Source organism: Halichoerus grypus, chromosome 1, assembly GCF_964656455.1.
Source record: "Halichoerus grypus chromosome 1, mHalGry1.hap1.1, whole genome shotgun sequence".
Lineage (NCBI taxonomy): Eukaryota > Metazoa > Chordata > Mammalia > Carnivora > Phocidae > Halichoerus > Halichoerus grypus.
The window spans coordinates 45,841,565-46,129,922 of record NC_135712.1 but is presented as its reverse complement, the minus strand read 5'-3'; the positions used below and the strand labels follow the sequence as shown (position 1 = coordinate 46,129,922).

The window sequence follows — 288,358 nt, the reverse complement described above, 5'->3', positions numbered from 1 at the left end:
CTACAAACAGTAAGGCAAAAACTTTAAAAAGTCCCCTAGACCTGGGAAAACCAGAGAAATATTTTGCCTTTACAGAAGAATTGACAATATTATCATCAGTTTTTCAAAATTCTTTCTGAATCATTGAATAATGAGCTGTTTTAAGAGCATTTTTACTTGCTAAGAAGATGAGTCATGGTTTCAAAGACAAGTTAGTGCCAAGATGAAGCAGGGCAATGCTTCTATTTTATCTACCTCAGTGCTTTAAACCTTAAACCACTTGTTTGGAAAAACTGCTTAATCTTCCTCAAAGGTCCACATTAGCACAGGAAGCATGAGCTCATGTTTGTCCATTTAATGCCACAACATGACACCCGCAGTGGCCAAATAGAGAATTCCTCAGAGGAAAGGGTGATGTTTGTTTCATAACATGTCTTGTTATAAAGATGAAACAGACAAGTGAAAATATTTTCTTTTAACATTTCTTTATTACATAAGAAAATGTAAGAGGTTAAATTTGATTTTTAAGAATAAAAGACTATTAGATCAATTTTCTCCTTTAACTTCAAAATCTAACTGGTTAACAAAGTGTTAGACTGCAAAATTTTAGTTAGGTCAGCCTTTGCTATTACCTTGATTTAAATAAAGTCCAGGGGAACTAAACTATTGAGTTCATATGCAATTACGGTAAAATATGATGATTAGATTTATCTTCATGGCTGATTAATATAGGAAGTCATAAGAGTAGAAAGATGGATGGAGAGAGAGAGAGAAAGAAAGAAGAGAAAGAAAGAAAGAAAGAAAGAAAAAGAAAGAAAGAAAGAAAGAAAGAAAGAAGAAAGAAAGAAAGAAAGAAAGAAAGAAAGGAAGGAAGAAAGAAAAAAGAAAGAAAGAAAGAAGAAGAAAGAAAGAAAAGGGAAGGGAAGAAAAAAGATGGATGTAGTACAATAGTAATTTGATTGCTTCTAATTGCCATAATGCTTCCTCCTGGGGTAGATCATGCCTTTTTCTCAGGTGTAGAGGAGAGAAACACTCTTTTGCCCTTTTCCTGTGAGTGCAAAGCATCTGTCACTGGGCCTGGTTGAGGGAATATTCTGAAGCACTTAGTTATGGCTGCCCATGACCCACCTAGCTTAGGAACTGAATAAGCACAATCAATAATGCTTAGTACAGTTTTTCTAGGAGTATCATATCACTATATATTTTTAAATACCTTCATACTAGTCATTCAGACAGAGTAGCAAAGTTTTAAAATTCACCTACTAATTGGTTCTTGACCTTTACCCTTGAAAATCAAGTTAATGTGTGCACTGGCTTCCTGTATGGAATCATAGGGACCAGGGGCAACTCTAACAAATACCTGATAATCCCCCTCCAAAGAAAACTCTTTGAAGGACTGAAAAAGTGACACCATTATCTCTCAACTTTTACAGGAATAGGAAATAACCTAGTACCTTGTTTGTTCTCTCAAGACAAAGGCCAAAGGTAAGGTCAGGGACTTGACTTTTTTGGTATCTCACCCTTTTCCTCATTGTACCAAAAGAAAAACCTGTTAGAACTGGAAGAAATAATTAAAACAAGATCAGAGATGATTAAAAGACTGGACTTAATTAAAAGAATGGACTTGAAAGAAAATAATTAAAGCACTAGTTTAAATGAGAACAGAATAATATGTATTGAGAGGCAGAATACAAATAAGAAAGAGAGAAAACGACATCATGCATAGAGAAGTATAACAAAAAAGATGAGATTTATTAATAATTATAGTTCAATTAGTATACTCTGTCAAGTGCTATACATGCACTGTAGCTTTTAATCCTCACAACAACCTGGAAAGGTATTACTATTGGCTCCTTTTTATAAATGGGAAAACAAAGACATGCAGAGGTAAAGTAATTTACCCACACAGCTGGAGTTAGTGTAGCTGGAATTCAAATCCAGGCGTCTGAATGCAGAGTCCACACTTTTAATCACAACACCATATTGCCTCTCAGACTCTCACTTTTTTTTTTCTTTTACTTACAAGCTGTGTGACACTATCCATCTGTGTCAGTTTTCTTCATAAAATGCACAGCAATACATTCTTTGTGTTTGTTTATGAGCTTGGGCAGAGTAGGGCACTATTCTGAAAAGGCAGTATGAGTAACCGTTAGAATAGAAGTCAGACTGACAGGGTCCAATTCCCAGGTCTGGTCTGCTCCTTGCTCTCTGTGTGACCTTGGACAAGTTATATAGCCTCTCTGTGCCCCATTTTCCTCCATGGTAAAATAAGGATGCTAATAATTCCTACACTGTGGGTTTGTTAGGAGGATTAAGTGAGTTGTTATTGGTAAAGTGGTTTAAATAGTGACTGGCACAAGATAAGTACAAAATGTTTTGGTTAAATAATTTTTAAAATATGGGTAAGTTAAGACAAATAAGTGTTTAAACTTCAGGATTAATTGGCTACTTAAATTGCTTGACAATCAATATAGACTCTCTGTATAGCCTGCATTTGCCCTCTGTTTAATTTTTTTTTTACCAGAAATTTGATCTAAAAAACTAACTTCATTTTTAAACTTCTATAAAGGTGTGAAATATGTCCTTTTCCTCCCCTGAATACTTTCTGTTGTATTACCTCTCTTCTCTGGCTGGTTCTGCGTGGTAGTTCCCAGCACCTGCAGGCCTCCCTCACGAACCTACAGCTAAAAATCCCAGAAAAAAAGTTTCTTACTACTGATATGTACACCTAAGTCCCAGAATTGGCTTTCATTGACCTGAATTGGATCACATGATGATCCTGGAACCAACCACTGGCACCAAGGGATACAATGTCCTGATTGGTCAAGCCTAAGTCACTCAGCCAAGGAGAGGTAGAGTCAGCCTCACCCACAGCACATAAACTACAAATGGGAAAGGATTAAATCTTAAAGAAAAGGAAGGTGATGTTATAAGAAGAAGGAGTAACCAATGCTAGAGGGAAAAGACAATAAATTTCTACAATTACAACCAATAATATTTTGTGCTACAAAAAAAATTGCAATGGGAAATAGAAAACTTTGCATATTTTGAAAAATAATGATAGACTCTATGTCAAGGTTAAGAAATTCTAATGATTTTGTTCATATGGAATTCTCCCCCACTGAGAGGAAAAATGCCTTTCATAAACAGAAAATTGTTTTTATATATTTTTAATTTTTGTTAATCATTTGCAAATCTTATTTGGAAATTCCGTGAACCTTGTTCCTTTTAGTTATCATATAAAGACAAATGAAAGACAAACTCAAGGATAAAAAGAAAGACTGACTGAACTATTGAGAGCTCAGTAAAACCACGGTTTTGGTTTTTGTTTTTTAATTTTTCCATGATGACTCCTGAAAAAGAACCACTGAGATTTTATTCCTTTCCAATCCTTCTTCCTTCCCCAGAGTGAGATCATACCTCATTCTGTCCTCATGCATTTTCCTTACATTAATGCCCCTTTTTTTCCACTTAAAAGAAAACATTAAATGCATCCAGAAAAACTAGAGTTAGAATGTAGACAAAGAAATTTTATTGTCAACATTCACATAGGAGAAATGTTGCTATTTTGTTATCTTTTTAAAATCGAAAGGAACAGTGATAAAAAGCCAGTTTTAGTTTCATTTCAGGAAATCTTAGCATACTTAAACAGAAGCACAAGATAAAAGTGGTATTTGGAAACTCTCTCTATTCTATAATGTGGCTAATGTTGTCATACTATCTTATCTAGGAATTTTCTGTATTCCTCTAAAGTGTCAACCATCACATTTAAAAATTTTTTATCTTCTACAGTTGTTTACTTCTTCCTTTTCCTAAGTTGCTGGAATGATATTTCTAGAGAGTTACTTTAGATAAAATTTGGCATTAACCTTATTTCAAAAAACGTAGGCCATTTTACAAGCTGTGGTAAATTCGTCACAGCACAAAACTGACATGACAGATTAGCTTTGTGCAATGATAACCTTGGAGCCCATGAAGTGTACTAAATACTAATCTGCTCACATTTCCCTGGCACCCTACTGAGCCTCCCTAAGGAGCATGCATTCCCATGTGCACACTCAGTAGGTAGTCCTTCCTCTGACCTTCTCCACACCTTATTCTCAAGTGAGGTGTAAGAATTGTTGAGCTCAGAGGTATCAGCCCCCTGGCTCTGACATGTCATGTGTGCTATCTTCCCTACCATGTATCTCTCCACAGGCAGGGCATAACAAATATGCTGGTGTGTTTCTATGAGTAGAGAAAGAAACTCCTATTGAAATCCCCCAGTTTTCATGTAATTCTCTGGGTGATTTAACCAAATCCAATCTCCAATTCCAGATCTAAAAAAAAAAAAAAATCCATTGTCCCTCTTTTTGCTAAAGGGCGTAATGGTTTAGCAGCTTGCTCAGTCATAATTTCGTCCCTCTGATGTGTCTGGAACCTCTGTCTCATAACTTTCAGGAAATGTCTCATCTAGTTAATCACCCTGACTTTCTGGGGAAATGAAAGAATCGGAGTAGGAAAGATGTTTTCTGTGATTCATCAGCACGTAATTTAGAGAAGATAAATTGTTAGACTAATTGTTAATGGTGGGTAAGAAGTCCTGCCTTGCCTCTACCTATTTCTTATGCAGAAACTGAAGTCCTTAGGTCAGTAAGAAGCTCTTCAGAAGAAATATGGGAATAATGGTGACTTTTTGAAAATTCTGTTGCCATGATTTCATAGTGAGCATTCTTACTTGAGACAGAGGGCTAGAGTGTGAACAGTCATTCTAATATACTCGTTTTTTTAAAAGATTTTATTTATTTGAGAGAGAGTGCACATGAGAGAGAGCAAGTGGGAGTGAGGGACAGGAGAAGTAGAAGCAGAATCCCTGCTGAGCAGGGAACCTGATGGGGGGGCTTGATCCCAGGACTCTGGGGTCATGACCTGAATCTAAGCAGACAGCTTCAGCAACTGAGCCACCCAGGTTCCCCAAATATACTCATTTTTTTAAAATGAAGAATGAATGGAGGTTTGCTTGTTTAGCACCAGCCAATCAATAACCTTCGGGCTGCTCTGACAAAAACAATGTCTTGAGTGTGCCAATAGATATTGTGACAAGCTTGAAGCAAACACAACTTTAAAAAAATGGGAGAGGATGAAGGCTGTGGGGAGTGGAGGGAAATGAGAAGGGAAGGGAAACAGAAGAGAAAGAAAAAAAGGAAAAGGGGAAGCAAGAAAAGGGAGAGCATAAAAGAATATGTATGTGGCCTGCATAACAGTATCCTTGACAGTTTAAACAAGCATCGGTTCACGGAGGGAGGGAGTGCCAGACCCAGATACACAGGAAATGTGGCAGTACTCGGACCTCGTTAGCCATGTGGGGAGACTTTTTCAGTTTAGACTAAGTCTAGAGGTTTGTTTCTATAGCCCGAATCTATTATAAATTCTTTCCACTGTCAATACAATTCACACCAACAACAAAAACACAGTCATATCTACTTAGCTTCCTTCCTGAATAGTATGGAATAACTTCCTGAATGACTCAGTTCAAACACCATTAGGTGGGGTCTTAGGGAGCAAGTAGTTCATGTGGGGTGGGTAGGAGGAGGGGCTGCGGTGGTCTGCCTGGCACGGGCTAAGGGCCTAGATGCTTGGTGAGGGGGGCATTTGCACAGGGGGTAGAAGTAGCTGGGCATGGGTCCAAGAGATGGATTACATACGGGAGGATTGATCAAATAAGTAAATATATTGGGAATATATGAGAATAATGGGAGTCAGCGTTCACCCTGTCACAGAAAGGGCAAAAACTAGAATGAATCCTGTGGTGTTGGATTGAATTTGAAGTTTTTGGTATAAACATATAGTTTCTGATAGACAGATGATAGATGGATAGATAGGTAGACAAGATGGGTAGATAGATGTAGAAATAGAGATACAGAATAATAAGTATAGATACTGCAGTAGCCAGTCTCTAAAGTGGCCCCTAATTTTCTTGCCTCCTGGTATTCATTCCTTTGTGTAGTCGTTTCCATACTCAATAGGCTTGACCTGTATAAGCAATAGGATACTGTGGAAATGACAGAATGAGGCTTTTGTGGCTAGGGCATAAAAGACATTCTGGCTTCCTTGCTCTGGGAAAGGCCAGCTACCATGTTATGATGACACTCAGCAGCCCTGTGGAGAAAGCAGTGACCTGAGAAAATGAGGCCTTCTGCCAACAACCAGTCCTGGCTTGCCAGAACTGTGAGTGAGCCACCTTGAAAGTGGATCCTCTAGTTCCAGTTGTGCCTTAAGAAAACTGTAGTCCTGGCCAGTGTCTTGATAATAACCTCATGAGAGGCATTAGCCAGAACACCCCAGCTAATCTGCTTCTGAATTCTGGACTAAACTGTGAAGTACTAAATGTCCAACTTTTTACTACTAAGTTTGTTATAGCAATAGATAACTAATACACTTGTGAATATATGTATGTATAGAGCTTACATACTTAAATATATTCTTTCCATTGACCCGGTCTGGGTACAATGATACTTCAAAACCAAAGAGCATTCCAAGTGCCTAGATTTTAGTTCCTCAATACAATTCTCTGCTAAAAGGAACCAGGGTTCCTTGGAGAAATAGATGACTTCAGGGCTAGAGCAGGGAAAATCAAAGATGAGCCTAAATATTTTATTCAATATAGCAAGGAAATGGTTAAACAGTTATGGAAGCCATCTTGAAAAGGCTCCCACTGCCAAATCTGGGACAATCTGAGCATCAGAATGAATAATGTTAGTAAACTATTACAACCCATTGAATAGAACAGGAATGCATAAATTCATATGATATAAATAAATAAGCAGAAAAAATGAATTGAGAGGAATAAACTCTTTACAGTAGAATGCCAACTAGTAAACACAGGAGGAAGGGTAAAATTAGAAAATAAGCATTTGACAAATATCATTGTAATAATTCAGCCAAGAAACATCAATAGATGCTAAAATTAATGAGTGAAAGTTTGACACGAAATGGAATATTTACACAGTCTCAACTAAAAAATGCTTATTAATTGCAAAGAAGAAAAGAATGACTTTTCAGTGGAGAAATCTGGCAGACACCACTGTTAAAATTAACATCACCAGAAAAGTGACAAATTGAAAATATGTACCACCTAATTGGATGCAATAAGAACACAAAATCATTACCATGGTATTCCAGCACTAGAAGAAGCAAAACTTGAATCAAATCATAAGAAAATACTAGATAGGGGCACCTGGGTGGCTCAGTCGGTTGAGGGTCTGCCTTTGGCTCAGGTCATGATCCCAGAGTCCTGGGATCAAGCCCTACATCAGGCTCCCTGCTCAGTGGGGAGCCTGCTTCTCCCTCTCCCTCTGGCCCCCACTCATGCTCGCTTGCTTTCTCTCTCTGTGTGTCAAATGAATAAATAAAATCTTAAAAAAAATACTAGATAAACCCAAATTTGGAGACATTTTATAAACTAGATGAAATTGTCAAAGTCATAAAAGTAAAAAGAGACCAAGGAAAAGTTCCTGATTAAAGGATAACAGAGATATGATAGCTAAGTGCAACATGTGATCTTGTATTTTTTTAAGATTTTATTTATTTATTTGCCCCCATGTGATCTTGTATTAAATTATTTTAATTATAAGGAACATAATTGGGACAATTGGCAAGACTTGAATGGCATCTGTGATTTAGATGGTAGCATGTATAAATATTAATTTCCTGACTTCAGTGGTATTACTATGGTTATATAGAAAATTGAACTGAAGGGCGCCTGGGTGGCTCAGTCGTTGAGTGTCTGCCTTCAGCTCGGGCCATGATCCCAGGGTCCTGGGATCGAGCCCCACATAGGGCTCCCTGCTCAGCGGGAAGCCTGCTTCTCCGTCTCCCACTCCCCCTTCTTGTGTTTCCTTTCTCGCCGTCTCTCTCTCTGTCAAATAAATAAAATCTTCAAAAAAAAAAAAAAAAAGAAAATTTAACTTATTTGTAGAAAATACACACTGAAGTATTTGGAGTTTATACTAAAGTGTTTGGAGGTTATAGGGCATCTTATCAACCACTTACTCAAATAGTTCAAAATGAAAAAGCTCTCCAAACTATTCTTCTCACTTCTTTGCAGGATTTTAATTATTTCAAAATAAAAGAATAAAAAAGAAACACACTTCAGATCTGAGAATCAAAGCCCTTATTCGGCAGAGAATATAAAGGCAGTTCAGAGACACACAATACTAAATAGAAATCCACAGAAATGGCATGAAAAGCAGACATCATACACAAAGTGCCAACAACAACAGCAACAATAAAGAAGAAAGTAGTATCATGGAGCATAGATTCAAACAGAGACATCCACTGAATTACTTAGTGTCCCAAGAGGAAACAGATGATGTAGTCAAAATAGAATAATTTCATGAGAGTTTATTTACAAAGAGATATTTGCAGAGATGTGGATTATTGTAATCGTACATTCAAGAGTTAGTAATAGCCTGATACCCAGGCTATTAAGAGGGGAGGGAACAGTACAAGAACCCAGAGAAAGAGGGAGGCATGCCTGCTGCCTTGAGAAAATCAATGACTCTGTTGGAGAGACACGGCCAGCTGGAGAGACCTTGCAGGAAGAGTAGCAGAGCCTCACTCCCTTTCCTCCATCTCAAGATTAACCCTTGGGTATATAAGCACGGAGATTTCGGAAGGTCTGTGGTAGCAGCTAGCACGAAGTATCCCAATAAAGAAAGCCCACTTTCAAGAGAAGGAATTGCCAAAGAAACAAGAATTTTGACCAATAAGCATTTGAATTAAAACAGGTCTTGAAGCTCTAAGGAGGTTCCTTGAGCCCTCAGGAGGAAATATGCCCCCAATACCTACTTCATATCCACTGAAGAATAAAGGGAAATGGACACATCCTGTGAAGTCCTAGAGACAAAAAGTTTCCTCCAGAGAACAGAGTCACAACGCCATGAATTAAGGAAGGCTTCTGCTACTCACATGTGTTCACTCAGTGGGATTTCAGAACTTCCACACGTCAGGGACTGCTGGCTAACTGCATTCTTTGCTCTCCAAATCAGTGTGTCTGCTGTTGCTATCCTGTCCTTTTTTCCCATTGTCATCTATTGGCGAGCAGGGAGAGATGGAGAAAACCCATCTTTGTGGTTCCTAAGTCTCTGCACAAGAGGAACCACATGTGGACCTGACAGGCAGACTTTGCTAGGATGGAACACACTCTGAATCACTGCTGAGGTGATATGGATGAAGAGCAGAATTCTTTATATTTTAAATGCTTTAAGTTCTTTTGCTATTAGAATGAAAACATTTGTGTTTTTATTTTTAATAATTTTGTTGGATTTTGAGAAGAATTTCGTAGAGAATCAAGGTGGAATATCCCTATTTTGGGTCCCTGATCAAGAATGTGGAAAATTTTGTGTAACAATAAGAGCCGGTATTTCAGCTCCCAGCCTGCTACTGACCCATGTTCCCTGTATCACTACACCCTTAGGTTAAGGGATAGTTATTAGTTACATTTTCTTTGGCTACCACACCCCAACAAAAATTAACTTAAGCAAAAAGGGAAGTGAGTGGACTCCTTTAGTTAGGAAGCATACTGAGACAGGTCATGAACTTGGAAGAGAAGCCACAGAGACCAGTCACTCAGAGACCAGACCAGGGACCTCCGTGCCACAACAATATTTGTCTCCATCCCGTTCTTATTTCTCTTGGTCCCTGCTTCTCTTTACATGTTGGTTCCTTTATTTTCAACTCCATGAAGGGTGTCTCCATGCATCAGAGAGGATGGCCACTGACAGTCCAGATCCATATCCCTATAGTTTGCTGAGTGGAAGAAAGCATTTCCTCTCTGACTCCAACTATAAAGTTCTGGGGAAGGATTCTGACTGGCCTGGTTTGGTTGGTTATGCACAACCCTGTGAAAAACTGTCCAGATGGATGTGGCATTATGATTGGCTCAGCCTGAGCCATGTGTTCGGTTGTGCCTGGAAAGGTAGAGGTTAGGTGTGCAGTAATGGATACATGTACTAGAACCAGGTAAACAGGACCAGAATTCTGCCAAGGAAAGGAAACGCTGTGGCTATAAAAAGAAAGTTGGGAAAGATGAGTCGACAGAAAAAGAGCTACCAGATTCCTCTATGATGACCTAGATACCAAAAGCAATGCCCACCAAGAACTATACCAAGAAAGCAGATCTACCAGGAGGGGCACAGGCACTTGCAGCCAGGGCATCTCTGACTTTGGGCAGTTTCTAATGGTTATCCAGACTCCCTGTCATGGTTTCCCCAATTTGATCCACTCCCATTCTTCAGTGGAATACACAGATCCCCTGAGACGGGTAGTGCGATTACAGTGATATTTTGACTCCTTCTCTTATTCTTCTAGGCTTGGGAGTGACCCCAGATTAAGTTCACAGGCTCTCTTCAGAGACACTAAAACCACAATATTTACATAAGCCTGGTATATATTATGATCCAATGATTAAGTGCTTCGTAATTACCAAATACTTTCGAATAGCTCCACCAGATTAATGTTTCGACAGTGCCACTTTGTGTCATCCCTTGATGAAAACCACATTCTAGTTTCTCCAAATCCTCCCAAATAAACCACTAACTCCAGGCCTTTAAAGCACACTGCAATCTAAACCCCAGATATCTCTGCAGCCTGAGCTTTCACGACTCTTTCATTCATGCCTGCTTTTCCATCCAAAGTAGGTTATTCCCTGTTTCTAGCATACATATAATTTTTTCATCCCTCCTCATTCATTTACTAAATCAACATATATTGCTTTCTTTTTTATGTGCCAGCTACTGTGATAAGTACCAGGAATGAGAAGGTGAATGAAACATGAACTCTATCTTCAAAGCTCACTCTAATGAAGAAGAAACATACACTGTAAATAATTATAATTCTCTGTGAAGCATGTTATAAGTGAGGTATGAGGAAATTGCTAGACCAACTGACTATATGGAAAATTAGGGAAAGTTTTCCCTTGAATATGATATTTTTGTGGGACTTGAAAGATAAGTGTGTTTGCCAGGCAGAGTAAGAAAGGGAATTCCAGGCATAAGGAAGAATGCATGCAAGAGTCCAGCAATGCAAAGGTATATAGCCTGTTCAGGAAAATACAAGTTCAGTAAAGCTTCCTTCCTTCCTGTCTACTAAAACAACACTGGGGATTAAACAGTGCATTGCATTGCCTGTGAACATACTGGCTGATGGACATGCTAAGTGCTCATAGCTAATAAGTTACTCTCCTATTCACCCACAGAATCCTGTAGCCTCTGGCTGAGTGCTTCATTTATTGAGTCAGTGGTCTCTTTTCTCAAATCTGTTGTAGTCATTATAATTACACAATCGAATTAAGTTGTGTAAACCAGGTTTTTTCAGTCTCAGCATAATTGATGGTTTGGGTCAGATAATTCTTTGTTGTGGAGGGCTATCCTCTGCTTTATAGGATATTTAGTGGCATCCTTGACCTCTCCCACCAGAGGCTTGAAACACTCTCCCCTGAATTGTGACAACCAAAAATGTCTCCTGAAGTGTACAAAAATCACCGCTGATAGAATTGGGCCATATATGAAGGGCCTTGTATACGGACTTTATTTTTTAGGTATGCAATTAGAAACATTTAATGTTTTTTAGTAGTAGAGTAACATATATGGCAATGCTTTTCAGAGGATAAATTAGAAGAGAAGGAAGACCTATTAAGGAGGCAGTTGCCATAGGGCAAGCAAGAAGAAATAAGAGTAATTGTTAAGTACAATTACTAAGTACAATTATTAAGTACAATTTTTAAGTACAATTAACAATTGGTAAGTACAAAGGTGGTAATGCTAAGAGGTAAATTGAAGAGAAATTTTTGGAGGCAGATGGATGTCATTCATTCCACCTAGGATTCCTCTCCACTTTCTCTTCTTCCCTGTGTTCACCTGTTAAATCCAACCCAACCCAACCCAACCCCAGAGTTCAGCTCAAATTTTATGTCCCCAGATCAAGCCACAGAAAATGACATGTCCTCCTCTGAACCCTATAATTCATTATTGTAGTTTAGGGAGCTCTCTGATATTGTTAATTTAATGCCCAGAAAAAACAGATTTTGACCCTAGATTATACAATCTCTAAATATAAGACCATATTTTCTTTATATTTGCTTTCCACTCAGTGCCTAATTCCATGCTTTCCAAATAGCAGATGATGAATATTATTTATTGAGTAATTATGGAACGTTAGCCTAAATTGCTCCAACAGATTTAATAAGTATCCCTTGAATTCTCCCGGCTATAAGCGTTGGGGAGTCAGCCTAAATTAACCAGTACTGCATTCTTTACAGATCTGTTTCCCACAGTTTCTATCTACTCATATCACTGGAGGAAGTTCATATTCATTAATCTTATAGCTTTTCTTATAAACTGCTCTGTGGAGAAACTCAGTAAAAAAAACACCCACATGCTCCTTTCAAAAGAAAAAATAGTAACTAGAGGCTAGATGGTATCAAACTAGTGACAAACGATATTGAACTATGTTAAATGACATATGAATAAGTGTTAAGCAAAAATGCCCATCTGGATTTTTCTCAAGGTAAATGTTTTTTTTCCTGCCTCTATAAATCACCAAGACCATTACTCACTGTATTCTCTCAACTGTATTCTTATTCTGTCTCTTATAGCTAGCCTATCAGTTTCCACCGACAAGTGATGAGAAATAATTGTAAGCAAGGCTTTAATTATCTATTAGGAAATAAGGTAGCTGAGAGATATATCTCTAGGGATTAAGGGCAGATACATAAAATCAAACTGAACCTCAGCCACTCTGTGCATCTGAATTTTCTTTCCGCATCAATGAAAATGGCCCAATTGTTCAAATCGAGTTTTTTTGAATCTGTACTATGAGCTTCACACTCTGTTGGCAAAGCAGGAAGAAAAGGAGAAACAAGCTAAGGTTTCTGCTAATAATGATCCTACAGGAGGGACAAAGGAAAAAGGTTTAACTCATATCAATGGCACCATGAGGAATAGGAGTGGGATGGCTTTCCTGGTTACATCTGCCTCAAGCTTTCTTTTGTACTATGTCAACTTACGGACCATCTTGGGGTTTCACATATGTTGTCTGTCCCACACCAGATAACCCAGACATTGCACCTCTGTGATTGTTACAAAATTACCCCTCGCCCACAGTGCTTTTGTGCATGCTGCAGAGTATGCCAGTGGGTTAAAATGATGATGATGCCAGAAAAAATGAGCGAATACTAGAGTCATCACTGCTTAAAAGTCCCTTGGCCATTTCTGTCAACTTTGCTTCAGTCTTGACTTCTAGCCTTTCCTTCAGCCTCTTGCTGAAGTTGCTCTACCTGTACTTTCTCAAAGCAAAAAAAAAAAACACCAAGTTCTTACTACTACTGTTTTCTTAGGCAGGGCATTTCCACATTTTTTTTTTTTAATTCTGCCTTTTTTTTTTTTTTTTTTTAGATTTTTTATTTATTTATTTGACAGAGAGAGACAGTGAGAGAGGGAACACAAGCAGGGGGAGTGGGAGAGGGAGAAGCAGGCTTCCTGCGGACCAGGGAGCCTAATGCGGGGCTCGATCCCAGGACCCCGGGATCATGACCTGAGCCGAAGGCAGACACTCAACGACTGAGCCACCCAGGCGCCCCTAATTCTGCCTTTCTTTCAGACTCTGCTCAGAAGCCTCACTTTTCACATTCATGAGGATATTTTCTTAAACATATGCAGCACCTGCAGTTACTTTCAATAAGTGAAGTTCTAGTACCAGCTGTTAAGATAATTGTTGGTGTTTATCTGGTTCCATCTTAATGAGCAATACCAAGTGCCAAACTACTGATAATCAAATGTAAGATTTCGGAACTGAGAAGACAGAAGGATAGGCAGGACATTATTCCAGTCTGGAAGATAAAGATAACCTAAAACAAAAGGAAAGAAAAAAAAAGGCTTGGAGGAAGGAATTTACATGATCAGGAAAGTAAAGAAACTAAAGACACTAAACTAAAAACCATATGGTTTGAAAGATGGGGCAGGATAAACTGAGAACCAAAGACTTTGTATATCAATTTAAAATAATAGTTTTTATTTGCCATCAATTAATAATTAATATCAATAATATTAATGATAAAAAAGTAATAATGAAACAATTAGCAATATGTACTATGTAATAGGCACCAGGCTAAGTCTAGAGTTACAGAGATGAAGTACCATATTTCCTTTGTCTTTCCCCAAAATATTAATATATCTGAAATGAGAGTCTGTCTTAACTTTTCAGCTCTCTTTTTTTTTTTCTGAGCAAATGTTAAGTAATGAGTCTTTAGATTTATGGAAATATGGTAATTCCTCAGTTCAAGATCCTTGCTTGCAGTGTAAAGGCAATTGAGGGAGAAATAATAAAAGAGTTATTCTAGTTAAATGTATCTGAAAATGGCAGCTTAAGGCAACTGGGGGTTACTGGTAGTGAGAGGCAGAGTGAGACACAATGTGAAATAGTGGAAGCCTTGGCCCGGGGTTGATAGAGCAAAGGAATGGACATACTGGGAAAATGTGTTTTATTTCAAGGAATAAATAAGTAGATATCACTGTAATTTTGGATAATTTGAATAAAAATTGAGAAATCAGTCAAAGATATTGCTAATTCTTCAAATAGGCCTGACCCCAGGAAGATAATTCATTGAAAATTGCAGACAGATTCAGCATGTGAGGCATTGTGTTTTGCTCAGACACTGAATAACCAGATGGAACAACCCAATAAGTAGTCAAAAATATAGTAGAGAACAAGATTTAGAAATAAAAAATGTTATGGTCATAATTGTCAAAATTCCTTTTCACTTTGCATTATATTAATATGTAAATGAATTTCTAGAATATCATTGTCATCTTCCTTTCCTAATATTCAAAATGATGGTGTTTCTGGGATACTGCCCAGTTGGAGAAAATGTCTTTTTCCTAAAGTAAAGAAAAAAAATAACACTTTCCCATAGTAAGACTGCATTACAAACAACGTCATGATAATAATAAAATAATTAAATTTCAAAAAATTTTTACATTAGAATAAAATTGTTTTTATTATTGTTCACTGAACATCTCCAAGTGCCAGGGACAGAATGGATGTTTTAGGTTAGAATCATGAACCAAGTCTTTGCCAAAACTACTGATGGAGACTTAGGAAAAAAATAAGAGGTTTTTAATAGGAGGATTTACTTGCCAAAACCAGTAGGGCTAACCGCAGGCCATTTATAATCATAAACTCAGGCAGTTCCATTAGCCTAGCAATAGAAAGCTGTCAGAGAGGGGTTTCTTTACAAGTGTGTTAGGATGAGATAAAAACCATCTTCAGTCTGTAATGACCAACATGAACAGTTTTACAAGGAAATTCATCTCAAAGGAGAACACAGATTAGCAGATGAGCTAACCAAGCTAACTAAGGTTAATAACTCAAGTCCTAAGATGAAGAAAAGCAAACTTATTCTTCCATCATTTGGCTCTGCTTTCCTAATCTAATTATAACACTTCGGCTGTGAATTTTTCTGGAAACCTACAATGTAGGTTGTACAAATGCCACTACTTCCTAGTACATACACCCATTAGATTAATCTTTTCAGTAATTATAAGCACCAAGTATTCTAGTGAGACTGAATTGAGTGAGTCCCAGAGAGAAGGCATGAATCACCCCTTTGGCATGAACTCCATGGCAACTGGCCATTACCTTTCTAGGTCCACCCCAGTTTGGGAAAATCAGAGCATGTTCTTTTCCTTGATATTGATTTATCCAAATTACTATTTAGTTTGTCACTGAGACACAGGTTTTATGTCACTGAGACAAAAGGAATTACAATACTGGGGATGAGGCATCCTCCAGGATTTAAGCCCTAAGATGATATCAATTCACAGAGAATATAAAAATCATTATATCCTTCTTCAGTAGAGTTTTTTTTGTTGGTCACCTAGGGATCGAACCTGCTATTTCGTGTCCTTAGGAAAACAGATAATGGGTTTATATGTATTTTAATGATTTTCATTTGAAAACAAAAGTGAATATTTTTATGGTATGTGAAAGTGAGAATTATATGATTTAGGGCTAAGTGCTTTCTAGGGTAGTTAGTGAGTATTACCCTAATGATCAGGCTCTGAAAGTGAAAAGGAAAATTCTTATAAGTGCATTCCATTGTAATATTTTTCTTATTAATAATAATTCATGCTGATAGTGCTCAGGCATTAATTTAAGCACTTTAATATTAATATATATTAATATATTAATACAGTTAATCCTCATAATGAACTTTCATAGTAGGTATATTACAGGTATATTATATAGAAGGTGTATTGTAGTTATACCATCTTACACTTTAAGTAACTTGCCCAAGGTCATACAAACTAGCAGGTGTTGGAGGTGGGCTTTGAACCCAGACAGTCTGGCACCAGACACCATACACTCCCCTACTATGCTGGACAGCCTCTCTACTCAAATGATACTTTTTGCTGCTGTTATTATTACTTTCATAATTTATCATATCCATGAATTACCACGCTCTTTTTCTACAACTCAATCCATCACTCCAATGATATTTAATCAAGAACTGTCAGGTGTGCTGCTTCCCATTTGGCCACAATTGTCACAAATCGGTCTTGGTGCCATCAAAACAGTAAGGCCTCTGCTTTAGTCTGCTTGGGCAGTCATAACAAAATACCACGACTGAGTGGCTTAAACAACAGAAATTTATTTCTCACAGTTCTAACACGATCACGGTGCCAATTAGGGTTGGTTTCTGAGGAAGGCTCTCTTTCTGGCTTGTAGATGGTTGCCTTTTTACTGTATCCTCTCTGGCCTTTATTCTGCATGCACAGGGAGAAAGAAACTGCTTTCTTTCTTTCTTAACACTGCTGTCTCTTCCTCTTCTTATAAAGACACCAGTGTTATCTGAATAGAGGCCCACTGTTATGATCTCATGTAACCCAAGTTACCTCCTTGAGGTCCCGATCTTCAAATATAGTCACATTAGGAGTTAAGGCTTCAATATATGAATTTGGGGAGAGTTGTAAGGAGTCACGGTTCAGTCCACAACAACTTCCTTCTACCAAATGTTCTTTTTTGAAATAAATGAAATCCCTCTATTTCAGGTGTTCTTCATGGCCTACCCTCCAATGTTATTTTCATCATTTAAATCATTTATATCCTCCAAATATTATTCCCAACTTCCAAGTTGTTTACATGTTTGAGTAATATAGCCAAATGACTGTGCAAAGAGTTTTCATAATACTTCAGAGTTTCCAAAGGACAATTGTACGTGCACACACACACACACACACAACATACACACATGCATACACAAATACATTTATAACTACATTAGAATACAAAATGGAGACCACACATTTTAATATTTAATCACTTAATAAAATGATTCTGATCTCCCATCCCACTTGTTGCAAGAATATCCCTTTTCTCTTCTCAGGGTCTCCCTTCCTGTTTTAACTCCAAGAGATGGATTATTCTGCACCTTAGGAAGTCAAGCAACTTGGTTACTATCACCTAAAGGAGAGAAACCAGAAAAAAATTATCAAATAACTGAGGAGTTTAAGTGTTTTTGACTATTGCTATTGGAGTACGGGTGATTTAGAAGCAGATTCTCCAGGTTTGGAGTGGAAGAAATCTGTTGAGTTTTATCAGGTTAGTGCTACTCTGGGTTGAGATTCTCAATGTTTTAGCAAGTTAGTTCCTAAAGCTCTTTAAGTAACACCCTCAGGTGTGTCCCTTACTGCTTATCAGTAGTGCCACAGAGTGTCTAGCTCCAGAGGGGTCTCTAGTACAGACGCCCAACATCACCTACTCCCTCTCCAGCTCCATCACCTAACTCTGAAAGTGAAGAAATTCCCTCTCTCTTTTGCATTCCAATACCTATCCCCCTTTTCTGTCTCAGGATGAGTGACATTTATTTCCTGGGAGAACCCTGTCTTAATAGATTTATATCTAGCATGGGTAGGGAAAGCACCAGTTATTATTATTCATACTTAAGAAATAAGAAAACTTGGGATCAAGGAAGTTAAATGACTTGTCCAATGACACAACATTAGTAAGAGACAACCTAGCCTCGAACTCAGGACTTCTGACACCCTATATACTACTCTCTTTACTACAACTTCATGTTCTCTATTTTCATTGTGGGGTCCTGATATCAGTTGATCTAATAAGTCCTGCCTTTTCTCAACAAAACCTTTTTTCCCCTTGATATTATCTGACTACTCCCAGTAACACCTTATCAAATGCCTCTTTGTTACATCTACTGCATTAACAAACAAGCTCTCTGTGCCTGTCACTGTTACTACTACTACTATTGCTACACAGTCACTATTAATCTTGTCAATGTAAATGGTCAAATTGGAAATTTCAATAAAAATAAATTTCTAACAAAATAAATTAACTGGCAAGCTAATATGACTGTTCGTGAAACACCCAAATTTGATGTCATTGGGTATGTGAGGTCTTCTGGTAAAACAGCCCTCAAGCCAAAGATTCTCTGAGGACTAGATTTATTTAGCACCATATATATGAATTACAGAAGCACCATTCTTTTTACCTGTGGAGAGAGAAGATTCTGCATGCTACGGTTTTTATCAGGGAAAGAGCCCTCCCAACATTTCATGTGGACAATATGAAACACTTCTGCAATATACTGCCTCTGACATGAAGGGTCTGCTACTCAACCCTAAGGAGACTCTTACACTCCCTGAAATTACAATGACCATCTTTTCTAGAGTCTAACCAAGAGCTTTTATGATTTTTAAACTTTTATTTTATTTATTTATTTATTTATTATTAACATATAATATATTATTTGTTTCAGGGGTACAGGTCTGTGATTCATCAGTCTTACACAATTCACAGTGCTCACCACAGCATACCCTCCCCAGTGTCCATCACCCAGCCACCCCATCCCTCTTACCCCTTCTCCTCCAGCAACCCTCAGTTTGTTTCCTGAGATAAAGAGTCTCTTATGGTTTGTCTCCCTTTCTGGTTTCGTCGTTTCATTTTTCCCTCCCTTCCCCTATGATCTTCTGTCTTGTTTCTCAAATTCCTCATATCAGTGAGATCGCATGATAATTGTATTTCTCTAATTTACTTATTTCGCTTAGCATAATACCCTCTAGTTCCATCCACGTCGTTGCAAATGGAAAGATTTCATTTTTTTGGTGGCTGTATAATATTCCATTGTGTGGAATACACACACACACACACACACACACACACACACACACACACACACACCACATTTTCTTTACTCATTCATCTGTTATGGACATCTAGGATCTTTCCATATTTTGGCTATTGTGGACATTGCTGCTATAAACATTGGGGTGCACGTGCCCCTTTGGATCACTACATTTGTATCTTTGTTGTTTTTTTTTAAGATTTTATTTATTTATTCATTTGACAGAGAGAGAGAGAGAGCACAAGCAGGGGGAGCAGTGGAGGGAGAGGGAGAACCATACTCCCTGCTAAGCAGGGAGCCCGATCTGGGACTTAATCCCAGGACCCTGAGATCAGGACCCGAGCTGAAGGCAGTTGCTTAACCAACTGAGTCACCCAGGCATCCCTACATTTATATCTTTGGGGTAAATACCCAGGAGTACAATTGCTGGGTCATAGGGTAGCTTTGTTTTCAACTTTTTGAGGAACCTCCATACTGTTTCCAGAGTGGCTGCACCAACTTGCATTCCCATCAACAGTGGAGGAGGGTTCCCCTTTCTCCACATCCTCACCAACATCTGTCATTTCCTCACTTGTTAATTTTAGCCATTCTAACTGGTGGAAGGTGGTATCTCATGGAGGTTTTGATTTGTATTTCCCTGCTGCTGAGGGAGATTGAGCACTTTTTCATGTGTCTGCCATTTGTACGTCTTCTTTGGAGAAATTTGATAAATTCTTTATAGATTTTGGATACTAGCCCTTTATCTGATATGTCATTTGCAAATATCTTCTCCCATTCTGTCGGTTTTGTTGACTGTTTCCTTTGCTGTGCAAAAGATTTTTATCCTGATCAAGTCCCAATAGTTCAATTTTGCCCTTGCTTCCATTGTCTTTGGCGATGTTTCTAGGAAGAAGTTGCTGCGGCTGAGGTCGAAGAGGTTGCTGCCTGTGTTCTCCTTTAGGATTTTGATGGACTCCCGTCTCACATTTAGGTCTTCCAGCCATTTTGAGTCTATTTTTGTGTGTGGTGTAAGGAAATGGTCCAGTTTCATTCTTCTGCATGTGGCTGTCCAAGTTTCCCAACACCCGTTGTTGAAGAGACTGTCTTTTTTCCATTGGACATTCTTTCCTGCTTTGTCAAAGATTAGTTGACCATAGAGTTGAGGGTCCATTTCTGGGCTCTCTATTCTGTTCCATTGATCTATGTGTCTGTTTTTGTGCCAGTACCATACTGTCTTGATGATGACAGCTTTATAATAGAGCTTGAAGTCTGGAAATGTAGTGCCACCAGCTTTGGTCTTCTTTTTCAACATTCCTCTGGCTATTCGGGGTCTTTTCTGGTTCCATACAAATTTTAGGATTTTTTGTTCCATTTTTGAAAAAAGTGGATGGTATTTTGATAGGGATTGCATTAAATGTGTAGATTGCTCTAGGTAGCATAGACATTTTCACAATATTTGTTCTTCCAATCCATGAGCATGGAACGTTTTTCCATTTCTTTGTGTCTTCCTCAATGTTATTTCATGAATGTTCTATAGTTTTCTGAGTACAGATTCTTTGCCTCTTTGGTTAGAGTTATTCCTAGGTATCTTATGGTTTTTGGTGCAATTGTACATGGGATAGACTCCTTAATTTCTCTTTCTTCTGTCTTGTTGTTGGTGTATAGAAATGCGACTGATTTCTGTGCATTGATTTTCTATCCTGCCACTTTACTGAATTCCTGTATGAGTTCTAGCAGTATTGGGGAGGAGTCTTTGGGTTTTCCACATAGAGTATCACATCATCTGCAAAGAGTGAGAGTTTGACTTCTTCTTTGCCAATTTGGATGCCTTTTATTTCTTTTTGTTGTCTGATTGCTGTGACTAGGACTTCTACGACTATGTTGAATAGCAGTGGTGATAGTGGACATCCCTGCCATGTCCCTGACCTTACAGGAAAAGCTCTTAGTTTTTCCCCATTGAGAATGGTTTTGGCTGTGTGTTTTTCATAGATGGCTTTTATGATATTGAGATATGTACTCTCTATCCCTACCCTGTGAAGAGTTTTAATCAAGAAAGGATGCTATACTTTGTCAAATGCTTTTTCTGCATCTGTTGAGAGGATCATATGGTTCTTGTTCTTTCTTTTATTAATGTATTGTATCACATTGATTGATTTGCAGATGTTGAACCAACCTTGCAGCCCAGGAATAAATCCCACTTGGTTGTGGTGAATAATCCTTTTAATGTACTGTTGGATCCTATTGGCTAGTATTTTGGTGAGAATTTTTGCATCCGTGTTCATCAGGGATATTGGTCAGTAATTCCCCTTTTTGATGGGGTCTTTTTCTGGTTTTGGGATCAAGGTAATGTTGGCCTCATAAAATGAGTTTGGAAGTTTTCCTTCCATTTCTATTTTTTGGAACAGTTTCAGAAGAATAGGTATTAATTCTTCTTTAAATGTTTGGTAGAATTCCCCTGGGAAGACATCTGGCCCTGGGCTCTTGTTTGTCAGGAGAGTGTTGATTACTGCTTCAATTTCCTTAGTGGTTATGGGTCTGTTCAGGTTTTCTATTTCTTCCTGGTTCAGTTTTGGTAGTTTATACGTCTCTAGGAATACATCCATTTCTTCCAGATTGTCTAATTTGCTGGCATATAGTTGATCATAATATGTTCTTATACTTGTTTTTATTTCTCTGGCATTGGTTGTGATCTCTCCTCTTTCATTCATGATTTTATTTATTTGGGTCGTTTTTCTTTTCTTTTTGATAAGTCTGGCCAGGGGATTATTAATATTATTAATTTTCTCAAAAAAATCAGCTCCTAGTTTCATTGATCTGTTCTGCTGTTCTTTTGGTTTCTATTTCATTTATTTCTGCTCTGATCTTTATTATTTCTCTTCCCCTGCTGGGTTTAGGCTTTATTTGCTGTTCTTTCTCCAGTTCCTGTAGGTGTAAGGTTAGGTTGTGTATTTGAGACCTTTCTTGAGAAAGACTTGTATTGCTATATACTTTCTTCTTAGTACAGCCTTTGCTGCATCCCAAAGATTTTGAACAGTTGTGTTTTCATTTTGATTTGTTTCCATGAATTTTTTAAATTCTTCTTTAATTTCCTGGTTGACCCATTCATTCTTTAGTAGGATGCTCTTTAGCCTCCATGTATTTGAGTTCTTTCCAACTTTCCTCTTGTGATTGAGTTCTAGTTTCAAAGCATTGTGGTCCAAAAATATGAGGGAATGATCCCAATCTTTTGGTACCAGTTGAGACCTGGTTTGTGACCCAGGATGTGATCTATTCTGGAGAATGCTCCATGTGCACTAGAGAAGAATGTGTATTCTGTTGCTTTGGGATGGAATGTTCTGAATATATCTGTGAAGTCCATTTGGTCCAGTCTGTCATCTAAAGCCTTTATTTCCTTGTTGATCTTTCGCTTAGATGATCTGTCCATTTCAGTGAGGGGGGTTGTTAAAGTCCCCTGCTATTATTGTATTGTTGTTGATGTGTTTCTTTGCTTTTGTTATTAATTGGCTTATATAATTAGCTGCTCCCATGTTAAGGGCATAGATATTTACAATTGTTAGATCTTCTTGTTGGATAGACCCTTTAAGTAGGATATAGTGTCCTTCCTCATCTCTTATTATAGTCTTTGGTTTAAAGTCTAATTTGTCTGATATAAGGATTGCCACCTCAGCTTTCTTTTGACGTCCATTAGCATGGTAAATGGTTTTCCATCCCTTCACTTTCAATCTGGAGGTGTCTTTGGGTCTAAAATGAATCTCTTGCAGACAGCTTCTCGACGGGTCTTGTTTTTTTTAACCAATCTGATACCCTGTGTCTTTTGATTGGGGCATTTAGCTCATTTACATTCATGGTAACTACTGAAAGATATGAATTTAGTGCCATTGTATTGCCTGTAAGGTGACAGTTACTGTATATTGTCTGTGTTCCTTCCTGGTCTATGTTACTTTTAGGCTCTCCCTTTGCTTAGAGGACCCTTTCAATATTTCTTGCAGGGCTGGTTTCATGTTTGCAAATTCTTTTAGTTTTGTTTTTTGGTTTTTTGTTTTTTTTCCTGGAAGATTTTATCTCTCCTATTTTCAATGACAGCCTAGCTGGATATAGTGTTCTTGGCTGCATATTTTTCTCGTTTAGTACTCTGAATATATCATGCCAGTCCTTTCTGGCCTGCCAGGTCTCTGTGGATAGGTCTGCTGCCAATCTAATGTTTCTACTGTTGTAGGTTACAGAGCTCTTGTCCTGAGCTGCTTTCAGGAGTTTCTCTTTGTCTCTGAGATGTGTGAGTTTTACTATTAGATGTCGAGGTGTTGACCTATTTTTATTGATTTGGGGGGGTGGGTTCTCTGTGCCTCCTGGATTTTGATGCCTGTTTCCTTCCCCACATTAGGGAAGTTCTCCACTATAATTTGCTGCAATATACCTTCTGCCCCTCTCTCTCTTTCTTCTTCTGGGATCCCAATTATTCTAATGTTTTTTTGTCTTATAGTATAACCTAGCTCTCAAAATCTCCCCTAGTGATCCAGTAGTTGTTTATCTCTCTTTTTCTCAGCTTCTTTATTCTCCATCATTTGGTCTTCTATATCACTGATTCTCTCTTCTGCCTCATTTATCTTAGCAATTAGAGCCTCCATTTTTTATTGTACCTCATTAATAGCCTTTTTGATTTCAACTTTTATTTTATTTCTCCAGAAAGGGATTCTCTAGTATCTTCTATGCTTTTTTCAAGCCCAGCTAGTATCTTTATAATCGTCATTCTGAAATCTGGTTCCAACATCTTATTAATGTCCCTGGCAGTCAGTACTGCCTCTTGTTTTTTCTGTTTTTTTTTTTTTTTTTTTGAGGTGAGTTTTTCCCGTCTTGTCATTTTGTCCAGAGAAGAATAGATGAATGAGAGAACAAAATGCTAAAAGGTTAACAATGACCCCAGAAAAATATACACTAAACAAATCAGGAGAGACCCAAAATCAGGGGTGGCGGGGGGAAGAATATGATCAGGCCGGTGAATAGAACAGAGCTACACACTCAGTTTTCAGTGTATTTTGGTCTGTTAGAAGAAACTGGCTTCCAAAATTTTAAAGAAAGAAAAAAATTTTAAAAAAAAAAGGAGAGAATGTGATCAGGCAGGAGACTAGAACAAAGCCATCCACTAGAATTAGGGTATATTTTGGTCTGTTAGAAGAAACTGTATCCCAAAACTTTAAAGAAAGAAAAACATATATATATACAAAGAATAAGGTTAAATACAATGAAGGGATAGAATATGTAAAATATGTAAAAATGAAAATTAAAAAAGATTTTAGAAAAGGAATTGATAGTATAAGATGTTGGTTGAAAAAGGAAAGAAGAAAAAATTTTAAAAAAGAAATAGAGAAAGAAAAAATAAAGAAAATTTAAAAATTAACTTTGAAAGACTAAAGAATCATGGGGGAAAAGGCACGAATTCTATGTGCTGTATTCCCTTCATGCTGGAGTCTTGCAGTTCTCATTGATCAGTAAACATGGTCTGGCTGAATGTTTTTGCTGATCTTCTGCGGGAGGGGCCTGTTGCAGTGATTCTCAAGTGTCTGTGCCCGAGGCAGAACTGCATCGCCCTTGCCAGGGGCTGGGCTACGTCATCTGTCATCTGCTCGGCTTTGCTCTCGGTAGCTTTTGTTCCCTGAAAGCTTTCCGTACAGCTTTGGAGGATAAGAAAGAAAATGGTGGTCTCCCAATCTCCACCCTGGAGGAGCTGAGAACTCAGGGACCCACTCCTCAGTGAACCCCCAGAGAAAAGCAGTCAATCATTCCTGTCTCCCTGGTCTCCGGCCACACTCCATGCTCACCCGGCCTGTGATTGAGCATTTCTATCTCTGGTGCACGACCCCGTTTAGAGTCTCCAAACCCAGAAGATTACTTCAGTGAGCTCCCGTGCTGCTCCTCCCAAGGGGAGGAAGGGGAGTCTGCCCAGATCTGCTGCTTGTTGGGTCCCTGTTCAAAGAATAGGGAGCAGGGACTGTCACGACTGTGACACTGTGCCTGGGATCACGGTTTATGGCAACCCTGAGCTGAAAGCCCACTCCTCGGCTCTGTCTTTGCAGTTGGCTTCCCCACTCCAATACCTGGGAGCTCTGCTGCACGCAGACACCCCCAGTCTTTCTGTGACCCCAAGGGTCCTGAGGCCACACTGTCCCAGTGAGAGTTCCACCCCCCACTTAGCCACTGGAGCAATGTCCCTCAGCGGAGCAGACTTCTAAAAGTTCGATTTTGTGCTCCACTGCTCTATCACTTGCTGGTATCCGTCTGAGGAGGTTCCCTCCCCCCGCAGTCTATCTTCCTGAATATCACCTCAGATTCACTTCCCTGCACATCCTACCTTCCAGAAAGTGGTTGCTTTTCTGTTCAGAGAGTTGCTGCTATTCTTTTCTTTGATCTCCTCTTGAGTTTGTAGGTGTTCCGAATGGTTTGATAACTATCTAGATGAATTCCTGTGACCAGATGAGATTTAGGTCTCCTACTCCTCCGCCATCTTGCTCCTCCCTTGATTAAAAAAATCTTACAAAGATATAAACACTAGGCAACTTGGACAAGGACCCTAGATAATTTGGCTACAAATAGTTTTTGCCCAATTTAAGTAAAAGCAAGTTCGTCAACATTATATTTTAGTCTTGGACTTATTATTTTTAAACATGGACATCAATGTTTGGCATCTTGTTCACTGTATATTCAGGTTAATTTGCCCTTCTTTACTCATTTTGTTCTGCTTTGCAGAATTTGGCAGGAGTGGAGGGTTGATGAAGTTCTCACTGTTTTCCTTTTTCATTTCTAACTGACTTTCAGAAAATTATTCCTGCTTTGAACTGTTTTTAATAATGGAGGGCTGATGTCAACTACACTTCAACTAAAATTTCTTTATTTTTTAAAAATAAAATAGAATGGACTAGCTTTATACTAAAAATAAAAGTGAACATACTTAATGTCATAAAACTGTGTACTTAAAAATGGTTAAAATGATTAATTTTGTGTTATGTATATTTGACCACAATTTAAAAATTATACATCAAAAGAAAAAAAATAGGGAGTTAAAACATTAATGTCCAAAGAGCTGCACTATATAAATGCAATAAATATTTGTTTAATGTAGGGATAATCCAAGCACCCATCTGACCAAAGGCATCCACTCTGGGTCTTTCCAGAACTTTTTCTACTCGATTTAATTCTACAAAATAATACAGTGGTACATGTACTGTTTGGTAACTTTGATAACTAAATTAGCCCATTTTGTTGGATTAAACTATTGTCATGATTTTATAGATAAAGAAATTGGAGGTTCAGAGAAGTTAAGCTATTTACTACTGGTTTGATTTTTAATAGCTTAACTCCTATCATTTGTTTCTAAGTTTCAAAAGTTAGTGCTATTTCCATACTACATTTTTATATGATTCCTTCTTATTGAAGTGGTGGTATTCACTGAAATATTCCAATTTTTTGAAATATACTTGATATATACCACTGTATAAAATAAGATACACAACATGTTTATTTGATACATTTATATATTGAAATATGTCATTATAACAATAATTATCACCTCTATCATATCACATAATTATAATTTCTTTTTAGTGGTTAGGATGATTAATATCTAGTCTCTTAGCAAATTTGATGGTTATAGTAGAATATTGTTGTTTATATTCACTATATTGTACATTAGATCTCTAGGACTTGTTTACTACTCATTGCAAATTTTTACCTTTAAACCACATCTCGCCTATCACACCAATCCCCAGCCCCTGGTAACCACCATTTTATGGTTTTTACCTATTTGGCTTTTTTAGCTTCCTCATATAAGTGATATTATCTATATTTGTTTTTCTTTATCCAGCTTACCTCACTTAGCATTATGCTCTCAAGGTCCAACCATGTCACAAATGACAAGATGTCCTTCTTTCTCATGGCTGAATAATATTCCACTCTGTGTGTACATATGTGTATCCACACATCTTCTTTATCCATTCATCTAGTGTCAGGCATTTAGGTTTTTTCCATTTGTTGGCTATTGTGAATAACGCTACAATAAACATAGGAGTAGATATATCTCTTTGAAATCCCTTTTTCATTCCCTTTGGGTCTGCTTTTCAGAAATAGAATTTCTGGATTATATGGTAAGCTCTATTTTTAATTTTTTGAGAAATCACCATATTGTTTTCCATAATGGCTGAAGCAATTTACATTCATACCAACAGTGGGAGTGTAGAGGGGTTCTCATTTCTCCATATTCTTTCCAACACTTGTTATCTCTTCTTGATGATAGCCATTCTAACTGGCCTCAGGTGATATTTCATTATGGTTTTGGTTTTCATTTCCTTAAATATTAGTGATGTTTAGTGTCTTTTCATATACTCGTTGGCCATCTATATGTCCTCGGGAAAAATGTCTCTTCGGATCCTCTGCCCATTTTTTAGATCAGTTGGTTTTTTTGTTATTGAGTTATTTTGTTCATTATTTCTTTTGTAGTGCAGAAGCTTTTAAGTTTGATATACTCCCACTTGTTGATTTTTGCTTTTGTTGTTTGTGCTTTTGGTGTCACATCCAAAAAGTCATTGCCAAGTCCAACGTTGAAGAGATTTTTTCCTATGTATTCTTCTAGGAGTCTTATAGTATCAGGTCTAAACTATTCCAATCTTATATCTGTGTTCCCTTCAGGTCCTTGTGTGGTGTCCAGCTAAAATTAAGACATAATTCAGAATTTAAGAAACAAAACAAATGAACATAGGGGAAAAAAAAAAGAGAGTGAAAGGAAACCATAAGAGACTTAACTACAGGGAACAAACTGAAGGTTGATGGAAGGAGGTGGGCTGAGGATGGGCTAAATGAGGGATGGTTGTTAAGGTCACTTGTTATGATCAGCACTGGGTATTATATGTAAGTGATGAATCACTACATTCCACACCTGAAATCAATTTTACCATATATGTTAACTACTAGAATTTAAATAAAAACTTGAAATAGAGAAAACAAAATAAGTACTCTCACCTTTATTATTGATTAATTGGCGTAATGAATAAATTATTTTGATAAATTGCAAGAGGAAACAATGTAGACTTTGAAACATTTTTCATCTGTAAGGTCAACTAGTCCACATAAAAATTAATCTATTACCTGATTTAATTCAACTTAATTACATTCAACAAGTATTTATTGAATATTTAATATATACTTAACTCTGTGTTAGGTACATTACTATAATATGAGCATCATTAGTACCACATTTTGAAAACTGAAACAATATAACTGAAATTGGATTGTGTGGACAATTACTATATCTCAGAAAGAATAATAACAACATGAAAATATTTTTAAACTTTTCTGTAAATCATCAGATCCCATTAACTCAAACTTTGGTAGTATTCAATCCTGAAATTGCCCAGTGTTCTATGTGTAATATGTATGAAAAAAGGTGTGCTAAGTAAACTAACAATAACAAGAATCCAATATAGAAATGCAGCCACTTCTCTCTCTTTCTCTTTCTCTCTCTCAAATAAATAAATAAAATCTTAAAAAAAAATGAAAAAGAAAAACAGCTGCCTCTTGAATCTTGAGATAGTTGTCTTTAAGCAAGCATGTGGTGGTATCATTTGCAAAACAAACAAACAAAAAAAACCCACACAACAACAACAACAACAAAAACAACCTAGTTGAAGATTTTATTTATTTTTAAAGATTTTATTTATTTATTTGGCAGAGAGAGAGATAGTGAGAGCAGGACCATAAGCAGGGGGAGTAGGAGAGGGAAAAGCAGACTTCCCGCCGAGCAGGGAGCCTGATGTGGGACTCGATCCCAGGACTCTGGGATCATGACCTGAGTCGAAGGCAGACGCTTAATGACTGAGCCACCCAGGTGCCTAGTTGAAGATTTTAGACTTTTTGATGTATCTGAGAAATTTTGTGGCCTTCTATTTTTAACCACTTGCTTTCTGGGTCTTCATAGAAGAATAGCATTGCATTCATTTCAAAATAGTCTCTATCAAAGATTTTAGAATTCTTTCTCCTTTGCTCTTCTCTCCTTTGCCCCCCTTCCTCTCCTCCTCACCTGTCTTCTTCCCATTTACTAATAGTACAAATTCATGAAATTTTTACCATATTTACTTAACAAATACCTTATTCTATAGGAAATATACTTGGTCTACTCAGCAAATGCATTTCGAGAATGCCTTATTCTGTGAGGCCATGCAGTTATTCTAGGAATAGCAGGTGAAACTCAGTCACAGGAAGAAATTCTTAGCTCTAATATAAGATAAACTCCTCATTGTCAGAGCAGTCCAAAAATGTAATCGGCAGCACCAGTAGGGAGAAATTTTCCCTGAAGTTATTCAAGCACTGGGTGGGAATGTTAAAAGGAGAATTGAAACTTCAGAAGAGTATTGAACTAAATAATTCTTAAAGCCAAGAATGTATAATGTTGATGAGGATGATGACATGAGTGTGAGGAGGAGAAAAGAGAGGAGGGAGTAGGAGAACAAGAAATAACTTCGTAATACTTCTTATTAAGTAACCATACTCTGTGCTGGATGTGATTCCCAAGAATAGTGATGAACAGTGATGCATCAGCATTGAACTGGAATCAAACTTTGCTCAGTTTAAATAATTGTACTTAAAAGATTTGTTTTCTTTTAATAAATAAGGGCATTTATTGTTACAATTTCTACAATGTTGCATGTTGAACATATGCTCTGAAGCTAGGCAAATATAGACACAAATCATTGCTGCGAGACCTTAGGCAAACCACGTAAATTTGCCACTTAAACAAGCCACTTAGTCTTCATTTCTTCACCTGCAAAATGGACATAGTAATAACTGTACCTACCTCATAGCATCACTGTGATTACTTAATGAGAAGCGTTTAGCACGAAGCCTGGTATAGAACATGTGAAATACTTAGCACAGTATCTGGCACATAGAAAATACTCCATAAATGATGTGTATTATTAATTTTTTTTAAATTTTAAGTTAATAAAAGACTATCTGGCACACCTGGATTTCTCCCAGGAGGCCATTCCTTTCTAGTCTTCATCTTCTCTCATTTGGGAATTCTAATAGTAAAACCATGGCTTCATATGGGACTATTCTACTTAACCATTTCCACTGCACAATAAATTACTTATATAATGCTCATAGATTCACTAAGGGATGCCTCACTCTTCTCTTTTAGATGTAGCTGCTCATCACTGATTGGTTTCCAAAGAATCTATGAACTTTTTTATTTTTAAAAAACAGAATCATATTTTCTTCTCAGCAATCTCCATATGGCACTAAATCAAAAAAGGAATTTCCATAAACTCCAAACTTTTGCATTCCTAGACAGTTAGTAAAGAAAGATGGTCAATGCAGTGTGGGATTTCCAGAACATTTATATCTATAATCAAAAAAATTTTAGGGATGCCTGGGTGGCTCAGTCGGTTAAGTGTCTGCCTTCAGCTCAGGTCATGATCCCAGGCTCCTGGGATTGAGTCCCGCATCGGGCTCCTTGCTCAGCGGGGAGCCTGCTTCTCCCTCTCCCACTCCCCCTGCTTGTGCTCTCTCTCTCTCTCTGACAAATAAATAAAATCTTTAAAAAAAATTTTTTAGAAAAAAATAATCATTGGACGAAGTGCCATTAAGTCTGACTATACAAAAATGTTTCAAATTTCCCTTTGCTCTTTTTTATGCATTTAAGTTGGTGATGTTTGTATTTCAGGCACCACTTTTTTCTCATTTCAGTCATTATAAGATAGGTATGCACAAGTTCAAGGATTAGCTACTAGACAAGTATAAGCACTTATTGGCAGTGGGGAATAATTTACTTTCAGGTTTAATATATCTTTCTCATAGAGGTTTGACTTATATTGGAGATAACTAGTAACTTCCCTTTATCAATTTTAATAAATTGCAGAGACAAGAAGACCAAATACCCCTGGTGTGCCTCTCACTCACCAGAAGACACCCTCTTTTGCATATCTCATATTCACCACTAGTTTTTAGCCTGGGTCATTTTTTTTCTCATTCCTACAAATCCAAATGATCCATGGACATTTCCTATTAGAGTTTATCTTGACTAATCATTGCATGTGACTCAGACCCCAGGAGTCCAACACAAGCCCGAGTGTATAGCTAAATTGTTAAATAAATGAGGATTTCTAATGAGAAAACCTTGTAGTGGCAAACCCTTCATTGTAATCTGCAGCTCTCTCTCTGAACCAGCAAGGCACAAATGTTTTCATTCATCCCATGTAAAATCAGCCTTGAATGTTTGTAAGACTGGAGGGACGAGCTTCACTTTTATAGAAATGATTCACATACTTCTGTCATCTTGGGCATGCATATTACTCATCTGTCTTTCTTGGAGCCATTTCCCTAAATTAGCTAATTCAGCAAGACAGACATCCAGATCAGGATTTTTTTTTTATTTTTTTATTTTAGAAAATTTCTTACATTACTAACTAGTTGGTCAGTGATGTCAAGACAATTTAAATGTGTCATTCTGTTTTGCACACTGAGCAGATGACTCATAAATTTTCTTCCACAGTTTTACTGCAAAAAAACAAAGAATGCTACTATAAATCTACAATATATGAGGGCTTATGTTGGAAAGTGATGCACATTTAAAGTTACCCAACAGTATCTAAAAGAAGAAACAAAGAATGACTTAATAGCATTGAAGTTGTAATTGGCTACCTCCAAAGGAACCACAAGAATCGTATTTTAAACAAGGAATGACAATCAGACATTTACTGCAGTATGCTCCAAAGCTGTTTAGTATGAGGACAAGGTACACTGGCATGTAACATTCTTTTCACAGTTCATTATGACTTAAACTATAATTAGAACAAGATGGGATGTACAGCTATTTTGTGAGCAGAAAATTTATTCTCCAGGGAAAACAGGTTGGTTAGGATGTGTTGATACTGTTTTAGTCTTTTTTTATGTGGAGAAAAAAAATATGATTTTATTTCAGATTATGTCTCTGTGATTGATTCTGTACTATGGTTTTAAGAATATTCCTCATGCTCAAATTAATGAGAAAAAACAGTGAAGCAAATGAGCCAGGAGTTACTCAGCTTGCTGAAGAAAAATCTGTTACAAATTAATCCAGTGTCTTCAGCTCATAATCCTACCTCTCTCAATTAAAGTGATAATAGAATAATGAGATTATAATTCTATTTATAAACACACATATATAAAAACTAAAAATAATATTGAATAGGTTTCTTTGGTCCTGGTGTTAGTGTCACTTCTTCTCTAAATAGAGAGTTGATGAAAAACTTAGCCAGGTGTAGCTAATGAAAATCCTGATCCCTCATGGATCTCTCTCTTTTATTACCTTAATGTTTATGGTTGCTCATTTGCTCATGCTAGACTGAAAATTTAATAGGTGAATATCCCTGGTCCTTCTCTGGGCACGGTCAATGTTCAGATTTAAAGTAAAAATTTTCTTTTTCTATGCTTCCTAAAAATGTCTCCCACTGGTATGTTCATCACTGGTTCTATATGACTTCCAGTAACCCTGTCAGCTCTTCTCCCTGGCAGCAACAGATGAGATGTTACTGTTTAAGTATCTCACGTGTACTTACATACATACGGGGCACAACAGAATAGTAGTATTAACAAGGCTATAAGTTTCCCATTGGAATTCTCAAATACATCATTTAAAATAACTTTTTTTATTTTTTGGCAGTAGATCTTGATTATTTTTTATACTGTCATCTATATCTAAGTATCTCAATTTATTTTGTTCCTTACTGAATATTATCATGGCAGTAGGGTTTATAATAAGAGTCATAGTAGTTGATTACTATAAACTTTAACATTTCTCTATGAGGGGTACCTGGTGGCACAGTCAGTTGACCGCCCGATTCTTGGTTTTGGCTTAGGTCGTGATCTCAGGGTCATGAGATCCAGCCCTGCATTGGTTTGGAGTCTGCTTGAGTTTCTCCCTACATCTCCCTCTGCCTCTCCCCCACCCCACCCCCCACCATGCTCTCTCTCTCTCTCACTCTCTCTAAAATAAATAAATCTTAAGAAAAAAAAAGGCATTTCTCTATGGTTTCAATCTATTACAAAAAGGAAGATTTAAATGCTATAAAATATATAGAAATATTCTTGATATAAAAACACTTTTAAGACAATAGTGAATGTTATTTTTGAGAATCTAGCTTAGACTGTAGGTGGGGGACTATAAATAATTTCTAAGGTCCCTTTCTGCTCTAAAATAATGATTTTAAGTTTTGTCTATTTTTAAACATCTTGATACAGCTTTGCAATTTTCTTGAATTCATTTCCATCTTGCAATCTCTCTGAGGTTCAAAAATCAGATCATGCAAAACTTGTGGTTATCCAAAATATTCTGTCATTTCAGAGAAAAGCAAAGTCCTGAGAAAGCCCCTAGAACCAATCTAGGCTTTCCAAGGTCCTCAAAACTATGGTAAAATGCCCGACAAGACTGCTGGCAACTACAGTAAGCTTCCTAATGTTTCATAAGTCAGAGTGATGATTGTCTGTCCATCCTCTGCTCAGAATGAATAATTGGTAGGCTATGGGAGAGAAGACTTTAGCCAATCTAGTCATTTCTACAGGGAAATTCTAGCCCTTCTCCCAGCATTCTCACTGTGCCCCCATCCCATCTCCTCACCCCCTGGCAGGTCTTGCCTTCACCCAGCTCCTTTTGGCTTCATCTCTAGTTCTCAGCCCCATGTTGGACCTTGTAACTGAAAATAGATTTGGCTTCTTGGATTTTGAGCTCTGGAAATCTTATCTCTTCTGATATAGTTTGTTTCAGATCTATCTAAACTTATCACCCCAGGGAATAGCCCTGATATCAGTTAACTTGACTGACATCTTTGCAGGAGGTACACACAAGCCATCTTATTTCATATCTTCTGTTCCATATCAGGATTTGTGCTCCAGTCTCTTAACTATTCTCCTAAACTAGATTGTCCTAAATAAACTATTCTCCTAAAAAGAGACTATCCCTTTCCAATGGTGAACCATATCTTTGTTATTATCATCCTAAAACACTTTAACATCCCCTTACAGCCTCTCATAATCCTATGCTGCTTTAAGATCTAAACTCCTAAACCTAAGAGTACACCCAACCCTACCCACCTAACTGTTCTCAACACTACCTTATTTCAGCCACAGCTCTCTCCTCACTATCTCCTAAACATACCAAGCTGATCCTATTTCACATTTAGTAAGCCCACCTCATCACTCTCTTCATCTTACCCAGCATTCAGCTTCTAACTCAAGCTCACCTCCTTCATGAAACTTCTCATAAATGATCCACATAGTTCTACCCCTATTTGAATACATCTAGCAAAGGGATTACAAGGGTGGTATTCATTGTGATACTTAACTAAATCTAATTACCCTATGTTGATATATATGGTTATCTAATGTTCCATGTGAATGACCAGTTTTCCTAATAGTAAGTTCCATGAAGACAAGAGCTATATCTCAAAATTCTTTAAACTGTTCATAATACTAACAAGTAAATACTTGTTGAAAAAAGAACCCAGAAGTTTGAATGACTTTCAAGATTGTTACTCTAGTCATCATGAGTTTAAGACAAAGAATGGGCTATATCATCTCATAAAATGTTTTATATCCCTGCATTTTTCAGATACTAAAATCTCCGGGTTTTGTTTACAGAAGCTATAATAACAGTAATTGTTACCCAAAAAACCAGATGGACTAATATCTCAGTGCATCTACTAAATTTCTCAGTTTGCATGTGTTTTTATTTCCATGAGTAATTTGTTTTGATTCACATAAATTATCTTCTTTTTAAATATTTCTAACCTGAGCTTTGATTAAGAGGAAGAAAAGTGGAATGATTAAGAATTTGGTTTTAAATCCCTGGGATTAAATTCCAGCTCTACCAATGAAGAGCTGAATATCTTAAACAAGTAGCTTAACCTTGCTCTGCCTTTATTTTTTCATCTGGAAAATGGCAATATTGGTAATAAGTGGAACTACCTTACTAGGTGGTGTTAAGGATTAAATAACTTATATACATTAAGCAGTAATTATAAATAGTAAGCACAAGATACATGTTAGATCTAGGAGCACCTGGGTGGTTCAGCCGGTTAAGAGTCTGATTTCAGCTCAGGTCATGATCTCAGGGTCCTGGGATAGAGCCCTACATTGGCTCCGCACTCCACAGGGAGTCTGCTTCTCGCCCTCTCCCTCTGCCCCTCCCTCCTGCTCATGCCTTCTTTCTCTCTCTCTCAAATAAATAAAATCTTTTTAAAAAATACATGTTAGATATTACTGTTATCAGTAATTTCTCTATATGCTAAGAATCAAACATGAAGGCAACACACAGACTTTGATGTAATTTTCTTTCTGGAACAGACAACTACTGTCAATATTTTTCATAGTCTGATCTCATTCACAATTTTGGAACTAGCTAAGGATAATGAGCCTGATTCTCCCCTTAGTCCCAGAAAAGGAAGGAAGTCAATTCCTTTCATCCACATGGTTCCAAAGCACAGAGACAAGAGAACAAAGCCAAAAGACAAGGTGAGAGCAGAGGAGAAGTTTTCTGGCATTCTTTTGGATGTCCCCCTCTCAGTGATATGTTCAAGCCTACACATAGTTGTTGTTTCAGATCTATCTACTGCTGCTTTAAGATCTAAACTCCTAAACCTAAGCGTACACCCAACCCTACCCACCTAACTATTCTCAACACTACCTTATTTCAGCCACAGCTCTCTTTATTTACATTGAGTAAATAAAACACCCATATTTGGTACTCCAGCCATTTGATTTGACTGTGCTTTATCTAACTAAACTGGCATATTGGTGAGTTGAACTTAATGAATTTGGCACAACTGATTGGTTGCTTTTGCCCTGAGTTCTTTCAGCCATATATTAGCATGGCCACAGAACTTATTAAGATGAAAACTGGTCATTCAAAGCCAAATTTCATCCAAAATCTTTCTTGTTTTAGCAACCAGTTATTCTTTAAAATTCAGCTCAAAAAATAAGAATCAATATTTTTAAATGATTCTGAAATCACATTCATTATTATTAATTATATTTAATTAGAATATTAATTTGCCATAAAAAAGGTATTGTTGCCACCAGTGCTAACATTTATCCACTTGTATCTTAAGCTACAAGAAAACATATAAAGTGAAGGAAAATACGTCTGAAAAATAAATGTAGATGTTGAGAAATTAAAGTTAAATGTTGAGAAAGTTATTATAGAAAAAGTTTATTCCAAATACATTCCCATTGGGCCATTTATTTCTCCTGTGGGCTTCACTTTAGCTCTTTTTCCTTATGCAAGGTTCTCCCTGTGCCACTTATTTATAGTCCCTCAGAAGTCAGCAGGAATACATCATTAATGATCACTTTTATTTGGTTTAAATCAAATATTTTAATGAACTGTTTGGAAGGAAATCAGTATCTAAATCCTGCAGTACATTATTTTTTGATCAGAATATATCTGAATTATGAGATTTTTTAAAGCCTCGTCAAATAGACCTAAATGAATTTAATAATTTATACATCCTTTGGAATGCTAGAATTCAGTTCATTTCTTTTAATATTGACTTTCCCAACCACTAGGAGGCCCATTTCTAGTACTGGCTCAGTCAGTAGCTTAGTGGTGTGACCCTAAGCAAGTTACCTAAACTTTGTGAATCTCAGACATTTTTTCTTTTTGTTTCCTTTTTTTAAAAGATTTTATTTATATTTATTTAATTTAATTTAATTTATTTATTTATTTATTTATTTATTTATTTGAGAGAGGAGCATGCCTGTGCTGAGGGGCAGAGAGAGAAGGAGAGGGAAAGAATCCCTAGCAGACTCCACACCAAGCATGGAGCCCAATGTGGGGCTTTACCCCACAACTCTAAGATCATGACCTGAGCCAAAACCAAGAGTCGAACACTCAACTGACTGAGCCACCCAGGTGCCCCAAACATTTTTTAAAACTGTAAAACAAAATAGCTAAATCAAATAATTTTTAAATTCCCTTTTATTTCCATATCTTTTTCATAGGACATTTAAAATTTCCAACTCATAAAATACATGATATCTCTAAATTGTGATAATGTTTCATTGGTCCTTTTGCTGTTGTCCTGACTGCAGGGAGAATGAAGTTTGAGGTGGGAGAAGGAAACTTCCCATTCAGATGTGTTTTATCTGAGGAAAAAATGTGTTTAATAGAAATGACAACCAGTATAGCAACTTGATAATTGCATGTAAAATACTCAGAATGAATAAGCACAGAGTTAAATATTGATAATATGCCCATGCCTTCTTTAAAGAAAATTGAACTGCTATGAAACCTCATCTATAAATTTATACTGTGGCTGAAAATCTATTTTCAACCACATACATTCTAATTCGAAGTTAATGCTAAATACATAAAGGGGAAGAGATTGGTAGAGTCAGGAAGAGTAGTTTAAGCAATTCTCACGTAGCTGAAATGTAGCCAAGAAAAATACCTATAATAGTGGTTGCGTGTTTTCCAGAAACATTGACTTAAATTCAGTTGCACCACTGAATCTATAATAAGATTAAAGGAGAGCACGTGGCTCCACTTGCTAATGCCAAAAAGAGAGAATTCTCTGGACAGCAACATAGAGACTGGGTCATTTATGATTCTTCTACTATGAGAATAAGCAAAAGTTTAAATTTGACAGAAATCCATTTGTTTATTCCAAGGGTCTGAAGAAAAACTAAGCAATGACCTTGAAGAAGTGCAATGCACCCTGCTTCTTGCCATTCCTGGTCCCTTCTAAATCCCTTGGCTGGTCCCTTGAGTTGATAGAATTACCCCAAAATAGTGGTGCAGTGCCTGAAATAGCAAAGCAATTGTATACTAGAATTGTTCATTTTGCTGTTCTGTTTATCCAAAGAGAATGTGCTGGAGGTGTGGGGCCCAGCAATCTGTCATAAGAAAGCTCTCACGTAATTGTGATGCACAGTCAAGTTTAAGAACCACAACAGAAGATTTCACAGTTTCTCCATGCTTCCTCCCCACACCCTCCCCACTAGAGTAACAAGGCTTAAATTGACAAAAGTTTTACACTCAGTTTCTAATTTTCATTAGTTCTATTTTATTTTAAAAAATCAGAAAGATCTGACACCTTCATTTTTTATCATTATTAAAATCCTTGAAAGCATCACTATTAAAATCTAAGCTTTCTCTCCAAGTATCAAATGAATAGAACATTTCAATAAGTATCTTTGATTTCAGAAACCTTATCTTCCAGACAATTTCTGAATTAAAGAGAAAGGTGATGACAATGAATTTATTCTTTCATATTGAGAACACTAGCAAACATGCCATCTTAGATATGAAAGGAAGAAAAATCTTTCTCCATGTTCTCTTTTGCTTAACTAAAAGTAGCAATAACTCTCCAGAAATTTTAACTTCTAGACAGTGGACAAAGAGCTATATATAACAAAATTCACGGATCTGTTTCATATCCCTATCATTTTGCCTTTTCCAGAATGTCATATAAATGAAATTATACAGTATGTAATATTTTGAGACTGGCTTTTTTCACACATCATAGCTTTGAGATTCATCATGTTGATATAGCAATAGTTAATTCCTTTTTATTATTGAGCAGTATTCCATTCAATGGATGTACCATAGTTTATTCACCCATTAAGAGACATCTGGGTTGTCTCCAACTGGAGGCTATTATGAATAAAACTGCTATAAACATTGATGTACAGGATTTTTAGTGTGAATATAAGCTTTCATTTCACTATGTTTTTGTGTGAATATGAGTTTTAATCTTACATACCCCTAGGAGTAAGATTCCTAAATCATATGGTAAACATATATTTAACTTCATAAGAAACTCCAAAACTCTCTTCCATAGTGGCTATACCATTTTGCATTCCCACCAACATCTGTGAAAGTTCTAGTTGTGCATTTTTGACAGTGCTTGATATTGTCAGTGGTTTTGGTGGTTTTCTTTTTTTTTTTAATTTTGGTCTTTCTAATAGGTGTGTAGTAGTACTTTACTGTGGATTTAATTTGGATTGCCCTAATGGCTAATCATGTTAAGCATTTTTCATGTGCTTGGTTTGCCACCCATATGTCTTTTTTGTTGATATGTCTGTTCAAATCTTTTACCCATTTTTAAATTGGGTTATTTGTTTTTTTATTATTGGGTTTTGAGAATTCTTTTTATATTCTAGATGTTGGATATATGATTTGCAATTATTTTCTCCCAGATTGTAATTTGTCTTTTTCATTCTCTTAACAGTGTGTTTCACAGAGCAAAAGTTTTAATTTTGTGAAGTTCAATTTATCAATATTTTCTTTCTTATCTAAGAATTATTGGCTTAACACAATGTCATAAAGAGTTTCTGTTTTCTTCTGAAATTTGTAGGGGTTTTTGTTTTGTTTTGTTTTGTTTTATGTTTAGATATATGATCCCTTTGGAGTTAATTTTTGTACAAGATATGAGTTAGGCCAAGTTCAATTCTTTGTCCATGGCTATCCAATTTTTGCAATGCCAGTTGTTGAAAAGGTCATGCTTATCCCATTGAGTTACCTTTGGACCTTTATTAAGAATCAATCACCCATATTTGTGTGGGTCAATTTCTGGATTCTCTGTTCTGTTCTGTTAATCCATATGTCTACCCCTTTGCTAATATTACACTAACTTCATTACCATACTTTATAGTAAGTCTTAAAATTAAGGAGTGTGATCTTTCCACTTTATCTTTTTGAAATTGTTTGATATATTCTAGTTACTTGCCTTTCCACATAAATTTTAAAATCAACTTTTTGAGCTCTACAAAAATCCTGCTAGAAGTTTCATTGGAATTGTGCTAAATTTATAGGTCAATTTAAGGAGAATAAATATCTTAACCATATTAAGTTTTCCAAATACAAACACAGTATGTCTCTTCATTTTTTTAGGTTTCTTTTTTTTTTTAAGATTTTATTTATTTGTTAGAGAGGGAGAGAGCAAGAGAGCACAAGCAGGGGGAGGGGCAGAGGGAGAGAGAGAAGCAGGCTCCCCACTGAGCAGGGAGCCAGATGCGGGACTAGATCCCAGGACTCTGGGATCATGACCCAAGCCGAAGGCAGACGCTTAATCAACTGAGCAACCCAGGCATCCCAATTTATTTAGGTTTCTTTAAGAATTTTCTTTCATCATCATTTTGTTTTTTGGGGGGTTTTTTCTCCAAGTTTTTATTTAAATTCTAGTTAGTTAACATATATGGCAAAATTGGTTTCAGGTGTAAAGTTTACTGATTCATCACTTACATACAACACCTAGTGCTTGTCACAAGTGCCCTCCTTAATACTCATCACCCATTTAGTCCCTCCCCACCCACCTCCCTCCATCAACCCTCAGTTCATTCTCTATAGTTGAGAGTCTCTTATGGTTTGCTTCCCTCTCTCTTTTTTTCCTTCCCATATGTTCATCTGTTTTGTTTCTTAAATTCCACATACAGGTGAAATCATATGATATGTGTCTTTCTCTAACTTCTTTCACTTAGCATAATACTCTCTAGCTCCATCCACGTCATTGCAAATGGCAGAATTTCATTCTCTTTGATGGCTGAGTAATATCCCCTTGTATATATATTTATACCACTCATCAGTTGAGGGGCTCTTTCCATAGTTTGTTGTTGATAATGCTACTATAAAAATTGGGGTGCATGTGCCCCTTTTAATCTGTATTTTTGTATCCTTTGGGTAAATATCTAGTATTGCATTTACTGGGTCATAGGTAGTCCCATTTTGAACTTTTTGAGCAACCTCCATACTGCTTTCCAGAGTGGCTGCATAAGCTTGCATTCCCACCAACATTGTAAGAGGATTCCCTTTTCTCTCCATTCTCGACAACATCTGTCATTTCCTGACTTGTTAATCTTAGTCATTCTGACTGGTGTGAGGTGGTATCTCATTGTGGTTTTGATTTGTATTTCCCTGATGCCAAGTGATGTGGAGCATTTTTTCATGTGTCTGTTGGCCATCTGTATGTCTTCTTTGGAGAAATGCCTGTTCATGTCTTCTGCCCATTTCTTGATTGAAATTGTTTGATATATTCTAGTTCCTTGCCTTATTTACTTGTTCTTTGGGTGTTGATTTGATAAGTTCTTTATAGGTTTTGGATACCAGCCCTTTATCTGATAATGTCTTGATGACTACAGCTTTGTAGTATAGCTTGAAGTCCAGAATTGTGTGATTCCTCCAGCTTTTCTTTTCTTTTTCAGGATTGCTTTGGCTATTTGGGTCTTTCGGGGTTCCATACAAATTTTCACACTGCTTGTTCTAGCTCTGTGAAAAATGCTGTTCGTATTTTGATAGGGATTGCATTAAATGTGTAGATTGCTTTGGGTAGCATAGACTTTTTTTTAAGATTTTATTTATTTATTTGAGAGAGAGTGAGAGAGAAAGAGCATGAGTAGGGGGAGGGGCAGAGAGAGAAGCAGACTCCCCTGATGAGCAGGAAGCCCAGTGCTGGGCTAGATCCCAGGATCATGACCTGAGCCAAAGGCAGATGCTTAACCAATTGAGCCACCCAGACACCCCTAGGCAGTAGAGACTTTAACAATATTTGTTCTTCCAATCCATGAGTGTGGAATATTTTTCCACTTCTCTATGTCCTCTTCAATTTCTTTCATAAGTGTTCTATAAAAGACTCCACCAAAAAATTACTAGAATTGATACACAAATTCAGCAAAGTTGTAGGATAGAAAATTAACGTACAGAACTCTGTTGCATTTCTATACACCTAATGAAGCAGCAGAAAGAGAAATCAAGGAATCGATCCCACTTACAATCGCACTAAAAACCATAAGATACCTAGGAATAAACCTAACCAAAGAGGTAAAAGATTTGTATTTTCATCATCATTTTGTAGTTATCAGTATATAGATTTTGCACATCTTGTTAGATTTATACCTAAGTAGTTCTTTTTTTATATAGCTATCATATGTATTGTTGCTTTTTAATGTTACTTCCAATGGCTCATTGCTTGTAAATAGTAATATGATTGATGGGGCCCCTGCATGGCTCAATCAGTTAAGCATCTGCCTTCAGCTCAGGTCATGGTTCCAGGGTCCTGGGATCCAGTCCTGCATCTGGCTCCTTGCTCAGTGGAGAGTCTGCTTCTCCCTCTGCCTACTGCTCCCCCTACTTGTGCTCTCTCTCTCTCTCTGTCAAATAAATAAATAAAATCTTTTAAAAAAAAGAAATATGACTAAGCCAACTGTTAACCAAAATAAAGAGTCATATTGATAACAATACGTTAATTGAAGGGGACCTCAATACTCCAATATCAGCAATAGACAGATCATCTAAGCAGAAAATCAACAAAGAAACAAGAGCTTTGAATGACACACTGGACCAGATGGACCTCATAGATATATACAGAACATTCCACCCTAAAAAACAGAATACTCATTCTTCTCGAGCGCACATGGAACTTTCTCCAGAATAGACCACATATTGGGTCACAAATCAGGTCTCAGCCAATACCAAAAGACTGAGATTATTCCCTGCATTTTCTCAGACCATAATGCTTTAAAACTGGAATTCAATCACAAGAAAAAATTTGGAAGAAATTCAAACACTTGGGAAGCTAAAGACCACACTGCTCAAGAATGTTTGGGTCAACCAGGAAATCAAAGAAGAACTTAAACAATTCATGGAAACCAATGAGAACAAAAACACATCGGTCCAGAACCTATGGGATACAGCAAAGGCGGTCCTAAGGGGGAAATACATAGCCATCCAAGCCTCACTCAAAAAAAGGGAAAAATTCCAAATTCACCAACTAACTCTACACCTTAAAGAACTAGAGAAAAAGCAACAAACGATGCCTAAGCCACACATTAGAAGAGAAATAATTAGGATTAAAGCAGAGATCAATGAATTAGAAACCAGAAACACAGTAGATCAGATCAACGAAACTAGAAGCTGGTTCTTTGAAAGAATTAATAAGATCAATAAACCACTGGCCAGACTTATCCAAAAGAAAAGAGAAAGGACCCAAATTAATAAAATTATGAATGAAAGAGAGATCATGACTGACACCAAGGAAATAGAAACAATTATTAGAAATTATTATCAACAACTATATGCCAATAAATTATGCAACCTGGAAGAAATGGATGCCTTCCTGGAAACCTATAAACTGCCAAGATGGCAACAGGAAGAAATTGACAAGCTGAATAGGCCAATAACCAGTAACGAGATTGAAGCAGTGATAAAAAACCTCCCAAAAAACAAGAGTTCAGGGCCTGATGGATTCCCTGGGGAATTCTACCAAACATTCAAAGAAGAAATAATACCTATTCTACTGAAGATGTTTCAAAAAATAGAAACAGAAGGAAAACTTCCAAACTCATTCTATGAGGCCAGCATTACCTTAATCCCCAAACCAAGCAAAGACCCCATCAAAAAGGAGATTTTCAGACCGATATCCCTGATGAATATGGATTCCAAAATCCTCAACAAATTCCTAGCTAATAGGATCCAACAGTGCATTAAAAGGATCATCCACCACGACCAAGTGGGATGTATCCCTGGGATGCAAGGGTGGTTCAACATTCGCAAATCAATCAATGTGATAAAACACATTAGTAAGAGGAGAGAGAACCATATGGTCCTCTCAATTGATGCAGAAAAAGCATTTGACAAAATACAGCATCCTTTCCTGATTAAAACTCTTCAGAGTATAGGGATAGAGGGAACATTCCTCAAGTTCATAAAATCCATCTATGAAAAACCCACAGCAAATATCATCCTCAATGAGGAAAAGCTGAGAGCCTTTCCTTTAAGATCAGGGACACGTCAAGGATGCCCACTCTCACCACTATTATTCAACATATTACTAGAAGTCCTAGTAACAGCAATCAGACAACAAAAAGAAATAAAAGGTATTCAAATTGGCAAAGAAGAAGTCAAACTCTCTCTTTTCGCAGATGACGTGATACTTTATGGGGAAAACCCAAAAGACTCCACCCCCAAATTATTAGAACTCATATAGCAATCCAGTAATGTGGCAGGATACAAAATCAATGCACAGAAATCAGTTGCTTTCTTATACACTAACAATGCAACTGTAGAAAGAGAAATTAGAGAAACGATTCCATTTACAATAGCACCCAAAACCATAAGAAAGCTCGGAATAAACCTAACCAAAGAGGTAAAGGATCTATACTCTAGGAACTACAGAACACTCATGAGAGAAATTGAAGAAGACACAAAAAGATGGAAAAACATTCCATGCTCGTGGATCAGAAGAATAAACATTGTTAAAATGTCTATGCTACCCAGAGCAATCTATACCTTCAATGCCATCCCGATCAAAATTCCAATGACATTTTTCAAAGTGCTAGAACAAACAATCCTAAAATTTGTATGGAATCAGAAAAGACCCCGAATTGCCAAGGAAATGTTGAAAAAGAAAAACAAAGCTGGGGGCATCACGTTGCCTGATTTCAAGGTATATTACAAAGCAGTGATCACCAAGACAGCATGGTACTGGCACAAAAACAGACATATAGACCAATGGAACAGAATAGAGAGCCCAGATATGGACCCTCAACTCTATGGTCAAATAATCTTTGACAAAGCAGGAAAAAATATGCAATGGAAAAAAGACAGTCTCTTCAATAAATGGTGTTGAGAAAATTGGATAGCCACATGCAGAAGAATGAAACTCGACCATTCTCTAACACCATTCACAAAGATAAACTCAAAATGGATGAAAGACCTCAATATGAGACAGGAATCCATCAAAATCCTAGAGGAGAACATAGGCAGTAACCTCTTTGACATCGGCCACAGCAACGTCTTTCAATACACATCTCCAAAGGCTAGTGAAATAAAAGCAAAAATGAACTTTGGGGACTTCATCAAGATAAAAAGCTTCTGCAGAGCAAAGGAAACAGTCAACAAAACAAAGAGGCAACCCACAGAATGGGAGAAGATATTTGCAAATGACTACAGACAAAGGGCTGTTATCCAAGATCTATAAAGAACTTCTCAAACTCAACACCCAAAAAACAAATAATCAAGTCAAAAAATGGGCAGAAGATATGAACAGACACTTCTCTGAAGAAAACATACAAATGGCTAACAGACACATGAAAAAATGTTCATCATCATTAGCCATCAGGGAAATTCAAATCAAAACCACATTGAGATACTACCTTACATAAGTTAGAATGGCAAAAATTGACAAGGCAAGAAACAACAAATGTTGGAGAGGTTGTGGAGAAAGGGGAACCCTCTTACACTGTTGGTGGGAATGCAAGTTGGTACAGCCACTTTGGAAAACAATGTGGAGGTGCTCCAAAAAATTAAAAATAGAGCTACCCTATGACCCAGCAATTGCACTACTGGGTATTTACCCCAAAGACAAAGATGTAGTGAAAAGAAGGGCCATATGCACCCCAATGTTCATAGCAGCAATGTCCACAATAGCCAAACTGTGGAAAGAGCCGAGATGCCCTTCAACGGATGAATGGATAAAGAAGATGTGGTCCATATATACAATGGAATATTACTCAGCCATCAGAAAGGATGAACACCCAAATTTTACATCAACATGGATGGAACTGGAGGAGATTATGCTAAGTGAAATAAGTCAAGCAGAGAAAGTCAATTATCATATGGTTTCACTTATTTGTGGCACATAAGGAATAGCATGGAGGACATTAGGAGAAGGAAGGGAAAAAGGAAGGGGGGAAATCAGAGGGAGAGATGAACCATGAGAGACTATGGACTCTGAGAAACAAACTGAGGGTTTTAGAGGGGAGGGGGGATTGGTTAGCCCAGTGATGGGTATTAAGGAGGGCATGTACTGCATAGAGCACTGGGTGTTATACAAAAACAATGAATCGTGGATCACCACATCAAAAACTAATGATGTATTGTATGGTAACTAACATAACATAATAAAATAAAATTTAAAAAAAGAAATATGATTGATATTTATATGTTGTCTTTGTAACATGTAACCTTGCTATACTCATTTATCCTTGAGCTTTTGTTGCAATTTCCCTGGGATTTTCTACATAGATAATCATATCATCTAGAAGTTGGGTGATTTTTACTTCTTAATTTCCAATCTGTATGCTTTTTATTTCTTTTGCTTGTCTTAATGCACTGGCTAGAACTTTCAGTACAATGGCGATAAGAAGATTTGATAGTAAACAATCTTATCTTGTCTTTGAAAGCATTTAGCCTTTCACCATTAAGTATTAAGTTAGCTGTAGCATGTTTATAGATACCTTATATCAGGTTAAGGAAGTTCCCTTTTATTCTGTTTGATGAGTTTTTATAATAAAAAAATTGTGTTTATCAAATGATTTTTTAAAAAGATTTATTTATTTATTTGACAGAGAGAGAGAGATAGCGAGAGCAGGAACAAAAGCAGGGGGAGTGGGAGAGGGAGAAGCAGGTTTCCCGCCAAGCAGGAAGCCTGATGTGGGGCTCGATCCCAGGACCCTGGGATCATGACCTGAGCCGAAGTCAGATGCTAATGACTGAGCCACCCAGGCACCCTATCAAATGATTTTTTTGTGTTAGTTGATATGATCATGTGATTTTTAGTCTGTTAATAATGGAATGTATTGATTTTTAACAATTGAATCACCAATGTATTCTATAATTAATCCCACTTGTTTGTTGTATAATTAATCCCACTTGTTTGTTGTGTAATTAATCCCACTTGGTTGTTGTATATTACCCTTTTTTGCATGTTACAGGATTCGATTTGCTAATATTTTATTGAGTATTTTTGTGTATATGTTCATGAAGGATATTGGTCAGTAGTTTTTGTTGTTGTTATTGTTTAAACCTTGTAACATCTTTGCTGAGTTTTAGTATCAGTTAGTACTAACCACATAAAATGAATTGGAAAGTGTCAGGGGCAGTTTAAATTATGAATGCAATTTATTTATTAGTTATAGGAGTATTCAAAATATTTCATACTGAATGAGTTGTGTTAGTTTGTACTTTTTGATGAATTGGTCCATTTCAACTAAACTGTCAAATTTATGTGTAGAGAGTTGTTTGTAGTATTCCCCATTATCCTTTTGGCGTCTGCAGGGTCTGTAGAGTATCTCCTGACATGCAATTTGTCTTCTCTTTCCTCTGCCGCCCCCCACTTTTCTTTATGTTGTTAGCCTTATTAGAGGTTTATTGATCTTTTCAAAGAACTAGGTCTTTGTTTCACTATTGTTTTTTCTATTTTCAAGTTCACTGATTTCTGTTCTCACCTTTATTATTTCCTTTTTCTGCTTGTTTTGGAGTTACTTTGCTGTTCTTGTTCCAGTTTCTTAAGATGGGAGTTTAGGGCGCCTGGGTGGCTCAGTTGTTAAGCGTCTGCCTTCAGCTCAGGTCATGATCCCAGGGTCCTGGGATCGAGTTCCGCATCGGGCTCCCTGCTCGGCGGGAAGCCTGCTTCTCCCTCTCACTTCCCCTGCTTGTGTTCCCTCTCTTGCTGTGTCTCTGTCAAAAAAATAAATAAAGTCTTAAAAAAAAAAAAAGATGGGAGTTTAATAATTTGAGAGTTTTCTTCTTTTAGAAGTATTTAGTGCTATAACTTTACTCTCAGCACTGTTTTACCTGCATCCCACAAATTTTCGTATGTTGTATTTTTATTCTCATGGAGCACAATGTATTTTTTATTTTCCTTTAAGATTTGGCATCATGGCAAATGCTAGCTGCCAGGACTGCTTAGTCTACACTTATAATGATTTTATACAAGAAATAAAATTATATAAAATATACTGACAATTTTTCTTGGTAATAGGATAATGTTTTCCTTTAAAATTAGCTTTTTCCTTAATTTATATTTTCCAAATTATGGAAATAAAAATGGGGATTGTAAAACTTATATGATGTTGATCCATATTAAGTTGCACTATTTGACTTACAAAAAGATTAGTTTCATATGGGTCAACCTAATAATTTTTATAATGTGATGCATATAGTTTTTTCTTTAATCATCTCCTCTTAATATCCCATTTCAGGGTTTGGGATAACAAAGAAAGGGGAAAAAATGTGTGATGCAGATCAGAGTCAGCAATATGACTCATGACCATAGGATGTTGTAGGTCCCCTAGGTCTCCCAGATAAGAGAATAAATTCTTTAGAGTAGATTAAAATAGAAAGATGGAAAAAGAAGAAGGAGGAGAAGAAGAAGAAGAGGAGAGGAGAAGGAGAAGAAAAAGAAGGAGACAGAAGGGAGGAGGAGGAGGACAAAGAGGAGGAAGGGGGAGAGGGAGAGGGAAGAAGAGGAGGAGGGGGCAGGGAAGGAGGGAAGAAGGGATGGTTGGAAGGAAGGGAGGGAGGGAGGAAGGAATGAAGGAAGAAGGAAGGAAGGAAGGAAGGAAGGAAGGAAGGAAGGAAGGAAGGAAGGAAGGAAGGAAGGAAGGTGAAGCTTTGACTAATTCAAATTTTCTAGAGTGTCCAGGAGGTCAGGATATCAGAATGAGCAAGAAGACCATGCCAAAGATGAGGCCTTATGTAAAGGCTAGTTAAGTTGGTTTTTTGTTTTGTTTTAACTTTGTCTGGAAAGCAGGAATAATAATGCCTAACTTGTTAGAGATCTAACTAGATAACATATGTTGAAAGCCTGGCATAAATTAGAAGCCCAGGATATTAGTTCCCTTCTTCCTCAGTCTCTAAGGAATTCACAGCTCTGAAAAACCCTAGTGTTAAATGAGTGGTATATGTCACTGGTTCAAGGATGGACTTTGGAACCACAAAACCTGTATTCAGATATCATTAGCTACATGACCATTGGCAAGTTACATAACCTCTCCATGCTTCATTTTTCTTTCTACAAAAGGGTATAACAATACTGCATACCTCCTAGAATTGTTGAAAGGATTAAATGAGCCAATAAGTGTAATGTGCTTAGAACACTTCCCGGTACATGGCAGGCACTATAGAACTGCTATTTTATTAGTAGTGTGAGAAGACTGATTGGGATTGATGAAAATTTAATTTTTTTAGGGAAACATGAGTTCCAGAGGTAGGGGAGAAGGAAGAGGAGGAGATAGGAGAAAGAAAGGATGGGAAAGGGAGGGAAAAGGGAGAGAGACAGGAAGAGGAGAAGATAAAAATATATTTAGAACATTCTCTTTCTTTTTCTAAGAAGTTGGGAGAGAGAGGAGCAATACTGTATCAGACAGGATGCTTGAAACATGAAATGTCTCTGGTAATAAAATCTTAGAGTATTTTTGTTATTGTTGTTGTTTGGAAGGAAAAAAGCAGGTAATGAGGAAGATCCAGAGAAAAAGGTTTTCACAAGGAGTGAGAATATAGGTAAAATGGACAGCAAATGGAGAGGGATAAGCTGTTATACAGCTGTCATAGGCGTTGTGGATTCTGTTTCAGAGAAGAGAAATCATGAATGATAGATAAACACTTCATTTACTTCTTAGTTCTCTGGAGATAGCCCTTGCTGCAAGAGTATCTTTCAGGGGCTCCTTAGTGACTTTTCCCCTGAATGGATTGATGTCTTTACAGTACAGATTATGAAAATTGGTCTTGCTTGGTCTCCTTAATGCATAACCTTTTGGTTTCTTTTTTAATAATTGTTGGCAACTAACTCTGCATGACAGCACTGAACACAAATACCACTGATGATGATAAATGGATGGAGGAATGTGGGATGCACTGTACTGAAAGAGTAAGACATTATGTCTATGTAATTGCTTCATCTCCCTTAGGATAGACAAAGTTCAGAGAAATGTGAACATGGATGACTCACAAGACATGTTCTTTGGGGTTACCCAGAATTCATTTCTCTAATTACATGAACCTTTTCTGCCTTCCTCACTCATCACCTGTGCAGTTGGGGGGTACAGGGCATCTTGGCAGGGCAATCAACCACTTCACGTGCATACTTCTATTTATTGCAGCATCTTCCCAAAGCCAGAGCACTTAAAAACATTAAAGTTGCAGGAAAATATCCATTTGAAATTGGGCTTTCAACATTTTTTGCAAAACATACGTAAGTAAATAGTTTAGAAATTTCATCTTAAGTTTCATTCTTTCAAGTTTAATGGCAGTGTTGCCCATTATGATGTGCTAATATGAGTTTAGGGAAGCCTATACTAATTTTATGTCTTTAAATTCACAATTGTTTGAGAAATTTTTTTTTTTTTTTGGATAAAAACTACCTTTGAAAAGCCAAATTCCTAAAACAACTTTGTTGGAATGGCATTTCAATTAATATCATTTCCCATCAGATGAGATGTTCAACAAAGAGTCATCCAGACACTTCCTCAAACTTCTGTTGCCTGGGAGCTCATTGCATAATAAGGCAGCTCTGACCACTGTGGAAGACTTTGAATATTTCGCTGGTTTCTTCTCAGTCTTAAGCTGAAATATTAACTTCATGACCTCACAGACCATACCTCTTCCTTCTGATGATTCTTGGAATATCTGAAAACTGTTATTACCTGGGCTCTTTGACAAGTTTCTGTCCCATTTCATATGAAGTGGTCACTGGACTGAACATCATTTGACTTATATACTAGACATCTTGAGTCTGATAGTTTATTTGTAAACTCTGGCACTAGACTTAGATGAAAAATTCCAGTGTAATCTATTGGTTAGAGTAATCAGAATACAGTGGAACATTTACCTCCTTTTTGTTCCTCACCTATGAAATAAGAATTAAATGAGCTAATACACATAGAAGAATGGATATAGTAACTACTAGACAAGTATTTGCAGCTATGATTTTATGTTCATCTATTTTTCCCAGCATTGTGTCATCTGTGGACTGATTTCTATTCATTAACCCAAGTGATTGATAAAAATGGAAAGAGGATAGCAGCAAGGACACACCTATAGAATTCCCTCTCAGAATTCATTTTAAGTTTGAGTTCCAAGAGTAAAGTGGACATTTGCCTAGCTTTCTGCCTGGAATATTGGAAAAAACAGCCTCACACAATCATGGGAAGGGCTATAGAGAGAGAGCAGCATGGCGGATCTAGGCAATAGAGGGCCATAAGTTTCCATCTTCATCCTCCCAAGTTGTCCAAGACCTAAAGTGATATAGAGAGCATTTGAAAGTTAATGTGGGCTCTGAGTAGAATGTAGGTTTAGATGAGAGTGCTCTAGAAAGAAAGAAAGATAATGTGCCTAACCAAGGTTCTGCAGTCTAGAGAAGGGGGTGCATATCAGAAAGATGCAGGGTGACTAGTCTACCACTAAAGTTTGGATTAGGACTTAGCTGTGTCTGCAGATTGCAAAGGCAGGGGCAGAGCACAAGCTGGGTTGGTGCCTACAGATCATTCATTTACCAATGAAGTAAGAGTACTTAATCACTCCTGCCAAGTACCAAACCGAAAGAGTTACCTCTGGAGCAAAAGACTAGCAAGAGGTTGATCAAGATCTAAAAGCAGACACCTCCCTCCCCAGTGATGCCTTGAGGCAGTTGTATTATATACCATCCCAATTGCACTTCTTGTGTACCTGAGTTTTTCTGAACTACTGTGATTACATAAAATGTATATACACTATGCAATTAAAGACCTCCCTACACACACTCCCTAAGTTTCCCACCGCCACCTCTTTTTGTATGATAGTGCTCTTTCATCCTTTTACCACTTTAAAGGGTTCAAGGGCACTCCAACAATTGTATTGGAGTGAAAAGCATCTATTGTTTAAGCACTGTGGATGAGGTAGAACACACAAATACATCATGTTGTCCAGTTATACTGAAATGGCTTTACACATTAAACAATTCACTTAAGCATTCCCTATGATTGTTCTCCATTTAATGTAGTATAAACTACTGGCTCTCACACTTTGAGGGTCACTACAGATACAATTGGTTGAAGGTAAGAGAAAACCTCATTTAAGCTCATTTAGATAATAACATTTATTAGTTACAGGAGAGGAAGTTCAGATGTAGGTCAGGCTTCAGGACATTGTTGAACCATTGGCTCAAGAATGTCTTGAGGATTCCAGTTTTCTTCATCTCTCTATTCCTCTACACACAGTGTCAGATTCATCCTGTCATGGCTGTAGGCTGGTTTCCAGGCTGGGCCATGTGCTTCTTCAGACATGTGCATTTAGAGGAAGAGCCGCTTTTCTCTCTCAAGAGTCAGAGAAAAAGCTGAGTGATGGCCATATCAGGTTTGTTTCTCAATTCTTTCTAGTATCAAACCAGTTATTGCAAAGGGGCATGGGATTATTCTCAGATCCAGCACACCTCCCTAGAGGAGATATTAATTCCCCAAATTACACCGTTGCTACACAATGAGGGAGCCACAGACTGAATGTTGGGGACTTAACATCCACCACCATTCTTGTTCAATCTGAAGAGAGGAATGGAGTCTGTTCCCAGAAAACACAGATATACACCAAGCTGTTCACACAATTTCAGGGGCCTCACAGGGCCTCCCGAAGCACACTGATAGCTCCTCTAGGAGTCCATGGACATCGGAGCTATGAACTTCTCATCTAAACACTGATATATGGAGTGCAGTCATTGTAACAGTATGCCTTCTTTTTTTATTCTGGGGCCGGAAATTACCACTCTTCTCCCTTTGATCTCCAGAGAAGCAAGGGAATTGTGTATATGCCAGGATTGCCTTTGGTCTCAACCTGACATGGAGTCAATTCCTCCAGGAGTGCCAGCTTCATTCTTTCTCCTTCCTTCATTTTATACTCTTCTTCCAACTCTCCACACACTCCGCAGACCCCCATCTAGTATTCAGGTCACACTGATCCTTCCTTTCTCTTTGCCTTAGGCTCTTCCTTAAAAAATTATCTCCTTGGTTCCTACACTCTGCATCTAACTACCCCAGTGTTTAATATACAAATCTATCAAGCTCTTACTGTGGAGTAGGCATGCTAATCTTTTTATCTACATTAAATTGTAAAATCTTCACAATAACCTCATAGGGAAAGTAATATTTGCCTTGCTCTAAGATGAGGAAGTTGCTGCACAGAGAGATTGGTTAGGAAGGGACAGAGTTGGATTTGAACCCAGATTTTCATTTCATTATAGGTCATATGCTCTTTCTGCAGCCCCATCACATCCCTAGACCTTTTATGTTCCCCTTATGCCTTTCTCAATCTCAGTTCTGGGCATGACAAAAAAGACACTAAATCCCCAAAGAAGTTCTTATTAAAGACCTCTTAGCATTTTAAATATTTCAGATCTCACATTTATATGAAGTCATGAAAATACTGGCTCTTAATCCAGAGCTCACCCTTCAATTCACAGTTGCTATATGGGAGGGGAAACTTCATCCTGGTTTTTTATTTGGTGCTCTCAAAAAAGGGAGAATTTGTTTCACCAATCACAAAATTAAAATTTTTTTTCTACTGCTTCTTGAAATGTCTTTTTTTAAATTTTTTATTGTTATGTTAATCACCATACATTACATCATTAGTTTTTGATGTAGTGTTCCATGATTCATTGTTTGTGCATAATACCCAGTGCTCCATGCAGAACGTGCCCTCTTTAATACCCATCACCAGGCTAACCCATCCTCCCACCCCCCTCCCCTCTAGAACCCTCAGTTTGTTTTTCAGAGTCCATCGTCTCTCATGGTTTGTCTCCGCTTCTTGAAATGTCTTAATTTGACCCAGTAATCTGAAATACTTGGCTTGTGATTTTTAAGCAAAAGACACAACTATTTTCTACCCCCTTTTTAAGTCATAATGCTCTTTGACACTCTTCTTTAGTTTTTCTAATCTTACTCATGGAGACCAGTCATCTTCTGCACATTCCAGTCAGAGGAGGCAGTTCACAGAGAGAAGCAATCTTTCTATAATGCTGTTATTATGATGAGAGACAGAGCTCTTCTTTCAAAGCCGTTTGCTTAAAGTAACCATAATCACAATGCGGTTCTATGAAGCTGATAACAAAATCAAATATCTTTCTCTCCTTGAGTAGGAAAAAATATCTTGCTATTTTTGACATGTATATAACTAACGTCCGCAAAACTGAATGTAACACACCTCTATGTAGGGATGAAACGGAAAACTGAAGCTTGGGTATCTTCACAGTATTGGGACTGCACTCTGATGGAATGACAGAGTAAGTAAAAGAAAGAGGGACTTTGTAGATGGATAGGGGAAAGGCTGGGGTAATATTAAGAAGCATTGAGCAAGTGATATGGCACAGCTCCTATTACAGCAGATGCCAACCTTAGGCCTGGGAGAGGGTAGAGGCCTCCAGCCACACCGAGGGTTAGCAGTTTAGATGCTAGAGGGTAGGCAGGTCTGGAGAGTCTTGAGAGAAGTGCCATGAAGTGAGGTGCATTCAGGGACATTAGGACAATGGCTACTTATTTACTGATGTAAATATTCCAAACATATCTTCTCCCTTAAAGGTGTGAGCCTATTGCATATCAACTTAGAGAAAGAGAAGGATAGGTGATCTGACACCCCAGGGTGCCCAGCACAGTCCCAGTTTATACATGTTATTCCAGTTTCATTATCAATATCATCCTTGTATTAGGATGACCATATAATATATCTTAAAGTATCCCTGATTGGACAATATGTGATATAGCCACTCTAATAAGGACACAAAGACAAAATGTGATTCTCTTTAAAGCAAAAAGTCATAAGCAGGGAAAAACTTTGGGATCTGGAAGAAGCAAACAAACAAAAGGTAACAAAGGAAAAAACATCCCCACTAATCATCCGACAAAGACTGTGGATACATGAATGTTAGTTTTTGGGGTAATATAGTGAGTCAAGGACACAGCCAAAGACAGCGCAGGATAACACAGCTGCCAATCAATCCCATTGCCAACGTTCCAGGAAAAGTAAGAGCTGGAGGAAAGGCCAAAAACACGGGCAAACTTGGCAAAGAAACCTCTGCAGTCAGAATAAGCAAAACAAAAAACAACTCAAAGAATGGCCTGGGCTGCCTTGTATGGCCATGGAAGTTGTGCACCACTCAGCAACAAGAGTGCCATCCCGCAGACTGTGATGTGAATGCCACTTTCTAGAATTGACCAGCTCACAGTCTCCATGTGGCCCTCTCAAAGGTAGCATTATTCTGGTTCTTGGTGTCCACACGTTGACCTCATTGACCTAATTTTTTATATATACACTTTTTATTATTTAGATTTCTTTTTTGAAACCCTCACAATCTCTTTAACCATTTGGATGATTTGTTCAGGTTATATGCAAACAATTCCATGGTATTAATTATTTGGGAGCCTTGAAGAAGGGTAATCTCTCCATCCTACCATCAAGAAAGAATGTCATAGACTGCATTTTAAAAATAAGGGAGAGATGGGCTCCTGGGTGGCTCAGATTTTTAAGCGTCTGCCTTCGGCTCAGGTCATGATCCCAGGATCCTGGGATCGAGTCCCGCATTGGGCTCCCTGCTCAGCGGGGAGCCTGCTTCTCCCTCTGCCTCTCTCTCTCTCTCTCTCTGTCTCTTATGAATAAATAAATAAAATCTTTAAAAAATAAAAATAAAAATAAAGGAGAGAAAGTGATGATCAAAGATGCATTAGGGATTCTCCCACACTCCAGAACAATTTACAGAGTGCATAGTCTTATCTGTTCACAGGCTGTATCACTTCCTTTGTATAATTTCCTTTTGCTTGACAAGGAGTGCAATTAAAGAGCATCACACATTATACAGTGGGCAAGGATAGTCAAGGAGATTGCATTTATTATAATCCTGATATCATTAAAATAGGCATCTTTCAAATCATCATGGAAAATAAAGATGTATTAGTATATTCCAAGCTCTCTCACAGACAGTGGGTACAAATAAGGGATTCATTTACATTAATACCCTCAAATTGTAATATCTTCAAGTCCCTACTTTCATTGCTAGAACCAAATGGAGAAATAAATTATCAAAGGTGGCTAAATTAAAATGTAAGTGGGGGATCTCAATGATCTAAAATGATATTTTGACAGTTGTCAGGAGCTGAAAAAAATAGCATAGTTTATATGGGGGCTAATAGCTCTTTAGATCACAGCCAACTTCATGCATTTGTACCATTTTATTCTTGATAGTGTCCTAACCTTTCAACCTGATGAGATCCTGTCCATTCTCAAAGGCCTTCGATATGAAGTTTTCCAAATCCCTTCAACAAAATGCAATGTCTCTCTCCATTACATCTACATCTGTTTCATGGTATGCACTGGACTGCACTTTGTATCATATGTATTTGTGCTTATCCAGTCATCTCTAATAAGCTCTAATAGAAGCTTATTAGAGAGCCATTCCTCACTCATATTTATATCTTGCTATAGTATTATGGACAATATCTTAGACATGTTAGAAATGACTTAATATTTATTTAATCAGATTAGGGACTAGGGAATAGCAGGCTCATATAACTCTATACTCAGCATTTATGAAACGACTGTTATATCAATTTAAAACAAAGTCTTTTTCAGTACAAATTCCTCTTAGAAAATGTCCAGTGTGGACCTGCTTTATTTTTGTTTCAGCAGGACAACTTCCCTCCTCCCATACACATGTATCAGTTAGAATCACATTTTGTTGTAAATAACAGAAACCTGAACACATAGACTTAAGTAAATAGAGATTTATTTTTTATTTTTGTCCTATAACATGGGCCTTAGGACAGAAGCTAGTGGTAAATCCTGGAAAGAAGGGTGATACCTGGCATCTAAACAATAAGAGAATTTTTGAGTCCAAAAGAGTCACAGTCCTTTCATCTATATGTTATTCATTCATCGAACCTTTATCACAAAACTACTGTGGTGCTATCTATTGTCAAGAGACACTAAAATTATGTAAAATCATCCATGCTCTCTAGCAGCAAATAATTCAGTATAAGCATGTATGTAGGATGATTCACAGTTAAGGTAAGCTTGGATTTTAAGAACCCCATGATCTTAAAGGAATGGTCTATGGATTCCTTCACAACAAGATTTACAAAAACAAAAATCCAGCTCCTGGAAGGGATTCTCTAAAACCTTAAGCATATGCTAAGAGAATCCGAAAGTGTAAAGAGAGATTTGTGATTTCCAGCTAACTCTTGGTAGTTTATAGCATGCCATTTGCTCACACTATGGAGAAGTGTGGGTGGACTTCATGCAGTTGTCATAGCAAACAGTGCATAAAGCATGGAGGAGGAAGGGTGGGGGGCAAAGTAGAGATACAAGCATGATTTTTGACACAGGAATTGTCTCTTTTGGAGTTATGGTGTTAAAGGGTTATTCTAAGGTCTGCTGGTGGTTGAAAAGAAATACTATCAGGACTCAGTTAATTTTGTCACAAAATTCCTGTATGTTTCATTAGAAAATTTCATGTTTTCATCTTGCCAAACTGGCTCAGTAGAAATTAGCTTGCCACTTCTCAGGTCAGCTTGGCACCAAGTCAATACATGCTCTTGCCCACTTAGTAAGTAGATGTTAAAATGCAAATAGGGCCCTGAGACACCAGGAATATGGGATGAAAATAACCACTGACCAAGCCTACCATACTGCAACCCCATAGCAGGCCTAAGACAAAATTTAAGCAGCATAGACAGTAATGGTATGGAAGAATGTTCCAGAACCTCCATGAAGTTTCAGTACATTCCATTTAATGTTTAGATAACATTGTGGCCTGGTCTTTTGAACTGTGAAAGCCAGATGGTGAAAGAACACTACAGCCCTTTAGTTCAGTATGAAGACATGTATGTATGTGCTCCCCCAACTCCATTTTCGGCTCTGGTTCTTAAATTCCAGTCCTCTGCCTGATGTTCCCTTGATCTATAAAACTCTAGACTTTGTCCTTATTGATATACCTTCTTAATTCTCCTAATGTCATTTTAACGTCATTTTCAGAGTGGGAGGAAAGAATAAATGTTTGTGGTCAATCCATAATTTTTAACTTGAAATTAATCTCCCAGATTCTCCAAGCCTTTGTGGGACTACACTATGCAAAGACGAGGCATGCCAGTATATTCTCTGAACACTGAATTCAACCAAACAACTCCAGAATCTAAGCTTGCGCACCTCCCAAAATATTCAAGGTTTGAATTTTTTGACAAAATTTCAGAAAACTCAAGAGATAAAATGGACATTTACTAACAGTTTCCACAATAGGCATTTGTATCAGATAACCATTTTGTGACCCAAAAAATAGTGTGCTTTTATTAGGTGTTTTGTTGCCTGCTGGTAGAAGGCTTTGGAAAGAATTTAGGTCACTGAGTGATATAAGCAAAATTCCCAGAATAACTATGGAGGCCGTGTGGTCAAGTGGAAAAAACACGAGCACTCACATTAGACAGGCCTGGAGTCTCAACCCAGCTGAGTCCCAGGCTAATCACTGAATCAGTGTTCCCATGTGTTATACTTACTTCACTGAAATGCCACAAGACATCAATAATATCACATGGGTAAAATGCCAAGCAGAGGTAGAGGCTCACTAAACATGAATCCCCTCCCCTTCCTCTTCTGGCCACAGTCCCTGAGCATGGGAGGTGGCCAGCATTAGCGCACATGATTCTTCAGTTGCTACAGCAGAGTACCTCATTCTGGTCACAAACAGCCTTCTGAGGAATCCTGGTGACAGGAAACTGTGTACAACTAATTCCCACCATGAGAAATTACAACCACTGTGACAGGCGACCTGCTTACTCAAGACAGAGGGGCCCATTAAGCAAGCACCACATTTGACCTGTTGCTGAGATTTAGACACTGTCTGCATCTGGGCTTGCTGCCCATTGCTCCTTGTGGCTGTGAATCAACATTGTGACAGAGAGGGCACTGGGTCAACTACATTCCATTAATGGTTCAAAGTGTTTCATTTAGACTCTTACAGCAAAGGAGAAGGAATATGGAAGATATACAGCTTAGGATGGACACAAGCTTGGCGGAAATAGACACATAGGATTTTTAAATGTAAAACTGAAAAAGCCAAAAACCCTAATGAACTCACACAGCCTCGTTGTCAGAATTAAATCTTCTAACCCAGTGGTTCTCATGTTTTCCTACCATTATTGAAAGGAGGCCATAAGTTTCCAAAAGGGGCTCTCAGAACTTGGAAAGCCCCATCAGGTGATTCTGTTGGTGCTCATCTCAGCAGAGTAGCTCATTTTATTCCATAGTGCATAAAATTATATCATAATTTTTATGCAGCTTGTTTTTAAATCAATTTGGAAACCTGATGGGGAAAAATTAACATTCTTTGGGTAGGGTGTAGAATTCTGAGCTTTGAATTTTTTGAAAGGACATTTTACATTCTCAAAATATCTTCAGATTCTCTTCGAAATATAGTTTTTGTATTGTCTTCCCTGACACACAGTTTTCTTATTGTTTATTAGCTCTATTAAGTCCATAGGAGCAACTTTTTTTTAAAGACTTTATTTACTTATTTGAGAGAGAGAGACAGTGAGAGAACACCAGCAGGCGGGGAAGGGCAGAGGGAGAGGGAGAAGCAAACTCCCCACTGAGCAGGGAGCCCAATGTATTTATTTGTTAGAGGGAGAGAGAGCACAAGCAGGGCGAGTGGCAGGCAGAGGGAGAAGCAGGCTCTCCCTGCTGAGCAAGAAGCCCGATGCGGGACTCTATCCCAGAATCCTGGGATCATGACCTGAGCCAAAGGCAGATGCTTAACTGACTGAGCCACCCAGGTACCCTCATAGGAGCAACTTTTAAAGAAAAATATTTAGAGGCTACTCACTCTACTTTTCATGAATGTTGACTACCTCTTGTATTCATTTAGTTTGGGAAAATTAAAGTGAGGGTTATTTCATATGATAGAATGGAATAAGACATACACTTATGAAAATGATTCTAGGACCAGGAAAACTTGGGTAAAGAAAACAAATTCTCTACATGCCAAATATATAGACATAAATGTTGGGAAGTACCTTTCAGGAGAGAATATATGATTACAGATGGGATTTGAGTATAATATTTTAACCTATCTTCAAACATGGCCCATTTGTTTCATTTTGTTTTCCATTAGGGCACAGATGGTGTTTAAAAATTCATTCTGGGCCATGTCTAACTATAATTTCTTTAAATGGATGGCTGCCATAAGTATGCATGAATGACTGAGTTTGGAGAGAATTTCAATTTAATTATACACACTGTTGTAGTTATTATTAAAACAAAATCTGGGTGCTGATTCAGCATGGCTTTCTGGTGGGGACATTATTTTGTAGGTGATTTGATTAATTCCATACATATGTGGCTGTCTAATGGCATCTAGAGTGGATATATTTCAGTTGTGATAATGAAATACTTTCTCAATATTAGTTATTTATCAATATGAGAATAATAGCAAATGACAAAAATGCTAAAGTGAATCCTGAGTTACCACTTTTACAGTTTCAAATCAAACAGCTAAACAAATAGTTAAATTGTGTCATGAGATGGAGCTGTTACTATCTGAGGGTCTTCCAAATGAGTGCTAAGTAAATAGGAAATCCATGAATTTTTGTTACTACATGACTACTTGTGACTCAGTAATATATGTCTCTTACCAAGGCCTGCCCTCACCCTCCATCAAGTCAGTAATATCAAATACACTGATTACATGCACCAAAAATGAATGCACATTCTTCAGATCTACAAATGAGAACCAAGCATTGATTTAAAGGGATAACCAGTGCTAGATATGTGGTGAGAAAAGTCTTATTCAAAATTCTATGAGCACTAGGCATATACAGTCCTTCAAGGTTTGTTTTGTTTTTAATTAGCTAGGTCAGGGAAATTATATTCTCCTTCATTTCCCTCCAAGGAGTTATCTTGGTCTGCAATGAATCCTTTAGTAAAATCTCTGACATTTTTACTCTCGTGCAATATGTTAACTATGAAGAAATGATCTTATAGATCAGTCAAATGTAAAGTATTGCTTATATTGGCATTAAAGCCTGATTTATTAGAAAATAAAAAGTAGAATTATTGTACTATGATTTGCTTATCCTAGTGTAATAAATGTCCGCTGTCTGGATGATTTCAAATCCTCTAGCTTGCTATGGTCACTGTATCCTTTTATATTTAAACAAAATTGTTCAAGGGATATGGGTGGGGGGATGGGTGAAATAGGTGATAGGGATTAAGGAGAGCACTGTGATGAGCACCAGGTGATGTATGGAAGCGTTGAATCACTATATTGTGCACCTGAAACTAATATTACACTGTATTACACTGATTGGAAATAAAAAAACCAACAAACAGGAAAACCACAAAATTGTTCAAATATCCCTACTTACCTAGGGATGAAAGCCTCTTGTTAAGAGGATGGTGAGCAGCACGAAGGTTTAAGCGTCTCAGAACCTCTGGTTCTAGGAATCTCCTGCTATTTCTGATCTTTTTATCTCTGCTTTCATTTCACCTCCTGAGGACACTGCCCTCTTCCATGAAGAATCAATAAGTTGGACACCAACCTGATTGTCCCCCCTTCACTTGTAAGACCTCCTTCCCCAGAGTTTCATCCAATCAAGCCTTTTAAAAAAATTAAATTAGCCAACATATATAGTACATCATTAGTTTCAGATGTAGTGTTCAATAATTCATCAGTTGCGTATAACACCCAGTGCTCATCACCTCACGTGTTCTCCTTAATGACAATCAAGGCTTAAACTGTAGTAACTTTAAGGGAGAGTTTGGGAGAAAGGCTGGGGGGGATGTTACAATATAGCACATATAGCAAACAACTAACAATTTTTTATTGGATATCTCTATCTTTCAAACCATCTTTGCATTCTAACCACTGGGGAATTTTTACTGTTTTTCACTTCCCTTGAGCTCCAGCTTCCGGCCACATCATGACCAGCGTTATGTCCTCTGACCTCGCTCATCTCCTTCCTGATAAGGTTACCTTCCCCACTCCAAGGTCCTGTTTGCTTCTTTCACTGAACAGAACTGGGGCTCTTTATCCAGCCCCAGTTCATAAAGGCATCACTGGGCCAGGGCTAGGGGGCATGAGGGTTATTTTCCAAACTAAGCTCGCCCTTGCCCTCCTGGTCAGCACAGACAACACTCTCCTAGGAATGAATTCTCCAGTCATTAGCTGGCGTTTCCTATCCCTCCTACATTAGGTAGCTATTTCAGCATTGAGGACTTAGAATTTGGCTGCAAGATGAAAGCAAGCAGGGGGGTGCCTGGGTGGCTCAGTCGTTAAGCGTCTGCCTTCGGCTCAGGTCATGATCCCAGGGTCCTGGGATCGAGCCCCGCATCGGGCTCCCTGCTCAGCGGGAAGCCTGCTTCTCCCTCTCCCACTCCCCCTGCTTGTGTTCCCTCTCTCACTGTGTCTCTCTCTGTCAAATAAATAAATAAAATCTTTTAAAAAAAAGAAAGCAAGCAGGGAGCCTGGGTGGCTCAGTCAGTTAAGCATCTGCCTTCTGCTCAAGTCATGATCCCAGGGTCCTGGGATTAAGTCCCACATCCGGCTCCCTGCTCAGCAGGGAGTCTGCTTCTCCCTTTCCCTCTGCCCCTCCCCCTTGCTCGTACTCTCTCTCTCAAATAAATAAATAAAATCTTTATTAAAAAAAAGATGAAAGCAAGCAGTGGATAATGAGAATGTGGAAGAATTGTCAAACTTTGAACCTATCATAAGGTCCATAAATAAGGCAATTGAGGCCTGGAGAGGTTAGGAGCCTTGCTGGAGGTCATAGAGCACTTTCAAATGGAAGGTGGATACAAGGGTCTGGTCCAGAGCTGTTTCCATGATCTCATGAAACAACTCAATTTTTCAGAAGCCAAATAGCATTTCAGCTCTGTGTATTTAATTTTCGACTGTGTTGCCAGCAAAGAGCCCGCAGGAAAGAATCCAGGCATATACCAGGGGAGGCAGGCAGCTACTGCACACCTAAATCATATTATCTCAGATACTCTGGTATGTTCCCTATTCATTTTTTAGTTTTCTGTTGCCATTTACGAATATTCTTTCATTTCTAGGCATGATGTTGATGTTATGGAGGGCAGTTTTCACATGATTTTACTAAAATCTTTGGCTGCCTCCATTAGAGATAAAATACCAAGCTGAAGCCTTCTTGATCTGATCCACAAGAGAGGATCAGAGTTGGTTAAATTTTTATGTTACTGGTAAACCAAGGGGGTGTTGGTGGGGGTAGAAAGAGAAAGAGAGGGATGGTTGTAGTGGAGAAAAAGGGAAAGGGCAAATTATCAAAGTCAGTCATGTTGCTGAAATATGCCAAGAAAAAATATTTAACCATTATCTACTAGCAGAAATTAAATATCTTCTATAATAAATTAGGTTCCTAACAATTCTGTCTTAAATTTGCTGTACTACCTAAATAGTTTACAAATGTTAAGAAAACATGAATAATAAACCTGAGAGTTAGATTTGAATGAAATGATTAACTGAAAGAAGCTACAAGATAAAGAAAAAAAATGTATCCAAACCACTTCTGTTGAGGAAAAGGAAGAATGTCTCCTCAGCAGAATTCAAACATTTAGCAACAACCTTGGTTGCAAACATTTGTCCAAACAGTCAACAGGACAAAGAAAATGCTCCTGTGAGAACAGTAACCAGATCTGAGGGCTCTCGTCTTTGAAGTTTAAAATATTTCCCCAGAACTGCCACATTCTTCTCTCTCTCCTATCCCACTGGAAGATCACAAAAGTAAATTCTCATTTGTTCCCTCTTTCTGTTATCCTGCCAAAAATACACACTCACTGATAAAGCCCACCAGTGATTCATTTCATACCATCATCCCAAGGTTTCCAGTATAAATGTCATATTAAATGAGTCTCTTCTGTTTTATTAATGCCTAACAGACATTTAATAGCAATGATGGTGCCAATGATTCTTACTGGATCATACCATTAAAACCCAGATGTTTCTGTATGAACAGAAGCAAAGGCACCAGCCCCTGGGTTCTTTCTTTCCATTCTCATTTCCTTAGCAGTGGCTGAGCTGGGATTCATTTGGAAGCAGAAATAGCAGGCTGTAAACATTCTTTCCATATTTTCATTTACTCTATAGGTCAATTCATTTTCTGTATTCCTCCACTCATTATTGATTAAGAGAAGAAAAAGAAAGAAAGAAAGAAAAAGAAAAGAACAAGAAAGAGAAGACAAAAAGGGGGGGAAAGTCTGGTTAATTAAAATTTAGGTTAAGACTATCTATATTTAGGGACACCTGGGTGGCTCAGTTTGCTAGGCGTCTGCCTTTAGCTCAGGTCATGATCCCAGGGTCCTGGGGTCCAGTCCCGTGGGCTCCTTGCTCAGCAGGAAGCCTGCTTCTCTCTCTGCTGCTTCCCCTGCTTGTGCGCTCTCTCTCTGACAAATAAATAAATAAGAATGTTTAAAAAAAAAAGACTATATTTATTTTTAAATTTCTTAACATGGAGTAAACAAACGTAAATACATCCAAACAATACACATTTTAATTTCCTGGTATTTCATATATAACTGTCCCATGTGTTCCTTTCCTGAAGCCCTAGTCTTCCCCAGAGACTTCATCCAAAGCATTAATTTATTTACCAATGAGTGCAGATGACCATGGCTGCTACTAGTCCTAGCATATGTCAGTAAACTGTTGTGCAATGAAGACACTGCTCAATTTGTGTTTTCTCTGTTGGGCTTGTCCCCAAGGGAAGCTCTAAAACCCATATCTGTTTGAAACTCTAGGAAGGAGCTGGGACCTGGGCTTGCCTTGTGGAAGCACTTGAGCTTCTGGGAGCCTCTAACTGTTATGATGATGGCCTCCTCCAGACCTAACCATTTTGGGTCCTGATTAGAATTCCCAGTTCCTACCTAGCCCAGCCATCTGAGCCATGTGGGTAAAATGATTCTGGATAAGTATTGCTCCTGTTGCCTCTGCAGATGTTAACCCCCAAACACACCCAAGTCCCAGAGGTAAGGAAGATGACTAAATTGGCTAAAGCAACATGCAGGGAGTGAGTAAGGTAAACCATAATTCTGCGTGATCCAGGCATTGTCCTAGAAATGAATGCCTGTGGTCCCACAAGGAGATTTTCATCATCACAGAGCAATCTTGTCATTGTTTTTGCAACTCAGTAAAGTGACAATGCTCAGGAGTGGGGAGGGAATAGGGACAGAAATAGCATCAACCACCTCCCACATCTGTGTTATACCTATAATTCCCCTAGACATATAGCACTAGGATCTCCAGAGATGTTCTCTAGCCAGACTTCCATACTCTATAGCACCAAAGCAAAACCCAGGAAGCTGAAGCATAGAAATATGGCAATTGTCATAGAGTATCAGTCACCAAGAACTTTTGATTTCACCTCTTTAAATATAACTCCAATTTGCCCCTTCCTCCTTCATCCCTTTCCTGCCACTGACCTCATTCAGGAGCTCTTCACTACTCTATATCCACTTTTAATCACCCTTTAAAATACCAGACAGTCAGTAAAACAGGGATGAAAAAATGTGAGTACTCCTACCTCTTACTTTAGGTATTTATAGTTGGCATCTTTTCATCCTGTGTTATCAAGGAGTAGAGGGGAGTATAGGCCAGGTTTTGCCTGTTCCAACAAGGCTTCTATCGCGCTGAGAGTTCACAGGTGAATCCTCTGGTCTGATGCAGTTCCATGTAGTCAGCAGAATGCCAGCCTGAGATTCACAAGACCTGGCTCTGTCTCCATTTCTGTGGCCTTAAAGTCATCATTCAGTGCCCTACGAAAGGAGTTGTCCAAAAAACAAGATGGGTTGTCTCAGAGAGACTATTACTACAAGTCTTAGTATGTGACTGACCGCTTGCCATGTTAGCACCTCATGTTTGACATGTCCAATACTGAGCTCATGAACTTATCTTCTACTTCCATATCCAACCAGACCAGTTCCCCTTATCATGTTCCCTTGCTGTGTGAAAGGCAATGCTTCTGCCTAGAAACCTGAGCATCTTCCTTGACTCTTCCTTATTCCCCACATCTAATCAGTCACTACATTCATAAATATCCTTCATGTCAGTTTCCCCTGTCTAAGCCCACTGCCCCTGCAGTTCAGGTTCACTGTCACTGCCTTTACAAGTCACTGAACCAGTCTCCAGATGAGCTCTTCCTGGCTTCCAGTTTTGCTCTCTCTCCAATCTATTCCCCACCCTCCTGCCTGGTTATAAAATTTGCCTGAAATAAAAATTTGATAATGTCACTCTTTCTTAGAACCCTTTAGCTGTTTCTCAGTGTTATAAAAATAAAATCCTGACTCCTTAGCCTGTCTTAGATCTTGCCCCTATCAACTTTTCCAGACTAGTTTTCAGCTCCTCCTATCAAACCAGCAGTAGTTAACCCCATCGAGTTCCCTCAACAGGACTGACCCTGGTGCCTGTGAGCTAGCCTACTTTGCCTGTAGCTTCAGACCACTTTGTCTTTTTATTCGAGAGGAAGATCACTTTCCTCACTTTGTCTTTTTATTCAAGACTCAGCTGGAGTTTCATACTCACCATAAAGGGTTCCTTGAACTCCTTCCACTGTGGTACTAGTCTATACCTCCAAAATGGCACTGACAGCAATGATCTTGTTCACCTCCCCCACAGAATGTAGGCTCCTCCTGTTGAACTTCTTATGTCCATTGCCTACATTAGTCCTATAGCACAGTAGGGTCTAACAGACATCCAATAAATGCTTATTGAATAAATTTGTTAGAAGAGTTTAATGCATGAGGGGTTTATAGTGGAGTTGAACAAGATGACCTTCAGAGTCCTTTCCAACTCTTAGCTTTTCATTTGAAGATACCAGTCCCTTCCATGGTTTTGAATAGCACATCCATTTATTACTCTTACCCATAACTTCAAGGCACTCCTCAACCTGAGCTTTAGACCAAAATGTCCACCTGCCTATTATAGAACTTCGAATTCTGGCTGCTGAGTGAGCATCTCAAATTCACTATGTCCAAAATTAATTCACTTGCCTATACAACCTGATTCACCTTTCCAGTTTTCTGTATTTGTTAACGACACCATCCTCTTCTTGGGGGCCCATATGAAAAACATCCAGGATGGCACCTTTTTCCTAAACCAGTCACTGCCTACTCCTGTGGATTCCCCTTTCCCAAATACCAGTTGTTTTTGTCACTGCATTTACTTACAGTCTCCATCGAATTGCTCGTGACTCTAATTAGCATTTGTTGCACTCTTTCATGATGTATTTCCATCTCTGTACCAACACTAGATCCTGGAAAGATTTCTGTATTATGACTGTAAATCCCCCAAGTCTCAGCATAACGTTTGCAAACAGATAGCAGGTGGTCAACAAATCGTGGTAGAATGGCTGAATGAACGTTAGGATGTTAGGTTTAAACTGCTTTGGGGCATGGATCTTGTTACATGCTTTTTTTTTTTTTTTGGTCCCGCCCCCAATATAGTAGATATAGTAAAAGGCATAGGAAACAAGAAATACGTATTTTTATTTTTAAAAATTGAACACTGTATTTTTTTATTTTAACTCGGAGTTGCTGCAACAACTGGCTGTAGTTTTAATAAAAAAAAAAAATACGCTCTATTTTTTTGTAAAAGGTTTCTTAGCCTCAGCTCCCAGCTAAAACCATCCAGGATCCTGGCTTCCCACCCTTTCCAGTGGCCTGATGTGAGGCAGGGGAGGAGTAATGAACAAGCTGGGCCTGAGGAGCAAGGAGAGCGGGATGGGGGAAGTCCCGGAAGTCACTGACCAGAGCAAGCGGCTGCCGAAGCGACATCAGCTTCGGCTGCGGTCCCAACAATAACAGGCGCGCGGGCGGGGCGGGGCTGCCGGGGGCCCGAGCTTGGGGGCGGAACCCGGATTGGGGGAGGCGGGTGGGACGCTTTGCTAAGGCTGCAGGGGATTGGAGGAGAGAGATGAGGGGCGGTTGAGCTCAAGGAGTGGGCAGGGGAGCTAACGGGCCGACCGAGGAGAGAGCGTGTTGATTGGGAGGCGCGGAGGGAGAAGGACCGGAGCCAACTGGGGATTGGCCGTGGCGGGCCGAAGAGGCGTGGTCAATGCGCGCCAGAGGGAGCGCGAGGGAGCGGGCGGCTGGTCTGCCTGCCAGCTAGCCGGAGTCCCGGGCGTGTGCTGCGAGCCGGGGTCGGGTTGAGGAACGCGGTGCGGGAGGCGCGTCCCCCTAGCTCCTCCGCAGCCGCCCTTCGCGGCTCGAGTACCCCACTTCCTTCCCTCTCTTCTCCTGCGTTCTGGTCTGGGGGTCTCGGGGCAGGGAGCTGAGGGAAGGAACTAAAGAGGAGGAGGCGAAAGCGGAGCGAGGGGCAGAGAGGGTCCCGGCGCGGGGCATAGCGCGCGCTGCCTCTCGCTCTCCCGCCGGAACCGCCACCTCCTCGCCCGGGGCGCCCGCACTATGCAGGCGGACTGCCGGCCACCGCGATGGGGAGCCGGGCGGTGGTGAGAGCCGGGCGCAGCCCTCACCGTCTCCGAGTCCGGGCCGCGGCCGCCGCCCCCGCCCGGGCCGCGCTACCCCTCTCCCGCCCTCTCCCTCCCCGCTCCAACTCCTCCTCCTTCCCCATGCCTCTGTTCCTCCTGCTCCTACTTATCCTGGTCCTGCTGCTCGAGGACGCCGGAGCCCAGCAAGGTGAGTGGTCCCCGGGGAATGCGCGGCGCGCGGAGCCCCAGGGACGGTGGGGGCGCAGGGGGAACCTCTGGGATGTCGGGTCTCCGGGACGTGAGCCGAATCTGCAGATGCGCGGGGGAGGTGCGGTGCGCTTCGGTGCCTGGCCAGACCTGGCCCAGCACTCGCTCGCTGGGTTGAGTTGCAAAGGTGGGCTCCGCCTGTTGTCCCCCGAGTTGGCGCGGCTTTACTTTTTGACAAGGCCTTTGGTTTTTCTGAAAAGAGAGAAGCGAGACCCTGCTATGAAGGCCTCCGTTTTGGTATTGGATTCTTCTGGGGAAAATCTTTGGGAGGAAAAAGAGAAGTTTTGGAGGTGCGACCCCTAAAGTTAGGCTACACTGATGGACAGAGTAGAGAGGCAAGATAATTACATAGCATCTTAAACCAATTAAAGGCAAGTGGCGATAATTGCCTTTTGTGAAAAGTGCTCAAGTTCAAAAACGAATGACATTGATTCTGGTTAGCTTTGAGTCTTGGATTCTGGACATGCCCTTTATGATACCTTACTGTTATTCCTGTTGGTGGTCTGGATTGCCTGGGTCAGACAGTCTGACCTAAGGCAGCGTGCTGTGTTCCCAGATGGAGCATTCCGAGTTGAAAGGGTAAGCCCTTCCAGAAAGTGACAAAACTTTTTTCCATCCACAGCCCTTGAAATACCTATTTCAGAATTGAGCAAAACTGTTTATTGAATAATCATCATAATGGAAAGAGAATGCAAGGCTGATTCCTCCTCCGCCCTTTAGTACTATTTTCAGGCAGCGAACCGCAATTTTTGAATCAGTTTGGCATCAGTTATTGAACACATTTTTCCATTGCATTTCCTTCTTTATTGCAGTGAGAAGGATATGGGTTGGATTGTTTCTTATTGCTGGGAAGATTTTTATTTTAAGTTGATCTCCATGTTTAAGTCCAGCTGAAATGTTGCTCTCATATGGTTTTCAGTAAAGTGTGGAATCATGGCCATAAGCCTGTCATTATGAAGACGCTGAAACTTTGACAGGCATGTGGAAGTACAATCTAACAATAAAAAATATATATATTTGGCAGACTAATCTCTTTTAGCTCTAGGCACATTTCTACATAGTGTAACTTAAAATTTAGATGCTTGGCATTCAGGTTTTTAGTTAGATCATCATCTTAAATAAATTCTTAAATTTATTTTTAAAGTGTGAAATCCTTCCCCCCATTGAAGTTTTAGACTGTATGCTTGTATTTTCCTTCTAGTAGAGAAACAAAAAATAACAAGAAGGCTTACATACGGCCAGCACTAATTGGGACTGACTTTGTGGCAGGCACATTTCTAAGTGATGTATGTGTATTAAGTCAGTTAATCCTCACCACACCCATCTGAGATAGTGTTATTCCATTTCAAACATAGAGAACTGAGACACAAAACATATAAGGTATCTTGATATGAAAGGAATGTAACTTCATAAGCAGAATACTGTTTTGCTTATTTCTAGACTGAGAGTTTTTGTATCATGTTTTTAAAAAAATCTTTGAACAGTATGGAATCAGTTATATGTCTCCCCACATGAGGCAGTTGCCTTAATTTTCAGAATTTCTCGAACCTGGCCTAATTAACATGCAATATTATCTGATTTTCTTTCAAGGTGTAATTTCAGTTTTTAGCACAGCATTAACAAATATATGGTCTCTTTCACAGTTACATCTTATATAAACAGTGTAGATTAAAACAAATAGAAATGATGGTAATTTAAAAGACCTCTGATTTCTCGTTCATTTAAGTTGATTGGGTAAGTTTTGTTAAGTCATTTAATTTCTTTGTACCTCAGTTTTCTACATCAGTGATATGAGAATACATACCTATTTCGTAGCCTAACAAAAATGAAATGATAGTACATAGGAGTTTTGTAAATGGAAAAGCGTAATATAGCTATAAGTGATTATCATTATTAATTTTTAGTTTATGAGGTTGATAAATAAGAACCAGTTAGGTATATATCACTGGAAACTCAGGAATTGTGTGCGATTTCAATTCTCTAATTTTTAAAAATTACATTTTTTACCCAAAGGACCTTGATGCAGTCTGTAGTGGAATTGCTTTTCAACCAGTCTTAACTGATCTAACAGACATATGCTTCGGGTTCCATTGGTATTCCCTCACCTAAGCTGGAAAGAAGTCTCATTTCAAAATGAGAACCAGTGTTTTAAAACACCTGTAGAATTTTTAATAATGGGAGTGTCTACATATTGTAGTGTTAAGTGACAAACTGGAGTTTTTACTTTATAAGAAATCTTAGGAAGAAGACTGAAAAGAAATAATAAAATAGTCGTTGTCTTTTGGTGGTAGAGTTATGGGTAATTTCTGTATGCTCTTCCAAATTTTCTGCAGTTAACATATAGTCAAAATATAAGCTGTGAAAAAATTTTTTGTGATATTTAGGTTTTTCTTTCTTTAGCCAGTCTAGGTAGAAATGCATTTAATGTATATGCTAAAGGAGAACTGTGCTTCAGGCATTTTAAAAAATCTTTCAGACATCATTGTGAAGTAGCAGAAGATGTTACTCTCATTCCAGTTACAGTTGACCCTTGAACAACACAGATTTGAACTGTGCTGATCCAGTTGTATGTGGCGATTTTTTTTTCCAATAGATAGAAAATTTTTCGGAGATTTACAACAATTTGAAAAAACTCGCAGAAGAACTGCATAGCCTAGAAATACTTTTATGATATTGAAAAAGTTAGGTATTATTATAAGAATATAGTATATAATACCAGTAACATACAGAATACGTGTTAACTGACTGTTACCTGTAAAGCTGGTCAGTTTTCTGGTCAGCAGTAAGCTACCAGGAAAGTTTTGGGAGAGTCAAATGTTATAGATGGATTATTGACTATGCACGCGGAGTCAGCTCCCTTAACCCATGCATTGTTCAAGGGTCAGCTATAATGCTATATACATAGCTATTCCTGAGCAGATTTTCTGCTGACAGAGTGATTTTTCTTTTCATTTGGCTCAGAATAAAATTTATCATTGGTCTGAAAATTTGTCAGCCTTTCATAACAGAGATGTATTTTAACCAATATTGTTTCATTTACTTATAAATAGATTGTATTTCCTCACATTTAATTGTACTATGATGGTGTTTTAGATACAGCTTACATTTTTATATTTTTAAGTTCTAAGTTTGATGTTGAGTTCATCTTCAAAATCTTTTTATTGTTGAAAGCATTTTTTTTTCTGTAACACGTCTGAAAAACTTAAGTTGGTCAAATTTATCATGCTGATTGCATGTTTGCTACTGTAATAAATGTATTTAATAGGAAGTTGAGAGTCTACTACGAACGATTCTGTGTCCCCGATTTACATGTTGACTAGAAATTTGTGTCCCTTCATCTCAGGAGCTCAGCTTCCTAGTTCATGTCCTGGAGGGCTTGGCTGCCTTCTGGGTTACATTATTATGTGAATGTGGTAAAATATCAGGGAATTAATTTTTACAATTTATTTTTTAAGATTTTATTTATTTGTTTGACAGAGTGAGAGAGAGAGCACAAGCAGGGGGAGTGGAAGAGGGAGAAACAAGCTCCCTGCTGAGCAGGGAGTCTGATGTGGGGTTCAATCCCAGGACGCTGGGATCATGACCTGAGCCAAAGGCAGTCACTTAACCAACTGAGCCACCCAGGCACCCCAATTTTTACAGTTTATTAAGACTGACTTGTTTATGCCTATTAATATGAAATACTTGTGAAGGTATTGATTTTTATTTGCTAATAAATCTATGAAACCAGTCAAGTTCATTCTTAATCATTCAATTTCACAATGGTGTCAGAACTGATGTGTGGGGAAAACTTGTTTTCTGTCAAATAATGCCTTTATTTGGTTGTGATGCAGGTAAATAGTTTTTCAATAATATTTGTGAATTGTCAGAAATGAACACATCTCCCTTATGAACATTTGTAATTATTTTTAATATCAACATTAGGTTAATTTAGAATTTTCAGTTGTTTTTTCTTGGTCCGATAAAACATTAGGCCTCTTACATGTAGTTTTGTTCAGAGGCAAAAATCAAAGCATCCTTTTTCTGCTATATTTCTGATTAATTTTTCCCAGTGAAAATTAGAAATACAACATAAATTCCACATGTGCTAATGATTAGGTTTAAAATCCACATTTTTAAAACTTGTAAATGAAAAGTTAATTATAAAATTATAGGTCATTGATTTTAGGTATATTTCCGCGAAGCGAAGAGGAAATATTATTTCCCACTGGAGATGGTTAATAATTCTGTCTGAACATCTCAGCTTCATTCTAGAAGACCAACATAAAAACAAAACAAAACAAAAAAAACCTTAAGATCGTGAAATTGGTATAAGTGAAAGTACCAGTGCTGCCATGAAAATGACAAATGAATTAATTTCCAAAAAGAAATTACGAGATTATAGTATGATGAGGAAAGGCTACATGTATATAGAGACGGTTTTAAGTTTAGGATTATACTTTACAAAATGAACCTAGGATGTGAAAGCTCAGATGGTAATATTGCACGTTAATTGAATGCATGCAGATAGTTTCCATTTGAAGTTCTTGATTAGTTGGAAGGATGTAGAATGATGACATAAAATTATTGGGATTAGGAAAAGCTTCATAGAGATAGTGAAATGTGATTGTTGAAATAAGAAGTGAGACAACTTGGCAGTTTTTCTTGTGTGGCTCATGGATTCAGTTTACAACCTTACCACGGCCTTGCCACTTTATTTTTTAAATATTGTACAGATAATTATAGTTGTTCAAAACCAAAAACTTAATTGATAATTACCCACAGTTCTACCCCCTAGTCTATCAACTTACGATTTTTATGTTTCTTCCTATTCCATATTCACACACCTACATAAAAATCTTAACATGGTTATAATTTTAGTCGTTTGTGTTTCTGTAGACATACTGTGTTGAAATTAATTGTGTAGGCTAATTTAAGACACACAGCATACTTAAAAATACAGCAAAAAAATTCAAAATGTAAAAATTCATCATAAGACATTATTTATGAAGTAATTATTGTTTGGAATTGCTATTACAGTATTTTCTTTAGTCCATTTGATTAAATTCTTCATTTAGGGTGGGATCTTTAAGAAGGTATTTCAGTTCAAAATAATAGCTTAGGAACCTACATAATGTTAATTTCCCAGATCATTATGTGGATTAAATCAATATAATCCACGAGGACAGAAAATACAGATATCAAATAAACTAGTATTTAATGGATGCCAGTTTCCACGAAGCAAATGGGATAGTGGGGTGATCTTAAAAGTTTGCTAAAATATTACCTACTCGATTAGCCTGCACTCTTGAAGGATATGTAGTTGGAAGAAAAATGTTGATTAGCTAATTGAATTATGGGGAAGACCGCCAAGGTGCAGCCTCCCTCAGCTGCTTTCTCAGAGTGGGCCAAGTTTCTTGCGAGGCTTTTGTTGAGCTGGTTGCATGCAAGTGTGCAGTCAAAACTGAATTGCTTGGTTGATCAAAGAAAAGATGCTGGTACTGTTTATCATCCTCTCGTTAAGAACTTGCAGCATAAAGTACCAGCTCTGAGCTGCCAGGCATGTGTGCGCATGTCAGTACAGTCCTGAGACATTTAGAGTAAAACATTGTAATTGTTTATAGAGAACCTACAGTCTAGTTGGGGAAATAATTATCTTCAAGTTGAATTATAGATAAAAATAAGCAAGGGAGGTTGCTTATTGCTGTGGGTTTGAAGGGAAGAAGAGCCCACAGGAAGTAGGAGAAGCCTTGCTGATAAAGTGATTTTGACTGAGTGAGCTTTAAAGGATTGATAGGTTTGTAGTCCACAGGGAAGACAGACGTTTGAGAAGTGAAGATCACAGCATCAGAACAGCAAGGAGTCAGGAAAGCATGGGAGTGTAAAAGCCTGTCCTGGTGCAATGAGTAGCAAGACTCCAAGCCCCTGGTCTTGGCTTCCTGCTTCCTTCTTGAGCCCCATGCCTTGCTCCTGCCTAATAATTGGGAGCAGATATTGGCTGGTTGGTTACTGCTGGCCATGGTTCTTAAGTACTGGGGTCCTGCCTTCCTGGACCCGTGTGGCTGGCAGCCTCTTGATCACCTGTACGATACAATCCTAATTCCTTTGCATATTATACATGTGATTTTTTTCACAGTCTGGTCTCTCCCTTCCTCTCAATCTCATACCAGCATCCCTCAACTTTTATCTGTAGTTCATGTGTAAGACTGAGCTACTTTTTATTGCTCTAAAGTATAATTTCATGTGGGTTTGTGTGTGTGTGTGTGTGTGTGTGTGTGGTTTTTTTGTTTTTTGGTTTTTTTTTGCCTTGTTCCCTATACTGACTTCTTTACATATGCTATTTTCTCTACTTAAAGAGAAAGGGCTCTTTCTTTCTTTGCATGGTAAATTCCTAATCTTCCTTCAAAACCCATCTTGGGTATTATCCCTGAGAAGAGTTCTTTAACCATCATCACACACTCATCTCCAGACGGGACTTTTCAGTTACTTCTTTTCATTCATTAATCACACTGAATATAAGATATTTATTTGTCTTGGCAGAGAGTTTACTCATTTTCTTATTTCTAATACTTAGCATGATGTCGGTCATTCAAAAAATGTGAATCAAGAACCCATTTCTGGAGGGAAGGTGCTGCTCCAGCTACATGATTTGATGTTAGTCTCTGGGCATCTGCACACGCTTCGTGCTGTTGTCGGTTGTCTCCTCCTCACAGTGAGCAGTCCAGGCTGGGCTTCTCAGTGTCATGGGAGTAGAGCCCCCTCTTGAACCTTACTACCTACTTGCTCAGGGCCTAACATCCTGCCCAGTGTTTCCCAGCTGCCCTCTGGGAGGTAGACTGCTTTGCTCCCTCGGTGAGAGGAGTCCTTCCACTAGAACTCTGCACATGGCCATGGTTTCTTCTTAGAAAACACTGCTGTGCCCTTCTTGTCAGATAGGTCATCTTTAAGAACAGTAACAGCTTAAATCAGTGTCAGCAAGTTGGGTGTGCTCCTTTGCTCTTTTAAACTCTGATTTAGATGGCCACCTCTGGTATTACCAGAGTTCCCCCAGTTGTGGTTCTGGTAGTTGCCTGCCTCCTTTTTCTTTGACAGCTCCAATTCCTGGAGAATGATCAGGTAGTTTCAGTCATCTGGTGTCAGAGGAAGCTAATGGGAAATGAAGGCTGGAAAGATCATTGGGAACACGATTCTGGAGGACTTTCCGTTGGGGGGCAGACAGAAGTTTGTACCTGAAGTATTAGCAAGACATCATCTTAGGTTCCTCTGCCTTCACCCAGTGCATTTGTCTACCTCTGGACACTTTCTCATCCCAGCCTCCCAGGTCCCTCATCTCTTTGATGCTCTTCCCCTTGCCCTTGACAGATCCCAAATGTGGCTCATGTGCCAGTCCCCCCTGTCTTCTCTGATTCTGGATAGCTCAAGGTTACTGGAGACAGTCATGTGGCCATTGTGCCTAAATCTACACAAATGAGGTCTACTAATCAGATCTCCAGTGGGGCTTACCACTCAGCAGGAGCACTGTGACTGCCCCACTTTGTAGAGCTGAACGCCTGCCCTGCTTTGCATCCCTGCACAGTGGAGCTGCCGCCTGCCTCCTTTCCTTCTTCCTAAAACCAGCTCTTCCACTTGTCCAGAACTCTGCTTCATCAGGGAATGTAAGTTAGGTTTAGTATAATTTAAATTTGAGTGGTGTTTTTGGCTCCGTACCTGGAGTCATGCTCAAAATACCACTGGCTCCTGTGCATCGTTCTTCTCAGCTGTCTGCTTTCTAGTACCTTATATCTCTGCTTTTTTCAGTGATGAACTTTACAACAAGTCGACTACATCTGTGCTGTTCCTTTTCTTGGTGTCTGGCACACAGCGAATACTTGTTAAATGCTGATTTCCTTGCAGCCTGGTCTCTGCTCCAGTGAAAGTATCATTTAAACTGTCAGATTTTTTTCCTTTTTGGTTTTGGCTTGTGTTTACTCTGAAAAACTGGAGCGCTTTCTTTGTCTTCACTATTTCATACTTTGGTGGACTATGCAAGTACGGAGACTTTGGAGTCAGACACACCTGGATTTAAATATTAGGCAAGGATATCTCCTAATAGAACTCACCTCTCTTTCTAGAATGTGTGAGGGCTGGGATCAAATCTGTTTGGGTAGTCAGTAAATTTTTGGTGAGTGAATCAGTATGAACAGAGGTGGTTAATATATAAGTAGATGACAGGTTTGAGGATTAGGAGAAAGGTTGGAGACTTTGTGGTAACTAAAGTCGGAGTAGGGAGATATCCCTGGTAGAATACACAGGATGGGGGAAGACCTGAACAGCAGCATCAGCAGTCAGTACTAAGAAGGTAAGTCCATGAAGATGCAGGAGAAGTTGCAATTAGTTCAAAGAACTGAGCCAGGGAAGAAGAATTTTAAGGAGGGAGGGAAGATACAAAGAAAGGAAGGAAGGAAGATGGGAGGGAAGGAAGGGTCAGCAAAGCCAGATAATATGGAAAGATCACAAATGATAAGGGTGGAAAAGTATCCATGGACTTTTGGCAGCTTGGAAACTGGCTGCCCTAGTGAATAGTTTCATTGGTGAGGTAGGTCTGCGTTTCCTAGGGCTGCCATAACAAATTGCCACAAATCTAGGTGGCTTAAAGTGATAGAACTTTACTGTCATATAGTTCTGGAGGCTAGAATTCTGAAATTGGGGTATCAGCAGGGCCATGCTCTCCATCTGAAGATGCTGGGGGAGGATCTTTCCTTGTCTCTTCCTAGCTTCTGGCAATTTTAATCTTCAGAGTTCCTTTGCATCATTCCAACCTCTGCCTCTGTAACATAGTGTCCTTCCTGTGTCTGTGTTCAGATTTTCCTCTTTTTATAAGGACATCAGTCATTGGATTAGGGTGCACCTTAATTCAGTATGACCTCATTTTAACTTGATGACATGTGCTAAGACCTTGTTTCCAAATAAGGTTATATTCATTGGTACCAGAAATTAGGACTTACACATAACTCTTTGGAAGGGACACAATCCAACCCATAGCAGTTTGGAAGCTGAATTGCAGTGCATTGAAACTTGTGAGCACTGGCTGTTATACGCAACTAATGAATCATTGCACACTACATCAAAAACTAATGATATACTACACAGTGGCTAACTGAACATAATAAAAAAACTTAGAACAGGAGGCAAAGAAGTAAGACATCAATTACGGAGGCTAGAAGAAATTTCTCTTAAAAGAAAGGAAAAGTGAGCAAGAAGATGGTAGTTACTGGGGGACACTGGTGGAAAGAGTTTTTTGTGGTATTTTGTGATTGCTGTTATTGTTAGCGTTTTATGATTTGTTAAAGAGCAAAACCTAGGCAGCACTATAGAGCTGTTTTACTGGTTATAATTTGCAAAAGAGGCAAAATTATACCTGCCTTGCAAATATAAAATGAACACATGTCAAAGATTTTATTCATTCATTAATGAGGGAACCAGTAAGATGTTAAATCCTGTCCAGAGAATATTTGAGAAACTAGGTTTTTATAATCTTAGGATATGATTGCTAGATTAGATGGCTAAATCTCGTTAATGGGCCAATAGGGTCATAAACAGTAACCTTTGGAATTATCTTTTCAACTGTACAGAAGTGATCTACATTTCTACCAGACAACAATCTATACATTAACATGTAACCGAAACTGGGACTGTTCAACAGTGATAAATAGCAAGTCCAACTAACTACCTTGCTCTATAATCCTTCGGCAGCTTTTGGCTTCTGTGACATTTAAAAGATGTGCTGCTCACCTTTTCTTTTTTTTAACCAATTTCCAAATATAAGATGGTTTTTCTGACATATTTATCAGAATCTGTGGAGATAGAGAGGGGGACCCGAGAACCTTTAATTAGCCCTTAGGTGATTCTAATGTTGACAAAATCTGAGAACCACCGAGTAAAAGAATACTGAGTAGTTTTGGGTGCCCATCTGAGACTGGCACCTATCCCCCTGGACTTTGTGATTTTTTTTTTTTTTTCCTCAGTAGTGCTCAGCTCTTTGGCAAAGAGAGATCATATGATCCAGGATTGAGGGTTTGGCAGGCAGATACTCAGGAAGGGCACAGTGGCTAGGAAGTAAGGTATCCGGAAGAGATAGTTAATACTGGACATGAGGTCCAGGCTGGGTAGGGAAAAACATAAGGCCAGGACAAGATTAGCAGATGGGGAGAAAAGAAAGAAGTCAAGTTCACAGAAAGTATGTGGGTATAAGAGCACTGAAAGGTCAGGAGACTGACCAGCAGAATGAGACTTTAAAGTTTTTGAGTTTTCACAGGTGGATGGGAGTGTTTCTAACAATGGCAAAAAATAAAGTCCAGGTTGTGCTCCTGAGAGAGTTACTGAAAGTAGAGGTCATCAGGGAGAAGATGAATGACAATTACTTTCTCATAGATTTATACTTTTCACAAGACACTGCGCTTAAAACTTTAAAGCTGATGTAAATTTCCACTGGACCATTGTTCTGTTACTTTAGGTTGTGGCCAAATGCCCTGTGTCTACATGTGATGGGCAAAAGCCTTTCTGGTCTTTTAGGACTGTACTAGTACCCTCAAACAAAGCGTCTTTATTGAGCGCATTATTCTAGGTTAGGCCCTCAATACTAGGTGTTTTCATACAATATCTCATTTAATTTTTACCCTATGTGTTTGAATTGTTAGTATCCCCATTGTACAGAGCTGCGGTTTAGCAGCAATAAATAACTTTTTGAAGGTCACAGTGAATGGTGGATAGGGCATTTAAATTCATTCTCTTAACTCCAGAGCTCATTTGCTTAACCACTATGTTCTAAGTAGGGTGTGTGCTTGGTGGGGGTTAAAGAGGATTTATACATCTCACATTCCTTCATGTAATTCAATTTTGTAAATTACCACACATGCAGAGAATAGTTTGAGCTTAAAAAAGAATGAAGCTGGGAGCTATTTCTTTTTCTAAAAATTGCCACAGTGACCTTCTTTAGGCTTTCAGAGCATATCCATCTTATGTAGTATTTAAAATAAAAAACGAGTGAAATTAAAGTAGTCTTTGAATTATTTATTTGAGATTTGTAGTGATGCAACTTTAAAAATCTTATAAGACTGATAATGGTACTTCAGTCCAAAAATTCACAGTGCTAAACATGGCATTAAAAATCTTCATTGTAGGGGCGCCTGGGTGGCTCAGCCGTTAAGCGTCTGCCTTCGGCTCAGGTCATGATCCCGGGGTCCTGGGATCGAGCCCCGCATCGGGCTCCCTGCTCCGCGGGAAGCCTGCTTCTCCCTCTCCCACTTCCCCTACTTGTGTTCCCTCTCTCGCTATGTCTCTCTCTGTCAAATAAATAAAAAAAAAATCTTAAAAAAAAAAAAAATCTTCATTGTAGCCAGATGAAATAGGATGTATTAATTCTTGCAAGTTATTCCTTTGAGTGCCTTTCTACTCTAAAATACTTTTTTTTTCAGTTGATTTATTATAAGATCTCACAGATGCAGTATAAGATGTGACAGAAATGACACTTATTTAGAGGAAGTATAGTCAGACTCACCTGTTGACAGTGATAAAAAAAAAAAATCCTTGAAAGCTCACTGGAAAAATATAAACTGTTCAGAGTTTATAATGATTGTAATGAAAGTTACATTGCTCTGCATTTGTGGCATATTTGTGCATTCGTGTTTGGTATTGTTAAAGTATTTTTAGAAGTCACGCAGTGTTTAGAGTAATACAATTCAATCATTAAGATAATTTATATTACATATTAGTAATGTGACTAAAATATGGGGGTGGCTGCGGGGTCACATGTAATCAATATCACGAGCATGTATTTATTTAAAAAAAAAAAAAAAAACAATTGATTTGAAGTTTAGAGCAGCCTAAAATAAGAATGTGTTCTTTGTTGTATTAATTCATTGTTATTTAAATGTTTAATGTTCTGTTTTCTCTAGGGTTAAGTAGTTTAAAAAAATATTGTTATTTTCCTGGAAAAATACCAAAATTTGTATCTGGCTTAACATATCTGACCTTAGCCTCTTCAGAGGAAGTGAACACATGTTCTATGAGTAATCCCCTAGATAAATCAGCAGCCAAACAAAGGAGCAGTAAGATCAAATTCCAGTGTTTCTTCGCCACTGAAATAAAACTGAAATTCAAAAATTACATTAACAGGCTTCTGTCTTTTATGGTCAGTTATACTTTGGTGGAGACCATCTAGAGGAGGAGGAGGAGGAGGAGGAGGAGGAGAAGCTGACAGTGATGATGGTGTTGATGGTGTTGGAGAAGGAGAAAGATTTGGTGATGTTGGAGTTACTGGTGAGGGCGCATGGATTGGTCCTAGGATAACCATTGTGAAAGTTATTTTTCCTGTCATAGTTATGCTGTCTTTGTCAATTCTGCCTTGTGAAAATGAATAATGGTAGGTGGTGTTGCCTGGTCACAGGTCATTATTTTTTCCAAAGCATACAAAGATAAGCAGAAAATTTGGAGACTTAACTCCTGACTTTATTAGCACCCTTTTTCAAACCCTAATTTTAAGAGCTGTTGACCCAGAAAAAAAATTACTCCAGGGCTGTAGACTAATAAAAAGGACCTTTTCTTTCCTTTAACTTCCATTTACTTGTTTTAAAAATTGGGAAGTGAGACTCAAACTCTTTAGTATAACTGCTGACCGTGGGAGGAAAGTATTCCTTAGGCTGTACCCTAAGTGGACAGAACAGCATTATTCTTCAGGCCAAAGGAAACCCGGCCAAGAACTCACTCAGATCTTCTGTCTGAGATGTCCTGGCCTTTACTGTAGGTCAGCCTTCTCAACCTCAGTACTACTGACGTTTAAGATCGATCATTCTTTATTCTGGGGGTGCTGTCCTGTGCACAATGTAGGATGTTTAGTAGCATTCCTGGCTTCCATCCACCAGATGCCAGTAGTAGCCCACCCCCTCAATTGTGACAACCAACCAAATCTATCTCCAGACATTGCCAAATGGGACGTAAAATTGCTCCCATGGGAGCTTCCGCATCTCCCACATTTGAGTACCACTGTCTAAGTGTATTAGGTGATTAGCTGATAAAGAATTTTCTCCAGATTTTAGTTTTACTTTTAGATACTTTGTCATTTTAAGCATTGGTACAGACAGGATTTGCTTTTAAGAACTGAAAAACTGGAAGCACATTTTCTAATTTAAGGGTAAAAGTGAGGACAAGGTCTTCTTTGAGAGTTCAACATTATGACCTTTGGATGCCTAGTACAGTGTTTTCCAGAGTGCTGGTGGGGACCCTTTAGTGGGTCGGGATTATACATGCAGCAGTGTATGGGATCACAGTGTAAAATGTATTTCTTACTTTGGAATAACTGAGAAAAACATTTGAAAACTGCTGGCCTAGTGATGATGTATAAGCCCAGCCTCCCCTTTCAAACTGTAATATTCTAAACATATTCTTCATAGCAGTAGGTGTTTATCCAGGCCAGCTAATCTATTTATCTTGTCAGGTTAGACTTATCAAATAGTCTTGGAAGTATGAAACATTCAAACTTGTTCATTGTAGTAGTAGATTTGAGACTTTCTTTTAACTTCGGTTTCTGGTGCATACCATCTTTTTTGCTAGGGGGAGGAAGCTCTGAGCTCCATCACATATTTTAGAACATTCTTGGCACGTTACTTGTGGACTGTTCATGCCCTCCCCCTACACAAGATGCTGAAAAAAGACAGCTCCATTTTAATTGTTTTCTTCATCAGCATGCATGCAAAGGTCCTGTTTTTCATCAGTTAGTATTTATTTTGTTAACTTGTAGAAATTATGCTTTATGGAGGAAAGGGCAAGAAACATTTGTGTATTTATTGACAGTCAAATATGAGCATAAAGACGTCTAAAAATTACTCCTAACACTGCTTGTACTCTTTTTGTAAAATTCATTTTAAAATGGCAACCTTAAGTTAAATAGTGGCCCGTGGGGACTATATTAGATGGGACAGTCTGCCATTACTAAGTCATGAATTCAGCTGTTAATGGGAAATTCTTGGCTTCCTAAAATCTATCAGCACTTCCAGCCACTTAAAAAGCTGCTTTAGTTTCTATTCACTAAAGAAAATACATTTATATTTTGAGTTATTTTATTTCTTCAGTGGCTACTTTTCAAAGATTTAAACATTCCAGAAAGCACATTTTCATCTTTTTAATAGTAAGAGAACATTTCAGACTAGTTTCATAATGTTAGAAGTTTTGTCTTAGGGGATAGTATTTTTCTCTAAGGAAAAATTTTAATGATTATTCAAAAGTTATTTTTATTACAATTCATTTGTGTTCACAGTGAAGGCTTTTATATCCCTGTGTTTCTAATTTAGATGATATTCAGTAGAGATATTCAAGGTATTTTCATCATAGTTTCAGGGAAAATTTGAGTGTTTTTTTTTTTTTCTTCTGAGTTGTATAACACTTAAGTTTTATATTTGCAGATCAGTGGGTGTATCACAAAAACTCACATGTTTATTTCATGGTGCCTTTATATATTATTGAGTGACTATGCCTAATTTCTATGTGTAGAATGAAAGCAGGTGTAGAGATAGCAATGTTGCTCAAAAGCTGAACTTTATAGATGTTTGTTTAGGAAGCTAGATTGCTAGTATTGACCTTTAAAAGTGGGCCAACAATACTAGTAGGGATTTGAGAATAAAATTTCTTGATCAGAAAAGGATATGAAGTATTGTCATCATAAGGTAGGTAAGTAGTTTTTCCTTTATTAAAGTGAGTTTTGAGACTGGTTTGAAATTACTTTTTCGTTGGTTCATGTACAGTTCCTTATACATCCAATTAGTAACTATTTTGCAAATACTTTCTAGATTATTAACTTCTTATTCACAGGCTTTTAAAGCTTTCATTCATCTGTTCTAGTAAATGGTATCAGCACTGAACTGTTCTTAAAAATAATAATATAATAGAAAATCCTTTTACAGCTGTCTGTATCCATATTGACTTTAAAACTCAGCACTGTCACTTTTGATAGTTTTTTTGTGTAAGTACTGAACTATTCCAGAGGTGATTATAAATGGCTGTCTTGAAGGAAAAAAATAGTATCATTTTAGTACAGTGTCGTCTTCCTTTTAGAAAGAGATTCATTTGAATCCCATCATTAAGGAATGTTACATGGTACGGTTGGAGCAGCAGCTGAAACTTCTCAACACTGCATCCTCTTCTAGGTGCTCAAACACCAGATTTAATGATAAAAGGAGGATGCAAACAATACTATGTTAAGTTCCCTGAGTTCCCACAGTGAAGGAATTCTGGAACAGATAATGCTGCTACCAAGATATGAAAGTTATTTTTCCTAATCTTTACTAAGTCATTAAACTGTTATTTTTTTTCCTCGTCATTCTGTAGGGAAAAAATGAGGTTTTTGGAGAAGGACTACTAAAAAGTCAAATTTCAATAGAATGTAAAATTAGTAAAATTAAATTTCATTAAATATGGCTTTAATGCCTTCAAGAATGAATGCCTTGAAATACTGTAATATGGTCAGTAATCTGTGCAACGTGTAAAGTGTTTTTAGATATCCTACTTCTCACAGATTTTAGAAGGGTTTGTGATAAATGGATGAAGCTGATCACATACTTTTATTTTTATAGTTTACATTTACTTTGAACAATTACTATGAACTGACACTCTTTTAAAGATTGGATTTATTATGCTATGTATATAAATTTATTGCTAAGCTATGTTTACCTCTGTTTATTGAGGTGGAAAGCTCTTTGAACTCATAAGGGCAATCATTGATTATTTTGAGCGTACCTGGTTTCTTTTGGTTCCTATGAGCAGATATACTAAGAACTCTGCCTTCCTTTCTATCTTGTGTAAGGAAAGTGTTGGTGGTATAAAACATCTGTCATACATATTTTAAAATTTTCACCAAAAAAATCCTGATTATTTATAATGTTAAAGATGTAATAATAATTTATCATTCTTTTAACTTTTTTTTTTTTTTTTAAGGTGACGGATGTGGACATACTGTACTAGGCCCTGAAAGTGGAACCCTCACGTCCATAAACTACCCACAGACCTATCCCAACAGCACCGTTTGCGAATGGGAGATCCGTGTAAAGATGGGGGAGAGAGTGCGCATCAAATTTGGTGACTTTGACATTGAAGATTCTGACTCTTGTCACTTTAATTACTTGAGAATTTATAATGGCATTGGAGTTAGCAGAACTGAAATAGGTAGGAAATTTTCTTGTAAATGTACATGTAATACATCACTGCCCTAAGTTTTAAAACTAAAACAATTTTTGATACTTACATTAAATAACTAGGCTGTATAGGATGATAGGTAGGAAATTATTTTGTGGATTATGTGTGGAAATCTCAAATTTGAATCTTTTGGGAAGAGAAGATTCTTATCTGTCCAAAGAAGCTTGTTGGTACTTTTGCAACAAGATGCCACTCTACTGCTTCTAAGAAGGAGGATGTTAAGTATCTCATTTTTTTTGTTTTTTTCTAATCATTTTATTTGCAATTAAAGAATATAATTCATACTCAGGAGGCAGTATATCATGGTGATTAAAAGCATAGGTTTTGGATACAAAGTGCCTGGTATCAAATCCTCACTCCGCTCTTAGCTTATGTGTGATTTTGGGCAAGTTACCCGACCTGTTTTTTCACTTGTAAGATAGGGAATGAACTAATAACATGTAAAGTGCTTAGAACAGTCCATAACACATAATATGTGCTTACTAATACTGGCTGCTATTGTTGTTATTCTTAGCTAAGATTAGTGGTTCTCAGTTATGGCTGCATATTAGAGTCACCTGGAAAGATTTTTAATAATACTATATACTAAATAATACTGTATCCCCATCCTAGACCAGTTGAATCAGAATTGATTGGGTGGGACCCACGCCTCTGGAATTTAAAGGCTTCCCAGGGGAATCTGCTTTGTAGTCATGTTGAGAATCTTTGGCTTAGAGATCAGTCCCTTAGGCTTAAAGGTGGAAAATGTCTAAGACTGTTTGGGTGAACTAACATCATACAGTAAATCTTGAATTCTCCATGAGTTAATTTGGAAACATTTATTGGTACTAGTGTATAAAATATATTTTAGAACTATAAGTGGAACCCAGTATCTTTTCTGTAAGCATGATGTTCATCCTCTGGCGGCCTCCTCTCCATATCAAGTCAAATCCTTCATCTTGTCTCTACGTTTTGGCCTCTTACCTATGAGAGAAAGAATTCCTGGCCAGCTTCTCTTACTGCCGATTGATAACCTCTGTTGTCTCTCAGTCAACTCTTAATTAACCTGGTAGCTTGATCACTGTGTGTATATTGCCATGAATATATGGTCTCAGATAAGCTTTTAGGAACTCAGATTGCCTGAGGATCTAGAAACCACTATAACACTAATAGAGGGCAACTGTATTAAACGGGTGATGCAGTAGGGAGTAAACAGTACCACCTAAGCAGTCTTGTAACAGCAGTGAAAAAAGGTGAGCCACAGTCCCATCAAGCCCTTAGCAGTTTACAGGAAATAAAGGAGCTAGAGAAACACGTTTTATCAACCATAAAGACCATCTGTCAATAGCATTTTTTAAAAAAGGAGAGAAGTAGAGGGAATTGTCATACTTTTAGGAGTTACATCTTCCAAAAATAATGTGTGGACCTTGTTTTGATCTTGATTCAAGCTGCAGGAAGACATGTTAAGATAATCCAGAGAAATTTTAAGAGGAATCGGGCGTTCAGTGCTAGCAAGAGTGATTGTTTTTGGTGTGTGAATGTTATAATTATTTTTCTTTAAAAATTTTATTTATTTGTCAGAGAGAGATCACAAGTAGGCAGGGAGGCAGGCAGAGGGAGAGGGAGAAGCAGGCTCCCTGCTGAGCAGGGAGCCCGATGCGGGGCTCGATCCCAGGACCCTGAGATCATGACCTGAGGCGAAGGCAGACGCTTAACTGACTGAGCCACCCAGGTGCCCCTATAATTATTTTTTTTTAAGATCTGGTTTGTTAGAGACATTCTGAAGTTCAAATCTAATATACTGTTGATATTCTTTTGTACTTTGCTTTTCCCTTACCTAAGAAGGAAGTCATTCCAACAACAGTGCATAGACATAGCCCTTAATTCTTTTTACAGCTGCAGAGAACTCCACAGTATGGAGGTACTGCAGTTTATTTAACCACTCTTTTGTGTACAGGTACTTCCAGTATCGTGCAGTTACAAACGGTGCTGCAACAAATAACTTTATGCAGATGTATTTTTGTATTCTTGGAGGTGTAGCTTCAGAACAAATTCCTGAAATGCAACTATTGGTTCAAAAGATAAATGTATATATAGCTTTGTTAGATATTACCAGATTCCCCTCTACAAGGGTTATGCCAACTTGCATTTCCATTCAGCAGTGCATAAAAATGCCTGTTTCCCCACAGCGTTACCAGGGTGTGCATCATCATGCTTTTTAAGTTTTGCCAACTGATAGGTGAGAAATGGTATCGCAGTATACCTGTAATTTGCATTTCTCTTAGTATGAGTGATGTTGAACATATTTTTTTGTATGTCAAAGGTTCATTTTTTTTAAACAACTTTTTGTGTCATTTGCTCATTTTTCTGTCATGTTTTTTTGGTCTTTGTTTTTCTCTGGTCCTAGGAATACTGTTACTATCTTTTAGTGATAGTAGCCTCTATGTGATACATACTGCAGACAGTTTCTCCTTGTTTGACTTTGTTTATGGAACTTTTTTTTTTTAAGATTTTATTTATTTGAGAGAGAGCGAGAGAGAGGGAGGGAGCATGAGCAGGGTGAGGGGCAGAGGGAGGAGCAGACTCCCCACTGAGCAGGGCTCGATCCCAAACCCCAGGACTCCGGATCATGACCTGAGCCAAAGGCAGACGCTCAACCACCCAGGTGCGCCCCTATGGAACTTGTTTATCTGGTTTTGTTGCCATGCAGGTTTTTTTCAATGCAGCAAATTTATCACTTGTTTGCATCTGGATTCTGAATCCTAATTGGAAAGCCTCTCCTTACATCCCAGTTAAATATAAATTTACCCATGTTTTCTTCTAGTACATGTATGTGGTTTCATTTATTTTATATTTAGATTCCTGGTCCATTTGGGGATATTCTTTCGTATGATACAAAGTGTAGATCTAATTGTATCTTTTCCAGATGACTAGTCACTTGTCCTAACACTATGCATTTAAAGGTCTGCCTTTGCCTCAGTGATTTGAGATACTGACTTTATCATATACTACTCAAGTTCTCTACATACTTGGGTTTATTTCTGGGTTTTCTGTTGTGTTCCACTGGTCAATATTCACATAACCAAAACGTCAGTTTTAATGATAGAGGCTATATAATGTGTTTTAATGCCTAGTCTCTCTTTAAGGATGTTTATTTTTAGTGTTTTCTTGGCTATTCTTGCCTGTTTATTGATCCATATGAAGTTTAGTTATCAATGTGTCCAACTTCATAAAAATGTTTGTTGGTATTTTTTATTGTGATTCATAATTTGTCTTTGTTATGTTGAGTCATCCTATTCAAGAACAAGAGCTGCTTTTTTTCTATTCAAATCTAATTTTGTTGTTTTCAAGGGTGTTTTGAACTTTCTCATGTAAATTTTACACATTTTTTTTGTTGAAGTTGTTCCTAAATATCTTCCCTGTTGCTATTGTAAGTGGAAATGTTTTGGTTTTGTTTGTTTTGCCATTGTATCCTCTTACTGGTCACTAATTTTATCAAGACTATTGATTTCTATATGATGATTTTATATCCTATTTTACTGGGTTTTTTTTTTTTTTTTTAAAGATTTTATTTATTTATTTGAGAGAGGGAGAATGAGAGACAGAGAGCATGAGAGGGAGGAGGGTCAGAGGGAGAAGCAGACTCCCTGCTGAGCAGGGAGCCCGATGTGGGACTCGATCCCGGGACTCCAGGATCACGACCTGAGCCGAAGGCAGTCGCTTAACCAACTGAGCCACCCAGGCGCCCTTTACTGGGTTTTTTTAATTCAGTTTTATCATTCACTTTCTAGGGATTTCTAGGTACACAGTCACATCTGCAAATAGAGATAGTTTTACTTCTTTTCCAGTTCTTGTGCCTGTGATTGATTTATCTAATTGCATTGGCTAATATTACCAGTCATTGCTATGTTAATCCATAGTGTAGATGGTGGGCATCTTTTTCTTGTTCCTGATCTTATGGAGGTGTTAGCTCAGGCTGCAATACCATATACTGGATAGCTTAAACAACAGAAACTTATTTTCTCACAGCTTAGAGTCTGGAAGTCTGAAATCAGGGTGTCAGATTCAGTTGCTGCTGAGAATTCTCTTCCTGGCTTTATAGACAGCTACTTTATTTCTGTGTCCACACATAGCAGAGAGAGAGAAGGGGTGAGTTCTCTGGTCTATTCTTACAAGGACACTAATCCTCTTGGATTAGGAGTTTATCATTATGACTTAATTTAACCTTAATTACCTACATTAAGGCCATATCCCTAAATATGTTCACATGGAGTGGAAGGGGTTTCAACAAATTAATTTTGGGGGATACGTAACAGGAAGTATTCCTTGATTTCTATTTTCTTGAGTGTTTTTCATTAGGAAAGAATTGGATTATGATAGAAAGCTTCTTTAGCATCTGTGGAGATGATTATATGTTTTTCTTCTGAAATCTATTTGTATGGTGGATTATATTAATGGATTCCCTAACAGTGAACCAACTTTACATTCCTGGAATGAATATCCCTTTGTTGCATCATTCTATTAATGTGGCATTGGATTCTGTTTCCTAATAATCTATTTAGTATTTTTATATAAATATTGATAAGCAAAAATTAGTGTATAATTTATTTTGCATTGTCCTTATAAGGTTTAGGTATTGATGTTACATATATAAGTGCAAAGATTTCAGAAGTTTTCCTTCATTGCTCTGGAAAAATGTAAGAGAGTTTTTGAACAAGTTGGTATTTGAAGGTTTCACTCTGTGAAAAACCATCCAGACCTGATGCTTTTTTTGGTAGGATAGGTCCTATTATTTTCTTTTTCTTTTTTTTTTTTTTTTAAGATTTTATTTATTTGACAGAGAGAGACACAGCAAGAGAGGGAACACAAGCAGGGGGAGTGGGAGAGGGAGAAGCAGGCTCCCTGCGGAGCAGGGAGCCCGATGCAGGGATCGATCCCAAGACCCTGGGATCACGACCTGAGCCGAAGGCAGACGCTTAACAGACTGAGCCACCCAGGCGCCCCTCTTTATTTTTTCTTAGGAGATTGATCTCGTTCAGATTTTATCTTTAAGTAGTTCAGTTTTAGTAAGCTCTTTGCCTAACAAATTACCCAGTTCACCTGGGTCTTCAAGTTTATTTGTAGTGATGTCTGAAAAATAGAATTGTATGGTTTTTTTTCCTAACGGTTATTTCAATGGTTTTTTCAATGGTTATTTCCTTCATATCATTTTTGTTTTGTTTTGTTCATTTGTGCTTTCCCCTTTTTTCCCTTGATTGTCAGCAAGTGGTTTGCCTATTTTGTTAATTTTTTTCAAAAAATAAATCAGAAATGATTTATTATATTTAGATCTATTCTATTTTCTCTACCCTATTAATTTCTGTTTCTAGTTCTGTTATTTCATTTTCTTCATTATGCTTGCTTTGGGCTTATTTTGTTATTTGTTTCCTAGCTTTTAGCAAAGAATTTTAATTCATTTGTATTTATTCTATCATTGTTATTGATAAATGTGTCTAATGCTTTGAGGTTTACTTTGAGTACATCTTTAAGACTGATATACCACAGATTGATTTATTATATCGGTGTTTTTTTTGGAAGTCTAATTTTGTTTTGTATTTCCCTTTTACTCGGTACATGTTTATTATTGGGTGTATAGTACATAAATAGATTTGCAGTTGGAATACCTTTCTTTGCTAGTGTTAATAATTTTTACTTTTATTGCGTTGTGGTCATAAATATCTCTATGGAGCTTTCTAATATTTTCTGCATAACCTAACACAACCTTTATTATGAATGTCCCATGTATGCTTGAGAAGGTTTGTTCTCTAATATCAAGATGTTCTCTAATATCAAGATGTAAAGTTTGATAGTCATTCAGATCTTATTTACTGATTAGATTTGCTATATCTTTATTCTTAACTACTTGATCTCTTATTGGTATGTCTCTTTTTTTTCCCCCTTGTTTTTCTTTAGGTTTTTGCTTTTATAAAGGTGTTCTTAGCTGTAATATCTTTATTTTAAATTGTGACTTCCAGGGGCGCCTGGGTGGCTCAGTCGGTTAAGCGTCTGCCTTCGGCTCAGGTCATGATCCCAGCGTCCTGGGATCGAGCCCCGCATCAGGCTCCCTGCTCGACTGGGAGCCTGCTTCTCCCTCTCCCTCTGCCCACCGCACCCCCCCCCCCACTGTAATCTCTCTCTCTCTCTCAAATAAATAAATCTTTAAAAAAAAAAAAAAAAATTGTGACTTCCAGCATTAAAAAGTTCCTCCTTTGTCATGTCTAATACTTTGAGTTTGAATTCTCTTTTTGTCTGACAGTATCATCTGCACATCCTCCTCCATATCTCTTACTGTCTTCATTTGCCTGGTATACCTGCCTTTGCTCCCCCTTTATTTTCAGCTTTTGTAGATCATTTTGTTTTGGGTGTGTTTTTTGTATGTAGCACATTTTTGGGTCTTACTCTGTGAACCCAGTTGAAAATCTTTTTTTATTTTAAATAGCTGAGTTAAGCCCATTTGTACTTATTTATAAAACTGAAATGTTTTGTCTCAACTCTGTGTATTTTAAGTTACAATTATATGTATTTGTTGTGCTTATTTCTTTACATTGTTTTCTTTCCTTCTATTTTTAAATTTATTTAAAATTAAATTTATTTAAGCTTTTGGAGCTTAATAAGTCTTATAATTTTGTTCTAAGTGTTATCTTTCAATTTTTACTTTTTTAAATGCCTGTGATCCCCTGTTGTCTTAATCTTTACTGTCTGATTTGTCTATTTTTAATGGTGTTAAATCCCACCAATTGTCTGTAACTCCTACCTATTATATAACATTCAACGAACTGTTTTACTTTCCTCTTTTCTTCTCCCTTCTCTCCCTATTTTTACTGTTAGAACATAAATTCATAACATGTAGCCTACATCATATAACATCTTATTCTTCAGCCCATCCCTAACTTTCCTAGATCTGTATTTAAAAATATTAAATGTTCACACTCTGTCTTTTTGCCCAAGTTCTCCAGTCATAATGTGAGTGGATGAAGTTCATCTTGGAATAGACTGATTCCTTAAGCAGGACTTATGGGTACAGAATTTCTTGCATGCTTAAAACTGCTTATTTTAAAAGTTTTATTATGTGGAGACTTGAGGGACAGCTTGATTATATATAAATATGTCCTTTTTGATTGACCTATTCTTTCTTTGAGTTTTTGTTTTTAAATACTCTTCCATTATTGTCTGGCTTTTTATATTGTTTTTCGAGAAGTTTATTTACCTTTAAAGTCTTAATAGTGTTATAAGGATATGTGTTGAAGGTGATCATTTTGGATTGGTTTTCACTGGTATCCAATAAGCTCTTTCAATACATAGATTCAGATCTTTTATTTCTGGAAAGTTTTGTGGGATGATACTTTTAATATTATTTCTGTTCCATTCTCTTGTGCATCTTTTTTAGATACATTTTTAAGTCTAAGAAACTTGGGTCTTCCTTGCCATTTAAACCACATTCTCACCAGTGCTTTTAGTTTTTTATTTCCTTTTCATTCTATTTTGTTCTTTTTTTCTTTTTTTTTTAACATTCATTATCATGTTTCATTAGAATCCATTATTCCTTGTGCACCTTGTAATATGGTCTTCATTTTTTATATAATTTTGTCATTTTTTTTTTACATTTTGTGAAATCAACTCTTAGTTCTTTCTGGATATTGTCCATTTCTATTTTTAGCTTTTGAGTTTCTGTTTCAAGGGGTTTTATCATGTCCCCAGTTGCTTGAGGACATTTAATTAAGTCTGGAGTGTTCCAGTTTCCTTCTGTTTTATCATTGTTTTTTAGCGGGGGGGAGGGGGTTTCCATAAACTGAGTTGTTGGGATTCTCATTTTTTGTTTTATTTTATATATATATATGTATATATATATACACACATATATATATAAAATTGTTTTTTGTTTTATACTATATAATGTGTATAATATATAATCTCTATAACATATTATATAGTATATATAAGTTTTATATATTACTAATAAATAAAGATTTATTTGAGAGAGCGAGAGAGAGTGAGAGAGAGTGAGAGCAAGAGAGCTGGGCGGGGGGAGTGTAGAGGGAGAGAGAGAATCCCAAGCAGACTCCCTGGTGAGCACAGAGCCTGATGCAGGGCTCCATCCCATGATCCTGAGATCATGACCTGAGCTGAAATCAAGAGTCAGACGCTTAACCAGCTGAGCCACCCAAGTTCACCCCCTCCTTTTTTTTTTTAAAGTAGGCTCCACGCCCAGCATGGAGCCCAGTGCAGGGCATGAACTCATAACCCTGAGATCAAGACCTGAGCTGAGATCAAGAGTCGTACACCTAAATGACTGAGCTACCCAGGGTCCCCTTACACTATATATTTTTTAAGTAGTTAAAGACTGTGTCTAGGTATTTGTGGGTATAGAGGTGTGGTTTGCAGTGGTTTACTTTATAGTTTGTGATAGGTTCACGATAGTCCTCTTCTGTCAGTGTAGTAGATATTTTCTTTTTTGGAGAAGAGGTGGTAGTGGGGGAGGAATTGTATCTTTTTTTTATTTTTTATTTGTCTTGCAGGACCCTAAATTTCCCCCTCTTGCTTTGTTTCTTCTCCCCTTTACAGTGCAGTTTCCAAAGTATTCCTCTCTATTACTTTTTTTTTTTTTATTTGACAGAGAGAACGCACAAACAGGGGTAGAAGCAAAGGGAGAAGCGGGCTCCCTACTGAGCAGGGAGTCCAATGTGGGGCTCCATCCCAGGACCCTGGAATCATGACCTGAGCCGAAGGCAGATGCTTAACTGACTGAGCCACCCAGGTGCCCCTCTCTCTATTACTTTTAACCTACTTCTCCCCCTGAAGTGTTTTCTTTCCAAAATTGCGCTCTTAAGTTCCCTCCCTGAAGTCAGTACTCTCATCTGCCAATGGACTTTTTTTTTTTCTTGTATTTTATGTCTGTGCATGGGATACCTTGATCATCTTTGTCTCCCCCAATGAGTCTTTCATTAACTTTTACCACTTAGGTTATTCGTAGACTCTATGAGATCTGTTGCTATGCTTTAGGGGTCCATGATCTTAATAAAAGTAGAATACTTCTTCTTCTTTGAGTTTCTTCCTGTTTCTTTTCTTTTTTTTTTTTTTAAAGATTTTATTTATTTATTTGAGACAGAATGAGAGAGAGAGAGAGAGAGAGCACATGAGAGGGAGGAGGGTCAGAGGGAGAAGCAGGCTCCCTGCCGAGTAGGGAGCCCGATGTGGGACTCGATCCAGGGACTCCAGGATCATGACCTGAGCCGAAGGCAGTCACTTAACCAACTGAGCCACCCAGGCGCCCCTCTTCCTGTTTCTTTTAAAGCTGTCTTTGTAAAAAATAATTATTTTATATCAAATTAAAGTGATAAGTACTGTTTCATTTGAAAGAATTAAAGGTATTACAATACTATCATCTTCGTTAACATTTTTCATTTAGAATAGTTTTCCATAGCCAGGAATTGAAGAAGTGATACATAATCTTAATGATTATAGGTTTCTTGAATGATAGATATAAGAGCCACAGAGTTTTATGTGTGATAAAGTCCTAGCCTACAAAAACATGTAGTCAAGGCTAAAGGCACCTTATCTGTTCATGAAAATACATTGTTCGACTGTGGATGGTTTTCATGAGAAGGCTTGATGGGAACTTAAATTTAACTTGGATTTGTCCCTATGAGAAAGTATCATATGAGGTTGTTTGTTGCATTGCAAAGTACAGAAGTCCTATACAATTCAAAAGACTTTAGTGAATCTTTGTACCCAGGAATGGTCAAGCTGCTTTGTGGCCTAGAACAGAAAATAAATACTGAAGCTTTGTCTCTATAAATGATGTCATCACTTCAAACTATTTCCTCTAATGTTTTGAGGCAGGTCAATGAGGAATTGACAACTGTCTCATTTTTCAACAGCATTCAGCTGGATAAAACTTAATCTCTGCAGTCCTACCCAAGAATTCCTATTTGTGGGCCTTTACAGGAAATATTAATAAGCATTGACATTTCCTAAGTGGTGAAAGTTTATTTTTCTAAAAAAGCTTTGAAAGAAATTTCATGGTATGCTGTGTATGTCTCACCTGTGATGCTTGACAGTACATCTGGTTTTATTGACATTTACACATTGTTGTGACTCACTGCTTTTTACATTCATATACTTGGTATGAGAAATTCTGCCAGCTATCAAGAAAGAAGCTGTCAATTTAATAGAAGCCAAAGCCTTGAGTCACTTCCTTTTCAAAAGTTTTTATTAAGAAATAAAAGCAGAATAATGACGTTCTCTTCTGTCCAGAAGTTTGCTGGTGTTCCAGAAGATAAGTCTTAAAACCCTAGAAGCATAAGTTTCATAAGAGAGAAGGGAGGCCCACTAAGAAAAATTTGATGGGGAAGATTGGTATTGCTCTGTGGATATTTTGGTCCACATGAATACTATAAAATTTTCCATCAAGGCCCTTTGGCTACCATCATGGATACTAATAAAAAGTTGTGTGCTCTTTTGTCCAACCTGCCATTCTGGAAGAGATTATTGGAGGAGGCAGCTGTGCTTATAATCAAAGAAATGCAAATTTTTAATTTTTTAATTTTTATTTTTTTTAAAGACTTTATTTATTTATTTTGACAGAGAGAGACAGTGAGAGAGGGAACACAAGCAGGGGGAGTGGGAGAAGCAGGCTTCCCTCGGAGCAGGGAGCCCGATGTGGGGCTCAATTTCAGGACCCTGAGATCATCACCCGAGCCGAAGGCAGACGCTTAATGACTGAGCCACCCAGGCGCCCCAGAAATGCAGATTTTTTAAAACTAAGTATATTCCCTCCTTGAATTTTGAATTAGTAAAAAAAAATATGTTGACATGGGTGTAGTGAAATTGGTACTTTTTTTTATTGAGGCTCTCTTAGTTGATATAGCTTACTTAGCTAGCAGTCTGGAAGTATATATTAAGAATCATTCTTAAGGAAATATTTCAAAAATAAAAGTTGTGTTAGGAAGATGTCTATTCCTACATTATTCACTATTAGAAAAATTGGAAGCAATCTAAATTTCTAACAGTAAGGAAATTAAGGTATATCTACCATATAACCAGTTCTTAGCTATCACTGTTTGCTGTGAGCATTTTCTCACCTGTCTTTTGGTGAATGCAGATGTACAATTCTACATCTAGAAGAGGAGTTGCTGGGTGTGCATGTGTTCAGCTTTAGTAGATACCGACAAATGCATTTGTGGCTGTACCAGTTTATACCCACCACAAGGGTATGAGAGTTTCAGTTACTTGTCTCTACTTTTGCCATTTTAACCATTCGTGTGTGTGTGCGTGTGTGTGTGTGTGTGTGTGTGTGTGTGTGTGTACTGATACCACACTGTAGCTCTGCTTTGCATTTCCCTGATGCCTGATGATATTGTTCTCTTTTCCTATGTTAGCCATTTGAATATCTTTTATGAGAAGTGTTGAATTTTTTTATGCATTTGGGTGATCATTTTCTTATTTGTAGGAATTCTTTCTATGTTCTGGTATGGGTTCTTTGGGGTATATGTATTAAAATATATATTCTCCCTTTCTTTGGCTTTTCTTTCTACCTCCCTTATTGGTACCTTTTGATAGACATTAATTTTAACTTAATTTTAATGTTCACAATTATTAATTTTTTTTCCAATTAGGATTACCATTTTTTGTGTCCTTTTAAAATCTTTGCCAACTCATAGGTCATGAAGTTGTTCCCAAGGTTTTCCTCTAAAAGCTTTATTGTTTTCCTTTCCACACATATTTTCAGTCAATCCATAATTAATTTTTGTGTATGAGGTGGGAAGTAGGAGTAAAAGTGTCAAAAGTACATTTCCCACATGAACTTTATTTTTAAATGTACAAATACTGCATGTGTCATTTATTCATGAAAATAAAACAACAGTGAAGTAGCCATATTCCCCTGAAATCAAAATCCATAATGACTTTATGAAGTAGAAAAATACACTTTTTAAAGTAGTCACCACTGTCTTTCAGAAGGAAAGACAAATCCATTATTGTTGATACTGCTATTCCTTTTATTTATTTATTTTATTTTTTAATTTGAAAAAAATTTTTTAAAGATTTTAGTTGAGAGAGAGTGTGTGCACATGCACGAGCTGGGGGGAAAGGGCAGAGGCAGGGGGGAAAGCAGACTCCTCGCTGAGCACAGAGCCCTTCATCCCAGGACCTTGAGATCATGACCTGAGCCGAAGGTGGATGCTTAACCATCTGAGCCACCCAGGTGCCCCACTGCTACTCCTTTTAAAGATGGTAAATATTTGTTACTTGTTCTTTTAAGTATATACTCAGTTGCCTAATTGTTTATTTATTTTTTTTTTAAAGATTTTTATTTATTTATTTGACAGAGAGAGAGAGACAGCGAGAGAGGGAACACAAGCAGGGGGAGTGGGAGAGGGAGAAGCAGGCTTCCCGCTGAGCAGGGAGCCCGATGCGGGGCTCGATCCCAGGACCCTGAGATCATGACCTGAGCTGAAGGCAGTCGCTTAACCGACTGAGCCACCCAGGCGCCCTTAATTGTTTATTTTTATTTTTTATTTTTTATTTATGATGGGTACATTTTTTTTGTTTGGTATAATCATAATTATTTTTATTTTTAATTTAAATTTTAGGTAGTTAGCATACAGGGCAATATTGGTTTCTGGAGTAGAATTCAGTGATTGATCACTTACATACAACACCCAGTGCTCATCATAGCAAGTGCCCTGCTTTATAGCCTAATTGTTTAAAAGGAAATTATATCTGTACCCTCCATGATTATCCTATGCAGGTAAGTTTTTGTTGAAGCAGTTAAAAGTAATGCTAAATTCAGCCAAAAACAATGTATTGTTAGTCACAATATAAGCAAGATCATTATGGGAGGGTATCTTAGTCATTCAAAAAGAGAATGTGAAATCACTGTTAAGACAGAGGGCTGATTTTACAACTCCATCTCACTCTTGAAGCCCAACTCTTAAAGAAACTGTATTGATGGACATTACTTAATGATGGTATCTTCTCTAAACATTTTCTGGGTGTTAAAATGGCCTCTTCTGTATTTTAGGGGCTTCAACTGTGTGTTTGCCCTGTCCTGCTACACTAAGCTTTCCAAGGGCAACAGTGTGCCAGTCTAGTTTCATCACTGAATTCCTGCTGCATACCTCTTTCAGTGCCTGGATATTCAGGGGCTCACTTTATTGATTAATTACTTTGAACGTTCCAAATTTGGGATTTTGTTTTTGCAATTAGAAGTGCTTCTGTACATAGGCACTAAAAAGCCATACCTAAATCTGTTTGTTTGTAAATTAAGAGTGATCTTCCCTAAGCAAACTCCATTTCCATCTGTTGTATCTATTGGAGGTGGACACAGTTGATGTGCTTTTTGCTCTAGCAAATAACTCCCCACCCCCATCTTCTCTTTTTAAGTTGTGAGTTTGTAAGAGGAGTGTTGTTCGGTGGCAGATCTCTCCATAGGCTAAATGATCTTCCATTTAGTTGAGAACATAAATCAGATTCCTTAAGTTTTGTGGCAGTATTAACACCACCTCTAATCTATTTCAAATCAGAGGGATTTCTTCTCTCTTCTGAATACAAAATATTTTCATTTAACAACTTCCAGGGTTTGTTGCTGTTCATCTACCAAAAGTATGGTTAATATAGACTTTGAAAAACACATGATAACCTTAATACCTCTAAGCTCTAGGCAAGAGGATACAAACTCACTGCCGGCAGATGATACACACACAAAATAAATGAGTGAAATGGACTGAGTATAGTAACAGCATTGCCCTGACAAATGATAACTGAGCTTCAGGATCAGAGACTTTAGGGAGTGGTGGAGACTAGCAAACTGGAGTATGACTCTCTTTTTAAAGGGGACAGCCATTACTTAGGTACAACCATTTGGAGAACTGGCCCAGGTTTCCCTACTTTTTTTACTTGTGATTTTTCAAGAAAAGACAGAAATTCAGAATTCATGCAAAGTTTAAAGATTTTTAAATCTTGGCAAATAATTGAATCATTTTTGAAATAGTGTAGACCCCAAGTTATATAGGCCAAGAGGCCAAGTAAAATACATGTGATTCAGGCTCAAGCCATAGGTAGATTCTACCTTGTGTACTTTACTTCCCCGGATTTGATCATCTGAGAGTAGGAGGGTGTTACTGTACAGCATACCTCAGAGGTATGGTGGGTTCAGTTCTGTACTGCTGCCGGAAAGCAGGTATTGGAATAAACTGAGTCAAATGAATTTTTTGGTTTCCCAGTGCATATAAAAGTTACATTTACACTATACTATAGTCTAAAGTGTGCAGTAGTGTTACATCTAAAAAAAAATGTACATGCCTTAATTTAAAAATATTGATTGCTAAAAAATGCTAACCATCATCTGCGCTTTCAATCTTTCGAGTTAGTTTTTTTGCTGGTGGAGGATCTTGTGTCAGTGTTGATGGCTGCTGACTGACCAGGGTGGGGGTTGCTGAAGGCTGGGGTGGCTGTGGCAATTTCTTAAAATAAGGCAACAGTGAAATTTGCTGCGATTGACTCTTCCTCTCATAAAAGATTTCTCTATAGCCTGACGCTATTTGATAGCATTTTACCCACAGCAGAACTTATTTCAAAGTTGGAGTTAATCCTCTCAAACCCTGCCACTGCTTTGTCAACTAAGTTTATAAACTTTTCTAAATCCTTTGTTGTCATTTCAATAATCTTCACGGCATCTTCACCAGGAGTAGTTTCCATCTCAAGAAACCACTTTCTTTGCTCATCCATAAGAAGCAAATCCCCATACATTCAAGTTTCATCATGAGATTGCGTCAGTTCAGTCCCATCTTTAGGCCCCACTTCTCATTCTAGTTCTCTTGCCATTTCCACCACATCTGCAACTACTTCCTCCATGGAAGTCTTGAACCCCTCCAAGTCCCCTAGGAGGGTTGGAATCAACTCCTTCCAAACTCATTAATATTGATAATTTGACCTTATCCCATGAATCATGAATGTTCTTAATGGCATCTAGAATGGTAGATCCTTTCCAGAAGGTTTTCAGTTTACTTTGCCCAGATGCATCAGAGGAATCACTGTCTATGGCACCTGTAGCCTTATGAAATGTATTTCTTAAATAATAAGACTTGAAAGTCAAAACACTTCTTGATCCATGGGCTGCAGAATCAGTGTTCTGTTAGCAGACATGAAAACAACATTCATCTCATTGTACATCTCCATCAGGGCTCTTGAGTGACCAAGTGCAGTGTCAGTGAACAGTCATATTTTGAAAGGAATCTTTTTTTCTGAGCAGTAGGTCTTAACAGTGGACTTAAAATGTTCAACAAACCATGTCGCATACAGATGTTCTATCATCCAAGCTTTGTTGTTCCATTTCTAGCGAACAGGCAGGATAGACTTAGCATCCTTCTTTTTTTTTTTTAATTTTGTTTTATTATGTTATGTTAATCACCATACATTACATCATTAGTTTTTGATGTAGTGTTCCATGATTCATTGTTTGCATGTAACAACCAGTGCTCCATTCAGTACGTGCCCTCTTTAATACCCATCACCAGGCTAACCCATCCCCCCCCACCCTCCCCTCTAGAACCCTCAGTTTGTTTCTCAGAGTCCGTAGTCTCACATAGTTCATCTCCCCCTCCGATTTCCCCCTCTTCATTTTTCCCTTTTTACTTTTTTTTTTTTTTTTAACATATAATGTGTTATTTGTTTCAGAGGTACAGGTCTATAATTTCAGAGGTACAGGTCTGAAACTTAGCATCCTTCTCAAGGGCCCTAGGATTTTGGGAATGATGAAATGAGCAATGGCGTCAGCTTAAAGTCACCAGCTGCCTTAGCCCCTAATTAGGAGAGGTAGTGTATTCTTTGAAGCTTGAAGCCAGGCATTTTTTCTCCTCTCTAACTATGAAAGTCCTAGATGGCATCTTCTTCTTCTTCTTTTTTTTTTTTTTAATTTTTTTTTATTGTTATGTTAATCCCCATACATTACATCATTGGTTTTAGATATAGTGTTCCATGATTCATTGTTTGTGCCTAGATGGCATCTTCTTCTAATAGGAGGCTGTTTTGTCTACACTGAAAATCTGTTGTTTAGTGTAGCCACCTTCTTAAGTGATCTGAGCTAGATCTTCTGCACAACTTGCTGCAGCTTCTACGTCAGCATTTGCTGCTTCACCTGGCACTTTTTTGGTCTAGAGATGGTTTCTTAAAACTTATCACCAGTTTCTGCTAGCTTCCCACTTTTCTTGTGCGGCCTCCTCACCTCTCTCTGCCTTCACAGGTTTAAAGAGAGTTAAGCTCTGGCTTAAGGGGATGTTGTGGCTGGTTTGATCTTTTCTTCAGAACACTGAAACTTTCTCCACATCCATAAGAAGGCTGTTCCACTTTCTTATCATTTACATGTTCACTGGAATAACACTTTTAATTTCCTTCAGGAACTTTTCCTTTGTGTTCACAGTTTGGCTATTTGGCGTAAGAGGCCTTTCAACGTATCTCCGCTTTTGACATGCATTCTTACTAAGCTTAGTCATTTCTAGCTGTTGATTTAAAGTGAGAGAGATGTGACTTTTTCACTTGAATGCTTAGAGGCCATTGAAGGGTTATTAATGGAACTAATTTCAATATTGTTGTATCTCAGGGTAAAGGGAGGCCTGAGGAGAAGGAGAGAGATGGGCAATGGCTGGTTAGTGGAGCAGCCAGAATGCACACAGCATGTATTAAGTCTGCCAGTCACATGGGTTTCATGGCACCTCAGAATAATTATGATAGTGACGTCAGATCACAGATTACCATAACAAATGTAACAATAATGAGAAAGCTTGAAAAATTGCAAGAATTACTAAGACGTGACACAGAGACACAACGTGAGTAGTGGTTGTTGAAAAAATGGTGCCGACAGACTTGCTAGATGCAGGATTGTCACAAACCTTCAGCCGGTGAGAAAAAAGGCAGTATCTGCAAAGCACAATAAAATGACGTGTGCTGGTACACCAAAGTAAATTTCTGGCCGTATTAGCTTTCTATTGTTTTATAATATTACCACAAAGCCAGCAGCTTAAAATAGCATAATTTATTATCTCAGTTTCTGTAGACTAGAGGTCTGGATTTGGCATGACTGGATTGTCTGTCCTTGCCTGCCCGGCCGGAATCAAGGTAGTCAGCTGGGGATGTGGTTCCTATCTGACGCCGCGGGTTCTCTTCAAGCTCACTGACTGTTGACAGAATCTACTACTACTGTCTTATAGTTGTAAAACTGGTGTCCCCATTTTCTTGCTGCCTATTGCCCAGAGACTGTTTTCAGTTCCTAGAGGCCACGTGGAGTGTTCACCATTCTCTCTTAATTTCCAGTTATGTGACTAACCTGAGAAAGCACTCTGCTTTTAAAGCGCCTAACTGATTAGGTCAGGCCAACCCAGGAAAATCTCCCTCTTACCATATATGCAATATACAGATAGTTAAAAAAATTTTTAAAGGCAGGGATTCTGGTAAGAAAATATTCTAGAAGCATAAGAGTATCACATACCAGAGGAAATTTTAAACTAAGCACACATTGGAAAAGTTCACCTTCACTAATGAAGAAAACAACAGATTACAGTTTCTTTTATCTCTAATACTGCTGGGCAGGGTGGGGAGAATAAATTGATACAGCCTTTCTGAAAAGCAGTTTAGTATGAATAGTTCATGTTAAAGTCACAGAGAAACAGTGCATGAATGGATGAATGAAGAGCTAGGTAATACAATGCTTGTGCATATGTGTATGCACCCTATATACACATTTATGTTCATTTAATGGTGACTATATCCCTAGAAGATAAACACTATTGTTTTTATTTAACAGATGGAGAGACCTGGGCAGAGAGGTATCCTCCCAAGTGGTATTAGCTATTATCTTGGTATAATAGGATTATGTGAGAATGACTATTGTTTTTTATTGTTTTCTTTTTACATTATTCTAAATTTTTGTAAAGTTTATAGATTGTTTAAAAGCACTTATAAACTGGAAAAAAGTGATATAAGGGCTGCCTTGAAATAAACACCCTATATCGATGGTAGGAGTATAAGTTAGTTTAACTTTTGGAAAGCAACATGATCCTGTAATTTCATTTCAAAAAATCTGGCCTTGGTAATTATTTTAAGTATGGAACAAGTTGTACCTGTAAACAAATCTGTTACATCATTATCTAAAATATGGAAAAATTGGAAAGCTAAATTTCCATGGTAGAGGAAATAGTCACATATCCTATGGCTTATCCACTTGGAAAGAATTATTTCAGAGATCATTGGTTCTAGCCCCTACCGCGTTTTCCTGAGGCCCTTACCTCCATTTCCTGTGGAGCACACTTGGAGTGCTTAGCCACTTTCTCCTCCAAGGCTTCCTTACACCCTGCTGTGGTTTACATTTCCCAGGGGGTTGACAACCCTGCACCCAAACCCTCTCCAGCACCCAGGACTCCACACAGATGACCCACTTATATCTTGTACTTCTTCCCATTAAGTTACATCCTTTCCTTCTCCCAAAAGACAAGAGACACTTCTCTTTTTCAGCAGACTCCAAATAGATCTCAATTCTCAAAATTCCTTCTGTTTCCAAAAGGTTACGTTGTTCTTTCTTTCAGATTTATCACCACCTCTCTTGTTTGTAATTTTTAGCTACTATGAATAATGCTGCTCTGAACTATCATTTAGAAGTTTTTTTATGGACCTGTGTTGCATTTCTCTTGCGTATATGCCTGGGAGTACAGTTGCTAGGTCACATGGTAACTCCATGTGTAACCGTTTGAAGGACTGCCAGACTATTCCAAAGCAACTGCACTGCACCATTTACTAGCAGTGTAGTAGGATTTCAGTTTTTCCAGATCCTTGTTCTTTCTTCACATTGTAGTGGGTATGAAGTGGTATTTCATTGGGGTTTGATTTGCATTCTTTGATGGCTAATGGTGTGTGTGTCTGTGTGGGTGTTACGCATTCTTTAAGTTTGAAAAATGTGTGACTTATATCCATCATTGTGGTATTTTCACTACTCTAAAGCCCTCTGTGCTCTACCTATTCATCCGTCTTCCTCCAATGCCTGACAACCACTGATCTTTTTATTGTCTTCTGTAAATAGATCTTTTTATTGTTTTGTTTTTCCAGAAGGTGATATAATTGCAATTAAACAATATGCAGTCTTTTCAGACTCTCTTCTTTCAATTAGTAATGTGCATTTAAAGTTCCTTTATGTCTGTTCATGGCTTGATAGCTCATTTCTTTTTAGTATCAAATAACATTTCATCGTCTGGATATATCCATTCACCTACTAAAGGACATCCTGGTTACTTCCAGACTTTACCAGTTTATGAATAAAGTTGCTATAGACATCTGTGTATAGGTTTCTCCATGGACATAAATTTTCAATTCCTTCGAGTAGGTATCCAAGAATGTGATTGCTGGATTGTATGGTGGGACTTTTTAGTTTTGTAAGAAATCCCAAAAAGAATCCCCCATTTTGTTTTCCCAACAAAGAATGAGAGTTTCTCTTTCTCTACATTTTCATCAGCATTTAGTGTTGTCAGTGTTCTGGATTTTGACCATTCTAAATTCCAGTAGGTATATAGTGATATTTCATTGTTTTAATTACATTTCCCTGATAACATATAATGTAGTGAATCTTTTTAGATGCTTTTTATCTGTATATTTTTGGTGAGGTGTCTGTCAGGGTCTTTGACCTATTTTTATTTCAGGTTGTTTTCTTATTATTGAGTGTTAAGAGTTTTTTGTATATTTTAGATAAGAGTCCTTTATCAGATGTGTCCTTTATCACCTGTGTATTTTGTAAGTATTTTTTCCCAGTTTGTGGCTTGTCTTCTCATTCTTTTTACATTGTCTTTCCAGAGCAGAAGTTTTTAATTTTAATGAAGTCTACCTTATCAGTTATTTCTTTCATGGATTGTGCCTTTTGGAGTACTATCTAAAAAGTCATCATCCTACTCAAGGTCATCCAGATTTTTTCCTATGTTATCTTCTAGGAGTTTTACAGTTTTGCAGTTTACTATTAGGTTTGTAATCCTTTTTGAGTTAATTTTTGTGAGGGGTATAAGGTCTGTGTCTAGATTCATTTTTTTGCATATGGCTGTCCAGTTGTGCCAGCACCATTTGTTGAAAATACTATCTTTGCTCCATTGTATTGCCTTTAGTCCTTGTCAGAGATCAGTTGGCCATATTTATGTGGATTTATTTCTGGACTCTCTTCTTTTTCACTGATCTATTTATCTATGCTTTCACCAATATCACACTGTCTTGATTACTGTAGCATTATAGTAAGTATTGAAGATGGGTAGTGTCATTCCTCCAACTTTGTTTTTCTTCAATATTATATTTGCTATTCTGGGTCTTTTGTCCCTCCATAAATTCTTTAGAATCATTTTGTTGATAGCCAAAAAATAACTCACTGGGATTTGTTTTCCATTTTTATTGAGAAATAATTCACATACATCACTATATAAATTTAAGCTATATAGGATGACAGTTTCATTTACATATATTGTAAAATGATTACTACAGTAGGTTCAGCTAACATCCATCATTTCCTATTCCCCCTACCCCCACCCAGAGGTGCATCTGCCTCTGGTACCCATAAGCTTGATATTGTTTTCTGTCAGTTTGGTGGGGGGTTTTTAGATTACACATATGAGTGAGATCATACAGTATTTGTCTTTCTCTGACTTACTTCATGTAGCATAATGCCTTTAAGGTTCATCATTGTTGTCGCAAATGGTAAGATTTCCTCATATTTTATGGCCAAATGATACTTTGTTGTATAATATTTGTTGCATGTATATGTATCCATTCATCCATGGATGGACACTTAAGTGGTTTCCATATCTTGGCTATTATAAATAATGCTGCTATGAATGTGGGGGTGCAGATACCTTTTTGAGTTAGTGTTTTTATTTGCTTTGGATAAATTACCAAAAATAGAATTGCTGGATCATATGGTAGTTCTAATTTTTTTTTTTTTTTTTTTGAGTATCCTCCATACTGTTTTCTGTAGTGACTGTTCTAGTTTACAATCCCACAAACAGTGTACAGGGTTCTCTTTTCTCCAGATCCACACCAGCATTTGTTGTCTCTTACCTTTTTGATGATGACCATTCTAACAGACATGAGGTGATATCTTATTGTGTTTTTCATTTACGTTTCCCTAATGACTAGTGACGTTGGGCATCTTTTCAGGTACCCGTTGGCCTTTCATATATTATCTTTGGAGAAATGTGCCTGTTCAGGTCTTTTGCCCATTTTTTAATTGGGTTTTGTTGTTGTTGCAGTTGTTGTTTGCTTTGAGTCATATAAGTTCTTTATATATTTTGGATATTAACCCTTTAACAAATAAATGGTTAGCCAATATTTTTGTCTCCATTCCATAGATTGTCTTTGCACTTTGTTGATGGTTTCTTTTCCTGTACAGCTTTTTAGTTTGATATAGTCCCTCTTACTTACTTTTTATTTTGTTGCTTGTGCTTTAGGTGTCATATTTAAAAAATCATTACCAAGACCCATGTCAAGGAACTTTATTCCTATATTTTCTTCTAGAAGTTTCGTGGTTTCAGATTTTACATTTAAGTCTTTAATCCATTTTGAGTTAATTTTTGTGAGTGGTATGAGATAGGAGTCCAATTTCATTCTTTTACATGCAAATATCCAATTATCCCAACTTATTAGGATTTTGATTTGGATTGCTTTCAATCTATAAAGTTGGCAAGAACTGACATCTTGACAATATTTAGTCTTCCTCTCCATGAACATGGAACATCTCTCCATTTATTTCACTCTTGGAATTTTGAAGTTTTCCTCACATAGTTCTTGCACATATTTTATTAGACTTACCCCTGTTTCATTTTGGGGGTGCTAATATAAATGGTATTGTGTTTTTAATTTCAAATTCCAGTTTTTTATTGTTGGTATATAGGAAAGCAATTGACTTTTATCCATTAATCTTGTATTCTGCAACCTTGTATAATTGCTAAATAGAGGAGTTTTTTGTTCAATTCTTTGGATTTTCTACACAGATAATCCTATCATTTGTGAACAGTTTTATTTCTTCCTTTACAATCTGGTACTTTTTCCCCCCTTGTCTTACTGTGTTAACTAATACTTCTAGTACGATGTAAAAGAGGAGTGGTAAGAGGGGACATTCTTGCCTTGTTTCTGATCTTACTGGAAAAGCTCTGAATTTCTCACTATATTAAGTATGATATTAGCTTAGGTTTTTTGTAAATACCTCTTTATTAAACTAAGGAAGTTCCCCTCTATTCCTAGTTCACTGAGAGTTTATATCATGAATGGATGTTGGGTTTTGTCAAATGCTTTTTCTGCATCTATTGATTTGATCACAATACTTTTCTTTTTTGCATGTTGATGTGATGGATTTCATTATTTTAAAATGTTGAACCTAGCTTGCAAACTTGGGATAAATCACACTTGATCATGGTATGTAATTCTTTTTAATACATTGTTGGATTTGATTTCTTAATATTTTTAAAAGATTTTTATTTTTAAGTCATCTCTACACCCACTGTGGGGCTCGAACTCACAACCCCGAGATTAAGAGTTTCATACTCTTCCGACTGAGCCAACCAGGCACCCCTGATTTCTTAGTATTTCGTTATGAATTTTTATGTCTTATTCCATGAGAAATAATGACCTGTAGTTTTCATTTTACGTAGTATGTTTGATTTTGGTTTTATGGTAGGGCTAGCCTTATAGAATGAGTTAGGAAGTATTCCCCTGCTTCTGCCCTCTGAAAGAGATTGTAGAGAATTGGTATAACCTTTCCTTAAATGTTTGGTAAAAATCATCTCTGAACCCATTTGTGCCCGGTTCTTTCTCTTTTGAAAGATTATTAATTATTGATTAAATTTCTTAAATAGAAATTAAATAAAAACTCAGATTGTCTATTTCTTCTTATTTGAGTTTTGGCAAATTGTGTGTTTCAAGGAACATGTTCCTTTCATCTAGGTTAACAAATTGTGGACATAGATTTGTTCGTAGTATTCCTTTATTATCTTTTCATGACCGTTGGGTCTGTAGTGGTGTCTACACTTGCATTTCTGATGTTAGTGATTTGTGTCCTCTTTTTTTCTTAATTAGCCTTATTAGAAGCTTATTGACTTTTGTTTCAAAGAACCAGCTTTTGGCTTTATTAATTTTCTCTGTTGATTTCCTGTTTTCAATTTCACTGGTTTCTGCTCTAATCCTTATCTTTTCTTCTTACTCTGGATTTAATTTGTTTATCTAGTTTCCTAAGGGTAATGATTTTTTAAACATTTTTATTTGCCTGGATCTTGGATTCTTTTAGACTAAAACCAGTGTTTCATAGTTCTTATGGTGATTAAAATACTTGATTAACTCTTTTATTTATAATTTTGTGTATATATCCGTATACTATTTTTTGAAATTCTTATTTTGTCCATGAGAAACTTCTAGAGATGTTGGTGGGGTTTGAGAGCCATCAGTAGAACCTATAATTGTTAACAATTAAATGATTTATGTTGATTTAGGAGTACCTTTGAATGGCCAAACTAGGAAAATGGAATTGAAGAAATAACTAGTACATTGCCCAGATTAAGATATATTGCCCGGATTAGGAATGAATTTTCTTCTTCCTTTCCCAGAGTATTTTGCTAAGTGCTTGCATTACTTGTATAATGGGTAAAACCTTTGATCAAAGGACAACCAAGTGAGGAGAGAGACATTCATTTTGGCTGGGAATAAGATGTGAAGGAGATGATTATCTGGTATATATTGAATTCACTTAAGCACCTACAAAGTCAGCCACTGCATTCTTCTTTTTTTCTTTTTTTTTTTTAAATTGAGATTGTCTGTTCTTTAGCACTTACTGCCTTTTGAGTTTCACTGAAGGGTAGTTTTTTAAAAAGTTTTATTTCTACCACAGATTGAATATATTCACATTTCAGAGGACAAGGTAACTCCAAATGACTGAAGAAACAGGAGGTAAAGCTGTAGTGCTAATAGGAAATACCTTTATTATTCTGTCCATATTGAAAGGGTTGGAAAAACTTTTTTAAACATTGTTTTATTTCAAGGATATATTTTTGTCAGTTTTTTAAATTTTTTAGAGCACTTCCAAGTTCAATCTAATAATTTGGGATTTCCTAGTATTAGTATACATGATAAAATTTTTATAAAGACACCTTTGCATGGCATGATAATATTCTTTAAGTAGAAACTTTTTCATTTGTACCTAAGAGTATCTGAAAAGTCATTATTTGTACCTCATGAGGTCCTTAATCAGCCTTGTAATAAAATCACACATATACATAGATCCTTAAGTGACAAAGAACAGCTAGTGCTGCCCAGATGAAACTTCTTCACGTTTACAAGTGTTAACTGACTTACATAGAGATTCTAGTTCTCTTACCTTTACCAATTCCCATTTGGCCTTTAAGATTTAATGTGATGGGCACTGGCTCGCACACATTTGGCTTTGCTAACAAATTATATAGCTTCAGATATTTTTAATATTTAAGATAAGATGTAGAATAACATCAATTTTATATTATTGTTTTTAATGTTAGGTCATTATTTGAAAATATTTAGTATTTAAAAATAATACAGTATTTAATATTTATTCTATTTACCAGTCTATTTTTGAGTTATTTAGTATTGAAAAAGTCTGAAGATTTAATCTTCTTTTGGTAGATGCAGATAGTAACTGTTATAGGACTTTTTGAATGTTATTTTGCTTAAATGTTAAAATTTTTGATATTTTTATTTATAAAGTTAATATTTTTATTTAAATTGCATGTCATATTTAGGACTAGAAAGCCTTTTCTTTTCCACAGTAGGTGTTTTTATTTATTTATTTAATTTATTTATTTATTTTTTCCACAGTAGGTGTTTTTAAAGAAATAAAGGATGAGCAAAAACATATATTGAACACCCTGTTACCTAAGACAAAGTGTGTGTGCTCATGCACATGCCTTGATGTTTGGTATTTATTTATTAAATGCTAAGTGAGTCAAGAAGTTATAGACTGAATGTTCTTGGCTTTCAATTAAGTGGGTTTTTTTAAATTTTATAAATGTAGCATATTCCTTGTTATTTTTAGATTAGTTCTTTTGGTGGTGGTTTTTTGTTTGCAACCTTTTTCTAAAAGTTCTATATAATGACGGAAGAGCCATACTGTCACTTTAAAACCATTTATGCTGGGGGGCACCGGAGTGGCTCCAGCGGTTAAGCGTCGACACTTGGTCTGCTCAGGTCATGATCTCAGAGTTGGGGCTCTGGCTCAACGTGGAGTCTGCTTGAGATTCTGTCTCTCCCTCTCCCACTGCCCCTCTCCCCTCTCAAGAGTGTGTGTGCACGCACTCCCCCCTCCTCTAAAATAAATAAATAAATCTTTCAAAAAAAATACAGATGCTAAGGTTATGGATGTAGTTCACTATAACGCTAAGATTATGGATGTAGTTCACTGTAAGACATAATAGCATGTTTTCTGTGCCTCAAGGGGAGAAAATTTGTTTGAGGGCCTTTTTTTTTTTTTTGAGGGCCTTTTCTTTGTCAGTTTATGTCTGGCAAATCTGACTGCAGGACAGAAAAATTGAACTTACCTTTCCAAGTTGAGGGGAAAAAATAATCTAAAACACAATGATACATAGAATGAAATATGATTTCTATGTCTTATATGTTATTCTATTCACATGTGGGCTGAAATTATTCTTAGAACAAACTAATTTCTCTGCTCATCCTTAAAGTTTTTATACAATTATAACATACATAAGCTAATTTTCTTAATTCAGAAATTGTAAAGCTTTGGAGAATTATGTCTTGAAAGAAAAGTTCTATGTATAAAATCTATAGACAGTGCTAGATGTTTTAGAATTTGGGGTTTTTAACTGACGACTGTCAATATGGCTTTAGGGTTAAATCATTTCCATTTTCTGGAAAAAAAGAATTACCTGGTTTTAGATCTAACACATAAAATACAAAATTATGAAATGTATTTAAAACAATTATAGTACTTTTTCATTGGCAGGGGAAAAAACAGTTGTAAAGAATAACTCATTTGGGGGCACCTGGGTGGCTCAGTTGATTGGGTGTCTGACTTCGACCCAGGTCATGATCTCAGGGTCCTGGGATCGAGCCCTGCACGTTGGCCTCCATACTCAGCAAGGAGTCTGTGTCTCCCTTTTCCTCTGCTCTTCCCCTCACTCTCTCTCTCTCAAATAAATAAATATAATCTTTAAAAAAAAAAAAGAATTCATTTTTAAGAATACGACTGAATGTCACAATTCTGCTTGTATATGATCTTTTGGAAACATTGATTCAATAAAAAATGGTTTTAGAGTAAAATGGAAAGAGTAGTCTCTTTCTCAGCAATTTTCTCAAAATGAAGGTGGCATAGATTTAAATAATTCAGTTAAGGGCAAAAGTATTATGAGATGATAGTTTATACAAAAAGACAAGCTGAAGCATTTACTAATTTAGTTAAGGAATGAGACTGTTGCTGGATGATGAGGGAAAGAACACAAGGGTGTTGTTGCTGTGGGTGGAAAGGAGACAGCAGCTAGACCACTGCAGACACTGTGGAGGTCCGCAAGTGTACCCCAAATCACTTACCAGGGAGGTCATGCTGTTGTTAAAGGCTTCTCCTTGCAGCCCTAGGGAAAGTGTCAACCCCGTTACTGGGAAGTAGTGTGTGGAAGAACAAAGCATCAGAAAAAATGGAGGACCCAGATTCTGTACCGATTTCACCTCTAACAAGTAGTGTTATTTTGGACAATCCACCCATGTATTTGATTTTCAGTTTTTTCAGCTGTCAGCAGCTTGGAATAGATCTCTGAAGGCCTTTTTCTGCTGTGTCTGACTCTGAACTTTTTTTTTTTTTTTTGCATGAAACACTTGATGGTTTCTGACAATACACATTGTTTCAATGTTTCTTATGAAATTTCTTTTGAAATCCTTATTATTGAGCTGTAATTCCATACCATAAAATTTTGTATTTCTTTTGAAATCCTTATTATTGAGCTATAATTTCATACCATAAAATTCACCTATTTTAAATGCATAGTTTGATGAGTTGCAACATCACTAAAATCCAGATTAAGAAATTTCTGTCACACCAAAAAGTTCCCTTGTGCTTATGTGTAGTCAGTTCCCACTTTACCCCCAGTCCCAGGTAGCCACTGATCTGTTATTTCTAATTTTTTTTTGTCTTTTCTAGAAATATCATAAATTGTTTCTTCTATTTAGCATAATGTTTTTGAGGTTCATCCATGTTGCTGCATGTATCATTAGTTCGTTTCTGTCTTTTGGTGAGTAATAGTTCTTTGTATGAATATATACCACATTTTTTTTTTCCATTAGTTAGTTGATGAACAATTAAGTTGTTTTCGTTTGGGGCAAATGTGAGAAATGATGCTGTGACCATTTGAATAGCCCTTCTGTGGACATGTGGTTTCTTTCCTCTTGGGTAGATAATAGAAATGGAATTGCTGAATTGTGTGAGATATATATACATATCTATATTTATATTTAACATTTTAAGAAACTGCCAAATTGCTTCCTGAAAATGGCTATGTCATTTTACAGTTCTACCATCAATGTTTGAAGGTATCAGTTTCTCCACATCCTCACCAATATTTGGTATTGTCAGTCTTTTTTGATTATAGCCATTTTAGTGAGAGTGTCATGATATCTCGTAGTTTTAATAGTCATTTCCCTAATGGCTAATGCTCTTGAGCTTCTTCTCATGTGCCTATTTGCCATTTGGTAGGTCTTCTTTATAGATGTGGCTATTTGGGGCACCTGGGTGGCTTAGTCAGTTAAGCATCTGCCTTCAGTTCATGCCATGATCCCAGGGTCCTGGACTCGAGCCCTGCATTGAGCTCCCTGCTCAGTGGGGAGTCTGGTTCTCCCTCTCCTTCTGCCTCTGCCCGTGATCATGCTTTCTCTCTCTCTCTCAAAATAAATAAATAAAATCTTACAGATGTGGCTATTGAAATCTTTTGCCCATTTTACAGGATGAGATTGAGTTGTAAGAATTCTTTACACATTTCAGATATGAGTTCTTTATCAGATTAATGTTGCGTAAATATTTTCTCCCAGTCTGTGTTTTGTCTTTTCATTTTCTTAATGGTGTCTTTTGAAGAGGAAACATTTTAAATTTTGATTAAGTGCAAATTACTCATTTTTTTTCTTTAATGGACTTTCCTTTTGGTGTTGGATTTAAGAAATCTTTGCCTAGCCCAAAGTCATAAAGATTTCTCCTGTGTTTTCTTATAAGAGTTCTAGAAGTTTAGCTCTTATAATTAGGTCTGTGATCCATTTTGACTTGAAGTAAAGTTCTAACTTCATTTGTTTTTGCATATTGATATCTACCTGGTTTAGTATATTTGTTGAAAGAGTTATCCTTTCTCTATTGAATTACCTTCATTTCATGCCTTTGTCAGAAACAAGTTGACCACATATGTGGGTTTATTTCTGAACTCTGTTCTGCTCCACTGAAATATCTATAGATATAGGTGTAGACATAGATATAAAGATTTAGATATATCTATATTTGCCATTACAGTGTATCACACTGTCTTGATTACTGTAGTATTATAGTAAGTTTAAAATCAGGTTATAGTAGTCTTTCAACTGTCTTTTTCACTACATTGTCCTGGCTATTCTGTGTCCTTTGCATTTCCATATACATTTTAGCCTCAACTTGTTCATTTCTAAAAAAGAAAAAAAAAGCAACAACACTAGGATTTTGATAGGGATTGCATTGAATCAATAGATGAGTGTTGGGAGAATGGACATCTTAACAATATTGAGTCTTCCAGTTCATGAACTTGGTCTGCCTCCCATTTTATTTAGTTTTCCTTTAATTTTTCTCAGCAATGTTTTCTATTTTTTAGTATACTGGTTTGGTTTTTTTTGTTGTTGTTGAGTGCCAGGAGCATGGAGGTTGGGGCAGAGAGAAAGAATCTTAAGCAGGTTCTACACCCAATGCAGAGCCCAATAAGGGGCTTGATCCTACAACCCTGAGATCATGACCTTGAGCCAAAATCAAGAGTCAGATACTTAACTGACTGAGCCACCCAGGAACCCTTTGAATTTTCTTTTTTAAATATTTATCCCTAAATATTTTAATATTTTTGATGCTGTTATGAAGTTTTAAAAATTTCACTTCAGATTATTTGTGACTAGTATGTGGAAATATAATTGATTTTTGTATATTGATCCTGTGACATTGTTAAACTCCCTTACCAGTTCTGTTGGGGTTTTCTTGATTCCTTAAGATAGTTTACTCAAAAAATCATAAGTAGTCCGTAAAAATGGTGTTTGTGGAAGTACCCATTACTCTTATTCTAGAATGATGTTGCCACAACCTAAAACATTTTTGGAATGTTATTCTTTATTTAGAATTTGTTAGGTTACCAAGCACATAAGAAAATGCATTTTTGTTAGTTATTGGTGGATATTTTGCTCTAATTTTTTTCTTTTTCCCTTTTATTAATCTGTATTGAGGGTATGTTATTTTTATATGTCTATTAGACATTAAAGGATAAAAGTTGGCAGTTGGATATATACACCTAAACTTCAAGAGAAAAGGTCTGGGTAGAGGTGTATGTGAATTGTCAGAGCATAGTTAAAGCTGTAGGACTGGGCGTGATTACCTAAGGGATTGACTAAAAGTTCAACAATCCTTGGAAGAAAAATTGAGGGGAGTTTGAAAAAGGTTTAAGGGGTGCCCTAAGCCCAGGAATCTAGGGGCACCTTGTGGGGAGTATGTTAAGAATATTACTGATTAACTATACATTTGTTTATGAGCCACCTGCATGCATGAAATGCTTTAAGATATTTTTTTTAATTCCTCACAACTATTATAAAGAGTATACAAGAAATGTCTTTCACAAGAAACTGAATCTTTGTAAGATCACTGATGCCTATACCATTTTTTTCCCTTTAAATTATTTAGTTATTACTTGGCATTTTTTTTCTTCAGAGTAATGTGATTTTTAATCACTAAACATTCTAGTCCTCATTTTCTCTTTAATGTCCAGTTTAGTATATTATTCTGATGCTCTTACCTACATTGTAAATATTACTGACTTTATGAGAGTCTTAACAAATACCTTTTTTTTCCTCATTCCTAGGCAAATACTGTGGTCTGGGATTGCAGATGAATCATTCAATTGAATCAAAAAGCAATGAAATTACAGTGCTGTTCATGAGTGGAATCCATGTTTCTGGACGAGGATTTTTGGCCTCATACTCAGTTATAGAAAAACAAGGTAATTTTCAACTTTATACTACAACTTCCACATTTTACAGTTTCTAAATATAAAAATGAAGTGTTTCTTCTAGTATTTGTTATCTGAGATTAGAATAGAGTAGAAAGACTGAACAGTTAATAACACATATATAAATTTTACAAATAAAATTAGTTCAGTTTCAGAATTCTAAAAATTAGAATATATTAAATTTATATAAATTCCATATACTAACATTTATATAAATTCCATACACTTCCCTTTCCATGGTAGAGGAAATAACTGATTTTTCACTTTTATAAGATTGGAACACAAATGACAATAACTTTTTAAAAATCTATCAGTTACTGAAATGTGTCATACAAATTTAAAGCTTTGTTATCCACAGCTTACCATTTCATAGTACTCTCTTAAAGACCACATTACCATTCTTCTCAAAAGAATAGATTCTCTATCCACCAGGAGTATGCTTGGGAGTGCTGAGACGCTACAAAATAAACCTGAGATATTTGCTAGATTGTTAGTGTGGATAGTCTCAAGGGGGGAAATTAAAAGCAAGGCTATTGAGTGGAATAGAATGCAAAATTTACTTGAATTTCTAAAATAAATGCAGGACTTGAACAAAATCTCTCGTGAGTTTTGGCTACTGTGGCATGGATTTGTTTCCTCTGCTCTTAGGAGCACTGTGGTAGGAAAGTTTTAAGAAGTGCTACTAATGGAAGGATATGTCAAACAAAGCAATCATTTAAATTAGAAAATAGATTATTATTTTGATACTGAACAATGATTTAACTAAGAACGTCCTAGGTGTGCAAATGTTGGGCACTGAGAATGACTGAGGGCAATGCAAGCTGCTCCTTCTCAGCTCTGGTGGGCTTGGGGTAAACACCATAGGTCTCATTAACAGTTCCATTTAGAATGTGGTAGAGAAGCAGCTGTTGTGTGGGAAGAAAGATTTACTTTTTCCTGATTTCTGAGCTATGGAACAAAGTGGGAAGCTTAATAAAATTGCTCTGAGAGAGTGAGAAAGAAGACTCATCTGGATGGAATAATGGAAAGGAAAAAAACTGGAAACATTACACTAAATGACCAATATTTCCCACGGAACCAGGGCAAGTAGGGCAGCGTGGTGGTGTGGGAGGAGCACCCCTGCCCCTGCCACATGCTCACCAGGTGATTGCTGGCCAGTCATTTCACTTCTGTAATCTCCATGGGTTGGTTACGAAGACGGACTCTAACACATGTGTAGCATCTGTAAGCACGTGACACAGGCATGAAACAGATGTCAGTTTCCTCCTTTCACCACTGTATACACACACACACACACACACACACACACACACACACACTCATTCCCCACCATCAGAAGAGTAAGGTAAAAAACACTGAGGGAGATGATGGTAGATTCTCATCCTTTCAGTTTTATTTCTTGGAAGTCTTGAGTTGATAGATAAGAGGATAGAAAATATACAATTCATGTGCTTCTTATTCTCCTTGAGTTTCCTCCTCTTGGTATCAGCTTAAATTGTTAATTTTTTTCTTCTTCATATTTTCCCCTTACTCTCTTCATTATTTATTGAGTTGAAGGTTTCTTTTTTTAAAGATTTATTTATTTTAGAGAGAGAGAGTGCACGCGCACACACGTACACACACAAGTAGGGGGAGGGTCAGAGGGAGAGAGAGAATCCTCAGGCAGACTCCCCACTTAGGGTGGAGCCCGACATGGAGCTGGATCCTAGGACCCCGAGACCATGACCTGAGCCGAAATCAAGAGTCAGCTGCTTAACCAACTGAGCCACCCAGGTGCCCCTTGTTAAGGTTTCTTGAAAATAAATATCCCTTCATTTAAAAAAAATTTTTTTACATTAGGTATTTAAATTATGGAGCTTTTTATTCTACAGAAACCTAAATGTCCTCTATTAAAGTTTAAGAGTTGACAGTGATCTCAGATAACAGAATCAGTAGGTTGTAGACTTACATATGTCTGCCAGATTTCAAATGGTTATATCACTAATTTAGATGAATCTTAGATGCCACAGTTTTTTGAAATATCTACCATCATCAGGAACTTCTTTATAGTAAGGGCATAATCATGGGAAATCCTTATTTCACAGGTCTCTCCTGAGTTTTTACTTACGTTTCTGCATATCCTTGCCTCTATGAAGCATATTTGAAGTTGTAAGTGAATTAGCTAAATCCAAGAGAACCCTGGTTGAATTTCTTACCATTTCTTCTTGGGTGGCCTTTCAGACACAATTTCTTTTAATGACTCATTCATTTGAATGCTGATTGGCTTTGGTTGAGAGCCTCAGTTTGTTTCCATCCAGGAAACTTTGCTGTCACACTGAATTCTGTGAATATTTTCAAGGAACATCACTACATGTTCCCAGCTTAGCAGCCTAATTGGAAATTTAGAGTATTTGGGAATGAAAAGATTGCGAAAAATTTTGGTTCAACAGCTTCTTCGTTAAACTCTCACAAACACTTGTTAATGTTATACTATGTATTGTTGATAGAGTCATGATTTTTTGTGAGGTAGACTAATTTTCATGCCTTTATGCAAGAGCACATAGCAAAATTATATTTCCTTCAGTGACTTATTTCCTGCAATATGCCCGGCACTGGGAAAACAGCAGTAAATAAGACACAATTATTCCTTCATGGGGCTTACAGTACAGGGTTGGGAAAAGACATTAAATACATGGTAGCTCAATTGCAGTTATGACAAGTATGATGAAGGTAAAGTTCCAACAATAGGAGGCCAGAGGATGGGAGGAGTGGGAGATTATAAAGAGCCTAATTCTTACAGGAAGTCACTTTTAAGCAGAGAACCGAAGGATCAATTGGGAGGTTCTAGACAGACAAAGAAGAAAAAGAAAAACATTCTAGGGAAGAGAACAAAAGATGCAAAGGCCCTGTGGTGGGAAGGAGCTTTGGAGGAGCCAGAAAAGAAGCTGGCACAGCTAAGGTGGAATTGACTGTGTGGTGAGTACGTCACGTTATTCAGGGACTTGTAGAAAGTGTCAGGGTTGGAGCTTATTCCAAAGAGTGTGTGGAAGCTGTTAGAGCTGAGTAGTGATATGACTGGATTTGTGTTTTTGTTTATTCTTACGATCTTCCCTGCTCTGTGAAGAGTCGGTTGAAGACAGTGAGGAATAATAGTAGGGAGTCCAGTGAAGAGGCTATTAGAGGACACTGGGTCAGAAATGATTGAATTAAGAGGTCTTATTTTAAATACAACTCTAGAATTAAGCCAGATTCTAATCTGTCTAAAGACTTGAGAAACAGACATATCTTCTACAAGAAAACATTTTAAAGAATTAGGATTCTTCCTATATGAGTTTCAGTTGTAGTAAGAGGCTTTGGACACAAAGAAGCCCTTTTGTATGAATCGGAACTCCTTTAATACCCAGGTTGTGTCTAGGGCACTTTACTTGGTGTCCTCTTCGCTTTTGTGTCCAGTTTTCATAAATTTCATGGTTCTATTCCTTTCAGTTAGGTTTAATGATCTTTGAACAGTAGTATACAGTCTTTTCCATTACCAGTTATCTCTTTTAATTTTTACCTGTAAACCTCAATTTTGAAAGATTATATCTACCAGTGAAAAGAAGTTTTTCTGTTTCCCCATCGGATAGCAAGGAAAGACAAATTAAAACAACTATTAGCACATGCAGTAATTATTAGAGGACTGGTATTTCTACTCTGAGTTGGTATAATTACATCAGATTCCACCTAGACTTTCTGAAATTGAAATTTTGTTTAAAGATTTATTCATTTATTTTTTAATATATTTTTTTATTTAAATTCAATTCATTAACATATAGTATATTATTAGTTTCAGAGGTAGAGGTCAGTGATTCATAAGTCTTATATAACACCCAGTACTCATTACATCACATGCCCTCCTTGATGTCCAGCACCAGTTACCCCATCTCCTACCCCCCTCCTCTCAGTTTGTTTCCTATGATTAAGAGTCTCTTATGGATTGTCTCCCTTTCTGATTTCATCTGGTTTTATTTTTCCCTTCCTTCCCCTGTGGTCCTCTGTTTCGTTTCTTAGATTCCACATATGAATCAGATCATATAATTGTCTTTCTCTGATTGACTTATTGCACTTAGCATAATACCCTCTATTTCCATTCACATTGTTTCAAATGGCAAGATTTCATTTTTTTGATGGCTGAGTAACATTCTATTGTACATATATACTACATCTTCTTTATCCATTCATGTGTTGATGGACTTCTGGGCTCTTAACATAGTTTGGCTATTGTGGACATTGCTGCTATAAACATTGGGGTGCACGTGCCCTTTCGGATCACTACATTTGTATCTTTGGGGTAGATACCTAGTAGTGCAATTGCTGGGTCATAGGGTAGCTCTATTTTCAACTTTTTGAGGAACCTCCATACTGTTTTCCAGAGTGCTTGCACCAGCTTGCATTCCCACCAACCGTGTAAGAGGGTTCCCCTGTCTCCCCATCCTTGACAACATCTGTCATTTCCTGACTTGTTAATTTTAGTCATTCTGACTGGTGTGATGTGGTATCTCATTGAGGTTTTGATTTGTATTTCCCTGATGCCAAGTGATGTGGAGCATTTTTTCATGTGTCTGTTAGCCATCTGTATCTCTTCTTTGGAGAGTGTCTTCTGCCCATTTCTTGATTAGATTATTCTTTGGGTGTTAAGTTTGATAAGTTCTTTATAGATTTTGGATAGTAGCCTTTTATTTGATAAGACATTTGTAGATATTTTCTCCCATTCTGTCGATTGTCTTTTGGTTTTGTTGACTGTTTCCTTTGCTGTGCAAAAGCTTTTTATTTTGATAAAGTCCCAATAGATCATTTTTGCCTTTGTCTAACAAGAAGTTGCTGTGGCCAAATTCATAGAGGTTGCTGCCTGTGCTTTCCTCAAGGATTTTGATGGATTCCTGTCTCACATTTAGGTCTTTCATCCATTTTGAGTCTATTTTTGTGTATAGTGTCAGAAAATGGTCCAGTTTCATTCTTCTGCATGTGGCTGTCCAATTTTCCCAACACCATTTGTTGAAGAGACTGTCTTCTTTTCCATTGGATATTCTTTCCTGCTTTGTCAAAGATTAGTTGACCATGGAGTTGAGGGTCCATTTCTGGATTCTCTATTCTGTTCCATTGATCTATGTGTCTGTTTTTGTGCCAGTACCATACTGTCTTGATGATTACAACTTTGTAATAGAACTTAAAGTCTGGGACTGTGATGCCACCAGCTTTGGTTTTCTTTCTCAACATTCCTTTGGCTATTCGAGGTCTTTTCTGGTTCCATACAAATTTTAGGATTATTTGTTCCAGCTCTGTGAAAAAAGTCAATGGTATTTTGATAGGGATTGCATTGAATGTATAGATTGCTCTATGTAGCATTGACATATTAGCAGTATTTGTTCTTCCAATCCATGAGCATGGATTGTTTTTCCATTTCTTTGTGTCTTCCTCAATTTCTTTCATGAGTGTTCTGTAGTTTTCTGAGTACAAATCCTTTGTCTCTTTGGTTAGGTTTATTGCTAGGTATTTTATTGTTTCTGGTGTAATTGTAAATGGGATCAACTCCTTAATTTCTCTTTCTTTTCTCTCATTATTAGTGTATAGAAATGCATCTGATTTCTGTGCATTGATTTTATATCCTGCCACTTTGCTGAATTCCTGTATGAGTTCTAGCAATTTTGAGATGGAGTCTTTCAGATTATCCACATAGAGTATCATGAACTGGAGTTCAGAATAACAATTATAAAGATACTAGCTGGACTTGGAAAAAAAGCATAGAAGACACTAGAGAATCCCTTTCTGGAGAAATAAAAGAACTAAAATCTAATCAAGTTGAAATAAAGGCTATTAATGAAGTATAATAAAAAATGGAGGCTCTTAACTCCTAGGATAAATGAGGCAGAAGAGAGAATTAGTGATACAGAAGACAAAATGATGGAGAATAAGGAAGCTGAGAAAAAGATAAACAACTACTGGATCATGAGGGTAGAATTCAAGAGATAAGTGATACCATAAGAGAAAAACAATATTAGAATAATTGGGATCCCAGGAAAAAGAGGAAAGGGGGGGCAGAAGGTCTATTGGAGCAAATTATAGCTTAGAACTTCCATAATCTGAGGAAGGAAACAGGCATTCAAGTCCAGGGGCACAGAGAACCCCCCCTCAAAATCCATAAAAATAGATCAACACCCCAACATATAATAGTGAAGCTTGCAAATTTCAGAGACAAAAAGAAAATCCTGAATCAACTAGGGACAAAAGGTCCCTAACCTACAAGGATAGAAGCATTAGATTGGCAGCAGACCTATCCACAGAGACCTGGCAGGCCAGAAAGGACTGGCATGATATATTCAAGATGCTAAATGAGAAAAATAGGCAGCCAAGAATACCTTATCCATCAAGTCTGTCATTCAGAATAGAAGTAGAGTTAAAAAGCTTCCAGGACAAACAGAAACTGAAAGAATTTGTGATCATTAAACCAGCCCTACAAGAAATATTAAAGGGGATCCCTTCAGCGAAGAGAGAGCCCAAAAGTTAACATAGGCCAGAAAGGAACAGAGACTTTACAGATAATATAATGGCACTAAGTTCATTTCTTTCAGTAGTTATTCTGAATGTAAATGGGCTAAATGCCCCAATTAAAAGACACAGGGTATCAAATTGGATAAAAAAGCAAGACCCGTTGAGAAGCTGTCTGCAAGAGACTCATTTTAGACCCAAAGACACCTCCAGATTGAAAGTGAGGGGGTGGAAAACCATTTATCATGCTAATGGACAATCAAAAGAAAGCTGGAGTAGCAATCCTTATTTCAGACAAATTAGATTTTAAACCAAAGAATGTAATAATAGATGAGGAAGGACACTATATCATAATTAAAGTGTCTATCTAACAAGAAGATCTAACAATTGTAAACTTACACCATACACAAAGATAAACTCAAAATGGGTAAAAGACCTCAATGTGAGACTGGAATCCATCAAAATCCTAGAGGAGAACATAGGCAGTAACCTCTTCACATCAGCCACAGCAACTTCTTTCAAGATACATCTCCAAAGGCAAGTGAAACAAAAGGGAAAATGAACTTTTGGGACTTCATCAAGATAAAAAGCTTCTGCCCAGCAAAGGAGACAGTCAACAAAACAAAGAGGCAACCCACAGAAAGGAAGAAGATATTTGCAAATGACACTACAGACAAAGGGCTGGTATCCAAGATCTATAAAGAACTTCTCAAACTCAACACCCAAAAAACAAATAAGTCAAAAAATGGGCAGAAAACATGAAAAGACACTTCTCTGAAGAAGATATACAAATGGCTAACAGACACATGAAAAAATGTTCATCATCATTAGCCATCAGGGAAATCCAAATCAAAACCACATTGAGATACCACCTTACACCAGTTAGAATGGCAAAAATGGACAGGGAAAGAAACAACAAATGTTGGAGAGGTTGTGGAGAAAGTAGAACCCTTTTACACTGTTGGTGGGAATGCAAGTTGGTACAGCCACTTTGGAAAACAGTGTGGAGGTGCCTCAGAAAATTAAAAATAGAGCTACCTTATGACCCAGCAATTGCACTCCTGGGTATTTACCCCAAAGACAAAAATGTAGTGAAAAGAAGGGCCATATGCACCCCAATGTTCATAGCAGCAGTGTCTGCAATAGCCAAACTGTGGAAAGAGCCAAGATGCCCTTCAACAGATGAATGGATAAAGAAGATGTGGTCCATATATACAATGGAATATTACTCAGCCATCAGAAAGGATGAATACTTTTACATCAACATGGATGGGACTGGAGGAGATTATGGTAAGTGAAATAAGTCAAGTAGAGAAAGTCAGTTATCATATGGTTTCACTTATTTGTGGAACATAAGGAATAGCATGGAGGACATTAGGAGAAGGAAGGGAAAAATGAAGAGGGGGAAATCGGTGGGAGAAATGGACTATGAGAGACTACGGACTCTGAGAAACAAACTGAGGGTGTTAGAGGGGAGCGGGGTGGGAGGATGGGTTATCCTGGTGATGGGTATTAAGGAGGGCAGGTACTGCCTGGAGCACTGGGTGTTATACGAAAACAATGAAGCGTGGATCACTACATCAAAAGCTAATGATGTATGGTAACTAACATAACATAATAAAATTAAAAAATATATATTTATGCCCCTAGCCAGGGGGCAGCCTATTAGATAAACCAATTAACAACAAAATGAAAGAAACACATTGATAATAATATAATAATAGTAGGGGTCTTTAACACCCACTCACTGCAATGGACAGATCATCGAAGCAGATCACAGCAGGGAAACAAGGGCTTTGAATGACACACTGACCAGATGGACCTCACAGGTATATTCAGAACATTCCATCCTAAAGCAACAGAATACACTTTATTCTCAAGTGCGCGTGGAACATTCTCCAGAATAGATCACATAGTGGGTCACAAACCAGGTCTCAACTGGTACCAAAAGATTGGCATCATTTTCTGCATATTTTCAGACCGCAGTGCTTCGATATTTGAACTTAATCACAAGAGGAAATTTGGAAAGATCTCAAATACATGAAGGTTAAAGAGCATCCTACTAAAAATGAATGGGTCAACCAGGAAATTAAAGAAGAATTTAAAAATTCATGAAAATGAGAACACAACTGTTCAAACTCTTTGAGATGCACCAAAGATGGTCCTAAGAGGGAAGTATATAGCAATACAAGCCTTTCTCAAGAAACAAGAAAGTTCTCAAATGCACAACCTAGCCTTACACCTAAAGGAGCTGGAGAAAGAACAGCAAATAAAGCCTATACCTAGCTGGAGAAGAGAATTAATAAAGATTAGAGCAGAAATCAATGAAATAGAAACCAAAGGAACAGTAGAACAAATCAACAAAACTAGGAGCGGGTTCTTTGGAAGAATTAATGAGATCGATAAGCCTCTAGCCAGATTTATCAGAAAGAATATAAAATCATGAGTGGAAGAGAGATCACAACCAACACTGAAGAAATACAAACCATCATAAGAACATATTAGAAGCAACTATATGCCAACAAATTAGGCAATCTGGAAGAAATGAATTCATTCCTAGAAACGTACAAACTACCAAAACTGAAACAGGAAGAAATAGGAAATCTTAACAGACACATAACCAGCAAGGAAATTGAAGCAGTAATCAAAAACCTCCCAATCAATAAGAGTCCAGGGCCAGGAATTCAGGGAATTCTCCCAAACAATTGAAGAATTAATACCTATTCTTCTCAAGCAGTTTCAAAAAATAGAAATGGAAGAAAAACTTCGAAACTCTTTCTATGAGGCCAGCATTACCTTGATCCTAAAACCAGACAAAGACCCTACCAAAAAGGAGAATTACAGACCAATATCCCTGATCAACATGGATGCAAAAATTCTCACCAAGACACTAGCCAATAGGATCCAACAGTATATCAAAAGGATTATTCACCACGACCCAGTGAGATTTATTCCTGGGCTGCAAGGGTGGTTCAACATCTGCAAATCAATCCATGTGATACACTACATAAGTAAAAGAAAAAACAAGAACCATATGATCCTCTCAAAAGATGCAGAAAAAGCATCCTTGAAATTGAAATTTTTATTTGAGAATTGAATGTAGACCCTAGAGACATCCTAGACATCATATTACAACCACTGGTGAGAAGGTCTATTGAGAGAAACTCCTAAGTTACTGCTGGTCTTACTTAGAGAAGCAAAACCAGTTACTCAGAGGTCCAGAGTCAGTAAGTCAGATATTTTTATCTAGTATAGTAATAAAGTAGACTGACATTTTCATTCTAAAATGTTAAATTAAAAACAACATTTACCACTGGACTTGAAAAATAAATTTTATAGGTGTGATCCAAATACCTGGTTTTGAATCTGTTCACCATTAGCCAGTTTCTAGGGAAAACACAACATTTGTAGGATGACTCTGGGAATAATGTTTAAGTTATTTTAGTTATAGAACAATGAGCTCAGAAGACCTATCTGTATTTGCATTGAAAGCTTCAAATCCTTTAAGGCAGCCTCTATTTGTTATGTGCCATAAATTGGTGGGAGCGGATGTACGTGTCTGAGTGTACACATGCAGCTGAGAAGTGATAGTCAATACTTCTTTTGTAGAACATGACATCATCACTTAAAAATTAATGTTAAACACCTTTATTTCCGATTTTACCAGTCCAGAATCTTGTAGGGGTCATGCTTTTGTATGTTTGTGCTTTTTTAGTCAGAAAAATAGTAAATAGTTTAAAATTTCATATGAAATAAAATGAGCCAGGTAAAAATTAATGAGCTTTCTAATTGGAATTCACAGACACTTGTTTATTCATTGCCTGCTGACCCCTTAGAATCTGAGAACCATCTGCTTACAAATTACGAACAGCTGAGCCTGGGAACTATTCCTATTTGACAGGATTGTTTTTGATGTATATTAAGTTATTTATTATTATTATCATTATGTTCAATTAGCCAACATATAGTACATCATTAGTTTTTGATGTAGAAAGGAAACAGCAAAACTAAGAGGCAACCCATGGAATGGGAGAAGATATTTGCAAATGACATTACAGATAAAGGGCTGGTATCCAAGATCTATAAAGAACTTATCAAACTCAACACCCAAAAAACAAATAATCAAGTCAAAAAATGGGCAGAAGACATGAACAGACACTTCTCCAAAGAAGACATACAGATGGCTAACAGATGAAAAAATGTTCAGTATCACTAGCTATCAGGGAAATATAAATCAAAGCCACAATGAGATACCACCTTACACCAGTTAGAATGACTAAAATTAACAAGTCAGGAAACAACAGTTGTTGATGAGGATGCAGAGAAAGGGGGACCCTCTTACACTGTTGGTGGGAATGCAAGCTGGTACAGCCACCCCAGAAAACAGTATGGAGGTTCCTCAGGACGTTAAAAATAGAGCTACCGTACGACCCAGTAATTGCACTACTAGGTATTTACCCCAAAGATACAGATGTAGTGAAAAGAAGGGGCACATGCACCCCAATGTTCATAGAAGCAATGTCCACAATAGCCAAACTGTGTTAGGTTATTTTTAGAATTAACACCAGTAGTTTAAAAGTGTTCTGATTGCTACCTTCTTTAACAACATTTTTTTGCCAAATACTTTCCATTTTTAACATCTTACATTAGATTAAATCAACTTGTAAATGAAACAGGGCAGAATATAGAACTACTTTCTAATAGAGTCCAGATTTCTGTAACTGGTTGTTTTGATTTTTTGTTTTGTTTTGTTGGTTGTTTTTTTTTCATGGGATGCTTTTGGTTTTAAAAATAGAGCATGAGTTACTTAAGATTGTTTGCTACCTTTATACAGTAATTTTATAGAAATCTTTTTGTTTTGAGTACTACATTTAGCTAGGTTTCTATTTTTAGTGTTTCTATTGTGTCCCTAATTTTTCTTGTTGTTATTGTCAAACATTTTAAACTCTTAAACTATTAAGTAAGATTTTATTAATGAAGTCTCAGCTTACATGCATATTTTTAGATTTGTTTTTATTTACACACAAATGAGTATGTATTATGTTTGTGTAATATACATACAGAAAAATATGGTTTTTGGTGTCAATTTGTAGAAGAAAGGTGCTGACCAATGAAGTATTAACAATTTTGCAGAAAAAGAGCACTTAAAAACAATCTGTTAAGAGAGTGTTAACCCAAAGAGGTGATTCAGTTTGTGGTTTAGAATTTATTGCAAGTGACAGATAACCTGAAGGGCTTTAACAATTTTAGTGTTTTGTATGTGTTTCATTTTTTAGTGAGTTAAGAATGCTGTGAGGGGACTGAGTTCGCATTTGTGTAGTGTTTTATGTTATCCAGTGACCTGTTCTTTCACTGCTGCTCTTACTAATGTATTCATTAGTGCCCTAGATACTGTGTAGGTCACAGAAGAATATTAATGTTTTATAATCTTTTAATATTCTTAATATCTTATATATTTTATATAAAATCTTAGATTTTAATGTCTTATGCTGACTTTTAATATTCTTGTATTTGTTTTTTAATGTACATATACAGGAACTTAGGTATGAAGAGGGTTTGATTCATCATATGTCCCTTATAGCCTGACTACATTGTTAGGCAACTGAGTCATGCCTGCATCATCCATAAGAAAGCATTGACTGTTTTCATCTGAGATCCTCCTGTAGACTCAACTTCCATAGATGGCATTGTAATATTTCTAAGAGAAACTTAAAATTTAATCTCTACTCTCAGTATGTAAAAGGAGAGAAGATATAAAATGCCTCTTATGGTATCTGTCACTGAGTAAATGTTACTTAACTCTGAATCACAATAAATTATGTTCTATTACATATGTAAATTTCCTTCACTAAATGGCAGATGGTACAAATAAATACCAGGTTCCTATTATGGAAACAAGGAATTATGCCCAAGGTCACATGGTAATACTGGCTGGAGCAACAAGATGAATCTTGTCCTGCATCCTCTAGCACTTGAACAAAGTAGCTATCACACATTTTCAGTGCAAGGTTGCTGACAAAGTGTGAATTAGGAAGGCATGACTTCATATTCCTTCAGGCTCTGGGAAATTTGTTAAAGAATATTAGAGTAAATAAAGGAGAAGAATATGCATCGTCTTCATTTATTTTCTTCTTGGGTTAAATAAATATAGTAACTTATTGTACTTCATGCTTTCTTGAATTAGAATAAATATAGGCACTCGGGCTTCCTCCTTTAGAAGTAAATGGCTTCAACTGGATAAAAATTATATCCAGCAGCTAATATAGTCAGTGCTAACATTGCTGAGAGTTTTTTTAATTCATTCAGTAACACAAAACAGAGTATTGGGGGAAGATCAAAATCTATTTCAAAATTCTGTAGTCTCAGAAATAGCCAGTGCTATCAATCAAAAATTTCTGAGATAGTAACCAATATGCTATTTTTTAATTGATTTGTGAACTTATAAAATATTTATCATACTTCTGTGATGTTATGATGGGTTAACATTAGATGTCATGTTTAAATAAATATTTCATGGGGCAATTATAAAGTTTCCCAGCCTATGCAGTTATTATGTATTAGAAAAATGTTTACTTGTACTTAAATTAAAAAAAAACTTGTGCATAGGATACCAATTATGGCTGATAGTAATATTACTAAGTTGGGAGCTATCTTAGAATATCTGATGTTGGTGTTTTCATTAAGAAAACCTTGAAATCTTTCATCCTGTTGTTGACTATTGGTTTGCCTTTGTTTTTGTATTTTCTCATATTCGTTGTCACAATTACGTTATTCTGCCTTCACAACCCCACCTGAAGCCTGCCTCATCTAGAAAGCTTTGTAGGGTTAAGGAAGGCAGCAGATATTAGGGAGGCTCTTAGAGAAATTATAATTAGACTCACTTTGGGTTAGACTGTACTGCTAAGACTCGTCTAGAATCTACACTATAGATGCCAGTTCTCCTTCGTGCTGCACAAGGAAAAGAATAGAACGCCAGTCAGCTTCAGCAGAACCCCTGAGGGCATTCTGCATCCTACTGCTGCTACTCTCTATGGCCCAGAGCACCCCAATGAAGTACACTGTATATTTAGTGTTTTGTGTAGTAATATATTTGTTATAAATACTCTTTTTTTATGTATAATATTTGATTAAGAAAATTTTTTAAATCCCATACAGACGCTCTTAGTTGAGAAGGGAGTAAATTATATACTGCCTTGCACTTTGAACATATCACTGATTTTCTGGCGTTACAGGACATCTTACAGTGGGTCCAGCGTGACAATTCACTTGACAATGAGTACTTTATCATTACTTACTATTATAATCACTGCCTAAGCACTTTACATAAAATAAGTTCATCTTTTAATTTGCTGTGGCCAGAAACCTTAGCATTGTCTTTGAGTCTCTCCAACTTTATATCCATTAGCCACTTCTCAGAGTCTGTATGTACATATATCAGCTTCTGACCACATCTCAACACCTCCGCTACTGCCACTCCCATTCGCGTTACCATCTACTCCTACCTCAGTTATGGCAAGAGATTTTTTTGCTGACCTTTCTTTCTGTCCTTTCTCCCCTTCAACCTACTCTCAACCCAGTGGTGAGTATGATCCTATTAAAATGAAGGTCTCATCTCACTTTGTTCAATGTCCTTACCTCCAGGATCCTATAGGAGATGGCTTCTCATTCCTCGTCTGACTTCTCTTAATTGTCTTTCCCTTGTTTCCTGTGGCAGCAAACATGCTAAGTGTGCTTCCTCTGCCTATTCTGTGTTATCCCCACACATACCTCACTCCCTCACCTATTTTAGAGTTTTATTTACCCGCCACCTTCTCAGTAAGGTCTGTCCTGACCATGTTACTTAAAATTGCAACCCCTGAACTTTTCCTACCTGTCTTTCCTTATTTTTTCTAATGTATTTATTACCTGCTAACAATATGTCTGTTTCTTATTCATACTGTTTTCTCTTATCCCTCACATAGGGTACACTTCCTATATGCAGAGATTTTTGTCTGAGTGTTCTTTGCTTTATCTCTAGTACCTAGAACAACACCTGGTCATAATACATACTAAGTATTTGTTGAGTGAATGAATGAACAAATGAATAAACAAGCAAACTGCCAATCCCAGCCCTTTTTCTAGGCTTTATTTTTCCCTCAATGCACATGTGCTCTCTATAAAGGAAGGGTGTTACTACTTTTATGATAGCTTCTTTTTCTTCATTTTTAAAGTTTTTATTACAGTTTTATTATACTGTACATTTCACCTACTTAAAATATACAGTTCATTGATTTTCAGTATGTTCGCAGTTGTGCAGTCATCACCATAGTCAATTTTAGAACATTTTCATCACCCCAAAAGAAGCTCCGTAGTCACTAGTGGTCATTCCCCATTCCCTACCCCTTAAATCTCTCCCTCTCCAGTCCTAGGTAACCACTAATCTACTTTATTCTCTATAGATTTACCTATTTTGGATATTACATATAAATGGAGTCATACAATGTGTGGTCTTTCGTGGCTGGCTTCTTTTTACTTAGCATGTTTTCAGAGGTCATGTTGTAGCATGTATGAGTACTTCATTCTTTTTTGTGGCTGAGTAATATTCCATTGTATGGATATACCACATTGATCCATTCATTAATTGATAAACATTTGTGTACAGGTGTTTGTATGGATATATATTTTCATTTTTCTTGGGTATATTCTAGTAGTGGAATTGCTAGGTCATATGGTATCTCTGTGTTTACCCTTTTTTAATTATTTATTTATTTATTTTTAAAGATTTTTATTTGAGAGAGAGAGAGAGTAGAGCGAGAGACAGAGATTGAAAGCATGAGCGGGAGTGAGGGGCAGAGGAAGAAGGAGAAGCAGACTCTCTGCTGAGCAGGGAGTCCAACGTGGAGCTCGATCCCAGGACCCTGAGATAATGACTTAAGCTGAAGGCAGACACTTTGACTGAGCCACCCAGGCATGCTTACCCTTTTTTAAGAAACTACTAAACTGTTTTCTAAAGCAGCTACACCATTTAAAAATCCCTCAAAAAGTGCATGTGGGTTCCAATTTCTTTTCTCCACGTCCTTTTGATTCTGGACATCCCAGTGCGTATAACGTGTTATCTCATTGTGACTTTGATTTGCATTTCCCTGATTTGCATAACTTAGTTATGTTGAGAATCTTTTCATGTGCTTATTGGCCATTTGTATATCTCCTTTGGAGTAGTCTATTCAGATCCTTTGCTCATTTTTAAGTTGGGTTGTCTTTTTAAAATCAAGTTGGAATAATTCTTTATTGGGTACTAGATCCTTATCAGATTATATGACTTGCAAATATTTTCTCCCATTGTGCAGATTATCTTTCTCTTTCGTGATAGCATTCTTTGAAGCACAAAAGTTTTTAATTTTCATGAGATTCAATTTATGTATTTTTATGTGGCTACTTACGTTTTTTTGGTATCATAGCTAAGAAAACTGCTTAATCCAAGGTCAAGATTTATACCTACAGTTTCTTCTAAGAGTGTTATAGTTTTGGCTCTTAAATTTAGATCCCCTTTAATTTTCGTATGGGATCACAGGTAGGGGTCCAGTTTTATTCTTTTGCATGTGGATATCCTCTTGTCCCAGCACCATTTGTTAAAAAGACTTATTCTTCCTTCCCACTGAATTGTTTTGGCATCCTTACCAAAATCAGTTGGCTTTAAATTTAGAATTTATTTCTGGACTCTCACTTCTGTTCCATTCATTTTAACTTTTTATACATTGCTATCAGAAGGCTCTGAGGCAGATGGTTTCTTTTGAGTTGTATTCATCCTGCCTAAGCTGTGTTATTAGCTGGGAGCCTTGTAGTAATAATGGTTTTCTGGAAGGCTGTTTACTTGGGAAAAGCTTTCAGGAAAGACATGTTTTAAAGCATCTTAATTGCAGGCTTGAGGTTTTCCTTGCCTCTGTGGAATTATAAAGCTCAGTATTTGTAATCATGATTTTCTCTTTAGTCTTCTTGGCTTTCCTCATAGCTGTCCATTTTGAATTCCTATTTTCCTCCTAGGGACCTCTTTTGAGCCCCCATGGAATTTGAAAGCAGTGGTCAAGTGAGTTGCATACATTTGCATGGACTTAGAATAAAACACTGTCCTGATCAAGTATATCTGTAGTTGACCAGCATTCCGGCATGTGGCCTGAAAATAATGGGGCCAGCTGGCAGTCGTCTTGTGGTTTTGAGGCCACGTTGGACCACACAGGTACCTTTGCATCCCAGGCTATTAGATTGCCAGGAATAACCAGGGTATAGGTAAATTAGTGTGTCTGCTTTTCTCAGTCATTCAGCCAGGCAGTCATGAACCCCTATCCAGGCATGTATTCTCTTAAACTCCTAAAACACAGATTTAATCATCATTCAAGGGCCTATGGTGTATTAATCCATTAATCATGTAATTGCTCTCAAAATATCACTTTCCTGTTGGTCTAACAGTTGTGCTGAGTTCTTCCAAGATACATTTCATTTGGGTGATAATCATGTAATTTCTTCAGAATTATAGAATAATCCATTATCTATGCTTGCTGTGGTGGCCATTAATTTAATGAATATTTGCAAGGTGCCTGGGTGACTCAGTCGGTTAAGCATCTGCCTTCAGCTCAGGTCATGATCCCAGGGTCCTGGGATCAAGTCCTGCATCGGGCTCCTTGCTCAGCAGGGAGCCTGTTTCTCCTTCCGCCTGCCATTCCACCTGCTTGTGCTCTCTCTCTCTTTCTGACCAAAAGAAAAAAAAAATTAACGACTATTTGCATGCCATCAGTGTGCTAGGATCCTGTGGGGTATTATCTCCTCAGTGTATTGTCACCCTCAGCACACTTGTTCGGCCAGGCATTTATATGTGAAATCACTTACCTTTGGGATTGCCTTATTAGGGCCTTCTAGGTTTACCTCCATACAAGTTAGTCCATGATTGTACTTAGCCAAACATGCTAACAGTCACAAACTGTTATTCATCCATTTATTCAATAAATGTTGAATGAAAGCCTCCTGTTATGCCAAATGCTGTGATTGCTGCTGACCAAACAAAGGTGAGGACTGACAGCCTTCTCTGTCCCTAGACCAGGCATCATAAAATGATGTTGCTTAGAATCCTACAACTGCATTAGTGGATTTTTCTTACATAACACTTGGTACTTTGAGAACACATAATAGTCACCTACTCATTAAAACAACCAAAAAAATCTTAGGTGCCTACTATGTGCTAAAGGTGTTTGACTTGTGAAGATGAGGAACAGCTTCTGTGAGGAAGCGACAGTTAAGCCAGCAAGGCTAAGGGACAGTGGAAAATCATTCCATAATCAAGAGGGCAGCATGTGCCAGAGGGATCAAAGAAGGCTAGTATGGCAGGAAACCAGCACAGGTACGAAACAAGACTTAGACAGGACCAGGCCGCCACTGTTACCCAGCTTACGAACTAAGTCTTAATGAAACAGGTTAGCTCTTATTCAGATTTGATTTCTAGATAGAAATGTTAAATTTTAAAGTTCCTTCTTATTTAGATCATTGTTTCTTCAACTTTACTGTGCTTAAGAATTACCTAAAGGACTTGTTAAAGCAGATTTTTGGGTCTCCACTCCCAGAGATTCTGTAAGTCTGGATGGTGTTGAAGAATTTGAATTTCTATTAAGTTTACAGAAGTTACTGGTGCTGCTGGTCCTGGCCTTCCCATTTTTACTTAGAAATATATTCCTAGATTTTCAGTATCCTTTCAGTTCCTTAGAGTAACAAAATTAATTCATCTGTCTTGTCATTGTTTTCCTTATGTATAACTAGTAAAGGATCATTTTTTAGTTATATAATTATTTTTCTTTTTTCAGGAGCTGTATTTTATAGAAGTTATTTTAAGTCTATACATTTATACTTATCTGTGTACCTTATGTATGTGTATATATGTATATATGTACACACAGGACTCTATGAGGTGATGTGGTAACAAACTGTATTGGAGAGGCATAGCCCCAGAAATCAAGATACTTAAAATCAAAAAGAAATCGTGACTAACAAAAACTTGTAAGAAGTTACTAGTCCTACCTTGACAGCTGTTGAGATTTAAAATTTAGAACAGTATCATTTGGGATTTGGAAAGAGTTGGTGTTTCAGTAAGAGTAAACCTATGTATTACTGAATCCGTTTTTTTATTTTTGTTTTTCTAGATCTAATTACTTGTTTAGACACTGCATCCAGTTTTTTGGAACCTGAGTTCAGGTATGACCATATTTGTGACTTTTTTTCCCCTTAAATGTTACTCTTCACTATTCCATCATTATTCTTATACACTTAGGTTTAATGTACATTAATATATGTGTCACAGGTGTGACAGATAATCATTGTTTTAAGACGTCAATAAATTAGAGATTATTTAAAGCCATTGAGTTACCATATTTAAATTTTGCTTTAATTGTAGCATTTGGATCTTCTCTGTAACGAAAGTATAATTTCAGTATACTTCAAAAGTAGAACTAGTTGCTTTTCAAAATCTGGCAAAACTGCTAATGAAGTTAGAGGAGCTAACTTTTTTTTTTCCTCAAAAAAGGGAAAAGAACGATTTAGGCTATGACAGAATTCTTCGGTGTTCTTGCCCAAGCAGCATTTCTACTACTATTTGCCTGCTTTATGTCCTTGTCTCTTGTCTGGACTGGGATTCCCTTCTATTTGATTTTCCATTTCTAACCTTTGCTGGCTTTTATTCTGCCACTCACATTGCTGCCAAGTTTCATTCTAAAATAAATGACTGATCATTCCCCTACTTTAAAATCTTCAGGAGCTCCTTATTATTAAGACAAAATGCCATCCAGATTTCTTAGCCTAGGTTTCAGGATCCTTCCCAGGTAGTCCTTGGACCATTTTTCCAGTCTCATCTTATGTACTTATGGATTTTTTTTTTTAAGATTTATTTATTTATTTATTTATTTGAGAGAGAGGGGGAGAGAGTGAGCCTAAGACGGGGGGAGGGTCAGAGGGAGAAGCAGACTCCCCACTGAGCAGGGAGCCCAATGCGGGACTCAATCCCAGGACTCCAGGATCATGACCTGAGCCAAAGACAGACGCTTAACCAACTGAGCCACCCAGGTGCCCCTGTACTTATGGATTCTTGACACTGCTCTGAGCTCTCAGAACTTTTACCCGGAATTGCTTTACTCCTCTCTGCTTGGCAGCTTTATTCTCATCTTCTAAGACTGGTCTCACTAACCTCCCCCCAACTTGCTACCATTCCTCGAAGAGCAACCTTTATTTTGTCTTCAAGGATAGTTCTCTGTCTGTGGGATGGGTGTGCTCGTCAGCACTTACGGAGGATCCCGGTGAGCAGAGGTGACTCTGGCATCAGTGTCTGGCACACAGCCCTGCCACCGGGTCTTGGAGCCTCTGCTCTCAGCTCCAGCATCCCCACCCACAGGCAAGCTGCCATTTGCTCTTGCCTGGACCGCTGCACCACCAGCCCACTGAGGTCTCAGCTTCTCCTCAGGGTTCCTTCCAGTCTCTTTCTTCTCAGGAGCCAGAATAATCTGTTTCAGAAATGTGTGTATAAGCCTTACAATCCTTTATTGACTTCCCATTTTTACTTAGAAATATATTCCAGACTCTTCGCCCTAGCTCACAAGGCTTCTGCACGATCTGACTCCTGCCCACCTCTTCAACCATCTCTCAAACTACTGTTACCTTTTAATTTTACAGTATCACTGTACTCTGCCTGCACTGGTCATCCCAGTTGAAGACACACACAGGCCACCTCACCTCATGGGCACACTGTTCTGTCCATTAGGGTGCATTTCCCTCCCTTCACTGAGGCTTTGCTTCCTCAGAGCCCCATTTCCTGACTTTGGCAGTGCAGAGCCCTGTGTAAGAGCATCGACGCTGGAGCCCATATGCCACTTACCAGTTATGGGACCTGGGCACGCTGTTTCTCAGTTCCCTCATCTGTAAAATGAAGATAATACTAATACCTACCATTAGGGTTCTTGTGTGGGTTCCTGAGGTACTCAGAAGGCCGCCTGGCGCATAGTAAATTTGCTGAATGTTTGTGTTACTTTTATTAAGCTTGCTTCCTCTGGGTTATTTCATGGAGTGTCTTTTCTTCATAGCAGAATCATAATCTGATTAATGACTCATTTAAGTATTAGTTTAATGTCTTCCCCCTGACCTCTGGAGTGTAAACCCAGGGAAGACTGGGCCATATTTATTTGGTTGATGTTTGTAAACCCAATACCTAGCACAGCCCAGCACTCAACAGACAACATACTAGACATTTGGGTAAATGTGTTGAGTGGGTGGGTGGGTGAGTGAGTGAATAAATGAATGAATGCCAAACATTTTTAAGTCACATTTGATCAGTAGTGGGTTGGTGAAATAAATTGTGGTTTATCCACAAAATAGAATAGCAGGTAGCTGTTAAATATGAATAGGTCTTATAGTAAAAATATGTCTGCCATTCATTATGAAGTAAAATAAAGCAGTATGTAGAATATGACACAATATTTTAAATATGTGGGTGAAGATGTTTTATATGGATGGATGGAATAAAGTGTGAAAGGGCTTTTTAGAAGTAGTGCTTCTCAGGGTAGTGAGATTATAGTATTTGAATGAACTGAAAAATGAATATGTGATTTTTTTTTTTTGTTCTTTTCCCCCAGTAAGTACAGAACTATTTTATACCCTTTAACTTGTTTTTATTTCACAGTAAGTACTGCCCAGCTGGTTGTCTGCTTCCTTTTACTGAGATATCTGGAACAATCCCTCATGGATATAGAGATGTAAGTCTAAGCAACATAGACTTATGTTCAAGTTGTGATAGAACTTTTTTTTTTAACTCCAGAATATGTTGATGTACCTTGTGTATATCTTTAATCTTGATTTACTTTCTAGGAATTATTTCTTTTTATTATGGATGTGATGTTTTATTCTTTTTCTTGTGCTACAAGTCTGTACTGTGTTACCACATCGGTAATCCTGTGTTTATTGAGAAAACTGCCCCAGTCAACTCATTTCTTGAGGAAGCCTAAGTGTCTTGTTCATAAATTATCAAAAGAAAATTAAATACTAATCTTTTGTTTTTCCTTTCCTCAAGTCCTCGCCCTTGTGCATGGCTGGTGTGCACGCAGGAGTAGTGTCAAACGTTTTGGGTGGCCAGATCAGTGTTGTAATTAGTAAAGGTATCCCATACTATGAGAGTTCTTTGGCCAACAACGTCACGTCTGTGGTGTAAGTATATACGTTATTGGTCATATAAGGAAGGGTGTGGGGCAGGGGTGGGACAGCAGCTAGTTAGACCTCAGCAACATCACTGTTAACAGTGTTCATGAAATAACATTTGTGTGATGAGCCCTCCCATTTTTGTGTGCTCCTTGTCCGCATGTACTGAAGAGGACAGGCAGGGTCGCACCAGGAGTCATTTAGAAGGATGATTTGTTCTTTTCTGAGTGTTGAAAATGTCTAGAGTAACGGTCTAAAAGTCTGTGGCCAAATTTTTACTTCATTTTAAAGATTAGAAGGCATAACTACTCTGTTTCTTACAGCCAGTGTGACCTAGGATGGATTGAGGATAACTGAAATACTCTTGAATATAAATTAAATTTTGACGTAAATCAGAGGTAGTCGTATTATGAATCCTCCTCTCCTCCAAAGAGAATATTTGAAGAGTGTATTTTTATAGTCACTACAGTGATCTGTTTTATGAAACATAGACTAGGCATCCAAAGCAGGAAAAGTTGAAACATTAAATAGAAATGTAATACTTGGAATCTGTTTTAGTAAATCTTGCCTGTCACATGGGCTCAGTCCTGTAGACAATACTAAGCCTAACTGAAACCAGCTTCTCTTCAGAGGTTCTAGGCCAGTTTTCATTCAGAAGATGAGAGCATGATCCATATCCATGACTGTGATAAAACAGGAGTCACCGAACTTTTCCTGTAAAGGACCAGCTAACAAATATGTTAGGCTTTACGGGCCACCCGTCCCTGTCACTTATTCTCTCTTGGTTTATATAAGACTCTTTAAATGTGTAGAAACCATTCTGCGCTCACTGGCCATACAAAACAGGCCATCCATGAGCGAGCTATCATTTGCCCATCCCTGGTATAGAGTTAGCAACCTTTCAACTTCTCTTGGTTTCTTCTAGATGATTTTATGCAGACCTTATCATTCCTTTCCCCTCTTCTGCCTTTAGAAATAATTTTTTTTGTCAGTTCTTTCTTTCATACTTTAAGAAAAAAATAAGGACAGGTTGCATCCACTTGTAATAATGCTTTGAATGTTGTGGGGAAGCAGGAGCAGACACTGATGATTTTATCCCCCCAGGTTCTTTAGAGTCCTTGGTAAACTGGTCATGTGTCCCACGGCTCCATTCTCCCCAACTGCATTTACTTGCCTGTTACTTTGAAATCCAGATGCATGCTGCATTGTAACACTGAAACTTGTTCTTAGCTGTTTATATCCTATAACAGATGCAGTCTCTCCTGTGTTTGTAGCCAGCTTTTTTTCCCTTTACCCCCAGGAAACTTAAGCCTCATTCTCTGGGAATTACAGTGTACTTGCAACAAAAGCAAATGATGCAGAAGGGTTTGAGGAATGAAAGATAAATAAGTACATATTAAAGGTTACGTGGGCATACTTGCACACTTCATGTATGAAACAGGCACTAGATACTTGTAGAGAAAATTGTTTCTGCTGATTTCAGAAGTTGTTCTGCTTTGAAATGAGACTTTTTTTAGCTAAGAACAGCATCAGTTGTCAAATATGTGGCTATAGAATATCCTTAGTTCTTTATACAGTAAAACAAAAACAGAAGAAAAAGTTTTACTAAGACAAATATGGGGAAGTCAATATATGAGTGTCACCAAGAACAACTTTTCTGTCTTTCAGGGGACACTTATCTACAAGTCTTTTTACATTTAAGACAAGTGGTAAGCCTCTCATGGACTTTATAACTTATTATAATTTGTGTAATAGTTAATATTTTATAAACTATCATGCAATATGCCAATTGCTGTTTTGTTTTGTTGTTTTTTTGCACCTTCCTATATGTCACAATAATATAATGGGTGGAATAACTGGAGGTTTTATATTAATAGGGAAATGATCATGTAAGCAAGGAAAGTTACTTAGGAAAGTTGATTTTTTAATATGTCTGAAGAAGTAATTAATTCAACAGAAAATACTTATTGAGTGCCTTTGATTTGTCAGGCACAGTCCTGGTGCTAGTGAAACAAAAGTGAGCAGAAATAAACAAAATCCTCCTTTCTTGGAGCTTAAATACTGGTATTGAGAGATTGACAGTAAACAGTGGATAAATAAATTACTACATATGATATACTCTTTATAATATTATAGAAGATGTAGAAAAATAAGGAAAGAGGATAGGCAATGCAGGAGGGACTGGTCTGGAGTTTTAAGTGGGGTCACGGTAGGCCTCGTGGAGAATGTGACATCTGAGCAAACACCTAATGGCAATAGGGAGTGAGTCATTCACTGGTCTGGAGATAATGTCCCAGGGAGAGGATAATGTATTGCCATTAAATTGATGGTTATTGCTTGTGAATAAATATGTATGTACATTGCCTGATGAGACACAAAGACATGGACCCAAGAAACATTTGCCTACTTTTGAAATTCCTCTATTACAGTATATTATTAGCATAGTGTATGTTAATTGCATGTACAATAGAAAGTTTCCATTGAGCAAATAATACAGATTGTGAATTTTTATCTGGAAACCAAATTACTGTCTTTTTTCTTCCAGGTTGTTACGGAACACTGGGGATGGAATCTGGCGTGATTGCCGATCCTCAGATAACAGCATCATCTGTGCTGGAGTGGACTGACCACACAGGCCAAGAGAATAGCTGGAAACCCGAAAAGGCCAGGCTGAAGAGACCTGGGCCTCCTTGGGCTGCTTTTGCCACTGATGAGTATCAGTGGTTACAAATAGATCTGAATAAAGAAAAGAAGATAACAGGTTAAGAGACATAATTTTCTAGAATGATTTATAGTTCTGATTTTGTTTGGAAACCTGATGACATCTAAGATTTTCATAGAAAATTAGGTCACCACAGATTTAATTGTATGGTTTTAAGTTCTCTTTACTGGTGTTAAATATTCCTGAAGGTGGCTTTATAAAACGTGGCCGAGGAAAGAAGTTGGTATTTGATTTTTATTAGCTTTTCTTTTTCATTGTAATAAGATTCTTTAAAGGTAGTGTTTCAATTAAGTGATCTTGACATTTGAAATAACCATCTCTTAGAGTCATTAAAAGAAATTTATATTCAAGGAGTTCATTTTAAGTGCTATAAATAATATTCTTCATGTGCTGAATACAAATTTATTTGGAGCAGTTTATCAAATGGTCAGAATAATTTATTAGAATTGGGTTAGGTAATTTTGTTAAAGATTTATTTTGATATGGTACTGGAAAAAATAATTGTTTTAATCCATTCATTCCCAGGGAGTCATTGTTACTTGGTAGGTGAGATATATTTTACAGTGATATGAACACAAGCTGTCAAAATAGAATAGTCCTTTCCTTATGTGCACCCATCCATAATTTTTGGCATTTTTTTTTTTTTTAAATATTTTATTTTTTGAGAGAGAGAACGAACAGTGGGAAGGGACGGGGTGGGGGGGGAGAGAGAGAGAGAGAAGCAGGCTCCCCGCTGAGCAGGGAGCCCAGTGTGGGACTCGATCCCAGGACCCTGGGATCATGACCTGAGCCGAAGGCAGACGCTTAACTGACTGAGCCACCCAGGCGCCCTAATTCTTGCATCTTTACAAGGGAAGAAAATCAAGGATTTAGTTGCTGTTATAATGAAACCTTGCACTTAGAGATGGTAACATGCTTTTGGCAAAAATGTTTTAACAGTGTACTTTAGGTGTTTGTGCTTCAATGCTGAACAGACTTTAAGGATCAGACCATGTGCACTAATGAAGGCAACTTTCCATTCCCCAGGCATTGTAACCACTGGCTCCACCATGGTGGAACACAATTACTATGTGTCAGCTTACAAAATTCTATACAGTGATGATGGACAGAGATGGACTGTCTACAGAGAACCTGGTGTGGAGCAGGATAAGGTAAAATGATTGCCAGGGTATTATAAAAAATGGGCCTTTGCCAAGAATCACAGAAGCTCTCCTGTGTGGTGTTCAAGTTAGCTATCATTTGGTCTTTGTGCTCTTCTGGTTATTTTAGGCTGTGTTGGTTATTAGCCTTACTCGTCTAACTATAGTTAGGAAATTCTCAGTGGTTCTAGGTCCCTTTTGATAATTGTTAACATTTTTAACTCAATTGTTTAGGTACTTTATTAAAAAATTCTAAAAAGGAGGGGTACCTTGCTGGCTCAGCCGGTATAGCATGGGACTCTTTTTTTTTTTTTTTTTTTTTTTAAAGATTTTATTTATTTATTTGAGAGAGAGAATGAGAGAGAGAGAGCACATGAGAGAGGGGAGGGTCAGAGGGAGAAACAGACTCCCTGCTGAGCAGGGAGCCCGATGCGGGACTCGATCCTGGTTCTCCAGGATCATGACCTGAGCCGAAGGCAGTCGCTCAACCAACTGAGCCACCCAGGCACCCTAGCATGGGACTCTTGATCATGAGTAATGATCAGGGTCATGAGTTCAAACCCCACGTTGAGTGTAGAGTCTACATGAGTGAATGAATGAATGAATGAATGACTAATTTTCAGTAAGTGGTGATAACTTACTAAAAAAAAAAATTCTAGAAAGGAACTTGTAATTTCTTGTCTTAAGTTTTTCTTGTTAATCCACAGAATGATGGAGAGCCTAATTTGTTCCCAGATTTCTTCTATGTAGACAAGGGGGACAAAAGACAAAAGCTAAAGGCAAAAGTGCATTATAGTGTTGGATATAGACTTGAAAGGTCATTTCAAGATCACCTTACCAAATTTTGTCTTAGAAAACTTCTGTTTTTTCCTACCTGAAGAATTTCCTTAACTTCTGTGTTAATTATCAAATTGTTGTTTTAGTTAGGAGACAGTGATAATGCAGGAATGCTCCAGAGCAGATGATAAGGGGTGGGGAGTAGGGAGAAGTGGCTGTCCTCTAAATATCACTTTCACCCAGGCTCCTGGCCCATGGTCCACTGCAAGACCTTATAACTGGGGGAGTCCTTGTCCTCGAGGAAGGTAGATTTCTTCTTATCTAGAATTGAAATTATAAGCACAAATTTTTTTAATGAAACTTCCCTGAGTTTTGTTTCAATTATATGATACTATCTGTTCTCTATCATATATACGATTTGCTAATATATCTTCAATTACCACTTTTCTTATCTCTCTATTCAGAAAACTCCAGGGGCTCCTTATAATCTGTCATATGGATCTAAACTCTTCCGTTGTTATTCAAGGCCTTCTTCCCTCTCTTCTGCCTGATATCACATGACCTTCATCTGTGGTGAGGCTCTACCCATTGAAGTAAATAACAGTATTGTCTTTATACCTATCTTCCTTCTGCTTAATAACCCCAAACTTGGCTGCTTTTTACTCTGGGCACATCCATACTTATTTATAGAATATTTATTATACTTGTGGAATATAGTTAATTTTTTAAAATTATAAGAATTATTCATGCTTATATTATAAAAACATCTAGCACCATTGAATTATGTTTCTGAAAAAGACTTTCTCTTTTGCTTCATTTTTTGAAAGATAATTTCGTAAGGTATAAAATTCTAGGTTGATGTTTTTCCCTCCACACTTTAAATATGCTGTTCCACTGTTTTCTGGTTTGCATTTTTCCAGTGAGAATTCTATCTTTCATACCTTTGTTCTTCAATATGTAATGTGTCTTTTTATTCCTTAGCTGTTGTTAAGATTTTCTTTTTATCATCTGTTTTAAGCAGTTTGATTATGATGTGCTTTTGTGTAGTTGTCTTCGTGTTTCTTCTGCTTGGGTTTCTTTGAGCTTCTTGGATCTGTTGGTTACAATTTGCTTCAAATTTGGAAAATTGTAGGCTATGTTTTCTCAAATTTGTTGCCTCCCTAATTCTAATTACATGAATATTATGACTCTTAAAGATGTCTCACAGTTTACTGATGCCCTGTTCATTTTTTTTTTTTTTTAAATCTCTCTCCATGTTCTAGTTTGGAAAATTTTATTGTTTTGCCTTCAAGTTCACTAATCTGTTCTGTAACATCTAATCTATTAATCCTATCCAGTGTACTTTTATCTTCAGTGTTGTACTTTTACTTCTAGATTTTCAGTTTTGGGCTTTTAAAATTTTTTCCAAGTTTCTACTGATCATGTTTATGCTTTTTTCTGCCCCTAAAACATATGGAATATATAGTACCTCTTTTGATGCCTTTATCTGCTGATTCTGTCTACTTATGTGTGACATGTGGGTCTTTTCATGTTGATGGATAATATGGGTCATATTTTACATACCTGGTAATTTTTTATTGGTTGCCAAACATTATGAACTTTTACATTGTTTGGTGCTAGGTTTTCTATTATTATTTATCTAATTTTGAGTTTTATTTTGGGACACGGGTTACCTGGAATAATTGGAATTATTTGATCTTTTTAAGGTCTGCATTTTAGCTTTCTTAGGCAGGACCTGAGCAGCTTTTAGTTCTAATTTTTTTTCTACTGTTAGTACTGTTCCAAGTACTCAACCCAAAGTCTCATGTATTATGAGTTTTCTCCACGATATCTGTCGGTAATGTGAACTGTTCCCAACCCTACCTAGCTCTGAGAATTGTTCTGCTGGCTCCTTTCCAGCAGTTCTTTTCCCATCCACAGATTGTTTCTTTACATGCAACTGAAGATTTAAGGGGAAACCCCCCTACAGATCCCAGAAGTCTCTTTTTCTCTCTCTGTGCAGCTGTCTTCTCTCCTATACTCTATCTTACAAATTCTAGCTATCTTGGCCTCTCCATCTCTGAGCTCAGTGTCCTCATTTTGGTGAGACCACCAAGGCTCTCTCCGGACAATATTGGGAAAATAGAAAGGCTCACCTCATGTGTTTCTCTTCTCTCGGGGATTAAAGCCCTATGCTGCCTATTGTCCAGTGTTGAAAAACCCTTGTTTCATATATTATATCTGATTTTCAGATGTTTAAGGCAAAGGGTAAACTTAGTCCCTATTAGTCTGTCCTTGATAGAAGTGGAAGTCCTTACACTGAATTATACAGAATACCAGTCTCTTGCCTCACATTAGCCCATCTGCTCCCTCATCTGCCTCCAACTCAAGAGTAATTGGTGTATTCATTTTCACACCCTTTCTAAGCATGCACACATGCATAAGCACATAGACTGAGACAGCTTTTGGGTTTGTTTTCAGAAGATAGGAATGAATATACAACTTGCTTCATAATATATTGCTTTTTAATAGCGTGCCATATCTGTGTGTGGTAATATCCTGTAAAATTTAAGTTCCTTGAGAGTGGGAACTTGGACTTCCATTTCCATCTTTATCCTCATGACTCCTTGCAGACCTTGCTACACACAGGGGCTTATAATAAATGCTCATAGATTATAGCAGATCTTTTTTACTTAGTTTATATAAAATCCTTTTCTTTTAAGGTTTTTTATAAAAATGAAACTGCGGTGTGGAGTAAGACCTCAGGGATAGTTTTCATGTCCTAAAGTGATTATTGTTCCTGTACCACTAATGTAATAGACTGCAAATATTTGCCTTCATTTTATTTCAGAGTAATAGCTGAGGAAATAATGGGAGTTTACTAGTTTGGAAATTATTATAACTTCAAAACAAACCTTGTAGAAAATGAAGGCTATTAACACATCTTAGAAGTTTACAATCTAATGCTTTGTGAATCAGCCAAAAGAAAATAGCTACATTTGGACATGACTTAATGGAAGAGTTAAACATTTACTTGCTCTCACATTAACTGATAAAATACAAACCACTTTGATTTTAGGCAGGTATCTATTTATTAGTAGCCTTTAGAAACTAGCCGGTGATTTGGCCTAAAGGAACAAGGAGGACTTTTCGCTTAGTGGAGCCCTAGAGTTAAGTCAGGAGACTCAGACTCAAGTCACTGCTCGGTCATTGACTGGTTATGCAGTCCGTTTACATTCTGGAGCTGCACTTTTCTGGGTTCTGCCTACTTCATGGGGTTGTCATGGAGAACAGCTGAGTTACTTATATGAAAATGCTTTTGTAAATAAGCTCTTGCAGTGTTACATACTATCATTATTTGCTTGAAATGGTTGAGGGGATGAGGTAGTCACTTGAAATCGTATTCGTATAATACATATATATAATGCATCCGTTGCTGTTTACTTAGGATCATTAAAATTAGGCAGGCAACAGTGTTTCAGAATCGCTTGTGTAGTTTAGATAGCAGCAGAGATTGAAAATGAATAATACAGGAACTGTCTTTATGTAGTTTCTCCAGTAGGTGGAGGTATATTGCTGTTATGCATTCCTTAGTGTATGTTCACTTTCTGTCTCTTTTCTGAGAGAAAAAGTATGAGAAGTACACAGTAAAGCATTTCCTCTAAGACCTTGTATGTTCAATTATGCTTTACTTTGAAAATTAATATTTTTAAATAGCTGGTAGTGCCGCAGGACTAGAATTACTCATTTACTACAAGAATTACACTGTCTCACTGCAGCTGAAACATTCTTCTCAAATTGCCAAATTAGCATTTTTGGTATGTTTCAATCATTTTAAAATCATTTTTGTATTCAGTACTCTTAGTTTTTGATGAAGAATGTGCAGCTGCTTAATAGTCCAAATTATGATTAATTTATTTTCTGAGAAATTAATTCTTACTGTCATACTTTACAGATCTCATTTAAGGCCCAAAGCAAAAACCAAAAATATGTTTCAGTGAAACAGTTTAGCCCTGACCTCTGTTGACATAAAGTACCAATTTTTTGTTTTTTAAAGATATTTCAAGGAAACAAAGATTATCACCAGGATGTGCGTAATAACTTTTTGCCACCAATTATTGCACGTTTTATTAGAGTGAATCCTACGCAATGGCAGCAGAAAATTGCCATGAAAATGGAACTGCTTGGATGTCAGTTTATTCCTAAAGGTAAAGCAACAGTATGTAATTTAATTTAAAATGGCTTTGCTATTCTCAGAGAAAATAAGTAGTGATAATATGAGTGTTCGGCTTTTAAGTACAATATCTTCTTAAAGAGGATTTTTAAAAGAAATAGTTATCCTATTAAAAAGCCAGTTACCAGAGTGTTTTCCAAGGTTACAAGTGGAAGAAGAGAGCATCGTCAATGAGATAATGAAATGAGATTGCTTTTCAGATGTAGTCTCAATCTTAATTTTTAATCAGGTCCCATGAAGCATAATATTGTACCATTAACACCGATGATTATAACAGTAACCCTAGTCTAAGTGCCTTTTCCTTTGAAAAAATTAAAAGTGGAAGTAACTTCCCTCAGTATTCTAGAATATTTTAATACTTTATTTACTGTTTTATCTCCAGAACCTTCCACAATGCCCCCCACGTAGTGGGCCCTCCACAAACAGTTATTAAATGATTGAATGAGTAGTATGTCAAGCTGTGATGATACTTCTGTAGCTTTAGAGTTTAATGTCATCCACCTCCTCCGTGTTCTACGAAAATTATTTTAAAACAATTTAATTTTATAAAAAGTGAGAAATCCCAGTAAGTTTGTATGTTTAATGCATAGTATATTTATCCTTCTGGCATATTGTTGTCCAAGATTTAAAATTACTGGGCAGAAATAAGTCCTCTAGGATATGTTGAAGATATTTAAATTACTGTTTTTAGCTATGACTCTTATAAGCAAAATGTATAAACTTTTCTAAACCATTTTTCAAGGTCGTCCACCAAAACTTACTCAACCTCCACCTCCTCGGAACAGCAATGACCTCAAAAACACTACAGCCCCTCCAAAAATAGCCAAAGGTGTGCCTCCTTTAAGTGTGAGAATTTGGTATTCCCTGGATTTGTGGTATAATTTTCCATAAATGTATTAAAAGCATCATAAAATAACTTTGTTTTAATCAAATTGATGTAGATAAAAGAATAAAGAGTTATTAAAACTTTTTCCAAGGTCGAGCCCCAAAATTTACTCAACCACTACAACCTCGCAGTAACAATGAGTTTCCTGCACAGACGGAGCAAACAACAGCCACTCCTGATATCAAAAATACTACCGTGACTCCAAGTGTCACCAAAGGTATGCAAATCCAGAAATTAATACCTGTTACATAGTAGCATTTTATATTGTTTGTAACTTAATTTTCAGGAGCATTTCCAGCTTTTAAACCCTCAGTTTCTTTTCCTCTTAACTGTATTTCTTAAGAACAGAAAAAACTTGGGCGCCTGGGTGGCTCAGTTGGTTAAGTGACTGCCTTCGGCTCAGGTCATGATCCTGGAGTCCTGGGATCGAGTCCCGCATCGGGCTCCCTGCTCAGCAGGGAGTCTGCTTCTCCCTCTGACCCTCCCCCCCTCTCATGTGCTCTCTCTCACTCTCTCTCATCTCTCTCTCTTTCAAATAAATAAATAAATAAATCTTTAAAAAAAAAAAAAGAACAAAAAACTTTTATTATTCTCCTTGGAAAAGAAACTGATTACATTGCTCTGATTTCTCTTCTCTGGTGTCATTGTAGAATTGTTCTTTAAATATTTAGAGATGGCTGCTGTATTCTGGGTCTCCTCTTGTGATCTTTTTTTTCCCACCACAGCTAAACACAAGGAGTCTATTTCTAGAAATAACTAAAACCATACCAGGAAACAAACTTATTTTTCCCCCTCTGGTTATATATTAATTTGTTGGATAGGAAATTTGGTGGCAAAAAGGGAAGAAGGGGAAAAAAACCAGTTTGGGTGAAAACTGACACTTTTTAAAAAATACTGTGAGTTAATATATTCATTAAAAAACTTCAGTCTCTATTTTGAAAATGTTTACAATCGTAATTTTTTCATATTATAAATGTGGTAGAATTTACTTTCAAATTTTATTACCGATAAATAAGGTATTAACACATACGAAACATAATACTTTGATTGTACTAGTTGTTGAAAAACAAAATTCCAGTTGAATTCGGAAGAAACCACCAGTGTCATAGAGGAATTAATTTCAGTGTTGGCAGATAAAGCATTTTCAGGACAGTGCAGAGAAGAGAAAGCAATTCATTCCGAGTAACTTGTGCCACACAGAACTTTATTCATTCTCATTTTCTGAAAATTTGCCTGATTCAGGTAACTCTCTCCAACTTTCCACATATCACTTTTTTTCCCATCTTCTAAGGTATTTTCTAAACAGACCACTTTCTCATGCTGCTGGAAAAGCTAAAGAGAAGCAAGACTTCCTAGAGACAAGAGATCTCAGTGTCCCACAGAACTTCTTACCATTTTGCAGAAGACGTCTGTTTGGGCAGAATCCCAGACCTCATGTCTGGATGGAAGAACAGTCATTTGAAAGTATTGCTCATCTTAAAGTCTGATTATAGAATCTTAAAATCTCAAGGCTAAAACTGTCCTTAAAGTGTTTTCTTCCAGAGCTAGCATTCCTGTAAGCTTCAGAAGAATAACAAAGAATGTACAGGTCTTTTCAGTTAAAGACCTCTTGTCTCCTTTTCTCTGGGATGGTGGTATATAGACTTTTTATTCTTTTTTGAACCTAAGCAGATTTTTTGAAACCTCTGATTAAATTGAACTGTATCTACCTGAACCTGATTATTCTCTCTCCAGTTTCACAAATTTTAGGGATAAAGCACATTTACCCTTCTGACTTCTTAGTGCTTTCTAGCCCTGAGTCATGATCTCTGTTTTATGCACTTCTCCTTTTCCGTTTTTACATCCAGGCTGAGAGCGATGCTAGAGAAAATCATATCATGGTCACATTTGTGCCACTGTAGCTTCCTGAATCCTCTCCAGATGGGGCCCTCAGCACCAGCCGGGGGTCTTTCTCTTTCTCCGGTTAGCTCTTCTGTCTCTTCTCAGCAGTCACTTCTCCATGTTTTTCAAACCCTTGACTCAGAGATTCTTTACTCACTCTCAGTTACCACTTCAACTTTTCAAGGAAAGTAAAAGCAAGTAGAAGGACACTCCCTGTTTGTGGGGCCTGTAAACTCACCTGTACCCTCTGTCCACTGCGTGGAAGGAGGGGTTCCTTGTACTGTCCAAGGCTGATCCACCTGTGCCCTTGTTGCCATCCATCCACCTTCTCAGAGGCCTCAGGTTATTGATTATCCTCTCCCTCTCCCGCATCGGCAGCCTCTTTCTCTCTCTTGGATACAATCATAAGGGTACCTAAGACGCTGTGGGTGAGGCCCCACAGTGTCTGGCGCTTAGCCCCCAGCAGGGATCAGCGGTGGCTGTGGCTGTCCTCATTGCCAGGATGGGGGGGTGGGGGGGGGCAAACTAGGGAAGAAGCTGATGTCTCAAGCGACCTTAGGCAGACCATTTGCTGTATCTGGGCCTGGGCTTCCTTATCTGTGGAGGGAGATAAGAGGATTAAATGATCTCCTAATCCCTGCAGGCTCAAGCATTGTCCTTTTCTGCCCTGTTGATACAATTGGCTTTTTCACACTTAACACTGTGTTGTTATCTTCCCATATCTATAAATATTTCCCCCATCCCCCTAATACACACATTTCCAATTGCTGGATATTTTACTACGAGAAAGATATTATGATATATTTATTCCCTTTCGTTTTTGGGCATTTGGATTATTTCCAGTTTTTCACTCTTGAAGATACAGAAGCCACTTTAAAGATGCATCTTTGAATGCTATCTTAATTTTTTTCTAAGAATAAATTCTAGACATGGAATTGCCAAGTAATCAATTTTTATACATATTGCCCCAAAATGATACAGAAAGTATCCATTTAAAGTCCCATAAAAATAACTGTTTCTTGATATCCTTTCTAACAATTATTCTTTTAAATACTTGCCAATTCGATGAGCAGAAATAGCATCTTATTCTTGTTTTAACTTCTGTTTCTGTGATTACTAGTGAAGCTAACATGTTGAATACTCACATTTTTTAATTGTATTGCTCATTCATCTCTGCTGATTTTTCTATTGATTGGTTTTGACGTGTAAATTCTGTCATATATAGATGACAGTAACCCTTTATCAGATACTCAGAAATATATTTTCCAAGTTTTTCATTGATCTTTCAGTTTGTCTTGGTGATTTTAAAAAGCTACTATGAAAAGTTTTAAGTGTATACAAAGCTGAAGCAAGTAGTATGACAGACTTCCACGTTATCTGTGAAAGCTTCTGCCATTACTCACACACGCCCATTCTCGTTTCATGAACAATGTGTGTGGCAGTTTTTGAGATAGAAAAGCTTTGAAGGATGATATGGGTAACCTTCCCACCTTATCTTCATGACTCTGCCTTTGGTGTGTTTTCAGATGTAGCCTTGGCTGCAGTCCTAGTCCCGGTGCTCGTCATGGTGCTCACCACCCTCATCCTCGTAGTAGTGTGTGCTTGGCATTGGAGAAACAGGTGAGTCCCTAACCAGCTCACCTGCTTGGTCCTAGAAGGGGTGTTTCCAAGTGTGAAATAAAAACTAAATATACAAGGTGAAGTACCATTCACCTTTTTGAGAAGGGGAGAGTTAAGGTAGTTATTAAAGTCAAAATACATTAGTTTCTCCTTTCCATAAAAAATGAGTATGTTCAATAGCATAGTCAGTCACTGAGTGCCTTTACTGTATCAAAATCTGCTTTACGTGCTGGAATATACACATTAATAAGAACGACAGTCTGACACATAATAGTTGCTTAGTAATATTTCCTGAAAGAACGAGACACAACTCCTATCTCCCAGGTGTTTGGCAGGGTTGATTGACAAGACACGGAACTGTAATATGGCTGGAGGAGTTCTTTTTGAAGTGCCAGGGAGCACAGATGTGAGAACCATGAGAGTTATCTGAAACCTTTTCTGCAGGAAAGAGTAATCCTCAAGTTTGTTTCTCCTTAACGAGGACGTTGGATTTGCCTAGATGGAGGAAGGTAGAGAACAGCCCAGACTCTGTGCTTGAGCGAAGGCACAGAGACGTGGAGTGCAGGCAGGGCAGTGAGTGCTCACGCGCGGGCGGGACACAGGAGAGCGCAGAGGAAGGACTGTGCAGGCGCAGCCTGGGCCTGGGTCCGGGAGGGCTTCGGGGACAGAGGGATTCAGGTTTCATTTGGTAGGTGGGGGTATCCCTGAGGGCGGTGAGGCAGACGGGTGAGATTATGAGATGAGGCGCAACTGGCTGTCTGCTAAGGAAGGAGGAGGGGTCCCAGATGATCGGAAGTTTCTGGCTTGTGCACTTAGACCAGGAGAGATGTCCTGAGTGGAGATGACAAAGCAGGAGGGACAGGTTTGGTGGACGAGAGAGTGACTTCATTCGTTCCCTCAGCTCTTTGAGCTCCTGCCTTGTGCTGAGTACCGAGCGTGTGCTGGGAGTCCAGTGTGAGCCCCAGAGTTCACAGGCTGGGAGAGGAGAGACTGCAGAAGACGGGCAGCGGTGGTAGCGCCATACACCGCGTGCCGCCAGAGGACACTGAAGCAGCAGCTGGCTCCTGGATTCATGGCTGTAGGAAGGGCGTCTGGGCAGAGACCCAGCAAGTCACTCTGAGGGCAGGGAAAGTCCAGGGTGCTCTCGGGGAACTGGGTAGAAGCAATAGGAACAGTGAGGACAGCAGCAACAGCTCGTTTTTATACAGAATGAAAGCCGATTTTAGGCATTAGTGTAAGTTCTTCACATGGTTCAATTCATTTAATCCTCAAAACAACCTACAAAGCAGGTACTGTTTTATAGAGGAAGAAGAGACAGCGCATACATGACTTGTCTGAGGTCACCCGGTCCACACGCAGCAGAGTGGAGTGGTCAGTCGGGCAGTCAAGTCTCATCCGCTACGGTCAAAGCCCAGAGGGCGAGGATGGGGAGGCGGGAGGCAAGTCCTGAGATCCGTTTTGGCTGGTGCTTAAAGGACCCTATGGATGTTCAGATTCTCATGACACAGGTGGAAATCAATGGATTTGCATAGTTTGTATTTGAAACTGAAACAGACCTAATAATAACTTTCCCATAAGAACCCACACATCACCTGTGGGTCTTTGATGAGATTCTTTTTATCTACAGTCTTAGCCTTTCTTATTCCTTTATCCCTTGAGCGGGAAGTACCTTGGGTAACAGAATAACTATCTCAGGAGATGGTTGTGTAAAATTTATTGAGAGTTCAAAATTTATGAGTTTCAGCAGTGGCGACTTTGAAAGGCAAATGAAATAGAGGACACTGCCGGGTAGGTCAACAAATGGAAATGTGTACTCCTGACTAACTATTAACTTGAGTGTTTATCCTGCACTTTCAGAGCTGTCTTACTCGTGAATTCACTCTGTTTGCTAACATGTTTTTTCTCTATTTTTCCAGAAAGAAAAAAACCGAAGGCACCTACGACTTACCTTACTGGGACCGGGCAGGTAAGCCAGGACTTTGCACCCCCTCCTATCAGAGGGAAGTCCCACCCCTCCAGGTGGCAGCAGTGAAAGAGGAGAGTTGTTTTCAGGCCCACATAAACTCCCCAGCACTTGGGAGAAAAATGATCTTCCTCTAACCTTCTGATCATTTTTACTCTTCTATAAAATCTCTTGTAGCCAATAAGTAATGCAATGAAAAGTAAGGATTTCTCGTAATGCACCCTCTGTTCCTTTTTCCTGGAAAACCTGTGCGGTTTGTGCCACTATCTGTTTTTCTTGAGGAGACCAGGTTTCTTTGTGGACTATGAAAGCACTGTGGGCTTGATAACACAGTGTGTGTGTGTCACTGTGCTGTGGGTACTTCCCAAGTAGAGCCTAGCAGTTTGAGAATCGGGAGGTCGGCCGTCTCTGCCGTGATGAGTTGTCGTCTTCTGAACTCTACTCTGTGGGGCAGAGGGCAGCAGGCGACACCAGAGGCCCCCTGCAGGTCTCCTACTTTCCGGTCTCGCTACTGGAACAGTTAAAAGGCAGAAGAGTTCACCGCTGTGACTAACGTAGAAAAAAAGCAGTGGTGGGGGCAGATTCTGTGCTGCTAACACCCCAAGGTAGATTTTGGGAAGTATTTTTTCAGAAAAACTTATCAAAAACCATCCTACAAGAAACAAACTGTATTTGCCTGCACTTTTATAGGAGTGATTTGCTTCTGTATATGCTTTTGATAGAAATTTCTACCATGTTCTGCATTGCACTAGATATCCCATCAAAGAAAAAAAAATGAGCTTGAACAACTTAAGGAATTAGAACAAGAACAAACTAAAACCAAAGTTAACAGAAGGAAAGAAATAATAAAGATAAGAGAGAGAAACAAAATGGAGAATGGGAAAATAGAGGAAATCGGTGAAATCAAATGTTAGTTCTTCAAAAAGATCGACAAAATTGACAAACTTTTAGATGGAATAAGAAAAAAGATTGAAACTACTAAAATCAGAAAAGAAAGTGCAGGCATCACTGCTGATTCTACAGAAATGAAAAGGATTATGAGAGTATTATGAACAATCGTATGCCAAAAAATTGAATGAACTAGGTGAAATTGACAAATTACCATAAATATAAAATCTACCAAGACTAAATCACAAAGAAATAGAAAATCTGAATTGACTTGTATATAACTACTAAAGAGATTGAGTCAATAATCAAAAATCTCTCAGAAAAATCCTACCAAACATTTAAAGGAGAATTAAGCCTTAAAGATTCCACCAAAAAAAAAAAAGCTGTTAGCACCAATAACTGAGCCAACTATCAGGATACAAAGTCAACACACCTTTTACCTCCTTGGTTCAGTGAACTCCTAAGTATTAATATCAGTTGCATTTCTGTACACAAGCTGAACAATCTGAAAAGGAAATTATAAAAAGTTTCACTTACATTTGCATCAAAAAGAATAAAATACTTAGTTCATTTAACCAAGGAGGTAAAAGACTTGTACAATGGAAACTAGAAACATTGCTAAAGAAATTTTAAAAAGACATAAATGAAAACATACCCTGTGTTCGTGGATTGAAAACTTAATATTGTTAACATGCCAGTACTACCCAAAGTAATCTACAGATTCAATATCAATCCCTATCAAAACCCCTGTGACATTTTTTGTACAAACAGAAAAATCCATTCTAAAATTCATATAGAATTTTAAGGGACTCCAAATAGCCAAGACAGTCTTGGAAAAGAAGAATAAAACTAGAAGATTTCACACATCCTGATTTCAGAATTTACTGCAAAGTTAATCAAAGCAGTGTGGTATTGGCATAAATACACACCAGTGGAATGGAGAGCCCAGAAATAAATGCTCCTAAATATGGACAAATGATTTTTGGCAAGGGTGCCAAGACCCATTGGGGAAATGACAGTCTTTTCAACAAATGGTGCTAGGAACATTGGATATCCACATGTAAAAGAATGAAGTAGGACTCCTACTTAACACCCACTTGTAAAAATAAACTCAAAAGTGGATGAAAGACCAAAATGTAGTATCTTAAACAATAAAACTTGTAGAAAAAAAACACAGGACAAAAACTTGATGACAGTGGACGTGGCAATGGCTTCTTAGCTATGACAGCAAATGCACAATTAACAAAAGAAGAAATAAAATAGACTTCATGGAAATTTAAAAATTTTGTGTGTCAGAATACACTATCCGGAGAGTAAAAAGGCAACCCACAGAATGGTAGAAACCATTTGCAAATCATGTATCTGCTAAAGGATTCATACCCAGAATATTTAGAGAACTTCTAAAACCAGCAAAAAAACAATTCACAAATGGACAAAGGACTTGAGTAGACTTTTCTCCAAAGAATATATACAAATGGCCAATAAGCACACGAAAAGATGCTCAATATCGCTAATCTTTAGGGAAATGAAAACTGTGAGATAACACCTCACACCCATGAGGTGTCTCCTATCAAAAAAACAGAACAGTAAGAGTTGATGAGGATGTGGAGAAATTAGAATGTTTGTGTACTGTTGGTGGGACTGTAAAATGGTTTGGTGCTGCGGAAAACACTATGGCTGTTCCTGATAAATGAAAAATAATGACCATATGATCCAGCAGTTCCACCCAACAGAATTAAAAGCAGGGTCTCAGAGAGCTATTTGTACGTCAGTTTTCATTGCAAAGTTATTCACAACAGTTAAAATGTGGAAGCCACCCAAGTGACCATCAGCTGATGAATGGAAAAGCAAAATGTGTTGTATAAGTGCGATGGAATATTATTGAGCCTTAAAAAGGAAAGATTTTCCGTAATATGCTACAAGATGGATGAACCTTGAGGACATTATGCTAGGCGAAATAAGCCAGTCACAAAAAGACAAATACCGTATGATTCCACTTAGATGAAGTACTTAGAGTAGTCAAAATCATAAAGACAGTGAAGACAGTAAGGTGGTGGTTGCCATTGGTGAGGGGAATGAAGAATGGGGAGTCACTGTTTCATGGGGATGGAGTTTTAGTTTTACAAGACGAAAAGTTACAGAGATAGGTGGTAGTGATAGTTGCACAGCAGTGTGCACGACTTTTAAGCCACCTGACCTACACTTAAAAATGCTTAAGATGGTAAATTTTATGTAATGTGTATTTTACTACAAAAAAAGAGATTGAACATAGAGACTAGTTTGTACTAGTGTGTTACAGAAATGGCTTAAATGCAACAGGATTTCTCCCGTAAACAATGTCATCATTTCAGGCCTAGGGTTTTATTTAATGGTCTTTCTTTCTTGCTTACAATCACCATGAAGGTTGGTGGAAAGGAATGAAGCAGTTTCTCCCTGCCAAATCAGTGGAACACGAGGAAACCCCCGTTCGCTACAGCAGCAGTGAAGTTAATCACTTGAGTCCAAGAGAAGTCACCACAGTGCTGCAGACGGACTCTGCAGGTAACCGCGTGCGGCCTTCGCCACAGAGTGAAGGAAGAAACTGCCACACTAGGCTGGAAATTTGGGATTTATAGTGTCTTTTCTCTTTTTCATATGTAAGAGATGAACGGTTTTCTTGAGGTAGAACTGCTTTTTAAAAGGACCTTGAGAGAGTCATTTCTGCACCTTAGATGCATACTCCTCTTTTTTGGAGAACATTTCAAAAATTGACATTTTTGAAATGTTCTCCAAAACATTTTTATCTGGGCATTTTTATCTGTTTACCTGGAGTTTTATTTGAGTGTGAAGAGTAGGAAAGCCACAGGAGCCTTACAGTATTTATCCTATTAATCTAGTACATACTTATTTTAAACACTGTCCTATTTGAGAATATTCTAATAATGGAATGGGTTTTTTTTTTCCAGTAATACACTATTTATAAATCTGAAGAGCATATACATTCTTTGTAAAATTTCATGCATGAGGCTCTATGGCATATTAACTTCTTAGGAGATACAAGATAACATGTTTAATTTTTTTAAGTTGGTTCAGGTAGAGAAATCCATAGGTCTGTACTGATAGGAACAAAAGTGCCGTAAAGAAGTGTGTGTTTTGGGTGTCGGGCTACGGCTGATCCCTGTGTGAATGAGGTGACCTTTCTGTCGTTGGTTCTGTGATATCCACAGAGTATGCACAACCACTTGTGGGAGGAATTGTTGGCACCCTTCATCAGAGATCCACCTTTAAACCAGAAGAAGGGAAAGAAGCAAGTTATGCTGACCTAGATCCTTACAACTCCCCGGTCCAAGAAGTCTACCATGCTTATGCCGAACCACTGCCGATTACCGGGCCCGAATATGCAACCCCAATCATCATGGATATGTCCGGGCACCCCCCAGCCTCAGTTGGTCTTCCCTCAACGTCCACTTTCAAAGCTACAGGGAACCAGCCTCCCCCTGTGGTGGGAGCCTACAACACTCTTCTCTCCAGGACCGACAGCTGCTCGTCCGCCCGCGCCCAGTATGACACCCCAAAAGGTGGGAAACCAGGTGCCAGTGCCCCAGGCGAACTGGTGTACCAGGTGCCACACAGCACACAGGAGGCTTCGGGGGCCGGGGGGGATGGTGAATGTGATGGTTTTCAAGAAACTCTTTGAAGGGGATGCTGCTTGTTATAAAGCATGGTTGTAAAGCACATGGCCTTTCTTGTGTGTTAGTGGTAGTAATGTAGAGAATGTATTACCTGTCTGTCACAGCTGTGGTTGGGGAAGATGTGAGGACCGAGGTACAGGGAACTGCTAATCTTGCCATCTTGCTTTAAGAGCGTTACTGTGGCAGTGACGGCTTGCCTGTTAAATTTCAAACATCCTGTTTGTTACTACTGTAAAACACGATTTTTTAATACAGAAAAAAGCTCCCTACTATGCACTTCAAAGAAATTAAAAATCACTGAGTATTTATTACCGATGCTGCAGGTACATTGATGAACTCGAGGTGGCTCTGTACGCCTGACTGGCAATAACGCGTGGTACTGTTCTTGAAATGTCTGATGGCTTGAAATGTTGCTCTTTGTGAAAGGTGGGTACTATCATGAGTTCTTTCTCTTCTATTCCTATATTCCTTATGGATTTTTTTCAAAAATTAGTGATAGAATCATCGTTTTGGTTGTAGTCATACACTTATCTGTCTTTCCTTAGGAAGGTCTATAGTGGGAAACTGACTTGTGAAGGGTGGGGTCATTGATTTTTCACTTTTTGACACTCTGAAGAGCTTTCACACTTCATGGTACATGACCTGGTTTCATCCCTGCTTGTTCTGTCTGGGGCCAGCCCCGTTCTTGTGTTTATAAACTGTTTTGAATTTTTTTTTAGTGAGTGATGCTTGCTTCATCAGCCTCATGAATCCTGTAATTGTAAAAAGCTCTAACAGAGATTCTCTCCCTGCCCCCAAATTTATTTGCAACGGGATTGGTCCTAGGCGAGTTGGAGGGCATCTGAGTGAACACTGTAGACAGGAGTCCTTATGTTTACCACAGCAAAAGGCTTAGAATCATTCCTCAGAAGTCATATAAATTACCCTAAAAAAAACACAAGAAAACAAAAAACGGATTTGCCCTCTTTGATTTAATATATAGAGATGTTTCTCTGAATCTGAAGTTATTTTTGGTCAAAAAGTATTTCTAATTATCCACAGTAAAATACTGAAAGAAGTAGAAGCCAGCATGAATTCCTCAGCTCTGTGTGAGTGTGCCCGCTCTGTGTCGTAGGAATTGTGACAGTCCTTTACCGCATGCCTGTGGAACAGATGTTCTAGCATCCTAGCAGGTGAATATTGACGTCTGTTTTTGATACTTCCAGGCAACTTCTTTGTCACCATTTGCCCAGAACTAGTTTTAGATGGGTGAAATAAAAATCATCTAATTTATTAGCCCATAGTGTAAGAATCTTTAAAAATCTTTGGCAAGATGAGAAGCTGGCCCTATGTTTAAAACATATAATCTCCCATCAGGTTCTAGCCATTTCTTGATTGTTTCCAGAATTTGCTAGATGTGAGAAAAGACAGTGTTCATTTTGCTCGCTTCCAGGTATATCAGTATTTTAAAGTATTGCTTCAAAAACAGAATTATTTCGCAGCCTCTCTGCCGTATAGTATTATTTTTGTTGGTGTTACCTTCATTTGCTTTTGCTTTTCCAGACAAACTTTAAGGCATAATTTTATTCATTGAAAAAATATATTGTTTCCAAACATTTGAAACAAAAAGCACAGATGTTGAACTTTATTAAGACATGAATGTGTAAAGCACATTTATTAATGCAGTCATCCCCTTTCAGGTGGGAAGAGAGTAAACCAATTTATTTTTTTATTTATCCTCAGTACACAGTGAATATACTTCTCCAATCACATGCCTGTTTGAGAAGCTTTAAGAGAAATGATCCCATTTTCCCAAAGATGCTTGTTTTTATTTAATTTTGTGCACCTGATTTTCCCATGGAACTTTTTTTGAGAGGCAAATGTTTTCTTCGTAAATGATGCATGATTTTGCCACTGTGCGGTCCTTGAACTACCAGTGATTTTTACAAAATAGTTTTTATTGCTTTTGTGTATTTTACTTTCCAAATGAAGAGCTGAGCCTGATACAAAGGGTTATTCTGGTTTTGTACTTTTAGTTCATTTGTTTTCATATTAGAGTTTTGTTTTGGGTTTTAACTACATTTATATGTCTGATGCAGCTGTGGAGACAATCAACTGAAAATGTGAAAGTAACTTTTTTTTTTCGTTACTAAATTCCCTTGAATTTTTATTCTTTGCTTGAAACATGTTAAAGACTTAAGTCACTCTGGTTTATTGGATTTTTTTTCCTGTTAACACAATGATAAAAATCGAATCAGACAGTGGTACAGCAAGTGTGGCCCCTGCAGGTTTTCATAAAGTCACACCAACTTCACTGTTACATGATCTTAGGAACCAGCACAGTTAAAGATATTGTGAATGCTGATTTATATTTTATTAAAAGCTATAACACTAAATAGATCCTATTGTATGTGCAGGGTCTAGTCCAGTTATTTAAATTCATGTTTCACTATTTGCACTTTGCATTGAACAATGGGTTTATCCGCTGATGAAATGGTTTGTGTAGAGAATTTATACAGCAGTTGAAACTATGGTGTCATGTGCACTCTTGTCCTCCCCTGCCCCAGTAGAAAATGCACTCATCTAAAATTCTGTGGAAGGTGAGAAAGCTTGAACTTCTTTGCCTTGGCCCCACATTGACACCTGGAGAGCGTAAGGGCTATGGAAACACCAGGTCAGAGGACAGAACTAAGATTGTGGGACAGAAACTTTTCAAACCCTTTTAAGAGAAATCTGTTAAGCTCTACCTTTAAAAAAAAAACTGCCTTTTAGCTCTGCTTTTCTGTTCTGAACTTGAAGTCCCTAAACTGCAAAATCTAGTGAGTGTTGGATGGTTATTAAAATACTTTTTAGTTCAACTGTGGCACCAATTATTTACTCCAATTTGTGACTAGTTTGTTTGTTTGTTTTTGTTTTTTTGGCACTGGGAAAGGTGGAAACAAAACATTAAAATACATATTGGAAATAAAAATGGTTTGAGGGTCAGTGATATTCTCCCAGAATGTACTTTTCTTACCTCGGCATGTACTGTAGTCACTCAGTATTTGTATATGTTGCTAGAATTTAGATTGTATAAATAGTGAGATCTTAATATGTTCGTGTGTTTTTAATAAATTGTACATATGTGTCTTGCTGAGAATTTCCTTTGGCTTATATGAAACCACGTTGAAGTTTGTAGCCTTTTCTCATACTACACAAAATGCCAGATTCCTCAGTTTTAGCATCGCTCAGAAATTGTACTGCCATTATTCTAGACCTTACAGTAACATTTGAAAATGCTACCAGTGGTTTTTTACTTTTACTCCAGCCCGGACCATCCGTTTTTGAAGCCTAAATTAGTTCACAAACTGCATTTTGTGTGGTAAACTCTGGCTGTGTGGTAGGAGGGAAAGGTCACGCGAACACCCATCTTTTCCACCTCAGAGTTATTAGAGGAATCCAGTGAAACCATGGTACTGTGCAAGCATGCTCGTGCTAACAGAACACAGTCCGTATTTAATGTCCAGATCTGGCTTAAATCAACCTGGAGTTTCCTCCCCCCTTATACTGCGTTTGACATACTCTTTAGAGAGGCAGGTTGGTTTCCGGTAACACGAGCCATGTCTCCCAATGATAATTATTGTTCAAAAGATTAACAATTCTTTCAACTCTTACCTCTTCTGAGAACTTTTAATTCCATCCCTCTTGTAATTCTCTTCTCTTCCTTTTTCCCCTCCCCGTAGCCCTTGGCTGTATTAAATGAGAAGGGTCACTAGCTCACATTTGTTCGAAAGGTTGGTTTTGACTTGTTTGCATCCAGTAGGACTCTTCTCTGATGCACCCTAGGCGGCCAGGTAAGCCTTCCCTTTGAAGAATTGACATTGTTCATGAAATTCCCATTTAAATCCAAAAAACAGCTTGTTTAGTCTCAAGGATTTATCTTCATTTTTCCTAATTCAAATAAATAGTAAACTTTCAAATTTTAATATATTAAGCCAGGCAGAAAATTTAAGAATGGTCTCCTTGAGCTTGCCTAGCTCAGCTACTTTGTATGAGCTTTAAAATAATGCAGTCACCAGGCTTTAGTAATTGCATTCTTAGATTATTTACTTGTCCAGAATTTCATGTTTAGCCTATTTCCTTCACCTTAAAAACACCACCTTCCTTCTACCCGATTACTCATTATAATCATGGTTCACTTAATTGCAAGACAAAAAAAGCTTAATGAAAACAGTATGATCTTAGATTTCCATAACCATACCTACTGTTATGTTCAGGGCTGCTTTAAGATTCAAATCTGTTTCCTCAGCTACAACAAAAAGGAACAATCATCTAGCTACATGCCTAAAGTGGTTCCAGTTTGCCACATCAAGGCACAAACACATGGCCATTCCCCACCAATTTACAGTAGCCAAATGTTGTGTTCAAAACTTGTGGTCAACTAAAGCCCCTTATTAGGAAGTCACATCCTCTCAAAAGTCTAAGATGAACTAATTATAAAAAGATGTTTAAAAACACTTCAGAAAACTAACTTGTTTTAAAAACAATGCAATCAAAACTTCTTTCCCTGATATCTTAACTAAGCATATCTTGGTTTTTATAAATTAAATATATTCACAAAAATTAAGCTGGTGGTTATGAATCACCAGGCAGTAAAAGACTTAATATACACAATTTTTTGACAAGTGCATCCAACATATTTAAAAATAAACTAAAAATTGCCGTATAAAAATAAAACTAATACTGTTAGCGTCGTCTTCTGAGTCTGTAGAGTCAATCTTCAGTCAAGTTGATTACAAAGTTTTTTTCTATAATGTCCTTCAAAAAGAGCTGCTCCGCTGTCACATTGTGATACGCATTCTAGAGAAGAAAAGGAAAAAATCATCTATCCCAGTCTCAAAACATTAACAGCAACAATGGGATACACTGTATCTAAAAAGCTTCTGAATAAAAAACTCAAGTCACAAGTATACAGGTAGACTTTAAACTTCTGTTACCTTTTTCTTTGCTCATTCTTTTGCCAGTGTTCCCTAAATTTAGCCTGCTGTTTCCCCTTAAATCCTCACATAAGAGCACCCCTTCGTATCATTCCCCCCATCTCCTAAATCAGGATATAAAACTAGAGACCAAAATTTTAAGTCAAAATGGGTTGATCACTTTAATAAAAACAGCACCTGAAATTCATAATAGAAATCAGCCTAAAGAAGCAATTGTAAAGCATGGCAAAGATCAGATTTTTTAAAAATAATTCTGTTCTATTGATGGATATCCTAATTTTCCTCAGGAAATTGTTTCAATGTTCTGTTATTTAGATGGCGAGAAATCCCACAAGTGCTAAAAGATTAGGGCTGAGGAGAAATGATCCTGAAGTCTGTCGCAAGCACCCAACACTTGAACTACTCAAGTGTTTGTCTCACAAGGGGTAGGAGATGAAGTAATATATGAAGGTCTGACCTGAATAATACCACTTCTTTGGCTTATGGTAGTGTTTGGGGATGATGACCTAAGGGGACTGATTACATAGGATATATCCCTACTTTACAGCAAATCATTCATATTTCCATATTAAAAATGTACAGATAACATTTTAGTCCTATCATTTGTGATATACCACTAACCTCAGACAACTCCTTCCCATTCAGTTAAGTCTTAAAGATCCTATCGACCACCACTGATCTCTAATTCAAGAGAAGCATGATCTACTATAAACGTTTGCAACCTTTTTGACCATGAATATTCCCTCATGGAGTGAAAACGTTACAGACCTCCCCCTCTGCTTAACTAAAAAAAATCCGTTGAAAAGCACAGCAAAAAGTTATATCATCTTCCCAACTCCAAATTTACCTTCATCTTTACCGTGTTTTCAGTGCTCAATCCTCTTACGTGGATGAGTGTCCCTGTTCCATGGCAATGCTTTTAAGTGAGTTTGAGATTGTTATCAACAGCAAGTTGCCTACATGCATATCTAAATAGTGCAAACATGATCTAAGATAAGGCTTGATGTCTAGAGGGGTTTGATGCTACTTGATAATAACTATGTCCTATTCCCAAGGGTCTGAGGCCCACAAATTGGAACTGCCTGGATTTGAGTCCCAGTTTCAGTCTTTGGTAGCTCTTGGGTAGGGTTAAGCAGCTCTCAAACTCTCAAAACCTGTTCCTTCAGTAAAAACGATAGAAAAGAAGATAGAGGCTTTGCAACTGTAAAGATCAGAGATTATACCCAAGTGTGTATGTATATATTACCTTATTCATCAAAGACATGGTGGCATTCCCATAATAGTGCAAAGGACTCTTGAGGTCAGAAAAGTTGTATTTAAAACCAGCAAGGTGAACTTCATGACATATGTGAAAGGCCAGCGTGATGGCAATAATTCCTGTTGTTGGGTGTTTGGGTTTCTGGGGAAGGAAATGAAAGTTTTTTTAAAACTCAAACAAGATACTGGTTTCTAAAGCATAATTGGGTGACCTCATCTTATAAAACCGGGACTTCTGAACAGGTCATCAGGTGAGAAATACCTAAGTTAAAACCTCATCATGTCTAAGGCCCAAGCCCCGGTTAATTTCCTAACTCTGAAAAGCATATAAATGTGACTGAAATCTTAGAAAATCTTTCAAATAAAACTTAACTGCCGCATTAGCCCAGAGGACAAATATCAAACGAAGAAACACTGAGGCACAGGGAAAAGGATGCTGCTGCCTCATTTTATAATAAAACATGCTGAGTCAGGCTTCCCGTGCAAACAGCAGAGCCTGCAAATTTTGAATCCGTACACGAAACGTAAAGACAGGTTAATTCACTAATGGATGGTAAGAGGCTTCACAAAGGCCTTAAAATAGATCTCTTTTACCATCCTAATAACTTAACCAGCTCTAGGGAAAGACTAATCAATTAACTTCAGTGGCAAATAGTAAGATTCTGACTTCTATAGAAAATAAAAATTCCAGATGTATACAGAGTAATGTCACAGTCTCCACTGGATCATTATCAATTTAAAAACCAAAAAGGAAAGAAACCAAGCATCCCTTTCACATATACATATCTCCTGAAAATGCAGTAACAGATGATTGACAGGAGGATCTTCATTCAGTTTTAATTCTCACCGGGATGGCCTCCAAAGGCAAAAACAAAATACATCTTAAACTTTTTAACACAGCCATCTAAGGAGATTTCCTTTCATTAAGGTAAGACTTACAGATTCCATGGAAATAACACAATATGATTTTGAGAAGGAGAATAAAAATCCAAGCAGCACAATAATATCAAATAAACTTCAGGAGGCAAGCTCATCTGAAAACTGCCTTTTGCATAAGCTTTTCTTTACCCCATGCCCTACTGTGAATACCATAAGCCTTCACCATCTGCCAGAAAGGGAAATTAGTGGTTGGGTTAAAAACCTGGGAGTCATTCAACCTCATTGATCCCATCACTTTTTCCCTCTTCTGTCCCTCCCCTTCATGTCCTCCACTTCCTTTCTTCATTCCTTAAAGGACTTCATCCATCAGTATAATCCTTCCATTTTCTGCACCTCTCACCCACAGAAATAGATCATCACCTGACAGAATCTTAACCCTGGCTCAACCCACACCCAAGCAGCAGAACAAGCCAAGAGAAGACAACATACGTGCCCGGGTACACATTCATGGCCAAAGTCTCAAGTGGGTGTTCAGTATTCCCCTAGTAAATTTCCATTCCTACTCTCCAAGAGGACAGTTTTATACCTTTATATCCAACAGCCTCAGCCTCCGTCCCACTTCAAACTGCCCATTTAATCCTTATTTCACTAACAGAAACCGAGAAGAGCTATACCAGCTTCCCAACTCCCAATCTACCTTCATCTTGACCTGTACTTCCAGCGCTCACTCTTACATGGATGCCATGTCCCTGTCCCTACCTATGGCCAACCTCTCCCCTCAGGCACTCTTTCCATCTCTTCTCTCTCACCAGATCGGATTCTGACAATGACCCACTGCTCTCCTCATCATTTTCTTCTGTCGAATCGTTCTCTTCGTCATATAAACGTGGCATCTGTCTTTAAAACACAACCACGCAAGCAACCTTCCTTGATCCCATGTCTTTCAACCATTTCTCTGCCCTCTTTTCTAACAAAACTCCATTAAAAATTTGCCTCCACTTGCTCATGTCCCATGTTCTTTTTAACCTAATTCAAGCAGGCTTTTTTTTGTTTGTTTCCTTATCCACATCATCAATATGACTTCACATTTCCAAAACCAGGCTTTATTCTTTGTGCGCAAACTCTGGATAGCATCTCACATAACAGACCTCTCTGAAATACTGCTGTGTCCTCAATTTGGCTTCTGGGATGCCATGTTCTACTGGAATTTTAATCTAGCTACAACTAGTTTTAGCATCATCTCTAAGATCAGGGTCTTCCTATTCTTTTGGAGATACTACCTAAAGCAAAAAACAAAGGTTGTATCTGATCTTACCTAACTTAGGAAATAAATTCAACATTCAGAAGCTGTTTATTCCCCTCAAAATTACTAAGAAATTACTAAGAAGTTGGCCTTTCCTCTCAAAATTACTAAGAAATAAGGCTTAAATTTAAAACATTTATGCTTTTTGACTTGGGAATTCCTCTTCTAGGAGTCTATCCTACAGAAATCATACAAGTGGGCTGAAAAGCCCTATAATCAATCACATGCATTTCTAGGTAATTTAGAGAGGAAAAAAGCTGGATACAAACAGAAAGGTCTATAAATAGGGGAATAGCTAAATGGAGAGGGGAAATGGCAGAAAATACGTATATATATAAATACACTTGATATATATATATTCTAAGTTGTTTCATTATAAGCATTAGAATCTAATTATTCTAAAGTTTAGAACTTTTTTATCATACCAAAAAAAAAGACCAAAAAAAAAAAAAAAAGATACATGATGTGTGTTTATTTCGTTGGATTTTCCCTGATTACTAAAAAGGGAAACCTCATTTCAGCTGAGCTCTTAATGTCACACAGTTTCTCAAGCTTCAAATGAAAAACCGATCCGTGCCACTGGGTCCAGAGGATACTGTCTTCTAGGGAATGTAAACAAAAGGGCTACAAGAGTCAAAGTCGGTGAGACTCCTTTTAATTAAAAAATTCGGAGTTTCAGCAATATCTCCTCTATGACCTTAGAAATATTTCTGAACTACCCTGCCTTTCCTCACCTTTCCTCCGGCTTTCCTGTGATATTTTTATCAGAGTGCTTGAGACAGTTCTTATTAGCCTCAGTAGCCATGCGCTTGTCCAGAAGCCATCTGGCTGCTCTGAGCAGAGACTGCCCAGCCGCGCCCCCACCCCGCCGCCCCCTCCTCATTGCAGAACACTGAAGACGAGGTTATGAGAAATGAGTCTCTGGGGCATGCAGGAGGAGACCCCAGAAGGGCTCCACAAGGGCAGAAAAAAATACTCCACCTAAGGTTCTTTCCTTCCTTGCAATCTGAAAAACATAAACATAATACCCACAGATACCTGATTTCACTACCTCGGATGTGGCCTTCATAAGCCACCTTGTGAGTCATGGTTCTCATCCTTTCTGAGAAACCTAGGATCTCTCCACCCTACCCTAGCCAGATCTTTAGTTTGGAACTGTGCGAAGAAAAATACGTACCTGATTTTTGGGAAATACTTTTGGGAAGTGAAGCAGTTCATAAGCTGCCATTCTGATAATGAAAGGATCTAATATTCTGATTTGATAAGGTTTGTAGACCAAGTTTAAGGCTGGTTTCTTCCAAAAACCATTAGTGTTCTGAAATAAAAAAAAAAAAACAAAACACAGAAAATAGAACATTGTGGTTGTCTTTTTTTTAACGAAAAAAATGAAAATTTTTTTAATAAAAAAAAAACTGAAGGTAGTCAGAAGGCAGATCAATGTTGCCAACTTACTATTTTGCCACCCGTCAGCAGTTCCCACAGCCACTTTAAATCAAGCGGCTTAAAAGCAGTGAGAACCACCGTAGTATTAGGATCATTGTGATTGGGATCTGAAAAAACAGATTCTGGATAAAAAAGTCGGAAGGTTGTCCTTCTCCCAACTTCCTCTTCATGTCCTAAAACAGGACCATTATTCATTCTGTGGGGAGTAAAACACACAAAATATGTAGACCAAGTGTAGTATGAGCCAATTCCATCCCAAGTTTCAGAACTTTCAGAGCAGGACAGACAGCTGCGGCCACGGGCCCAGTGCGTAAAGCTACAGGGCAATGGATTTTTTTTTTTTTTTAATGCATAACAGCCAAGGAAATAATTCCCTTTCATGAAACGGCTGCTTGATCAAAGGCAGAAATGTTCATCTGGATTTGAACATTAATTGTGGGGCCACTGATAATTCAGTCCTACCTCCAGGAAAATCGAAGACTCAATAAAACAAAATTAGAACATAGTACCAAAGACTACTAGAGTTAAGAGAGAGCTTGGAGGACATCCAGAGAAAACCCCTTGGATAAAGGCCCTGCAGTCCAGAGAGAGAAAGTTACTTGCCCAAGTTTACACAGTCATGTAGCACATGGACTGACAAACAAGAATCACTCTGAAGGTGATCTGAAGACCCATCAAAATTGTTGAGCTCTGTAATAAAGTGATAATATAAAATTGCCATATTATACCCATGCACAACCAAATAAATGTTATTGCTAGAGTGAACTAAAGAACCACAAAGGATCTACCATTGGGTTCGCGTATGCTCAGTGCCAAAGTTAGACATGCACTATTTACACATACACTATGAAGGCATGCTATTAAAAGGAATGCTTTGTTTCCAAAACAGTGTCCCCCTGGGAGGATAAATACTGTTTCACCCTTTGCTACTGACTCCATGTAACCTGAGACAGTCTTAACACTTGCAATGACTTTCATAAATATTGTACCCGTGGCATTCTCCCACAAGGGTTTGCTGTGGTGCTGGATGATCAAATGTTTAGACAACTATAGGTAAGGAAATTCGTGTTTCAAAAATTGTCATGTGGATAAAATTTCACAGCTTCCTCAAAGTGGATAGTGAACAGAAAATAAGGTGACCTCACTATGCAGAAGCTCTTGGCAGCTTGTAACCCAGCAAAACCCCCAAGGACTGCCAGGTCATCCTAACGCACTGCCCCACTCTTGAAAAGACTATTCATAGCCATTCCCAACACACACAACACAGGATGACCTTACTTCAACCTTTCAATGAGAAAATAGAGCTAGAAATGTCCTCATTTTCCCTCCACTCCATCTGTGGGACTCTTGGTAGCCATAACTACAATCCCAGTTTTCCTTTCCATTACAGAGGACCAACCACACTTGCACTCTGGAAGCCCATCCCATCCTGCTACCACACCAATCTCTTTGTTCATTTCCATCAGTTTACCAACATGCTCTAGAATCTCCTCTCTTTATAAAAGGAACAAAACAAAAAACAAGCCTCCTTTGGTTCCATAACTATCTCCAGCTACCATCTCATTTCTCAACTTCACAGCAGAACTTCTCAAGAGAATTGCCTACACTGGTTTCTCATTTTCCCACCTGTCATTCTCTCCTCAAACCACTCTGGTTGGGCCACTCCCCATATCATGTCTCCAAGTCTGCTTTTGTCAAGAGTGTGAGTGAGCTTCAGGTTGCCAGTCCAGTGGTGAACTCTGTCCTTATCTTGCATGACCTCTTACTAGCTGGTCATGGGTGACCCATTCTCCTCTCCTTTAAAACACTTCCTACCTCACTGGTGGATCCTCTTCCATCTCTTTTACTCTTTTTTTTTCTTTTTTGCTCAACCTCCAAGTATAGAGTATCTCAAGACTCAGTCCTAAGCCCTCTTCTGTGTTTCTCCCTGGGAAATCTTGCCCAGACCATGGTTTAAACATAGCTTACAGGTTGTTTACCATCAAGCCTTTAACCTGTTTAACCAAATGCCTACTTGACTTCCATTGCAAATCTAGTAAGCATCTCAAATCTAACATGTTCCCACAGAAATCTTGATTCTCCTCTAAACATCTTCCTACCCTAAGTCTTCCCCCAGCTCAATATTGGTACCTCTATCCAGGCAATCTCTCAAGCTGAAAACCCAGGAGGAGGTATGTGGTTCCTTTATTCCCATCTCTCCTCACACCTAACACATCAACAAATCCTGATAACCCTACCTCTAAAACATGTCTCAGTCTATCCACTTACGTCCTTCTCTGTCATGACAATCCTGTTCCAAGCCACCACCATCTGCCTGAATATAGCCACCTGACTGGCCTCTTTATTTCTACCCTTGTCCCTCATATCCCACTGTCCATGCCACAGCCAAGGTATTTTAAAAACATAGCCAGATCAGATTGCTCTCTCGCTTAAAAATCTTCAGAAGTTTCCTGTTGTACTTAAAGTAAAATCCCAGTTCTAATCTCAGTTTACACAGTCCTATACAATCTGCCCCTTGCTTTCCTCTTTGGCTTCCGACTGTACCACTCTCCCTGAGCCTGCTGCCCGACTCCCTCACTGGTTTTCTTGCTACTCTTCTCAAACCCAGGATCATGTCCTCCCCAGGACCTGCACTAAACATTCTTTCTGCCTGGATTGCTCTTCCCTAGTCTTCACATGGCCGGTACTATAACGGTCACGTAGGTCTGTCTTAGAAGTCTTCTCCTCAAAGTGGTCATCCATTCTAAAGTAGCTATTCAATCACTGGCTGTCACATATGTTCTAACTGTTTGTATGGCATTTATTATTGTATTTCCTTATTTATTTAATTACTGTTTTCTTCCCTTCATCACAATGTAAGCTCCACGGGGAGCTTATTCTCATTCACTGCTATATGCCCTGGAGCTGGAACTGTGCCTGGCATATTAAGGAGACTTCACAAATCTTTGCTAAGTGAATGACCTGAAAATTTAGGCCTACTCTAGTCGACGACTGAGAGCCCGGCTGTGTTAATGTACTTAAATATATCTAAGCAACTCATCTTCCTTTTAAACACAGTCATACTAAAATAGAAAATCATATTCCTTTGAAACAATTCCAGGTTAGCAAATAGGAAATATATTTACCTTATTATTACATCATAGGAGTCAATTTTTTCTCCTAATGTCTTATTCTTCAAAACTCCTCCATTACCAACCACCACGCACTTTTTACATGGCACACTGTTGGGCAAACAGACAAGTGAGAGGTTGAGACATCTTTCACATAACTGGGTGATTCCAAGAATTTGTTCATACTTTCCAGAACCCAGTGCCAAATTTCACTTGTTGCACAAGTAGAAAAAGAACCAACAGTTGACTTACGGGTCTAGGGATATATTAGAAAGATACAGGATTCAAGAAATAGCATTCCATAGGAAGTATATGATTGTTAGCAACTAACAGGTGCTTATGAGTCCATACACATTCCCTCATTTGATTCTCATAACCATCTGCTGAGATAGGTAAGCCTGATATTTCCATTTTACAAATGAAGAAGGCGTTCACATTTCAAAGTCATACTCCCAAGAAGCAGAATCAGGATTTGCATCCAGACCCTTGAAGGACAAAAACACCACTTGGCCTACAATTCTGCATGTTAATATTGATACAAGTGTGTTTACATGACATAGCTATACATTTTTTCCCCAGCGTTTCTCACTCCCTGAGAATCCTGATTCTAGCTCTGGGTCATTGCTACATCTTATTGATGTGGAGACAGTTTGGAATCTGGTAGGGAAGGTGTATCTTTCCTGGACCTGCCCACGAGCACTTCAATTCCCCCCAACATGTACTGTTTCTTGGAGCTTAACCAATATAAACTAAAAGTTCATGCTGTGTTCCTAGCAGAGAGCTTTCAAGTAGATGATGAAGTGGGACTTCCTGTTGCTGGCTGGGATCAGCCTAGAATCATGCACTGTGTACCATCAGCTCTCAGCAAACCCAACCTGGCCTATCTATCTCCAGGCTCTCACCGCCTCCCAGGCAGGCCTTGACAAATGACAATACAGATCACATCCTTCTCCTTTAGGAGACAAGACTACAGAGGGGAAGCCTGTTGAGACTGTCCTTCCAAGGCCTTCATGACATGAAAGTATAAAGAAAAAAACCGTTTCTCTAAAAACCATGAAATAAAGCAGACCAGATGAACTCTAGACCTTAAGGCTCTTAGGAAATTAATGAGTAGCAAAATCACACAAATACTGTAGAACATGTAAACTTAGAGGGGCGCCTGGTTGGCCCAATTGGAAGAGCATGTGGCTCTTGACTTTAGGCCATGAGTTCAAGCCCCACATTGGGTGTAGAGATTACTTAAATAAATAAACAAATAATCGTAGGGAATGCAAGAATACAGGAATAATTAAAAAGAGCCAAGCATTGGTCCTGTCAGGTTAAGAAGAGACAATATACACATTGTATGCATAGAAGCATAAGTTGACCTTTCCTCATTAGAATTTGTTTAGCTCACCTATTTGGTAAGTTTTTAATACTGGAAAACACTTTTTTACACATTTTAATTTGGGGCTTTTAGCTCCCCACTTAACAAGTCATGTCAAAATCAGTGTCTACTTTGTTACAAAAACAAGAAGATCCAGAGTGTCACAGGTGTCAGAGACTGGGTTGGGGGGACACTGTCCAGGCACTCCTTGATGATGTACCCCCCAAAACTCCTATCATGGACAGATCACAATATGCTCTAAATTCCAGGAAGGCAACTTTCTCAGTGGTGCTCTGCTCTGTGACCTCTGTGACCAAGTGGCACGGAGAAGATGGGAACACTGGCGAACACATTCCAAACCCTTCCCTCTCTCGGTATGTTGTCACCAGACACATCTTATGAATACTCTCTAACAAGGGCAGTTCTCATCCACATAGCTTGTATGACTCTTCCTTCCAGAACCTTGGGGTCAGTTTAATGCAAATCAGAGGCTCAACCTCCTGAAGCTGGCTCCATCTCCCCGCGGAGCAAGGCTGTGGGCACTGGGGAGGGAGTGGCTGGGAATGGAGGATCAGAATAACAGCTCTGTTCCTACTGAACCTGCATGGAGCTGGGGGAGAAATAACCATCATTATGGCACCAAATTAACCTCCTCCCTTGTGACTGGAGGCCACTTCCTGTTCCCAGGGGCCCCAGGGGCTACAGCGTCTGTCCTGGCCTGGGATATCCAGCCTGACACCAGGCTGCCTGACCAACATCATCAAACATACCAGGCTAGATAGGAACTCACACCACCACTGTGTCTCCAGAGTTTCTAACCTGGAGCCCCAGCAAAGGACCCCATACCCACAAGCCTCATCTCTGAAGATGACCCAGAAAGAGGTAACTCAGCTCACTCCCAGACACAACCAGTTCCATAATCACTGCTCAGCAATAAACCCATAGGCTGAACCTTCATGCTTGCAGAAGCTTCCCCTCAGTGTTATTTTTATCAGACTAGATCACTGCTGGTCATCAAGCCCCAGATCACATGTGGCCGAGAGAGTATTGTGATAAGAGAAGCAATCATCTGTCATACGAATAGGTCACACTCCTGGTCTCCACTCAGGCTCAAGGTCCTGGGCCTCCCTCTCACAGATCCTACCAAGCCTTCCGGTCAAGGGCAAAGGGAGTTGAGGTTTAGAGGCAGATCTTTACTACAAGAGCCCCGAGGATCAGCCACAGAGAGAAGGTCGTTCCTTGTATGTATGCAAGTTCTCCAGCCTCTTCCTGTTCATCGTCCCAGGAGGTTCAAGGACTTGGGGAAAATGGAAAGAAATCTTAGCTACTGCCTCACTCAAGGGGACTCCAATTCTAAAGACACTTTACAGCTGAAGGGTCACCACATTTTTAGAAATTTCACTATTTTCTTCTCTGTGAGCTTTGTAGGGGGCAGCTGGAGGGCAGAACCTTTGTCATAGAAAAAGTTCACCAATACCTCTGAAGAGAAATCTTGTCAGTGAATTTCACTTCTCCTCCTGGTAAGGGATATTGCAAAGACCCACACATTTTTCTGAGGATCATATATAATACTAGAAACTCTTTTAGGGGCATTGCTAGGACTACTCTTTGGCAATAGTATCTCATCTAGCGCTAGTACTCACAATGCCCCCATGAGTCCGGGAAACACACACTGGTACAGCTTTGCAGTCTGAACCACACACCTCACAACGCTCTCCCCAGCAGGGACCCACATATTACCAGAAATCTGAGTCATTATCTCCTTGGCTTCGTCCACCTTGTCTGGGCTCCTGGCTTCCCTTGCACCCTGAGGTGTGAAACAGTAACTTCCAGGGTCCTTTGGGTGACTGTATAACTTCACCATATTTAATTAATGCCACTTGCATGCACGAATAGTTACAGACAACTGTGAGTCCCTAGAGGGCAAGAAGAGTCTCATTTATATTACTGTACTCTCCAATCTAAAACCTCCTGATTCACAGGCTGTACACTTTAGAAATCGGTTTGATTGTTACATTAAGGGTGGTGATTGTTTTCTCTCCTATTGTGTCTGGAAAAGGAGGTATCTGTTCTTCCTTCCCCCACCCCAGAAACAGGTAGGGAAATGCACATGCCCCAAACTGCTCACCCAGAAAACAAAATCATTACAGAGTGCCTGAACCTGTTAATGGAAAATCTAGAAAAGTGCTGAAACAGTCATGGTGAGAGATTACAGTTCCCCCACGTGAAAGGCAGGCTTCTCATCAAGCCAGGAAAACCCAGAAGACTGACTACCTTATGCAGAGGTAAACATCAACACCATCAATGCGGAGAAAGTAAACACGAATCGCCCATTTCAAAGGACCTGTGACCTGTCTTCTGAATGCTTTCTGACATTCATTTTTCCCTTCAGCAGTATCACACACATTAAACTATATCACTCCATCTTCAGTGTAACAATCCATGCAGATCCCACTAGCCCTTTTCCCAACACTCATTACCCTGTGTGCCTGCTCGCAGAGCCCTGCTTTCATAAGCCTAATAGTTGGTCTGGAGGTGGCCCCATGACCCCACCTTGGGCAGAAAGATATCAGAGAAGTCTATTAGATGCTCCAGAAAAGATTTCACCCCCAGCAAGAACATGGTTCGAAAGTTCTCCTCCCGGCCAAAAATAGCGGGATGCCCGAGCTAGTGATGCAGACAGAGATCCTTTTAGAGCCTGGACTCTTTTTCATAAACAACTACTGAAGTCCAAATCTTTTTATTTTTAGGTTGTCTAAGGCCATGCTCCCGCCCTGGCTGGTTGCCAGTCTGACCCAGCTCTGCTGATATAATGGATCCTGCCTGGGTGAACAACGAGGCAGTTGTCACAAATCCCCGTCCATTTAGCAGGCAATGGACTTAGCACAGGGGTTTCAATTCGGTAAGATATTTATGTATGGTTACTCTATAACCATCGATGCAGGACTCAAGCATTCTTCACAGAACCTGGCAGGCTTTCAGAAGGCAATGGTGGCAGGTGGGGGTGGAGAGCTGGTTCATGCATTTGAGTGGGAGCTGAGAGTTTGTGATTCAGGGATTCTGCTGCTCTGGTCAAGGGAGAATGTGTTCCCACTAAGGAGATGGCAACATTCTGGGGACCTGGGTGCAGACCGGTACTCAGGAGCTACATGGACACCCAGAAAGGGCCTCGTAACATGGCACATATGAGTATCGCTTTTCTGTGATGCAATTTCCTTAAATATCCTCAGTCGTTAGTGAAGTGTGTCAAACATGGCCACCTCATGTGAACTGTGCTTTGGAGAATAAAGAGAGGAACCGGAGTCCTAAGAAATCCACAGCAGCAACACACAGAAAAGAAGACAAGAGAACCGGAGTTGCCACTCCGAACCATTGGTTTTAGGCACGGCTTCATGGTGCCTTCCAAACAAAGTGCCACAGAGGCTAAAAAGGAACCTAGAGGTCACCTCAAACACCCCACCTCTTTTTTTTTTTTTTTTTAGATTTTATTTATTTGACAGAGAGAGAGATAGCGAGAGCAGGAACACAAGCAGGGGGAGTGGGAGAGGGAGAAGCAGGCCTCCCGCCGAGCAGGGAGCCCGATGTGGGACTCGATCCCGGGACGCTGGGATCATGACCTGAGCCGAAGGCAGACGCTTAACGACTGAGCCACCCAGGCGCCCCCCACCTCTTTTTTAAAAAGCATTTTATTTTTGGGGGTGCCTGGGTGGCTCAGTCGGTTAAGTGTCCGACTCTTGATTTCAGCTCAGGTCATGATCTCAGGGTTTTGAGATCGAGCCCCACATCTGTGGGCACACATGCTGGGCTTGGAAGCTGCTAAAGATTCTCTCTCCCTCTCCCTCTCTCCCCCCACCTCTCTCTAGTAAAAATAAAATAAAGAAGCATTTTATTTTTTTAATTGCAATATAATTCACAAGTCTTAAAATTCACCCTTTTAAATAAAATTCAGTAGGCTTTTGCATATTCACAAAGCTGTGCAGCAATCCCCACTACATAATTCTGACCCCACAGCCAATAGCACTCTCTCTCCTTTTCCCTTCCCCACCCCCACAACCACAAATCTACCTTCTGTCTCTATAGCTCTATCGATTCTGGCCCTTTCATACAGAAGGCATCATGCAGTAGTCGTACACAGTAAGGTGTTCTCTCGTATATAATAATATTTGTCTGTGGGATTTCATGACTGGCTTCTTTTGTTGAACATAGCGTTTTCAAGGTTCATCCACATTGTGGCATGAATCAGTACCCCATTCCTTTTTATGACTGAATAATATTCCTTTGCGTGGATACACATTTAATTTATCCATTCGGCAGCTGGACATTTGGGTTGTTTCCACTTCAGGGCTTTTCGGAATAATGCTCCTAGGAACATTCACATAGAAGAAGTTCGGTGGTCGTAGGTTTCAGTGTGGGCTTTCTACTTCAAAATAATTCTAGAGTCACACGAAGTTGCAAAACCAGTACTAAGAAGTCTTGGGTACTCTTTACCCCGTTCCCCTCGACCAGGCTTACACTGACTTAACAACTGTGCACTGGTTACACCAACTTAATGATTAACAATTAAAACCACCCTCGGCCTCATGTGCATATGTAGGTCCTTCGGTTCCTCTCTTTCCCGTGACACTAAGGTTCAGAAGCCTGGGAACTTGCCCAAGAACACAAAGCAGTTAATGCCTTTTTTCACAAGGGCTGACCCATCTATTTAAATGTTGCCTGACTACTTCCTTACCCCTCTCTCCACCTCCCTCCCCCACCGCCACCCCCAAAACCCTGTCTCTCAAGCTCTCCTTCCCTGGCCGGTTTACCATCACTCCTCTGCTGCCAAAGTCCTGACCTGAGAGCCCGTCTGAGTATTTCCATAAAAGGAGGAACATGAAAAAAAACATGGAAAGGGTTGCTCTAATTGCTTTAAAAAAAAATGGTTTGCCTTTTTGAAACTAGCTAGAAGTGGTGGTTGCATAACTTTGTGAATGTACTAAATGCCACTGAATTGTTCACTTTAAAATGGTTCGTTTTTATGTAAATTTCACCTCAATTGAAAAAAGTGATTTGTCAACATTTGAGATTTTTTCTCTTTGCCACACTTGGGATCTGCTGGCTCAGAGCCAGAATCAGAGGCACTTTTACTATGCTTGATCTTCGGGTGAGAGCAAAGAAAAATGTGTTTTCCTATAGTATCTATTCAGAGAAGATTCTTCAGAGATCATGTATCTTTAAGAGAAAAAAAGCCCTATTTAATATATATGTGTTTTCAATGAACTTACACATGTACCCTGGAGATGTTTTGGTTTAACCCTGCTAGAGTATTAAAGTTCATCTGGCTAAAAATGGTTTGAGGTTAAGGATAAAGGCATAAGCTATATTAAATAATGCACGAGATGGCCTGGAAATCCTAAAGAACATGTCCAAAAGAATTCACAATTCCAGAATTCTCTTGCCCCTATCTTCAGATGATGCTCAGTTCAAGACATTCAGTTGTGGGGTCTTGCTTGTCTTCTCTTTGCTTGTTCAAATGTGGAAGGAGGTACTGAGAACAGAAGTCTGCAGACCTCCATATCACCTTCCATATAACTTCTCCGGACGTCGGTTCTCTCACCTTTTAAATGAGGGAATTGGACTAGATCTCCACCCTTCCCGCCTCTGACCATCTCTCGGATTCAGCACTTTGCTTTAGTCTGGCTCTCAGGCCACACAACACAGCAAGAGGAGGTAAGCTTAGGTAATCGGGACTCTTTACAAAACAGCACAGCACCCCAGGGTTTACCCCACTCCCACCTGCTGGGCCACTGCTCGGGAGAGAAACTCAAACAATACAAAGGAAAAAGTCCAAGATTTACACTAAAAATAAAAAGAGAAATTTAAAAAAATAGAGTAATACACATGTCCCATTGCATGGTATCCTCTTTTCACAGAGAACAGAGAATCTCTGTCACAAAATTAGGGGGAAAGGCAATTTTCTATAATGCAAATATTTTTCTAACAGATATGAGTATACAAAGGGAAGCAAATTATTATAATTACTAGGTGACCAAAAACTTAGAAAAAGAACAGGTGAGTCTGTTTGTTTGTTTTGTGTTTTGGTGGCGAGGGGGGAGTGGTTAGCGATGGGGGGAGGCAGAGCAGAGAGCCAGCCTGGAATGGTTTAGCTCAAAGGCTCTTGCACACAAGCGTCATGGCCAAACACACACACTCCTGTTCCCTTCCTTGTTTATTTCGCGCCCAACTACTTCATGGTATTAGCTTTAGGAAAAGGTTCCCTCTGCCTCAGAGTTACTTTACTAACATTACCCACCGATATGGCATATATAACAAGTCCTTCGTAAGAAATGTCTCTTCATGGGGCACCTGGGTGGCTCGGTCAGTTAAGCAGCTGACTCTTGATTTCAGCTCAGGTCATGATCTTAGGGTCATGGAATCAAGCCCCATGTCGGGCTCCACACTCAGCATGGAGTCTGCTTGAGATTCTCTCTCTCCCTCTCCCTCTGCCCCTCCCCCCACTTGCACATGCTCTAAAATAAATAAAATCTTTTTTTTTTTTTAAAGATTTTATTTATTTATTTGACAGAGAGAGACACAGCGAGAGAGGGAACACAAGCAGGGGGAGTGGGAGAGGGAGAAGCAGGCTTCCCGCTGAGCAGGGAGCCCAATGTGGGGCTCTATCCCAGGACCCTGGGATCATGACCGGAGCTGAAGGCAGACGCTTAACGACTGAGCCACCCAGGCGCCCCATAAATAAAATCTTAAAAAAAATGTCGCTTCATAAAAAAAATTTAAAAATTAAAAAAAAAGAAATGCCACTTCGAAATGATCTACAACACAATATGTTTCAACAGCTTTCACGGTGATCAATTCTCCAAGAGACAAACCACAGTTGACTTCCTCAAGCACTCAGCTAAGTTGGTATAGTTATATAACTGACTTCAGAATCCTAAATATTTACCAGGCACAGAGACCAGTTGCCCCTCAATAAAGTCCCTTAAAATAGGACTTTTTTAGTGTGGGCACACAGCCACTTTTAATAAAGACTACTTTTTTTTTTTTTTTTAAGGCTACATTTCTAGCCCACCTTCCAGCTAGGTGTGGCCTTGTAATTATATCCCTGGCCAATGGGATACAATCAGTGGTTGCTAGCAAATGTTAACCACCAGTTCTCTCTGGGAGAAAAAGAGGTGATAGGAGAAGCCCTGGTTTGCAGTGTTGCCAATTTCCATGGCATAAATACTCCCCAAATGGCTAATTTCAAGTTTCTACCTTGATGGCACTGAACATGGAACTGGAAAGAACTACAGCTCTCAAGCTGGTGCCAACTGGCTCCAGCACATCCCTGGGTGTAATAGAGTATTATATGTGATTTCTGGGCAACGTCCTTAAAGCAGGAGGCAAGTCTTAATGCATACGGACATGGCCTTCCCTTTGCTCCTCCTTACTGGCCAGAATACAGCCGAGATTGGTGGAAGTCCAACCATCACACTGGATATTAAGGAGGAAGCTATGTATATAGAAATGGCAGGCTCACAATAGAACAGCCCAGGTCCCTGCTGATCATTGCTAGCAGACTGGCCCTGGAATGTTACCCTGCAGACTTCATTTATGTGACACCTGTGAGAGAGAGGAAGCTTTCTATCTTGTAAATGCATCTGATAGTTAGAGCTTTCCCATTCATAGTGGAATCTGTCCCAACAGAGGGCATCACACAAGCTAAGGAATGAAACTGAACAAAACTAAGACTTGCATCTGTAGAACTGTAAAGGATTCGGATTTGAAACAATGACAAAATGTCTGAACCTTTCTGGAAGGGACAAAGAGGATAGAGAGAGAATAAAATCAGTGAAGAGAGCAGTCCACAGGGGAAGGGACTGGAAAGGCTGAGCTACCCGCTCTCCTGCTCAGCTCCCGGCTCCCCCAACCTACAGACCCATGACAAAGAGTGAGCAGCCAGTGCCCATGAGGCTTCCTCCTGGGGCCAGCTCCCGAAACCACGGCGGGGCTGGTCCATCCCCTCTGCGCTAGAGAGAGACTGTTCTCAGACCTGTTTCTTCTAGAGCATTTTTCCCAGGTGGAGAGGAGAAATGGGAGATGTTTAAGGTCACGTAGGGGCCAAAGTGAGTTGACTCAGAGGCAACAATAAGGTCAGCATATTCTGCCCTTCTGGAGTTTATTTAAAATACACTTTTCAGGCACAGACTGGTCTGATACTGTCTTTGTGTTGTACAGTGGCTTCCAGACAAATGTAGAATGACTTACTTAAAATATAGGTATAATTTATTATTACATGTGAACCCACCCCAAAAGTTAATATGCAAATGGAACGTAATAGTGTCATAAATATATTCTTACCTACTTTTGAAATACTCTTTCTCAAGTCCCTAGGAAACAGGTTTGCACCATCAAACCAGCAATTCAGCAATGCTGACTGAGTATCTGAGCGCATCCCTGTGCGTACTCTGTGGGGATCCTACAAGGACATTTTCCATTCACTCTGTACCTGAAGTCTCTGACTGTATATTTTATTCTACTTCAGTCTCTTGACAACTTCAGACTCAAGGACTCCTGTGTAATCAGCAAGATCTTTAATCCCTCCTCACCACCCACACCAACCTCCCCTCTAATACGGGTGATACTCACTCAGAGCCTGACACGGGTTGAGGGTGGGAGTGGGGGGCATGCTCAGTGACAAAGGAGGAAAGGGTGGGGAGCAGCAAGACCAAGTCAGCAGGAACAGAGGGAAGAGCCTGGCTGAGGCACACACAGATGATGAACACCTGGGGGAGAAGGGCTTCTGAAAGCAACTCTATACAGTACAATCTAGTTCTAAGATAAAAACCAGGAAAGAATGAAACTTCCAGTCACACCCCCCCACCCACCCAAGAATCCTAACAGTAGCTCCCATTTACAGGGACAGGGATCTTGTAGATAATTACTCTTAAGGCAAACATCCAGGCACTGGATGGAACTCTCTAGGTTCACATCCTGGCTCTAGCATTTGCTGACTGCAGCAAACTACATATGTGTGCCTAGTTCCAGTTCCTCCATTAAAAAAAAAAAAAAAGGATTATCAGGGATATTTTGCAGGGTGGTGGTAAAAATTAGAAAGCATGATATAATGCTCATATGCCAAAGGTCTGCACAAAACAATATTCTACCAATTAGAGCTATAAAACTTTAGGTTAGAAAAGAATATATGTGGTTACTGTTGATATGCAATCAAAAACTGAAATTAAGTTGATGGCATAGTTTTAAATTGTAACAAGTAAGTACCAGCTGAAATGAGCAACATTTATTAAATAATCCACCCTCTGATAATCTGGGCTCCCAGAGAAAAAGGAGATAAATTCAGATAAAATCTAGCACTGTTCTGCCAGCTCTGTTCTGTAAATCCTATCTCCATTTTCATACCTCTACCACCCTCACTTATGTTTCCGCTTAATAGCACCCCTATTCTCTTGAGCAAGAGAGAAAATTCTGTCATTTTCGTTTTTCATCTGCAGACTACCTGTGCCATTCCATTGGACCACTGGCCAAATCCTAAAATGTAGCTTAAACATTTGTGAAGAAAGTCTACCTCTGTAAAAGTAAGTATACCTGCTAAGAAGTCTATCTTTAGCAATTTCATGCCTACGGGGCTAACTTGACACCAGAATATCCTACAAACTAAATGACCTTTTGTAGTCAGAAAACATATTATCTAAACAAGCTGTTTGCTTCCCTCCAGTATAATTCTGAATAAGAGGAAGAGAGCTCCCTCTGAAATCCAAATTCAAGTGAAACAGAAAGGATCCTCATGTTAAAAAGGTACATGGGAGGTACAGGAAACAGCCCATGGAGGGGGCTGTGAGCTGATTAATAGAAGCTATGAATTAATTCTTCAGTACCAACAACTTAGAAAAGAGGAATGTGGATTACAGTGTCTTGACCCGGAACTAGCATTGCTCATCATAAGGCTCTCTGCAGACTTTTAAGGCAACCAGTTACGCAGCTTCTGAATTAATTCTGTAGTTTATTTGAAGTATCATAGAAATAACTACTAGAGGTTTTAGTTATACACAAATACTAAGGAATTTTCTTGAATGAAGACATTTTAAATTGGGGTGCACATTTTGAACCCCATTAGCTCAAACTCAAAGTCAAACAAAAGCAAGGAAATAAACTCACTTGTCAAACTCGTCAAAGAGATCACAACTCTGCAGTTTTGAAAGAGCAAGTCGAAAATATTCCGCTAGAAAACAAATGGAATATTATAAATAAAAGGAATCATGGCTTCTTAGGTACATCATAAGCCATCTGCCCCCTTCCCTCCCCCAAACCCATTTCAAACTGGTACAGCCCCATGGATTTATTCCGTGGTGAAAATTAATGATACAACTGCAATTAGCCAGCACCACTCAATAGGCACACTCCAAGGACACTTTACAAAAACTACAGAAAAGAGAAAAAAAAAAGATGCTTAATCTGAAAACAATCATAAAAAAGTAACCCCCAAAATATCAACATCAGATGACATTAGTAGAGAATATAGCCTTTCAAACTGACATTAGTCTAAAAACCAGTTTTCAGTAAATTTAGATGTATTATCAAATTCTCTGCAATATAAAACATATACACACACATACATACAATACACAAGCACAAAACAGGATCAGTTGAATATGCAAAATCTAACTCAGAAAACTGTAAGCTTATCACCTCCTGGGCTTTCAGGGTCTCTCCCAAAACTACAACGTAAAGCTACATAAAGCCAGTTCATGTGTCAATAACCAAAGAGAAGACTATTCTGTCATTAGTAGATAGAGTGATTCTCTCTCAATTTGGCAATAGTGAAATACCTGCTGGTTAAAAGGTTGATCAAGGAGCTAGGTCTTAAATTGATGAAATAAAATAAAACTCAGAGGTAAAGAGGCGAAAAGGGGAGCTGGGGAGGACGTTAACCCAACCCACAGGGTATCCTGCTAATTCTACATTGGAATAAACTAAGGCATCAGAACGCATGAATAATACCATGGCTAAACCAAAGTAAAAAAGCAGTTTCTCAATAAAAACAACAAATCTACCATTTTATTCTTAAATTCTACACTGCCTCAAAAAGGAGTAGGGATTTCTGTATTGAAATTTAATTTCCTTCATCCCATCTCCAAATCATTTTCTTTAGGAATCATTATGACACATAAAGATTAAAAGGCCCTAAAATTATATAAACATGTGGTTCACATCAAACACCATTCACATTAATAGGGTTAGGTAAAGGATAATATTACTGACCTGATGTTCTTATCCCATAGGGCAAATCAAACTTATCGCTACCATACAAGGAAGCAATCTTTTTAAAATCAGCTGCACACAGAAAAGGGTGAAACTGATGAAACCTGTGGGAAAAGGATGAAGAGTGATTTCCCCAAATGCCTACCATATCTGCAGCCTTCTAAAATCACAGCTGAAATTAACTGCAGTAGAGTACACATCTTGATATACTGACTATATGAACGTGTAATTGTTTTTTTAATTCTTTAAAAATCACCTGAAACAGTATTTAAGTATTATATAGAATGGAATATGCAATGCAACTACACAACCAGAACGTAAACACTTTCCAGGTTGTGGAACCAAAATTACGTCACAGCTTCAGGGGCTAACGAGGGGGGATCAAAATTTAAAACAAACCAACACCAAGTGATAACATGTTAGCCATCTGCAGGAAGAGACGAAGGAGGCAGTAAGGGAAAATAAAAGCACGAATGCTAAGCCACTCTCAAATTTAAAAGTACCATGTGTACAAAGTTGTGTCAGCTGTGAAAATAAAAATATAACAAAAATTCGACGCGCCGAGGATTAAACTCTTTTCTGATATCATTAAGACTTTCTCAAGAACAAGAACTGAGGGCACTGTCTTCCTATCATCTGCTCTGTCCTGCCCTGCTAACCCCACTCAGGTACCTCACAGACAAGAGAGCCAGTTTGAGGAGGGTGGGATGTGCTTCCATTCCCCACCTCTCCTCACTTTTAGCACCCAGCATGGAGTAAGCAGGCTACAGATGGTTAATAAATGATTGAATTTCAACTCCATGTTACTTCTTCACGGAACCAGTATGACGTAGAAAACAAAGTTTTTTTAATTAAAAAGAAGGAACAAGTCAAACTAGTCCATACTTCATCCCCCACACTTGGCTCCACTTTTCCAGTCCTAGCAGCGCTGCCCTTAGTCTAAAATCTACAGGTGCAGATCACAGTGCCCTGGGGCTTCAGGGGCTGCATGACAAAAAGGAAATAAACAGCCGTGGGATAGGGGTGACATAGCTTCAGTTTCCTTCTGGCTTTGCCACTCAGGAGCCACTAACCTGGGACAAGTCCCATGAGCTTAACGTTTTCAGAGCGGAGTTAGAACTCACACCATATTCAGACTAAGGAACAGGTGAGGATGAGCCCTTCCTGCTTGACACGGGATCTGCGCCCCAGACTTAGTTGTGACAGGGACAGCAGTCTCGAGGCTCCAGCCTTATTTATACATGCTGGGTTCCAAGGGAAAACGTATTTATCCCCGGGGTAGACTGGGTTCCAGAGTAAAGTGTATTTCTTACTATGGGTCATGGTCAAAAAAGTTTAAAACCACTAGTTTTGCAGTGGTCCTAACTGGACACACCCCTGTGGAAAGACTACAAGTAGCCATGCATACCTGTGATCATATGCAGAAATGTTTTATGTACCTGCAGTTTCCTAGAGAGTTGATTTTAAAGGAATCTACAGCCCCAAGAGGTTAAGAACCAGTAATGAAAAGATACGGTAACATAATTAAAAGAAAACAGACATTTTTGATCCCGAATGGGTAAAATATTGAAAAGCCTGTACCTGTTTTACACAATTAAAATGACCAGACTGTCATTTATTTCTATTTCTCTAGAAGCACTTTGACCAGCAATCTGTCAAAGGTGAGGTGACGGAGGAAAAGAATATTTGTGGCTATTCTACAAGTCCTGACAACCCTGTAAAGATAATTATTTACATTCCAAGTATTTCACCGAAAGTCCCTCAAAGTCAGGAAAAAGGTCTCATCATAAAGTTTAACCTAGAGGCAAGGGACAAACAGCCACAAAATAGTAAGGGTGAAAAATAACATGGAAACGACAAAGGGGGGGTAGTAAAACCCTGAAGAATAGTTCACTTTTTTATAATCAAACACAACTCGGCCTCTCTAATCTCACCTGTGTAAAAAGAATACTGGTCTGATGGAATTCTTCAATGCCTTTGCTAAAAATATATGCAGAACTCTGACTAAAAGCACAAAAAGAGACAGGATATTCAAGCTCTTCCTTAAATACAGAGTGTCTACTTTCTACTGCTAAAATTCATATGGGAAAAAAAACTAAACAGGTGTGAGATATGATTACAAACACATTTTGAACATTTTGTATGTCACAATTTCTTTTAGATTTTTACCTCAGGAGAGAGGCAAAAGCTGGCTTCGATAAACAAGGCTGGATCTTATTTCTCCGCTTCATTTCCACAGGTGGTACCCTATGAGACAAAAATAGGGTCAGTCAGAAACCAGAACCAGGCAGCCCGCCCAAAGGAAAGCAAATGCCCTGGGAATCGGCTCAGTGCCACCACCCAGAGGCTTCCCAGGCATGGAATTAACAGCTCTCACAGAAGCTCTTGAGGGAGGACAGGACCTTGCATAGGTTTGAGGATGCATGGATACAAGGCAAGAGAGTGAGAAAGGCTGAGGTGACAAGCAACCCAGAAGTAATTCAACAAGCAGTGAACAAAGAGCCTTCAAGAAGGGCTAGGATTACGACACTGTGGAGGCCCCAAGCAGGCTGACTTTTTAGAAGTCCCCCCCACCGCCCCCGCCCACCCAGAGCCTGAGGAACCCAACACACGCCCGTGCACATGGCTATCTCGGTCCTCCATGCCACATCTGGGGACACCTACCACAGAAACACAGACCTGCAGATGCAGCCTTGTGATCTGGCCTCCACAGATCACACTATTCAGAGTCCTATGGAACTCTCCTCTATTCTTGGCACAGCTTAGGCCCTTCTGGGTCTCCTGAATGGAGTGCTTGTCTCCACAATTTAAAAGGGTATTGTGAAACAAGACAAAGCACGAAAACAAGAATAAGCGAAGGGGACAGGGTGACAGGATCCAGATTTAACCAGCTTCATAACTGCTTAACAGAAGAACATGTTAATGATCAATGATATGAGGAACTCATCTTAAAAAAACTAATCCATTTTCTTATATAATCACAGGACTCAAACTAAAAGTATTGGTCTCAATTTTCAATGTTTTTGTTAAAAAATCCCCATAGTTGGAACTGCTAGGTTTCTAAACGACAAAGCTAGTGAAGTCCTTCTCAGAGAAACACCTTCTGTGAGTACCAAAAATGGCAAGAATCCCTTGATTTATATGTATGGAAGGTACATAAATGTGGTGGACCAGCATATTAGACCATAAAAACCAAATTATATTCAGAGGACAAAATGAAGGGTAAGATACACTTCTTGGTTTCTAAGGTTATTCAAACAGAAAACCTTTTAGGATATTGAGAAGACAAGCTTTGAGTGGCTTTAAAAAGTTATCTGTCTTAAATAATTCTTAAGGAATTAAGTTCACAGCACAAAACCCACCTGAGGTAATTTTCCACGGTACTCTATATGACTGGAGTGATGTGTTAGCTTAGGAGTGTCATAAACATTCATCAAAGCCTGATGACAAAAGACTGTATAGAATTCAGATTCTTTACATTGTCTTCCTTATCATTTCCCTTGTGACACACAACAGGATTTGTAGGGAAGTAGCAATCTAGTAAACTCCTTGCTTTCTCTTCTGTTCTTGTCTTCCGTTACTAAGTGTGGTACAGAGATAGGACGCAGCAAAGACAGAAGGAGAGATCCCCATGGTATAACCCTCGTGTAGTGTGTAATCAAACTTCTAAGTCCTCTAGCTCATTATTTAAGTCCAAAGCCTAGAAACTTAGGTCCAAACCTACCCACCTGGCATTGGGTTTTCCCAGTGACCATTTGCCTAACTTCCTTCCATGAAGAGTATTACAATAATTTTTCAATCAACCAGTGGTGAAATAAATTCAGAAGCATCAATATTTTTTATCTAGTCGGATAAAAAAAACCAAAACAAAACCCAGAGACGTGATCTAGGATCTCCTATTGAAAAACTGGCAAAGAGTACTGATAGTTTAAGACAGGAAATTATCATGTGATTTATTTTGGTATCATATACTACCATCTACTCAGGATTTAAGGGTCATCAAAACTTTATTCCTAGCCAAAGGACTGGCAATAGGGAAAAGGATAAAAAGCTTATAAGTTTTCTCTGCAATAAAACTACCTGTGCCTCTTCAAAGTTTTATATGTGACATTTTAAGTCAACATGGTTTCATAATGTACATCTATCATCATTCACCAAATATTTTTAAACAAAGAGAGTCTATATTTTAATCAGCAATCTCTTATCCAAGCATTTTAGGCTCAACAGTCAAGTACAACTGAGTCCAAGAATGACGCCATCAATTCAAGGAAAGGAAATATTATATGATTGTCCCAAAGACAATCAACATCACTGCTTCACTGAAAAGTCAATAAAAAGAAGGTGCTATTTTATCAGTTTTAAACTGTTAGAGTACAATATAGAAGCTATCAGAATGGTAAAACCCCAATTGATAATGGAAAGCTAGAAAAGGCTCAAAATGTTAAAGAGGTGGTTTTTTGTTTGTTTTATAGGTCTCTCTAGGATCATTTGTGTGTCTCTGTGAAAGACTAGTTTGGGAATTATTTTTAAAGAGCAAAAATGATAGGGTGCCTGGGTGGCTCAGTCAGTTAAGCGTCTGACTCTTGGTTTCAACTCAGGTCATGATCTCAGGGCTGTGAGATTGAGCCCTGCGTCACGCTCAGTGCTGAGCGCAGAGTCTGCTTGAGGTTCTCTCCCTCTGTCCCTCCTCCCATCCCGCTCTTTCTCAAATAAATAAATTCCTTAAAAAAAATAATAAAGAGCAAAAATGAAACTTACCAATAGATGTTTGTTCCCCATAATATACAATGCAGCACATAATAGAGAAAGACAGCACTCAGGAATATGGCCACAAGGTACCCTCTCATGGCTGGCCCACCTGAAACACAGGAATGAAGTCCAAAGAAAAGGCAATATTATCTGTTCTATAGATGGGTTCACACAAAGACTCAAATACAAGATTAGTGAACAAACATATAGAGAGGGAAAGAGAAGTAAAATGATGTAGGCCTATTATTTTTGGAAATATCCACTAAATTTGCAGGAAAAGAGTATTTTTTTTCTATCTCTCCTCAGCCTCTTTAGTCAATATAACATGGTAGGTAGACCAATAAACAGTACCATTGTTTCAAAGCTGGTGGCTTCCATACTACTTTTTCATGTTAGAGAAGTACCCATTTGATTTTTCAGTATCATAGCACAGGTAAATTTAGCTAATTTCTTACTTATTTTTGCACTACATAGACAGTTTGGTCCATTATACATTGTAGATAGATAAAAACCTGGACACAATCCTCTTTAGAATATAAATTTAAAAATCCTTCATAGGATATATATTTTTAAAAAACCTAACCATATTTAGTTCTCACTTTTGCTTCCTAGAAATAAGTTCTCACTTCCACATGCAATTCAATGCAAAAGACAAATTTAATATATTATATGGTTCTTATAAGAGATTTCAGTGCTTGTGATTTGAAACAAGTAAGCTATCTCTTTTCCTCTCTTATCAAGTTTCTGATTCATCTAGACAGTTGCACATACCACTCCTTCCACTCCTGTTCATATCTATTAACCTCAGTCGGGGCGACGCAGTGTAGACACTGTGAGTCTGAGGAGATACATTTCCAAATAATATCATGCTGTCTCCCTTTTAACAGTAAAATAAGGCCAAATGGAACTCTTAAAATAAGGCACTCCTTTGCCTTCATAAGTAGAATATAATAAATATAATTTAAGCTTTCCTTGATAATGTGGGGTCATAATTGTGCTGGGCTCCTCTGGAACCAAGAAGGGTGTGGGACTGTTTGCTAAGCAAAAGTCCTTATGCAGTGGAGATCGCTGGTTTCCCTTCCCTTGCTCTCAGCCGCTGCTTCTCACTGCTAGGCAGGTAGCCACCGCGCCCACATGCCGTTATTGTAAGGTAGTCAGAAATGCTTGTGTAAGGAGAAAGCAAATAGAGGAGGTAAATGAGCTAAACTGACACATCTACCTTAGTATACATAGTTCCTGTGAAAAGTCAACACTGCTTGGCAATCAGAAGACAGGAATCATGGCCCAGCTCCACATAATTCCTGGCTTGGGGCGGGGGTAGTGCCTTAGATAAATCAGTTTACCTCTTCCAACTCGAGTATCCTTACATGTTTACAAGTGAGAGCACACAACCTACCTCTTTGAGCTATTAGGCAGATGACCCCAAATGATGGGTGTCTCAGACAACCTAGGACACAAAATATGTGAATAACTGTTGTTGGTTTTCTGAAATTGAAGTCAGCTGTGCTCTTTTTCTAAGTTGCAATATGCATGGGTTTTGAGAAAGCCAAAGTGAACCTTGGTCTACTCTGACTCAGCCTACACTGCATTCTTACTGGCCTAACAGAAAAAGGTAGTGGCATGTGGTTTTGGCAGAAAGCCCACATCCTCTGATGGCAAAGGGAGTAAAGCATGTAAAGAACATCTAGATCTGCTGCTTCCATCCCCTCAGGCCTGTGCATCTCTTTCCACTTTGTTTCGTCTTCCTCATCCATTTGTAATGTATGCTATCTTGATGTATTGTGGGTTATTTTAAAAAATTGCCTTAAATTCATGGTAAAAAGCAGGAAATGCATGATTATAGGTAGGTTAAAAAAAAAGGTATGGCTCTATGTTTCTTAAGGAATACTTGGTAAAATCCAAGTGATGGAGAGAATTAAGATTTGGGATTATCAGTAAAAATCTAAGACAGTGAGGTGTTTGGGATGTTAGATGCATCACCGAAATGGCTAATTAAAGAATGAAAGAGAATTTAGCTAGCCCAGAGCCTGGCCCTTATACTTGTTCAACAAATGTTAGCTTTCCTTCCTCCCCTCGTACTGGATGCATTGAGAAAGGTCAAGGAACTGGGGTCCAGCTGGGTGCTAAAAGGCAATCTGTCATACAGGGGAGACGTGACCACATTAAGCGCTGACCAAAGGCCATGAGCAATGTTTCATGATGACAAGATACAGGCCTATCAGTGTTCACCGGAGGACTGATGTGGACTTGGCTTGTCTCATCCCTTTGACTGATGTGACCTCAGCAAAATGCTTACCCCTCTCCTCATGCAGGTATTATCCAAACACGGATAGAGGATATATATAAAAGACTCCAAAGAACACAATGGGATTATTTATATATCCTGTGACTCCCTTAAAAATACACTGTAATTAACCCCCTTTTGTTGTACATGCTGATGGTCGCAGACATCAGGGGTGTTTGGCAACTCTGGGAGTTCTGGAATCCACCAGTTAGACTTGAACTGAAACGGTTTTACAAATTACTTAAGGCTGTCCTGAAAGGTATTTTACCATGGACCAATGTAGTCACAAAACAATCTGCCCAAATGCTCAAATATTTAAGACTCCACCTAGAAAAACATCATTTATGCAAACATCCAACATGAATGCCACTTACCAGTATCAGCAATCTTTTAAAATCCTATTTACATGTGAGATAAAACAGTATATGGAGGCTTAGAGAAAGAACTCAGTATTTACAATTCGATTTGCTCATCTGTCCCCCAAAAATGCATTCTTCGGGAAATTTATATATTATTTTACAAAGCACAGAAGTATAAGTAAGCGAGATTTTGTTTTTCATTCACTAATGAGTGTTTTAGCTGAAAACGCAGAAGTATGAGAGAACATTCTTTTTTCCTTTAAAAATTAAAATGAACCTACTCTTGAAGAGCCATTGCATACACCAGCTGAGAAAAATTTAGGAAGCTTAGCCACACTCTTGTATTTCATGGGCAATTCAAAGCATATTCAAGTTGCAAAGCAGACTGGGCCAGCCAGGATATCCTTGTAATAAACATGTATAGTTCCTCTGCTCGCTCGTAGGAAAAAAACTTCCACTAATAAACAAATTCTCTAATTATAATTCTATAAATGGAATGACCATTTTGCTTTGAACAAGTATTTCAAAAGAAAACCAGAATTTAACATAGAATGCTTGCTTTAAGGGAAAGAAAAAAAAAAAAAAAGCAAGCCCTCAGTAGAGCTTCGGTTACCAAAACAAATAAGTTTGAAGATCTTGATATGAAACATGACAGACACAGCTTCTTGGCTGCAGTTGTTCCCAAGACCAGGGTCCTGATAACATTCTTTACACAATTTAAGTCATAATCTCGGGTGTGGGCAGAGGCCATCACGCAAGAGCAGGAATCATTGGCAAAGATCAACTATTTCTTCTCAAATTATTAATATCAATCTATTAATAATCTCTATATGTCAAAGTCCACTCAGTCGTGGGCAACAGTTTTCCCTTCTCTTTAATAATAAAAGTGTGTCTTATTTACGAACCATGAGAGACTATGGACTATGAAAAACAAACTGAGGGTTCTAGAGGGGAGGGGGTGGGGGGATGGGTTAGCCTGGTGATGGGTATTAAAGAGGGTATGTACTGAATGGAGCACTGGGTGTTATACGCAAACAATGAATCATGGAACACTACATCAAAAACTAATGATGTAGGGCGCCTGGGTGGCTCAGTCATTAAGCGTCTGCCTTCGGCTCAGGTCATGATCCCAGGGTCCTGGGATCGAGCCCCGCATCGGGCTCCCTGCTCCACGGGAAGCCTTTCTCCCTCTCCCACTCCCCCTGCTTGTGTTCCTTCTCTCGCTGTGTCTCTCTCTGTCAAATAAATAAATAAAATCTTTAAAAAAAAAAAAAAAACTAATGATGTAATGTATGGTGATTTTTTTTTAACTATTTTAAAGATTTTTATTTATTTATTTATTTAACAGGGCTAGAGAGAGAGAGAGTAAGTAGGCAGAGCAGCAGACAGAGGGAGAGGGAGAAGCAGGCTCTCTGCCGAGCAGGGAGCCCGAGGCGGGGCTCGATCCCAGAACCCTGCGATCATGACCTGAGCCGAAGGCAGCTGCTTAACCAACTGAGCCACCCAGGCGCCCCTAATGTATGGTGATTAATATAACATAATAAAATTTTTTAAAAATGCAAAAAAAAAAAGTGTGTCTTATTTGTGCGGAGCTTTAAAGTTCATAGACTGCTCTTACGTCTCTCACTTCACTTAAGGCTCAAAACGAGCCTGATAAACGGCAGGTAGGTATGATCTTCCTGATGAATGAGGAAACTGAAAGTCTCTGATGTTGATTTGCCCTAGGTCACACAGTTTGAGAGACAGAAATAGACTGAAGGTCTGACCATTTCTTCCTCACAGTTCTATTCCTGGTGTCATCCTGTCTCTCAAGACAAAAGGCATGAGGGGAACCCAAAAGAGAGTTCTAATCTATAACTTCCTGACAACACTTGTTTGGCAGCTAGAGTTCCTAAAGGGTAAATTCAGATATCTGTGAAAGGGAAATGGCTCTAGGGCAGCGTGCCCTCAAGTGACGTGACAGGTCCAAGGGGTCAGCACCAGATGGGGGCTTGGTAACACGCACATTCCTGAGCTCCTACTGGATCAGAATCTCTGGAGCTCAGGAATGTGCACTGAAACAAGCACCCACCAAAATAATTTTTACGCATACCAAAGTTTGAGAATCACTGCCATCGTATACTCAAGAGAACCACGGAGGGAAAAAAAATAATGGGTTTACTGAAATCAAGAGACCATCACAGATGTTATAATAATTATCCTGACTAGACTATGAGCTGCCTAAGAGCAAGACAGTAGGTCTTGTCTATCATTTTATTTCCAGCATTTCTAATACCTGTCACACAGAAGATGTTAAGTAGATAGCTGCTGAATGTAGTTACACATCCCATAATTAGATGCTTATGCCCCTCTCGTCCGTAGGCTCAGGGCCACCCAGGCTCTGAGACTGATCCCGGCCCAAGGAAAGGGAGCCTGAGGAACCCTGGCGTAGCAGCTCAACAGTTCAGTCAGGTTCTGGCTGACTCCACGCTGACCTTGGCCATCTCCTTCACAAGGCCTGAATTCTGTTGCCGGCTCACTGGATGACATCCTTGTTTCCCAAAGTCTGCAGTCTTCTCTCTCTCAGCCACCCCAGCAGCTCTGCAACCAAACTGCCAATTTTTTAGTCACTTGGATCCCCATGTCCCCATCTACTCTGTTCTCCATGCCCCCTGCTGCCTCAGTGACTGAGGGTGACTGCTTTTCCACTCCTTGGTCTCACCTCACATGCCACGCACTGCGCTCAACAGTCTTACCCAACAGCTGCATCTCTGTGCGTATTAGAAAAGAACAGCCCCTCCTGCTCTCCCGGCCATGTGGGCACAGATGCGGCATGGCCAGGCTTTCAGCCACAACTCTTCCCTTAGCCAGGCGCTCCTGTTCCTGGCTCACCTCCACAGCCTTACCAGGTGGCCCGACCTGCAGCCTGTGCCCATTCAGCCCTCAGAGAGTTCCTTCTCCACACAGGTCTCCACCAGTCCTCGGCTCACACTGACACACCCCAAGACGGTGTGAACTTGGTCAGCCCCTCATACATCCTGCCTGCCTTCCTCTTTGTATTTATTGCTCAGTTTATGACTGTTCTGTCATCACATGCCCATGTGAGCATTAGCTCCAGTTCTAGCTATGTAGTAATGTCTAGATTTTTTGGTCCAGCCCCATAGGTCCCCTAAGCCTCCTAGACCTAGCCATCTCCATACAGCCCAAGCCTCAACCGAGACACATAGGATCCCGCAGTAACCTATGTAAAGGGCTCAGTCTTCTTTAACTCATTTACCACCTCTTTTTAAAATATCATCCTTAGGGCGCCTGGGTGGCTCAGTCGTTAAGCATCTGCCTTCGGCTCAGGTCATGATCCCAGGGTCCTGGGATCGAGTCCCACATCGGGCTCCCTGCTCGGCGGGAAGCCTGCTTCTCCCTCTCCCACTCCCCCTGCTTGTGTTCCTGCTCTCGTTATCTCTCACTCTGTCAAATAAATAAATAAAATCTTTAAAATAAAATAAAATATCATCCTTATTACTAATTGGATGATCCTAATGTGTCTGGTAGCCTCATTAACATACAAAGGACCTACACCCTCTGGTGCTGATGATCACGTAAATAACAGCACAGTTTATTAAATTACTCACTAAATGCCCAACAGTACACTAAGCCCTTTTCACACAAGATGACAAAAACAAGTATATTATCATCCCCATGCCAGAGATGCTTAATTACCAGAGCAGTGGCCAGAATTCAAACTCAGATCTGAGTTTAATTGTACATTATGGAAAACTTTTAAATTGTACATATGGGAAACTATAATCACCGTTGTTTTTTTTTTTTTAACTATTACATCATGAACTTTATATTTACTTAAAACCTTTTTTAAAGTAAAACAAGGGAATGATATTTAATGATACACATTAAATATATGCATTTATTAAAATACACTTAGAAACATTAAAATATGAAAAAAATGTTTACTTTATAATTTAAAAAAATACATCTTAAGGACTCAGTACTCTGATGAGATTTCTGCTAGAAGGACCTGAAAATTCTCAATAGGCCATAATTAAAGAATAAAGAGTAGCACATACAAAATTAATATGCCCTATTATACCTGAAAAAGTGAAGTTTAAATCTGAAATGTTGAGTTACTGGTATCTGATACAAATTAAGGGGAAAAAAATCTGACATTACTGAGAAAATAGAAAATTTGATTTAGGCATCATCCCCCTCCCCCAAATAACTGTCTAGTTTCAACAAATCGGACCAACTGTATACATTCTGGCTGATTTCTAAACACATAGTTTTTTCTTTCTGCATGGCAAAAGGAGAATATGTATAATTAACTCTCTCCTCCTCCCCCAGTTCTTTGGCTAATATAATGATAGGCAGCTAGGTCTACACATATATACACACACTCTTCTTTCAGTCTTTCAAGAAAAGCCAGTGCTTTTGCCAGATTTCATCGTTAGCATATGTAGACAGATCTTTTTACCTAATTAAAGCTAAGCTTTCACTGCCAAAGCAGATGACTGAATCCCCTCCTGAAAACTGGGTGTGCTTACTGCAAAGAATATAAAAAGGACAGAAATGACTTTTCAGCAGAATTTTGTTTTTTAATAGCACAGTGGGACACACTAAAATCATTCAGCTAATAGCATACTATACTGGATGCTAAAAATAAATGAACTAAAGTTCCTGTTTTCCAAGATCTCTCTCTTCAGACTCAGTTACATTGAAAATACACAAAGAAGCTTTTAAAGGAACTTCTTACGTTCCTACTGTTTATTCATATTTTCTCCCAGAGACCCATTTCTTCTCCCAGAGTGGAAATTTTCTCTATTTCCTTATATTAATACCCCACTGGTAAGATAACCTCTAAGGAATATTAGATGTTAACATGTTAATGACTGTGGCTGATTTTTTAAATTAACTTTATTGAGATAAAATTTTTATATAATAAAATGCACTTTTAGGTGTACAATTTGATGAGTTTTGACAAATGTATACAGTCATGTAACAACTACTAAAATCATACTAAACATTTCCATCAGCGCCCCCCTCCAAGTTCCCATGTTCCCCTTTACGGCCAACTCCCTTTCCCCCACTTCCTGGCCCCTGATCTGTTTATCGCTATACTTTTGCTTTTTCTAAAGGTTCATTTAAATAGAAGCATATGATAAGTATCTTATATCTAGCTTATTTCAGTTGGTAAAAATGCTTTTGAAAAAACTGTCCATGTTGTTGCTTATATCAGGAATTCACTTTTTTTTTTTACAGTTAAGTAGTATTCCATTGTATGCCTATACCGCAACTATTTATCAATTTACCAGCTAATAGACATTTGAGTCTCTTCAGTTTTTGTTGTTGTTGTTGTTACTGTTAGCAACACTACATTAAACATTCAAGTACAAGTCTTTGTATAAGCATATGTTCTCATGGGTCATATAGTAAATGTATGTTTAACTTTATGTAAAAACTTTATATTGTATTCTGGTGCCTATTCCTGAACAGATTTGCTTCAATTCCTCAGTTAAAAGAAAAAAAAAAAAAAACCCTCCACCCACAACAATTCAAGTTATTGATGCCACTGAATACAAATCACTGACAGAAGTAAGAATTGATACATCTGTTAATATCAAGCGCTCAGCATGGGTGTGTACTCCTGGAGATGAGAAACAGAGCTGGCAGTCTGAGGAGGGAACTGTTACACTGTTTCTAAATAAGTAGGACTATCTGTTGGGAGACCTAAAGTTCAATATTTTGGACTCCTGCTGTTCAAAGTGGGATCCATGGACCAGCAGTGTTGGCACCACCTGGGAACTTGGTAGAAATGCAGACCCGCAGCTCCACACCCTTGATCCACTGCATCACATGGGCACTTTAACGAGACCCCCAGGTGATGTGTGTTTGAGAAGTACTGATGGAGATGGTCAAGGAAAGAGAAATTACATCCCAGAGGGTCGGGCCTCGTTTTTGAGAGGAACCGGAAGCTCACCCTAAGTTCCTCGCTATCTCTTTTAAAAGTCTTTTGGACTTGACCTTTTCAATTTTCCAATCAACAGAATTTTCTCTGAAGAAACCAGTCAGATTCTCTCTGAAATAACTGACTTTAAGGCAAATTTCCCTCACATTCTAGGGAATATTTGTGGTTGCCTTGTAAATTCCCTAAACATTTTCATTCCTATATCATTTTCAGTCTTATCCTTCCACTTGCTACCACTATCACCACGATACTCCTGGTATTTTGAGAGGAAATTCTCCTCTCATTATATCTACAGGACACACATTTCATTCTGCATTGCCTAAAATGGTCAAGTGCATCACCAGCCAAACCTTTACAACAGCATTCCCAATTGCTGTTGTTCACAGCTTGAACCCCGGAATTACAGACCTCAGAGCTGGGAAGAGTCCACGGCATGTTGACAGAGAAAGGGCTTATGTCACCATATTATAGAAGAGACAGCCAGGATTTAGAAAAATTTAAAAACTTGCCAAAGGGGATGTCACTCACAAGTAGCAGAGTCCATGGCGTAAAAGGACATTTTTATGTGGACTTTCCTCCAGCACAATTCCAGTCTCATAGTGGGGGCACAGTAATAACCCACTAGTCTTGGTTTTGTTCTAGTCCTCTCCAACCTCCACGGTTTTCAATTCCCGAACCACCTCCTTCGGGTGGCACTTCACTGACCTGGTTCTCACTCCTCTAACTTCTCTGCCTACGTTTCTAGGTCTCTTCCTCCTGGGCACACGTAAATGTGGGCCTTCTCCAGCTCTTATCTTAATTAATGCTGGTTCCTAAACCCACGTGCCCATTTCTTCTCAGCTTCTAGCAATGATCTCTAATCTCTCTTTAAACCAGCCCACGTGCTGCACCTGGCGCCAAATCCTCAAAGCCCAGCTCTCATTCTGTCACCCACTCCACAGGGAAACCATCAGTGGCTTCCCACTGGCTGCCAAATAGATATAAAATCGCTTAGCCTGGCATGTAGGACTTCTATAATTTGGTCCTTCCACCTTCTCCTCTTCCACTCCATGCAATTTATTCTTTGCAGGTAGTAGCATAATTCGGTGTTAAGGTTGCCTGCGAGGCAAACAAACCCTGGGGGTTTGAGTCTCAGCTCTACAAATCTGACCAGTTCTAGGACCCTGGGAAGTTGCTTAACCTCTTTATAACTCAGTGTCCTAGGCTGTAAGATGGAATAATACCACCCAAAAGAGCTATTGTAAGTAGTAAATATAAAGCACTTAGGTAAAAGTCTGGCACGCAGTAAGGGTTCTCCTAATCTTGTTCTCATTCTTCTTTTAAAACTAATGAAATATTAACTGCCCATATACCAAGCCCTTACTAAAAAATGAACTTTGTAACAGCCTGGCAAAGACCCTAAAGAACTAATGACATTGTACTAATAATAGCCTCAGAAAATTAAGCTTCCATTACGATGCTAGCTATTTCTGCACATTCATTTCAACATTTCAAAGTATCCGTGGTAGGAAGACTTATTCATCTGCTTCTGAATAAGAAATGAAAGGTTTGATTGATCAAGGTAATAGTAATCCGTCAGCAAAACTCATGTTAGAATTAGACCCTATTTCTGGCTATAGAAGCAACATCTTTTTATGCTTTTCATAATACAACTGCTCTGGAGTTCTAGTAAAAAAACAAACAATCCAGACTTGTAATCAGCATATCAAATTTATGTCTTGAAGCAAGAAATAAAATCAAGAACTCTGCAAATAATTTGAGTGGACAAATGGTTTCATCTTACACTGTTATACTGTTGAGAAGGATTCAACTACTGCGTTCTAGATTCAGAAAGAAATAGCAGGGTCAATCAGCAATGTCTAACAAGGTAAGGATGAGGAGCTGAGTGTCTCAGCCCTAGAGAATGGGAGCAGAAAATGAAACACTGCAACAGATGGCAATAAAAATAGTTTTAATGTTCTGAACACTTACATAATAGAACTGTTCTAAATATTCTACACATGTAATTCTTTTAATCCTCAAAACCACCCCTTAAGAAAGGTACTATTGTCATCCCTATCACACAGATGATGACACTAAAGCACAGAGAACATATAACGTACTCAAGAATCCCCAGGTAGTAAGTGGCAGAGCTGGAATCAGAGAGCAGGCACACACCAGAATCCATGCTCTTCACCATTATGCTATAGAGACTCAAAATATTTCCATCTGATGCCAGGAGATGTAAAGACTGGCAGGAAAGACAGTTCTACAAATCACCAAGATGATGACAGCTCAGATTCCATTAAATTAGGATATGTCTGTCAGTAAGAAACCTGCAGATCCAGCCCTACGTCCAGCCAAAGTTGGTGGTGTTCAAGAGTTTTGCAAGCCCAGTGGCTCAGGACCCTGGGGAAGGGCTTTGAAACCACTCATGAATAATCTCGGTGTGAACAATGAAGAGCTCAAAAGATTCCCAAGGACCAAATCCCAAAACCATTGTAAATGTCCAAATCTGCCAGTACCACTAAAGAAAGCATTATGTTCTCAGTCAATGGGCGTCCTTCACAAAAATTATTTTCAAACAAAACAGTAATGTAACAAATTTGCCAGGAGAATAACTGCTTTCTGATGAGCCTTCACAAATCAGGACTGTATGGACACACGGGTAAAACGTGGAGCTAATTCCTGATGGACATTTGAGCTCCAGAGCTTTCTCAGAATACATTTATGAAGTGGGGTTTTAAATTTGTACATGGGTTCCAGGAATGGTAAGGAGAATATGCCTAAAAATCATAGTAAGGTACTTTAATAAAATTATTATTAATTGTAGCATTTAAGGATGGAGAGGGAACTCGAGTTCATTCTATTGAGAAAACAAGGACCAGGGAGGGCAAGCATCTTGCCCAAGGTTACACAGCTTATTAACAGCAGTTTCTAAAATAGCTGTGATGCATGTAATGATCTAGTTTTAACTTCAGTGTTTTCTTACTCTTTTACTTCCATACTGGCTTAGAGTAGTCCCAAAGAAGATCTATTCACGCTGAGAATAAAAAAAAATATTTAAGGGGCATTCAGCTGGGTTGGTCAGAAGAGCATGCAACTCCTGATCTTGGGGTCATGAGTTCTAGCCCCAGATTGGGTGTAGCGATTACTTAAATGAATAAACTTTAAAATAATGATAAAAGTATTTATAAGTTCCATAGCTCAACTTTGGGATATGCTGATGAGTCACTGGTTACATTAAAAGTCTCATGGGCCCTCTGGCCACATGTTGAACTAGTAAGAGATAAATTAATAGGCATTTTAGGGGCACCTGGGTGGCTCAGTCCTCAAGCATCTGCCTTCGGCTCAGGTCATGACCCCAGGGTCCTGGGATTGAGCCCCGCATCAGGCTCCCTGCTCGGTGGGGAGCCTGCTTCTCCCCCTCCCACTCCCCCTGCTTGTGTTCCTGCTCTCTCTCTCTCTCTCTCTGTCAAATAAATAAATAAAATCTTTAAAAAAAATAAAAAATAAACTAATAGGCATTTTAAAGTCATTTGGAAGAGGTGGCAACATTGTATAAGAACATTTCAACTGTTCAAACTCACATCTAAGAAGTCTGAGACAGTGGTAGTGTTGCCTTGACTTACCTGCACTTTTAGGAATCTGTTTCCCAAAGGCACTCTGCTCCTGAAGGTGAAGGATGTGGTAAGGTCCCAGAGGCCCGGGAGCCTGTCTGCTAAATTGTCGGAGCCTGTCCACTAGAAATAAGCCAAGACAAAGGGTTGGGCTGCTTCTTCACTTGCAAGTGCTGCAAGAAAACACAAAGATAGCATGCTCATTAAGAATGGGCTTCACTGCCCAAGAAAAACTTTAAGCCATTAAAAAATGTTTACTGAATACATCGTCTTAGTAAACTCACTCCTGACCCCTCCCAAAATGTTTGACAGGGTGATGAAATTACCAAAAACAAAACAAAAATCCAAGAAAAAAACCAGCAGCGTATATTACATTACTAGAGCTCATGACTGGTTATCCACCGGATCCCGCTCAGGCTCCTTGGGAAAAAAAAAAAAATCCAGCTCAATTAATCCAAAACAACCTGGTCATGAAAGAACCATCTGTCTTATTTTTCAGCTTCTCTCAACACACATACACACAGCGTTATTGTTAAATGCAGAGGTGAGAAAGGAAACTGTCGCTCCGAAAACCCTCCAAGGAGGAAGGGAAAGGAGACAGGAGAATGAGGAGGGAGGTCAAGAAGAATGAAAATATCTAGGAGAAAGTGAGGGGAAAGAAAGCATGGAGAAATTACAAGAACAACTAGTTTAAGAATGTGCTGTGGGCTACTTTCTCAAAATAATAAATAAACAAATAAATAAAAATTTTAAAAAAATCCCAAACTGCTCTTGCTACAGCTCTTCTTACACAAGACTAACCCTGCTACAAAAACAAACAAAACAAAAACTGCACACTCTGCACTTGTGCTAGTAGAAAATGTTATTTTAAAAAAATTCTTGGGGCGCCTGGGTGGCTCAGCTGGTTAAGCGGCTGTTTTCAGCTCAGGTCATGATCCCGGGGTCCTGGGATCGAGCCCCGCATCGGGCTCCCTGCTCCGTGGGGAGCCTGCTTCTCCCTCTCCCTCTGGCTGCCTCTCTGCCTACTTGGTCTCTCTCTCTCTGTCAAATAAATAAATAAAATCTTAAAAAAAATAAATAAAAAAAATTCTTGGGAAATATCAAAAAACCAAACCAACAAAAATATGGCAAATACTTTAAGAAGTCACTATGAACTCTGATGTCCTGTGATAAGGAAATACTTGTGCTTAACTATTATGAAAATCATTTAATAACATGAAAAAATAGTTAGAATCTACCAAGAAGGAAAAATTTTAAAAGCTGAGAACACGAAAATTATTTCTACGTATAAGATGGATGTGTGTGTGACACATTACCAAAAGACACTAGAAAAAAACGAAATCCACTGATGTGCTAAGTTGTGGATTACAGGGAATTTTTTTCTTTGAAATTGAAAATTTATAGAGACACCAAAAAATGCTTATTTCCACTTTTGAAATGCCAAGTAGTTGATGCATTTAGAAATTAGAAGAAAGGCAAAGTGGTGCTCTCTAGTAGCTATTATTATAATGGAAGTCTCCATTGTGAAGCAGAATTTTGAGCCTAAGGACCTTATGGGTAATTATACATTTGTGCCTTAGAATCATTCTCCCTAAATGCAAAGAAAGTGCAACTCCTGGGTTTCTATCATCTTCTGCCCACTAGTACTTATTACCAGCTGAAAGTAAAGGAGAAATCACAATTTTGAAGTTGGAAGGGTCCTTTAAAATTATCCGAATACTTGGTAAAAAAAAAAACCCAAACAGTATCATATCATATCAGGAACAGCTGGGGGATGGGAACTTAGTTACACCTGGAGAAACTTAAATCAAGACAGGAAACAAGATCGCCCATTCTCATGTTTGAACGACTGTCATGAAGCGGCATTAGCCTGGTTCTGAAGGCTTAGTGGGCTAAGGGGAAAAGGAGGGGGGTTAAGCCAAAACCAGTAAACACAATATTCAAGGAGTTAGGTTTGAGTCAGTAAGAGAGAACTTGCTAATATTTGGGTTGCCTAAAGATAATACAGGAAAGATAATACAGGTTGCATTATTGGATGAGTCACTTGTTACTAAAGACACTCTGTTCTAAAAACCACTTGGGAGGCTTTGGACAGTAGTGCTTAACAAACTTAAATGTCCATTGGCATCACCCGAGCATCTTCAACTGTAGATTCTGATTCAGTAGGTCTGGGGTAGGGCCTGAGAATCTGCATTTCTAGCAAGCTGCCTGGTAATGCCAAGGCTGTGAGTCAAGAGTGCCAAGGATGTAACACGACTATAAGCCTTAGAATGTGATTTAAACCAGTGTTTCCCCAAAGTGCATAGTCTTCCAACCATATGACTTCAAAAGTTCTCTCCCACCTGGATTTGGGGGCAGATGACTAATAAATTGGGTAAGTGGTAATTAGCAGGATTTCGTGAGTCCACACATTCAAAATTCAAAGAAAGTTTGTATCCTGGTATCTTGCAGTACCTGCCCCCATCATACTTTTGAACAATAATTTATTTTGCACAATTCTAAAGAAGAGATGTTTTACTTCCATTAAAAAAATGATGCTCATACTCCAAGCTTGGCAAATATTTAAAAACAAGTAACTACATTGTAAATATGCACTCAGCATTAAAAAATGCAGTTACTTATGATTTCAGTATACAACAGTTAACAGAGATGTAGAATGAAAGAAAATATGGCTATAATTTTTTCCCAGTGATCTGTGGCATAAAATCGTGTGTCTCCAAAGGTGGGGAGGGGTAAGTCTCCCAAGGCTACAATTTGTGGTCTTCTTTTTCAATGGAGGGCTTTGCATTATTTACCTAGCCCTGAAATTTCACCTCCCTACCATCCAACAGAGTCATAAAAATTCCTTCAATGTTTTAAAAGTCCCTGTTTCTGGCTCTGCTCCCCTATCTAAAAAACCTGGACTTTAATCAGTTCAAAATCCTATGTGATGTCTTTCCTGGAGATATGTGCCAATATCTGAACACTTATCTTCACACTTTAAGGTGTATCTTCCTTAAATTTAAAAGCCTTCTTATGTTTCTCTCCCAGAGTAAATAAGCCAACAACTAAGAGGGAACCAGTTTCCTGCCTTTCTTCTGACTCTGAAAGTCAGAGTTTGCTGTTTCAGTTTGCTTAAGAGTTTGCTGTTTCAGTTTGCTTAAGAGTTTGCTGTTTCAGTTTGCCTAAAAGTTGTAAGTAGCATTCCATCCGATTGACAAAAGCCCTTTTTCTTCAAACTGCTTATTTACTTGTCAGTTAATTCTGAATGAACCTAGCTTATTCTGCTCCTTGGGAAGTATCACCTGTTAATTCCTCTTTTGCTATTTTTAAAAGAAAAATGTGAGTTAACGTGAGGGTAAGCCATCAGATGAACCTACATAAAATCTTAAGGTTAAAGTATTGGAAATTTTTCTGCTTTCCACAGCACATGAAAATATGTGATGATACTTTTATTACTATCCATCAGATGATTCTCTAAAGCCAAATTACAAATATGATGCAAATCTTAATTTGGGGTACTTTATAATACTATTACAAGTAAACCAATACATGTGATAAGTATTTTTTTATGAAATCATATAATCCTAGATTTACTTTCTAATACTAGTAGGTTAATCCTTTTGGCAAAGTGAGTCAAATTTATTTCCTGATAAAATTAATTCTGAAAGTTTCCACCATCTACAATAACTGTTGATTTAATCAGTAAATAATTTCTCACTGCCAACTCTATACCAGACATTGTTCTAGGCACTAAAGATCGTGAAAGAAAAAAAACAGATTACCAACCAGGAGAGAGGCAGATATTAGCAAGCAGTTCACAAGTAATTATTTATTTATTTAATTATTTTTTATTATTATGTTCAGTTAGCCACTGTGTAGTACATAATTAGTCCTTGATGTAGTGTTCAACGATTCATTAGTTAAGTATAACACCCAGTGCTCATCACAGCACGTGCCCTCCTCAATACCCATCACCCTGTTACCCCCTCCCCCCACCCCACAGGTAATTATTTAAATTACAACTGAGGTATGGCTAGATACTGACCCAGGTCCAGAAGGACAGGGAGCTTCTCTGAAGAATCTGGGAGAATTCTCAGAGAACTCCACTGAAGTGTTAACCAGATGAGAGAGGGTGAAAATGAGAGACATTCTGGGCAGAGGAAAGAGCATTTGCAAAGATTCTGAGGTGAGAATGGAAATTATACACAGAAGAACTGAGGTTGCTGATAGGAGTAAAGCTGGAAACAGTAATAGCTCATCTCGGCAGCATGCCTACTGTACGCATGAACTCACAGTCCTCCCCAGCACTGGACCCAGGCAGTGTTACTCGAATTCTACAGCTAAGGACACAAAAAAGCTTAGGGAGGTCAACTTGTCCAAGGTCTCAAAGCTGGAAGGTGGCAAGCCAGGGTTTGGTCTAGGCAGTCTACTGCCCGGGTCCTTATTCTGGACTGTAAGCCACAAGAACTTCCCAGGAGCAGGTGAACGTGGAGCTTTCCTCACGTTCAAGATTCATTCCGTCAACTTTCATTTTCCACAGAATGGCATCAGGAAATAGAGATGTATTAGAATAGCTTCAGTCTCATTCCCAGAGTCTTGATAAATATACGGTTCCTGGTTGGAACCTATTTCGTTAGGAAATATTACACGGAATTTTTTTTTTTTTAAGATTTTATTTATTTATTTGACAGAGAGAGACACAGCGAGAGAGGGAACACAAGCAGGGGGAGTGGGAGAGGGAGAAGCAGGCTTCCAGCGGAGCAGGGAGCCCGATGCGGGACTCGATCCCAGGACCCTGGGATCATGACCTGAGCCGAAGGCAGACGCTTAACGACTGAGCCACCCAGGTGCCCCCAGAACTTTTTTATTACAAAAATGTTCATAGAAGTCCATATGTTAATATAACAAATGCCTGTGAGCCCATTAACCAAGATAACCATATCTTCTCAGGGATTTTTTTTTAAAATACACATTTATGTTCCCCTCCCTATCCCTATTCCTCTTCTCCCAGGGTCAACCACTATCATGAATTTGATAGAGAGCCAGTCCACTTTTTATTCACAGGCATACGTATGCATGCACACACATTCATAAACATTATATGGTATATGATATCGTTCTAAGTAATGTTTAACATTTACATAACAAATATATAATATTCTGAAATTTGTGTTTTTCACTCTACACTTCAGGTTTTGAGTTCCATCCATATTGCTTCGATGCAGAAAGGTCTGGCTCATTCTTTTCAAGTTCTGTAGAATAGTCTATTGACCAAATATATCACAAAGTTACCCATTTCCTACTAGCAGACGTTTAGGTTGCTTTCAGAGGATTGCTTATCTAAATGCCATTTTGGAGCCAAATCTCTTCTTTTTTTTTTTTTTTTCAGATAAAATACTTTACTGAGACAGTGAATCTTACACATTGCTAGAATTACTTTAAAATTGAAATTTCTGGGGCGCCTGCGTGGCTCAGTTGGTTAAGCGTCTACCCTCGGCTCAGGTCATGATCTCAGGGTCCTGGGATGGAGCCCTGCATTGGGCTTCCTGCTCAGCAGGGAGCCTGCTTCTCTCTCTCTCTCTCTCTCTCTCTCTGCCCCGCCCCACTGCTCATTCTCTCTCTCTCAAATAAATAAATAAAACCTTAAAAAAATACAATAACATTGAAATTTCCATTTTAAATAGGGTTTTTCTCTAAAGAAATAAATCTTTGATAATTCAAATCATAGAGAAATACCTAGATAATTAAAATACTATGACTCTGAAAAGGGGAAGTTAACAGTATTTTAAATGAGAAAGTAAATTTCTAGTTAAGTTGAATCTATACTAATCCTGTTGAAAACAAAACATACTGAAGAGAAAGTAGGTGCAGAAAATAGTCTGTATCTTACAACCACTTTCTCTTTCTGGGCACACCATACTCCACACTTGGCAGAAAAATCAGAGCATTTGAGCAAGCAGATAAACAAAACAAACATTTCTCTGGAATGCTTTGTTCTGTGCTTTGGTCAGAAGATAATCCAAGACACAACCACACAGAAAGATAACCAAATTTTTCTTTAGAATGGCAAGTGCCTACTACGTGGCAGAGTCAATGTTTGATAAAGCAGACAATTAAAAAAAGCAATAAAATTATCCTGAAGTTGTTAGACCTATATAAACAGTGTGACTAAGAACAATCATCAATTTATATTAATGGAACTTTTTAACTCAAGGACACTGTAGCAAGTTTTATTACAACGTGTAAACTGAAATCAACTCTACAAATCCGTGAAGACCCATCTATGGGATTCCTATACTTTTAACACTGTTTTCTATAAAGAAGATTTCTGGGAAAGCCTCAAAAGGCAGATGTTTTAAAATATGGATAACTGTTTACTAATGGCTGCATTCTTCACACTATAACATAACTTTGTCCAGAAAATGCAAAAGGGAATATGAAGAAGGGCATTTGTCTTCAGAAGGAAAGGGAAGTAAAGTCTCCTAGCAGATTTCCAAAGAAGTGTACACCATCCCCACATAGGTAAATAGAAAAAGAAATCTGGGTTTCCAATGAAAGAAGTAACTCTATCACATTGGGGGTCCCAATGGAGTCAGACTGTGTGGCCCCATTTTCACACAACAAGCCAAATGTTTTAGCATGTTCCATAGGCAAGCCAAGGAGATATCACTTCTAGATCCCTGGACTCCAGCCCAAGAAATCCTCCTGAGTTTAGGAAAACCCCTCCAGGCTTCCGGGGTAGCCCTGAACCCAACTGAAATTTATCCTACCAGCAGTTCAATAACATAACCAGCCAAGAGGGAGCAGCTTCATCATCCACTCATCCATCTGTCCATCCATCACAGATATTTATTACCCAGATATCCCATGGCACGAGATCTCAGAGTGTAAGGGGTATCTGAGCCAAGAAAGCAAGTCCATACATTCACACATTTAAACACAGACAAACATACCAAACATAACCTTCTGCCTCATTCTAACCTCTTACCTACAAAGTGCACATTTTATTAGTTTTCAATGCATAATATGTGTATTGTACAGAATACACGATTAGCTCCAAATTTATGACTTTTTTTTTTGTATTCCACCTCAAAGTGCAAAACAGAAATAGAAACAAATAGTATAAACAGTAGGAACAAGAAGTTGAGACTCAGCGTGAGAATAAGGCACCACAAATAGACCAGAAACCAAAAGTAGGATCACTTGGACTTTTGAAACTTCCCCCCACCACGTCTGGTGAAGACTCCCCAGAGTTGGCAGCAGTAAGTACTGACTCTGGACGGAACGGAAGGCGTATATGCTACAGACATATGAGGCTAAGGGGAAGAGTCTGTGCTAGCAGCATTTATGTCAAAAGCCACCAGCGACTCCCTGGGCCCCAAAGCAAGGGCACAAAAGAGGAACACAGGAAGTGGCCCAAGTCCGTGGAGTCACCCTGGGAACCTCACAACAGTACGGTCCTTGTGGTTCCCTAACACCAGAAACTCAGCCCGGAACAAAAAATAGATAAGTTGTAAGGCAAACTAAAACTAATCCTTTGCTAAAGAAAGTACTCTGTCATCCAATATGTTCTGCATACTTCCTTACTACTTACTAAAGCCTAACTGTTGGACAGCTTTTTGATCTGAGGCCTTTTTTATTTTCTCAAATGAGAACTGGTCTTTGATATACCTAAGGTCAGCAAAATGAAACCTTTATTTATAGCATGGCATACTGTTTGAAAATAGAGATTTCACTTAAAGAATAAAGCTTGGGTTTTTTTTTTTCCTATCAAAGATGATTTGGACCAGAAGAACTGGGGAAAACTGGATGGAGGATGTGGCCCCAGTCTGGGTGCGGTAGGATGGGTAAGAACAACTCAGCAAAGACCCAATAGGCAATGATGGGAAGGCACAGAGGGCTGATGTGCAGGGCTTTGGTCTGGGGTATGTCAGGAAACCAAATTGACTCCGTTTGAAAGCACTAGTGAAGAAATAAAGAAAAAGCCATATAATGGTAATGAAACCTCTGTCCTTCTATGGGGCACATCACGGATGCGGAGCAACCAGGAGCAAGACAGAGCACTCCGTGAGCCAGTTCACACAAGAGCAGCTTGGACGGGATGTAGCTAGGGTAATTCCTGTACCAAGGGCCAGGTGCACTCCGGGAGGAGGGGTCAGGGCACCAGGCCCACTGCAGACCCTCTATATTCGTTTCCCAGGGCTGCAAGCACAAAGTGCCACAAATAGGGTGGCTTCTGACAACAGAAGTTTATTGTCTCATAGTTCTGGAGGCTAGAAGTCCAACATCAAGGTGTCAGCAGGGCCGTGCTCCCTCTAAAACCTGTAGGGGAGAATCCTTCCTTGCTTCTTTCTAGCTTCTGGGGGTTGCTCACACTCCTTGGCACTCCTCAGGTTATAGATGTATCACTCCAATCCACCATCTTCACGTGGTGTTATCCCTGTGTCTCTGTCTTCACATGGATGCTTCTTACAAGGACACCAGTCATACTGGACGAGTTGCCTATCCTTCTCCAGCATGACCTCATCTTAACTAACTGCATCTGAAATGACCCTTTTTCCAAATAAGGTCACAAACCTCAGGTACTGGGATTTAGGACTTCAACATGTCTTTTTTGAGGGCCACAATTCAACCTAGAACACTCTTCCTGAAATGCCCAGTCCTCACCCTCAACCAGAAGGACTCTGATGCTCTAGAGCTATTTAGAATACCTGGATGTTAATTCAAATTAAAGAGAAACAGAAAAAAAATTACCATATGGCGGTGACAGTCAGAACAGTGGTTACGTGTAAGGAGGGAAGCGGTGACAGGGGGAGCCCACGGGGCACTCCTGGAGACCAGGCAATGCGCTAGCTCTTCATCTAGAGGCAGGTTACATAGGTGGGCTCACTGGGAAGAAATGTAGCAAACTACACTTGTATGGTTTTGTACTCCTCTGCATGTCCAATATATTTCCATGGAAACTTTACTTAAAAAAAACTAGAGAAATTGGAGCTGTCCAAGAAATAGAGGTCTGAGCAACCTAAGGAGAACCTCAGAGAGGGGCATTGTCTGGGAGAAGCCACAACCCATGCGTGAGCCGCTTGAGTGGCCAGTTTACCTGAGATGTTCAACTCCTAGGAGCAGGTATGTAACAAGAAATGCTCAAGTAATTTACTTAAGATGAGAAAAATGTGAAGGCCAAGGAATACATATATTTGAACTGGCAGATTGGCAACTTCTATATATGGGTGATAATTAAAAATTATGTTTGATAAGCAGAAACCCATTGTAAGTCATAAGGATACATTCTCCCCTCAACAGTGCTGCAAACATGCTAGGGCACTTTGTGCTTGGCCCTCTGTTTTCCTACCCTCCTTGCAGACCTCTCCCACACATTCCATTTTCAGGCTAATTACAGTTCAAGTAAGTTCCAGTGTTTTTTCTTCCACATCTCATTCTTCTCTGGGAATTTTAAACTCTTGTGGTTAGGGTGTTCTGGGTCCAATTGCTTAATCTCCAAGCAAGAGAAATCAACACCAAAGGACAGAGTTAAAATACTGGACACCACTCAGACTTAGCAGAAAACCTATTTTGGGGGTAAAAACATAGCATATAATTATAGAAAATGAAGCTATGAACAGAAGCACTTGGCTTTCTATTGTGTAAAATGTATTAAGGAGGGACCGAAAGTTTCAAGGCTATGAATTTGTAGGGATCCTGCTGACTCTTCTTCCTGGATGTCTCTGTCCCACTGAAGCCCATCCCTATTCTCAAATTGCAAATAGAATCCCATGTTTCAGAAGTCTCGAATGACATTTAATATTTCTATGTTTGAAATACTTGGGTTATTAAAAATGAGAGCTCTAACATCAATCATACATCACCATTACTAATGTTTTCATCATTTTCTCATGAAAGCAGCAAATGGAAGAGATGTATTCCATGCCACATGTAAAATTCAAGTCCAATGTTAGAAGCAATGTGAAGAATTTGCCTATTATAAATTGTCCATATAGACCTTCATTCCCCAAGTACATAACCCCTTAGGGAGATGTAACCATCATAGGCCATCTGTCTCTGAGTCTGACTGAGCTGCCTATTATGTTCTCTCCCGTGGCATCTCCTAAAATACTTGACTCTGAACATTATAGTCTAAAAGCACTAACCTTTGCACAGTTCTTAGTCATTCTCAACACTGTTTCATGCTTCAGCACCTTTGACCATGCTGTTTGCGCTTTCTGGAATGTTCTCCTCACCTTCCAGACCTTCCTCCCCCCCCACCCCCCCAGCCCCGCCATAGCTCAGAATCATCTTCTGTATTCTGCTCTTCAAGGAGGACTTCACTTTCTACCTTCACTCTGCATTTGGATGAGGATAAAGGAGAGTCTAAGAAAGAAATAATACGTAAAGCTGTTTCAAGAATAAGGCCAACTATACTTTTTAAATCATCTAAAAAAAATTCAGGCTAAAAGATGTTAAGATTTTTAGTGGGCATCCGAATAGAGCAGTTTTTACTTCTTAACCCTAGTTTATTGTGAAAAACTCCTAGTGCTATTCAACCAACAGACTTTCATCCCCAATTCCACCCAAAGCCCATATGCCTGCACGTGCGTGCACGCGGGGGCACGTGCGTGTGCGCACACACACACACACTGCATTTCTCCATATGACCCAGATCCCTATATAATAAATAGCACAGCACCTGGCACATCATAGGTGCCCAAACATTTGTTCCTGTTCACCGAAGAATAAAGAAATACAACAACACGAGCACATTAATAAAGTCCAAAGTGAAGCCCGGTGCTAAGATGAAACAGACTTAAGGGAAAATTAGAGCTTCATGATGTCAAGCAGGAAGTTTTTCTGGAGAAAGTTAATTTTTAATGATTTGAGGGAGGATAGAGTTATAATAATAGCTATCATCATAGAGTTATAACCATAATAATGGCAAGTAATACAGATTAAATGATATTTGGCAGAAACTACACTGACCCATTTATATGTTTTCTTTTATTGCAATAATGTGATGTGGCCATTATGCTGAGTTTATAAATAAGGAAAGTGATGCTCAGAGTCATTAGGCAACTTATGCAGAGTCATGCAGTTATAAGCCATGAAGCTAGAAAATGAACACAGGTTATCATCTGGTCTGGATGGGGAAGGGTGGAGTGGGGAGGGGGAAGGCATGATGTATCAACAGAACATCTCAAGTTAAAGCACTGAAAGGCTTTCAGTAACTACAGATTCAAATGGGAGAGTAAAATGAAAGGTAGCATCATGAGATAACAGAAAACTTCAAAGACCAGTTGGAGAAATTCTCTGGATTTTTGAGTAGAAAAAAATTTCCATAATGAAAACCATGCTTAGAGGATGTTACCATAAAAGTACATGGACAGGAATATTGGTGGTCATAGGTAGAGAGCTTAGGTAGAAGATTTTGTATAAGAATATGATTGTATAGCGGCGCCTGGGTGGCTCAGTCACTTGAGCGTCTCTGCCTTCGACTCAGGTCATGATCCCAGGGTCCTGGGATCGAGCCCCGCATCGGGCTCCCTGCTCAGTAGAGAGCCTGCTTCTCCCTCTGCCTCTCTGCCTACTTGTGCTTTCTATCTCTCTGTCAAATAAATAAATAAAATTGTAAAAAAAAAAAAAAAGGAATATGATTGAATCATTTTATGGTTAGAGCAGAAGACCCCCTACCCACCAAAGCTGTAAAAACATTTTTTTTTTTTTTTTTTGCAATAGGTGGACCAGATTTGTCCTCCAAACAATTCAGTGCCTGGAAAACATTTATAGGTACTTCATGATCAGAAAGCATACCTCTCTCTTAATATCCTGCTTATCAAAATATCCAATTATTTCTAATTTATTTGTAGCAGAGCTGGAATCAAAGTAATTAGCTAAACTACTTTGACATTTACCTAAAATATTGGCTCCAAATAGCAAAAGTAATTTGAAAGAAGTGTCCTTTATCTCACAAACATCATTTACAACAGAAAGTTCTTTTAACTTTCAGAGTCTATCAGTTAAATAAAATTATAAATTAATTTCTGTTGCTAAAAAGCAACTGAAGATCCTTTCATACCCTAGATGAAGGCCTGGATTATCATCTCATTGCTCTTGTCTAAATGCAACTGGATAACCCATTTTCAACTTGTAAATACAGCTATAAATTATCCATTAAAATATCAGGGAATTTTTTTTTTAAATCTCTACCTTTTTATTCTTTGGTTCCATGCTAAACATAGAAAATGTACACATTCCCTCATCTTTGCCTCCTCTACCCTTTAATACATAAACAACTCTTATATACTAAAAGGTTGCACAATATTTTAATAAAAGCATTTAATTTTGTTTCATATATCTTTATCTTATTTATTAGTTTATCTTTTTAAACATATTTAATTTTAATAAAAGCAGCACCTTCTGTGGTGCTGACCTAAATATCTGCAAGAGAATATTTTCTTTTTTTTTTTTTTTAAGATTTTATTTATTTATCCGACAGAGAGAGACACAGCGAGAGCAGGATCACAAGCAGGGGGAGAGGGAGAGGGAGAAGCAGGCTTCCCACTGAGCAGGGAGCCCGACACGGGGCTCGATCCCAGGATCCTGGGATCACGACCTGAGCCGAAGACAGACGCCCAACGACTGAGCCACCTAGGCGCCCCTAGAATATTTTCTAAGAAGAAAATTCCACCAACTGTCAGGCACAAAGGACTAATAACCTCTCTGAGGACCAAAATCTGATGGGGTGGGAGGAGCAGACTCCACAGAAACAGCTCAAAAACAAGAAGGCTGTGTTTATATAGCATTATGTGTTTGTGGGACAGAAAATCTAAAAGGTAGAACCTCTAAATATTTAGAATTTTTAAAATATGAATACAGAATATCTGTATTAACCAAAACGGTGCTCTCAAAGACGACATTCTTCAGGAGAAACTTTGTCACTATGAGTCTCAGCAGGAGCCCCCAGCTGGCCCCTCTCATGCACCACAGACTCTCAGTTCTTGCTACCCAGGCTCTTCTTCTCATTCCTCCCAGCTGTGGCAATCTTGATGAAGAGAACTTTTGACCCCCCAGGGCATTTATATGTATCTCATTTAACTAGGTTAAATGATACCTAATAGGAATCTAAGAAAGTTCATAATAAGTGTTGACACTTGAGCAATGCACGTCTCTGCCTACTAAAGTGCCTGAAACTGCGGACTTAAAAAGGTACTAATAAAGAGGGAAATGACTTTGTTATTCACATCTTTGGCACACACACTTATTTCCTCAGTAATATAATCACAGACCTGACTAACCCAACTCAAAGCATCATAAATTATGAATTATGAAGTTCTGAAAGTTTACTGGGGCGCCTGGCTGGCTCAGTTGATTGAACATGCGACTCTTGCTCTTAGGGTCATGAGTTCAAGCCCATGTTTGGCTTAGAGCTTACAAAAGAAAGGAAAGAAAGGAAAGAAAGGAAAGTAAGAAAGAAAGAAAGAAAAGAAAGAAAGAAAGAAAGAAAGAAAGAAAGAAAGAAAGAAAGAAAGAAAGAGAAAGAAAGAAAAAAGAGGAAAGTTTACTGTACATGGAAACAAATTTAAGACTATCCATCTGATGACATTTACATACTGGTCTCTTTCTCGTCAACACAAGTACACTATAATATTTTCAAAAAGAAAAAACTTTTCAAAGCCCAAAGAGTTTTAATTAATATATACAAATCCACAGGGATGAATTCATCTTTCACCTGCTTTCTCCAATGGGTAAAGTTTTTGAGATAACAAGTTGATAATCTTAATAGTTACAAAAATGAATCATAATAGTTATAAAGATGTTACAACGGAGCTAATATGTTAACATTGTGAGTCAATCCATGGACAAGGATTAAGTCATTTGGCAAATGTTTGTTCTATCTGTAATGTTCTGGACACTGCACCAGGTACAGAAGACCAGGGCTGAACAGGACAAGATGTAATCGTTGCCTTATCAGATAGAAAGGTATTCCAGATTTGATGCCATCAACCAGAAAAAAAAAGATACAAAAAGCTGAAAGTGAGTTGTTCAAGTTATGTGTATTAGTGACATTAAGTATGTAAGTTAATAAACAGGGCATCTGGCTAAAGAATTTCAATAACAATTTTCTCTCTAAGGAGTGTACCAAGCTCCCCTAGAGGGTAATATACTAGTGACGATGAGCTATCCTGGAGTCAAAGGATAATGGCTAAAATGCAGCGGACTTGTTCATTTCTGATAAACCAGTGCTACTATGAGATATCAGCTTGGACATAAGCCTTCATGATTTAAGTATTACTCTAAGATCATCTACAAAGACCAATAGAAATGAAATTTCTCAGGCATAGAATATTCCCAAGACAAATATTACAAGAATCTTGCACATTTCCACTGAAACTGTACTCTAAAAAGAACATAAACCTCCCATAACAGACCATGTAGACATCAGCCTGGGAGAGAAGGAGCAGGTATTCAGGAAAAGGCAAGGCCTTTGGATTACTTAAATTTTCGCCTCTTGTGACAATCATTGTCTTAAAAAAGATATCAATTGCAGTTGAGTTGCCTAATTAACATAATTTTTAGTATCTAGTTTTAGATATCACTAGCCAACCCAGAGACTTCTTAGAGATATCTGGAAGTTCAATCTGGAGAGAGGTTGAGAAATCAGAGCTAGTGATGCAGAGTCTTATGCATGAAGATCAAACTAAGTGAGTATATAGATTTATTTCAGAGGATAAGAGGCCCAGGGTCCAGGGTCCTTTGAGCCCTGCTTCTCTGCATGGATGCCTGTGCCCTGGCCTGGGGTGAGGAAGGAGAAATCATTGATGGTCAATTAACAGAGAGAAGTAAAGCTGACTGAGGGTGAGTGAGTGTGTGTGTGTGAAAGAGAGAGAAAGAGAGAGAGAGACAGGGAGAGGAAGTGAGAGACACAAACAGGAAAGCCCGTGCCCATTGGGTGAAGACTGACTTAATCTCTAATTAGAAATCTCTGGTGGCATCCCATTCTAATGAAAACACAATTCAAGCTCCCTTCCAAGACTTGAAGGCTTCACTTATATAAACTGTCCCCCACTTCCCTCACGGACTGCATCTCCTCCAAACTCCCCTTTTGCACTCCTCTCCATCTACAAGCTCTCCAAACACCCCCAATTCATTCATGCCTCAGGGCCTTTGCAGTTGCTGTCCCCTCTTCCTAGAAAGCCTTTCCTTCTGCTCTTCACTTGACAGTTGCTTCTCATCATTCACATATCAGTGCAAATATCACTTCCTCAGAGAAGCTCTCTGATTGCTCTAAAGAAGCTCCCTCTCTAGCACACCCCGAGGTGTATTGCCTTGTATCTGAAAGATATTTTTTCATTTATTTGTTCCTTGTTTATTGACTCCATTTCTCACAAAACATAAGGTCTGTAAGAGCAGGGGCTCTGTCTATCTTGTTCAACACTGCATGCCCTACCCCCCTACATATCCCATTATGTAGCAGATACTCAGTAAACATCAGTTGAAACTCAATTCCCACCTTAAGGATGACTATGCAGAAAGTCACCCAGCATTTACCACAAAACCACTCTCTGCTCCCTTGCCGCCCCTACCTTCCACCACAGTGACTGTGACCCACAACCATATCAACTCCGGACCCGCTTCTACATACAACTTGTGGCAGGTCGCTTCCCTTGCAAGAATCTCCAGCTTCCGTGCCACATTTTCATCTGGAGACTTCATTCTCCTCATCTACAGATTTTTCCATTCCCAACCAGATAAAAGTAGGTCTAGGTTTAAAGAATCCTTCAAAGACCAGCATTACATGCTACTAAGCACACTGTGTCTTAGGTATAAGGGCAAAAAGAGAGAATGGGGAAGAGCATCTTTTTACCCAGCTTTTCAGTGTTTGTGATTAAAAAAAAAAAAAAATTCCCAAGGGCTGGGTGCTTTCCTTCCTCTCTTTCCCAGTGGTCCCAGAAAAGGAAAGCCCCTCCCTGGTCGATGCAGAAGGCTGACAGTAAATGGTAAGCTGGCCACCACCCCCACCCCCAGATGACAAAAAGTCTCCAAGAAGAGGAAGTATGAGCATGGAACAGAGACTCAGGTCCTCCTGCTCCTTACTTTCTTTTACCCTCAAACTCATCCCCAGCATTTTACCCCTTCTTAGCCTGACTGTATCACAGCCAAGTTCCTGATCAAGTCTAAGACCCTACTGCTTATTCAGTGCTGGGAGTCACCATCAGGGGAAAGAACTCCTGCTACCTCACCAGATGAGGGAACAGTGCTTCTGACATCCTAATACAGAACCAGAAACACAGTTTCCTACTGACACGCTGTAGTGTCCAATGCATCCGTTGTATGCTATACATCAAGCTTGCTCCAAATCAAATAATTTTTTATTGAAGCATAATTAACATACAGTCTAATAACAAATGTATTTTTATTTTTAACCCATAAAGGGTTCACCTGGAAATTCTGATGTGTGCTATTTTATCCATTGTAGTTAGAATAAATAGGAGAGGTTCATTTAAACTGTGAGCGTAGGGATGTACCCCTGGGAAGACTTCTTCCAGGCAAGAAGGTTGAATAGGAACTTCAGTAAAAATACATTCAGAATGAAAAGAATTTTTGGAACACAATCCCTTGGAGATAACATATCCTCCTGAATTTGGCCAGACACAGCACACCAAAGTGGCACATCAAAGACACAGAGAAGACAGAACATACCTAACTGACGAAAGTCGGAAGCTATCAGAAGGAAAGGCAAAGCATACAGACCCCCTGTTCAAGACGCCCAGACTGAGGGGCAATTAAGAAAGTATATTCAGATCAGAGGATATATAACTTGAGTGTGTGCAAGACAAAGGTGAAGCATATGCACAAAGAATGGAAGAATCTGTGAGGAATGTGTGCTATGGAGGTTTCCTGGGATGGTGTAAGGCAGAGGTTAAGCAGACTTTCATGTGATCCATTCTAAGTCACTTACGCTGGGACCATCTTAGTTTTTTTTTAACTATAAAATGGAGCTAATTATTCCTGTCTCATACAGTTGGTGGGAAGATTTAATAAAATAACACATGTGAACACACTGGAGATCATAATGGGTGCCACAGGAGTTTTGTGTTTTCCTTACCGCCTTGATATGCATCACCTGGAATGTATATTAAATAGCCATCCGGCCCCCAACCCTGGATGGAAGCCAAGTGGTAATCTGTATGGCTAGCAAAGGATGTTTGTCAGAGACATATGGGAAATGTGGCATATTTCACCTGTCTCCTATAGTATTCCACATGATGTGGAACACAGAAGTATCTCCAACAGAAGACAACAGCTGGACAGACTTACGTTTTGGGTTTGTTTGTTTGTTTTAACAGTATGTCTTTTAATGGTATTCTTCTGCCAATTACTATCTATTCCTTTCTGATCCTCAAAGATTTTTATGGATTTGGGGCGTAAGAACAAACTGAATATTTCCAACAAATCTACTGAAATGTGGTCTCATTTTATTGCATCTTTATAAGGAGACATACAATCTGGGACTGGGACATTCAGGGACTATGGTAAAAATATCGCTCCAGGAAAGAAGCCCCACTGAGCAAGGAATGAAGATCTCCTCCTCCACATGAACAATTAAGGAAGGCTCAGGAAGCCAGATCAGGGTAATACAATCAGTTTCTGAAAAAGTTTTCTCCTTATAAACCAAAGTTGCCATTATCTAAAGTGTCTCTGAGTCAGGGTGCCTGGGTGGCTCAGTTGCTTAGGCGTCCCACTCTTGATTTCAGCTCAGGTCATGATCTCAGGGTCCAGAGATGGAGCCTGGTGTTGGGCTCTGTGCTCAGCAGGGGGTCTGCTTGAAGATTTTTCTCCCTTTGCCTGTCCCCTCCTTCCCCCATTTTCTCTCTCTAAAATGAACAAATTTAAAAAATAATAATAATAAAGTGTCTCTGAGGCAGCTGGCCTTACTCAGCGGCAACAGATTACAAAACAATCTGACTGTCTCTTTTGCATATCTGGGTGTGAAAAGCAATCCTTCCTGAGAAGAAAAGGAAGCTACACAAACCAATTTACAAACGTCAAATCAGCTTGCTTTCAAAAGGAAAATAACCTGGCAGCCTGAGCAGATCTTCCCAAATACTTAACATCTCCGTGTAAATAAAAAGATAGTGTCACCGTCTGCAGTTGGGAGAGGAAGTTTGAAGACCGGAAAGTCAAACATCCAGGCCAGCAGAGCATAGGCAGCCGTCAGAAACCTAAACCTCAGTGTGAAAATGGGGAGAAGAGCCAACGAGGGCAAGGAGTTTCTGGCCTTCCTGCAGTTCCCTTAACTATCCACCTAAGCATAGTACTCGGATGCATGTGACTTGTTTGAGCTTAGAATCTGCGGTTTATGTGGTTTCTGATGGCATCCACGGATGTTATTCTCATCCCCTCTCCCACATACAGTTTTTAAATATTACCTTTTAGTAGCGAGCACCTCCCCCCCTACCTCTCTCCCTACCCCTTCTACTGAAGATCCTATAAGAAGGTGTTTGGGGTTTTAGTTTCTAGAAATCGTCTATAGATTTTCTTTTAAGCCAAAATAACAGCACAGAAGAAAGAGGCTGAGCTCTCCAGAGAACCCTAGAGCAAGGGCCTCAAAATGACAAGTTGCTCCTTTGTTATCTTGAAAACTAAAGGCAGCCCAAACCCTGCGAGTTTCTCACCACCGCTCCCCCCCCCCCCCCCCCCGCAACTGCCTCGGTGCTTGTTGTGTTAGGTCTAGCTCTACTGTGGCGGGAAGGAGGGTTTGTTGGAAATTTTTCTACGATAAAAGACGAGAACCTTCCAGACCTCTAGCCCCCGTTCGCGAATAGACCCTTTTACAAAACAACGGTGAGCAAGGAGCCCCCACCCTTGCCGGCACGCGAGTGCCCAAGCTCCCCCGAGATTAGAGAAAAGCGGGACCCAAAGCAGGTCCTCTCGACTCGCAGCGCCCCTCCTCCCGCCCTGGGGATCCGGGCGCCCCGCAGCTCCTCTCCGCGGCGGGTACCCCGCAGCCCCTAAACCGGGGGGCGGGCTCACGCGAGGGTGCGCGGAGGGGGCTGTCGGTTCAGCGTGCCCCCCACCCGCGACGCTCAGCCTCAGAGGCTGCATGGACCCCAGGCCGCCCCAACCAGGGTGGGGAATTCGGTCTCCCCGATCCCCAGTCTCCCTCACCCGGGCAATGCCAACCCGCAGGGAAGCCGGCGGGAGTGAGTTACCGGCCAAGGCCCAGGAGCGCAGGCTGCAGAAGCGTGCGGGGCTCGGTGGCTGGGGGCCCGCTGCTCTCCGCCCACCGCCGCTCGCTCCAGCCGGCTGCTGCGGCGCCTGCCGCATCGGGCCGCCGAATCCCGAGGCCGGCGGAAACCGGAGGAAGGTGGCCCGGGTCAGGGGCGGCGCGGGCACGATTCCTTCTCCACGGACCAGGCGGGGAAGCCGCGGGAGTCCAAGGCGCCCGCCGGGCCGTGCACTGCCCTCCACGCCCGGGTCCCGATCCCAGGCGACTGCGCCGAGCGCCTCCGGAGCCGCGGGGAAGCTCCTCCTGCTCGGCTGCTGGCGCCAGACGCGCGGTGACCACGGCCGCCCCCAAGTTCACGAAGGAAGGTGCAATGCAGAGGGAGACTAGGGGTTCCGCGTCCCCGGAGCAGGGAGGCGGGAAAGCAGCCGAGCCCGTACCTTTCGGGCTGGGCGGACACCGGCCGCGCGCCCTTCCCGGGCGTCCCGGACAGGAAAATCACCACGAAGGGAGGGCCGGGGAAAAGCAGCGGGTGGCTTCAGGACAAGGTAGGAGGATCGAGTTCCACAGCCAAGAAGACACTCCCATCCCGCCTCGGTTTGTTTGGAAAGCTGCAGGGGCGAAAGTGTGGCGCGGCCAGGGTACTCCCCTTCCCCGCCGGGCTGGCGGGCAGCAGAAGTAAACACATTTGCTTGGCGCACCGGGGACTCCTGTGACACCAAGTGAGGCAGGAGTTTTGGTCCCTCGCAGAAAGGGAGAGGGTGTTCAGAGCTCCAGAATTCCTGGGCTCCGCCTTTCAAGGACAAACGTGTTGGTCCTTTTTGTCTTTTGGAGGAGGTATTACTTTAGGGAGAAGGAACGAAGGTGGGACGTGCATTTTCTTTCTTGTTAAAGTAGCTCTCTTGAGAAAAGCATAAATGAATAATGTCCTCATACTTGGATGGCTCTGAATACTTTTTATATTTTAGTGTTTGTGAAATAATTCATTGTCTAGCAACATTCAGTTAATAGCTCCAGCCTTTGGACACTGAGCATCGCAATCACGTGCTGTCAAGTGACCCCAGAGGAGCCACAGACTTGGATATAATTCAAAGCGGCAATGTGTCCTGGCTCTGAAACAAAGTCCTTCATCTGTGAGGGACCTGCTGGTATTTGTGTTAATTTTAACAACAGGCCTAGGAGACAGCACTTGTTATTTTCCCGGTTTTACTAATCCAAACACTGAGAGCGTTCAGAAAATGCCTATCTCCTTTCTTTTCTACAAATTGCCTTTGAGGTAAGGTACACAAGTTTTGAAATTTTCAAGGTGGCTCCTGAGACATCAGAGTAGTGAACGATGTTTAGGAAATTTGCCCATCTAGGTCAATTTTCCTTGAGATGGTTTTGCTCTTTTTAGTGTCTCCTGAGTTCCTTATTATCCTTCTCTTGTTCATGATCTTCAGAATTAAACCAGTATTATACCTCATCCACTCGGTCCTTCTTAGGATTTTTGGATCTGCAAATTCATGTGCTAAGGGGAGAGGTCATCTGCTATTCTTAGGTGGCATTTGTGCTGCTTTATAGAAGTGACCAGGAAGGCACTGTTCACCCTAACCTAGTTCAGATTCCACTGGCATGCCTCGTGACCTTGAGCAAGTGCCTTAACCTCGTGTACTTCCTTCGTGTCACCTGTAAAAGTGATATAATACAACCTATCTGCAGGGGTTGTTAGGATTTAAATAGATGAGGAGCTAAAGAATTCTTGGCACAGTGCTTGGCCAAAAACCATCAGCTGAGGAAATAAGAATACTACCTCCCAGTCATTGCCCACTGTGAGTCAGTTGCTGCCTATGCATCATATCTGTTCCTCCCATCCATCCTGCAAGCGAGAAGAATCTCATCCTAGAAATGAAGACATAGAGTCAGAAGGTTAAGAAATGTGCCCAAGGTCATACTGCCTACATTGGAGCTGTGATTCAAATGAAAGTGCCTGAGACCAAGATCAGTTTTTCCAGGATAGCTCATGTCTATGTAGTTATGTGGAGCAGGGACTTTTGAGCTGTGTAACATTTTATTTATTTTTTTCAAATGCAGGATACATTATTGTATGGGCACATGATCGCAACTGTGCAAAAATTTTGAATTCCTGTCGAAGGTGATAAAGAATTAAGCAGGGGTTTGTTGACTTCAGGGGACGCGGTAGCAGCCGATGTCTGGGGTGTCGCTATGGGGGCCCGGGCAGGGGGGGCTTCCGCAGCCCGCGTCGGGACTGAGGCGCTACCATAGGCCCCACCGAATCGCCCCTGCCACCTTTCCGGTTCAGGCACAGGCTCCCCGCACCGCCCTCGGCATGGGGGACCCCGAGGAGGTGGTGCCCGGTTCGGGTGCTGTGTTTACATTTGGAAAAAGTAAATTTGCTGAAAATATTCCCAGCAAATTTTGGTTTAAAAATGATATACCTACATTTCTTTCATGTGGAGATGAACATACTGCTATTGTTACAGGAAATAATAAACTTTACATGTTTGGCAGTAACAACTGGGGCCAGTTAAGATTAGGATCAAAGTACACGCAGCTGGAGGAAATAATGAAGGACAGCTGGGACTTGGTGACACTGACGAGAGAAACTCTTTTCATCTAATTAGTTTTTTTACTTCCCAGCGTAAGATTAAGCAGCTCTCTGCTGGATCCAATACTTCAGCTGCACTAACTGATGACACTTTGTTCCACTTCAGGCTGGGAACCATCCCTTTCCTTTAGACCAGGATATACCAACTGAGTCACCTGCCCCCAGCATTGCTGTTTCGTTTTCCTTCATTAACTATGTGTTTATGAAGACATAAAAATTGAAATTTGACTCATGACAAAGAGTCCAGTTTTGTGCTTATTTAGAGTTAGATGTAAACACACACGTAGCTGCCATGCTTGCATCTACTCCTGTAGATGTTAAATCGTCATCGTGTGATCTGAACATTATATTTACAGCAGTAATAAAGTTGCTATCAGAAACAGAAATCTACTAGATATGTGTTATCAGAATATGGTCTGGCGGCACCTGGCAGGCTCAGTCGGAAGAGCACGTGACTCTTGATCTTGGAGGGTTGTGAGTTTGAGCCCCACCTTGGGTATAGAGATTACTTAAATAAATAAACTTTAAAAAAAAAAAGAAGAATTAAGCAGGGTGATGGGATTATAGGGTTTTAGCTCTCTCTGGGATAGTGTTTTTGGCAATTGTTTTCGGGAAAATGTTTTCACTCTGTAAATATATGTAATTTATCCTTTGTATAAAAGGTTTATTCTAATAAGGTAGGAGGGGAAGGACCAGGAAGTAGGAGAGGACTCTTGGAAGTTGCAAATTCTTTTAATGGCCCCTGAAATCATAAAATTTAGGCAGTGTACATATAAGGTTGGCCATTTGCTGGGTTTCTTTTGTGCTTATGGATGATGCAGTCTCTTTGTTAAAATCACATTGTTTCTTAGGATATGGCCTCTGTGTCCCTAGGGACAAGTAAAAGCCAGGTTCTCCACTCCACCCTGGGGTGCCATTCAGTACAGTGTAGAGAGTAAGGTTAAAGAAAATAGTACTTCTTCCTCAATCCCAATGTAGGACCTGCCAAAAGAACCCCTGAAGATAGGTTATATTATATCACTTTTACAGGTGACGTGTCCTGTCCCGAGGACAAGCTTTTTTGGCATGATCGATGTAGGACTGTCTACTTCATATAGAGGAGACCTACTCAAAGCAATATGCTCTCCGCAGGACGGTCACCTCTGGTGAACCCCGGGACCAGAGAGAGACCCGTTAAGTGACAAGAGACCACTTCCTTACAATACCCCCTTATAACTTAATAACAAAGAGAAATTTTCTTTTTTCTAACATTTCTCAAGGCTTGGGTTCTCCAGTTTTAAATAGTATCTGGCTCAAGACTGAGTTTGACCAAGCTCATCATTTTTGCATACCATTGTCCGTCCACCTCCAGGTGAAGATCCTGCCAGCCTGGTTTTCTGGGTGTCTTGGGGTTTTATTTACTGAAAGCAGTTATTTAAAGAACATGTACATCTCAAAAAGAGTAAGTCACAGGGAGGAGGCAGTGTCTCTCCTCACTTAGAACTCTGCCTCTGCCTACAGTGTGGGAAAACTGATTCTTTCGCAAAAGGCAGCTTAGTTCTGTTAAGCAAGGCCCTAACTTCTCTAACATCTCCATTGCAGAGCAGGGCCTCAGTCCCGTGTTTGCGTATGAAAATAACCATTGTGTTGATTTCCCCACAACTGCCAGTGCTAGAAAAAGGAATGCAAGTCTATCTGGAAGCTTCTTTGCAACGTTCATCAGCAATAGTGTCTCCTTATTCTACTAGTCCTGTCAAGGTTTCACAGCTCTTAGTAGCCCAGTCTCAGGAACTGCATTTGCTCTCCTTCCTGTCATAAGCTGGAGGATGAGGGGTGGACCTGGGATGGACCCAGGGTTCAGCGTGTTCTAAGCACAGGAACATATAAAATATCTGTATGGTGGAAGCCATATAATTAAGACACCTGCACTGTATTATTAAAAGGGTTAATATTCAGAACGTGTCAAGAATTCCTACGGATCTGTAAGAAAAAGATACCCCATTTAAAAATAGGACGTGGGTCATAAGCAAGCAATTTATGGGAGAAATACAAATAGTCTACAAATGGGTGCAGAGATTTTCGTGTCTTTTTATATGAGCATTGTTCAAGAAAATGTGGATAAGAATGAGAAATCAGATTGGCAAAAATGAAGGTTAATGAGCTTAATGAGTTTCATCAAGGTGTCAAGGAAACTATTCAAGGAAGTATGAAGTAGAACTTCTTCCTCTTCAGAGGGCAATTTGGTGATTGCTATCAAATGTACAAGGTTGTTATGAGTTTGAATTTCAAAACCCTAATTAAAGTTCCTTAACTTTCCTCCTTAGAAGATAGTTTGGCCTCAAGCCAAGCAAAGCAGGAAAGAGGAGAGGGTGGGAAAAGACAGAGGATCTCTTAGCTGACTCCTGGTTACCCTGGTCCAGAAGAGGGCCGGCCCTTCTGGTTACTGAGCACTCCCTGAACAAACCCCGCGATGGTAGGGCATCTCCTGCGGTTAGATAGGGGCGGTCTGCAAACCTCCGCATCTTGGAGCAGCTTGCTCAGAGAACTTACGTGATTAGAAGTGTTAGAAGCCTGAACCACTGTCCTAGCTGATGGGCCCACCCCCGGAGAGGAGGGAGATGTCCCACCCTCCCCCATCTGTCTGTGGAGATGCTCTCCTAAGTTCTACTCCAGTCCCGTAACTGATAATTCTATCCATTACAAGTACCTTCCCCAAGTACCTTGGGGCGCTCAGCCCACTAATTCACATTGTTAGCTAACCCCCTTGTCTCTCATCTTAGCTGGATTACAGAGCTGAACTTACACTGTTTCACTTCACGAGAGTGTTTTTGTAGGATGGATCCTGAAAAGTGGAAATCCTGGGCAAAGCACACGAGAGCCCACACTCAGATGATTTTCTACTTGATATTTTCATGTTCAGAAGTTCACACTCTAAACAAATGAACAAAAAAACCTATTTTCAATAGAACCCTGAGGCAGTGTGCAAGGTGGAGTCATTACAGTGAGCTGGGAATGGTACAGAGGCTTCTCTACGTTTCCCCAACTCCACTCTGCTATGAATGCATGTCACCTTCAAACCAGCAGCTCCATTTTTTAGGACTTCATCTGTAGAAATAATCACATATAAATACAAAAACATGAATAGGGGTGGGCATAGCAGCATTGCTCACAGTGTTTAAAAACAGGAAAATAATGCCCAGGAATAGAGTGACTAATTAGATTGTGGTATATCCTAATAATGAAGGCAGCCATTGCAAAGCTATTACAAACGTGTATATACATTCAATTTACTAATGTGATATCAGCTGTAGTACACTGGCTTTAGAAGGGCTACATTCAGAAAATATGTACTGAATGTACATACAGGATGTCAGATATTAGGATTCATTAATATCAAGCAGAAAAAAATAAAGGACCACTAATACGTGCGTATATATTTGTGAATCCACAGGGAGTGTTGACAGAGATTTCTTCTAGAGAGTGGAATTATAGAGGCAAAGAGAGGAAGTGGAGGAAGATTTTTGCTTTTTATTCTAAATATTTCTGGTAAGTTGAACTTTTTACAATGTACACGAATAACTTTTGTAATTAAAAACGATGCTAACAAAGTTATTTTTACGTGTTTGGGAAAAGAGATTAGAAATCCAGAATGAAAATGGGTCAGTGTTGAGGCACAAATCTAAGCTCTCTACCTTGGTGATTCCCTACCTGTGTACTCTTCATTCTATATAATGCATTTTTTCCCCAATCAATAGAGACCAAAATAGAAATATCAGGTCAAAACAAAACAAAACAAAACCCTTAAGGCCACATTGAAAGAACAAGAAGAAAACTTACCTGAATCTTATTTTTATTTTGCTGGGAAAAAAACTAAACATAAAAGAAGCATGAAGAAAAAGGTTAATACATTTGATTTCATGAAAATGTAGACTTTCTAAATGGCAAAATACACAGAAATACAAAGACAAGCTGGGTAAAAGTATTTGCAACACATGGAAAATGGTTAATTTTCTTATTTTACCAGGAACTCTTAGGAAAAAAAAAAAAAACCCAAGAATTTAATAGAAAAATAGGTAAACTACATGGACAAGCAGCTCTCTGAAGAGAAAAATAAAACCTACATTACTTAATTAAGCAAATATGCGTGTCTGCTATGTGCCAGGCACTAATCTAAGCAGTGAAGGAAACATCATAATTCTTGCTCCGAAGCAGCTTACATTCTAGTAAATTTGAGGAGTCTTGACTGCACTGATTGAATTTAGATGCTCTAATACAGAAATCCCACCAATGGAAACTTCTGTTACAGATATCCTTGCACAGTTATATAAAGTTGTAGATAAGAATTGCCTTTTAAATGTTTCTTATAATGGAGACCCTGGAATGACTCAAATAGCCTTTAGTAAGGATTGGAATTCGAGGATACACATATACTATAGAAATCTGTGTAGTCACTAAAACCATGAGCTAGTCTTCTATCTAATGACTTGGAATAATGTCCAAGATATTATTAAATTTAAGTATCACACTACAAGACAGGTTGCCTAGTAGGATTCTGATGTTAATTTTTTTTTTTTTAAGATTTTATTTATTTATTTGACAGAGAGAGACACAGCGAGAGAGAGAACACAAGCAGGGGGAGCGGGAGAGGGAGAAGCAGGCTTCCCGCGGAGCAGGGAGCCCGATGCGGGGCTCGATCCCAGGACCCTGGGATCATGACCTGAGCCGAAGGCAGATGCCCAACGACTGAGCCCCCCAGGCGCCCCTCAATACGTTTTTTAAAACATAGAAATGATAGTTCTAATACAGCTGATGTTAGTGCACAAGATATCCGAAGGAATCCACATAAGCTAATGAACATTAGCTGTCACTGGAGGACTTTTCTTTCTAAATTATACAATTCTGAATGGTTGATTTTCACTATTTATTTTTAACTGAAAAGGAGAATTTTCAAACCATTTTACGTTTTAGGAATTTTTACATGCGGTTGCTTAGAGACACATATCAAATTGAGCTTTACTTCTTGGGGAGTCTGGGGAGTGGTCAGTGGTTTTTCTGAGAGGTAATGACAAAAGCTTTGATATAAATGGGTGATTGTGTACCATTTTCATCAGAACCTTGATTGTGACAGGGTTTTGGGTTTCTATTATTCTCAACCTCAGAATTAAAGGAACTTGTCTACTCCCAAACTCGCAAGAGATTGCCACATCACCAAAGGACATTATAAGAGAGTGACTTGTCAAGTGGAGAGATACCGCTGGGATACAGAGTTTCAGGAAAACACTTACAACCATGGTTAATTGAGTGGGAATCCTGTGAAACCTCTGTTAGCTTTTAGTGTGTGGGTATCAAGATGTCAGCTGACACGGTATGGCGGTCATTTCTAGTTCCCATTGTTTTAGTGCCCCCAAACCAGAATGTCTTCTCCAAGGATACATAGACTATAGATTACTGAAACCTTTCTTCAAGACCCTAGTCACCATTCCTCCTGCCTGAGTCTGCTCTCTCTCACACCTGAACTCACTTTGGGGAATAGATCTCATTTTTAAGGTAATTACAGTAGCAGAAGCAGTAACTATAATGCATCAGGGTTATCACAAGGAAAGCATATTCGGCAGCTTCCCAGGAGCCTGCAAATCCAGTACTTCAATTCTTCATTTCGATTCCACACCAGGAGCTGTCTATCACACTATAGGACATTATGAATACAAGAGCATCAGTATCAGTAATAAAGAGCTCTAGATATAGGAACCACCATGACCATCTGAAGTAGAAGTGAAATGAAGGATTCAAACTGATGATTGTTTCTGAGGGGTTTAAACTAGTAATCAATTTTTGTTTTACAATTTTTACAATATTTGTCTTTACTGTATCTTCTGGTAAGCTTCCAAATTTATTTTTTTGCCCTAGGGGGCCATATTGGCAGCAGTTTTTCCAAATCCTGTACATGACTGTTAATTATTACAAGTATATTAGCCACATGGTGAGACACAGACCATGCAAGCAGCTATCCACAGTGCTTCAAAAATGGTAAATGCAAATAACCTTAATCTTTATCATCATTTAGTAGTATTGCATAAAATCGAGGGTTTCTGCATCTGCCAAAGGGACTAAAGAGGAGCACATAATTTTGTTTTTGCTTAAAGAGAGAGATGGGAGTAGGCAGGACTTAACTGTCTGTCTCTGTGCTTATCGCGTGATAAATTAATGCATTTTAACCAAGTCAATTAGGTCATAGACTTTGGATCCATCAAATTTTGTATAATTGATAAAAGTCTTACCGGCTATAGATTAAAAAGCTGAAAACCATTGAATCTTCCTAGACCCTTTAGAGTTAAGAGTCCTGCCACAGAGAACCTGTCAGACAAAATGTTAATCCACAGGCTGGAAAACAATAAATTTCCAATACTAAATATTTGGAAGTTGTCCCTAAATTTTATTTAAATGAGGTGATTCATAAATTATTTTGTACATGACTTCAGAAAATGTGCATACCCCTTGCTGTTCAGGGGAACACACTTATTCTATATCTGAGATCTCTCAAGAATTCACTCACCATTTCCAGAGAGGGACTTGGGAGTCCTCTATTACTAGCTCCGACTACTTTCTTAATTCTCAGTCTTATACCTCCAACTGCTTGCTAAGCACTCAGTTCAACATGTATTTTTCAGCACCTGCTATATGCAAAGTATTTCACAAAAAGCAGGGTCAACAAATCCAAAGCCAAATCTTTAGTTTTCCACCCTGACCAGCTTTTTCTCTTCACTTACTCATTTTTATTACTGATAATGTTTTTCTCCCACCTTCCCACTTTTAAAACCATAGAGTTATCCTTAATCTTCTTCTTTTTCTCCATCTTCCCTGAACTTCCATCCTTCATGTTCTTAACACACTCCACATTCAGTCATTAAATACATACTTGCTTGCTATCTGCCAGGCACTGTTCTAGGTGCTAGGAATAGTTTGCCAGGGGGGGGAGCAGGCAAACATTTCTGCATTCCTGGAGCTTATATTTTACTAACAGTGTCCTGCAAAAATCTTCAAACGTCATCTTGTCGAGCCCTTCATCTCAATTTCAGTTGAAATGCTTCCCTCTTCTTCTCCCTGCTTCCCCAGGGAGGCAGGGAGGAGCCTGCCTCCCTAACCCTTTACCCCACTAGAACGAAAGACAACATTGGACTCCACCCTCTCTGCCTCTTGTCAGTTTTCTGCAATCTAAACCAGCAGAAGTTGAGATGTCTTCTAGGGATCTGTTAACTTATTTCTAACCCTGTAACAGAAAAGTCATTGAGCCAACAGAATGCCAAGGTTTGGTTACCTTCTTGAGATGAAGGAGGGATATTTACAGCAGGGATGGGGAGATGTAAGAGGTTTAAGGGGGGCTCACAGGGGTCCATGGGGGGATGTAAGAGGTTTAAGACACATTCTTACTAACGGTTCTCTAACAACACAAGGCAGAGTAAGGCAGCCCCAAGTGAATAAAGCCCTAGACAGATGTGAGAGGGCTGGTGAAACAGTAACATTTGTTGAGCACTAAGGGGGGGCTTTGTGTTCATTATCACATTTCATTGTAACAAACCTGGGAGTTCAATATTATTGAGACAGTATGAAGAAAACCAAAACAGGAACAAAACCACATTCATACCTAGGTCTGAGTGAGTCCAGAGCCCTGGCATATACATTCACTTGGCAGAGGGAAAGGGATCTTAATGCTTTTGCTTAGAAATCTCTCAACTAACTCTGACACACAGAAAAAAAAAAAAAAAAAATTTAAAGAGAACGGATATAACTTAATCCCCAAGGTTCTGGATTTTGATAAAGTAGTGATCTATTTATGTCTTTTTTTTTTTAATTTTCAAACTAAACTTTTCCATTACGTTAACATTTCTATTTTTCCATAGTAGAAACTATGCTCTTCTTACTGTCCTTAAAAATAAAAATAAAGACCCATCTAGGAGTGGCCTAACAAGTAAAAACAGAGTCCGATGCAGTGTCTGGTGGGCCTTCCTAGTTCCTCTTTTTATGAATATTATTTCACGATGGATTAAATACTTGCTTTTGGAATTTAGTGGCCTTTCCCAAACTGTGTTCTTTTGGGAGACACTAATCCGAATTTAAAGAACAAAGGATTCCTAAACAAGTAAGATTGAGTTATAATCCCACCTGAAGTCACACACAATACATATTAGCATATTCAAAACAACAAGTGTTTAACTTTGGTTAATGGTTAAACAAACAAGCTTGTTTTTGTGGGGGAAAGACTCTTTTCCTTCAGTATTCTATTGTAATGTACTTTTTCTCCATCTCCCAAAGCCAGTTACAACAAGAAACAAAATTGCTGTATATTTGATTCTCTGCATATCTGGTTAGAAAACCAAGGGCTGGGATCCTTTCATGAAATCAACCATGAATATAAAAGCTTGGACATGAATGTCACTTAGTTCATGAGAAATATACCTAGAAAAAAATTACATGGCAAATTTGCAGTGACAGATTTATTATAAAATCACCACCGTATTGCTCTTGGAACCATACAGTTATCAGCATTACTTAATATTTTATTATGTAAGTAATTAATATGATTCATCATCATTATAAACTGTGTTTTGGTTCAGATGTAATAAAATGGATTGTGGTCAAAATTCAGGTTAATTTGAAATAATTGTGTATCTTTTTGCTAGCTGGCTTTTCTTCAACTCTACAGAAAGCTTGCACAATCTAAATGCTCTCATGTCAAGTATTTTGCAATCAAAATCATAGTACAATGGAAATACCTTGAGCACCGACCCACGTCTACTTATTTCCAGCAAAATTTTATGATCATGTTAGTAGTGGAAGTGGAATTTGATAAGTACATCATAATTTAACATTGATTCATTCATTTAGTGTTTATCGAGAACCCACCAAAGGCCCAACACTAGCATTTGAGGCATCAGACATGCAGAATTCTAAACATCTGAGTTCCGGCCTGGAGAAGTGATACGAGGGAAATAGGCATTCAGACTACAGACGCTTACTGAGATTCTCTGTGTGTCCTGCATTGGCTAGGTTCAAAGAAAAGAGTGGTGAACTGACAGATCCCCCTCTGTGATGATGATGCTTGCAGACTAGCAGACTTGTAGACAGATACTATTTATCACCCTATTGTAACTTAGAGTGGTAGAAACTAGAGGACACAACTAATGGGAGCATCTTGAAAGGTGACATTTGTGATTTTCTTTATGCAGAAAACAATCTTCCTTGCTTATTTTTTTCCTTAGGGATTCTCCTTTCTTAGGGTTACCTTTGCTTAAAATGGAGGAAACATGTACTCAGAATTTGCCAGAAGACAATTTCTATCTAAGGATTCTTAGCCACTGAGATGTGAGTGACTTTTCCGAAAAGGTCTTTAGATATCTGACACTCTGATCCTGATTACCCGATATAGCTCCAAGCCCTAAAGCAGATTATTGGGCACCATCCAAGGGCTTCTGATTCTGTAGAACTAGCATGTGGCTCAAGAATTTTTATTTCTAACAGGCTCCCAGAAGTCACAGATGTTGCCAGTCCAGGGCCCACACCCTTTAAGAAGCATGGTGTAGGGAATTAAATATACCAACTTCCCAAGCAAAACTCATTATTAAAGGACTGTGAGGCAGATAATGTCTCTGTTTCACAGGAGGAAGAACAAGGCATAAGTTATTTATAAAATGCAAATTTAAGTAGGTAGGCAAAACTAAGTGAAATAATAAATATTTCATATCCTAAATGCAACGATTCTCTTGAAGTTAGAAACTTCCTTCTATCACGGATTTTCCAGATTTGAAATACTTTGAAGTTGGGATACTTTATGATTTGACTTGAAATAACTCTTCTTTTCCTCTCCCATAGACAGAGGTTTTAGAAATTTAGAATTAAAAAAAATCTGACTCCAAATAAGTAGCGTAGTGTTAGACTTTGTGATTAGAAGGCAGCCCCAATGACGTGGGGACTGTGTTATTTCCTGTGAACGAGCCTCTTGGGAGACAAACCTCTGAGGGAGCCTCATCAACAGCAAACGGCACTAGGATGGTGGTGACAGTCCAGAGCTGGTGGCATGAGAAGACAGGCGTTAAGATGCTTTAAAGAAGAACGTGAAAATGGAGAGAATCTATATTTTAATCTACTTGCCATCTGAAAATCCATGTGTCTAGTATCAAGAGGATTACATCGACATGCTGAATTATTAGTAGAAACATAATAACCACATCAAGAAAAGTATCTATGCTCAATTATTCACGCCCCCCCCCCATGTCTGTTACAGTAAAGTATACTTTATTGGCTTGACACAACACAAATTAATTTTCCTACAGTTCTGGAGGCCAGAAGTCTGAAACCAACTTGTCAGCAAGGCTGGATTCCTTCCAGAGGCTGGAGGGGGAGGTTCATTTCCTTGCCTTTTCCAGAATCTAGAGGCCGCTCATATTCCCTGGCTTATGGCCCTTCCAGCATTTTCAAGGCCGGCAGAGTAGCATCTTCAGATTTTCTGACTGTGATGCCTGCTTCTCTCAACACACGCGCTTTCTGCCTCTGTCACCCCTGTCTCCCTCTTTTAGGGATCTTGTGACCTTGGGTCCACCTGGATAGTCTCCCCATCTCAAGATCCTTAACTTCATCATGTCCGTAAAGTTTCTTTTGCTATTTAAAGGAGCACATTCACAGTTTCAGGGGATTCGTATGTATACATCTTTGGGGGGAGGGCATTATTTGACTTCCCACATATGTCATTTATTTTTTCTGGTCAAAAAACACTTGCAGTAGTGTTTTCAATATGGGGTGTTACATTTTTCAGGAAGAAATCAATAAATGGTGTTATGTAGAAGAAAATGACCACGATCATTCATTCACTCAGCAAATATTTGTGTTCACGATGTGCCAGGCACGGGGCAAGGAGCGCTCTGCAGATACAGGTAAGACCATATGAGGCTGTCGAGTGTGGTGCATATGAGCCGGGACTCCGAAGCCTAATCATCTGGTTTTGAATCCTGGCCTCACCATTTATACACTGTGTGACCTGAGCAAATTACTTAATTTCTCCGTGCCTCAATTTTGTCACTTCTGAAATTGAGATAAAATTAGAACTGTTCCATAGGGCTCGTATGACGATTCAGTGAGATTCTCCATAACTCCTCTGGCACACTGGCCGGCGTGTGGAGTTCCATAAATATTGGTGTTGAGGCAGAGAGCGAGAGGACAGTGACTAAAGAGCATGGAGTATATAATGGCCACAGAGAACTTGGAAGGGTTGTCCAGAGCTAGGTCTTAAAAGATCAGTTTCTTGTAGTTAGCTGGGGAGAAATAAGGGACATGTGGTGAGAAGACCAGTGAAGGATTGGAGACCACGAGGAGTGGCTGAGGAGCCTGGGAGATGTTAGCCGGGACTCACGTGAGAACTGTATTTAAGTACTGTGCTTGGGCAGTTGGCACAACAAAAGAAATTAGACTTATTTTACTTCTATCCAGAAAAAAATATCCAAGCCCAAGTGGAAATGGCAAAAACATTTCATCTTGATACTTGAAAAAAACTTGTGAATAATCAGTCCCCCCCCCACCGCCCACACCCGAGGGTGATATAATCCTTTCTCTGTGCACCACTGACTGTCAAAATACAGTCTTCCTTTTTTTTAAAAAAAGATTTTTATTTATTTATTTGAGAGAGAGCAGGGGGAGGGGCAGAAGGAGAGGGAGAGAGAGCATTTTAAGCAGACTCCCCACTGAGCATGGAGCCCAGCGCTGGACTCGATTTCATGACACTGAGATCATGACCTGAGCTGAGAGCAAGAGTCAGACACTTAACTGCCTACGTCACCCAGGCACCCCTACACTGCCTTCTTTATGGGGTGGTCTGTCCTACACCCATTTTCTTCTTTACCCTTGTCAGTAGAAACCCAAGTACTTTCAGGAATCAGTGGGCCATAAACTTTAAGGGAGGCTGGGCTTCTCCCCAGCCCCAGGGGTGTAAGCCAGGATGGGTCTGAGCCAAGCATGGTAACCACTGCCTTTGTTGTTATTTAGGTCAGGAATGGGCATTTGCGACCCAATTCTTGCCAATGAGATAGGAGAGGAAGGCCTTTGGAAAAGTCTTGATCTCTTCAAAAGATGAATGAGGGAAGTGAGTGCTCTCTTTCTCTGCTCCAACGGTGAGACATCTTTGTGTGAAGATGTGATGCCTGGAGGTGTGGCATCCATCCTGAAGTGGGAGAGGACACATCTGAGGACAAAGCTAACCTCTGAGGAAGGCAGAGCAAGAAGACAGAAAGGGTCTGGATCCTTGATGAGCTGGATGAGCTACTAAATTATCCAGCCCTGGAATCATCATGTAGTATGTCATTTATTGTGCTAATATGTAATATAGGAAAAAAAACACATTTTTCCTTCTTACAGCCCAGAAAGCATCCTGCACATCAAACTAGCAGCACAAACCCCTTGACAATTCAGGCTCTCAGCAGAAAATAACCACGGACTCTCTGTTGGTCTTATCAAAATGCTGGCTTTGAGAATGAATTTTGAGTGAAGATTACTGACCTGATTTTCTGGCAGGAGATTCTGTTAGGTACATTTTTGCGTTCATTTTTATTCTCTGTTTATCCTCAATTTTATCTTTTGGATCAAGTCATATCATTAAAGTGCTATTATCCAGCCAATTATAGTTCACACTACAGGGTGTCTAATAATGGAATAGGTTCCCTGCATTAACTAAATTCCATCCAGAATTAATTTCTACGTAGGTAAAAGAGTTAATTTCCTAATTTCTAAAATATCTACCATCCTATGATATCAAAATGTGTAAGCATTGCACTAAACTCACTATATATTGATAAACTGATTCATCTGCTATTGCAAAAATTCAACCAAGAGATAGTCAGGAAACTATGTCAACAGCAGCAACAAATTAATGGAGGTTGCAGCAAAAGATTATTTAATAAATGTTCTTCTCTTGTGTGGGAGAACTGTCCCTGATTTCTGCTAAATGTCCTTTTGGGACCATATATCCCTAATCTCCTTACAGTCTTAGGCTTCTCACTTCATTTCCTCTTTTACCCCCTCCATCTGATCTTCATTTTGAATCAGGATGAGTTGAAATACTTTGCTGGCCCAGTTTAGGTTCTGGAAAGGGATAGCTCCTCAGAGATAACAGTGACATGCCTTTCTCTTCTCACACTGCTTCTCTTTATAGATTTTACAGGACCCCTGCCTGCGTTTACAGGTGAAAATAAAAGTAGTTTCATTCTGAGGCACATCCTTGCCAAAGTTTGTTGAGAATATTGATAAAGGACAACACATTTGTAAGAATCCTCTCTTTAAAAGCTGGACAGAGCGAGAAAATCTGATCTGTCATCACCGAGTCTAGGGAAGAATGTCAGTCCAGTCAAACTTTAATCACAATGTCTGATTCAATGAAAAGACCAAGTGTTTCCACTTCTCGCTGACCCTTTTCTAGTTAGAAGGCGATGGTTTCCACAAGTCTGCTGCTATGTTTCAATCGCTTTTATAGAGTCCATAACCCAGGGACACCCGGGTGGCTCAGTCGGCTAAGCACCTGCGTTCGGTCCAGGTCATGATCCCGGGGTCCTGGGATTGAGTCCCACATCAGGCTTCTTGCTCAGTGGGAAGTCTGCTTCTCCCTCCGCCTGCAGCTCCCCCTGCTTGTGCTTTCTCTCTCTCTCTCTCTGACAAATAAATAAATAATATCTTTTTAAAAAATAAGGTGCATAGCCCACATTTTCTTATTTTCTATATTTGTAGATGCTCTGGCATTTGGGTCCTCCCTGACTGGTGTAATATTGTAATTTATAATAAGAAACACAGGTTTCCCCCACTATCTGAAAGTAGAGCACTCCCATGAAAGGTTTTGTAAACTGCAATTTATATGAAAATATTTTGTGACCATTCCCAAACCCCCAAAATAACCTCTCTTTGGCTTTTCCAATACCTTAGGACACATCTTGCTAGCAGTTGCACAAAATAGAGACAAAACACAGACGCTCCCAGACACAGTTCAAAGCTGTGGCAGTCTGATGCTGAGTGTGATTCCCGGGGAAGCAGCCCCTCTCACTGCTCGGTACACGCTGCCTCTGTAAAGGCTCCATGCACAACAAACACTGAACGCTATTTCCACTAAGTGAGAATCCTCTTCAGATGGTGTTTGGTTATCGAAAACAGGTGCTGAGGTACGTCGCTCTTTTTTTAAAAGTGTTCTAATTCAAACTTTTGAAAAGTGGGAATACTTGTATATATCAGTTCTGAGTCCCATTTCTGGAACAGAGCTCCTAAAAACCCTTGGAATTTCCTAAGTGTTGAGAGTGACAAAGGTGTCTTTTGTTATATTAGTAAGATAACTTTAGGACTGAACCTAAGGAGGGGGCCGGTTGCCAAGGGAACCAACCATGTGATTAGACTGCTGGAATTTTCAGTCCTACACCCAGACCTCTGAGGAGGGATGAGGGGCTCGAGATTGAGTTCAGTCACCAATGGCCAATGATTTAATCAATCATGCCTATGTGAGGAAGTCTCCATAAATCCCTAAAGGATGGGGTTGGGAGGGAGCTTCCAGGCTGGTGAACACTGTGGAGATTTGGGGAGAGTGGTGCCCTTAGACTTAGAAGCTCCATACCCTTTCCCCATACCTTGCCCTATGCAACTCTTCCATCTGTCTGTTCCTGAACTATATCCTTTTATAATAAGCTGGCAATCTGGTAAGTAAAATTTTTCTCTGAGTTCCGTGAGTTGTTCTAGCTAATTAATCAAACCCAAGGAGGGGGTCGTTGGAACCTTCAGTATATAGCTGGTAGGTCAGAAGCACAGGTGACAAAACTGGACTTGGGATTGGCATGTGAAGTGGGGACTGGGGGGGGCAGTCTTGTAGGACTCAGCCCTTAACCTGTGAAATCTGATGCTATCTCCTCTTTTTTTGTGCTGCTTTTTTTTTTAAAACTACTTCAAGATAGAACTAGGTAACAATACCTGCCCAATTTATTTTCAAAACGTTTTTAGAGAGCAAAGATATTAACAGATGTATACTAGTGCCTGATTAAAATCTTTAGAGACTCAAGGCCCCCAAAGGTTATGAAGCCAATTCTCAATATATGGTTCTAATGCGGGCACATGGGTGGTTCAGTTGGTTAAGCATCCAAGTCTTTGATTTCAGCTCAGGTCATGATCTCAGGGTGGTGAGACTGAGCCCCGCCTCAGGCTCTGTGCTCAGTGCAGAGTCTGCTTGGAGTCTCTCTCTCTCTCTCTCTCTCTCTGCCCCTCACCCCACTTGCACTCTCTCTTTCTCTCTCTAAAATAAATAAAATCTTTATATATATATGTACATATATATAATTCTATATAAAAATAATACTAGGCTATAATGTAAGTGGAATGGAGGCCAGCAAGAGCCTAATTTTATTTTCACATGACTTCTATAGTCTAAAAATATAACTATATGTCAACATCTTTAAAAAAAATATTTGGTACCTCTTTTCCTGGTGCCCTAAAAATATGCTTAATCTGCCTTTGGATAATCAAGTTCTAATTGAGCACCTACTGTGGGAAGCTCTGTGCTTTATGCTAGATGATGAAATTGGGTAATATGACAGTGAATGAGTGATGGCCTTCTTGATTACTTCTTGAGGTCATCAGAAAAGGTTTCTCTGAGGAGGGAACTTTTGAGTGGAGGCCAATCTGTGCTCCTGAGTAAGGAGAACCAAGCTATGGAAAGATCAATGGAAGAAGCAATCCAAGAGGAGGAAGTGAAAGAGAAACAGGATCCTGGAAATCAAGTAATTTCCCAACTAGGCAGGGAGACAGACATGGCTAATTTTAACACAGTGTGTTTGTTTCCTGCCGTACTAGCAATGAGAACAGAGTGCTCTGAGAACCCCGAGGAAGGAACGATTAATCAGAGCTGAGCAATGAGCAAGGGCTGTGCCAAGCAGGGTATATAAAGATGTAGAGCAGCTCTTGAAGATTGAAATCCTGCCTTCACCAGAGAGACAGCTTGCAGAAACAGAGTGGGGCTGCTCTCCACATTTGCCCAATCTGGGTCTCTGCCTGGAAATCTGTTTTTAACCAGCACACAACTGATCGGAAGACATTTTGGAAGTTTGGAGATCAGGCCTTGGAGTCAGCCAGATGACTTGGCCACTCGGCTTACGTGTCACCCTCCCCATCTGTGACGTGAGGATAATAATACAGTCTTCCGCACTGGGTAACCCTGTGGACAAAGCGAGGTGGTATTTGTACAACATCCTCTATTCTGGCTTTTTGTAAGAAAAGTACAGCTTTGGCTATGACTGAGTCAGGAACTGACTGAGTGGTGCCAGAGGTCACGTAGCATAATCTCAGAATCTTACCTGGTAAGAGAAATGACAGAGGCAAGGTTACAGCCGTCAGCCTAGGCAAGGGAGATCAGAAGAGCAGCGTCCGGGCTACGGGTTTCCCCCGGGGCCAGAGCCCGGTGAACAGCTGCGAGGTTGTCAAAGCTTTGTAGGAAACCGCTGGCTCGGCCTTGCCCTGTTTTTCTTTTTTCTACTTCCTCTTTTCAAATGCAAATTGTTTAAAGTCTTTCCCATCGTAAGATCCAAGCCTCGCCCTTGGCTTAATCAACAGAAAAAAAAGGAAAACCCCTGGAAAAGTGAGGGAGTTAGTTGGGCAGAGGGAGGTCAGGACTGGGAAATAATGGGTTGACCCAAACCGCTTCTAGAGTCCATTTAGCCTGAAAAGCGCTGCCAGCAACCAACGAGCTCATCCCTCGCAACTGGTCTGAGGAGCCCAAGGAGGGAGGCAGGCAGTGCTGTCCACCCCCGGCCCCCTTAACTCTAACATTGTTCATCTCATCCTACACTAACTACCCAGAAACCAACGCTCTGACCACACAAAACCACTCACTTTGGGATGGGCGTCAGAAGAACCATTTTTAGGAAATGGTTTACCAGGGTCAATTTATTTGTAGGTAGGTATATGAGAAACCAACCTGCCTTCCTAAGCTCCAGTTAGCTCCAAATATGTATGAGATGATGGAAATTCCTTCTGGGGGATGATTTCTTTTAAGCCCTACTACCTTCTGTCCGTAGTTGTGGTAGAGTAACAAATTCGGCTCCCATTGCTGCAGTGAGAAGCGGGTTTCAGATTTTGTACTTTGTGGAAGGAGGAAGGGCAGTGGGACGCCTTGTAGGAAGGAGCCACTCACACACCACGGCCTCCTGCCTTCCAGAGACAGTGAGGAGCAAGAGTAAGAGGATCATGGCTTTGGGCTCAGCCAGGCCTGGGTCCAGATTCCTGACGTGCTCGGTACTAGCTGGCTCCTGGAACAAGAGGCTTTTGCCCTTAGACTTTTCTTAATCTGTTACATGCCAGACACTCTTCTCTGAGCTGGTAGCTACAATAGTCATTCCCTTGCCATCCAGTTTCAGCCTGAGTGACCAGTTATCTGATCATCTAGCCTACTGGGGGCCCAGAGAGTCTTCGTATTGTGAAAGCAGGTAATGTTTATCAACAACCAAAGCTTTTTAACTACCTTATCTCAGTTCAAAGCAAAGAAACCACTTTTTATAACTGGGATGTATGTGTATGTGTCTTTCTGTCTATATAGATTTTATATATAAATTTATTTATAAGTATGTAAGTATATATATCTACGTATATATAAAATGTGTGCTACCGTATTTTCTTAAGGCTAAGAACATTTAAGTTTTTGCATTTAGTCAGTGCTCAAGGGCTGGTTCTGAAAAGACAGTATTACCTATATTTTGCAGTTTGATTCTTTTATACATGTATAAAATAACTTATAAAATAGCAAGCAAGTCTGAACAAAAATTCTGGACCAAGAAAGAAAAATAAAGAGTAGTTGTAATGTGGAATCTAAAATGATCACCTGAGTCCATATGTGTTATAACTCATATTTTAGGGTCTTTCTGTCCCCATCTCGTATTTTAATAACCCCCCGTGTACGTATATGCATATATACATATGTACCACGTAAATGTCATACACACACCCAGACACACACACATATGTAGCAGGCACCGTCCTAAGCTCTTTGAAGGTATTATCCGATGTAATTCTCACAGCAGCCCTGAGGCTCAGAAAAATGAAGTCTCCTCTCAGAGTTTGACAACGTCAAATTTTGGTGTAGTGGCTGAAAATAATATCCTCGATTATTTGAAAAGATATTAAAATGCCTCTTTCATTTTCAATTACTCGTCTTGTGTGAGGCTGGAGTTTCTTCGTTTATTTCAACCAAAACAATATACAGAAACAGATTGAAGGAATGGACAGATGAGAATCCAGTTGCCTGTTAAGCTAAATATTAAAGAGATTTGCAAACATATAAAACAATGTCGCTCGTATTGCAGCCTTTTTTGTTTGTTTTGGAAAGGATAATTATTTTTCATAGTTTTACATTATGATAACATGTAGTGGGCTTATTTTTGTTATTTTAAATGAGTTAATAAAGAAATACATGTAAATATTTAATTTTTTTTATCAATAAATAAATATATAAAAAATAAAGCAAGAATGATGCTACATTATGTCCAAGAGTCAGGGAATGAGACAAAATGATCCTGTGAGACTCCCTCCAGCTTGAAGTTTTCATGATTCTAAAATTTTTGTCTGTTGATAACTCTCGTTAAACCTATTGGAGGCTTAGCCATCAACAAAAAGCCCAAGTGAAGTCCAATATATTGGCTCATGTTTTTCTCAAAGAGGGCCGAACCCCACATCCCAACCCCGTCCACTACAGAGCTTCCATAGAACGCAGTACTGTGTCAGCCGGGGTGAACTCCATCTGCCTATCTCACAAAAGAATGCAGTTCTGTACGAACATGGTCATACCTTTCGGGACATGTGAGTGAGGGTGTCTCAGGGCAATTGATTGTTTCTTTTCTGCATTGAAAGCAGAAGCACAGGGATAGAATGCTGACGTAAAGAGTGACCTGGATCATTAGAAGAAATCTAACCATTAACATCAACTCAATTTCGAACATCTTATTTGACATTTTATTTATTAGACAAATATTTATTGAGTGTCCAAGATATGCCATGTATCAAATACATAATATTTACTAGTCACAGGTCTAGAAGAATGCTTTCTTTTTTCCCCTGAAAAATAACCTTTAACCAGAGCACTATATTAAATGTTTCATACTTAAGTGTCCTCTTCATTTTGGTCCACATCCAACAGTATTTTATTTTAATAATATGAATTCACCAACATTTATTCTGTACATATGCTTGCTGATGACTGTGGGTAATCTAATCCTTGGGGGAACCAAGCCATATGGATTTGGTCCATCTCTTAGAAAGTTCACAACATAGATGGGCAATTATAAGATGTATGCTCAGGAAATGCAGTCACTACAACAAAGGAGTAAATGAGTATTAGATGGTATGAACTGTGCATAGCGCAGGGACAGAAACATCTCTTTGGCCTGAGGGGTGCATAGAGGGACCTTTGAAGAAGAGCATTTTAGTGACAAAGAGGGAGGACATGTGGGCTGACTCTGAGGGGAGAGGACAATCGTGGGTGTGGGGACAATGTATATGCTGTTTGACTTGAGAGAATGGTTTGTAGGCATCCTGGTAATCTTTTCCTTAACTTCTGATACACATCTCTTCTTTCTTTTTTTCCATGAAGTCCATTTGCTGCAAAGATGAGTGTTCAAAGACCTAGGTCCACATCTCTTGAAAGCCCCCATGATTTGCGCTTAGTGTTGTCTTCATCTGGATTGTCCTTCCCTTGCCTTCTCTGGTGGATTAATTACTTCCATTTACTACTCATTTTTCAACGCCCGGATAAAATTTTACCTACTCTGACATACCTTCTTCAAGCAGAACCCTCCTTTTTTCTGTTCCCATGGCATAATGCTCATCTTAAATAATTATTTATTTTGTATTCTCAGCATGTCATGTTCATCTTTGCATCTCCAGTTTCCTCAAGAATCCTGGCATGAAAGAATATTATGCTTGTTGAGGGAATGAATGAGCTGGTTCTAACACTCATGAGATCAATCATGTTCATCTTTGCATCTCCAGTTTCCTCAAGAATCCTGGCAAGAAAGAATATTATGCTTGTTGAGGGAATGAATGAGCTGGTTCTAACACTCATGAGATCAATTTCACCTCTTCTAATGACCGATTTAATACCAATTTGACACTATCTTTCATAGATTCTGAGCAAAGTGAGATACTCCCTCTTTTCCTAATGTCAGAAAATCTTGGAGAAAAGTATTGACTGTTATTTGCATGGTCAAATGTTTTATCCTAGACCTGGGCATCTGAATAAAAGAAATTGACACCTGTTTCTTGCTTTTTACTCATACTCTTCTAGCACTCTATTTCTGTGCTAGCACTTCCATTTTAGACACTTGAAAACAAGACAGGAAGCCTGCACCCCCAACCCTCCTCCTATATGCTTTTCTGATCACTACTGACATTTGGGGCTGGATCATTCTTTGTTGTGGAGGGCTGTCCTATGTAGGATGTTTAGCAGCACTCTTGCCTCCACTCACTAGATTCCAGTAGATATCAATTGTGCAACCAAAACTCTCTCCAGACGTTGCCAAATAACCCCTGCAGGATAGAATCGCTCCTGGTTAAAAACTACTGCTTTAGGTCCTCCCTTTAAAGCCACACACACACACACACACACACACACACACACACACACAGACACACAAGCACAAACACACACACACACACACACACACACTCTCTCTCTCTCTCTTCCTTTCAGCCTTCTTTCTTTTCCTCTTCCCCTTCTTCTTTCTTCCTCATCGTTTTCTTGGCAAATGTCATCATAATTTTCCCTTCATCCTCAGCAACTAATTCTCAGGAAAAACAAGTTAACATTCTCTCAGGAAACAGAACATGTGAAGTCATTATTGGTCACTAATGACTTAGGGTAACCGAACATCCCAGTTTGACAAGGACTGAAGAAGTTTCCAGGATATGAAAATTTTAGTGCTAAGATTGGAGACATCCTGGGCAAACCCCCAGAATGAGTTGGTGTCCAATCCTTTTAACCTCTGACCCCTAAGGTCCAGTCTGTGTATAAAGTTTCATTCATAGAAGCCCAGATCAAATATCTATTAGTTATAAAAATGGAATTACATTCTATTTTTTGTGCTTTTATAAATGTGCTAAAGCTGATTCTTTAACACCCTCCCACCAGCAACATCTCTTACCTTTTTCCCCCCTTCCCCGATTGCCTTATACACACACTACACCAGCACCTTTCATTTGTCCTAAATTTCCAAAATCTCTTCTCTCTTTCTTTTGAGGATTAACTTAACCTCTTTCCTTCCTCCTCTCACCTCTCAGGTTCTCCCTCCATTGCCACCTTTCAACATAAATTCCAGGAACTGACTTGGCAGTGACAGAGAAGACGCTCCCTGGGTGGGTGGATGGGTATTGGAGGAGAGAAACAGTGGTCTGAGTCATCACTGGCTTGTAGCGAGGAAGAACAACACTGGAATCATTTACATGTAATATCACGTATGTATTAGTTTATGAGCTGCTCCCCAATAAGAATAGCTAGAAGTGGGAGCAGAGGAATGAGAAAATCCTAACAGCTGAGCTTTGATGGGATGTGAGGATGGAAAATAGAAGATACAGCCAGGCAGGATTCTGTCCTCAGTAGCTGTGGGGAGGGTATAAGGCTGCCAGTGCTCAGTACTAGTTCCTGAGTATGTAGCAAGGGGCAGAGGTCAAGAGTAAGGGCATTAAAGGGGAATACAATTTGCTGTTTCACATCGCTGGATAAAGCCAATGATATGTTCTTCTGGCTAGACCCTTATCTTCAGCTCCTTTCTCCCCAACATCGAGTCCTTTTAACCCTGGTTACCATTCAGCCAACTAATTTGTCTTTCCTTCAAATGTTTTGAGGTCACTACACCACCACCGCAAAATCTTTTCTTTAGCAAAAGTTCTAAAACACAAGAGTAAGCTCTGAGAGGAAAATATTAAACTATGAGGTTACTGCTGTAATATCAAAGGCCACTTAAAAGAAGATGGAAACACTTCTCATGTATGGAAGCACTAACACTTTTGAGAAAGAGACAGAAGGATTACTGGGCTCTTAGTCTGTGCACTTAAGATTCTGTTGCATTTCCTACACGTAAAAGGTTTCCCAAATAGCCCTCATGATTCATATTTTAAATGTCATGAAATTTGAATTATTTGCTTCACTTACAAATACCACTTTTTTCCATTTGGGGCAAAAGATCAAAGCATCTGAAAGGAGGAGGAAGGAGCCGATTGCAGACAAGGGCATTTATTTCTATTTATGGGATTTGAATTCTGTAGAATGACTGAAATCATTTTTATGTTTCAGGCTCATAATGACTCAGCTCTTCCTTTGCCAGTAAATGTAATTATTAATGAACCTTGCCCTGCCTTTCCCAGAGGCAGATAATGCTTTTTATTTCATTAAGTCCAATTCAATCAGCAAGAACTTCTGTTTGCTGAATTCTGAGTGGGTTGAGCGTGCTGTGTGTGTTTCATTTTTAACATTCATTTAACGTTTATTATAAAAATTGTTATATTATCTCTATAGCCATAGTCTTCCCTAACAATCCTGTATCGAAATCATTCTGGAAATATATTATCCCTTTGGGGTCTGTATTACTTTTCTATTGCTGTTGTGACAAATTACCCCTGACTTTGTGGCTAGAAATAACACAGATGTTTGTCTTCTAGTTCTGGATGTGACCAGCCTGAAATGAGTTTGCCTGGGCTAAAATTAGTGTCAGCAGGCGGCGTTGCCTCTGGAGCCTGGAGGGGAGAATCTGTTTTCTTGCCGTTTCCAGCATTTAGAGGCCACTGGTCTTTTACTTGGCTTCTGGTCTTTTCCTCCATCTTCAAAATCAGCAGCATAGAATCTTCAAATCTTTCTGTGACTATGACCATCTTCCTCCTTATTCCACATTTAAAAGGCCATTGTGATTACACCGTAACCACTGGATATTCCAAGATGACCCGCATACTTTACACTCAGCAGATTGGCAACTCTCATTCCATCTGCAACCTTAGTTCCCCTTTGCTGTGTAACAACACACTTGCAGGTTCAGGGAATTAAGATGAGGACATTCTTGGAGGGCCATTATTTGCCTACCAGGGTTCCAGCTATGGCAGGGGTAGTCCTTCTAGACTCCCATCCTTGGTGGTGTCTGAGCCTTATCTTCTTTCACCAGAATTGGTCAGTCATGAAAACAGAAATGCAAAGCCACCAGGGATCTGGAGATGCATTCAGGCAAAGTTTGGCTTTGATTCTTGCTTACCTCTTAGGTTTCCCATTTTACTTATTCATTTTAATTTTAACTCCAGTGAGTTACTGGTTTCAGGTGTATAATATAGTGGTTCAACAATTCTATACATTACTCAGTGCTCATCATGGTAAGTGTTCTCTTAATCCTCCTCACCTATTTCACTCCTCGCCCTACTCACCTCCCCTCTGGTGACCTTCTGTTCTCTATAGTTCAGAGTCTGTTTTTGGTTTGCCTCTTTTTTCTTTGTTCATTTGCTTTGTTTCTTAAATTCCGCAGGAGTGAAATCATACATTATTTGTCTTTCTCTGACTTATTTCACTTAGAATTATACTCTCTAGATCCATCCATGTTGCAAATGGCAAGATTTCATTCTTTTTTATGACTGAGTAATATCCCATATGCCATATATATATATATATATATATATATATATATATATATACACATACCACCTCTTCTTTATCCATTCCTCTATCAATGAGCACTTGGGTTGTTTCCATAATTTGGCTATTGTAAATAATGCTGCAATAAACATTGGGGTGTATATATGTTTCTGAATTAGTGTTTTTGTATTCTTTGGGTAAATACCCGGTAATGGAATTACTGGATCATATGGTAATTCTATTTTTAATTTTTTGAGGAACTTCCATGTTGTTTTCACTTCCTGCTTTTCTTCCAGGGTACCTTAGTTTCCTTGCCCTCTCAGAGAAGCATTAAATGGATGTCACACTTTTTTCCTTCATAAAGCTTAAATTGCTTTTATAGATTGAGACGTTGAAGAGAACAAATGTTCTGCTGGGCCAGAGATCTTGCAGTTGCTCTTAGGAAATACAAGTTTGGTCTGGTCTAATAATAATTTACCTCCATTCCTGCAAGTGTAATGTCAAAACTACAAACTCTTATCCAAGTAGCTACTCCTTTCCCCTCTCTCAGTTTGCTTCAAGCTTGCAACCTTTAGTGGAAGAATGGGGCATTTTTGGCTTTGTTTCTTTTTCTTCTCTCTGTTCTTATATATATGTAGCTGTTGCTTTGAACTCATCCCAGCATAAGGGGTAGAGAGAGAGCTGTTTTGTCTAGATTATTGTCTAAATAAAAAATATTTAAATATACACAAACTATTATAACTAATGAGTCATTTACACTTTGATGCAGTCAGTTGGGAAAATTTTTAAAAATCTAATTTATATTTATTTATTAAGATTATCTTTTTTTTTTTTTTTAAAGATTTTATTTATTTATTTAAGACAGAGAGAATGAGAGAGAGAGAGCACATGAGAGGGGGGAGGGTCAGAGGGTGAAGCAGGCTCCCTGCCGAGCAGGGAGCCCGATGCGGGACTCGATCCAGGGACTCCAGGATCATGACCTGAGCCGAAGGCAGTCGCTTAACCAACTGAGCCACCCAGGCGCCCTATTAAGATTATCTTAATAAGATTAAGATTATTGGGGTGCCTGGGTGGCTCAGTCAGTTAAGCTTCTGACTTCAGCTCAGGTCATGATCTCAGGGTCCTGTGATTGAGCCCTGCATCGGGTCTCCCTGTTTCTTGCTGGGAGCCTGCTTCTCCCTCCCCCTGTTCTTGTGCTCTCACTTGTTCTCTCTCCCCCTCTCTCCCTCTCAAATAAGTAAATAAATAAATAAATCTTTAAAAAAAAGATTAAGGTTATTTATAAATCTAATTTATATTCATTTACTTTATATTATTTTCTATTAACAGTAAGAATATAAAGTACTTATGAATAAATCTGAAAAAGATGTAACCAATATTTATGTAGGTAATTATAAAAATGTATGAAAAGAAACCAAGGAACACTTAAATAATGGGGAGATGTTTATGGGTAGGAAGGGCCAATTAAAAAAATATGTCCATTCTTCCCAATTTGTCTATAGATTTAATAAAATTTCAATAAAAATGCCACAGGGGTGTTTTTTTTTTTTCTATTGTACTTGATCAACCCATTCAAAATTTACAGAGTTGAACAAAAGGCCAAGAATAGCCAAGACTCTCCTGAAGAAGCAAAAGGTACACTGGGGGTGACTGGCCTCATCAGATATCAAGCTACAGCAAATAACATAGCGTTGAACTGATGTGGACACAGGCAAATAGACTATTGGGACACACTGCAATGCTCCAGACAGACCCACTGCTACATAGATGCTTTATTTATTTATTTATTTATTTATTTATTTATTTATTTAAGATTTTATTTATTTATTTGACAAAGAGAGACACAGCGAGAGAGGGAACACAAGCAGGGGGAGTGGCAGAGGGAGAAGCAGGCTTCCCGAGGAGCAAGGAGCCCGATGCAGGACTCGATCCCAGGACCCTGGGATCATGACCTGAGCCGAAGGCAGACGCCTGACGACTGAGCCCCCCAGGCGCCCCCAGACGCTTGATTTATGTCAGAGAAAGAATTGAAGACTGGAGGAGAAAGGAAGGGATAGCACTAAATTGTTCTGTGACATTTGGGTGTCTGTGTCACTTACTTATGGCTACATGATAACCTCCCCTGCCTCCAATTTATGTGCTTAAAATATTAACCGTGTGTTTATTTCATAATTCTTAAGGCAGAAATTTAGGCTGGGATCAATTGGAAGCTCTTCTCAACTGGTTCATTTAGCTCACTCAGGTGTCTCTGAGCAGATAAAAAATCAGGCCGCTCTGCTCCTGCTTCTGTTGGCTGTCGGCTGGAGTGACAAGGGTGACTGAGCCACAGACCTCTCATCAGGCAGCAGGTAGCCCCTGTATGTTCACGTGGTGGCGGCTGACCTGAACAGAGAGAGCAAAGACATTCTAGGCCTGGCATTGGCACGACATCACTTGTGGCGCGTACTAATGGTGAATTAAGTCACAGGACTAGTTTAGATTCAAAGAGAAATACACATATCTTGATGAAAGAAGCTACCAAGTATTATAGCCATTTTTGCAATCTAGCACAGTCTATCCTTTGGACAAAATAATTATTATTCCTTCCGCATGTTAGATCCCCCCTGAATCTCATTGAATGATGGCCTCATGCTAGTATGGGGTCTTGTGATCTAAATCAGATCAGGTGAGAATCTCCAGATGGGCTCCTCTTGTTCTAGAGACCTATAAACTAAAAAAGAGACTATCTGTCCCCAACATACCCAATAACATACAATGATGAAGCAGAGACTGGGTCATTACAGTTCACACTGACATTGATAAAGGGAAGGATGTGAAACACATAGCAGCTACTGGTCTGTAATGATTCTGAAATCCAATTAGACATCTGTTGCCAGGTCTCTCCATTCTGGGAGCAAGAACTATTTCTTGATTAGGTCAGTTTTATCTCCCTGCTCCATTGTCCTCCAAGGCTCTTAGCTCCTACTTTCTGAGCTCTTGGTTCTGTCTTCTGGGACAGAACCTGGTCCTTTTCTATAAGGAAAAACCCAAGTTTATAGCTAAATAGCTTTCTTTGATTGCTTCCGACTAGTAAAAAGTGAGGGTTCCAGAGGCTATTTTGTAATCTGAGCAATCTCGAATTTTTCATCCCAAGTGTGTGGTGTTTTTCATCAATACCATTCTCAAAACTTTGTGGTTTTGCTATGAATCTGACTTGAGACTACTTGGTTCAAGAAAAGCCACACCCACAATTTTTTGGAGATAGAATTTTGTGGGTGTGTCTGTTGTGTGATAAAATTCTTAAAATTCTTAGACCCAGGCCCCTTCTTTTTTTGTTGAGAGGGTCTACTAGAGATCATCTTAATTCTTTGAAGTATCTTAATGAAGGTTTAATAGCCACATCTTTGATATGATCTTTGGCCGCAAATTTCTTTCACTTAAAGGATTTTTACTGGCTAAAGTGATTAGAGATGAGAAGCAGTTTTATTTTCTATAAATTCCCTTCAAATTCTTTCTTTAGCTTGCCTCTTCCTTCCTAGGCAGCTAAATGAAACCACTCTCAACACTTTCAACATTTTGCTGGGAAGTCATCTTGCAAGGTCCATAAATTCATCAGAAGAAAAAATATATTTAATCTTTTAAGTTACTGCAGGCCAATTGCTTTTAACTACATGATACATGTTGCCATTTTTCTGGCTGGCTATAGCAAGTTCTCACCTTTTTTTCCCAGCAACCACCAATAGTTTATTCACCTCTTTTTTAGTTTTTGCTGCTGGATTCTTAAAGTTTTTTCTGTTTCTGCCCAATTCAGAGACCCAAGGCCACATGTTTTAGGGTTTTGTTTTTGTTTTGTTTTGTTTTTAACAACAACCACCCACTTTTAGGCATTAATTTCTATATCAGTTTTTACTGTGTAAACTAGCCACTCTTCATCTTAGTTGTTTAAAACAATAATCATTTATTTATTAGCTCCTGATCCTTTGGGTTGACATTTTGGACTGGTTCTTCTGTTTGTCTTAGCTAGACTTTCTCCTGTTTCCTGGTCTGCTGGCAGTCAGTGGCCTCACATATCTGGGGGTGGGCTGGCTTTCATCTGGGTACTGAGCCACAGATAATCATCCAGCAGGCTAACACAGGCTAATTTATATGCCAGTGGCTGATGGGTTCCCAAGAGCCCCGATATACAACCACTTTTTAAGTCTCTGCTTGTGTAATTTTTTCCCACTGTCTCTTGGTCCACATGGTCAAGTCCAGATTCAAGGACAGAAGAATAGACTTTACTTCTTCATGGGAGTGGCTGCCGTAATCACATTGCAAAGGGACATGCATACAGGGATTGAATAGAATTTGTGGCCATTTCTGCAATCTTGTAATAAAATGAAATAAAAATTAAACTAAATAAATAGTAGTGTTTATTTTTTATATTAGCCATACATCATAATAATGCATATAAATTATTTATCGCAGCATTATTTATGATAGCCAAATTATGGAAGCAGCCCAAGTGTCCATGGACAGATGAATATATAAAGAAGTTGTGAGACACACACACACACAGACACACTGGAATATTACTCATCCATAAAAAGGAAGGAAATCTTGCCATTTGCAACAACATGGACGACGCTAAGGAGTATAATTCTAAGTGAAATAAGTCAGTCAGAGAAAGAGAATGCCATATGATTTCACTCATATGTGGAATTTAAGAAACAAAACGTATGAACAAAGTGGGAAGAAGATAGAGACAAACCGAGAAATAAATTTTTAACTATTGAGAACAAAAGATGGTTACCAGAGGGGAGGTGGATGAAGGGATGGCTGAAATAGGTGATGAGATTAAGGAGGACACTTATCAAGATGAGCACTGAGTAATGTATGGCATTGTTTAATCACTATATTGTACATCTGAAACTAATATAACAGTATATGTTAACTATACTGGAATTAAAATAAAAAAACAATAGAAGTGAAAAAAATTTAAATTTTTAAAATATAAAAATAAATAAAACTCATAAAATAAATAAATTGGTATTTCAATAATATTCTTGTTAATTTGTAATATGTCTGACAAGAGCTTGTGGTAGGAACAGAAGGGAAGCTCTGCAGTTTTCTTATTGTTCATTTGTGCATTATTAGCATCTTCAATTAGTTGCCAGAATATGTTTTTTCATCACCTATTCATTTTGTGAGGGTTAGTTAGGTTGAAAATAGAACTCGAAAACGTAAATCCACTTCACTAGACACATGTGGTCTACAGTATGTAGCAAACCCTGGGGAAGGGTGCCGCTGTCAAATTACTTACCTTCCACCCATCCCTTAGGCTCTCTTTCTTGGTGTATGTGGCAAGTGATTGGTAGATAATCACCAGGGCAAGTGTCAACATGAATATTTAATTTTGTATTTTATTTTAAACAGAAACTACATATAAAGAGAATGAATATATTCCCTTATTTTCTACTTGCATCCCAATGGGTTGTCTGGTGTACCTTCTGGAGAGTATTTGCAACAGTGCTTTGGATAATTTCTCATCACCAAGGCCAGCAACAACATTCTGGGAAATATCACACCACTTTAATTAAATCATTTGTAGGTAATTTTGTAAGGGGAGGTCTGTCATCCTCCTTTTGAAAAGCAAAAGTATCTGCATGTTTTGTCTAGTCTGCCCTATTCCCAGCTCTGGCTTAGGTAGAATATGGACCTTCTTCTTCTTCTTCTTTTTTTTTTTTAAGGTAAAATTGGTATATAACATTATGTAAATTTCAGGTGTACAACATTATAATCTGTATACACTACGAAGAGATCACTACCATTACCATCCATCACCATACAGTTGAGTCCCATCACCCATTCTACCTACTCCCTAATCCCCTACCTCTCTGGTAGTTATAGAGAACTACCAATCTGTTCTCTCAAAGTTTCATTTCGTTTGTTTGTTTTGTTTTTTAGATTCCATATATAAGTGAAATCAAATGGTGTTTTTCTTTCTCCATCCAACTTATTTCATTTAGCATAATGCCCCCTAAGTCCATCCATGTTGCTGCAAATGGTAAATTTTCCTTTTTTTTTTTTTTTTTTTTGTATGGCTGAGTAGATAGATAGATGGATAGATAGATAGATAGATAGATAGATATCACATGTTCTTTACCATTCATCCATCAATGGACACAGGTTGTTTCCATATCTTGGCTACAGAAAATAATGCTGCAATGAACATAGGAGTGCATGTATATTTTTGAGTTAGTGTTTTCATATTCTTCAAATAAATATCCAGAAGTGGAATTCCCGAGAGTGGGTAGATATAGTAGTTTTATTTTTACTTTTTTGAGGAAACTCATATTGTTTTCCACAGTGGTTGCACCAATTTACATTCCCATCAACAGTGCACGAGGGTTCCCTTTTATCCACATCCTTGCCAACACTTGTTATTTCTTGTCTTTTTGATAATAATCATTCTAACAGGTGTGAGGTGATATCTCATTGTGGTTTTGATTTCATTTCCCTGATAATTAATGATATTGAACATCTTTTCAATGTGCCTTTTAGACATCTGTATGTCTTCTTTGGAAAAATGACTTCAGATCCTCTGCCCATTTTTTAATTAGAGTATTTAGGGATTTTTTGTTGTTGAGTTGTATAAGCTCTTTATATATTTTGGATTTTTTTTTAAAGATTTTTAAAATTTATTTATTTATGAGAGAGAGAGAGAGAGCATGAGCAGGGGGAAGGGCAGAGGGAGAGGGAGAAGCAGACTCCCCACTGAGCAGGGAGGCCAATATGGGGCTTGATCCCAGAACCCCAGGATCATGACCTGAGCCAAAGGCAGCTGCTTAACAGACTAAGCCATCCAGGGACCCCAATATATTTTGGATATTAACCCCTTATTGGATATATAATTTGCAAATATCTTCTCCCATTCAGTAGACTGCCTTTTCATTTTGTTGATGGTTTCCTTTACTGTACCGAAGCTTTTTAGTTTGATATAATTCCATTTGTTTATTTTTCTTTTGTTTCCCTTGCCTGTAGAGTCAGGTCCAAAAAATATTGCTAGGACCAATGTCAAGCAGCTTACTGCCTATGTTTTCTGCTAGGAGTCTTATGGTTTCAAGTCTTGCATTCAAGTCTTCAGTCTGTTTTGAGTTAATTTTTGTGTATGGTATAAGATAGTGGTCTAGTTTCATTCTTTTGCATGTTGCTGTCCAGTTTTCCCAACACCATTTATTGAAGAGACTGTCCTTTCCCCATTGTATATTCTTAGCTCCTTTGTCATAAATTAATTGACCATATATATGTGGGTTTATTTCTGGGCTCTCTATTTTGTTCCATTGATCTATTTGTTTGTTTTTATGCCAACATCATACTGTTTTTGAATACTATAGCCTGGTAGTAGACTTTGAAATCTGGGATTGTGATATTCCAGGTTTGTTCTTCTTTCTCAAGATTGCTTCGGCTATTCAAAGTCTTTTGTGGTTCCATACAGATTTTAGAATTATTTGTTCTAGTTCTGTTAAAAATGCCATTGAGGGGCGCCTGGGTGGGGCAGTCGTTAAGTGTCTGCCTTCGGCTCAGGTCATGATCCCAGGGTCCTGGGATCGAGTCCCACATCGGGCTCCCTGCTCCGCGGGAAGCCTGCTTCTCCCTCTCCCACTCCCCCTGCTTGTGTTCCCTCTCTCGCTATCTCTCTCTCTGTCAAATAAATAAAATCTTTAAAAAAAAAATGCCATTGAAATTTTGATAGGGATTGCGTTGAAACTGTAGATTTTGGGGAGTAGTAGGACATTTTAACAATGTTAATTCTTCCAGTTCATGAGCACAGAATATTTTTCCATTTATTTGTGCCGTCTTCAATTTCTTTTATCAGTGTCTTACAGTCTTCAGTGTACAGGTCTTTCAACTCCTCTGTTACATTTATTTGTAGCTATTTTATTGTTTTGGTAGTAATTGTGAATGGGATTGTCTTCCCTTAATTTCTCTTTCTGATGGTTTATTAGTGTATAGAAATGCAGTAGATTTCTGTATATTGATTTTGTATTCTACAATTTTACTTGAATTCATTGATCAGTTCTAACAGTTTTTTTATAGTATTCGGGGTTCTATATATAATATCTTGTCATCTGCAAATAGAGACAGATTTACTTCTTCTCTTCCAATTTGGATGCCTTATTTTTTTTTCCCTCACCTAATTGCTGTGGCTAGGACTTCCACAATAGGCACATCTTGTTTTATTGTGCTTCACTTCATTGCACTTTGCAGATATTATGTTTTATACAAGTTGAATGTTTGTGGCAACCCTATGTTGAACAAGTCTATCAGAGCCATTTTTTTCCAACAGCATTTGCTCACTTTATGTCTCTGCATCACATTTGGTAATTCTCATAATCTTTCAAACTCAGATAATGGTTAGCATTTTTAGCAATAAAGTATTTTTAATTAGGGTTTGTACATTGTTTTTTAGATATCATGCTATTGCACACTTAATAGATTACAGCGTAAACATAAATTTTATAGGCACTGGGAAACCAAAAAATTTACTTGACTCCCTTTTTTGTGATATTTGTTTTATTGTGGTGGTCTGGAACCAACACTGCAATGTCTATGAGGTAGGCCTGTACTTTGTTGAATATAGCCGGAGACAGTGGGCGTCCGTGTGTTGTTTTTGATCTTACGGTCAGAGGCTTTCAGCTTTTCACTGATGAGTATGCTGTTAGCTGTGGGTTTGTCATAGATGGCCTTTATCATATTGAGGAATTTTCCCTTTATACTCCTTTTGGTGAGAGTTTTTATCATAAATTGATGTTGAATTTTGTCAAATGCTTATTCTGCATCTATTGAAATGATAATATGATTTTCATCCTTAATTTTGTTAATGTGTTGTATCATTGATTGATTTGCATATGCTGACCCATCCTTGCATCCCTGGAACAAATTCCACTTGATTATGGTGTATGATCTTTTTAAGGTATTTGATTAGCTAATATTTTCTTGAGAATTTTTGCATTTGTGTTCACTATGTCCATTAGCCTGATATTTCCTTTTTTGTGTGGTGTCCTTGTCTGGTTTTCGTATCAGGATAATGTGGGCCTCATAAAATGACTTTGAAAGCATGTCCAAGGGGCGTCTGTGTGGCTCAGTCAGTTAAGCGTCTGCCTTCGGCTCAGGTCATGATCCGAGGGTCCTGGAATCGAGCCCCGCATCGGGCTTCCTGCTCCGCGGGAAGTCTGTTTCTCCTTCTCCCTCTGCCTGCCGTTCTGCCTACTGTGCTCTCTCTCAATCTCTCTGTTAAACAAATAAATAAAATCTTCTAAAAAAAATGACTTTTAAAGCATGTCCTGCTCTTCAATTTTTTGGCACACCTACTTCTTAGTCTCAGATAGGTAGATAAATGGATACAGTATTTATATGAAGAGATACTCATTTTACTTGAACATCTTGATTAATTTGATTTTTGTTTTGTTTGCTCTCAGGCTTTAAGAGAAAGAGATAGGTCACAAATAAAGCTAATATTCAGGATTTACTTATGAAACCAAATTCCAAGTTCTGTCCAGTGGTCAGTACATAATTTGGCCCAATGTTCTATATCTTTAGTCCTTAAACAGTAATTTGAAATGTTCCTATTCATGATCCTCAAGGCACTACAAGAATATCTTCCATCCTTTATGAAAAAAATATATACGATGGACACATATATGATGGTTAATCTTGTGCCATGGTGCCCAAATACATGATCAGACATTTTTCTGGATATTTCTCTGAGGGTGTTTTTAATGAGATTAATATTTATATCAGTGAACTTTGAGAAAGGCAGATTGCCCTACATAATGTGAGTGGGCCTCCTAGAATCCACTGAAGGCCTGATAGAACAAAAGACAGACTGACCTCCCCAGGGCAGGAGGGAATTCTGCCAGCCGATGGCGTTTAGACTTGAATTGCATCAGCTCTTCTCTGGGTCTCCAGCCTGCTAGCCCCACCCTACAGATTTTGGACTTGCTAGCCGTCATAATCATGTAAGCCAATTCCTTAAAATAAACCACATATATATGATTTATTATAGTATAATATATAAACATATATAGACATATAACATAAGAAAAGGAAGTAGATTAATTTATTTTAAAGGGAGGTTTAAAACAATATGTAGACATTTAAGGAATTTCTGGCTTAACAGAATACTTCATTTTTTAATTATACTAGCTAAAGATTCTGCAATGCTCACTCAAAATTTACTGGTCCTTCTAAAACTCCCATTTAGGAACATTTAGTCTGTTTGAATGCTGACTTACTAGTTCTCTGACCTTGAGTAAGTGACTGTCTCTCACCCCACTTTTCTCGTTTAAAAAATGGGGACAGTTATATTTGCTGCATAGGACTGTTAGGACGGTTAAATGAAATATAAAATGTGGGTTTTCTTTAAAGATTTGTTTATTTATTTGAGGGGGGGAGAAGAAGTAGAGGGAGAGGGAGAGAGAATCTTAAGCAGACTCTGCGCTGAGTGCAGAGCTCTATCCCATGACGCTGAGATCACACCCTGAGCCCAAACCGAGAGTCAGACCCATAACCGACTGTGCCACCCAGGGGCCCCGATTATAAAATGTTTTGAACAGTGTCTGGCACATAGTAGGCAGAATATGTGTAAGTTATTTTTTTCTTTAATTTTGACTGAGCTTATTGGGTTTTTATCCAGATGATACTTTTTGTCTTTCTGCCACACTTAAGATTTTGTCTGATTCTTGAGAGTAAAAGCATCCTAATTCCTTGGTAGGTGGCCAAAGATTTGGCCAGAGACACATGGAAGAGTAGTTTCTATAGACATGGTAAATAACATCCTGGGTGTGTGTTTAGATGGCCAAGAAGGAACATGATTCATGAATCATATGAAAATACTTTTACAAATGCAAATGTTTTTTATCAACTGCTTTAAAGGTAAAAGGCAAAGATGGAAAGTCTAACAGGTTTGTATTTTTGAGTTTTGATCCCAGGAATAGTTCCAAAGGGGGATTTGCATATTTTTATTATTTTTGGTATTTGATAGAATATCTGCTTCTTTGGTGAATGGGAGTAGAGGGGAGCTTGGGGATTCTTACTATTTCATACATACATTTTGATGAATTCTTTTATCAAATGCAAATAAGCATGGGACAATTTATATAAAATGCTTTTATAATCATCATGATAGGCACAAAGTGGCAGCAAAGCATTAGAGGATTATAAGAGGGTCAGAAGGAGAGGTTGATTTTTTTTTTTTTTTAAGATTTTATTTATTTGACAGAGAGAGACACAGCAAGAGAGGGAACACAAGCAGGGGGAGTGGGAGAGGGAGAAGCAGGCTTCCCACAGAGCAGGGAGCCTGATGCGGGGCTCGATCCCAGGACCCTGGGATCATGACCTGGGCCGAAGGCAGACGCTTAACGACTGAGCCACCCAGGTGCCCGGAGAGGTTGATTTTAACATGGACTCTTAAGAGGATTTTTCTGTTTTTGAAAGAGATTTTGGACTAGTCCTCAGAGGATTAGTAGAACTTTGTCTGGAGCACCCTAAAAATGTCATCAAGTATATCTGTCAGTCTATTTTTATATAGAAAAACATATATTAATATTTTTATATAATTATCTTTACCTCAGACTTATTTCTTGCTCCACAGAATACCCAGAAGATTGTAGAAGAGGGAAGGACTACATGACAGAAAACTTTAGTCCATTTTTATTTCATTTTTTTCTCGACAATTATAATTCATTAACTGGAACCACACATTGCACAACTGATTGATTAAATTGTGAACTTCTATTGTTCTCTTATTGTTCCATGTGACTTAACATTACATCCCCAACTAGACTGTAAACTATTTGAGAGTCATAATATTTTAATACTTCAATGCATTTGCTGACTGATTGAAAAGCTTAAAAAAAATCTGTGTTCTCTTGGGCTGATGGGTTAGGAAGGAAAGGAAACTAATATTTCATTTCAATCACTCTACACCTTACACTCAATAGACATCCTCTCTCATAATTCTTAACACCCATCACCTTCATTTCAGTGATGAAAAAAACGGATTGATACCTGAAAAGTTAGTCAGCTTGTCCTTTGTTGCTGTGCTTAGAATGAAAACCAGATCTGTATTTATCCAAAACCTATTTTTTTCTTTTTATAAACTTGTAAGATTTGCTTATTAATCTTATATAATATATAATTATAAAATGTAGTCATAATATATAATATATCCCAATAAGATTTTTCATATATGTAATTATATAGTATGTATCATAAATCATATATCATATAATATATATAGTTGTATAATGTAATATAATCTTGATATATATATATATATATAGAATATCCCAATAAGATTTATTTCTCACATCATCTTTGTTTACACATCATTTTGCTCCTGTCTCAAATAAAACCCAGACTTGTAGCATCAGATTATTAATGAGGTACCAAGTGGGAATATTAGCCACCTAGAATGGAGAAAAAGTAGGAACAACATTTTTTTCCTGGTTAGTCACAATGATTAAACTGAAGCAAACTTATGAATTCCTTTCTCCCTTCCAGAGGCTTGTAACAGGATGGGACAAAGAACCACGATGAAGCCAAACCCCACAAATTATCTTGCTCTGGCCAGACAGACTGAGAACTTTCTGGTTTATTGACCCTAGTGCAGCGCGAGTAACTAGGGCAGAGGGCAAAGTGGCTGTGAGGCCCTGGGAGCGTTCCCTGCTCTCCAAGGGATCGATTCCCCATCTGCCATACCGTCAACATGTCGTAGTGAATGTCTGGCCTCAGCAGGAAAGCCGCCAGCCTAGTTTCCTCTTTGGCTCGGCTGTGTCAAGTCCAGAGGAAGCCTGCTTATGTCACCCTTCTCCTGGAACCACCCACACCATTACACAGGAACGGCAGCAAGAAGTGAGGACTTGTCATTGAAAAGAGGTGGTATTTGGGAAAGCCTGTTGGGGCAACATTTGGTCCTGGAACGGGATAGGAAAACAAAGTAGATAGGCCCAAGGCGCCTGAAACCAAACAGGGCGGGAGGCGGGTGGGGGGAGGAGAAGTCTTCAGAGAAGGTAACCTGAAGTGATTTAGTCAGCTACAGCAGTTCCGTTTGGCTTGGTCTCTGCTGGTCCTGTTGGCTGGCCAGAAACATTTGCCCTGTGCTGGTTTCCAGACTGGCCTAGAATTACTTCTATCACAACAGAATTGACAGTAACTTTGGCACACTTCACTTTGCCCTCCTCTTGCTCTGTATGCTCATTTCTTTATTCCTTCTTTCCTTGCTTTCCTTCCCCCTTTTATTTTTCTTTTTTTTAAAGATTTTATTTATTCATTTGACAGAGAGAGAGAGAGAGAGTGAGCACAAGCAGGGCGAGCGGCAGGCAGAGGGAAAAGCAGACTCCCCGCTGAGCAGGGAGCCCAGGACTCTGGAACCATGACCTGAGCCGAAGGCAGAGCTTAACCAACTGAGCCACACAGGTGCCCCTGTTTTTCATTTTTTATTCATGTACTCCGTTTAACTGCTGACACCCAAAGATACTATATGGCCTTCCTGATATCTTCAGAACAAAAAGACTGCCACTTGTTTGAGGATATGGACAAAGTGTATTGTAGGACATACTATAAAAAATATATGGTTTATAGAATGTTCTGTTGGCTAATGGAATTTATTTTGGAACACAAGATTTAAATCAGGAACTTTTTCTTATTGGTGCTTTGAGGAGCTGAACTTAATGTAACCTTACCGAGGAATGTTGAAGAATGTGACTAATTAATTGTATGTGGTAGTTTAACACTGTCAGGGGCAACGGTAGGAAGTAGTGATGAACAATTATGAAGAAGAAAGCATGGAAATAAGCCTGATCAAGATTTATGAAAAACAGGATGTCAGAATCGGCTTGATGTAACTACTGATGCAAATCGAGTAACGACTGATGCTTTCCTTAAAGTGAGATGATGAATTGTAGCTTCACGTGCATGTTAATAGAGCTACATTTCCATTATAGCTTTGTAGGCACTTGCTGGCTGCCTGCCTGAATTCAGGTTTTTGTTTGGTTTGCTTTGGTTGGTTTTGCTCAATAGTAAACTTACCTAATTTATATTTATGAAGTGGCCCACTCATTTGGGCTTTAATTTCTCCCCCCTCCAACAGTGTTGAATAAATATCATTGTGTTAGCTGGTTGGGGAATCAGATGGGCCTGAGCTCAAGTTCCCTGTTCTGCAGTTGACCAACAGGAATATCAGTAAGCTTTACCTTGTCTGAGTTCCAGTGTCCTCATTTGTAAATGTGGAATGATAATAACTACCTCGCTGGAATGTTGTAGAGACTAGAGACACTGGGGTAAAGCCTCTGGTGTATAGTACTTACTACCCAGTAAGTATTGTGTAAATGAGAGGAATGCTGCTTAGAACAAGTTAAGTAAATCAAGATAGGTTTCTTGGCATGGAATGTTATGTCACCATTTAAAATAAAATTTCCAAAGACTATTACTGTGGGACCAATGTGTATGGTAAAATAGGAAGTATAAAAGCAGGTTACAAAACCTGATATATAGGATGATTTAAACAGTACAGATAGAACCCTGCAAGGAAGAAATGTTTGGAAGGACATAGACCAACATGTAAAAGTGGGTACGTTGGCTGCATACCCCCTTGTCCATGTTGGCAAAGCATGGCTCTTATGAGGTGGAAATGGCGGGCACTGCTTTGCTGGAGCTCGTGATGCCCTTTGTGGCAAGGGCGCCAGGTGTGGGCAGTGGAAAATAAGGAGTCTGGGAAAGGGTTTCCTCTCTAACAAAAAGGGACACATGGGGCTCCATGTTGGGGCCCCAAATATTGTCATAGTGACACGTGGCACCTGGAACAGGGGACGCATCTTGCAAGCATGAGGGTCACTTGTCAATGTACCATGTCTGGCAGATAGGGAGTCCTGCCACCTGCTGAAACCGTGGAGCTGCTCACAAGCCTGGAAATAGTTTCTTCCAGATTTCTGGGTGGTAAAGTAACAAAACCCTATTTTTTAAGCCACTTTCAGCAGTGTCTTCTGTTACGTGAAGCTGAATACTCACTCACTGATTTGAGAAATATAGCTATTTAAAAACTTAATTAAAATGTTCTTTTTCCTGGGTAGCTCAGTTGGTTAAGTGGCTGCTTTCGGCTCAGGTAGTGATCTCAGGGTCCTGGGATCGAGCCCCACTTCAGGCTCTCTGCTCAGCAGGGAGTCTGCTTCTCCCTCTTCCTCTCCCTCTCCCTCTGTGTGCTCTCTCTCTCTCAAATAAATAAATAATTATTTTTCTCAAAAAATTTTTCCTCAAGTTTTCCACTTTTCATGATTTCCAAATCTTTTTTTAAAAAGATTTATTTATTTATTTGTGTGTGACAGAGAGAGAGCACATGAGTGGGGGAGGAACACAAGGAAAGGAAGAGAAGCAGATTCCCCGCTGAGCAGGGAGCCCAAAGCAAGGCTCGATCCCATGACCCTGAGCTCATGACCCTGAGATCATGATCTGAGCCAAAACCAAGAGCCCAGTGGTCAGCCGACTGAGCCATCCAGGCGCCCCAAGATTTCCAAATCTTTAAATTGGGAAAAAGTATCTTAAGTAGCAAGTTATTGGATCTTAACATAGTAATGTATTGGTGCTATTTGACTTAACTGAAGGATGGTTTCTAAGAGCTATTGAGTAATTATTTCCGCTCTTTCCTCCACACCCTCCTGACCCCCCAAAATACTTTAACTGTGTGTCACCCCAGTGATTGCTACCATGCAAATCAGTAAAATGCATGAAACTCTCTTTGGATTATTTCAATTTTGACCAAGCTGTTGGCTGTTGCATATCTTATACAAAATATTACAAAATAATGAAGATGAATAGCATTTACTAACTCTACAAACTGAACCAGTCAGGCGTCCCTATTTTGTTTCTTTTGTTCAGTATAATCACCTACCATTACTATGTCTCCTATCACTTATGGCATCAAGTAAAAGTCAACAATCATCATTTAACATGTGATTTTTTTTCCAGCAAAGTGTCACTAGAAACCTTAAAATATTTGTTTTAAAGTTCCTTATGACCTAATTCTCATCACAGAACACACTCCCTTGTTTTTTTATAGGCTATACAGTCCTAGGATCTTTGCCAACATATTGTGTAAACTTTCATTTCACAGATCGAGAAACTAAGACTCAGAGAAGTTAGGGGCTGGGGCAAAGATTGCACAGGTGACAGGGCAGGAGCTATTTAACAACCCAGACCCTGTGACTACCAACCCAGAACTCTTTTAACCAAAGATTGTAAAAAGTATAAAACCTCACAGCACCTATTTTTTCCATTTAGCTCTTTTTTTAAAAAAATAAAATAAAAAATAAATAAAAAATAAAAAAATAAACAAAACAAAACAAATTTTCTTACTAAATGAAGGTGACACAGATGTCAGGTATTATGGTAACAATATTAAAATTCTGGGGCTGGACAAATTTTATTTAATTTGATGCTTTTCAAAAAAGTGTTTTGTGATTTTCTCTTTATACCTTACTAAAATTTCATATACAATAAATTTGCAAATATAATGTCTTAAAATTAATGATTTAATTTTTAATTTAGAAAATATGGACATGGTATTAAAGTTAGGCCTCACATTTCTCTTCATATTAAGTTGTTCTGAACCTTAATAAACTTGCTTGCTTCACAAGATGATAGAAAATAATGACCAGATAGAGGACATCAGGCAAGGGGAAGATATTTTGTTTTTTTTATTTTATAATCTGGAAAGATCTGACATCATACCCCCAAAAAGACAAATCAGAGCAAAGGAGGCTTAAAGAGAATTGGGTTTTTTGGACACAATCTTATTAAAGAGATGCAATCCATGATCTGGGGAAAAATCACTTAAATCTTGAAAACCTTAGTTTTCTCTTCTGTTAAATAGGGACGATAAAATTCTAATTTCAGAAGATTGTTCTAATAATTAAATCAGTCATCTCTTATAAAACACTTAGCAGAACACCTGGCAAATGTAAGTAACATTGATTGGTCTTTGTAGATGCCCCTCTTCCATTTGTCACGTTCATTTTATCTTCCCCTTTTCTCTTTCTCCAATTAGTTTTTACATTCTTTCCAACTTTTCCTTTCCTTTGCATTTCTGTCACCTCTTCCCTCTTCCACTCTTCCTTCACTCATCACTTTCCTCTCCAGATATTTTTTCATTCTTTTCTGCCCAGATTATAACCTTAGCTAACCAGTGACAGCATTCACAGAGTTGCTGACTTCCAACCTTTATATTTCTTTGCCTACTGGTTATCATAGATCTTTTTTTCCCTGTTTCAATTATACTTCACATAAAAAAAGGAGGCAACATCCTTAGTAGATCATTTGGTGCCTTTGTAGATCTGTATGTTCTTTAAGACCCTATATATAGATACTTAAAATTTGCAATTTGTGAAAAGGAAAATTAAGGTGAGCTTAATTTCCTGTACAATAAACACAATAGCTAATATTTATTTAAAACAGACTATGTGCCAGGTCCTGTTCTATGCATTTCATGCTTATTACCTGATCTAATTACCTAGGGAAGCATAATATCTGACAAGATTTTAAAAAGTTTTTTTTAAAAAAAACTATATGCCCATTAAGTAAAATGATGACAGTATTAATCAGTGCATAGAAACTAGATTGCTCCCATAATTTCATGTTCCTGATATAATATTTAACATTTTAGTATCACCCTCATACATGCTTGTAAGTTTTATAGACATACATATCAAATAAATGAGATCGTACTGCACACATAGTTTTTAAACTCCATACACAATTTTGTGATAAAGTATTTCTTAGTGTTGAGATGGGGGCTATAGATTAGTTTTGAGCAGAAACCACAGCCATACATATTCCCTTTACTGAAGAAAGGTCCTCTTCCCTTTGGAAAGGTCAACATTTCCCACTGACCACACATTCAAATTACAGTAGCGAGGGTGACCCGTGGTGGTGACGAATGACAGATTGGGAGGAAGTAAAGAAAGGTTACTACCCTAAAATCTCTGTAGTGAACTTATTGTTATTTTGGAGAAAGCTAGTGAAACCTCTCTGGATATCCATGATCTTTATCAATAAGCATGCATCTATTAATTCTCTAAAGGGTGATCTTTATATTAAGAGAAGCATCACAGGCGCTCTGAGAAGGTAGCAAGTAGAAGAGAAGACTCTTATTTAGACCTCCCAATAGAGTTCCTTCCATTGATACATTCTGTTTCATAGTACATAAAAATACACAACTGATACCATAGTAAACTTCTATAAGGTGGTTTCATTAAGAACTAATATCTTTGGCCTAACACTGCAGGCTTCATATAGTCAGTAATGTTTTAGAACAACAGATGGGGAGATTCTGAACTTCTAAGAGTATGGCACAAGGAGTTGATTCACAGGCTAGGTTAGATCAGAAGTATGTTTATAGCTGGGAAGAAGAAGGAGAGGTACTCATCAGTCTCAACTGAATTTTTGAAGCAATCAGGATTAAACCAGTTGTGAATCTTCTGCCTCGAGGTTGATGTAATTGGTAAATTTTGTGCCTTTCTTTTATGGCACCACCCATGATTAGTGCTTAAGTCACGATGGGAATTTCCATTAGATGAGTAATAAAATCAGTGGCTTAATCTGAGAAAATCAAGGGCAGCTTGACATTGACTGAAAAATATTATCTGAGGAGTCAATATATAAGTCAAGGGAGATTTATATCTATAAATGAGAACCTGACATCTTGATGTTCCACTAATTTTACCATAAGTCTAATGTCAACTAGTTTTTAACTATGTTTGGGTGTCAGTGGTACATGGGGTAAACATTTTATATTACTGTAATAAGATCTTGAAAAGATCTTTTTTTTTTTCCTTTTCCAGTAACAGGGAGTAGTTGGTTGTAGACCAAACCTTCCTTTGAGAATTTGCAATGCTGGAAAATATATAAAACCATCAATCTGAAGACATTGAAGAATTCTGAAGCCACAAGGTCAAGATTCCTGGGAGAAAGCACATTGGACAAACTGAGGAAACTGCTCAAATCTTCTCCTATCTGTCTCCCAGGTCCTCAAACTTACTATGGACCTGAGGTCACCACTACTTCATCAAGAGCTCCACAGCCTGCCTCAGCCTCCCCCAAGGGGAGGGCCAGTCTCCAGCATGGACTCCTTTGTGTCTGAAGCAGATGGAGCTGCAGCAGCCTTGGCAGCAGGCCCTACCATACCCAGTGAGTCTCTGGTTTCTCTCGCTAGTTCTGGAGTTGGCTGAAGCGACTTGCTACAGGGTATAGAATTTTGTTTCCCCAGTGGGTCTGAAGAGGCCAGCTGAAAAACCTGGAAATGCATAGAAGATGCCTTGTGGGGTAAATATTGACCAGTGAAAGATAAGTCATTCAATGGAGGAAGCCACTGAATAAATTCCTCTCCCTTTCTCCTTCTGACAGACTGTTCCAAGACAGGCTGTCCCTAGGCAGTGAGCTATGTCTCTTCATGAAGCTGTGGTCATCTGCAATAAGACACTAGTTTGTATTCACTTTTCCTTCCTTTCTGCCCAAGTTTCTTTTCCCTTTACTTTCATTGTCTCAGGGTTATACCTCCCAGTAAACAATTCTTTTCTAGGGAACTGAGGCCAAGACAGAATGAAAGTACAGAGAAGTGAGCCAGTTTGGCTCTTTAGATTTGTCTATTTGTAAGCAGAAGGCAATAGGCTGAGGAGCTGAGCAGAGTTTCCAACAGTCTTACGGTATTGGTGGGCAAAAATTGGACTTGAGGCCCATCAAGGAGGAGAGGCCCAGGCGAACACTCCAGTTTTAGCTTGGAACTCCAGAAGGGCTAGATGTGCCCTCAAATATAATGAAGGATGGCATCCAATCAATTAAATCCTTGACGGAATTACAATTAATCTTTCTCTTATCCAATTGCCAAACGAAAATAGATTCTCTCTGGAAGACAGTATTATCTAGAGTCTTAAATTATCTCTATAATTTCTCATATATATTGTCTGGCTACCAATCAAAATTTACTATGGGTACCAGGAGATGAGACCACATGACAGAAAAATAAGAGAAAAACATATTACAAGACTCACTGGAAATCCAAATATTGGAATTCTTATACATGACCCTTATATAATGTATTAATATGTTCAAGAAATCAGATGATAAAATAAAATCTCAGCATAAATCTGGAAAATATAAAAATTCTTCAAAAGTAAATTATAGAACTGAAAAAATATAATAACTAAAATTTGAAAGTTAATTAAGGCAGATGAGGAGCAATTAAAGAGAGCATTAGTAAATTGGAACATAGATTGAGAGAAAATATCCACTGCAAAGAACAGAGAGAAAAGAGAATGGAAAAATACCAAAAAAAAAAAAAAAAAAAAAAAAGAGGAAGCATAAGAGATATATGGGAAATGGTGAACTATTTAACATATATGTAATTGAAATCTACCAAAAAAGAAAAAAGAAAAAAAACAGATGAGACAAATGAAGCAGAGACAAAATTTGAAAATCAAAATGACAGACTTTTACAAAATGTCAAGCCACGAATTCAGGAGGTTATAAACCCCATTCAAATTAAATACGATAAAATGAACATAGTGTATCATAGTAAAACTGGTAAAAAAAAACAAAGACAAAGAAAATATTAATACAATCTGGAAGAGAAAGATATATCATTTTCAAAAGAGCAGCAATAAGACAGATTTGAAATTCTTAACAAAAGAAGGTAGGCCACAAACATAAAATGACATCTAACATCAGAGCTAGAGGAAAAGACCTGTACTGGAATTCTACATCCACTGAAAATGTCTTCTTAAAGTGAGAGCAATATAAATATATTTTCAAATAAAAAAAAAAAACTGAGAGAATTATTCACCAATTTATACTAAAGAAATACTAGTGGGAGTTCTTCAGTCAGAAGGTAGATTGTCCCAGGGGTACCAATGTGGCTCCCTTGGTTAAGCATTGAACTTTTGATTTCCACTCAGGACATGATCTTGGTTGTGAAAATTGAGCCCTAAGATGGGCTCTGTGCTGGGTGTGGAATCTCCTTAGGAATCTCTCCCTCTTCCTCTGCCCCTCCCCCCCCAACTCATGCTCCCACATGCTCTTGCTCTCTCTCTCTCTCTCTCTCCAAAAAAACAAAAGAAAGAAAGAAAAGAAAAGAGGAAAGTAAACTGTCCCAGATAGAAAGCACAATGAAACAGGAAGAAATAAAGAACAATAGAAAAGATAAATACATGGGTAAATCTAAATGAATGTGTATGTATAAAATAACAATAATATCTGGAAGAAGTAAAATCCATGACAACAATAGCACAAAAAGTGGGAAAAGGGTAAATGGTGTCAAACTATTCTATGAGCCTTTCATTGTTTGGAAAATAATTAAAATACTACTTTTTATCAGACTTCAACAAGTGAAGGGTTCATGGTGCAGTTTCTAGAGTAAAAACTAAAAGAATAGTGAAAATGTATAATTAGGAAGCTAATACAGGTGAAATATAGAATAATAAAAAGCCTAATTCAAAACATTGCAGAACAGAGGGAGAGAGAGGTTGGAAGGAGGGAGGGAAGGAGTGGCAGAGGGACAGTAAGAAAATCAAACATTAAATTTAAACTTCTAAGTGTAAGTTATTGTGTTAAATGTAAACAGACTAAATACTCTAATTAAAAGACAATACTTGCCAGACTTGATAATAAAAATATTATGTGCTGCTTGCAAGAGATACATCTTAAATATAAGAACGCACAGAGATTAAAATAAAAAGGACAGAAACGTGTAAACCATGCAGATGCTGAACAATGCAGGGCTGATAGACTAATATCAGATAATGTAGATAAAAAAGTTTACTGAGAGATAAAAAGGACATTTCAAATGATAAAAAGTTTAATTCATCAGGAAGATATAATATTCTAAAATCACATGACTTAACAAGAAGCTTTTGAAATACCTAAAGTAAAACCACAAAAGAAGAAATAGGCATATCCACAATCATGGTGGGAAATTTTAACACAGATCTCTCAAATAACTGATGGAGCAAGCCAAAAGAGGAAGGAGGAAGAGAAAGAAGGTGAGGGAAAAGATCAGTAGACCTTCAGAAGAGCTGAATAGCACAATTAACAAAATTTACCTAATTGACATATATGTAAATCACTGCAATCAGCAACTGTTGGATACACATTCTTCCCACATAGATCATTTGCCAAAATTGATTATATGATGAGCTACAAATGAAGTTTCAATAAATTTCAAAACACTGACATTGTGTCATTCTCTGATGACAATTCAATTAATCAAGAAATCAATAACCAAAAGATAATTAGGGTTAAAAAAAAAAAAAGCCTCAAAACTTACCTCACTCCACAGACAAAAATTAGCTCAGAATGGACTATACACCTAAATATAAAGGAAAAAAAACCTATAAATCTTCCATAAAAAGTATACATCCTTTGATGTACCACTGATAGGCAACATCACCTAAAATGGGACACAAAAAGCTAAAATGCCCTAGCACTAAATAAATAAAAATTAGACTTCATCAAAATTAAAAACTGCTGCTCTTTAAAAGATCCCATTAAGAAAGTAAGACAACATAAAAAGTATATTTACAATTGAATAGTAAGAGAGGGCAAAAGACGCAATTTTAAAATATAAGCACAAAATTTGAATAAACACTTCACAAAAAAAGATATAGAAATGACAAACAAATACCTGCAAACTGCTCACCGTCATTAGTCATCAGAAGAAATACACATTAAAAACATAATGAGATACCACTGTACAAACCTACCATAATGACTAAAATTAAAAGAGTCAACAATACCAAGGTTGGTGAGGATGTGAAGCAACCACCACTCATAAAGTGGGACTATAAAATGATACAACCCATTTGGAAAATGGTTTGGTAATTACTTATCAAGTACCATTTTCTCCAGCAATTTCACATTGGGAAAGACAGGAAGACATGTATACATATGTATTGACAAATACTTGTATCAGCTTTATTCAAAATAACGCCAAACCAGAAAAATGTAAATACCATCAACAGATCAATGGATTAATAAACTGTGGTATATTCATACAATGAAATATTTCTCAGCAGTAAGTGGGAACAAACCACTGATGCATGCCACAAAAATAGATGAATCTCAAAAACACTATGTTGACAAAATAAGTCAGACGATAAAAGATTACATTCTGTATAGGATTCCATTTATATGAAGTTCTGCAATAGGAAAATCTTAATCTATAGTGACAGAAAGCAAAGAGTGGTTTCCTAGGTCAGGGATGTGGGAAAATTGATGATTGAAGAGCATGAGGGAAGTTTCTGAGAGGGGATGGCAGTGTATAATATCTTGAATTTGTTGGAGGTTACACAGGTGCATACATTGGTCAAAATTTATTGAAATATTCACTTAAAATAAGTATAATTTAATAGTACTTACATTATAATTCAATAATGTTAATTTAGAAAAAAGAGACTTAAAAGACATATAAATAGGGCACCTGGGTGGCTCAGTTGGTTAAGCGACTGCCTTCGGCTCAGGTCATGATCCTGGAGTCCCGGGATCGAGTCCCCCATCGGGCTCCCTGCTCTGCAGGGAGTCTGCTCCTCCCTCTGACCCTCCCCCCTCTCATGTGCTCTCTGTCTCATTCTCTCTCAAATAAATAAATAAAATCTTAAAAAAAAAAAAAGTTAAAAAAAAAAAGACATATAAATAAAGTAGAAAATTTCCAAATATTTGGAAGTTGAGGAACATAGTTTTAAATGAAGCATGTGTTGAAAAAAAAAATCACAGTAAAAATTAGCAAATATTTAAACTGAATTGATAGTGAATATACGGAATATCGAAACTTGTTAACTGGACAAAAGTATGCTCAAGAGGAAATTTATAGCCTTAAGTGTACATACTAAAAATGTCTATAAATTAATTATTTAAATACCCAAATAACTAAATTTTTAATCTCAAGGGGTTACAAAAAGAACTGCAAATTCAGTCCACTGAAACTAGAAGGAAGAAAATAAAGATAAAAGCAAAATTTTATGAAATATAAAGAAAATTTATAATAGAGGGAATCAATTAACTCAAAGTTTGATTCTTTGAAAGGAATTAATAACATTGATAAAATCCTGGTAAGATTGATCTGGAAAAAAAGAAAAAAGTCATAGATAATATCAGCAATGAAAAGGAAGGTATCACTACAGTTTCTGAGTACTATAAATTTGAAAATCTGAATAAAAGAGATTAATTTCTAGAAAATCAAAACTGATTGCAATGGATACAATAAGATATAGAGAATACAAATATTCCTGAGAAGCTTAAACCTCCATGCTGCTCACCATCCTCTTAACAAGAGGCTTTCATCCCTAGGTAAGTCGGGATATTTGAACAATTTTGTGGTTTTCCTGTTTGTTTTTAAGTTTTTATTTCCAGTCAGTGTAATAGTGTAATATTAGTTTCAGGTGTACAATTTAGTGATTCAACACTTTCATACAACACCAGGTGCTCATCACAAGTGTACTCTTAACCCCCATCACCTATTTAACCCATCCCCCCACCCACCTCCCTTCTGGTAACCATTAGTTTGTTCTCTATAGTTAAGAGTCTGTTTCTTGACTTGCCTCTCTTTTTTTTCCCCTGTGATCATTGGTTTTGTTTCTTAATTTCCATATATGAGTGAAATCATATGGTATTTGTCTTTCTCTGACTGACTTATTTTGCTTAGCATGATACTCTCTAGTTCCATCAATGTTGCAAATGGCAAGATTTCATTCTTTTTGATGGCTGAATAATATTCCATTACACACACACACACACACACACACACACACACACACACACCACATCTTCTTTATCCATTCATAAATCAATGGAAATTTGGGTTCTTTCCATAATTTAGCTATTGTTGATAATGCTGTTATAAACATCGAGGTGCATGTGTCCCTTCAAATCAGTATTTTTGTATCCTTTGGGTAAATACCTAGTCATGCAAATACTGGATCATAGGGTAGTTCTATTTTTAATTTTTTGAGGAAAAAGTCTGTACTCTTCCAGAGTGGCTGCACCAGTTTGCATTCCCACCAACAGTGCAGAAGCATTTCCCTTTCTCCACATCTTCATCAACACCTGTTGTTTTCTCTGTTGTTAATTTAGCCATTCTGACTGGTGTGAGGTAATGTCTCATTGTAGTTTTGATTTGTATTTCCCTGATGGTGAGTGGTGTTGAGCATCTTTTCATGTGTCTGTTAGCCATCTGGAGGTCTTCTTTGAAAAAATATCTGTTCATGTTTTCTGTCCATTTTTAAACTGGATTATTTGTATTTGGGGTGTTGAGTTTTATAAGTTTTGTTATTGTTGTTTTTGTTTGGTTGGTTGGTTTTGTTGTTGTTTTAGGCAGAAGAGCGGAAGAGGAAGAGGAAGAGAGAATCTTAAGCAGGCTCCATGCCCAGTGCGGAGCCCAACACAGAGCCCAACTCAGCGCTGGAGATCACAACCCTGAGATCATGACCTGAGCCAAAATTAAGAGTCAGACACTTAAACAACAGAGTCACCCAGGTGCCCCATGTTTTATAAGTTCTTTATAGATTTTGTGTACTAACCATTTATTGTTCTAAGATTTTAAAACCATTTATTGTTAGGAACTAGTTAGGTAGTCAGGGCTAGGGTCCTCAACAAGAAAATATGGAGTCAGGACAGCTAAAATAAAACAGCACTGACATCCTGTTTTGCAGCTTATATAGGACTGCACTAACATTCTGCTTTGCAGCCTTTGCAGAAATGACCTCTGCAAAACGTGCTAAAATAAGATAATTAACCACAGAAGCATTTGTCAATATCATGGGCAAATGGCAGTTAAGACATAAGCCCCCAGATGTCAGCAAAAAAAGACCATCAGCACATGGACATCAACCCAGTAGGTAGACAGATACGTGACCAAAGCCCTGATTGGCACGACTCAGCACACCCTGATTGCTTAAAATAGTTCCACAAAAGAGCTCATAAAACCCCTAAACTTAGAAACTCTGGAGGCAACCCACTTGGGCCCCCCTCCTTCTCCAGGAGCTTTATACTCTTACTCAATAAATTTTGCTTTGCTGCTCACCACTCTTTGTCTGATCTACCTCTTCATTCTTCAAAGCGGCATGACCAAAAACTGTGGGCACTAAGGGGACACGAATCCTGTAACATTATCAGATATGTCCTTTGAAAATATCTTCTCCCATTCCATAGGTCGCCTTTTAGTTTTGTTGATTGTTTCCTTTGCTGTGCAGAAGCTTTTTACTTGGTTTATTTTTGCTTTTGTTTCCCTTGTCTCAGGAGGTGTATCTAGTAAGAAGTTCCTACAGCCAATGTCAAAGAGGTTACTGCCTATGTTTTCCTCTAGGATTTTAATGGCATCCTGTCTCACATTTAGGTCTTTCATCCATTTTGAATTTCTTTTTGTGTACGGTGTAAGGAAGTGGTCCAGTTTCATTCTTTTGCATGTGGCTGTCCAGTTTTCCTAACACCATTTGTTGAAGAGACTGTCTTATTTCCATTGTATGTTCTTTCCTGCTTTGTCAAAGATTAATTGACCAAGAGTTATAGATTCATTTCTGGATGTTCTATTCAGTTCTATTGATCTGTGTCTGTTTGTGTGCCAGTATCATACTGTTTTGATCATTCGACTTTGTAATATAACTTGAAGTTTGGAATTGTGATGCCTCCAGCTTTGCTTTTCTTTTTCAAGGTTGCTTTGGCTATTCACAGTCTTTTGTGGTTCCATACAAATTTTAGGACTGTTTGTTCTACCTCTGTGAAAAATGCTGTTGGTATTTTGATAGACAACCCAATACAAAAATGTTCAAAAAACTTTTGAACAAGCACTTCACAAAAGAGGATAACCAAACGATGAGCCAATGTGGGAAAAGGTGTTCAACCTCCGTAGTTGTCAGGGAAGTGTCAACATCGAGATAACAATCTATCCCGCACAGAATGGCTAAATTAAAAAAGAAGAAACTGTCAATACCAAGTGCAGAGATGCAGAACAACAGGAACTCTCCTGCCACTTGCGAGATAGAAAATTGGCACAGCCTCTTTGGAAAATTGTTGGGCAGGATCTTCTGAAGCTGTTCATATACATACCCTACAGCCCAGCAAATTGGCCCTTATGCGTATTCTCAACAGAAAAGCATACATGTGAGTACAAATTATCACAACACTATTCACAATGACCCCAACCTGGAAACAACACAAATGCTCACCAAAGTAAGAATGGACAAATATAAAATGGTATACTCAAACAATGGAAAAACTCTCTAGCAATGAACATGAACAAACTTCTATTTAATGCAAAATATGAATGAATTTCATTAATGTAAGCGAAAGAATACTGATACGTCCTCTATGGTTCAATATCTATGATGTTTAAAATCAGACCAAGCTAAATGATGGTTTAATCAACAGGCAGAAAATATCAGTTAAGCAAGATGAATAAGCTCTAGAGGTCGGCTACAGCATTGTGTCTGTAGCCAAAAATGTCCAATTAAAATTTCAGAAGATGTATCTGATGGTGTGTCCTTATCACAATAAAATCCAAGACAAACAAACAAAAAACTAAACTAAATGATGGTGTTAAAGGTAGGATAGTGGTTACATTGCCGGAGGAGGGAGAGGAGTAACAAGTGGGATTGGACACGAGAGGCTTCCCTGACCCTCATTATGTTCTATTTCTTAATCTCATGGTGATTATAAGTGTGTGTTCCTGTTGTGATAATTCATCAAGCTCTATGCTTCTGATGCACTTTTCTGTATGTTATATATCAGTAAACTTTAGGAGATCATAAAGCAGCCAATTGTGGTTACAATACAGGTTAAATGAGCGTTTATTGAAGGCCTTGTGCTTTTTAAGTATTATTCATTTTCTTCTTCATCATAACCCGATGGAAAATATCCTCAAAATCTTTATTTTATAGATGGAAATCCTGAGCCTGAGGGGAAGTAAGCAAATTGTCCAAGATCTCACAGCTTGTTTTTCTGTCTTCAAAGGTTTTGTTTTCTGAACTGTATTTATGTTTCCTCTTGTAGTTTTCTTCAGCATTCACAAATTGCCTTGCAGAAATATTTTACTTAAGTAATCCAGATAGTTGAATTTAATCATGTAAATTCCAAAGAAAGACAATCCAAAGACTGGAACCATTAACAATAAAAAAAAAAAAAAAAAAAAGATAATCCATTGTATATAACCCTGTCTTTGCTTTCCAGATCATTCCTTGAGAATGTAACTTTTCAAGGTAACAGAGAAGTTAACAGAACCTCTCAATAATGAGCCTAGGATACTTGCTAGAGCCCTGCAAGTTAAATGTAGCTGAAATAGGAAAGTAACCATGATTTACTTCATTCACTCAAAGTGAAAGAAATGTAACTTTTAAACATTTTTCTAAATTAAATCAATCTGTTCTCCCACACATTCACCAAGGTTGGAAGAAAATCCAATTTTTAACTGACAGAAAATCTAATTTTATTCATGGAGTGAGTAGGTGAGACCCGTTTTCTATCTCAGAATTCTATGGGGAATCCCAGGGTCTACTGGAAATTTGAGATGGGACTTTGACCTTGACCTCACTGTCAAATGTTCTCCGTCCAAGCTGAACAATGTATTCCACACCAAACTTCACAGCTAGGAATCTCACTGTTGCTTGATCATGCAGGCGTCCCCCACGTGAGAACTGGGCAGCCCCTCCCACTTATAAATTCGTTTCTGCCACCTACTTCCCTCAAATACAGGGCACCCTACTCTCAACTCTTAGAGCTCTGACCTTTTTAGATAATTCAGCTCCTGGACTGCATTCTAGGAAAACTATTGGAAGAACCTAAGGGACTTATAACCAAAATGTCCTGGGCAGCATGTTGGAAACATCTAGAAAATGTTTGGCACACAGTTTAAGCAGATGTGTATGTATGGAAATTCCCAGAAAATAGATTGATAGGGCTCCAGCCAAAGCAGTCAAAGTTTAACTTGATTCTATAGTCGCAGACTGGGTGTGCCTGGGTATTCCCCCCAAGGAATAAGACCAGCCTTTAGAATTTCCCAAAAGCTATGGTTTGGGAAAAGCAGAACAACGTGTTGGGATGAGGACGGCACTTTTTTGGGCAGGTCATCAGTGATAGAGGAAGATCAGTAGTGGAGACTCTATAGATGTAGAATAGCTCCCTGGATGTGCATGGGTACATGCATGTGCAGAAAGAAGAAGTGGTAGGGCTCCCCTCCTTTCTAGAATGTCATGGAGCCTGAGTGGTGTTGCAAGGAAGTTCCTAGGAAAATGGGGGAGGAGGGCATTGAAATAAAATTTCCTTAAGAGTAACTCACACTCTTAACTGGTTTTCTCAGGGTTGGTGTGGTCTGAGAAACAAAGCTTACATGTATTTTGGTCTATGTTAATATAGTAGGATTAATAATTACAATAATTACACCGGTCAGTGAGCCTCACCTATATTCCAGCTACTGTGCTAAGTGCTTTAGATTCATCATGCTGGTTACCACTCTGAAAGTAAATACCCATTAGCCCTATTTCACAGGGCCAAGTAAACCTCAGAGTAGTTAATACATAACAGATCCAGGATTCAAGTCCAAGTCCAAATCCAAAGGCTGTGTGTTTACCATTATTCCACATTTTTTTCTTGAGAATAAAGCCAACGTATACGATGTTATTCCCTTCTTACCAAAGCTCTGGGTCCCAAAGTTGACAATAGACATGCTGGATTTGAACTGTTAGGACCAGTTGGGAGAGAATATGAACCTTATGCAAGCTGGAAAATAAAGAAATAATTTACTAGCAGCAATGAATTTGAATTTTGTTTTTTTAGGTTAGTAGTGTTTTTTTTTTTCCTTTTTTTTCCAATCAAAGTATATTTGACACATAATGTTACATTAGTTTCAGGTGTACAACGTACAACAAATTTCTATGTTGTTCTATTCTCACAAGTGTAGCTACCATCTGTCACCATACAACACTATTACAGTATCACTGACTGTATTCCCTATGATGCACCTTTTATTCCATAACTGGAAGCCTGTATCTCCCACTCCCCTTCATCCATTTTCCCATCCCCCACCCCCTTTTCATTGCATGGGTGGAATGGCAACAATATTTCAATAGTTCTGAAACAAATTAGAATGTGACTCCTTTTTGTTTGTTTGTTTGTTTTTGTTTTTTGTCCCAGGCAATTAGATCTACTGATCTCTTGCCTCATCTTAAAAGAAAAAATTGGAAAAGTTTTAGTAATTATAAAAAAAAAATTAGAAAATAAGCACTCTATGAATCGTACACTTTAAGCAGATGAGTTTTTTTAAGTGGGTTAAAAATGTTTTAATTGTTAAAATACATTGGTAAATTGAGTAATCTACATTGCAGTACTAGGTGGCTACACGGTCAAATTAAGAACTTTTCAAATACCCTACTAACCATCAGTTAGAAGTCCTTGAAAATAGTATAGGATTAATGATGAGAAGCTGCAATCACGCAAAGGAGAATGGAAGTATCAATGGCTATGAAGGATTGGTGGTGACATATGCCTTCGACTAAAGAATACAGAAAGTTAGTCAAAACGCGCATTGTATCAAAAACTAATGATATACTATACATTGGCTAATTGAATCTAAATTTAAAAAAACGTGCATAGGGCATGCAAATTTCAGTGGCTTATTTTTAAATACTGCAATGCAATACATTGTTCCTAACAAAAGAAATTCTCTGACACTTAAATAAAGCTGAAAACCAAATAGTAAGAAAAGGGAAAGAGATAATAGTAAGAATCAATTTAACCATTTTACAACTAAAAATGTGAAGTAGAAATAGTGAAAGGTAACACACAAATATGTTACTTTAGGTAATTCATTTATAGTGCCTTATCTTAAGTTATAAATAGAATAAGGATTTTGTTATATAAAAACTATCAAAAAAATTATCAGTGAAAAGACACGATCTTCATGAGCTGTGTTGAAGCCAGTGTGAAAATGCTGCAGCAGTGTGTCAGCCTGTCTTTCACAGGAGGACCCCAGAAAGTTCCTTATACCCGTGTATTGTTCACCCAGTTCCTTTCTAGTACCACAACATTCAGCGTGTACCCACGGTTTCAACTATGGGAGGGAAGGCGGAGCAGTCAAGTGTTTATAATTTCCTAGGAAATTTCTGTGCACGTTACGACGTCCCACGGAATGAAACTCCTTCCAAATCTTAATGAGCAAGCTCTTGATTATTGAGTCATGATAGTTTCTTCTAGGTTTTTCGTACAGTGTTTGATTGGATACCGTATTGACAGCTTCAGATGGTAGACCTGCATATCCCCCTTCCATAGTTCCTCCTCTTGTCATCTACCCTTGCTGATTCTTCCCGTACACCCTCAGCTGTTCTTGCAGCTCCTGGGCCGGGCGGTGCTCGTGGGGGTGGAGTTCCCGCAGCCCGTAGAGCCGCGGGCCTGGCCTGGGAAGGGGACTTCGGGAGCTGGCCGCCGCGGGTCCTGGGGGCGGAGGCGGAGGGCAGCGCCCAGAGCGGGAGGCTCGCGGAGGTGGGGGTGGGGGGACGTAGCGGGGGGCGGGGGGGGGGCGGACGCCCCCTTTCGCCGCGGAGGGACTAGAGCCAGGGCACTGCGGTCAGGCGCGGGCCAGGGCAGAAAACCCTGAACGGATTTTTATGGTAAGTAAATTATATTTCCCTAAACTGCTAAAAATAAAAGTATACTTTCATATTAAACAGTTTTTTGTGTGAGTGGTTGCACAGATTCCCTCCTATCATTTGTCATTCTACAATCAGCCACTGTGTGCGGCTGCACAGTTGGACGTTTCCAGGGCGTTGCCGTTATAAATGCCACTGTTTTACAAAGCTATGTATAAATAGCTTTTATTATTTTAAGATAAATTTCTAATAGTGGATTCAATAGATCAAAAGCTATGACTCTTTTAGGGTTCTTGTTCTCTGTTGATAGAAATAGTGCACCAATTTTAATGCCACCGCCAACTTGGAGTTCACACGTATCTTGCTGGTCTTTCCAGCCTCTTCTTGATTTGATGTAGTTGAGTGGCTAATATCAGATGTACTTTATAATTTCGGAAAAGTTCAACTAGTTTTCCTTATTTCTTCCCTGTATGCTAAGAATTTTTCTGCAAGTGTTTTAAGGATGAGGTATTGCTAGCTCTCGATTAAACCAAAATGAAATACATTTTTATAACCTTTCTAGTATTTAAAAAAGAATAAAAATAGGAAAGTTTTTTTTTTACTTTTCTTACTTTTCTTCCTTGTTTTCCCTGTGTGTGGTACAGTTCACTCTTTCCTTGTTGTTATAAAGATGTTGATAACATCTGCAAACAAGACAATACCGAAGACTTTAAAAGTTATAAGCATCCCTCCCCCAAAAAATAAAAAATAAAAGTATGAGCATCCCATTTCCTAGATGAGGTTACAAATTGTATAGACTGTAAATGCCCATCTCTGTTTGTTATTTAGCTGTTACCTTCATCTTATGTATTTAAAAAAGAATTGGCTTTAAAAAAAGTGGGGGGTGGTATTAATATGACTTTTGCTTTAGGCACTGAGGAGTGTCAGACTCCAGAGTAAATTGTGGCAATCAGATTATGAGAATCTTGAAGCCTAAAACAATGTCTTAATTCCTATCTTGAATCTTTCAAAGTATACAGTAAGTGCTTAATAGGATCTCATTAAATAACATTAAATTTTCACTTCTGAGCAATTTCCCACGATTCCAGTCTGTAGGAAGAAATTTCATGTGTGGCCTGAAGGTTGGTTCTGTCTAACAGGAAAACATCTTAATAGCATTTATCATCCAGTAACAATATATTTATCGTTAAGAAGTTGCTGTGTGAATTGAACAAAGCTGAAGGCATTTAGCTTTGCATTATAGTTTGCTAAACAGAGAATCTAAACAAATTTTCAGAGGGAAATGTTTAACCAATTTAAGAGAACTATTTTCAAGTATTACAATAGTTTCCATTTGCATAAAAATAAATGCTGACTAAAAATGAACCTTCTTTATTTTTTTATTTTATTTTTTTAAAGATTTTATTTATTTATTTGACAGAGAGACACAGCGAGAGGGGGAACACAGCAGGGGGAGCGGGAGAGGGAGAAGCAGGCTTCCCACGGAGCAGGGAGCCCGATGCGGGGCTCGATCCCAGTACCCTGGGATCATGACCTGAGCCGAAGGCAGACGCTTAACGACTGAGCCACCCAGACGCCCCTGAACCTTCTTTATTGATTAAATCAAGGATGCATTGTTAGAATTAAAAATTACTATTACTGTATTTCTGTAAGGTAATAAAATGATATTTCTTTAAAAAAAAGTCACTAGCTTTTTTTGTTTTCACTGTATTTCTGAGAGGTGCAGCTAGCTGATTGCTTGTGATTATCATAAAATGAAACCACAACTTCAGAGGTCAGGTGATTTGCCTGAGGGCACACAGTGAGCTGCAGCATTAGGACCAAACCCCAGGTCTCCAGCTCCAAATCTCAGATTCTCATCATCACACAAGCTTTTTTTAAACCACTGTCCCAGACAACACTGCTTCAAGGAGAACATGCTCTTTGCACTATTACCTTTTAGAAAGTCATCTCAGAAGATTAAATATGCAAAGGCATAAAGAAATCAGTTCAGTTTAGTTTACCTTGGAGTAGAGGGCTTAAAAATATCAATGTTTATTTTTTCAAAGAAAAGTTTAAGAATTATTTCTATTTTTCCTTGTGAGATAAATGGTGATTACCCCATAAGCTTATAAATACTTCTAGGAATGTCATGTCAAAAACAGGCAACGACGTGGATGGAACTGGAGGGTATTATGCTGAGCGAAATAAGTCAGTCAGAGAAAGACATGTATCATATGATCTCACTGATATGAGGAATTCTTAATCTCGGGAAACAAACTGAGGGTTGCTGGAGTGGTGGGGAGTGGGAGGGATGGGGTGGCTGGGTGATAGACATTGGGGAGGGTATGTGCTATGGTGAGCGCTGTGAATTGTGTAAGACTGATGAATCACAGACCTGTACCTCTGAAACAAATTATACATTATATGTTTAAAAAAAGAAGAAGATAGTAGGAAGGGAAAAATGAAGGGGGGGAAATTGGAGGGGAAGACGAACCATGAGAGACTATGGACTCTGAGAAACAAACTGAGGGTTCTAGAGGGGAGGGGTTGGGGGGAATGGGGTAGCCTGGTGATGGGTATTAAGGAGGGCACGTATTAAATGGAGCACTGGGTGTTATACGCAAACAATGAATCATGGAACACTACATCAAAAACTAATGATGTAATGTATGGTGATTAACATAACATAATAAAATAAAAAAATGCAAAAAAAAAACAACAAAAAAACAGGACTCCCTTAACCATTATACAGTATTCCCCCCCTTACTCACAGAAGATATGTTCCAAGACTCCCGGTGGATATCTGAAACTGGGCATAGTACCAAACCCTATATATACTAGGTTTTTCCCTTTACATACACACCTGTGATGAAGTTTAATTTATAAATTAGGCACAGTAAAAAATTAACAATAATAAAATAGAATAATTAAAACAATATACTGTAATAAAACTTATGTGAATGTTCTCTCATTCTAAAAATATTTACTTACCCTTCTTGTGATGATGTGAGATGATAAAATGGCTACGTGTTGAGACGAAGTGAGGAGAATGACGATGGTAGCCATTGTGACATGGCCTTAAGGTACCATTGACCTTCTGACCACTCCTCAGGAGGATCCTCTGCCTCAGGACCATGGTTGAGCATGGGTAACCGAAACTGGGGACAGCAAGACTGTGGATAAGGATAGACTTCTATATTGGTTACTCTACTAGATGGAAATAAAGTTCATTTGCTGACCTCTTATTTGACTCTCAGTGGACTATATTATAGCCCCTCATGTTATGTTAAAACAAAACCAACAACAAACAGATAAAAAATAAATAAACAAATCTGCTTGCCTTTTGCTGTATGTCTCCGAAAATGTTTTGGATTTTCCTCAGTTATTTTTCAAACATATAAAAAGCTTTGTTTATTTTTTTTAACAATAATAATACCCATTATATAGACATTCTTAAGAAGACCGTTCTCATATGTGGACATAGTTTTCAGGTGGATATGTTTGTGAGCTAAACCATTTCTTCTCTTTTTTTTTTTTTTTTTTTTTTATTCAGTGGGATCATGAGATGATCATCTGTTATGTGTGTCACAGCAGGAAAGGGGTAAGAAGAGAGCAGATGAACCAGATCCCCTCTTCATTTTATAGGTGAGAACTTTTGATCCTAGAAAGGTAACAGGACTTGCTAAAATCATTGACAGAGCTGGACTTCTCACTGGGACTTTTGTTCCATGTTGTCCTTTTCCATCCTTCTATGGAGGCTTTCACCCACCCCAAGCGACGGCATCATTAACAAGCTTAAGTTCTTGGAGGAAGCAAGTATATGAGCACCTTTTAAGAAAATGTGCTGCCAAGAGACAAAGGCATACAAATTTTAGAATGGCCAGCCCTGAACTACAAATTTCTACTTCTCTTTTTTCCCCTTTCCAGCCAGAATTGACAGTTTGCTATCAAGGGCCTGAATATAATCAAGGATAGGGAGACAGGGCAGCTAATGGCAAAAAGTGGAAGAGAATGCTTTCTTCTTCCACCATGGCTAATTTGAAAAAAAAACAAAAAACAAAAACAGTTATGTAATATCATGAACTCTTATATTTTATTTCTGCTGGGTTTCTAATTCAGTTAGTACTGTGGAGATAGGTTAAGATTTGAACTTTTTCTTGAAATCACTTTTTAAGTTTTAAATAAGAGAATTGGAAGTTGAAAAGTTCACAAGTAGGGTGCCTGGGTGGCTCAGTTGGTTAAGCAACTGCCTTCGGCTCAGGTCATGATCCTGGAGTCCCTGGATCGAGTCCCACATCAGGCTCCCTGCTCGGCGGGGAGTCTGCTTCTCCCTCTAACCCTACCCCCTCTTGCGCTCTCTCTCTCACTCTCTCTCTCTCTCAAATGAATAAATAAAATCTTTAAAAGAAAAGAAAAGTTCACAAGTAAAATGTAGTAAGAATCTATCAGGCTTAGGGGTGCCTGGGTGGCTCAGTTCGTTAAACGTTGGACTCTTGATTTTGGCTCAGGTGGTTGTCTCAGGGTCATGAGATCGAGCCCTGCCTGGAGAGACCTGTGTGGGCTAGGTGTGGAGTCTGCTTAAGATTATTTTTCTTCCTCTCTCTCCACCCCTCCCCCCACTTGCAAGGACGCAGGCTTTCTCTCTCTTTCTCAAAAAAAAAAAGAAAAAAAAAAGATCTGTCAGGCTTAGGTCTCCTGATAGTTCTCAAAACTAAATTGCTCTACTTATATATATGGTAAGATAAATTATCCACCAACTAACCAATAACATCTTGGAACAAAAACCATGCCCCATTAGTAAAGGTCTAGGTTAATTCCAACAAAATGTGTCTTTTTTTTGTTTGTTTATTTTTTTAGAAAGGGAGAGGTGCGGGGAGGGGCAGAGGGAGAGAGAGAGAGAGAATCTTAAGCAGGCTCCACGCTCAGTGTGGAGCCCTACTTGGGGCTCAATCCCACAACCCTGAGATCATGACCTGAGCTGAAATCAAGAGTTGGACCCTTAACCGACTGAGCCACCCAGGCGCCCCAAAATGTGTCTTCTAAAGCCAAAGAAAATAATTGGAAATACTGCATAAATACATGATACCAAAATTATTTCCAAAAATGTAGACTATATTTATTTAAAATGCTGTCAGTATGGTACACATGTGTCTATTCTAAGGTAACTTCCCTTGCTTTGGTATTATTTGAACAAAATTAGCCATTATGTTTTTCATTATTGTTGTTGTTTTAACCCAAAAGGTAAGTAAAAATTTAGGTATGGACTGATTTTATTCCAATCTGGAGTTGTTAGAGTATGTCAATTTATATGACCAGATATTATATGAAGTATCTATATGGAATATTATTAAGTAGGAGAAAGGAAAAAAGGGATACTTTGTATTAGTCAGGGCTCTCCAGGAACACAAAACCAATGTATATTATAAGGTTTACTATGAGGGATTATCTCTTAGTTATGGAGGCTGAGATGTCCCACAACCTGCTATCTGAAAGCTGGAGACCAAGGAAAACCGGTGGGTAGTTCAGTTCAAGTCCAAAATCTGAATTCCAGGGAACTGATGGCATAAGTCTCTCTGAGGACAGATCAATGTCTAGCTCATGTGCTCAGGCAGAAGGGGCAAATTTTTACTTACCCCATGGCTTTTGTTTTATTCAGGCCTTCAGTGGATTGGATGATGCCCACCCACACTGGGGAGGGCAATCCGCCTTACTGAGTCCACCAATTCAAATGCTAAGCCAATCAACAAATGCTCTCACAGATACACTCAGAAAAAACGATAGCTAAATATGTGGGTACTGCATGACCCAGTCAAGTTGATACATGAAACTAGCCATCACAGATCCACCCCTTATGAACTTGGCACCCACACCCATCTCCTTAAATTATACTTAATCTCAAAATAAAGACAGTAACAATGTCATAATTCTGCCTAACAAGATACAAGCATACTGTATACAACCAAAACGACACTAACCTTTTCCTCAGAAGAGGAGGTATAGTACTTGCATCATGTTTACTCTTTACCTTGATATCCTGCAACTTAAATACTATTATGTAAAATTAATATTTATATGCATCAATTAAAAATTTACTGTGATGTAAAGTTAATACGTCTTATATTACATGACACGAGAATAAGAGAGAAAACAAAGATACCCACACATATGTACAGTTTTATTCATGATAAACAATAAGGAAATGCTCCATATTAATATTCTTTAATAATAAGGAGTAAATACTCATGGCCATGGTATTCTTTGTTTCTGACTGGTCCTGCTGGTTGTAGCTGGTATTTATGACTCCTTTTTTTTTTTAATTTTTTTGCTTCTTTCTTTATTTTATTTTTTAAAAATTTTATTTTATTATGTTACGTTAGTCACCGTACAATACATTATTAGTTTTTGATGTGGTGATCCACGATTCATTGTTTTCATATAACACCCACTGAATTTATTTATTTTTTAAAGATATTTTTTATTTATTTATTTTTTTATTATGTTGTTAGTCACCATATAGTACTTCATTAGTTTTTGATGTAGTGTTCCATGATTCATTATTTGCGTATAACACCCATTGCACATTGCAGTACGTGCCCTCCTTAATACCCATCGCCAGGCTAACCCATCCCCACACCCTCCCCTCCCCTCTGAAACCCTCAGTTTGTTTCCCAGAGTCCATAGTCTCTCATGGTTCATCTCCCTCTCTAATTCCTGCCCCCTTCAGTTTTCCCTCCCTTCCCTTGTGGTCCATCGTACTATTCCTTATGTTCCACATATGAGTGAAACCGTATGATAATTGTCTTTCTCTGCTTGACTTACTTCACTTAGCATTATGCCCTTCAGTTCCATCCATGTCGACGCAAATTGTAGGCATTCATCCTTTCCGATGGCTGAGTAATATTCCATTGTATATATGAACCACATCTTCTTTATCCATTCGTTGGTTGAAGGGCATCTCGGCTCCTTCCACAGTTTGGCTATTGTGGACATTGCTGCTATGAACATTGGGGTGCATGTGCCCCTTCTTTTCACTACATCTGTATCTTTGGGGTATGACTCCTACTACCCATTGTGTATTCCCTTTTCCTTCAGCAAACACCTAAACTGGTCATGATTTCTTACCTGGTAGGGTGACATGAACCTTCATTCCTGAAAGATGTAGGCCTCAGTAGGAGTCTTGCCTGCATTGGGTTGCAGCAGTTTTCCATTCCTTTGTGTTTGGAACAGAAGGCATCATAATTTATCCCAGCTTTCAGTTCTTCCCATTGTGGGTAACATTCTTACCATGTATAAGTCCTTGATTCTGTGACATGAATCATTTTTATCCATTCATTGTTCTATGAAATGTACCTTTGTCACCTGTTGGCAGTTAATCCTTCTGGCGGACCACAAGGCACTACACATTATGGAGTGCCTCCAGAATGGAGATTTCAGCTGACGCACGCTTCCTGAAGATGTAAACACACTGAAAACACAGCATTGCATCCCCAGGGCTAATAAAAATCAGTTCTAAGTAAACTGAGAGCTCCAATATTATGCCAACTCTTAGGTTGGTTATTCCGCTAAAAGGAAATAAAATTTCATTTGTTGGATTCGTATTTGGCTCCCAGCTTACTATGTTATAGATCCTCTTGGTATTTTAAAACAAAACAGACAAATACTAAAAAGTATTCGGTCCAGCTGAGCACCTCAGTGAAGAGTTGGCTCTCTGGGTCTGAGGGGAGGAGAGGAGACACAAGTGGCAATGAAGAAAAACCTGGTGGGGCACGTCGTCCAGACTGTCCCTGAAGTGCAGGGAACATCGCTGAACACTATGAACACTGCATGGCACGGCTTAGCTGTTCCTGCCTCCTGCCAGGGCTGCTCAGCTGTCTTCATTATTATCCCTCTCTTTCTTTCCTCAGGGACCTGTCCTGCTGCTTCTTTTCCGTGGAGATATTTACATAAAAAATCTTAAATCTCATCGGTCGGGTTCCTGAATCTCTTACTTCGCTTTCTCCAGGAGGTGATATTTTACTTCTAAGTGAGAGCCCACATGGACTGTCAGTGTTGGGCAGCTGCAGCTGGGTCTCCTGTGGGTCTTTATCAAAGTGACCACAGACAAAGCCCTGGGCCAGCTGCTGAGGGCAGGTGGTCAGCCTTTCACTCATGAGAGGGACCACCCAGGAGAAAAACAATACCAATTTATAACAACTATTAAATGAGCTATTATTTGTGATAGAACAGTGCCTGCCACATATTAAGTGTTTGGTAAAAGTAAAACAAATCAATTTGGAGGGGACGAGTGGGACTCCTGGGGTCTTAGTCACAGAGAGGCATTACGGATGTGGTAGTGGGTCGGACCATGTACGCCCAACATTCATGTCCACCCAGAACCTCAAAATGGAATCTCATTTGGAGTAAGAGTCTTTGCAGATGTGATTAGGGTAAAAGATTGAGATGAAATCATACTGGATTAGGGTGGACTCTAAATCCAGTGAAAATTATAAGAGATAGAAGAGAAATACAGGGAAGAAGGAATGTGAAGATGGGGGCAGAGATTGGAGCGATGCATTTACAAGCCAGGGAATGCCAAGAATTGCAAACAACCACCAGAAGTGGGGAAAGAGGCATAAAATGGTTTCTCCCTCAGAGCCTCCAGAGAGAACCAACCCTGCCAAGACCTTGATTTTGGATATTTGGCCTACAGAACTGTGAGAGGATAAATTTCTGTTGTTTTAAGATACCCAGTTTGTGGTAGTTTGCTGCAGTGACAGAAAACGAATGCAGATTTCTATCTTAAGTCTATACAAATTCTATATTTGTTAGGTCATGGAAGAATACAAAAAGGTTTTGTTCTGGAAGGGTAAGTTGCCTGCAAATATTCTTATAATCTTAACCCAAACGAACCTGTATATGCAAAGAATGTTAATACAGTGAACACACACACCAGTGTAATAATACAAGCATTTGGGAAGGAGGTTCTCCTTCCCATACACTTCTCTGAAAACTGGTTTCCATGAACCCGGGCAACCATTTTTATGACATGTGACCTTGCCTTTCCTCCATAGCTGCAGTTGTTTGTCCCCAGGGGCAAGGGATCCCGGACTTCTCAGCCTAAATGAAGTCTTTTTTCCTAGAACTTTGGAGTCGGAATACAAAGCCATTGGTCAGTCTTTGCTGATTCTTCAATGAAGGACACATCAAGCTGAGAGGACTCAGTTGACCATGAATTAAGAAAGTGGAGACACTGCAAAGAGAGACAGAAAGAAGCAGACGTAGAAGGGACTGGATAAAAGACTACATAGCCCTAGAAAACAAAGGCCCAAGAGATTACCTGCTCTTATTTCTCATTCAGATCATTGAGGATCTTCATGCCTGACTGATTACCACTGAGGCAGTTAGGGGATAGTGATTAAGAGTGGAGGCTCTGGAGCCAGATGGCTTTGGGTGAGTTACTTGACCTTCTTGGTTTCCTCACTGTGGTTGAGACGAATAACAGAACCTCCATCAAATAGTTGTTCCTTGGATTAAATGTAAAAAGCGCTCAGGATGAGTCAAAGTAAATTAAGTGCATTAATATGAAACACTTGGGTGTGTACATCAGTTGTACTCAGGAGATGTTGGCTGCTATTATTATTACCCTGTTGCCTCCAAATGGCTTTTAAACCATGTCACGCATCTACCATCATTTTATGCTTTTTGGTAAGCCGCACATTTAAGTGGTTTTTCCATCTATGTTTATACTTGTAGTTTCACAGTGGATTAACTTACTATAACAAAGACTAAAAATCAGTCACAGCACAGGAAGTTTATTTTTTCCCTTCCTGACAGTATTTTAAGTCAATAAACATAACACAAAGCAAATAGTAAAAAGCAACTTGGTTTCTGGAGATGTTTACTGTGGGTATGTTTGCTCACACCTACCTGTTCTCTATGTACAGAGTCAGCACAATCTCATTTTATTACACCAATGTGTAAAGCAAGTCATAGTGCGTACTCGGGTTTAAGCAGAAATATTGTGTAAGGAAAAGAAAAAAAAAAGTTAGTTTAAATGCTTGTTATCCTGGGAGGTAAGCCAGAGTTTGAGTTTGTTAGACTAGGAGGGAGGCAGAATTCCTATTAGAAAGACAGTTGCACATCCGTTTAGGAAAATATGTGAACAGATTTTGGTCCTCTAGGTCAGGTTCAGACAAAGAAGACTTTAGTAATTTGCATATTAAAGAAACAACAATTTTTGGTTTCTTCTTGAGTGAGTGATGGAGATCCAGATACTCAGATGTTGGAGAAATCCTGGAACAGAGAAGCCTAGCCCCACCTAGAGATGGCTAGACAGCTCAGAGGCTCAGGGGCAGTGAGACAGCTGATATTCTATTGTAAATTGGTTACTTCTTTGTGTTTCACTGTAATTCCATTTCATTAGCCCCAAATCTTCAGTAAAGTCTGTTATGCACGAGTATTCAGGCACGAGACGGAGCTGGTTAGAGCCAAACAGGGAAAGCAGCAACACAGGAAGCCAGCTGACATGGCTGGTATGTGAGAGCCTCTCTGTTGGATGTCACCAAGCTGGAGACAGCAGCGACATCTGTGTTTGGGCTGCTTTTTGGCCTTCTCGAGAAACCTGCTTATCTTTGAGAAAAATTATACAGGAAAGAACTACTCCAGTAGTTAAATACTCCAGTAGCCCATTTGCTGGTGGCAATCTGACTGTGCTTTACTTAAGGGAAACAGGAAACCAGACATCTTTGGGTCTGGTGATGAACTGTAGCAACTTGAGGGCTAATGACGAGTTCTCCAAACTCTGACACCTCTGTAAGCACAGTGGGGTGAACATTGGGGTGATGACTGTTACAATGAGCTCTGAGACAAAAACATGGAGACCTTGTCAAAAAATGCAGGGTGCCAATGTCAGTGTTTGGAGGTTATAGTAAATTGGCCTCTCCCAATCCAGATGTTAGGGAAATAAAATTGTCCTTTCAAAGCAATGATTTTTGGGCGCCTGGGTGGCTCAGTTGGTTAAGTGACTGCCTTCGGCTCAGGTCATGATCCTGGAGTCCCTGGATCGAGTCCCGCATCGGGCTCCCTGCTGAGCAGGGAGTCTGCTTCTCCCTCTGACCCTCCCCCCTCTCATGTGCTCTCTCATTCTCTCTCTCTCAAATAAATAAATAAAATCTTAAAAAAAAAAGTTGAACTTTAAAAATAAAAATAAAAAAATAAAAGCAATGATTTTTTAAAAGTTATTATTGAAACATATACAGAATAGTATGATAAACTCCCAAGGACCCCATCGCCCAGTGTCAGTAATAACCAAGCTAGTTTCATCTTTATCACATTCTCTTCCCCCTTTCTAATCTTATCATTTTCATTCATAAATATTTCAGTTTGTCTCCAAAAGATAATGGTTCTTATTTTATACAAGACCATAGTATAATGATCACACTGGCAAATAATTGATAATTTCATAATATCATCAAATATTCTGTCGGTGTTCAAGTTTCACATTTTAAACATTTCTTTCAGTCAGGATCAAAAAAGGCCACACTTCTTTTCCCTCCTTTTTTTTTCAATGTTATTTATTTGTTGAAGAACCTGGGACATTTGTTCTGTCGTTTCCCACATTCTGGATTTTGTTGAGTGCATTCCTGTTGTGTTGTTCAATAGATTCTTCTCTTCTGTATTTCCTGTAGAAGGTAGTTAAGTTTTGAGGCTTGTTATGATACAGTCTAACCCCCCCTTTTTTTTCTTTTCAAAATTACTTCATGAGTAGTAGTGTGTAATTTCATCAGGAGGTACAAAATGCCTGAGTGGCTTTTTTTTTTTTCTATTAATAGCAGCCATTGGTGATCATTGCCTACTTATTTTTAAGGTTTGGCAAAAACATGTTATGCATGCCGTATTATCCTGTAGAAAGAGAAATTTACCTTATTAACTATTTTGGGTACTATAGGTAGTTCATATAGGAAAGACAGGTTAAATCCTCAATTTTTTCCTTTACCAGTTTTCAGAGTTTGAGTATGAATTAGCTTTCTACTATCTTCTAAAGGTGACCACTGTTTTTTATTATTATTATTTATTAAAATATATTATAGTTATTTAATAATTACTTATTATTAAGTACTTATTACTTATTATTTAATATTTGGTATGTTTCAGCCCATTGCAGTTACTTTTCTCATGAAAGTGGCATCCTTACTGAAAGGAAGCTTCTTCAAGTTGGTTCTGAGTTCTTTTTGACAACTTTTCTTTCTAATATGG

The 288,358-nt window shown here is 38.6% G+C and overlaps 2 protein-coding genes and 3 long non-coding RNA genes across 14 annotated transcripts; 2 read left to right on the top strand and 3 right to left on the bottom strand.

The window, feature by feature from the left end:
- Positions 1 to 63,867: 63,867 nt before the first annotated feature.
- Positions 63,868 to 68,013, bottom strand: LOC118534210 (uncharacterized). The gene is made up of 3 exons (XR_013444193.1): positions 67,104 to 68,013; positions 65,462 to 65,693; positions 63,868 to 64,328 (listed from the first exon to the last, which is right to left on the bottom strand). It is a non-coding gene; the product is annotated as an uncharacterized LOC118534210 (long non-coding RNA).
- Positions 68,014 to 68,026: 13 nt separating this feature from the next.
- DCBLD2 (discoidin, CUB and LCCL domain containing 2) lies at positions 68,027 to 159,675 on the top strand. 2 transcript variants are annotated; one of them, XM_036089919.2, is made up of 16 exons: positions 68,027 to 68,570; positions 84,572 to 84,799; positions 114,952 to 115,089; positions 133,764 to 133,815; positions 136,286 to 136,358; positions 136,673 to 136,806; positions 138,466 to 138,506; positions 139,343 to 139,558; positions 140,546 to 140,670; positions 145,472 to 145,622; positions 146,391 to 146,477; positions 146,626 to 146,751; positions 149,942 to 150,035; positions 151,952 to 152,001; positions 155,290 to 155,427; positions 156,093 to 159,675. In XM_036089919.2, exons 1-16 carry the CDS (start codon positions 68,366 to 68,368, stop codon positions 156,560 to 156,562), a joined length of 2,328 nt encoding a protein of 775 aa, XP_035945812.1. In that variant the 5' UTR covers positions 68,027 to 68,365; the 3' UTR covers positions 156,563 to 159,675. The 2 variants fall into 2 exon arrangements, with proteins under 2 accessions (XP_035945812.1, XP_035945814.1); XM_036089921.2 differs by lacking the exon at positions 68,027 to 68,570 and adding an exon at positions 93,462 to 93,602 and having other exon boundaries at positions 84,666 to 84,799.
- LOC144380235 (uncharacterized) lies at positions 139,202 to 141,750 on the bottom strand. Its single transcript, XR_013444213.1, has 2 exons — positions 141,533 to 141,750; positions 139,202 to 139,533 (listed from the first exon to the last, which is right to left on the bottom strand). It is a non-coding gene; the product is annotated as an uncharacterized LOC144380235 (long non-coding RNA).
- ST3GAL6 (ST3 beta-galactoside alpha-2,3-sialyltransferase 6) lies at positions 158,153 to 218,852 on the bottom strand. 7 transcript variants are annotated; one of them, XM_078062683.1, is made up of 11 exons: positions 218,712 to 218,852; positions 199,083 to 199,243; positions 186,885 to 186,984; positions 184,296 to 184,373; positions 182,127 to 182,230; positions 181,023 to 181,086; positions 169,520 to 169,615; positions 166,404 to 166,590; positions 166,129 to 166,266; positions 162,759 to 162,911; positions 158,153 to 161,375 (listed from the first exon to the last, which is right to left on the bottom strand). In XM_078062683.1, the coding sequence occupies exons 3-11, from the start codon at positions 186,971 to 186,973 to the stop codon at positions 161,289 to 161,291; spliced, it is 996 nt and encodes a 331-aa protein (XP_077918809.1). In that variant the 5' UTR covers positions 186,974 to 186,984; positions 199,083 to 199,243; positions 218,712 to 218,852; the 3' UTR covers positions 158,153 to 161,288. The 7 variants fall into 7 exon arrangements, 6 of the variants coding, with proteins under 6 accessions (XP_077918809.1, XP_077918734.1, XP_077918776.1 ...); XM_078062608.1 differs by lacking the exon at positions 218,712 to 218,852 and adding an exon at positions 218,258 to 218,396; XM_078062650.1 differs by lacking the exon at positions 218,712 to 218,852 and adding an exon at positions 218,214 to 218,379.
- LOC118544896 (uncharacterized) lies at positions 218,681 to 277,824 on the top strand. Of its 3 annotated transcripts, XR_013444175.1 has the most exons (8): positions 218,681 to 218,819; positions 224,310 to 224,404; positions 231,666 to 231,783; positions 234,812 to 235,044; positions 257,037 to 257,387; positions 263,366 to 263,711; positions 269,883 to 271,667; positions 277,563 to 277,824. It is a non-coding gene; the product is annotated as an uncharacterized LOC118544896 (long non-coding RNA). The 3 variants fall into 3 exon arrangements; XR_013444179.1 differs by lacking the exons at positions 224,310 to 224,404; positions 231,666 to 231,783; positions 234,812 to 235,044; positions 257,037 to 257,387 and having other exon boundaries at positions 218,690 to 218,819; XR_013444187.1 differs by lacking the exons at positions 218,681 to 218,819; positions 224,310 to 224,404; positions 231,666 to 231,783; positions 234,812 to 235,044; positions 257,037 to 257,387 and adding an exon at positions 257,573 to 257,951.
- Positions 277,825 to 288,358: the final 10,534 nt, after the last annotated feature.

What these genes read in the sequence shown, in the direction of transcription:
- ST3GAL6 (XM_078062683.1), bottom strand. Translation starts at nt 186,973, where the DNA reads ATGAGAGGGTACCTTGTGGCCATATTCCTGAGTGCTGTCTTTCTCTAT. An exon ending in CTCTTTGACGAGTTTGACAA is followed by an intron (nt 169,616 to 181,022) that starts GTGAGTTTATTT and finishes TTTGCCCAACAG; the next exon opens with TGTGCCATGTAAAAAGTGCG. An exon ending in AAGTATTTCCCAAAAATCAG is followed by an intron (nt 162,912 to 166,128) that starts GTACGTATTTTT and finishes TTCCTTCCCCAG; the next exon opens with AAACCCAAACACCCAACAAC.
- DCBLD2 (XM_036089919.2), top strand. Translation starts at nt 68,366, where the DNA reads ATGGGGAGCCGGGCGGTGGTGAGAGCCGGGCGCAGCCCTCACCGTCTC. An exon ending in CTCAGTTATAGAAAAACAAG is followed by an intron (nt 115,090 to 133,763) that starts GTAATTTTCAAC and finishes TTGTTTTTCTAG; the next exon opens with ATCTAATTACTTGTTTAGAC. An exon ending in TTTTTGGAACCTGAGTTCAG is followed by an intron (nt 133,816 to 136,285) that starts GTATGACCATAT and finishes TTTATTTCACAG; the next exon opens with TAAGTACTGCCCAGCTGGTT.